The 228,284-nt window shown below is 40.4% G+C and overlaps 7 protein-coding genes across 25 annotated transcripts; 4 read left to right on the top strand and 3 right to left on the bottom strand.

The window, feature by feature from the left end:
- The first annotated feature begins 16,543 nt into the window (after nucleotides 1–16,543).
- LOC311429636 (solute carrier organic anion transporter family member 1A2-like) lies at nucleotides 16,544–65,742 on the top strand. 2 transcript variants are annotated; one of them, XM_084505717.1, is made up of 15 exons: nucleotides 16,544–16,667; nucleotides 47,370–47,476; nucleotides 48,626–48,767; nucleotides 50,594–50,726; nucleotides 52,542–52,648; nucleotides 55,173–55,319; nucleotides 55,605–55,703; nucleotides 56,271–56,414; nucleotides 58,486–58,650; nucleotides 60,373–60,568; nucleotides 61,849–62,014; nucleotides 62,613–62,797; nucleotides 63,345–63,409; nucleotides 63,981–64,098; nucleotides 64,971–65,742. In XM_084505717.1, the coding sequence occupies exons 2-15, from the start codon at nucleotides 47,417–47,419 to the stop codon at nucleotides 65,077–65,079; spliced, it is 1,836 nt and encodes a 611-aa protein (XP_084361843.1). In that variant the 5' UTR covers nucleotides 16,544–16,667; nucleotides 47,370–47,416; the 3' UTR covers nucleotides 65,080–65,742. The 2 variants fall into 2 exon arrangements, with proteins under 2 accessions (XP_084361843.1, XP_084361842.1); XM_084505716.1 differs by having other exon boundaries at nucleotides 56,181–56,414.
- IAPP (islet amyloid polypeptide) lies at nucleotides 26,597–30,742 on the bottom strand. Its single transcript, XM_084506813.1, has 4 exons — nucleotides 30,384–30,742; nucleotides 29,877–29,973; nucleotides 29,601–29,735; nucleotides 26,597–27,090 (listed from the first exon to the last, which is right to left on the bottom strand). Exons 2-4 carry the CDS (start codon nucleotides 29,954–29,956, stop codon nucleotides 26,898–26,900), a joined length of 408 nt encoding a protein of 135 aa, XP_084362939.1. The 5' UTR covers nucleotides 29,957–29,973; nucleotides 30,384–30,742; the 3' UTR covers nucleotides 26,597–26,897.
- An 8,820-nt stretch (nucleotides 65,743–74,562) lies between the features above and the next one.
- On the top strand, nucleotides 74,563–100,142 carry LOC311436654 (solute carrier organic anion transporter family member 1C1-like). Of its 6 annotated transcripts, none has more exons than XM_084519013.1 (15): nucleotides 74,563–75,124; nucleotides 79,593–79,742; nucleotides 80,362–80,503; nucleotides 80,595–80,727; nucleotides 82,199–82,329; nucleotides 82,575–82,721; nucleotides 85,046–85,144; nucleotides 85,925–86,158; nucleotides 87,280–87,444; nucleotides 88,833–89,028; nucleotides 91,409–91,574; nucleotides 94,318–94,496; nucleotides 95,936–96,000; nucleotides 97,289–97,406; nucleotides 98,157–99,039. In XM_084519013.1, the coding sequence occupies exons 2-15, from the start codon at nucleotides 79,632–79,634 to the stop codon at nucleotides 98,377–98,379; spliced, it is 2,109 nt and encodes a 702-aa protein (XP_084375139.1). In that variant the 5' UTR covers nucleotides 74,563–75,124; nucleotides 79,593–79,631; the 3' UTR covers nucleotides 98,380–99,039. The 6 variants fall into 6 exon arrangements, with proteins under 6 accessions (XP_084375139.1, XP_084375143.1, XP_084375138.1 ...); XM_084519017.1 differs by lacking the exons at nucleotides 74,563–75,124; nucleotides 98,157–99,039 and adding exons at nucleotides 78,187–78,302; nucleotides 99,451–100,142; XM_084519012.1 differs by lacking the exon at nucleotides 74,563–75,124 and adding an exon at nucleotides 78,189–78,302.
- A 9,303-nt stretch (nucleotides 100,143–109,445) lies between these two features.
- On the bottom strand, nucleotides 109,446–130,258 carry LOC311430262 (solute carrier organic anion transporter family member 1C1-like). Its single transcript, XM_084506809.1, has 15 exons — nucleotides 130,200–130,258; nucleotides 129,047–129,201; nucleotides 126,738–126,879; nucleotides 126,518–126,650; nucleotides 124,262–124,377; nucleotides 123,337–123,483; nucleotides 123,122–123,220; nucleotides 122,032–122,277; nucleotides 120,372–120,536; nucleotides 119,609–119,804; nucleotides 118,194–118,356; nucleotides 116,965–117,149; nucleotides 116,086–116,150; nucleotides 114,023–114,140; nucleotides 109,446–113,444 (listed from the first exon to the last, which is right to left on the bottom strand). The coding sequence occupies exons 2-15, from the start codon at nucleotides 129,176–129,178 to the stop codon at nucleotides 113,228–113,230; spliced, it is 2,124 nt and encodes a 707-aa protein (XP_084362935.1). The 5' UTR covers nucleotides 129,179–129,201; nucleotides 130,200–130,258; the 3' UTR covers nucleotides 109,446–113,227.
- Nucleotides 130,259–146,458: 16,200 nt separating this feature from the next.
- LOC311431520 (uncharacterized protein) lies at nucleotides 146,459–151,192 on the top strand. Its single transcript, XM_084509058.1, has 2 exons — nucleotides 146,459–146,586; nucleotides 146,973–151,192. The coding sequence occupies exon 2, from the start codon at nucleotides 146,984–146,986 to the stop codon at nucleotides 147,968–147,970; it is 987 nt and encodes a 328-aa protein (XP_084365184.1). The 5' UTR covers nucleotides 146,459–146,586; nucleotides 146,973–146,983; the 3' UTR covers nucleotides 147,971–151,192.
- Nucleotides 151,193–171,767: 20,575 nt separating this feature from the next.
- LOC311431499 (uncharacterized protein) lies at nucleotides 171,768–192,386 on the bottom strand. Of its 6 annotated transcripts, XM_084509019.1 has the most exons (9): nucleotides 191,906–192,288; nucleotides 191,099–191,266; nucleotides 189,892–190,372; nucleotides 188,215–188,295; nucleotides 175,641–175,699; nucleotides 175,359–175,418; nucleotides 174,399–174,450; nucleotides 173,580–173,668; nucleotides 171,768–173,172 (listed from the first exon to the last, which is right to left on the bottom strand). In XM_084509019.1, exons 3-8 carry the CDS (start codon nucleotides 189,988–189,990, stop codon nucleotides 173,660–173,662), a joined length of 360 nt encoding a protein of 119 aa, XP_084365145.1. In that variant the 5' UTR covers nucleotides 189,991–190,372; nucleotides 191,099–191,266; nucleotides 191,906–192,288; the 3' UTR covers nucleotides 171,768–173,172; nucleotides 173,580–173,659. The 6 variants fall into 6 exon arrangements, 3 of the variants coding, with proteins under 3 accessions (XP_084365145.1, XP_084365146.1, XP_084365144.1); XM_084509020.1 differs by having other exon boundaries at nucleotides 173,580–174,927; XM_084509018.1 differs by having other exon boundaries at nucleotides 173,580–174,450.
- Nucleotides 192,387–192,441: 55 nt separating this feature from the next.
- On the top strand, nucleotides 192,442–227,851 carry ARHGEF5 (Rho guanine nucleotide exchange factor 5). Of its 8 annotated transcripts, XM_084508959.1 has the most exons (17): nucleotides 192,442–192,579; nucleotides 193,613–193,740; nucleotides 196,909–197,018; nucleotides 211,366–214,915; nucleotides 216,694–216,775; nucleotides 217,124–217,188; nucleotides 217,493–217,755; nucleotides 218,635–218,795; nucleotides 220,401–220,553; nucleotides 221,300–221,429; nucleotides 222,315–222,389; nucleotides 223,630–223,719; nucleotides 223,995–224,149; nucleotides 224,830–224,991; nucleotides 225,440–225,510; nucleotides 225,841–225,945; nucleotides 226,238–227,851. In XM_084508959.1, the coding sequence occupies exons 3-17, from the start codon at nucleotides 196,992–196,994 to the stop codon at nucleotides 226,390–226,392; spliced, it is 5,244 nt and encodes a 1,747-aa protein (XP_084365085.1). In that variant the 5' UTR covers nucleotides 192,442–192,579; nucleotides 193,613–193,740; nucleotides 196,909–196,991; the 3' UTR covers nucleotides 226,393–227,851. The 8 variants fall into 8 exon arrangements, with proteins under 8 accessions (XP_084365085.1, XP_084365091.1, XP_084365089.1 ...); XM_084508965.1 differs by lacking the exon at nucleotides 196,909–197,018; XM_084508963.1 differs by lacking the exon at nucleotides 196,909–197,018 and having other exon boundaries at nucleotides 193,613–193,808.
- Nucleotides 227,852–228,284: the final 433 nt, after the last annotated feature.

Here is a 228,284-nt window from a genome sequence, read left to right as displayed (position 1 = left end):
CATGAATAATGAATTAAGGTACTGATAATTACAATAAAATCTTTAGAACAGTACATACTACAAGGAATTCTTTTTCTTTCACTGTCTTCCATTCCTCAAGCAGGTGAAAAGATTGTTTAGACAGCGAGACCAGAGGGAGGCAAGAACTGCCCCATCCACTGATTGAATGATAAAGATGAACTGAAAATCACATACTATTTGAGCAGCCTTTGGAAGGGAATTGGAGAAGTGATAAAGTCTTAAGAGAGCACAGAACCTTTTACAGACTGAGTGACGTTAAAAATTCCAAGATGATTTTTTTGTCAGTTAGCACTTGGTTCACATGAAAGACAGATGTAATATTATCATTGAGATTAATCTGAATGACATTTAAAACTACAGACTTGCTTCTGGGAAAACACCTGAATGTTTTGGCACCAGGAGGTGCTGGTTCATTTTGACTACAGTAAGAAAGACACTCAGATTCTGTAAAGTATCGGTTAAAAAATGCTATTTATTGGAGCTAACACTAGAAGGAAACAAGCAATAGTGTAGATAATCTTGTGTCTCTCTGGGACTGGGAGCCCAAAGCTGTGCAACAATAGATGGTTTCAGTGAAAGCATGCCATACAGATCCTGCCTGTGTAATGGTTACCCAGCATTTTCATCTTTTGAGCTCTTATAGTATTTTCTTAAAAGAAAGCATTTCTTTCTTAATTTTTACTATGCAGCAAAAAGGATGTTCACATGAGAACTTGTTGCTGCACTTTTAGATAAAGGCAATGCCATGTGAGTGGTGTAGTTGCCAGTACCCGGTAGGAGCTCAAGACAGGCTCTTCATTACAATCTGCAGGCTAAATTCATTATGTGACCAAGGGTTATGTGCAGCACAGCACAAGCCTGAAGGCCAGGCGGTATGTGCAGCACAGCACAGACTTGGACAGCTCAGGTTGACCGCTCTGTGGATCACTAATTCTTCAGTGTATGATGGACTTCTGGTCTGGATCACTACTTTCTGCCCGTTGATCCACAAACAGTTGGCCTTTCCTACAGATGCTGTAAGTTTCAGATTATACCATTAAGATTTTGGGCTACTAGAAAGATTCTTTTATACAAAGTATAATTACTACAATTAATAATATGAGAGTAATAAAACAAATACTGGTTGTAAGGATAAGTGTAGGATAACTGACATTGGAGCTAGGACCAAAAGAGATATCCTGCCATCGGTCTCCACGCCCAGTTTCATGTACCCCAGTACACGATGGTGCAAATTTCACCAAACTGTCTGGTTGCTTATGAGGTGTAGTAGACAGAGAGGAGCTTTGGTGTGTCTGGAGGGCAGGAGACTGGCACTTCGAGTTTATTGATATTCAAAATGCAGAGATCAAAAGCACAACTGGGAGGCTCCACATAGAAGTTCTGTATGAGATAAAACAAAGAGTTTCTTTTACACATGGCATAAGTTGAGGCATGTTATGAGGGATGTTGTCTTGCTCCTTTAGGATTAAATAATGGCTCCCGGTCCATGTGTCAGGGTTTCCACAGGGATGAGTTTCAGTTTAGGGGTGTGGTGTTCGCCTCTGGCCCTTGGGGTGTTATCAGGCTCTATCAACATCCCAGACTGTACCTCATAGAGCTGATGTTCCAGCAGAAGATGTTAGGATAGGAGGTATAGACTGTGAAGCATACATTGTTAATGAAATTGTTTATAGCCTGCAGCAGCACTGTTGGACAGTTATACTGTGAGAGGAGAGTGGCACATGCATTTGCTCTTTTAATAATGCATTGATCTGTTCGATTAGATCAGCTCCTCAGGGGTGGTAGGTATATGTTATATCCAGCATACTTCATGCTCAGCAGCAAACTGTTGGACCACACTGAGCCTCTAAAATGAGACCTGTTGTCTGACTGGATGCAGGCAAGTGGGCCCATACATTGCCTACATAACACAGGCCTTTCTCTGTCCTTTTGTGATCAGCATGTGCAGCTGGGGACACAGCAACATAGCTGGTATATGCTTGCACCATCAGTAACAAGTTCTATAGCCTAACAGTACACTGTATATATCTTCATGTATATATGATGTATACATGTATATATGATATACACATGTATATACACATATATAATGTGTATCTAGGTATACATAAAATATATATATATATTTGTACATTCCTTTATATATACTTTCTCTAGACATAAAGCAGATCAATATATGTATTAATTAATCTATGACAGTGTCAAAAAATGGCAACCAGCACATCCCCAAAACATATGAAAACACATAGGAAATGATGTCATCTAAAGAGGCAGCTTCTGTGTATGTAGTGAGAGGGGTCTTCCTTTTCTCACATACATCTGTGTAAGCTTGTTGGGGTGGCTGGTCCTGCCAAACCCTACAGGGCACTATGAAAATGCATGGGGCATGACACATTGACTTGTGTCCAAAATGCACATGAATTATTTAATGTTAATCACATATTAATTAAACGCACATTGATGAAACAGGCATTGATGAAATAGACATCTTTTAGCAGTAAGCAGCAGTCATGGCCAAGAGGCACATGCCTGAATAAGCCATCACATGGAGGGTTGTACACCCCTTTGCAGGAGGTGCTGCTTGCCTCCAGCTGGGCATGGCCCCGTAATCGCCAGGACTGACTGCAAGCTGATGACAGGCTCCTGCTTTACAATTAGTTAGCTAAGTTTGTCCTGTGGATGAGGGGTGTGTGCAGCAGAGTAACCTGTACCTTCTGTGCCAGGTTAGCTGTCCTGGGGATCACTGACTCCTGGATGTACAATGGTGTTCTGCTCAGGATCGCCAAATTGTTTGAAAATGCCTTTATAATATGCTCGTGCATTGTATTATCATCCTAGTGCATTCACACACATTGTTTAAGCTGTCTTTGATGTGTTCTATAACATGATATTCAGAGATTAATATGTTTTCATTATTTCTGTAATGATTACTACTCAGATTTTCTCCCAAGAAATGTCTGTGTGCCAAGCATTATATTTTAACACATTGGACTTGAAAATAAAGTAACAGATAATTAAATACCAGCTAAATTAATGTTTTATGTTGTCATAATAATTTTATTAGTTGAAAGTACAGCAGTTAGCAAACATTCAGAAGCATGTCCGTGAAAACATGTTGACTGTGTTGTTTTCATTTGTGTGGGTATGAATACACATTATTATTATCAGGGGTCTATGAGAGGTTTATATTGGTATGGCTGTTACTTGACCATTAACCTTTGTATTTTTTCTTGTAAGATGACAGCAGAAGAGATGTGGGTCTCTAAAGAGTGCTTCATTCATGAATAGACCCATTCAGATTAATATGTCCTACAAGGAGCAGGACCAGTATCATTCACAGCAGTTACTGTGTGGTGGTGAAATGTGCACAGATCTTCAGATGCCAACATTGCATATGACACCTGTATGATTACAGCTTGCTGTGCTCTGCAGAGTATACGGGAAGCAAACCCAGTGGGTGGGATTCTTCTGTCAAGCTGCAGGCTGAAGACAGATGCCAGTCAAGTGGTAAACACTTGTGTAGTAACATCCTGCTCATTAACTCACATGGTAGATGCACTCCTCTGTGATATGCTGTGTATTACAGGAGGAGCTCTGGCTACAGCACTATTTCATTGACACTCTTCTTGGCTCAGAGCATAACTAAACCCATCCAGCGAGTCAGACCAGAGTGCTGATCATCTGTCTTACACTCCCAAGTGCCCGTGCGACAAAGAAAAGTGGAAATTGCAGTGATGGTAAAGTGTTGACACTGCAGTGAGGGGCATGAGATGGGAGAGCAGGAGTATCTGTCTCACACGTTTCATGAATCTTGATGTGGCTGAGAGAACCTGTTATCCTGATAGTGTCTTTAGGTAATTCCCAGTCAGAAAACAGTTCAGTTAGGACACCCTGGGGTCCAGAAACAGAAGGGAAACCAGTAGTGCCCTGTATACTCATATGCATGTTACTGTGGTGGTTTTACCCAGATGGGCAGCTGAGCTCCACCACAAACACTCTCTCACTCCCCCTCATCAAAGGAAAAGAGGGAGCAAATATGATGAAAAGGGCTCGAGGGTTGAGATAAGGACAGGGGGATCACTCAACAATTATTGTCATGGGCAAAACAGACTCAGCGTAAGGAGATTAATAAAATTTATTACCTATTAATTAGTAATTACCAATTACTAACATTACTAATATTACTAACAATTCAGCTGAATTGATGATGTCTTGGACAGTATGTGAGTTCTGAAGCTGGAATTCCCAAATTTCTTTCATGGCTTAATGAGAATCAAGAAGAATTTCAAAAGGTGTGTGAACCTATGTCTGCCTAAATATAGGTGCACACCCTCACTGGTGCTTGGTCTAGTCAACATTGTCTTGGAGCCGCTCATCGGGGGCAACTGCACCTCTTCATCAGGGCACAAGCCCTTGTAGACCACTAATTTAGTTTTCATTAGTGGGGCCTGAAATATACCTTTTACTGTCACCAGCACTTCTTGCATTTGGCTGCACAACCAGCTGCACACCAGAAACATCTTTGGCTTGGCACTGCAGGGACTTTGGCTTTGTTGTTAGTCTGGAACAACCTGTTGGTTAAACTACCAAATGGTTTCGTAAATTGCCACCCTTGCCTGGGTAAGAGAGGGCAGATAGGAAAGTGCATACTAGAGACTTGGAAGACCTAGAAATGGGGAATTCCCTGAACACTGTTGAAGTACTGTGCAAGTCTTGTAGTTCCTAGCCACCTTGTAACTACACTGTGAATCAACCATGTTGAGATCAAAGTAATTGTTGGGATGGATGTATACCCAGGTACCTAGCAATGCCTCTGGGCTCAATCAGGATCCACTCAAGGAAAAGAGCATGGCTGTTTTCAGTATGCACAATGCAGTGGTATACAGCAAGAACGTAAGCCCAAATATATGGGTAATTTGCAATATAACTATAACCTATTCTGCTACGCTTTTTTTTGTTGTTATTCTTGGATATAATACTTTTCATTCTCATCCCATCGTCTGTGTGGTTAAAGCTTTCTTTCCACCTGAAACATCCTGAAATAGAGATGCCATCATTTATCATTGCCCAGGGAAGCACTCTTGACAGTTCTATTTGTTACCTCATTATCAGATCACAGTTGTGTCACTTCACATTAATTGTGCCTATCTGTACCAGCCTGGATTAGTTCTGCAGGGGCAATTTACAGTAGCAGGGGTTGTTTCGCTGCTCTGTTGCCAGCTACCAGCTTCTGCTTGTCACCTGCACTGCCCCTGGACAGACTGTGACGTCTGAGGAGAAGGCTGGCTCCAGACAGGTCAAGCACAGAGCCACCTCAGCAAATTGTCTGGTTCGCAATTCAGCTTTGGGAAGTGATATTCTTTCAGGAAAGATTTTTTTTTTCCCCATAGCATTATTTTTGTATGTGTGCTTGTCCCTTCCTCTTCTGCTTTCTAGCAATGGCTAAATAGTAAGTGTCACTCTGTCACTTTGTTTCCTGGCGTCCCAAACACTTGGAAATGATGTTCTCAGAACAATACTTCCTCTGAAATATATATATATTTTAAACTAGCCCTTTCAAAGTCAATGGAAATACTTCACTAGTAGGTCAGCAGAGAAATAATGAACAAGATCTCATTAGAGTGGTCTCACTCACTGGACAGCAGAGGGCACACCATATTTCATAGGTCTCAGCCCTGCGGCATGTCATACTGTGCAGATAGTCCTGCTAAATTAGCATTGTAGGGATTTTTCCTTCCCTAAGTATTGCAGACTTTATAGGAACTGCTTAAGAGGTGCTTTATTGAATGTCATGGAAGTCAGGGTTGGTGTGCACAGAACTAGCAGCAGAAAGTGCTACAGCTCACCTTTTCCTTTGGCAGGACAGTGGTGGCAGCAGCTCCCACAGGGCAGTGCCGGGCAGGGGATGAGTTCATCCAGGGAAGCTGCTAGGGAGCAGCAAGTGGCAGGACTATGGTGCAGGTCCAGGAGCCCAGGTGAAGGTTAGGCTGGGCACAGGCACACCTGCAGCATGGTGTAGGCAAGGCTGCAAACCCTGGGCTGAAGTGACATGTGGCACCAAGGCACAGGGTGGGGTCCCAGGGCAGGCCATTAAGGTCTTCTGGTGCTCTCCATTGCTTCCCCACCCATCTGGGTGTGCTAGTCTGAGCCATGGAGCTAGGCTGAGGACCCTGAAGCCAGCTGTGGAGAGTCAACTGCATGTCCCATGAAGAGTCCCAGAAGGGTAAGGGGGATTGGAGAGCTGATCAGGGAGCCTGGGATTGGTATGACCTGCAGGCAGGGTTCACCCTCACCCACAGGCACAGCCCTATGCAGCTGTCAGCATGGAGAGGCTGCCTAGGGGTAGTGATGAGCCAGGTCCATCCAGGAAGTCCCATCAGGAGACATGACTCTAGCAGAAGCCCAAGATCCATCTAGAAGCCAGGTACAATAAAGTTCATGCCTGAGTATTAATAATAGGACTCCTGGGCAGAGGGTATGGGGGTGTGCAGGCAAGGCCAGTCATGGGAATTAAAGACTAACAGAAATGTTTTTATCAGTACAACTAATCTGCATATTTTACTTCCTTATCAGTTCTTCCCAGCTCTTACTCATCTCATGATTCTCCTGGTTATCCACATTGCATAAAAGTTAGTTTGTTTCTGGGATGCCTTTTGGAGTTAGGCAATGAATTTCTGATGAAATCAAGTCCAGGTGCAGTGTTGGGGGTAGTTTGCTGCAGGGGTTGCTGAACAGTGATATGACCCAACCACCAAATTGTTTTGATGCTTTCTCCCTGCCAAGTGTAGCATCAACCCAGGAGGCTACTGGTAGTTTAGAGCAGTCAGAGATGCCCCTTCATCCCCCTACCTGTGGACCGGGATTTTTATCCTCTGTTTTTATCCTTCCAGGTCTGGAAGAAATGATAAATAATATGTAAGTTAATTTTGTGGATAATGCTTAATCAAGTGCTTCAAATCTCTTAATTCCACAGATCAGTTTTATTTGCCCATCCTAGCAATATTTCTAAAGCTGGTTCCAAATGGTCTTCTGTTGATGTGGCCAGGAACCTTAGCATATCAACAGAATTTACATAAAATCTTCACCAGTGATTTAGTCATGTACATGTAATTCTCCCCAGGAGATTTTCATTTACTATAAAGACAGGCTTTATTATTTTCCCTGGCTTGTTTTGGAGGCACAAGGTAAGGGAAAACAAACAAACAAACAAACTATCCATACCATGTGTTAACTGTTTTTAAAAGAATAGTTTAAAAAAACATAGCTTTTGATTCTTTCTTGCAAGCCCATGACGTTGCCAGTGGTTCTGATAGTAATAAGTTTTGATAGCTAAAACAAATAACATTTGCTCACAGTTAACTTTACAGTTCCCTTATTGTAGTCTTGTCATGGAGCTAAACTTGTTTGTTGATAAATGAAATCATCAGAACAGACACAGAAAGTTCTGTGTACTGCTTTATTTTTTTTATCATTTCTCCAGGGGTTTATGGTGAAAAACTGCAGTGCATATTATACGTTAGATTTCTTCTCTGCTCTGCTATCACAGATAACTTGCCATTACCAATTTCATTCAGTACATAATTCCTAGGTAGTATTTTAAAACTCTGAAATCTTAAATGTGTTACATTACATGGCTTCTTACTAGAACACCACACTCTGTGATGTTATCTGTAATGTATGGCAAATTAGGGTATACACAGGCAATTCTGTACATGGATATTTATAAAACTCTGACTGTAAGTTTAAAAGAATACAGTGCAACGGAAATAAAATACCATATACTTCCTCCTTGAGTGCGTAAGTTCAGGAATACAGTGCTGGATCAAAGGCTCTTTCAGCCAGTCATCTAGTCTAACAATTACATGAACTCAGAGAAAGATATGGAGTGAACTTCCCCAATGACATTTTCCAAGCTCTCCCAATCTCTGGTTAAGAAACTTAGAGAACAAATGGTTACAATCTAAAACAGATTCTTTCATAGCCTCATGGCTATAAAATAGATTTATTTTAAGTTCATTTACTTAACCCATTTATTTTTCTGCTTTTCACAGCTTTCTGTGTCAGTTATTTTTATGGCATATTGTGGCCAATTTCATTTCAGGATCTCAAAATGCTTTACACATTTCACAGGTGGGCAGGTGATGGTAAGAAGTCATACTATGATTTGTAGTTCTGGAAATGAAGCTTTGATTATCCTTAGTCCTCAGACTAAGGGGTGGAAAAAAGGCAATATTCAGTTGTTTCATGTGCGACTTTCTTTTCATCTGTACAGAAATGGTAAGACTATTTCAACTTACTCTAATGGAGGACTTTGTGAAATTGATACCACATGCTTTGGGCTGTTTGCAGAGATGATAGAAATATTCTGTAGTGGCTGTAGATTTCTCACAAGATTGTTACAGACCATGCGATTCCTTACTTTAAGGGCTCAACTCTTGAACTCCGGTAAAGAAAATTATTTTTGGAATATTATCAAGTTTTGCATGGTTTGTTTGCCAAAATGTATCCATGGATAAATTTGAATATTGCACCTGAAAAAGCAGCACTGGCTGATGTTGAATTCAAACCAGACTGAATAAATATTGCTGTGAAAAGGGAAGTGCTGTTTTCCACTAAGTAGATACACAGATCTTCCTTTTAACATCCAGAACTTCAATAACATTTCATCTTCCTACCTCAAAGTTGATCTTCCTTCTCTGACCATGTTTTCTGACAGCTATGGCAGTGTAATTGCTGAGCAACAGAGAAGTTTTTAACACAGAAGATGAGACCTCTGCAAGTGCCATGCGCAGCTCAAATCTCATTCTTGCAGGAGAACAGAATAACCCCATTGTGGAAGTAAATTAAATTGAGTAAGATACGTAAGCACTGCATTTTTACACATGCAGGCTAAGAGATTACTCAGCAGATGTACTGGTTGAGACATCTTTGCAGCTAGTGATAAATTCTGGTACCTCCCTTACTTCTTCAGAACTATGGACTTATAAGAATCTAGTGGTTTAACTAAAAATTGTATGTAATACCTGCTGGCTTTAATTACACAGATTTAGATGGGTTGTAACTTCCTTGTAGCAAGTTTTTCTTTAGCACACAGATTCCAATAGGCAAATTGTATATTCTCACACAAAGTTAAAAAACATAATAGACCAGTACAGTCTATTATTTTTAAAATGTTCTAGTTAGTCTTAAAAATCATGATTCCAACAGAACAAAACTGAGGGTGCAAGGAAAATTAGGCTTAGTAACTTCATAAAATCTCCAGAAAGAACCTGTTATCTATTAAAATGTGACAGTTTCCTGTCTTCTGGCCTCTTACTTTCCAAGTGCAGAGCTTTCTATTTTTTATTTTTTTATTTTTTGTTAAGGTTTATGAATCATGTGCAGAGAAAGAAACTCTTCTGCAATGTTTTTTTACATTAGTCCCTTTTGATGAGTCATTTTAACACAGATGCTCTCATTTAACTCTGCTGGTGCATCAGAGTCTCGACTTGATCACAAGTTTTTGGAACATGAAATTTTTCTAATAGCAGGAAGCTGTCAGAGTTGGTTTCTCCTTTGTCATATAATTTCTTTGAAAAGGTCAGTATGGCCCTATCTTCTGGGCAGAATTCATTAAATTACAAATATGTTGGTCAAGGTTTAAAATCAAAACCTTGTTTGACAGAATAACCGTGACCTTAACAATCACTTTACTGGGACCAGAAAAAATGGCCTTGTGTAAGTAAAAATAATAAGGACATTACCTTCAAAAATCGGTATTTAACAAACATCTTTCAAGTTACATAAAATACATTATTTTTTCCCTTTGTTTTTTAGAGGTTTGTAAAATATTCTTAAGTAAATACAGAATCCCTGTGAATTTACTGGTGACAAAAATAAGGACTGAGCCAGGAGCACGAATCAGCAGTTCTTTTGACTTCAAGCCATTTCAGTTTACAAAGTCAAGGACCAATATCTTGTTTAAAATGATCTATAATTTTCCTTTATATATATGATATATATGTATATATATATATATGATTTCACAAGATGTAGGTAGGCTAAATAACATGTAATTTGTGGCCTGATTCTGACAGTGTTTACCTTACCTAGATAGAGTACCCTTCAAAGTTGCCCAAATGAAATTGAGAGAAACTGTCCCCTGGTCTTTTCCCTGTTCATGAATAAATATGCCTTTCTCCCTAAAATTATTTTTACAAATAAAGATACCCTTTTATATACACCAGTATTTCTTGTAGGACATTTGCTGCGTTGACTTAGCAGTGTTCTTTTTAGTGTGGGTGAAGAGAATGACAAAAAAAATAGTGTGCCTTAAATCTAGACAGAGACTTCTGTCAGTATTATTGGGCACCATAACGCCCTTGCTAATAAACACATTTTTCTGAGCAGGATTTAATCACATTTTGTAAAAGATGTGTCACAATACACAAACCTATCCAATCAAGATCAATTCAGATGTGTGGTTTGTCACAGCATGCATTCATAGAAATATTTTTGAATAGTATGGCTTAGAAAATAAACCATATAGCCAGATAATTATTACAATAAATAAATAAACAGACTTATATTCATTCTGATTGGTCAGTATTGGGAAAAATGTATAAATCCAATTATTGTTTATTGCTGCCTATATGAACCTGAGGGTTATAATTCTAGGTGTATTTCAAGTAATGAGAGTTTACTCAATGATAACCATGATCAAAAAAAGAGTATAATAAATTCAGTGGTGAAAATTGTCTTTTTTCTCTCCTGCAGCCTGTTTGAATACTGCTCAAAATCTCAGTCTGGAAAAAATATTTCTAGCTATAAATTATGCTAGATTGTCAGAAAGACAGTTTGCAGCAGTGCTGATGCATCATGTAGCTCTTTCAGTTTTTGGAGGGAAAAAAGAGGCAAGAACACCTAGTGAAGTAGGTTCATTCAATACATCGCTTTTCAGTTCCATCATTTTGTTATTTCTTATTTTCTTGTGTTTTTCAGAAAATTCAGTAAGTGAGCTAGTGAAATAGTCTTAGAAGTGTTCTTGGTCTCTGAATGTCTATGTGAGTAGTAGGTATGCACATGTGAACATGGTGAAAGGATATCCATGTTCAGCTGAGTCCAAAAAAGGTATCAAATATTTCCCAAATGAAAGGCATATGTTTTTGTTTTAGTTTAAAAAAAGGTCACTGTTTTAGTTAATATGTAATTAGAATTGTGCTGCCAGATATCATCCATCTCACCTGATGTACAAGTGTTTGGTGGAAAATTTTGGTCTCAATTGTACTTCATGAGATTCTTGGGAAGCAGTAGTTCTTGCTTTCTTTTTTTTTCCTCAGGAGACACAAAAGTTTGTTCAAGGGCAGAGCCAGCCTGTGAGCTGGAAGGAAATTAATTCCCACTAGTAAATTCTAGGTTGGTCTAAAGGAAAGTCTTAAGTACTTGTAAACTGCCCCACTCCTGTCTCTTGGAGTAGAGAGCAGCCTAGAAGATTTAAACATGAAGCTGAAGGATCATGCCTTTATTCTACATTCCCATAAAAAAAGCTTTAGTCTCGAACAGGAATTGAAGATACAAAATAAAAATAGTAATAATAATAATAATAGTTGTTCTGTATACTTCTAATTTTTAGCCAGGTAAAAGATAAAGATGGAATCACATGCAGAATTCAACAAGTATGGGAAAAGTGCAACAAGGGTTGAAGAAAGACAAGGAGCATCAGTGAAATAGGATTGTAGCTGAAGCAGAACTGAAAGCAGAATGAATAGAGGAAAAATACAGACACACAAGCACACATTGATTTTAACTATGTGGGTAATTGTATTATGTTCAGTAGAGCTCTTTATGATTGCTTTCAATTTGATGATATTATTTTTAGTGCTTTGAAGATAAACTAGTCCTTGTGGCCTGTGTTAAAGAGAGTGGATTATTTATTTCTTATGTGATGTGCAAACTTTAATAAATGCCCCATTTGGGGGGGGGGGAGATGCTAAGCATCTATAGCTGTGGATTTCTTCTGTAATTCCTGTGAATTTCAGTTCTGAATTTAAAACTATCCAGAATTTTTTTCTTTGAGCAGGAAGCAAAGCGAATTGGGCTTTGTTATTGCTCATTTTTTCATTGAATGCCCTAATGAGGCTGTCGTGAGCACTGACACTTCATGTGTGGGTAGTTAATATTACTGCCAAGTAATTAAAAATAGAGTCTCAGTGTCTATGTTTTGGAGCAGGAGAATTTTGCTTTTAAATTATCGGTCACAGTGACCATGGCTCATTATTGTGTTTTATGGGAAGATTTAGAACATTTTCCATTTAGAGGGAGTCTGCTCCTATAGTTGAATAGAACAGAAGTTCAATATGTACTATGAATGTGTGAAGTTTATATGCAACTGGAGACCCTAAGATGCATTAAGCATTGAAATAATCAGCTTTGAGGAAGTTGAATACTTGGCCAAGTTCTGCAGAAGACCTCAGAGTACAAAAGATGCTGCCTTTAGCTGAACTAATGCTCTAGGAGTTGGGAGGAAAACCCAATAATCTCATCAAATTGTGAATTTCTTAATTTGAAAAATAAAGTTAATCTCAAAAGACAATATATTTAACAGGTACCACCATGAACAAGTTAAAAAGCTGCACAGTTTTAGTTTTGTATTTCCTCTGTTAGTGTTCCTCATTAAATTTCCATAGTGAACCAAATCAATCCCTGAAACAAAAAATAGTATGAAGCTATTTCTATCAAGAATAATTGGCTATATTTTCACTCAGATGGACTGAGTCATAAGATAAAACTCTGCTGACATACTGATAATGTAAATCCCTTTTTATGGAAATACATACTTCTACATGCGGGACTTCAGCATTTTAGGTTTGAAGAACTGGTATGTTCCCTTCCAATTGCCTGGGCACTTCTGGGAAGGAACTTTTTGTCTTAAGATGTTGACTGATTTCTTTAGTTTTATTCCCCAAGACAAGATACATCACAGTCAGAATTGTATTCCTGATAGTACAGAGCTCTTTAGCTGCCTGCAAAATAAAATGTACTCTGTGGTATGGTAGAAATTATTTCAGAATCCTGTCTGGTTGAAGTGCTACTTCTTCTTTTTCTCCTTCTTTTTTTTTTTTTTTTTTTGGTTTCCAGAACTTAGCATGGTCTACATAAATGTATTTCTTTGCCATAGGTGATTGCTTGTGAGCTTTCTGATTACTGCTTTCTATATCCTTTGCATATCTGTTTCATTCTCCCTTTTCTTAACCTGCCCCCAGGCTATTCAATTAGACAGTCTCTGGGGTATCTTTCTGTGTCCAAACTGCCATCTGAAGAATTATATAAAGATCCTCAATTTCTGCTTTTTTTTTTTTTTCTTTTTTTTTTTTTTTCTTATATTAGTTTCTCCTTTGACTAGCTCACCTACTTTTTATATGATTGTTTTCTTTTTATATATAACATCTACTAACATTTCATTGCCAAGTTGGTTTTTTTTTTCTTCCTCTTTTTTTCCTATGCCTAATGTAAGCTATGAACATAAATAATATTAAGGGTTATTTTCATTCCTCAAATCCCTCATAAATGATGCACACCATAGTACTGAGCTACAGGAGTCTTTAATCCTTTCCTCTTTTTTTGTTTTTGTTTTTGTTTTTGGTTTTTGTTTTGCCACTCTAAAAAAACAGAGTGTCACTGCAATAAATAGGTTGCTCAGTGGCTGAAGGCATTTTACAGGAGTAGCAATATTATTCCCTACCCTCTCTCCCCCAGCTCAGCCTTTACACTGATTGTGCTAGTTCTTGTTCACCTGATACCTGTAACCATCAGATATGAACATCCGTAGTTTTTATTTGTCCTGAACTTAATACAGCTTGACTCTTAGTAATGGTAGAATATCCTGAGTTGGAAAGGACACATAAGGGTATTTAAGTCCAACTGCTGGGTCTGGTGAGCACCACCCAAAAACCAGACCCCATATCTGAGAGTGTTGTCCAAACACTTCCTGAATTCTGACAGGCTCAGTGCTGTGACCACTTTCCTTGGGAGCCCCTTCCAATGCCCCACCACCCTCTGGGTGCAGAACCTTTCCCTAACCCCCAGCCTGACCCTCCCCAGTCCCAGCTCCATGCTGTTCCCTCAGGTCCTGTCGCTGTCCCCAGAGAGCAGAGCTCAGCGCCTGCCCCTCCGCTCCCCTCGTGAGGGAGCTGCAGGCCACCATGAGGCCTCCCATCAGCCTGCTCTGCTCTGGGCTGAGCAAACCAAGGGACCTCAGCCACTCCTCACACATCATGCCCTCTAGACCCTTCACCATACTTTTAGGCCTCCTTTGGATGCTGTCTGATAGTTTTATGTCCTTCTTATCCTTGTGGCAACCAAAACTGCACACACGACATGAGGCTGTACCAGCACAGAGTGGGAATATTATGTTGATTCTTGTTGCTGCATTTCATCTAGAGAGCCAGTTTGTTCATCTGTGTCAAATCTGTTGTTAAGTATAAAATCATTAAGGTTGGAAAACACCTTCAAGATCATCTGGTCCAACCATCCCCCTACTACCAATGTCACCCACTAAACCATGCAGGCCCAACCTTTCCTTGAACACCCCCAGGGACGGTGACTCCACCACCTCCCTGGGCAACCTGTTCCAATGCCTGACTGCTCTTTCTGAGATGAAATGTCTCCTAATCTCCAACCTGAACCTCCCCTGGTGCAGTGTGAGGCCATTCCCTCTAGTCCTATTGCTAGTTACCTGTGAGAAGAGACTGACACCCAGCTCCCAACACCTTCCTTTCAGGTAGTTGTAGAGAGCAATAAGGTCTCCCCTGAGCCTCCTCTTCTCCAGACTAAACAACCCCAGTTCCCTCAGCTGCTTCTCACAGGAATTGTGTTCCAGACCATTCACCAGCTTCGTAGCCCTTCTCTGGGCATGTTCCAGGGCCTCAGTGTCCTTCTTGTACTGAGGGGCCCAAAGATGAACACAGTACTCGAGGTGCACCCTCACCAGAGAAGAGCACGGGGACGATCACCTCCCTGGTCCTGCTGGCTATACTATTCCTGATGGAAGCCAGGATGCTGTTGGCCTTCTTGGCCACGTGGGCATGCTGCTGGCTCATGTTCAGGTGAGCATCAACCAACACCCCCAGATCCTTTTCCTCTGAACAACTTTTGAGCCATGCTCCCCCAAGCCTGTAGCGCTGCATGGTGTTGTTGTGGCCAAAGTGCAGGATGCAGCACTTAGCCATGTTGAACCTCATCCCGTTGGCCTCTGCCCATTGACCCATCCTGTCCAGGTCCTTCTGCAGGGCCTTCCTACCCTCCAGCAGATTGACACTTCCTCCCAACTTGTTGTCATCTGCAAACTTACTGAGGGTACACTTAATTCCCTCATCCAAATCATCAATAGAGATATTAAAGAGGATGGGCCCCAACACCAACCCCTGGGGAACACCACCGGTGATGGGTTACCACCTTAATTTTACCCCTTTCACCACTACTCTCTGGACCAGCTGTCCAGACAGTTTTTAACCCAGCAAAGAGTGCACCCGTCCAAGACATGTGCTAACCTTAGTTCATCCAGAAAAGCTTACTTAATGCATCAGTTCAATTGAAATGAACAAAAATGGAAGGTTTGGAAGACTGCCTCTTTGAAGAACAGAGCCACAGTGTTAATAAACTGTTAACCTGGGCAAATCTGGGTTCATCACTCAGAATAAGAGGACAATCCTTAGGCTTGGCACTGATGCCCATGGCCTGTGTCCACGGAAGCACTAAGGATAATCCCCAACTACTCTCCAACCAGAGAGAAGGAAGCAAAGGAAGGTGGAGATTGTTTTCACCACATTTGGGGTGTCAGTGAGGAAGCATTCTTTCTTCTCTCCAAATAGTTTGCCCTTGTCTTCTCTGCTTTCCAGAGGTTTTGTTCTATAGAAATGCCCTTCTACTGTCTTGTAAGAGCCACCTCATGGCATTATTGCAAATGGGCCAAAGGCATACATATGTCTGTGTGTGTATTAACTCATTCATGATCTCAACATCTGCCACTCTGACACTTATTAAGCACAGACCTTTACCTTCTTTGCTGACGCTGTTGCTTATAGAAAATGCAACTATATTAATTCTGAGGGCATTTCTTGCACTGTGTAGAGGAATTATTAGGCTCTTTTACACATTATGTTAATGAGATAGAACCTCAGCTCATCAGTTTGGTGTTTTCTTCTTGGCAATATGCATGCTGTTACGTTAGGAATTTCTTTATTTGTGGTGAATTAAAGAACAAAACAAAACAAATCACAAAACTTCACCAGGGATTATGAAAGTGGCATTTTGCTGCCCAACTTGTAAAATTTTTGACTAATGCCTAGAGGAGATGTAGAGTGTATATTTTTTCCTTAGGACTTTTCTGCTCATTTTGTCTTTCATCTTGTATGACCACCTTCTTTCAAGGGCAAACAAACTTGGCTGTCTTCCTGGGCTTGCAGCTGCTTTTGTAAGTTTTCTTTGAAAGAGAGGAGAGCAGCTTGAATACTGGATTTGGATTCAACTGCTCTGCTGGAGAGAGTGGACTTCGGTGGGGGAGCAGAGAAATAAACTCTGCAGTTCTGGGGCTGTCAGGAGTCAGTGCGGGGCTGCAGTTCATGGGCAGACAACTCTAGCTCATCTATCACGTGCAGTCTGGACCAAGGGTAAGTGTGGATGGTAATCCCCATGGCTTGCCAATGAGAAACTGGCTGTGTACTGATGATGTGGAGATAAAAGGGAGGAAGAGATTCTGTGTGGTAGTGAGGGTACTATAACGGTACTAGGTCCTTCTGCATTGCCATCATATTTATTTATCTATCTATTTATCTATTTATTTTAGGTTAAGGCATAACAGCTTTATTTGTTTTATGGCTTCAGCTGCGTAACTGCATTCAAGTGGCAAGCCACTTTCTGTTTACTTTTGGTTCTTTAGGCAGTAGTATCCGATCACAGCAAAATCATATTCTCAGTGGTATTTGAATCTTTCAAGTGTCGTATCTGTGCTGAAATACAGCACAGCAGGATAGGTGCCATCAGCCTCTGGAACAGTATGAATGCTAAGAGGCTGGAAGGACAGGAGAACATGGGCCTTGCCAGTACTGGAGAGCCAAAGGTTTGGAATTATTGGGTACTGTATAGATATGGGCAGGCTAAGCAAAGGTCATTGTAAGGGGTAGGAGGTGAATGGGACTAAGGGGATGGGGAAGGATCTTCATAATAGAGCTGAAATGGGAATCTTGTAGTTGAAGAAGAAGTCCTGACTTCTGATGTCTCAGGGGTTGTGTAGAAAGAGAAAGTCTGGAGTCTGGCTGGCCCTACTGCTGATTGAGAATGACCTTGCCCTGCTCTCTAATGCTCAAGGGGTAAAATGAGAGCTCTGAGGGAGCAGAGCTGTTGCTGTGACCTCCCTAAGTGTCTCATCTCAAGTGTGCCAGTGTCCTACCCACAAGCTGTACTTCCATGTTCTCAATATTCTCCTGTTTTTGTTTTTTGTTTTTGTTTTTGTTTGTTTGCTTGTTTTGAATTTGATTGGGAGGCAACTTGCTATTTTTCCTTCTACCCTCATAGAAGTCCTTTTTCTATTCCCTTTAGTACTCTTAGTAATAGGATGTGTCAGGTTATATTCAGAACCACGTGGTATAAGATCTCCTGTCTATGTGCAGGGATGTCGCTGAGACTAACCTTTTCATAAGTTATCTTTGTTTTAAGAAGAGGAAGGAGTGAGAGCGCTGGATAGAAGCATTTAAGCAATGTAAGACAGATTGCAGCAAACTCAGGATGTGGAGATCAAACCTCCTGCAAAGCAATGGTTAGGGGAAACGTTATGTGCAGGGTGGTAGGAGAAGTGTGACATTTCTATAGGAGAGTACCATGTGACTTAATACTATTTACTGCAAACTGGGGAAAGGTAAGTGCACTAGGAGTGTTCTGTGGCTGCAAAAATACCTTTTAATGCCTTAAAAGGTAAAAACATTAAAGAGGAGGTGATAAAAAAGTACATGGGTTTAAGGAGCACATATATAAGAGAGTGACATAGCAAGTACTACAAAAGGTTAAACAGATGACATATTGGGTGGTAACAAGTGATACAGACTTATAAAAATATTTATGCTTTACTGTATATCTGTGCATTTGGGCTTTATTGAGACACACTTTGTACTGAAACTTCCCCTGGTATGTGACTCACATGATGTTTTGTTTATCCAGACTTTTAAGTTCAGCTTTGCTTTGAAAAGTTGATCTGGCAAAATAACATCTTGGTAAATTTACATGGATTTGAATGTCAAACTTATTCTATTTGCAAAGGAGAAATCCCAGATACTTTGACATTCCAAACTGTTGTTGATAACAAATATTTTTGCCCAAAAGAAATGTCTTTATCAACAGATTGACATCACCAGTGTAATTTTTATTTTATTTTATTATATAAAATAATATATTATTTATATTTATTTATTTGCTTTCTTGCCTACTTCTAGCTGCAGCACAATGGCTGGGTGTTCATGTAAGAGCAGTGTTTTTTAGGTTTCAGAGTGAACCACAATGGAAAACAATAAGGCAGGTATACTCTTTATGACTTCATCAGATTGAAACAACAAGTGTTTTTTTGAGTGAGATTACACAGATTCCAAGGCACAGGGTGGAACACATCAAGCATGTAAAATCAGTTTGCAATCTGTGCCACCTTACTTAGTGGATAACTTAATTTCAGTTATAGGATATGATTATGCAAACTTTAATTAAAAAAAGGTTTTATAGGATATAGAAAACACAAGAGAAACTGATGTCAGAGTGATTTGTGCTGGTTCTCTACTTCTGATAGTAATACAACCAACAAACTAAATAATCTTTTTTTTTATATATATATAATTTATTTATTTATATTTTCCTTGTCAGTGAATATGCATTGAATGCAGTTGTCTGGATTAAAAAAAAAAAAGTCCAGATCACTTTTGATTAGAATTGTACTTCAAATTGTTAGAATATGATGGATGTGTTTGGATGAGGAGGAGGTTTGCAGTTAGGTTTAGATTTCTTTGATCAATTTATAACCTTAGCATTAGTCAGATACCCAATCTCCAGTCTCTTTCAGGATATATAAATAAATGTAGTGTAATATCTGAGCAGTAAAATTTATGACTATGATTGATCTCACTGGAGTCTTCTGCTTGCATTTCTAAATAGAGGGTACAGAGGAGAATTTCTTAAAACATACAGAGTCTTGGTTCTTTCCACAGACATGTTGTAGCAGTAAGTCAAATTCTGCAGACTTTAGACAGTAAAATCTATTACTTAATATGATGATTAAATGAAGAAAGGAAGAGCTGCAGCTCTAGGATGAAACTAGTTCTCTGTGGGAGAACTATTCAAAGCTTATCCTCTCCTGTCTCATTATGCTGACCGTACTGTACTGCTTTCAAAGACATAGTTTACTGATTTTCCTTCTTTCCTTTTTCCCCCTTCAAGCTTTCCCAAGGAAAAAAAAAAAAAAATTAAAAAAAAAAAAAAAAAGGCTTGGAAGGAGGAATACATTTGCAGGTCAGGTTCTTTTCCCTTGTTGCACTTCAGAGTGAGGGAGGAAATCTCCTTTCCTGTGGAAATGATCTTGCTAGGAAAACAAACAAACAAACAAACAAAACACACACACACACACAAAAACAATCGGAAAATTCTCTAAATTCTGTATCATAAGGCCTATTTATGACTATCTGTGAGGCAGTATCTATGGGGATTCTAGGGTGCTGTCAACCACACTGTGCAAAATGTGGTGAAATTAGGGAAATACAAGATGACAGCTGGGCCCCTGAATCTCATAAGGAACAGGAAAAATATAGGAAAGGAAAAGGAAAAATGTAGGAAAGGAAAAGGAAAAATGTAGGAAAGGAAAAGGAAAAATGTAGGAAAGAACAGGAAAAATTATTTTTGCATCTGCTGGAATGAGAACTGAACACGAGCATATTCTTTTAGGATAGAGTGATTTCTTTCTTAATTTTATGGGGCAAGTTTTGTGGCATAGTGATCTATAAAGCCACTGTCTCAGCTATCTTCCCTGATACTCTTGAGATTGGAAATGGCTAGTTATGTGAGTAGCTGCCTTTCAGACATTAATGCTGATCCAGCTGAAAGCGACCCTGAGGGTCATACTCCAGAGAAAGTTAGCAGGGCCCTTGGTAGAGTCATCTGTCTCCAATGCTAATTGTCTAATGGCAAAAATGTGGATTTTTTTTTTATTATTATTATTATAATAATATTGCTGTATTGCTAAGGTGTGGAAGAAGGAGGTAGAATATTAGGGTGAAGCAGACTTCCTCAGTCATTTAATTCCAAATTATATGGTCTAGGAGCTTTATACTACATTAGGCTTACTCAGTGTGCTCACGGTTACAGAGCTCGTGTTGATGCTGTTGATGCTGTTCTTCAATGGCCTGGATTTGAGCTGGGAAAGCTCTGAATGAATAATGAGAAAAACACAAACTTCTCTTCCAGAAATAGACTGAGGCACCATGCTAGTTTATTTACTGTTTACATTCTCTGGTTCAAGTAATGATATTTTGATTAAGTCTTTTCCAAACATGCTTACATCTGGTTTGGCTTTGTCCTTAGTGTGTAAGCTTCATGTTAGTAGGTGGAGTGTATGCAGAGATTCTTGGGAAAGTCCTAATGTAATTAGAGGGTAAAAATAGTAGTAAAAAATAGTGGCAACATTTGCTTTTTTTTTATTTGGGAAAGGGCTTCCAAAATAAGAGTGAGTTAACAACAACTAACTATGCATTGAAAAATGTTTTTAGAAAGTCTTTGCTCAATAAGCCTTCCTCAAGAAAACAAGGATATGAGGGGATAACCTCAGAAAACCAAAGAAGTTAGGAAAGGTATAGATGATTAGTGGCTTCTCCTGGCCTCAGGTTCTGCTAGCCCTGTTGCCCATACTTACACATCCTCCTGCAGTTGTGAGCAGCATGGATGCCTCCTCCTGGAAACCTGCAGTATGTCTGGAGCCAGTTTAACAGAAGCAGACTGTGGGGAAGTGCTACATTCAGATGCTTGAAGCACCAATTGCTGGGGAGCAGCCTGATTTATGAGATTGGTTAGGAAATCAGTGGCTGCCAGGAAGTACATGAGATGACCACTTGCTCTGACAGCATCTTTCAAGATAGTGCATCCAGAACAGGTCAAAAAAGTGGTGGTCCTTCTTGCTGACTTTCTCTGGAGACGTGGAAATCGTTACAGTGGAGGTAGTCACTTCTGATCTCTTTGCTACAACTGTGTGGTCATCCTGAAATCTAAAACAGTGTTTGGGCAAGTGAAATAGTCTTTCATCCTATGATCCACTTGAACTTCTCTCAGTCTCATGCACTACTTCAAATTTGTATTTTCTGTGAAAGAAAGAATATACTGTCCCAATATCTCTCCTTTACTCTCTCCTTCTTGTATTGTAACAAAGCAGGGAAAATGGAAATAAAAAATGTCTACCAGCAACCATTTAACAGGGTGTTTTTTGTTATTTATTTATTTATTTATTTATTTTTAATCCTCTGCTATGTGGCTAGTTCCATATCCATAAGCAACAACACAAGTAATGGGATCGTCCAAGAACAGTGTTTGAAAATAACCCATATTCTGACAGTTAAGTAGCTCAGCTACTTCAGTCCCGGTCTGATAATCACAGGCTGCTAAAATGTTTACACATTCCCTGGAAGAAGGCAAGTCCCACTTCGACCACTTCTAAAGGAACTGCTTATTGAATAAGGACTGATTCTGTTTGAATACAATGATCTGCTTCTGTTGGCAGTGTAAATATTAGCAAACTTCTGATGGTTTTAATCATATCAAGTAGCATTTCATTCAAAAATGATTCCAGCTAATTCAATTCACACATGTAATGCACTGTGCTTAAAGAATTCCAATTATTTTAATATGTCCCTGTATTTTAATTCCTTTTGAAAACAACAATGACAAAAAAAATAACCCACCCTGTAGAGAATGCCCCAATCAAAACTTGGGACTAAAACAATTCAACCAGATTCCACCACTCTAGGTGTCACCAGTTCTGCAACAAGTCTCAGGCTCTCTGTCCAGTAATCATGTGTGTTAAGGGTACCGCAAAATAGGCTATCAGAAACAGTTTCGCTCTTGCTAGTGCTGAATCAGAAAGACTCTTTTAATATAGAGGCAAAAATGTTATTAAAGTAGAGGCAGGTTTAAGATCCTTAATTTGAATAATTATATGGATTTTGTGTTTATAAAAGCATTTCTAGGAAATAGTGACTTTATGGCATGATTGTTACTCAGATCAAGCCTATTGTTAGAATTAAAATGGATGTAAATGTGTTCTTTTTGTTCAGATTTTTTGGCATTCAAGAAGAAAATTTTTTGCATAATGAAGAGCAGTTTTAACTATTGTCTTATCACCATTGTCTTGTTCTTTAGCCAGTTTCTGATGTTATGGCTTTCAACTTTTGATGGTATATAATCTGGATCCCTAGCTTGAGAATTACTTTTACCACTTTGATTTGAAGACATTTTTTAGTTAGATAAACACTTAACTGGACCTAGTTAAGAATATATAATTTTCATAGCTATTGAAGCTGGAAACCAATTTATATAGTTCTCATAAAAACTGATCAGTAGACAATACAGATCATGAGGGGCTTTGTTCTTAAACTGAAGCTTAGTTTAACCAGTAGGAGTCTGGTTGTTGAAGCATACAGGACCACAAAAATAATTCAAATATATTTTATTTTTCAGTAGAACTTTTTCTTTTTTCTCCCAAGTGTGGAAAAATAGAGGTGACAGTAAGATGTTTGAAACAGAAGTTGTCACATCCCATAGAAAGACTCTATTTCATGTTACTTCCACCATTATTTTTATATTCTGCATACAGCAAGGAGATGTCATACCTTACCAAAGCTTTTTGCTAGCCGTGTTGCAAAAGCTATGTAAAGCAGTCCCTTTTCTATATGATAATGTAGCTGTACAACAAAATTACTTAACCTTGTTACTCTAAACAAAAGGAGTCTATCATAACTGTCAAGTTATATTTTAAGTGAACTACTTAACTCAAACCCAGCATAACTCTAGCAAGTGAAGATGGCAGCTTCTGAAGATATTCAGTAGTGCATTACAGGAAAATGATTTTATTTATAGTATCAACATGTTGACTTTTTATAAATCATTCAGTAAAATCCAGACTTCCTAATAACACTACCCTGTTGAAAGTGAATGGAAGCTTTGCCAATGCAGTGCTTGAGGTCTCCTCCAAGAATCTTATTTATCTGAATAATATGGATATTTCCTTAATGAAAACTGAAACTATCCATTCAAAAGTTACTATTCAATAGAAGGGTATTTTATGTTGAATGAATATTGTGCTTTCTTATTTTTAGCCCAAGCTTTTTAAAGTGAAATCAATTTCTTACCCCAACTTTATTCATCACACAAAAATATATAAATCCTGTCTTTTATGAAGCTGTCATGGTTCCTGAGAAATATTAGCCCCTAGGGTCCATTTATCTGTTTAATACATTCTTGATGTTCATATCATCTTAAAAAAATTTTTTTTTGCTTGTTTGATGATTTTTTCTTCCCCTGTTCATTTAATGAAATTCAGTATTATGTCCCTATTCTGTTCCTTTTAAAAAGAACTTAATAGAAGCCACTAAAACACAGAGATTTAGTATTTTTATTTTTAAAGGGAAAATAACCTAATCATGTTGTTTACATTCTTCATTTCCCACTCTTTATGCTTTTTCTTTTCTTACTTCTTCTCTGAAAGATGCAGAATAGCTGGATAAACAGAAAGAACCAAAGTTATGTAAGACATGATAGTCAGCAAATATTTAGCTCCCTAGGGACGCAGATACACATTGGGATTTTAAAAGTGCCTAGAGGACTTTGTTTTTACTTTTTGTGATTTTGTTATTTAATTAGGCTTCACCCAGCAGTCTTCATGTTCTGAAATGTCTGAAGTTATGCTTTTTGGGGTGCTGTTGATTTAATGTTTAACATTTCTCTTCTTTTTCTGTTTAAATCCACCTCTTTTTGTGACTCATTCTCTATGTGTATGCTTGTATCCAGGCTTACCATGACTAGTCTAAGCGCAGTTGTTGCTAACTACACAGGAACAAGTAGCGTAGCAGAGTTGTGTTTTCAAGGGCATACATGGAGAAACAACTTTGTAGGCAAGATGCTCTCAAGAAGCTCTAAATGGATAAACATATTAATTTAGTTCAGAATTTGAGAATCGATCACTCTGGTGATTTAGAGCTTAAAGCTTTTTGTGTGTGTGTGTGTGTCATTGTATTTGTTTGTTTGTTTGTTTCTTTGTTTATTTTAAGTTGGATGGTTCATACCAACTGAAGGTGGGATTCATATCATCTAACTCCAGTTATCTTACAGTACCCATTTTCAACTGTCTAGACACTCTCTATTGTCAATGAAGAAACAGAGGCTCTTCAAGAGGGTGATTCATCCCATCCTAAAATAGGTGTCTAAACTGGGATATATTGAAAGTAGCTGTCTTTCTCCACCAAATAGCAGGAGAGCATTCACAAGAGGTTAGACAAAAAGCAGCTAAAGTTAGGTGGTCCTCCTCTGAGCTATTGATACATCTCTTACCCTATCTGTTGCTTCACTGGACTGCAAGATGAGTAACATTTTTTTTTTAATATTTTGTCAAATGGGGCAAACATGCTACATAGATGTTAGTAATAAATCTTTCAGCTTTGGAAGAACATAGGGCAGAAAGTAATGTAAACAGTTCCCTTGCAACCAAGCAGAGATAGTCTGTGCTTTGTTTTGTCAGATGGCAGCTTGAAGAGTAGAATTTGATGCATAATGCATTGTACATATTGCAGGATGGGATCAGCCTAGAAATCAGCATCCACCTGCAGTAAAAATTCTTCCTGCTTTCTCCTCTGTACAAACAATGTCACAGTGACAGTTCACAGCTATCCTGTCAGTTTCTTGTTTGTTTTCTGAAAAGTAAATATTCTAGTTGAAAAACAAATTAAAACCACAATGGGTGCATAACATATCTTAAAAACACTAGAATGGAAAGCATTTCAAGGTGGCATATATATGGGATAAGTTTAACACCATCTGAATGGTTTTCTCAAGAACTTTTAGAATAAATATATATTAGAATTTCACTGAAGATAGAAACTTTTCTTAGCAGAGTGGTCAGTAGCAGTTTTAAAGCAGAAAAATTGTGCAGTAATTTTTATTTCCATGTATTATCTGTGAAATGAAGGGAATGTACCATTTAACATTGGATTTAACACAATTTTTTATATTTCAAGGCATTATTTACAACAGAAATAAATCAACCAGTGGCAATTATTAAAGTTTCACTTGCTTCTTCAGCACTAAGATTCTGCTGAATGTTTTTCATAATTGGCCAGTCATGTGTTCCAGATAATTATGAACTCTCCTTGAGAAAATGTTGAACAAAACACTCATTGCTATGATGTCACTTCTGTGAAAGTTCACATACCATTTTAAGGGAACAAATGTTTATTAAGCCTGTGGTGATTCTGGACTGGGGCAGGAGAAAATGACACTGTGAAAACTCCATTAACATCTGCCCATCTCTAACTAGTTTTCCTGTATGTTCGTTGCAATATAATTGCTACCTGCAAAAAAATGCCTGTTTTGTCAGCAGACAAATTTACTTTGCATCTATGATAGATTTTGATGCCTGAACCACTGGTTGGTTTTGTCTCTTCCCTTATTACTTAAGTTCAAGGAAAGGAATACACAAAGAAAAATGTTTCTGCCAGCTAGTTAAGTGAATTTCTTTTATTCATATTTAAAATGCGCTTATCACAGAATCACAGAATCACAGAATTTCTAGGTTGGAAGAGACCTCAAGATCATCGAGTCCAACTTCTGACCTAACACTAACAGTCCCCACTAAACCATATCACTAAGCTCTACATCTAAACGTCTTTTAAAGACTTCCAGGGATGGTGACTCCACCACTTCCCTGGGCAGCCTGTTCCAATGTCTAACAACCCTTTCGGTAAAGAAGTTCTTCCTAACATCCAACCTAAAACTCCCCTGGTGCAACTTAAGCCCATTCCCCCTCGTTCTGTCACCAGGCACGTGGGAGAACAGACCAACCCCCACCTCGCTAGAGCCTCCTTTGAGGTACCTGTAGAGAGCGATAAGGTCGCCCCTGAGCCTCCTTATGCTCATGATTCTTACATTTTACTGATACTGTCTTAAAGTAAGAATAGTAAACTCTTAAAATCCCATGCTCAGTATGTATAGAAATCTGTGCTGCAAAGCTACTTCTAGTTTTAGGCACATTATGGTGGAAAGAGACCAGTCAGTTAACTGGTCTGATCATAGACACAATACAGCCATAGTATCTCATCTAGTTGTTCTTTTAGCTGGGCAAAACAAGGCACTGTAGACATTTCCAAACCAGCAGGTTCTTTGTGTTATTTGGATCTTACTTCTTTCACCATTTGGATTTTTTCTGGTCTTAATTAAGATAGTTGCTTTCCTCTTATCAAACTGTGACTATAAAGACATCCACATCATGTTATCTTTTTCAGCCTTTTAATAAAAATAATTAAAAAAAAAACTGTTGCAATTAATTAGTTTTCCATTTATTATTGTGTGTAGTTGTTTTGTTTTGTTTTGTTTTGTTTTGTTTTTCCTTTACAAAGAAATTTGACAAGCAGATTTCTGGAATTCTTAATGGAGTTGAAACAATAGCTTATGTATGATGTACATTCATAGTGAAATGATGAACATAAATTACATATACACACACAAAGAAAACAAGGCACTGTTAAGACTGTACAAGTAATAAATGACAAAAACATTATCGATACGTTAGAAACTGAGCTCTTAATGAAAACTGTATCAGTAGTCATTTTAACACCCTAAAGCTGTGCATTGTTTTGGGGTTCTTTGCTTAAAAGCCCATCTGTGTCCCTCTTTCCGTATGTATTGGATCCCACATTCGTAGGTGAGTAAATTGCTCCAATGTTGCTGCTGGAACGAACTAAAAAGTCAGCCAAGCGTTGTGTCACACACGTAGCGGTGTTGCATTTCCGTTTCTCCAGATGGTGACTACTAATGTAAAAGAAAAAGAGCCAAAATGAAGTCAAATGATGAGCAATCAGGTGTGCCACCTCTAAAAGGCATTTGAGATGTGCTAATGTGGGAGTTCTTTTAATATGTGCACAAATACAGGAACATTACAATCTTCCTACCACCTACTTTGTGCCTGAAAAAAAAATTTTGCACTGTGTGCTATTATCAGTTTTAATGATGGGGTTTATTTAAATGCAAAGACCTTAACAGTCATATGTCACTTTTATTGATATTCAGAAAAGCAGTTTATGACATCTAGAAAACCTGTAATGATAGTATAGTTAAGACAGTAAGTGAAAACAGTGACTAAATGTTTAGCTTTAAGCTGAACTTCTAAGTCTATTTAGAGCTCTTGCTGATATCATGAGGATTACTAACATAATGACAACTACTAACATTTATTTAGTTCTCTTATTCCCACCAAATCATATCCTGCTCTCACTGAACAGTAACCTTCCAGTCCACACTAAATGGTCTGAGCCAAAAGACTCTCCCAACTGTGTCATGACCATGAGAGGTGGCAGGTGTTCCCAACTGCTTCAATACCACTTAAGATTTAGCTCTATCTAAATAGAGATCTCTTCAGTAATGAATAGGAGCCACATCTTTGTTGGAACACAAGCAGCTTGAATTTGCTGTAAAAGTCTGTAATAGTGTCCATGGATGAGCCTCTATCTAAACAGAACATTTCATGATCTGAGCCAACAGAACTTTTACAAACTCTCTGCAGGACATAAGCAGCATGGGATTTTTGTTTTAATCACAGTAAAATGTTTCTCTTGAAAGAGATATCAAGATACACAAATGTTTCTCTTTCAAGAGAAACATTTTATTATATATTTTGATATCTTGAAAGTCTTTTAAACTTTTTAATTAGACTACCGTGCTTTTCCTTCAGACAGAAATACTTGATTGTTTTAAGCTGAGATTATTGTAGCTGAGATTGTATTATAAACTGAGATTGCTTATAGAATTGTTAATTTTCTTGGGTTTCTTCATGTTGAGGTAGCAAGTAGTAGACAACAGTTTTCAGTAGTAATTCACTGTCAAGATTTACAATTTCCAATTTCAAACTCAGAGCAATTATTAATATATTTACCTATGGATCGACTAAATCTGTTATCTAAAATTTCATCTAGAATTTTAATGTTTGTACTATACTGGTTCTTGATCAGCAAATAGACAGCAATTTCTAAGCAGTCAATATTTTAAATATGTAACTATATTTAAAGTAAGTGGTTGCATAGGATTTGATATAGATTCCCTTAGATTTTCCTTTTTTTCTGTAGATATAAAAAGAGTTTAATCAAGCCCTTAATATATGAGGTTCAAACAGCAACTGCTTCTCATAGAAATCTTGAATTGTTTGTGGAGACAGAGTTCTCCTTTTCTTTAATGATACAAAATTAGGCACCGACACTCAAGTTTAATACTCCAGTCCTTGCAGGAAGTTACCACTTTACTAACTGATGTCAAGCCTGACTGAATCCGTCATGCCTACCAGCTCTCTGATCTGTAGCCTTTATTTGAATATGTGCTTCAACGAGATAGCGCACCCACTAACAGATTGTAAGCCAAGGCCCTAGAAAAGCAGATAGGGCATACTGCACTCATAAAGGTGAAGCCTTGTGTATAATTATTACAATAATTATTTTATTTTTTAAAAAGCAAAAGCTGTAAAAATTCAGGGACTTAGTCTCTGTTATTAAATTATTTTGGAAGATAACCAAATAGTTATATAATATATATGTATATATTTGAATTCAGTGAGAGTGGAACCAGTAACTAGACAGACACATGTATTTACTGAATCTACCTATAATAGAACTGTTATTGAATAAAGTCAATCAAAAGACCAAAGAACAGATAGAGTAGTTCAGTGGTATTTCTCATTTAGAAGATTTGCAAATACTTTTTGAAATGCTATTGTATTCATCAAAAAGTTACCTGAAATCGGATTTATGGCACTATGAACATGAATACGTCAGACTAGTTAAATTATGTCAAAACCAATTTCTTCTTTTCATTCTTCCCATGATTAAATTGATGTTTAACACCAATGAAATATTATTCACTTACAGGAAATAGTTACATTTTAAAAGAATTTTATTCTAGCAGAGAACTAATGTTATTATGCAGGATATATTTCTTCCCCCCAGCTCAGTCTTGGAAATATGACATTTAAATAAAAAAGCCCTCTCAAAATAGACCTTATTTCTCAAGGAAACATAGTATTTGTAGGCTTTTTTTTCATTCATGAAAAAGTTATAATTTTGAACTGATAAATGATCTGCAAATTTTGTCTCTGGATTTCACGTTCTATCCCTTGGTCTTACAGAATGGCTCTATTTACAAGAAGAAGGTTATTCAAAGCTGTTTGAGAATTGACAACATACAGGAAGTCTCAAGTAGCAAAATATCACTGGCTTAAAGTTTACTTCATGATTGAATCCTATGATATGACAAGAACAAACATAGGAAATCAATACCTTTTTGTCTTTGCTGCTGGTTGTTCTGGCATTTCCTCGCTAAGTCCTGAGAGTGTATTCTGTGACACGATGGGCAATATCCATCCTTGCCTCTTGGAAGTCCCATCAGATAGATCATCAGCCACAGATAATAATCTTTAAACAATAAAACACACTTGAGGATTTGAAAAGCTCTACTTTTGCTCATGTTATTTGGGACATGAAAGTAAAAGCAATTCATGCAACAATATGAATATTTTCCTTATATAGAAATAAATATGATTATTTGATACTCACTTCTCAATAGGTGTAGCTTCCAAACAACTCAGTGTGACAGAAAGTACAATGAAGAAAACTGACAGCTTTAGGTTGCACATCTTTGCTTCCAAACTTTCTGAAAAGAATAATGATTCAAAACTGAAAGCAATCCCAAATACTCTTCAGTGTATCCTATTACCGGTGCCCATGCTGTCCTAAACCAACAGCAGCTAGTCTTTTTCACAGGCTAGAGTAAAAAATGATCCCCACAAGTTTAGTGACATGCAGTTTTAGACAGATAGCTCTCACCAGTAAATGTTCATTTTCCATCTAGTACTGTCAATCCTTCAATCCTTTCCCATATCTTTGGTTTGCATTTCCTGACATGTCCTAATCTCAAATTTTGGTCCCAAGTGCAATTTACCTCAAAATTATTTTAGCCTTTTCCTGAAAAATGCTGTTAATTAATAATGAGAAACATTGTGCTTTCCTGAAAGCACATCTGCTGCATCGCATTTTAAATAAGAAAAAAGACAAATTGTTTACCTTGCAGTGGTCAGGAAGCTAACTGAAGATGCACGCCTGTGTTAGCAGGAAGGGTGCATGCAACAATTCCACGCTTGCATGTAGCTCTGGAGTATCCCTTTTCCCCCTTCCTTGCTGACAAGTAATACGGCTCTTATATACCCTTCACACCTTTCTCAGCTCTGACATCAGGCAGCAGAGAGAGACTGTCATTAATTCCCATCCCTATAGATAGAAGGTGCCCCAGAGAGGAGCAGAGGCAGATCGGTCATTATTCCATTAGCACATCAGTAAATATTAACCTAGCATATGCAGGATGCCCTCATGAAGATACTGTAATAGCATACTGCACATCAGAACTGTAGCCTCAGCTTTACAGTTCTGATAAGATGCTGAGGTAATATTCCCTGTGGGTGTTTTCAAGGGCTAAATAAGGTAACAAAAAGTTATAAAAAAAGCCGTATTAAATGAAACAATGGATCACCAGTAACTGAAACATAAGAAAACAGACATATTAGAAAAGCTAGAATAGGTAAAGTTGGAGGGGTTTGTTGTAGAAGGATATGATGATCAAAACACGAAAACATTTGAAGGGCTAAAAGCTGTGCGAGCTATAAGAAAAGAGATAAAATGACTTAAATCGGCAGATAGGGTGATCATTCAGGGTAACAATGTAGAAATCAATTAACTTTTCAGTAAAGTAAAAATAAGAATGGAATTCTGTCATTATAATGTAAAATCTTTTGTTTTACTAACACTGGTAGATTCTTTATTTCATACATGCAAATTGTTTCAATTAATATTCTTAAGAAGGTAAAGACTAGTGTTAAAAAGCTAGGGAATACTGAAATAAATGCAGCCTATGCAAATTTATTTATAGTGTGCATAGAATATGGTGCATAGAAAAGATATACAGCTTTTAAGAGACTAGTTTTTTAAAACTGTATAACAAAATACATTGCCTGATTGCAGATTGTCAATGATACAGATTGGAACCCTTTCTCCTGATTTCAGTGGGAATTAAGCAAATTGCTTTTTTTTTCTTTTTTTTTTTTTTTTTTTCTGTCACGGTAGTTGTCTTTAGTTATACCTTCAGGTGCCTAAGTGCCTTTGGGAAACTGGTTTTTCAATTATTTATGGATGTTAAGATGTTGACAAAAGATCACAGACAAAGTTATCTGTGATAAGAATTATGTGATAAGAATCACACAGATCTTTGATATTCCCACAGAACATGAATTCATTTATAACTGCTCCAGTGTCAAGGATGTTGCCTTTACTGGAAGCTTCCTTCATTGTCCATTTAGTCTATAAAACCTGATTTTGTACTGAAATAGCAAAAGATCCAGTGTTGAACCTCTTCAGGCATCTGTGCTACTTAGAGTGAATGTAGAAGGGATATTTAGCTGGGATAGTATCCTCTTAAACTGATACAACACCTAGTCTTTCAATATGACTTTGGCAAGTGATAAAATGTTTTTATAAAAAAAAAAAAAAAAAAAAAAGGATGCTGCTCCTGAATAGTTTGCTGTCTGTTTTTAATGATGCAATCATATACTTTTTTTTTTTTTTTTTTTTTTTTTTTTCCTTTTTTCTTTTTCCTAGGTTTCTTTTATCTTGTTCTGGACAGACAGTTCCTGTGTTCAAGAAATAAGAATAGTTTTGATATGTCTTCACCATGGCAATATATTCTGTGCAACATCTGAAACAGATTTATCTCTCCATAAAGTTTCCTATTGATGTTTTCACTATAGCATTTGACTGGAATGAAATAACATTCTAGTGTCATTTTCATTGTAGCATTTTGAAACACTACAACAATTTCACTCCCTGGAAATGAAGGCATGATTAGACCCATTTTACAGAGATAGAATTGTGCCAAAATAATTATGCTAATAATCTGTCTGGTTATTGACACCAGCCAACATTCACAGTTTGAATATTGAACTTGAGTACTTTGGTGCACTTCTTCCAGAGTGGGAAGAAATCTGGGTCCCACTGGCTCTCAGCAGTGGCAGGCATGCTCAGCTTCTGCAAAAAGGCAGCCTCAGGTCATTTCAACTCCTTAAAAGCAGTAGATAGATTAGATGCAGTTTGGCTGAGCTGTTGAAAGATTAGACTGAATATTCAGAATCAGTTATCAGCATCTAAGTGATGTATCAAGCTTGAATCAAGCTATAGGTTGACATAAGAGAAGTGAAACGAGTTTTTTAAATAAATATTGGTCCCAGATCCCAATTCCAGCTGTCCTGCAAGGTGTCTTGGGAAACCTTTAATGCTTTAAAGGACGTAGAAATTCTTGAGTGTATTCTAGGAACGAAACTGGGCTCATGCTATCCCAGGAGCATTACATTCTCTTCTGGACCACATAGAATCTTGGCAGAATCAGCAAGAAGTCTATCCAGCTATTGTTCAGATATGTTAATAAAATGAAGAATTACTGCTTCTGTTACAGATTCTCTTATGCAGAAGTGGTGTTTTTTTTTTTTTTTTTTTCCACACAAACAAGAATGGAATATGAAATCGTTGAATCTCTGTGACAGCAGACCTGAAATTTCAAGAACCTGGCACTAAGTAGTGACTGTGTAGTTAGTACCAATCAGTGAAGGGGTTAGTACTATTTTTATCACTGATAAAGTTCTTTAACCTTGATCTCAAAAACACCCTTAATTACTCAGCATGAAAAATGTTATCATGTTAAAGGTGAAAACAACTATTCTCAATAAAGAAACACAGGAAAAACTCTGTCCTTGGTAGTTACATGATAACTGTACATATTTATACCGTCATTTAAGTCCATATAAAAAGAATTATATAACATGTTATGCCTGTATGGGGGTAAGGTGACACCAGAGATGAGGTTTACAAAGAAAGTAGAGGATATGGAATGCCAATGCCTCGGTCCCTTCTGGAACTGCCTACGTAAACATGCAAGAGGATGAACTTTGCAGTGTAACATACTGACAGCAGAGGAACAGGGAGTCAGTATTCTCTGAAGTGTCTGCTGTTCTTACTGGGGAGTTGAATTTATCTAACTGTGAGATGTATGGAGAGAGCATTCTAGTGTATGTTCCTGATGTAGGAGACTAGAATAGCTCAAATGATTTGTGCCTGTTTCTCCTTGTTGGCTATAAAAACAGCCTTGAGTGACTGGCTCCATTACAGTTGTTTACACTACAGATGTCTGTGAAATGAATTCCATCATGGTTGCTTTAACTTCTCCTTTGTTCTCAGTTCCCTGACATTCAAGGTTGTCTCCCTCTCTTTGTCATACATGTATTTACATTTTTTCTTAGGCTATTCTTGATACCTCCTGATTGGCTGCTGCTCCCTTTTAATGGCTGCTTTTTAATTTCTTAATTTCATATTTGCTTACTAACATTAACGACACACATACTGACTTTTGGTAATGGATGTTTCTTTTCCACTTGTGAAAGTCACAAAAAGCCATATTACTTGTTGCATGTACTTTACCAGATAATGTTCTGCTGTGTAAGATAGCTATCTCCAGTAAATTACACTGTTGCTCAGTTACCAGGAGCTAGAAGTGTGTGAATAACTCATGGTTTAGTTTGCCTGTTGTATTAAAACAGAAAAGAAAAAACTTTAAGCATTAATCTGAAATGGGCATATTTCAATTTTTAGAATAAAGCAGAAATCACAATAGTAACTGCATTAATATGTGTCAGTATAAATACTACCAGAAATGAAACAGAATGGTGCAAGTGTCACTGCTCGTAGTTTTCTGAGTTGAGCAAAATGTTTCATATAATCTGACCTTTTTTTTTTTTTAATTTTTATAACATATTTAGCCTTTTATTTCTTATAAATAAGTTTGAACTGAGCATCAAAACAAAAGTAAACTATAAAAAGTGTTTCATCAATAATGTCAGCACATTTGAAAAAGTTTAAGTGCCTTGTGTTCAAGTGGCCAAACCTAAAATTTAGAGATATAAGTCAGGTGTCTAGACAGAGTTGCTTGTTGTTATTTCATATTCCCTTAGTACATCCAGGACTGTCATGCATGAACCTGGCTAGCTGGGCACTGTTTTAGCAACTGCTGACTAGGTAGAATATCAGAGGGTGTCTAAAATTGCACTAGACACCCATGATTAGGAACCCGGATAGTTCCCTGATTTTTTTTTTTGCATTTGAATGCCAAAGTCTGAAAATTTTGGCTATAATATTGTCTTCCCAGTATTTCTTGCTTGTTACTGTATTGATGAATACTAGACAGTCTGTATTTTCCAGTGAGTTGAGTTGTAATTTGCTACTGTTAGCACTTAAGATATGTACATTTGCTTTATTTAAATATTGTTTTATCAAACGTGTTTTTGCTAGCATGTTAGCATACCTTTCTTTGTTACTCCTACTTGGCATGGGCTATTTCAGCACCGATAGAAACTCAGTCAGCTCTTTTTGTTGATCCCCAAACTTATGTTAACTCTGTTGAAAAAAATGTGGAAGCAGCAGCAGAAGAGTTAATGGAGACAAAGGTAACAATTTCTCCCACTGTAGAAAAAAACAGGTGATTCAGAAATGAAGGGTGGTCATCCATGGAACTGACTAGTAAATGGAATTAAGTAATTTGGATAATTAACAGAATCTTAAAGCCATCCTTTACGATTTATCATGCTACTCAGCTCACATCATTGACAGAACAATGATGTATCCTCAAAAGTCTATTGCTAATGATTGATCTGAGAATGGGCTCAGAAGAGTTTGTGCTGAGTCAGTTCCTGTGGCTGGGAATCTCCCATGCAAGGGAAATAAAAACCATGTTTGCATCAGAAAAGTCAGAAATGACAGAACAGTCATTTCTGTGATCGATACGTTTTATTTCCTAATGCCATTCCTACTTAGAGTTTATAGAGTTTTAATTGCATGACTCGCTCCTACTGGCTTGCATCCAACAATTCACCTTTTCATACAACAAATGCTTTAAATTCTTGATATTTTTAATCTGTCCTGAAATAAGTTTCCAGAAATATAAGCAAAAGCAGAACTCTCCTTTGGTTATCAATGTCACTTACAAGGGCTCTAGACGCTGCTAATGTTAACTCAGTAATGTGAAATATTACTGTTCTTCTTCCATCCTGGTAACCTGAGGCATCCATTGCTTTCTGCTATGATAATTATCCAAAGTAGCAGTCTATGAGGAGTCATCTACAGAAAGGTATTCAGCTTTCATATATATTGCTGTAATGTCATATATACACTAGCACAATAGTATATATAGTCCTATTAATAGGTGGACTCAAACGAGTACTTCAAAAAAGAACAAATTATTTTGCTAAAAGGAAGGCTTTGACACTTACTTGGAATATCTCCCTGCAGAGTCACTACACTGTAAATTCACATATTGGCTCACTGCTTAGGTCTCCTTACAGACAAGTCCAGAGTGACTACAGAGCTACTTGATGTACAGAATGAAGACTCCTTGCATGCTACTCTAAGGGAAAAAAAAAAAAGGAATTAGATTAAGGAATTAGGTCTGTGTAGAAATGCTGTTTCTGATTTACCAAGTGTTACTGTGAGAACTCTTAACACCTCTTCCATGCCCCAACATATTTTAAAGAACACAGACATCTGTTTGTGGAAGATACAGTGAGACCAGGAACCACCCTCCATGCTCCCTGTAGTTATTTGAGAAGTGGTGAATAGCTAAAATGTAGAGAGCAAATGGAGCCATTTAAAAGAAACTGCTAGTTTTCAAAATAAATCTACACAGAATCACGTCAGCCCTCCTTACCTGATCCAATGCATAAGTTTAAACTAAGTTTTCTTTTAAACTATCTGACTTTCAACAATAAGACTTTTTTTTTTTTTTTTTTTTTTTTTTTTTTCCCTCTCTCTGCAAGATGCAGAAAGAGAATGACAATCTGGCTTTGTCTTGAAACACTCTGAGTCTTTCAGATGATGCTGTCTTGACAGCTCTGCTATTAATAGTGGCATTTTCTCTCCTGTTTAAAAAGGAGAATTGTGCTGAACTGGGAATCAGTCATGTTAGTAATAATTTTTCACCAGGGGCAAATGCAGTGTACTAGCATGTGTAGGAGAATTTACATTGACAATACCATGAAAGATAAATTAACTCGTTTATTTTATGTTGGCACACTTAGGTGCAAAACAAGGTAGCCCTCCTTCAAAGAGAAGTGCAGTGGGGCTGTGTTTGATGTATGCTTGCATTATTGTATGTGTGAGCAGAAGACCTGACCTTTTCATTCTACTTGGAGATGAGAAAAGATTTTGATATGCACAAGGAACATGAATCAGTACATGAAGTTGTCTCTGCTGAAAGAAGTCATTAAAAATTCATTAGAAAATCAGTATATATACCTGGAAAAATTTACTGCATTTTTGCTCTGTTATGATCATTTTACATGTTTGTTTTTTTTTTTTTTTTTTTTTATACCAAATATTTCTGTTTCCATCTGATTAGCCACTACTCCACTTTTGACTGAGATCTTCCCTGACAGCAGAAGACATGAATGGTATGGAAAAGACAATATTTAAATGTAAAATCTCACAAATACTTTAGGTATGTGTCATGGCTAATTCTAAAGGTGATGTTTTCTGCAATAAACTGTTGTTGAACCAAATGCCCAGTGCAGAATTGAAGGTACTGCACTATTGCAACACCAAAAAATTTAAGTTCTGGAGTTTTTATGTCATTAACATATTAAAATAATTTCATGTTAACACATATTTTGCCAATGAATGCTGCAGTTTTAACGGGACAAAACTAATAATTCATCTTATCACAGCATTTGATTCAGAACCCTGTGCAGAGCAGCAAAGCAGATATTCAGGGCAAGCATCTTAAAATCCACGCGTGTTGAGTTCTTACTAAGTGTTTATTTAGAAGGGTGGCATAAGCTCTATTTTTGGGTTCAGAGCCTTTTTGATTGTGTAAACTATTGTCTAGTTTGGTGGACTTCATTTTTTTCCCCCTTGATTTACACATTTCCAGATGGTGGGTAGACCTCTGGCTGTGACTATGATTCTAGTGACCGTGGACCTGCTTCAGTTACTCTTTAGAGAATCCCTATACTACTTCCTGATGCAGTAACCCAGGTTGAAAATGACTAGTTTTATTTTTCAAAAAATATTGCATTGCCACATTGTTCATGCTTATTGGTGTTGTGTGAAAAAAATTAGGAACTTTGGCAGTGTTATATACATGTATAATTTTATATCAGTATAACATAACAGTTCATATAATTTCATGTCAATGAAGGGTTAACACATTCCTAAAATATTTTATAAGCAGTTGTCATAACTGTCACTATCTTCTCCATGGTGTTATGGGTCATTACAGCCCACTGCTCCAGGTCATATATTGTCCTGCTGGCTTACATAACACTCATAACAGTCTGCAGCAGTTGATTAAACATCTTTTGAAAGAGTCATAAAAATTATCGCCATAGAGGTATTTTTTATGATAGAGTCTTAAGTGTATACTGTTATCTGAAGTCATTTCTTTAATTTCCCTTGTCAAAAGAGATGTATATTTCATGCAACTTCTTTCTGAGCAAGAAAGGAAGATCCTACAAAAATTGCCCATGTTTCAAAAAAATTATATATTTGTAGCTAGAAAGCCGTGCTCACATGTAGATGCATAGCTATGTGCCCAGTTCCCAAAAGTTCACCCAGGTTCCCAGAGCTTCTCTTCTTATAAGAGGATGTTTCTCACCTTTTAGGACTGAGCTGTCTTAGAAGAGGTCCCTATTCAAAGAGCACTTTGAAAGGTTAGGCATATCACCTTTAAACATTTTCTAGTAACTTGTATCTAACCAGCTGTGTGACGCTATCTCACAAAGTACATTATCACACACCAAGAAACTTGGGGACTTGATGGATAGCAAAAGTGAAATGTTATCAGATTACATAAACCACTGATTGATGAATCACAGTTAATGTCTTTTTTTTTTTTTTTTTTTAGAGGAAAAGACTCCAGAGAGTCTTTGAAGCCTTTGAACTGCCAGTCAACCTACAGTACATTTGTTCCTTTAACTTCTCTTAAAAGTGTGTTCATGAGACAATATGCCTCGTTAGTGGAAAGTTGACGACCTGAACACACAACAAATCCCTTTTGTATTATAAAAAGGAGGTACTGGCCAAAAGTATATCATTAGGTATTCAACTTTTTTTTCCACAGGTAATTGATTCTGAAAAGCTGTTTTGACAATCAGAACATTTGTATTTTCTATCGTTTAAAAATAGAAGTTTGTGTAACAGAATGTCTTCTAGCCTTGTGGCAAATTTTGCGGAGAACGAAGAATTGTATGTCTTTATAGAGTTTGACACAAGGCAGAAAGACATGAACCTGTTTTGCTAAAACGAAGCCAAAAAACATTCATACACATGGAAGTCAATATATTGATCCTTTCTATTGAAAGAAACAGTGTTATGACAATCTTACTAGTTTAAATATAGTTAGTTATGAAAATAAAAAATCTTTTATGTTTTGCATATAGATAATATTATATCCACATATCTTAATATTATCTCCACATATCTATCAATGCATGCTATAAATGACAATTTATTGTTTTACAGGGGAAAAACTGAAATAATTAGTTTAACTGTGATGCACAGAGTCAATGGCAGAGTCAAGGGTGGAAGACATATCCGAATCTTCATTTAGTTTGTAGCTGACAACTGCATTCTGATGAGGTGAGAGGAAAGAAACGGGTACTGCATATTCAAATTACATCTGAATTCAGGGTCAAAATGGGCAGAAGGTCTTGTGCCTCTCTGTGCTTCTGCATATACAGGGATAAACAACACCCCACTTTCTTTATTAAATGGAGATGGGTGCTTTCCTAGCTTGAGTAAATCAAGCTCTCTCTCTCTCTCTCTTGATTTACTCCCTTTCTAGATTAAGCTCTCTGTAAATCAAGAGATTTACAGGTGCAAGTCCAATGAGACCTTGTGGCTATCCAAAACATACCTTAGGCTAGTATAACAACTACCAGAATAAATACATTGTTGAATAAAGAAGGCTCAGTTAAATTATTATAGCTTTCTTTATTTTGCATCCTTCCTCTCTGTCTTCTGAGAGGGTAAATTCCCAAATTACCTTGAGAAGTTTTTTTTTTGTTTGTTTGTTTTGTTTTGTTTTGTTTTGTTTTCCCTGTGCAGATATTGTGAGCTGTATGAACAGCTGAAAGTAAAAAGCAAATACAATGTGGTGTAAGAGCCTATTTAGTGAGGTTTCCAGACTCAGCTTTGCTGGCCTGTTCAAAGGTTTAACTTGGCAGTGTGCACTCAGACCCTCAGAAAAAAGTTCTGTGTTGTTCTTGTTAGAAGTTGTCTCTGTTAGCCTTCATTTGACTGGGAAAAGCATGGCTATGCAGCTATGAGAGTGATGAATGGCCACTGTCCTCATCAGTATGAGTGAGGACTAACATTTTAAGCTCCCTTATGTCTACTGACGAGCCTGTAGTAGGGAAGCAGATCTCAGGAGATATCACTGATAAAAGCATTGCTTGGACTGTGGTCCAGCTTTGAGGGAATCTAATCTGTAGGGCAGGGAATCTAATATGTATCACAACATCCTTTTCTGTTTTACCATGCTATGTCCTACAGGATGTGCAACCCAGAATTGCTATAGTGCTAAACTCTATGGAGACATAGCTCATGTTTCTATCTTTTCCCAATTTAACTTCCATTTGTGGTTGGATACTACTGCACTGCTGGAAAAGAGCTATTTAGTTTTCAGTGTTACCAAAATGATCTGCCATATTTAGAGTGAGGCCAAAAATCACACCTGTATCTTGGGTAGATAATTCATCATTATTTGTAATATTTAGGCACAATACAAGTAGTTGTTGTTGCTTTTTAATTGAAAATTTACATCGGCTCTGCATTTTGAATTTCCTGTGAGGTCGCACAAGCAATTGTAAGGGGGTACTGACCTTAGTCTGAGAGCCACTGGATGACAGCCTTTTTTGTTTCTTGGCCAAGATGAGTAGATCTAGAATGACATAAGAAGCAGAAAGATACAGGATAGGTGTTATCTGACCTGATTTTCTTCTGTCTAAAAGTTAGTTATCTAGACTAAGCTAGCTCTTCAGACTTTCAAGTCAAAAGGAAAGGAGAAGTACCTCCAGAGACCATTTCCTCCCACTTATTTTAGACAGCTGTCTTAAGGTGGGATAAATTGCTCTCTGGAAATATCTGTCTCTGTCTAATACCTATTTAGAGAGTCTATATGAGGAACTTCAACAAAGCTACTTGCTAAGAATAGGGTATAGCTGATTCTGATTCTATACAAATACTTTACTCTCTCAAGGTATTTTCCTTTTATTGGAACACTGGAATAATAAGGGTGCCCCTCAAACAAGATCTTTCCATATTGAAGAAAATATGTATATTCTCAGTTTCTGAAGTGGTGGTCTAATAATGTAGGAAGCAGTGAACTTGGTACAAATGTGGGTTTTTAGGAGGAATCCCATCAAGAAGGTGGGAATTCAATATTCCAAAACATCAGGGATGCTCTATAATGCTTCAGTTAGTCACAATAGAGAAAAACACTGAATTCCACACTTCGTGAATTTTACATTAATTTACTGAATATTTAAAGGCTGTGCATTTTTGAATTTATGTAAATTTCATATCTCTACTCCAATTTACTTTGGAGATTTATTTAATTTATGCATGTTACTGATGCCTTGCAAAGATCTGGCAGTGACTTCTCACCTTCATTCAGTATCTCAGTCCCACTGCTGAAGGCTGTGTGCTGAAGCAAAAGCAGGTTATAAAGGTCAAGGCATGTACAGTAAGTGCCTCCCAGTGGCACCTAAGCACATCCAAACACTGAAAATTCACAGCAGCTGAGGGAGGCCATTCACCAAGTGCTCAGTCATGGCCCCTGTGGATGTATCCCTTCAGGCACCTTTTTTATACACACAGATCACACAAGTAGGCGTCAAATATCTGCTTTAAAATTGAGAGTATGAACTTACCACAAAAGTGTTCCCTCAACATCCTTCAGCTCCCCAAATGTCTAAGAAAATATAAAAGCTCTGTAGAATTCTAAAGCTAAATTCAAATAAATTGAATTTATTCAAAACATCAAATAAATGTATTTTTGATCTATTATATATATATATTTTATTTTATTTTTTTTCTAGGAAAACACTATTTTCAATGGAATATTTTCTTTGGTTTTTCCTGTATAAGGCTTTTCCTTCTTCTAGGGCTATAGAGCCAAATATATGGACACTACTAGCCTTTGTTCATTTGTAAGAAAAAATTCCTTTCTCCATGAAACCATTATTTATATAATTCAAATAGCACTTCCTTTCTCATAGTGGCATGGGAAAAAAACACCACCAGAAAGAAAGTTGGTATTACCGTTTCATGAACACGAACTCTCCTTAGTATAACTCTTGTTAGTGTGTGTATGCATGCACACGTGTGTGTCCCAAGGAATATGCCCTCAAAGCATCTATTTCTTCATTTTTCTTTTAAATATAAGCTAAGTTCACATCTAAGTACATCAGTAAGAGAAAGTTCTTTAACTTCTTAGAATGTTCATCACATAGGTCCCTATTTTCAGACTTTTTGTAAATATGCTGATGTGAATAGATCAAAACTGAGTGGCACATACAAGAATAAACCTTTTATAATGGTCAGTGTGGATCTCTGGAAACAGGCATTTAAACCTGAAAAGTGAGTTGAGATAAGCAGATGTGTGCAGTAATTAAAGCCATCATAGTAAAGAGATGCTTCAGCCTTTAAAAAGATAGAATGTTTTTTTTTTCTTCTTCCCCTTTATTATTTTATTTTATTTTATTTTATTTTATTTTATTTTATTTTATTTTATTTTATTTTATTTTATTTTATTTTATTTTATTTTATTTTATTTTATTTTATTTTATTTTATTTATTTTTCATTTCAAAAGGAAAGGGAGCACTTATTTGTCTTAAGGTGGCACTTAAACTGCCATCTGATTTGTTTTTCTCTGAAACAGAAAGAATTATTTAAAACAAAATTTTAAGTGCCTACTATCAGGAGGTATTTCTTTGACTGGAATTTTTGCTTTCCGTTTAGTGTAATTCCTTCTGGGTCTGAATCTTCAACTTCATTCACCCTGATCAGAAATTATTATTCAACAAAATAATGTCCTGTATGTGGTGTTTCTATGATTTTCTACCTCCTCAAAGTTTACTTAGCAGTTATTTATTTAAATATTAAATAAATAAAAATCCAAACAATGTTTTTTTAATTATTATTATTGTTATTATTTCAGTGATTTGCTTATTTTCTATAGATAATGGGAATACCTATACACATACCTCAGAAGCTCACGTAAATATTTTTAGATAAGTATGATCATGTCTGTAGTCAAAATCATGACCCTTGTAAAAAATGTCATTTTAAATATAAAGTATATTTATAAGATATTCTACAAATAGTTATGACATGAAATATAAAAAAATGGATGGTGTGAGAAAGAAGACAGGCATACTAAACTCTTGTAATACCTAAGCAAGGGTTAAAAAAAAACCAATTAAACTGAGATCTACAGTTCTGGTTTCTAATCAGTTAAGATAAATATCATATATCAAATTCCATGTGCACTCTCCTAATGAAGTCTTTTGATTGCTTCGGACAGACTTTCATAGCTGATTATTACAATGGGACTACTGAAATTAAGATATTCTTAATGCAAAAGCAAGGGTAATACTCTAATGACACTGAGACTTTTGTCCTACAAAAACCAAGGCATAGCCATGGAAGGCTGTTGCACCTCATATGGGAGAAGTTACTTTACAGCTGAATAAATATTATAATGCTGTTGACATACACTGTTCATAAACGGTCATAAACTGCCATTTGGGTGGGCAGTGTCTTCTCTCATCACCTTTAGCTGTTTTATTAAAAGAAGTAAGGGTGATTGCATAGAGTTAAGGCAGCTTTATACTCAGCTGTTTTCTAACTCTGTTCAGTATTACCTTTTCATAGTACTGTCTTCTGTGAACACAAAACAGTATTGGACAGAACTGGGACCACTGCCTTTGTATTTTCTTCTTCTTTTGTCACATTTTTTTTAATTATTATTATTTTTTAATTTTCCAGTTTTCCAAAAGCAGCAATATAAAAGTGGGGAAAAACATAAAATGCAAGAAAAACCTCAAAATATCTTATTGGGAAATAACACTTTACCTCAGATTTTAGTTTTAGGAAATCAAATCTGGAAACAGAATTTCTAATTTTATTTAAATTGTATAAGCAAAATCTCAGTATAGCCATCATGTGTGATTTTTTGGAGATTATCATGAAGAAAGGACAGAAAGCAGGGCTATAGTTCTTGTGAAATATATGTTTTCTGAGGGATTATGAGAATTTTCTCATACTAGAAGCACATGCTAATAGGTTTTTACTTGAGAAATTTTCTAGTGTGTGAACTGAGAAGACATGCTCTCAATAATTTACTATTGTGTATTTTTGTTCTAAGAAAAACAAAAACAAACAAACAAACAAACAAACAAAACAGGGAAAAATGCCTCATCTCATGCACTGGTGCAGCACTGAGCAGGAGGGGGTTCTCAGCCGCCAGTGGTATGTAAGCCATCAACAGGTGGTCTGCAGAATGACCATAAAAATTAACTGTTTAAGGTCTAGATAGCCTGAAAGCCAGTTATATTAGTGATATTTCAAATTAAAATGTTTTTCAGTACAGTATTATACTTCTAAGTATGTGAGACCTTGCTGGTCTGCTAATTCTCCACTTACAGCTGCCTAACCTTGAAAGGTATATGTTAGTTCGGAAGGATTTTTCAGGAAAGCTTTGTGCTCCTCCAGCTAGAAGAAAGCGTAGAAACACTGTCCTAGGAGGTTGTGCTCAAAGCCAGGAGTTCAATAATACCAATCCCACACTCACCACATTTTGTAGACTTTGCATGTGGGGTTTTCATGTGCATGTGTAGTTACTCTTGTGAGGGAGGCAAACATAAATGTCCTCAAAAGACTTAAGGTCACAGATGAAACCTGCTTCAGCACCAATAGTCAAATAACTCAAATGTCTCTCTGATGGTTCCCACATCTGGTGTCTACCTGCTTTGATTGCAGTCACTTGACCTGTTTTTCTTTTCCACAATAGCATTTCACTTGGTCAAACTACTCTTTGGTTTTGTAACATCCAGTAATCGGTAACTACCAGCACTCAGCCTGCAGTACAGCCACAATGTGACCATGGGCCATGTGACCATGGGCAGTTTTCCAATCTTTCTCTTCTTCATGGTGAACCATCATGACTCAACAACAGTCCCAAAAGAAAGGATGCCCATAGTGAATATAGAAGTACCTAATTATCAGGATTTTTGCCTTGTTCTAGAATTAACAACATGCAAATTATTCAGCATATATTTAAACTTACATAGAAAAAAGATTCAGAAAGGCTGTTATACTACAAAAAAACACTAAAGACCTGCAGATGGAGATGTTGAAAAGAGTGAGGTTATGTCACTGTGCTTCAGAGGCAAGTACTTTATAATGACTGGAAAGGGCTATACTTTCTTCCAAATAGTCCCAAGACAGCAAAAAGAAGCCAATCATTATGCTTGTGCTGCATTCCATCTAGCAACTCAGGGCTTAAACATCCTCTCAAGATGTGAGAAACACAGACTTGTTCCTGTTTTTCAGTCTGACTTCATGTCACACTTTGCTTGGACACTGCCTAAACCTGTAAATATACACAATTCTGTACACTTTTTAAGCCTGTTTTTCATATCTGAATGAGTTCACTAACGTGCATCTGGAACTGGCAAAAGCAAAAAATCTGCAATTAAGTATACTTGGGTTAATTTTTAACAATTTAGAATAAAGGTCAAAGTTTAAGTGTATATCAGTCATTTCTTCTGAAAACCTTTTCAAAACTGTAAGTATATAATTGTTTTACCCTGAGAATCTTTTCCTTTGTCGCAATCCAACATTAGTATATTTGCATTTGAGTAACAGTTTGAACTGTGTTTAGTAAAACATGATTTTAAAGTACTTTTTGCAACTAGAAAGATAAGTTAGTTAAAAGTTCTGACAGACACTATATTTGCTAATAATTAATTACATTGTGACTTTTAATCCTGTTTGTAAAAAAAACATGGACTTAGCAGTTTACTCATATGTAAACTGAGCCAAATGGAAGATGCATTTTAAACTGGAAATAAGATGTTCCCTTGGGACTTAGGGAAGGCAATTTTGCAGAATATTGCTTCCTAGAATTTTAAATCCAGATATTTGTATATCTTTTGTTCTATTTTTTGTTTATTAATTGTTAATTAATGTGCTTTTTATTAAATAATGTTAATAAGTGGTTTAAACCTTTAACTTATTTATAGATATGTGTAGGACAAAGATGTCCAAACACCCATCTCTCAGGTGTAGCCTGTTTGCTGTTACCAGCCACACAGAATATGTCTGCTCTAATCCATACAGGATATATGTGTTGTTTCCCCTTCCCCCCTCCTTTTTTTTTTTTTTTTTTTTTTTTTAGCCTAAGTTACATGTCCTTCATGCATCTAGTTCATAACTGTAGCTTGTACCTAAACTGTCCACATGATGTTCTTTCACTGTTTATGCACTGTGTAAATTGTGGTGTTTCTGTGAACTAACTCTTTTGCCTGCCATAAATGCATTCCAAACTCAGAGCAGAAGTGGAAAGAGTAAGATCTTGTAAAGAGGGATTGTAGGAGGGATTTTATTTATATATATATAGTTATGTAAGTGCATTTTAATACTGATGGTTGAACACAACATGACTACACGTCCTTAAACAAAGCAGAAATGCAATCTATTTATAGGTCAGAGACATTTGTCCAAGCTGCTAACCAACTAATTTTAAATTTAATTTTAAATTTAGTATTTTCAGGAATGTTATGATAATGCATTCCTCTTTTAGAGACCGAAAATATGGGGGTGGCTAAAGAAAGAGTTAATGCCCATGATTTTGCCAGGAATCAAGTTAATGAAGAAATGCATTTGAGAGGATTAACATTGTTGTAGAAATCATTGTGTGAAGAGATTGACTGTGAGGGTGTTGGGCTGAAGAATGTGAAAGGGCAATTCAGTCTTTTTGGCAGGCTTGTCAAGGATAGTTTGCTTCTCGGCCATGGCTCCATGAAGTGGAAAACACTGAGAAAAGCAAGTGCCACAAGATGGCACTTTGAAAAGAGTGATGAAAGGGGGAAATGTACCTGTATCCATCCTGGCTGTAAGGTAGGGCTCTGAATTGCCCTGGTTTTCTTAGGCTTACTGCATCAGGCAGCAGGGAACTGTGTTGAATAACTGGATTTAATGAAGCCTTTATGGTAGTTCTTAGAGTTCTTAAACAGATGTTCTTTTTCTCTGTTTAACTCTTCTGCATGGTAAGCCAAAGATGTGTAGGGGCTTTTACAGGTCAGTGTATTCTAAATCCCCAGAATATGTGTCTTCTTTTTTAAATATTTTTTGGGGAAATATATAAAATATGTGAGAAAGCAAGTGGCTTAGCAGTACCTGAATCTCTAACCACCCAGCTGAGATGGAGACAACTAGAAGTATTCAGACAAAGAAGGATTTTTTTTTTGCATATGTTGGGAGGGAAAGCTGAATGGAGTCTGGTTTGTTTTGTTAAGAACTTAAGCTGGTCTGGTGGTTTTGATTTTATTTTTTTCTACTTCTAATTTTAATGCCAAGAAACTAGGCTTCAAAGTGATTTCTATTAAAATTTATGGTTACACTGATGCCAGTGGAAGAAGGGGCGGCTCAACAGATGAAAAAAAAATAGCTGTTACATTCTTTACATTTTTATGTCAAATTTTCTCAAAATGTAAAGAAAAAAATGTACATGGGCTTGTAGGTTTTGCTGGAATCCAGTTTTGTTAGAGTCCATTTTGTTATTATTTAAGGAAGATGCTCAAATATCAAGTATCTTCGAAGGATTTGGATATTTTTTTTTTACAAACATGGGACAATTTTTTTTCCTTTTTTCTTTTGTCTTTTTCAACACTGTAAAGGGATCATTAGACAGATTCAGATATTGGGATCACTTCAACAAGCCAACATGAGAGAAGATGAGAAACCACGTGCAGAGGACAAATTCTGCGGTATTTCCAGGCTTAAGGTACAGAAATATTTTAGTAATTTTTATGAATGCAATTGCAATTGTTTGCACTTACAGCCATTCAGTAGGAGTTAAAATATAGACTAAAAGAATGAACAGTCTGCTTCTTTCTTTATCTGTAATGATTTAACAATTGAGGTCAAGAAAATTTGTAACCAAACAAATATTGCTTTTTATGTCCCTGACCTTTATGTTGTCTGACGTGTCGGAGGTATGCTTGACTGCTGCTTTGAATCTCCACCTCTGAACTTCCGTAATGCCTCTAGGCTTTACTTTCTGTAATTCCCCTATTCCCTCACAAACCTGTGAAATGAGCCAGTTGTGACATGGAAGTAAAAATTGGCTGTTAATATACCCCACACTATTTTAGAAGTCAAGAAGTTCTATAAAAAGCTATAAAATAGCTTGTTTTAATAGGAAGACAAAGCTCAAATACATTACTGATGCTTTTTAGCATTTGCAGTAGATGCATTTAAAATACTATTGAATGTATTTCATAAATAATGTTTATGAATAACCCTTAAGTTAAAAGGACTTGAATACTACTGCAGATACTCTTTTTTTCCCCACTGTCAATTACTACCAGGTAATTGTAAAAAAGAGAACGCATTATTTACTATTTATGTTTGAAATGGTCTCATGACCTCTACCGAGAAAGGATAGCAGCTACTCAATCAAGTAATTCTATCAAAGGCAATGGTCTTAATCCTGCAAGAATTCTGTCATTCAGATAAGCAGAATGTGAAGATCCTTGCACCCAGCACACTGGGCTTTTTCCTTCTGACTGCAGGAGTTGTGCAGTCCTGCAGATGGCAACCTTGCAGCAGGCACAGGGTGGGAAAGGTTGTGCTGTACCTGTCTTGACCGGGGAAGTGGGATTTAAGGTTTCTGAAGACAATGTTGGTGACTGGGAGCAGGTGAAGAACAAAATCTTTCCTCATTTTTTTTTAGTTTAGTGAAGCCATAAGTCTGTGCACAAAGATAGCTGATGGGATTTGGACATTTATATTTAAATTCTATTCACATGTCTGAGTATTGAGACTATTAAATTGTTTAACCCAGAAGCACACTTTTGGTGGGTAAACAATGCTGTAAATTCCTAAATATATAATTTTGAATTCTTCACGTATTCTTCTCTTTCCTTCCTAGGTATTTCTGCTGGCACTATCACTTGCATTTGTTGGTAAAACAATGTCTGGTGCTTACATGAACAGCATGTACACACAGATAGAGAAACAATTTAATATTCCAGCTTCTTTAGTGGGGATCATTAATGGAAGCTTTGAAATTGGTAATCAATCATTTTATTACTTGTTATTCCTTGAAATTATAAAATGTTGGCTGAGCTCTATTATTATTAATTAGTGACTCTACTGTCTGTATTAATCTGCCAATTGTTGTTTGTGACAGCAAAATGACCAACTTTGTTCTACTGTCTCTGCTCGTACTTATATATTTAGTGTCTTGGAAACTAACAGCTTAATTGAAGATGGTTGAGATTAAAGGCTGGTTCAGCTAATTTTTGCACCTTCATAATAATAACAGAACAACTAACAAAACAAATATATTATAAGCTTTTTAATCAACTAAAAAAATAGAATGATTTTATAAACTCAATTGGAATATAAGGTCATATTAGCACTTTTACAGCTTTTTAATCAGCGGCCTCAAAGTCGATTGGAATGGATTGTCTCCTTACTCAAACTCAGGAGTATTTTAAGTTTTCATACCTGTACAACTGTAAAGAAAGTTTCTAGGTCTATTGTTAGTGCCCCTCCTGTCAGTAAGCTTTACAGCCAAAAGACAGGCAATGTCTTGCTGTTGCCACAAAAGCCAAACAAAAGACTTCATAACGTCAGATCCATGTAAGTAGAGATCCTCAGAGGATGTGTGCAGGAAAGCTAAGGCTCTTTTCATCCCCTTCCCTGGTCTTCTATATCTGTATGTATAAGTAGAAGAAACTATTCATGACACCATGCTGCTGCCTTCAAAGCAGTCTGATGAGGCAGCTATAAGATATGAAAAAATCATAGAATCAAAAAAGACTGTATACCCAGAATATATTATTGCTTTTGATAAGAAGGAGACTTTAAGAAACATTAAATGGCCAAGATTAATGATATGGTATGTAAAAAGGTAACATTTTAAATAAAGTATCCTTTCATACTCACTTTTCTGTAGAAAATTTTGGCATTCTTTTCTCCAAAGATGTAAAAGTAACTGTAAATAATGAGATTAATATTTTAAATGCTTAAAAATCTATGCATGTGCCAGAGATAGGTTAATTATGGGAACTGTATATGTGTTTGTGTCATTTAAGTAACTGGTTCAATGAAGTCTCTAGCAATTATACACACACACACACACAAAAAGATTCTATCTTCTTTCAGAGCATTATGTTCACCAGTCACAGACATGGTTTTGTTCTTTTGATTAAAAAGATCACAAAATGAGTAGTTGTACAATTAGTAAATTGTTACTGTTATGGGACCTGATTCCTAACATGAGGCTTGAGTCTTCTCTTAGCTGCATAACAGTAATGAAGAGTATAGCAAATCAACTGATTCTGAAGTGAAAGTGGAGGAGTTTTTTAGCTCATTTGTATTTTTAAATAGGACTAGGTACGAAATCTATTGTTTTTATTCCTCTGTAACTATTACTGAAATTAATATTAATTTAATAAATTTAATAAATTCAACTCTTTTCTTGCTATTCATCTCATGTTTATCAATATTTTCCACACATTGCGAAATAGAGTGTCCTAGGAGAATAACTTCCCAAAGCAACTACTATTCTGTAGCTCTGGGTCTTGTCTTTATGTAAAGTAGTGAGAAATTTCTTCTCTACATAGGTGCAGTCAAAAATTTCCTCTTCCACCAAAATTTCTTTTTCATACTGCCTTCTATTCTTATGTATTTCCCATGTGGTGTAACTCTTCCAGAAGAAAACCACAATTAGAGAGGAATTACTGCATTGTTTAGCCAGTTACAGTTTTTACAAGAGAAGAGAAGTAGCAGATGTTGAGCTAACAAAATACAAAAAAAAAAAAAATGCATTGGATTTTAAAATGTAAAATGTTGCCTTGGTTTGTAAATATGATTCAGGTTCTTTTTGCAGGTAACTTGCTGCTGATAGCCTTTGTGAGTTACTTTGGAGGAAGGCTTCACAGACCCAAAATAATTGCTTTGGGCTGCACAGTGCTGTCATTTGGATGTCTTCTGATATCACTTCCTCATTTCCTAATTGGAAGGTGAGTGTTTTGGTGTATTGGGTCTATGTGGCAAGGTTCTGGTCGTAGAGAGACTGCACAACAGCAACTGGGAGAGAAGATTGAGAAAATGTAGAGAACCAGCCCTGAAGCCCCCAAGGTCAGTGCAGCAGGAGGGCAGGAGGTGCTCCAGGCATGGAGCAGAAGTTCCCTGTGGCCTGTGGAGAGGCCCCTGGTGGAGCAGGTGGTCCCCCTGCAGCCCACGGGTCCCACATGGAGCAGATCTCCACGCTGCAGCCCGTGGAGAGCCCCCGCAGGAGCTGGCCCTGGGCCAGAGCTGCAGACCGTGGACAGGAGCCCACGCAGGAGCAGGGGATCTGGGGGAGCTGCCACCCGTGGGGGACCTGTGCTGGAGCAGTTTGCTCCAGGGGGATGGATGGTACAGAGCCATGTGGGAGCAGTCCTTGAAGAGCTGCTGCCTGTGGGCAGCCCCCGCAGGCTCAGTTCAGGAAGGACAGCATCCCATGGGAGAGACCCCATGGGGAGCAGGGGCAGAGACGGACCGTGAAGGAGTGGTGGAGACAAAGTGTCAGGGACTGACTGCAGCCTCCACTCCATGTTCACCTGTGCTAGTCAGGGGAGGAAGTGAAAAAGGATGGATGGGGAGGAAGGTGTTTTACTTTGCTTTTAGTTCTCACTGCTTTAGTCTGCTAGTTATAGGCAATAAATTATATTAATCTTCCTATGCTGAGTCTGTTTTGCTTAAGATGTAATTGGTGATTTATCTACTGGTCCTAATCTCAACCCATGAGTTATTTTATCATCATATTTTCTCTCCCTGTGCTTTTGAGGAGGAGGAGTGAGAGAGTAGCATGGTGGAGCTTAGCTACCTATTAGCTACCACATTTGGTTAGCTCACAGCAGCTTCTGTGATCCTTATATGCCTTAATTCCATTGCCTCCCACTGGAATAGGATTGCTTAATGAAAAAGACATTGCTGAACATGAGTATGGTAAGACAGTTGTACAGCAGCTTGTTTTGTTTGCTTATGACATGACTTCAAAACTCAGTAATCATTCCCAAGGACAATCACTCCTGTGCAGGGCACCTTGCCTTGTCTTGCCTTGCTGTGCCTTGCCTTTCTTCTTGTGCTACCTCTTGCATAGCCTTTCTTAAGAAACAGTGGTCTGTGATACTGTCACATTATGCTACTACGTCTTATCCACTGTAGGGGCAATACAAGATGATTTTTAAGATGGATTTTTCAGTCTCTTTGGTCTGGAGCTTGGATGATAGATCATATCTGATTGCTGTATTGGCAAGGCCTTTACAAACCATAGTGATTCTTTAACCACTTTTTCACTATTTTTGCTTGGTTTAACAAAATAATAATTTAGGCTTGTCTGTATTCTAATCAGTGAGGATTATTTATTTATTTAGTTAGTTTGATGAAAAAATCCTCTAATATTGCTATGTCCAATGTGGTATGGCTCTGGCTCTGACAGTCTTGGTGGTACCCTCTGCTTAGGGTGTAAATTGGATTAGAATGTAAGAAGAATATGAGACAAAATGATATGAGGGGCTTCACTGGGGTATTTCATCATTTCCTGAAGCATCTGTTACACAATTATGGTAGATACTACATACCCATCCCAACACTGTGTCAGTCCCTTGCTACAACTCTTTTGTTCCTACTTTGGTTTGTTACAAATGCTGAGCTAACTTTTGAAGTGAATTTCCTTCTTGCTATAGCTGCACACATTCTTTGAGGTAGCTTCTTTACTGAAGAACAGATTTATAAGGTTGTTCTGATATATTTGCTCTTAATCTGTACATTTTTTACTTTGATTCAAACAGGTATTATATTGAAAGCAGCATTTCACCACTGGAGAATTCTTCAGTCATGCCTCTGTGCTTTGTTAATCAAAGCTCATTCTCTTTACCTACAGAGGAACCATCAACAGGTATGATTCTTCCCATGTCTACTATTAATTTTTCCTCAGTTTTTATAGTGTTTAAGTAAATAGATTTTTTTATTAGCATTTTTTATATAGGGTTATACTTTTGATTGGTACATTTACAGGCATAAAAACTAGAGGTCAGGAAATTTACATATCCTGGGTTGCATCAAGCACAGCATTACCGGCCAGTCAAGGGAAGTGATTGCTCAACTCTATTCTGTGCCAGTGCGTCATCACCTCAAGTACTGTGTGCAGTTTTGGGCACCACAGTATAAAAAGGACGTAAAACTATTAAAAGATCTCCAAAGGAGGGTTACAAAGATGGTGAAGGGACTAGGGGGAAAGGCGTGAGGAGCAGCTAACGCCCCTTGGTTTGTTCAGCCTAGAGAAGAGGAGACTGAGGGGAGACCTCATCATAACTTACAGCTTCCTCATGAGGAGGAGGGGGAAGGTGCTGATCTCTTCTGTCTGGTGATAAGAGATAGGACCTGAGGGAATGGCATGAAGCTGCATCAGGGAGGTTCACCCTGGATGTTAGGAAAAGGTTCTTCACTGAGAGTATGGTCAGGGACTGGGACAGGCTCCCCAGGGCAGTGGTCACGGCACCAAGCCTGCAAGAGTTCAGGAAGTGTTTGGACAACACTCTTAGACATAGGGTCTGATTTTTGTGTGGTCCTGTGTGGACCCAGGAGTTAGACTCGATGATCCTTGTGGGTCCTTCCAACTCAGGATATGCTATGATTCTATGATTCTTTCTCTCTTTCCATATGTATATATTTTGATGCACCACATGAGAAATAAAAGAATGAGAAACAGAGACAAAGAAAAAAAAAAAAAAGTAGCTCCCATGGCTCTTTAAAGAAAAGAGAATATATCATAAACTATACTGAAACTTATCTGGGATACTGAAACATGCCTGTGCACTAGCAGTAGTATATGAAATAATATAATATATTATAAAAGTAACTACTCTGAAGTCAGAAGAGTCAGAGACAACAATTAAATAATCATGTGCAAAATCTTTACATTGGGGATGGGATTAATCTTCCTCAAAAGGAAGCCTTTAGTCTGAACTGTCTTTCTAGACTCCCTTGATAATTCATCAAAGGAGAGTACAGAGTCCTTGCAGACAGTGTCCCTTGCTGTAAGGACATTCATGATCTCTATTATAAATTGGGTCAGATTACCTCCTGAATGAACCTACTGACTCTTGGAGGCTTAAGTGGTTGGTAGATGGCAAAAGTTAGGTGAAATGAATCTCAGAGTTCACTGTTATATTTTGTGTTCCATTGTGTGCTGAAGCAGAATCACACTGCTGTAATATTGTATGTACCCAGTGACATCAAAGCATAGAGATACTGTACTGTTGCTTTCTGTCTCCTCTTGGATGTGGCCTAATAGCGTTCCAAGACTGCATGTTACTTTAGGCATAAATTCTTCTGTCTTCGCAAGGAAAATTTAAGAAAAGGGTATGCCTAATAGCACTTGGTATTAATTTTTCATTTGAAAATTTGAAAATATAAAATATATAAAATATAAAGTTTTCTTCATTTTATAAATACACAAAAAGTATAGATAGGTAAAGCATTTTTTCTAAATTATACAATCATTTACTGCTTATGTAGAACCTAGAACTCATACGTTCTCATGTCTATGGCTATGCTTGGTTGACTTAATAGTTTCCCTGTTACTCTGTGGACAAGCAAAACTGTGATGTTCATATATACAAGCCCATCTCCTTTACAATGCAAAAACTGCTTTGAATTTGACCACACTTGCATGTGGATTGCTTCACTCATGTTTGCTGACAGCAATCTGATATCAGTACAGACTTGGTCTCTAATCAGAGATGCTTTCATTTAGAAAGTCATCAGTTACTGTTAATAAAATCTGTTTTTCTTTATTAGCAAATTGGCACTGACAAGTATCAGTGTGACAAAGTGGAACATGGAAGACAGTGGAATCTTAAGAAAACTGTATGGGATGAAGAAACCCAAGTTCAGGGAGAGAAAGAAAACAACCAAGATCTCTTAGCTCCTGATGAGGGACAAAAATGACTGTGGTGCAACACACTACTAAGTTATGAAGGAGGACAAACATGAAGAATGAGAGCTAGATCCCTAGACAGATTCAGCAGGCTGGTCAGATACATGGCTGTGGATCTTCATTTTGATTGTTTGGCTGTTTTATCTCCCCTGACAACAGCAGTTTTGGTGAGGGAAATGAGCACAGGAAAGGACATAGCTTATGCAGTGATTAGGCTCTCAGGTGGTAGGACAAGGTGTAGAATGGAGAGGAAAGGGATTTAAATTCTGCTCCAGCAAGTGCAACAGCTTCTTTCAGTTATGGAGCCTTTGCAACAATTTATTTCCATATTTTGTAGAACAGATATACCCATAAAAGTTTAAGCTGTTAGTCAATTAACAGCTTAGTTATAAGTTATATTACAGCTGTTAGTCTTCATCTCTAGAACATCATTAGTAGTTAGAATTAAAACATTAATTCTAGCTTCTTACTCGATTTGCAGAGTGTGTAAAGGAGTCTGGGTCCTTGCTGTGGATATTTGTGATGGTTGGAAACATAGTACGAGGAATGGGTGAAACTCCCATCATGCCTTTAGGCATTTCGTATTTGGAAGATTTTGCCAAAACAGAGAATTCACCTTTCTACCAGGGTAAGTCTATCCTATCATGCTAACCAAACCAACATGAAAATTAAAAACTAACATGGAAATTAACAAAAGTGAAGAAGAGAGAAGAAAGGAGCTACTGCCTTATTGAAATAATGATAGTGTAGAACTTGTAATTTAAATATTTGTTGAGGTGAATTTGTTGAAATGAGGCCATTTTTAGCCATAAATGCCTGTTCAGTAAAGCTATCCTGATCTTCTTTAACAATTTCAAGAAAATAATTATGTCTGGGTTCTGATTTTGTGTATTTTCTCCTTTTCATATTCTAGGTTGTCTACATACAGCAACAATAATTGGCCCCTTTGTTGGTTTCTTGTTGGCATCATTCTGTGCAAAACTGTTTGTTGATGTGGGATCAGTAGATCCAGGTACAGGGTATATAATTTTTTTTTAATGTAAATTGTTAGACATAATTGTGTATTAACCAGCACTAAAATGTGTTTCTTTGCTACTAAGAATATTCATTTTTGTTTTTTTTTTTTTTTTTTTTTTTTCTTTTAGAATGGAAAATCTGTATATAATATTTAACCCAATAAAAGGCCTGAGTTCACACATGCATAAATGAATCTGCATATAAATTATTTGATGAATGATTCTATCTCTGGCTTAACATAGGAAAGGATTAGACTTAATTTAACTCAGAACACTAAAATTTGCCAGAAAAAAATAGCAGTATTAGAAAAGAAGCCTGGAGAATATTTGTTCTCTTTTATCAGATTCATTTTAAGAATCTTTAAAATCCTTTTAATAAATCGCATGTCAGAGATGACTAGGAAAACACACAATGACAGCAAAAAATGTTTCTGAACAAATATGATATCCCATTTGTTTGTTTGTTATTTTAGGGGATGTAGCTATAACAGCTACTGATACCCGCTGGGTTGGAGCATGGTGGCTGGGAATTTTGATTTGTGCAGCGCTGAATCTTCTTGCAGGAGTACCTTTTTGGTTTTTGCCCAAGTCACTTGTGAAGGAAGGAGAAACCAATGAACCTGAGGAGACGTGTAAAAAGAGGATAGTACTATTGCAAGAAAATGAAAAAAAGGAAGCCAAAGAAACCATGTATGAAATTGCTAAAGGCAAGTTATATCATATTTTGTTTACTTCTTAGTTTTGTCCTTAAGGTGCATTTTTTTTGTAATACAAGTGGGTCCAAGGCATGAAATGCATACTCTAGTTTTCTGCTCTCTGTAGTACAAAGAATTTGGGCAAGGATTTAGAATGGCTTTTCACACAGGCAGAAAGCTAATTTTATAGATTCAGGATCTGAATTCATCCATTTCTCCCCCCTGCATTTCAGGTGTATGTAGATCTGAAACTTTTCTTCCTTACAGAAGATTAATGCACTGAAATCTGGTTAAGAATACTTTACTTCAGTGACCTTTGGACGGGTTGCTTAATACCTCACATTCACTGTGCAGAAAAGCAGAAAAACAGCACATCTTGTGCACTTCTTGAGTCCAACTTAAAGACCCAAAGGGGATAGTCAGATGCTTAAGTAACTCATAAACATTTAATGACTATTGAACAAGGATCTGTTTGACTTACATTTATTCATGTTGCTATTTGCAACATTCATATCTATGTTGGCTTTTTTTCAGATCTATATACCTGGGAAGCTATATCTGGAGGAAGCTATTTTTTTATCTTACTTTGTGTGTGTGTGTGTGTATGCTCTAGTTGAAACATAAATTATATAAATTATGTAAAAAGTGTCAAAGGTTACTTTCTTCAGAGTACTCTCATGATTATGTATGCCCAGTCCAGGGCCCCTTGACAAGATCTTCATTTTCAGAAAGTAGGTGCTGAGTACTATCTACCTCTCCATGGTGTTTAAAGCTGTCATGAAAATTCATCATACACAAAGTGAGTACTTAGATGTTGGCTAATACTGCAGCTTCATTTGATAAGCACAGCTTATTTCTCTGCTGCCATGTAGCCTCAAATGAATCCACGAATAAAATACTGCTTTGGTGAGGAAAGGGTCCTAGCTCAGACTGTGGATCCCTAGTACTCATGAGTCCTTTCAGAGCCTCTTTTAACCATCATTTCCTTACCTGCATTGAAATGAATGTCTGCTCTCCCTGAATATCCTGAATTAAGAAGTCTTGTCATTTCAAGCTGAAAAAAGGCATTTATAGATCAAAATTAATCTCTTATTCAGAAAGCTCTGATTGTGCACTGCATGGCATATATAAATAAGACAGCCTATTCATAGAGTCTCAGATATTTGACCCATTATTTGAAAGTCTTGCATACAGATCCTCTTCTACTGATATGCTTCCTTGTCTCTGAAAAATACATATTAGCACTAAATGGTGCCTGCTTTCAATGAAGTATGGTCATTGTTTTACAGAAGTTTATGTTTTTCTGCAGTTTCTTGACAGTAGCTCATCACATTAATGAATAGAGAACGATAGACAAAGAGAAATTGTAATTGTTGTTGGCTCTTTTTCTAATGGTTCAGATCCTAACTAAATAGGCATTACTCAGAGATAAGACCTGTGTAAATTAGCTTCTCAGAATTTTACCTGGCTGAAGACTGGAAGGTGCAGACTTGAGTGTATAGTGAGAATAACTGCAATCAATTCCCTCTTTGGGCATTTCCTTCCCATCGCTAACAGTAGTAATAACCAAAATCAGGGATCCCATCTCTGTGGCTTGTAGTCACAGGTGTCTGGTGTGTTTGCACATCTTTCCCTTTGTACTCTCTATGCCTGGCAGGTGCAGGAAAGGGATTTTGATCAATACTTTGTGGCATAGGGTGAGGTAGAAAGGAGTAGGAATGGTGGGGAAGTAGCTGCTGCTGCAAATTTTTAAGTGCAAAGTTCAGTCACTGAACAGCTAAAATGTTTCCTGAAACTTTTACTATCAAATTATTACTGTGATTTTTATAAGCAGCAGCCTCATGGGTGTGAAGGTGTGTGTGTGTGTAAGATGAGTGAGGTTATCTCTGTGTAGAAGGAACATATTGGTGTAGCTTGGACTAAGGAAGTAATCTTTGACTTGTGGTGTCTGGCAAAGCACAAGAATTAGCCTAATCCAGTTGAGGACGACACTTGTTCCCTTCTTTCCCCTTCGGGGACGCTGAGCTATGGATGATTCATTTAATAAAGCATTACACTAACTCATTACATTATTTCATTCCAGATTTCATCCCATTCCTCAAGGCTTTGTTTCGCAACCCTGTTTATATGTTATTTATATGTATAACTGTGCTACAGTTCAGCGCCTTCAATGGCATGATATCCTTCATGCCTAAATATTTGGAACAGCAATTTGGAAAATCTGCATCAGATGCCATCTTTTTAATCGGTACATTTGCTTCATTCTGTTCTACCTGTATTTATATTTATATATGTTCATGTGTACATGCGCACATGTACATGTTAAGGTAAAATGCTTCTACAGATTCTACACTGTGAAACAATTATAAATAATCCTGCATTTTCTGTTAAGGACTTTCTAATTTTCTGTGCAGAATTGAACAATCCCCTTCCCACCTTTGAACTGGCCCAGAAAGTTCAGCTGATGTCAAACTTGCACCGCTCATCTCAAAGAGATTATGTTAATTTACACCAAGAGTGTGTGTGTGATCAATATTTATAATATCTTTATTTTAAAATGTGAAGTAGAGAGTAGATTTTATGTGCATGTAAATAACACTGCTAGCACTCTTAAGACACAGATGGGTTGAATGGATGAAAAGATAAAATTGCCAGCAATCTTCAAAACTTTCTATTATCTCCACTCTTCTGATATTGATCTTGTGCTTTCTGAAACGATAAAATCCTCTTTCATATACAGAACTTCATGGAAAGAAAGCACTGACCAAATATCTGTCTTTTGATGTCTCTTTATCAGCTTGTCTTTTCTGATGAGTGAGAAGAAGGTGTTGCACATGTACAAATGTACATTTGCAAATATTAATGACAAGTAGTTGGAGTACAAAGCAAATATCCCAGAACTGTAGAAGCCTTCCTATAGCTCCACTTTTTCAGTTCTTAAATTCTCAGTGTTCTCTTGTTTAACTGCAGTGACTTAATTAGATTAGTATTTATCTAATCATTATAGAAGAATCATCTTAAAATACATCTAGCCATACCCCTGTTACTTAACTCAGTGGTAGTCTTTCACAGTAGCCACAAAATTTATTTAAACCCTGCCACACAGAATGTCCCAGACCTTATGAATATTACTATTATCCTGTTACCATTATTTTGAAGCTGTGCATCCAAAGGCATGCAACTATCATACATCCTTGCTTTGTTGCACTGACATTGCACAGTTTGTTGTTGTTGTTATTGTGTTTTTTGTTGTTGTTGTTTTTTGTTGCCATTCCTGTTGTTGTTGTGTGTTTGTTTGCTTGCTTGTGTTTTTGGTTTGGTTTGGTTTGGCTTGTTTTTTTCCCCAGACAGGCTGCTTTCTGTATTGAAATATACGGTGCTTTTGGAGGATCCTGTCACATTCAATAGTCTTCCCCTTCCCTCACACTGTCCGTGTCCACCAACAGTCAAGGATAGTGACAGAACCAACATTCTGTAAAAGTAGTTCCTGAATGTCTTTCAGTCACCCTTTGCTTTATAAAGTATCAAACTGCAAAGAAGAGTGAAAGTACATTCAGTAATCTCACACCAAAACTTGATGTCTGTTCTTTCTTCCCATGATGCCTAGCATGGCTCTAGGTGTGCATGTCTTCCTCTTGTGTTTGTCTCTTAGCTAGGCAGTCTACTGAAATCCTGGTTTGTGCATGTGTGTGTGTCATGTGTGTGCTGGAACTAGATTGCAACTGTAGACTGCAATTTTCCATTGAATCATTTCAGTCCAACCCTCCAGTTCTCCAAGCAGTTCACAGCTGCTGTTGACCTCAGAAGATGTCCTGGATGTTCAAGTGAACTAGTAGAGCACCATTGCTGGTTGTTTTATTATTCAATCATGGGCACTGCATGAATCTTTGCCAAATGCAGTCTTCATTTATGAGTAGCATTGATGGTCATCTTCTTTACTTTAACATGGACATTTAACTTGTTTAAATAGGTGTTTACAACTTACCAGTTATATGTGTTGGGTATTTCTTTGGAGGCTTATTCATGAAGAAATTCAAGATAAATATCTATCAGGCTGCGCACATAGCATTTTGGGTATCTTTACTGGAATACCTTCTCTACTTCGCTGCCTATTGGACTGTCTGTGACACTTCACCAGTTGCTGGCCTAACAGTTTCTTATGAAGGGTATGTTCTTTAAGGTGCAACCTGGAATAATTTTTCTTGTCAAGAATCAGCCAGGAACTCCACAGTCTTTCAAAATAAAAATGGGTACATTTTGGTTTCATTATCTAAGTTATCGAGACTTTTTAATTGCATGAAACAGTAGGTCTACCTTCTGTTGTTCCTGTTTTAAACAGTACAGTGTATTGAAAAAGATACCCGCATCAAGACTCATACAATTCCACATCCATGGTAATTATTTGACTAATATAATTATACACTCAATTATACAGCAGGAAAAAATAAGAAGTTGATCAAATTAGGCATATATGAATGAGGGAACCGGGGTTGTTTAGTCTGGAGAAGAGGAGGCTCAGGGGAGACCTTATTGCTCTCTGCAACTACTTGAAAGGAAGGTGTGGGGAGCTGGGAGTTACCTGTGAGCCTCTTCTCACAGGTAACTAGTGATAGGACTAGAAGGAATGGCCTCAAGTTGCACCAGGGGAGGTTTAGGTTGGAAATTAGGAGACATTTATTCTCAGAAAGAGCAGTCAGGTATTGGAATGGGTTGCCTATTGAGGTGGTGGCATCACCGTCCCTAGGGGTGTTCAAGAAAGGGTTGGACCTGGTGCTTAGGGTGCTTAGGTTTAGTGGGTGACATTGGTGGTATGCGGATGGTTGGATCAAATAACCTGGAAGGTCTTTCCCAGCCTTAATGATTCTATGATGCTATGATTCCATGAATGTTATTTCTGACTACAGAGGGACAAAAACCTTTTTTTTTTTTTTTTTAATTTAAGCTGGTTTGCTGAAATTTGATTTCCAAAAAGTTATCAGAAGATATTTTATCTACAGTTTCTTGATTTGAAGCCTGCCATTAATCATGGTGGCATATGTCTGGAAAATGCACATGCACATGCATATAACACTTATGGATAATCAAGAACATACATACCACAGATGAGAAAAATGCTGTTGGGTATACATACCTACCTGTAAATAGATAACATTATATAGTGTAATGTAATATCATATAATGTTTGATATGTTATGATATAACAATATAATATGAGATGCGATACAATATAATTATAATATAATATAATATAATATAATATAATATAATATAATATAATATAATATAATATAATATAATATGGAAAGATAGAAAGGCATGGTGCTGCAGGCAGAGTCCAGGATATCTTGGATCAACTTTTGAGCTAGAACAGAATATTAAACTTTTCAAGGGCTACTGGAATTATTTCATTGCTGAAATATTTACTCATTTTCTAAATGTATTTCAGAATAGAACAAGTTTCATATGCAGAAAGTACTGTACTTGCTGGCTGCAACAGGGACTGTGATTGCACACTTAAAAGCTGGGACCCAGTTTGTGGAAAGAATGGAATCACTTATGTGTCACCTTGTCTTGCTGGGTGTAAAGCCTCAAGAGGACCTGGAAAAAGTGTGGTAAAGCATACTTTCTGTTGTGCTGTAGCTAGGAAATAGAGGAAGTGAGAAATAGCCCTATCAATATAGGGCAATAAATATTCATACACATACATTTAATTGGATTTGTAAGTGATAAATAGTTGGAAAAAGCCATTGAGTGGCATAAGAAATTCCAAACTGAATATGAAAATTAGGTCAAGTTTAAATTAAAGAATGTAATGAAGAAGCCTCATTTTCTTATAATTGAAACAATCTCAAATACTCAAAATAGTGTGAGAAGTTATTTTCAAGATACTGCAAGTCGGAAACTTGAGTGCACAAAAGCATTTCACTCAAATTCTACAGCATGGATTTAATCATCTCTTTTCTCCTATAGATTTAAACAAATAGCTAGGTATTATAGAACATAGCTCCCTCCCAGTTTCTAACTTTACATACCACACCAGATGATGGGTGGACCTGGTCCTGGCAGGCTGGTTGGTACCCCACAGAGCAGTGCTGAATGTATGTAGCACTCAGGTGCTAAAGAGAGGGAGCTAGGTGTTAAATGTGTGAATTTCATGCTCAGTGTGTGAGTTTTGACAAGTCTGTGTGATTAAAATGCTTTTTTTGGCAGGTATTTGAAAATTGTACCTGTGTAGCAGCCTCAGAGTTTTCATATCAAAATGCCTCTGCAATTCTGGGCCAATGTGACAGAGGAGAAAGCTGTGACAAGATGCTTCATTACTTTTTAATACTGCAATTAGTCTGCAGCTTCATTTTTTCCTTAGCAGCCATGCCTGGGTACATGGTCTTAATAAGGTACAGTAAAATTTCCTTATGTTAGGAAACCTGCTGGATTTTTTATTCTTAGGTCAGATACTTACAGGAATTAAAAAAATATGTAAGTTTGTGTATAGAGGGGGGAAGAAAAGAAAGCTCTTACATCATTTCTGTGCTGTGTTAAGGTTTAGTGTCATGCTAAATCAGTTTTATAAACTGATGTTGCTTCTGACTATCAGCTGTATCCTGAATTAATGTAGGACCACTGAGAAAACACACTGAGATACTGAGGACTGTGTAATATCCATTTCTTTATTGACCACATCATCATGGTGCTGATTAAGCCAGAACTACCTTCTTACACTTCGTGCTAGCTTCAGCCCAAGTAGATGATACTGGGACAATAGTTTTTCTTTTTGTCATTTAACAGACCCAGTTAAGGAATTTCAGTAAATGTCATCTAATGAGGATAACGAATTAGAGTGGTTTGGGCCTCATGTGATGAAGGTTTTGGTTGAAAAAAGAGAAGGTAAATATTTTTTTATTAATGTCACCTCTGTTAATCAGTGTTCAATGTACCATATAGGTCTCTAAAACCTGAAGAAAAGTCATTCGGAGTGGGTATTCATGAACTAGCTTCGAGAGTATTTGGTAAGAAAAGTTCTAATATGCTTTAGAAGAATAGTTAGATCTGATGTAGAGTTAGGTATGGATCACACCAGGGCCCATAAGAGCATGGCACAGAATTCTACTTTTGTGGAATGCTGGTGAACAGGAAAAAATATTTATTTATTTATTCATTGTGGATCTAGGCAGCATTGCAAATGAGAACAGCTTTCATTTGTCATTTATTTATTTTGGGGAATAGGCTGACTATATCTGGCACTCATCTGAAAGTCATCTTATAGATCTTGGCTCTAGTTCTATTTACTGAAAACAAGTTACTGCCACTCATAGGAGAAAATGTTGAGTTTTGCTAGGAATCACAGTCCATATTGTAACATGTATATATTGTAAACGTGCAACAGGAAATAAAATCTTTTGTTCAAGGTAGGTAGATAAGGAAGAAGAGGGAATACCATGAATATAGAAAAAACATGGTTCATGCTGAAAGAGGACAGGGCAGAAGAGTAGGTGAGAAACAATATAGGTTCTGTAGTGTATCTGCTAATCGGAAAAAAATATGTTATTCACAAAAACATTTTATTAAAATCTCTTTTAGCTGGAATTCCATCTCCCATTTATTTTGGAGCTTTGATAGATACCACATGCTTGAAGTGGGGTACTATGACTTGTGGTGGAGAAGGAGCATGTAGGATGTATGACATTGTCACATACAGGTATATTTTCTACTTTATATTAATTTCTCCTCCTTGGTTTATTATTAAATCCTTATAGATACCATTGTATGCTCTTCATCTTTTTCTAGTAGGCAAACTGTTCCTGTGTTAGAAATTTGACACAACGCTTTTTTTTGGCATTGGCTTTATTTGCCATGTGTGACCTTTACCACAGATGCTGTAACATCCTTTGACCAGAAATGTTCTGGCACCATAATTACATTCACTTGCAATCTTTCATGAGAACAGACCTAAAAGCACTAAATTCTGATAAAATAAATAAATTAAAAGCCCTTGTGGGAAAAATAACAGCTGTTTAATGGCTGTCTATACTGTATATTTAAAAATATAAGTGTTGAAATAGTATTTGAATTAAATTATAGGAGAAATTTAGGTAGGATATAGTTACCCAAGTAGGAATTTGGTCCAAAATACTATGTTTCATGCCCTTTTTTAGTCCTTCAGGAAGCACTGTAGGAATTTTGAAGAAAAATCTTGTTGAACTAACAGCCTCAGAGTGACTCCTTGCAATGCTGTGTTATTGGTTATGGAAGAATGCTAACATATGAATATCCTGAAGTTTTACTCAGGTGGTCCAAGCTGCACTTTTCAGGGCTGTCTATCTTTCTCCTAGACAGCAATCCATAAGGGAACCAGGCAGCTAACTTTGCTTATTAAATTATTTTCCTGAAGTTGGGTGATGTAAATAGTTCACTGCCTGTGATATACTTTTTCGTCTTCTGTGAGATCCAAGAGGATCAGAGCACCAGCTTTAAAGCATCTGGGCAATTATCACAAAAGAATGTATGCTGATTAATTTTGCTATTTTCACATGAATGCATATATTTAATAAAGCTAATCTTCTATTTCAGGTGGCTCTACCTTGGCCTGCCAGCAATATTACGTGGAGCGTCCTATTTCCCATGTGCACTAATTCTCTTTATTTTAAAGAAGAAACTTAAATCTGAAAGCAAAACCTGATTAAATACACCAATAGAATTGCAGAATAAAGGACAATAAGCATTGATATAGCATTTTGAAGCAGGATATATTGTGGGGGAAAAAATGCAGTGTAAATTTTGCATGTATCCTTGTGAAAGATTTCTTACTTTAATCAGTGAAATTTTGGACAGAGATTAATAGAATTGCACACGGTTATATCCTAATTATATTCTCACTAGAATATCAGTTCATAAACAAAAGTTACAGGAAAAATGTGTTTGGTGCAAAAGTACAAGGACCAGAAATATGAAAATTTATGAAATGCCAGGTTTAAGTCATCTGAGCAAAGGGCTATAAAGCAGAAACATATTTTCAATACCCGTTTTACTGAAGGTACTGTGAGTTTTGCAACTGACACCAGTGATATGAGATTTGTTTCTGGAATTCTCCAACAGCTTCTGCTACAGCTTCTCTTATTGACCATGGACAGGACTTGTAGCTTTTGTGGACCTGTTTTTTTCCATGAATTTATTTAATTATGCTGTTAGTCTTTTCAGGCAAGGACTGTTATTCTACACAGTGTAGGTGGTCAGTATATTGGGAACCTGGCTTATGGCTTGACCTGAATGCTACAGTAATAACAACAAATAAAAAATAAAAATATATATATTCTGGCTTATGGCTTGACCTGAATGCTGCAATAATAACAACAAATAAAATAACAAATAAAAAATAAATATATATATATTTTCTAAATGCTGTGTTATGGTGATGTTTTAAGGTTTGCATACACCATGGACAAAGAAAGGTTTTCAGGATTTGTCACTTCAGTTGCTTTCACATTAGAAGGGAACTTATACACTGAGAGTGATAAATGATACTTGCAAGTGTTTTGCCATCGCACTTCTGTGTGCCAAATCCTATACTTTCTCATGCCTACTGAAATTATTCTTTGAATGATAATGAAAGCATTAGCTATCCTGATCTTTGTCCAACTTTTATTTCTGTCAGATGTGATACTATAATGAATATAGTACCCATTTAGTGTTCAGCATCAGTGAGCCATTGCACTGAAATGTCTTAAATATCTCAGGAAAAGATACTAAATATCTCTAGAGAAAAACATACAGAAAACCCTGCTGACAGGGTATATATCACACTATGTGTTTATTTGGTTGAGTACAGTGCATACATATTTAGCTGGATGTTTGGTTCCAGTGCAGAGGAGCTTAGGTCTGTCTGCAAGTGGCCAAGCAAGAACTTCTCAAGTCCTTTTAATAAAACTGTTGGAACTCCGTCCCCCTCTTTCTCCCCCCTAAAGTATTATGTTATATTTCCCCAAAGTAGTTATGTTAGGTTATATTCTGTTTTACTTCAGGGTATCTTAATAATGTCATGTGTGTATGTGCTTGTCATTTCTTCATGTTCTCCATAGAATCAAGGACAGAAGATCAATTTCTTTCCGTAGACCACAAGTTTAGCTACAGAATTTAAAATTTCTTCAAATACAGTAGGTTCTTAAAATTAATTGTACATGTTTGTGCTGTTTCCTTGCATTCTATCATCAGTTGCTGGAGAGAAGAGGACAGCACCTACTTCTGAGCTTCCCCTCCACAGGAAGTTTCATAGAGGTCACCTCTTGGCCTCTTTTCTCCAGACTGGACAACCCAGTGTATCAACCTCACCTCATAGGACAACCTGTAGAAAGAGAATGGAAAAGGAAAACATGATGCAGCCTGTAGCAGAGCAGAGCAGAGAATACAATTCTCTGTTATGCTCCAGGTCTTCCAGAGGCTTCCTGAATATTTGAAGCACAGCTGATTTTCAGCATTGTTCCTGCTGCCCTGGGGAACTTACTGAAAGCCATCATTCTCCCTTGGGGTTTTAAATTCCCCCAAAGCTAGAGGTAAAATTCTTTTGCAGGCATTGGCACAGTTTGGTGCCAAGGTAACCTGGGAAACTGAAAAGATACAATGCACTGAGGTTTCATGGCTGTAGCAAACAAAAGGGCCTTGTTAGGTAGACAAATCTGTGCCATTTAAATGGACTACTGCCAAAGAGTCAGGCCTAGTTAACTCACTGTGTTTCAAAATGGAAGGAAGCAGATAGGAAAGTCTCCAAGTTTTAAATTTAGCCATTTACTACATGCATTCATTTTCTTTTTAATTGTTCCAGTTCATCTGCTTGAGAATGTGGCAGCTTTACAGGCCACCTTCATCAGATACTTTGAAATTATTAGCCTGCTACTCAATCTGTTTACCAATTTAGAAGGTGGTGATTGGAGAGCTGGCAGGATGATGATGGTAGATAGGTTTCTTAGCATACGTCAAGGGTGGGAACATTACAACTGCAGAGCAACATCAGCAAATGGAGAGTACATGTCATTCCAAAGTAATCATCATAAAACCTTTATGATATGCTGTAACAAGCATTCCTGGGATTGGGTTGGGAGGTTAAAAAAATACTCTTGGACCTATTCATTTAATGTAGAGCCAAACCTTAGACTTGAACATTCCAAGTTCTGAGCATGGTGACCTCAATTAAGGAAAGTGTTTTAGCATGTGCTTGACTTAAAAATGAATGGCCTCAATGATGTTTATTGTTTAGGTAGGTAATGTTGGATATTTGAAGACTGAGCCCCAAGCTGCCATTGTTTTGACACTCCTTTGAGCAGAGGCTACTTGCTGTGGAGGCTGCAGTAGGTATTCAGATGACATTCCCTGTGCTTGAAAGTTTGGGCTGATCCTGGTTTGATTTTATTTATTTATTTATTTATTTTTTTAATCACGATCGGGTGCTCAGCTGTCAATTTCAAAGAAGAAATCACAAAGTTGCCAGTATCCACTGGCAACTATCCATTTCAGCAATCCACTGAAAAATGCCAATGCTTTACAAACAGCATACATCTGTGCTGGTGAAGGGTATGTTTCTGTTTTTATTTACAATATTTTGTCTGTATCAATTTTGAATTTCATCAGTTATTTTATTACCAAGTCTGTCAGTATTTTAAAAGTCTTTATTAACAGGTTTATATATATACATATAGGAAAATATTGTGTCTTGTATAAATTTCATTGTCTCCCTGTTACTTCTAGCTCATAAGAAATGAAACCAATTCTTTGTACACAGTTAAAAATAGCTGATGATGCATTATGTTTAAGCTATTTATTTTCATTAATTTATCTCATTATTTATTTATTTGTTTTGAGGGCGAATTCCTCACTTACTGGGAAAAAATGTTACTTGGCAAGTTGATTTTAATTGATGGGCATAAGGGAGGTGTGGTGACAAAAGCTACATAATTGCACGATAGTTTTGTTGTGGGCATAGCTTTATGATTTATGATATGAATACTGGCTTTGTTTTGACAATGCAAACATACAATGTTAACATGCATAGCTTCTGAATATGTGAGCATTACAGTTTTGGACACGTCTTGTTGGTAATTCAATTTTATTTTTATTTTTTTTCCATACATTTCATGTACAGCAAATGGTAGTCTGTTTCTGTATGCTTTCTACCTCAGGTTGAGTTTTAGCAGATACCTCTTACCTACAAGTTATTGTCCAAGGAAACCTAATAGTACCTGGAGATAATTCAGTCTGTGGACAAGGAGAGAGGAACACCCTGATAGCATTTGGGGTGAGATTCAGCATATAAAAACTCTGAGTAACTTATTTTATGTAAATATGGTCATGGGATAAAAACTGGATATATCCAGCAACAAGTTCTTAACTACTGCTACTTTTTTTTTTTTTTTAACAGAATTGTTGTTAGTTTCTTCCTTTCTTAATTAGTCATAAAGTGTTCTCAGTTATGCTGCTTGGGATTTTGAACTTTCATTGTGTTTAGGGCTTTGTCTGAAAACATGGAAAATTACTAGGTAATTCTCTCTCTTGCTTTGTTCAGGGAGGCAATGGCATGGATTTCTTATAAGGGATATAAATCACAGGAGAAAAAGTAGTAGATCCCATTTGAAGGTGAAATCTTAGGCATTGCAATGTCTAACGTCCCTTCAGGATGAGCCCATTCAGTAGCTCCCTAAAATCACAGAATCATTAAGGTTGGAAAAGACCAGCTACATGCTGCAAGTGTGACATATGACTGTTCATTTCCAAGAGAGGTGCTTAGGGAATACAAACACCAGATGCTCAGAGCTGATGTGACTGCATGTGACTAGTAGTAAGGATTCATCTTGCTGAATCCTTAGAGCCTGTGCTGTATAAGAGGAAGGTCTTCACTTGGAGGGCAGAAAGCCCATTATGGTGGTGCAAAATGTTGGTGCAAAAGAAAAAGCTGATTACAATGGCTGTGCTTTTGTAAAAGACCTTGACCCCCCTGTATTTGTGTAATGGCTGCCCAGCTTTATAATGTTATCATTTAAATTGTACTAAAATGGGTTTGAAAAAACAAGCTTCTCACTTGAGATTAATGGAAATCAAAGTGGTCCAGTTCATGCTGTACCTTTGCTGTTACTATTGTTTCAAGGCAGCTCTCTGGAAGGCCAGAGTGCAGGCAACTGCATGTTGTCTGGCACACAATGATTCTTATTTCTTCTGTAGGTGGTAAACCAGCCTCAAGAAAACTTTCTGGTATAAAGACAGAATCATATTTTAGAAAATCTTAAGATTTTGCAGAAATGTTGAGAATTAAAAAATTAAATTCAAGAAGACATATTCCATGCTTTTGATTTATTTATGAATTTTCTGTAGTTTTCAACCTCATATTGCATTTTAGCTCTCAACATTCCTCATGGTGAATCTGAATAATGGGATAGCAGCAATTGTAACATTACTGCTGCTACTTTGTGACTTCCACTTATGACTGACAGATTGCAGAAATACTCCTATCAAGTATATATGCATGTACAACACAGACATATAAACAGATAGTTTGTATTGTTTATGCACTCATTTATTTTTTCAGGCTTTACAGTTTAACAGAGTCTTCTAAGGGATGCTGCAATCAGTAACAAAACCTGTTCAGTGAAGTCAGTGGAGCAACACTTCTGTTTTCATTTAAGTTTCCATTTCTATGTAGAGGTCTGGCCTCTAGAATCTTCTTCTGGGTGCTAGAGAGGTTATTTCTAAGTTTAAACATACTAAACACAAAACTTTTCACTGTTTCCAGTTTTCTCTATTAGTTTATCTGGCTGTGTCTTCAGGTCAGGCAAGGCCTGAGCTTGTAGAGATTGGATATGGTTATGAGCTTTCCTCACAGTCAGAGACCTTTAAATCCAATTTAGGACCTACTAATTCTATTATTTAGCAAAGGTAGTAATATATAGAGAAGATCTTAGATTTCTCCAAATCATTTTTTCCATCTTATTTCTGTATGAACATTGTGAATTTGATTCCACCCTCCTCCGATTAGAGCAGACAGTGATATTGTGAAAAAAGAATTATGACTTCAGTAAAAGTCTGGAGAGATGAAGAGCCTGGTAGGTGTGGGAGAGCTGTTTTGCTTCTGTAGTATGGGCTGATAATTCCCAAAGAAATCCATGTCACACGAAACATCCTCCTGCCATACATGTCTAGGTGGTTTTAATATTGTGGCTGAACTATTGCAATCATTCAGTACAGCTGCTATAATTGGTTATCCCCGCCCCTCACTAAAGGCTTTGCTAGATGCCATCGTGTGCGGCAGCGAGGTGAGTTGGCTTCAGTCCCATCAGATCTGTACTACCAGTGGGATCCTACATAGCTCCAGTGCAACCTGGACTTTCCCCCCCCCCACCAAAAAAAACTACCTTCTCTCCTCCCTCTCCCCCAAAAAAGGAAAAAAACAAAACAAAACAAAAACCACCACTTTCCCAAGGGATTTGCTCTTCTGAGTTTATAAATTGAGTACAGTAAATAAATTACATTCTCAGCTGATAATAAAAGATTATTTCTTGGCACATATTTAGTAATGTTTGTCAAGTCCAATTTAAAACTATAGATGGCATAGCTTCCATTACTTCTCTAGAGATTAGTTTATAGTCTCTTAACTTTACTGTCTTGGAACTTTTCCCAGTATGTCACAGCCACTCTGTTGTGTTCATTGTTTCTTTTAATTTAGATTTGCTAATCCAGTTTAATACTATTTTTTTTCTCTTTGATGTTTTTATGTCCTTCAGATACTTTTGTCAAGCTCCCTAAAGTAAGCCCGTACCTTCCCTGAGCACCTTATAATTTGTCCCAAGAATGCATGAAATATATGCAGTGCTCATCTAATGAATCTCCTTTTGGGCTGAAAAACAGTTCTTGAAGGTTTTGTTGCCTTGAAAGAGGTCCTTCAGTATGCTTTAACTAAGGTCTTTCTATATTTCGATGGTATACTGTGTGCATTTTTGACCTTTGAGATTTTTCTAGAGTTCATGTCATTTACGAAACAAAAATAAAAGAACCATTTTTACCATTGGCCCTGGGACACTTCTTTCAGGGTCTCCTGCTTTTGCTTTTCAGAACCTCCCAAGCCAACAACAACAACAAAAGAGAAATGTGGCTCACCATGTTCCTGCCTGAAGTGGAACACCACAACAGTGAATATATGACCTTTTTAATGTTTGCAGTTATATCACTGATGCTGTTAATGCCTTGTCTTACGGATTATAGAGGCAGATATCTTTACATTCCTTAGCAAAGGGAAAAAAATCTCCTTGGATGTTGGCCTGAGATTATGCTTCACAATAATTTTAGCAATAGTTCACAATAAATTTGCCTTATATACACCTTATGGAAAAAGCCAACTTCCTCAAAACCAATTTCTGTAACTAATGCTCAACTACTTCATCATTTCTTTAAAAAATGAAACTCTGCGTAAAATATTGTTTCAAAAAGTTGCTAGAAGAAAAGTACCCTACCTTGGAACTGCATGTGGGAAATGCACTGATTGGAGAGAAATTAAACGTTTTCCTTCAAGTATCTCACATCTAGCCTTAAGTGAAAACAGAAAGTTTGTAAGTTTTCTCTAATGACTGTTAAAACATCATTTAGTAGGAAAAACAACAACAAAAAACAAACAAAAACTAAGTTGCATGAGTAATTACAGTCTTCTATATAAAATTATTTTAAGTTTATTCACATTTAAAAAAGGTGAAGGTAAGTTTATAATATACAAACAAATCAGCAGTGAGTTATTCCTCCTACATTTCCCACAAGGGATAGGGTGAAAACTGAGAATTACTTGGCAATGCAGTAATAACATAACTTTTTATAATAACCTAAGTTATTGCTGTTATTCTGAAATTAAGAGTTAGTGCTTAAACACCAACCACTTTGATAGGCAAAAGCAGTAGAGGTCTATTGTAATACTTGCAAGAGTTCTCCTCATGAGCTTGGCCAAATTTATGGGAATCCAAGGGATTTGAGCTGGTTTTGCCAGCAGAGAATTTCTCCTGGGCTTTTAGATTAGCATCCATGGGGAGATGAGATTGAAAATGCACTCCTCATGTAGGCATGTAACAGAAAGTGCCCCAGAAGTTCCTGCTTGAAATTACTTGCAAGTGAGAGTTAATCTCCTAATCTCCCTGAAACTGCTGGCCCTGTGCTCATGAAGGCACAACAGTAGTACTCTGTGGTCCTGCTCCTTGGTGAGTGGAGGCTCGCTCCTCCTTGCCCTCTGGCTCGGGCACATTTTGCTCCCCCACAGAGCTGGCACACGTAGTCAGTAGGTCCTGCTCTGAGCTGTAGCTTGGAGAGGGCAGTAGAGATCTTGGCCTGAGAAACACGTCAATACTGACGTATTTGAAGAGGACTTCTTTTGTTGTATTCTACCACAGAGTTGTTTGTTTACTGTCTTTTTAATGCAAACTTCCCACAGCAAAAAAAGAGGTGTGATTTTTAGAGGATAATTTCCCCACTTAGCTTATTAGGCACAGGTTTAATATAGCAAAATACTTATAAAAGGTGATTTCCAATGGCATACATTGAAGGTAGGCTCTCCTCTTCTGAAGGTTGTCAGTGGTAGTCTACTTTGCAGCTTTGAAAGCAACCACAGTATGCTTGTTTGGGTTATCTGAATGACATTATATTAGTTTCAAAGTGTAGAGTACATCTAAGCAATGTTTCCTTTATTCAGATGAAAACACTGATCCAGCACGTGCTGGAGATTTGGGCTGGAAGTCATGCATTATCACTGACAAGTCACTGGCTGTGACAAAAACCTGATATTTTTGGGATAACCTCTTCTTTTTCAGAAGGTTGAATAATTCAAGCACAGTTGGTGGTACAAATTATATATAAATTCAAAGACATGTGCAAACGCATATTACCAAGAAATTATATGACTTGAAATGATTTTTTGTTTCCATTCCTCCAACATTAAAAGTATTATTTCCAATATGAGCACACACACATCTGTCTTTCAATTTGAAGAGATCAGTAACACTCCTCTTCTATTATTATTATTTGAGGTTTTATGTATGAGTACTCACTGAGGGCCCATTGCTGGGGAGATAATTCTTTTACTACAGTATTAGATAGTACGAATTTTGAAGGAGGCCTGTGAGCAAGCCACATAAAGTTTTACAGGAGTAAATTCTCATAGAAGAGCACTCTGAAATGATTTTACCACTTGCATCTTTTTCTTTTATTAATTCTCTCTGGACCTAAAGAAGCTGGAATTACTAAAATAAGATCACATGGTAGTTTAGCATAGCAACCCCAAATCCTCTATGTACCTTTCAAGAGATGAAAAATTGGTATCAAGAAAAATACTGAACACCTTATACAGAAATCACGCTTGCTTTAATTTTTTTTTTTTTTTTGGTTGGTTGGTTGGTTTTGTTTTGAGCAGAATAGCTTGTTTTCTTTCACATCTGACCCTTCCATATTTCTTCAATACTAGGGAACAATCAGGATTCACATTCCTTCTCCTTCTGCTGCTTCTTTTATCTGAGGAAACCCATGAGCTAGCTTGCAGGCTGACCTCTCTCAGCCTTGGTCTTACAGCCACATCAGCTCTGAGGTGGCATCACCACATCGTCTTTTGGCTGCAGGGTTGGCTTGTGCTGCTCCAGGCAGAGGCTCTGCTGGCAGTGAAGCTCACTCAGTGCAACCGAGCACGATGAAAGCGGTGACAAGCAGGTGCCACTTGCACAATGCTTCCTCTGCCGATGGGTGAGATGCGGCTCTGAATGGAGCTGCCCTCTGGTCTACCTCTGCATGGTTGGAGGCCAAGATCTAAACTTCTGTCTGTCTGTGTGTGACTGCTGTGCAAACCAGCCTCCTGGGGAAACCAGCCAGCTGAACACGGGAACGTACTCCCATGTGCTCTGAATGTGTTTACTTGTGCTCAGCCCCAGAATATCTTGCTCCCGTTTGATGCGGTTCATGACACACAGAGGGTGTTGATGTGCTGCTACATTCAACCAGGCAAATCACATCAGGAACGCAGCGTCCTGCTTTGGGAGCACAGCTGGCAGCGTTAGGCAGTGCAGTGCCCTTCTGGGCTTGGGAAACAGCTCCCACCCCTAAAGCAGTCCCTGGGGCCATGTGCGGGGGGCTCCTGTGCCCATCTCCTGGTGCCCACCACTCAGATGGTCACTGCTGTTCAGTCTGCCAGCATTGGGTCCCACAGGGAGCAGTGGCAGCTGATGTTGACCCTGCTGCTGACCTGCTGGCTTGTTCTTGAGTTTCCATGCCACTGCGTGCCCTGCAGAACAGGTTCTCAGGGGGCAAGGCCAAGGTTCAGCCAGTTGTCAGGCTGGTGGCTGACGCACCAGCCCAAACTGTGGCTGGCGGAGAGGCAGTGGTGCGTGCTGCTGATGGTGAGCTCTGCCAGCACGTGTGAGTGGGCTGGCCAGGATCACGGAGCTGGGGCTTGCCTCACCAAGCCTGTCCGTCCACAGCAAGGGCCCATTTCCTCTTATGTCTGCCCACAGTTGCCATATGATGACAGCTGCACTGACAGGCACAACAGCAAACAATGTCTCGGACAGTGGAGCTTAGTTTGCCAAAGTTGTGGAATGCAACTTGTGCAGCAGTGCTGAAATCTCCTATGGTGGGATTCATCTCTCCTGACTTTCCATTTTCAAAAGCTGATCTTGCTGCCTAGCCTTGTATCACAGCCACATCTGGAGTTCTTTTCATCTCACTTTAAAGTAAGTATCTACAATAGATCAGGCAACTTACACCTTTGGAAATACTTCTTTTTCCTCCTCTGACTATAAAGAAAAGGTGATTGACTGGCTCATCCCAAGGGGTCTGCACCAACTCCATGCTGCGCTGCCATGTAAGTGGATCTTATCATTTGTGTGTGACAATCACAAGAAATGTCATGCCCTCAAAACTCTTTGAATCCAACTTTAAAATATATTTATAGAAGCATTGATGGGAATTTTCTGGGTGTCTCATTTTGAGAAGTGTGCTCTGCCTTCTCTCCACATAGACAATGGGCTTGCAGTTACATTTCCAACAGACTTCTTCCACTTGGTGGCAAGCTGACAGCAATGACATATTAGGGGACCCATTGCTAATGCTCATATATATTTTTCCTCAATTTTCGTGATATGTTAAAAGCTGTCCAAAAGTAAGTTGTAATATGTGTAACTACAACTTTATTAGATGAATTCAATTCTGATTTGTTCTGGTCTATGAATCTAAGCGATTTAAAGTTGTCCCTTTCCTTTTTCTCTTTCTTTTCTCTTTCTTTTCTTCTCTTTTCTTTTCTTCTCTTTTCTTTTCTTCTCTTTTCTTTTCTTTTCTTTTCTTTTCTTTTCTTTTCTTTTCTTTTCTTTTCTTTTCTTTTCTTTTCTTTTCTTTTCTCTTCTCTTCTCTTCTCTTCTCTTCTCTTCTCTTCTCTTCTCTTCTCTTCTCTTCTCTTTTCTTTTCTTTTCTTTTCTTTTCTTTTCTTTTCTTTTCTCTTCTCTTCTCTTCTTTTCTTTTCTCTTCTTTCCTTTCCTTTCCTTTCCTTTCCTTTCCTTTCCTTTCCTTTCCTTTCCTTTCCTTTCCTTTCCTTTCCTTTCCTTTCCTTTCCTTTCCTTTCCTTTCCTTTCCTTTCCTTTCCTTTCCTTTCCTTTCCTTTCCTTTCCTTTCCTTTCCTTTCCTTTCCTTTCCTTTCCTTTCCTTTCCTTTCCTTTCCTTTCCTTTCCTTTCCTTTCCTTTCCTTTCCTTTCCTTTCCTTTCCTTTCCTCTCCTCTCCTCTCCTCTCCTCTCCTCTCCTCTCCTCTCCTCTCCTCTCCTCTCCTCTCCTCTCCTCTCCTCTCCTCTCCTCTCCTCTCCTCTCCTCTCCTCTCCTCTCCTCTCCTCTCCTCTCCTCTCCTCTCCTCTCCTCTCCTCTCCTCTCCTCTCCTCTCCTCTCCTCTCCTCTCCTCTCCTCTCCTCTCCTCTCCTCTCCTCTCCTCTCCTCTCCTCTCCTCTCCTTTCCTTCATTCTTTCTTTTCCTTCATTCTTTCTTTTCCTTCCTTCCTTCCTTCCTTCCTTCCTTCCTTCCTTCCTTCCTTCCTTCCTTCCTTCCTTCCTTCCTTCCTTCCTTCCTTCCTTCCTTCCTTCCTTCCTTCCTTCCTTCCTTCCTTCCTTCCTTCCTTCCTTCTTCTTGTTACTCACTGTTAGAAATAGGCTGGGTTTCAATCTCCTCACCATGTATCTTATTACATGCCATAGTATAAAGTCCAACCATCAAAAAGGAAAAGTCAAAACTTTATATGAAAAAAGTCAGAATAAATCAACAAGTACGTAATAATCACAGTAGATTCTGTAAAATCATATCAAGCATAATCCAATAGAAAATGCGAATATATCAGATGACGGTGTGCAGTTAATTTACTAAGCTTCAGGGGAAAGTGAAACCTTGCAAATTTATGGACTTTGTACATTTACAGTTTAATTTGGCTTTTGGGAGTAAATAATGCAGTTGCATGTATTTCAATGTGTCAGTTTAATCTTTAGCAAATTGCTTGACACATGCTGTCAAATTTTTATACTAAAAAGGCTAATCATACAAACATCAAACTCTTATGAAATTCAGGTGTTTACTTTTTGCTGGAAAGAAAGGTGGCACATTATTTTCCTTCTAGTTTGAGGTTACAGGAGTCAGAAAAAAACTTTTTTCTTTTTTCTTTTTTCTTTTTTCTTTTTTCTTTTTTCTTTTTTCTTTTTTCTTTTTTCTTTTTTCTTTTTTCTTTTTTCTTTTTTCTTTTTTTTCTCTTTTCTTTCCTGTATTTAGAAATCACTAGAGAAGAATGGTCCTTTATTTAGACAATAATCTGGTTCTGTAATTCAAGTTTCTGGCAAAAGAGAGCATCATGCTGTTACATGCAACTCGCTGACCAGAAACTCTGTTTCTTGAGAATCTGTTGCTAAAGACTGGAGTGACTTTCTAGGTCAGAATTTTTCTTTTGAGCTGGAAAGTTATGTAAAGAAGACAATGAGGAGATGGTTTTACACTCTGAGATGTGAGTGCCGATTTTCTATGTGGTTGGTTAACAGGTGGGAGCTGGGCTTTCTGTTTGGCCAGCCTGCAGCCAGCTTGGAGGGATAGCTGTGTCATCCTACACCTCCTGTTGACACCTGCAGGAACTGCCCATAGTTACAGTAAATAATCCTGGTTTCTAATAGGCAGGAGGTCTGTAATTGGAAGCGGTGATTTCCCGAGCGCATCCACTTCTCCTTGGGTCTCCATCAGGGCAGCCGTCTTCCAGCTCTGCATCAGCGTTGGGACAACCAAGGACCCCTATCAAAAGCTGGCTGATGGGAATGTGCAATTTATGTCCTCTTCAAGAGCTAAGCCATCCTTCACTATCTCTGCTGACCCTCATCAAAGGCACCAATAAGGATAGTGAGGCTGCAAGATGCTTGGGAAAACAGCCTGCTCTCTGAGATCCTCTACGTGAGCTGAGCCACTTCATGGTGGATGGCAAAGAGAACCATTTGGAGAGGCGCTTAAGCTGCATTAGTGTTTAGACAAAAAAAAAAAAAAAAAAAAAAAAGGTGGGGGGGGGAAGAATGACAACATAGGGACATAGGGTGGGAGGGAGAGAGAGGTGAGGGAGAAAACAAGTTATTCCTTCTGGGAGAGGCTGGTACCACTAGCATGCTGGCAGGTAGGCTGCCAAAGGAATGACAGTACAAGAAACCTGCCTTCTTTTGCAAAGTTTTTACATCAGTGACTGTGGGAAACTTTTGCAATCACCTTAAGAAGGAAATCCAAGGTTTAAAAAAATGTGGTGGAGTGCTCCACTTCTTTGAGTAGGCAGTGCTTCTGCTGTGACGTTGCACTGGCATCCAGCCTGAAAGCCCTAGGGCACAGGAAAGAAACAGCTTGACATGAAGTGGCACACAGTAAGTTCTTTTGCTGCCTCTCCCTGTCTCTGCCTCTCTTGTTGTGTGTCTCGTCCCACTCACTTCCTGCTTTCCATTTGGTGTTTGCTTACTTGTTAAGTAGCAGCACAGGACAGACCAGGGTTTGTGTACATCTTGGTGTCACTAGGATTGAAAGAGATTACATAAAGTGCAAAAAATAGAATTCTGCACATTAGATTTTTTTTTTTTGTTATTATTTTTTAATAATAATCATTGTGGACTTGGGGTTGTTTTATCTCTCTAGCAAAATTCTTTATTACCATTATTATTATTATTATTTAAACAGTCATGAATTAGATCTTGTATCATTCTTTTGGCTTCATTTAATTTTAGATGCTGCTAGTGTCCACAATTAACTGTTTTTTTACCTACAGATTTTTGTAGCGTGATCATGGAAAATGGTCATTAGGCATAAAAAAAGATGTGTTTATACAGTTTAACATTTTCTGTAAATCTAAGCCAGATTTTTAGGCTGGCAGCATGACATTAAATACTGTGAAAATAAAACCACGTCACTAGTCCAAATTCTGTTTATTTAACAGTCAAGTATTTCATAAAGTTAATCATCTGCAAAACACAAATCAATGAAGAATGCATTTGGTATACAGAACTTGTCTTTCAGCTACCATCCTGTAATGATTGAATTCAGGCTGAATTGCTGAATTCACCATACATTAATTATCTTTTTAATTTATTTTTTTTCTCCAATATTTTTTGATTTTTCAGCCACTACAGATGATTTAAAGAAGGTTAGATCCCTTTCATATAAAGTGGATCACTCTGAAATATCCATGTGTTTGCTCTCTGTAATTGCTTTTCCTGGATCCTACTGGAGTAGGATTTGGAAGTGAAAACTACAAAACTGAAGTGAGAGTGCTTATTGAGGCTTTATATCTTTATTAGGCAGTAGTGTCTATTTGTGATCAGTAGAAGTAACTTTTTGGGGGGTGACTGAGAGAGTTTTGGCCTCTGGGCATCTGTGGACTTGTATCAGGGAGTCCAAGTTACTCCTGGGTGTCTCATGCGGGAGAAATGCACATACCGGTGTAGCAGAGCAACCCTTGTGGGTCAGTCCTAGGAACACTGCCATGGCCTGGCAGCCCATGGGACCTAAAAGCCCTCATGACACCTGAATGGCCTCCACTTGGGGTTCAGCTGGCCTTCAGGTCCTGCAGGATAGGAAATTTGATAAGTTCCCAGAGGAATTAAACAGAGGGGAATATATAAGATATCGGTATTTAAGATATGACAGTAATATTTTTTTTCCAGACAGGAAGACCAACGTACGAGATCTAAAAGAGGAAAAACATGGACAAGACAATAACCACTGGCAAATTTAAAGACAGGCCACCCCTCCAGGACAGCAATGGCAGCGTGGTTCCTGCTAAGAGTGGGTGCCATAACTGTTCAAAGCTAAAGGTATGACGAGAAGCCCTTTCCACATTTTTTTTTTTTTTTAGAATTCTGAAAATGATCACCTGAAGATCTATCAAAATTCAGTTAATTGAGTGTGGTACTGTTTTACACTACATGTGTTGGAAACAGTGCTCTAGGGTGTTATTCCAAGCACACAGAAGTCAATAAATGTGTTCAGCAATTAAAAGATGAGGCTGTGTTTTACTAGTGAATCGATTAAATATTTGTTATAAGCATAGTGATAGTTCCTTAAGCATGTATATCTTTTCATCCATGTCTTTCAGAATAAGAGAAGTAGTAAGAGTAATGAACACATTCCATAGTCATAGAATCAATAACAAACAACTATGCTGCAAGTTTTTCCTAAGGAAGAAAACAGCTGAAGTAGTATGTGGTAGAAAGGTAAAAGGTACACACAGTCCATGTCAACATTTGTTTTCATTGTACTGGAAGAGGCTTTGGAGGCAGTCCTAAAAGTAAAATCTTCCGTTTCAATAAAAGCAAGGGAAGGAACCACTCCACAAAGAATTAGAAAACAAAGCATTGATTTTTCTGTTGCTGAGGCATTCAGCCATGCAGAAAAATTTATTGCTTTGCAAACTCAATTATTTTCTCTCTTCAGATATTTCTTGGAGCTCTAGCTTTTTCCTTTTTTGCCAAAGGACTTTCTGGAAGCTACATGAAGAGCATGTCCAGTCAAATTGAAAGGAGATTTGAAATCTCATCATCAATTGTTGGTATTATTGATGGCAGCTTTGAGTTAGGTATGCATACTCTTTATGAAAATGGAAAAATAACACTTCTAAATATATTCTCATTTTGTAATCTTACTAATTATCTCTCCTGATGACGCAGGTAACTTAATGGTAATGATATTGGTGAGCTACCTTGGACCAAGAGTTCATCGACCAAAAGTAATTGCTGTTGGATGTCTCATTATGTCATTAGGAGCATTTTTGTCAGTGATGCCTCAGTTCCTAATGGGACGGTAAATATGGAGAGTCTTGACATTGTGCATTAATTGAACTTGATCATATGAAGATTGTTTTTAATCATACATATGAATTAAAACCTTGACAATCATGGTTTCTTGCAGACAACAAGATGGTTTTAGTAGGTAGATTTTTTTTAGCATTGACTTTTGGGTTTTCTTTCCAAAATCAGACTTCCTTCAATCGGTAAATGAAAGAGGAACCTAAGGTTCTGGCTATGGAGCCTTATTTGTAATAAGGGATAAAGTAGGTTGAATTTTTCTCCAGAGGTAGATTATTTCTTTTACTATTATTAATGTTTACCTATTTTCATACTTCAATGAATTCTAGTGAGATCTTGATGGAAGAGGCTTCATTTTCCATGGTAGTTTTTCAGGCTGAGCTCTTTAAAATTACAAACGTATTTATCTATCTTCATTAACCTCAGGAGGGTTAAATATCTAAATACACCTTCAGATCTAAGCCATACTGCTTACACAACTGTCAAAAGCATTCATACCTCTCTAATCCTTCAACATCCTTACTGAATAGCAATTGATAATAAAGCTTCTCTGTCCCTCAAAAAATAAAGTAGTTTACCTTTGCTTGTAATTTATCTGCTCTTTAGCTCCAAGACCAATCTGTTATAAGATCACAGAAAGAATTATATCTGTGGAACACCATACAGAAAGTGGCCACAGTCAGTGCTCTGCTTGTGAAATAGCAGGGAACCTACACTGCAGGGGATAGCATGGGCTAGAAGCTGAACTAAGGAAATCTCTGATTTAAACCAAACTCACAGCTGAGTTCTGAAGATTACCTACTCTCTACAACACTCAGAAAAACCCAGTGGCCATGGGTACCTCAATGTCATCCATCAAAATGTTTAAAGTTACCAGTTGATTGTACAGTCAGAGGGAATATCTACTCCCCATTTATCCCAATGTAGCATTAATATACTCAAGCTGGCTTCAGTTTACTCAGCTATGATGTAGAAACTGGCTGTTTAAATACAAACTGCCACATGGGTTTTATGGCCTGCATTAATCTCTTTATAGACACAGATTGCTATTAGATCCTGAGCTTGCTATTTTTAAACTAACACAGATATCTCTTATGTTACACATCTGTCACATAGGTAAGAAACTGGGTGCAAGCATAGAAAAACAGCACTGTTGTATGTAGACTGATGTGGATATATTCTTCCTCAGTATTCCTTCTCCAGTATAACAAATGATCTCTTAAACCCTGGAATCAGCTTTTTGCCTCCTTAACTTAAGAAACTATTGGGGTTAGAAAGGTCACAGCATTTTGAAAAAGAGTCATTTTTCATCTTTTTTTTTTTTTTTTAATGAAAGTGCTCGAAATGGGTTGTCCGTCTACTTGGCCTTCACATAGCAGGATGCCCATGAACATAAGGCTCATACACACTTCCTGCAGAACAGATTCTTTCATGTGTCAGTTGTATTTTACACAGTTGTTTTCCAGTTATAATTATGAAAGGATAGCTGTTACCGTGGACAACTCTTCTACGAGTGTATCAGCTTGCTCCCCAGCATCCTCTGTGGGCCATCCAGTCTCAGATACTACAGAAACACCTAACACAATGAAAAATTCAGGTAAGCAAAAGCTCTGATTCTGGATACCTCATTATATACATCCTCTTTTCCCTTCCAGTGCTTGTCCCCACCTCATACGCCCTTTTTTTATAACAAATATAAGAGCAAAACATAAGAGCTGGAAACCATAATATATACAAACTCACACCACCATGGCCATGAAAAACATATTTTATGTTATTTTTCTGTTGCAATAACAGAATAATAATTATGTTCACAGAAATGTAAATATTTATGACCTGCAGGATGTGAGAAAACATCAAATTCCTACCTGTGGCTCTTTGTGTTGATGGGGAATCTTTTACGTGGAATTGGGGAAGCACCAGTTATGCCACTGGGGGTTTCATATATTGATGATTTTTCTAAAGAAGAAAACTCTGCATTCTACATAGGTAATATACATATGAGTGATTTTTATGCTTATAATTCTTTTCTCTAACATTTCTATAGCCAAGCAAATACTGACCAAAAAAAAAAAAAAATCTATCATTCTGCTCTATTCTGGACAGTTCTGTGGTGTATAGAGACAAAAAAGCAATGCAGAAAAGATCTCATCTTTGTCTTTGAAGGATATTTCTTGGATGCTCCTTTTGCTTTCTTTCAGTTGCTTCTGCTACAAGTGCCAGCTTTCTCTGTGATAAAGAGAAACTTTGTTATATACTAACTTCTCTGAAATGAGAAATCATACCTTCCTTAGCTGGCATATCACTTTTAGTACCACAGCTTCAGAGAATAAATTATTCTTAATCATCATTCCACAGATGAGAGAATTATCCTTCATTGCAGTAATGCAAACATGCACTTCAGAAGTTTTTACCTGACTTTTCGAATTTTACAAGCAGCACACTTCCTAATGAAAGCTTTTTATAGTCATTAGTTACCTAAGGAAAAAACAAACAAACAAACACCTTGCCAGGGTGTTGTAACAAATTCCTTTGAATAGGGATTTTGTTTTTGTTTTGATGGAAGATACTTATTGCCCAAGACAGAAAGACTTACGCCCATGCTAATTAATTTATTGCCAAATTGATTTAATACCTTGATATCTGACTGGGGGTGCATGAAACTGATCCCTGAAATGAGCTTGGTGAAGTTGAAACAATCATAGAAATGGCAAGACAGTTTCAGGAAGTAATGCTACAGTGCTAGGCCATTGAAGATGGCTTTTGAGAAGAGGTTATCTGCAGGTTGCAGAAACGGAAGTATTGTGAAGAGAACTGACAGATTCAGAAGTTACACTCAGGAATTATCCAAAATACTTGTAATCGCCTCTGAGATTCTGACTAAATTGACTGATTGACTGAAAAGATGAAATTGGTAATTGACAATCATAAAACTAGATTTACCATATAAAGGAACAGAAAAGTAAAAAATATGCTTTTTAGAGCAATCTTACAGAACTTAATAGAGATAATATCTTGGGTATAGAAGTCTATGAGACAGGAAATTGATTCTTTTTTCCTTAGGAAATTCTATAGTTTTCAGGTTGAGTTTTACAGAATCATTTAATTTATGTAGTTCTACCAGGAGGAGGTACCACCAACATGGTCCTGAGCTGGTACAATGTACCAATGTACTCTGCATACAGTCCTGAGAAGCTCTTCTGCATAGGGCACTGCTTAGTACGACTAAAAAGTATAATGATCTGTCTCCACATGCCACTGACATTCATCAGGAGACAGAAATACTGGGATCGTTTTTGTGGAGGCCAGCTGCTCTAACTGAGTGGTTACTTCATAAATACTTTCCCACACCAAACACTTAATTTATTCAGATATTTTACAGTCTTCAGATGTTTCACTTCTCTTTAGGTGCTCATAGAATTGCCAATATATGTGTATATATATATATATATACACACTTACATATACGTATACATATAGCATCATATATGATATATATGAGGATCTGGCCTATAAATATAAGCTTTCAATAACCATTTAAAAAAAAAAAATCTGATTTACTCAAACATAAATGATAGTATGGTTAATTAAGGGACAGTATCCACCATATTTATCATGCAAGAGGAAAAATACTCAAAGTTATTTAATGAGATGTACTCCACCTTCATAGTTTTCTCACCAATGCAAGGTTTGAATTAACAAAATTTCATCACTGAATTGAGCACTAGCATATAATCATGTATCTACTAAACCCACAACTTCATTAAAAACACATCTAAAGCCAACATATGATGTAAATTTTAAAAACAGTTCAAGGTTCTATGCTATAATTACTCATCAATACAAGGGCTTGGCTAAGCTATATCAATGTGCAGGAGCTGAATAACTGATATGTTTACATGATTTACTGTTTGTTTAGTTTGTTTACTAATTACAAAGGATATAGACAAAAATATGGTAGGAAAATATCACAGTGAACTTATTTGGCTTTTTCTCATCACAATACAAACAAATTACCTTACTTAAGTTACTTTTGAATTTAAAGGTTATGCAGGAGTGAAGTTAATCTAAAAACTTTATATATGCAAAATTATTGCACACAAAGTTTCTTAGTCTATCTGATAACTTACAGTATCTTAAAGAAAAAAGCTGCACAACACCTGTCCAGGCCATTGCTACATGTGTGCTGTTTTTTTAATCTCCCTCTCCCTCTTCCTTTCCCTCTCCCTCTCCTCTTCTCTTCTCAGACAAGCAGGTGTCCACATCTGCCCAGCATGCTCTTCACTCTTCTGTGTTGCTCCCTTCTGTTGCAGGCCTGGTGAGGTCCTCAGGGATGTTTGGGCCAACCCTGGGCTTCCTGCTTGGATCTTTCTGTGCCAGCCTCTGGGTCGATATTGGCATTGCGGATATCGGTAAGAGTCAGTGCATCAAATGTATGTAGGAACCTAACACGCTAGGAAGCACACTCCCAGTTTACTGCTCCAAAAAGGGGGGCTCTCCAGAGGGTTTTCCTACCCAAAATCTGATGTTATTTCTATTTTAGTATCTGCAGTGCTATAGCATGACTGTGATAGATCTTGCTTTAAGCCCTCACCCTCACTGCAGAAACATTTTAGGCCTCTTTACATGCTGGCACATGCCCTTTCTGCACCGTTGCTGAGTAACTGAGAACAAGTGAGCAAATTAAAGGCTGTCCCCACATTAGAACAGTGGAAGGCCTTTGCTCATGTTATTTTTGATGGCAAAAAATATGTTCTCCTAAAAAGCGTGCACCAAAGATTCTGATGAAACCTCATTTCCTTGTTCAAATCACACTCATGTCTCTAATCCCAGGGAAAATCTGAGTAACATCAAGGAAAAACTGTTAAGTTTGAGAATGGAAGAAAGAGGAAAGGAGGAAATTGAGAAAGGGAGGTTCTCTTCCAGTGGTGAATGGGTCTCTTGCTGTCACTTGTCCCCACAGAAAGTGCTGGAAGATTGCAGCACAGAAATGCCACCAAGGGTCCAGATGGAGACAATGGCGTGTCTTATGCTTGGCATCCTGGGACTGATTTGACACAGGCTGCATTTCAGTTCTTCATGTGAAATATAAATACCCCTGTTCTGGTGTTTAAATAATACATGTAAGGACACATATAGACAATTTAATTGCTCTGCATGATATCTAATCTCTTTTCCTGTCTGTTTTATAGATGCCATTAGCATAAATCCCAAGGATACCCGCTGGGTTGGTGCCTGGTGGCTTGGATTGCTTATCTGTGGAGCAGTCAACTTCATTGCTTCATTGCCTTTCTGGTTTCTGCCTTACTCCTTACTGAAAGAAGGAGAAGAGCAAAATCTGAAGATTAGTCATCTGCCTGTTCAAGATCACTGTAAAATAGACCCCTCAGTTCAGCCACAATTGAAGTTCTCTGAGGCAGTAAAAGGTGAAGATTATTGCCCAAATGTTAGCATGAGAATTCTCTCTCGGGGTCCATTTTGAACTGAGTATGGGTTTGCGCAATCCTCTGCACAATGCAAGTTTCTGCAATGCAAATAATGGACACAAATGCTCTCTCTCATTTGTTATATTATTAACAATATTAATTATTAATGTTATTAATATTAATTGATAAAGGTGTGTTTCAGTCACAGTTTAAAGATGTTTTAAAGCTGTTTTTATATCAGACATCTGGAAAAAGGTCATGTTGTTGCATTGAGCATTTTCTCATTTCAACCCAGTAGCAGTCAAACAGCTATAATCATTAGAGGGAGAAAACATCCCATCCTTCATTAATGAGCAATCCGCAGCTGGCGGGTTACTGCTTTCCCATGACCAAAAAATGTGAAGGAAACAAGGGGCTAAGTACTACCTTATCAGCTGAAGAGTTCTCACTAAATCCATGGTTCTGATGTATGATCTCAGTGATGCTGAGTTAACCTAGTACAGGCAAAACCAGACCCAACTACACATTGCTGTACTCAGTCCCCAGAGGGTTTATTTGCATGTATGCATGTGTGTGAATTCATTTGGTGGTAGTTCACTTCCCAGAGAAGTGCTCTGACGTGATCTTTTAGGCAAATGTGCCAGCAGCCAGATGGAAAGGTTCTTGCCTTTGGCTGAGCCTTTTTCTGAATACAGAAAACTGTGTACCTGCATAAGGGGCTTTCATACATTTTGTGGAGGCTCATGCTTTTAGGCAACAACCTTTTTGCCTGGTATATAATAGGGAATCTTAATGTTCCTCTAGGGAAGCTATCCTGTACAGGCATTGGTTTTCAGACTTGCAAGCCACTGGTGAACAGTCCTGTCACATACAAGATAATCTAGAATTTCTGATTCCCAGTCCTGCATCCACCATGCCTTGCTGCGTCATGCAGTACTAATTCTGTAAGTCATGTGCTGGCAATGGGGAAAACTCTCACTTGAGCAAACGTGCTTTGACAGGCATAGAATTATAACCTTCAAGACAGACACTAATTAAATTAGTCTTATTATCTATAGGATGACAAAAATACCTCTTCTCTGTGTTTAGCAGGGTGTACAGCATATATCTCTCCATTACAGATTTCCTACCAACTTTGAAGAAGCTGTTTGGAAATCCAGTTTTCCTGGTATATGTGTTCCTCACCATTCTGCAGTACAATTCTCTTGTTGGGTTGATAACCTATGAGACAAAGTTTATGGAACAGCAATTTAATGTATCAGTGGCAAGAGCAATCTTTTTAGTTGGTAGGTACCTGCCTTTACTTTTAAATTCCAATATTAAAAAGGAAGTTTTCTTAGCTATTTTGTATCCCTTTTAGGAGGACCTTCTTTGAACTTTTATGGTGAGCAAAAAGTACATAGAAATTTATTAATTTTCTACTATGTTTTGAAACTGGATGTTAATTTTAGTGCTAATTTTCCTCATCTACCCAGTTTAGTTAGCTAGAGGGTTATTAGAACTGGAATGATATATATATATATTTTTTTGGCTGAAGCCTTTTTAAAAGAATGAGGTTGGGTTTATGCTCTTGGGACCAAAAAACCTACACAAAATGAAACTAAATACCAACTAAAAGAAAAAAAAAAGTATAATTTAGAAAATTTCTAATGACACTTCTGATCATCTTTTTCAGAATAAAACTTTTGTATAAATACTCTTCAGTTTTCATTACAAATATAAATATTATATACAACAGGGAACCAAACTGTAAAATTCCAGGTCATTTCATTCAGCTCAAAACTCTTCTTCTATTTTCTGGTTCCCTCAAAAATAAGTTCTTTGTAGTGTTCTAATAAATAAATAAATAAATAAATAAAAATGCAGAAATTATATTAATCTTAAAGTGATGGATTAATATGATCTCTTAACATGGCAAGATACCGGGGTATTTGAGGACATTGCAGAACTTGCATTACATTACATGAATCTGAAGGCAATTTTCTTTGCTGTGGGTCAGCGACAAAAGTGGGAAGAACTCTATTTTTCCTGTCTTGTTTTGGATTACATTTTCCAAAAAAAAAAAAAAAAAAAAAAAAAAAGCAAAAAAAAAAAAAAAGCATGACAGACCAAACAACAAACCAACCAAAAAAACACTGAGGAAAAAAATAAACCCCTCACAATAAAACCTTGCAAAAACTCTCTGGCATCTAAGTACTGGAACTGGAGTTTGTGAAGTGCTGAACCGATTAACTCTCTCTCAGAGCAAGATGGAACCTGATGCAAAACCAGACAGAGATTTCTTTCATGTTCTGCTCTGGGGATTTTTTTGGTAACTGTCAGGAAGTGTAAGGCTTTACCTTAGATGAAGAAATACTCATGAGCTAAGATATTTGTATTATTTACTCCAGTTTCTACCAGGCACCTGTTTAGAATTTCTTACATCAGTATGCATACAAACAACAGAGTAATAAAGGGTAGGAAATTCCACACTGGGCTTTTAAAATTCAAAAGAAAATGAAGAAAAAAGCTAAATTGTTTACAGGTAATAAAAATTCCTAGAACCTCAAAGGATCTGTCCAAAAAAAGGTCAGTATCCGATTTTTTTGGAAACTACCAGTACCTGACACTTATTCTAAAAACGGTCTATCCAAGTGACAACAGTTTACATCTTTCTGTTATTTTTTCTTTACAGGTGTGATACTGTTGCCCATCACAATCCTGGGGATGTTTCTAGGAGGCTATCTGATCAAGAAATTCAAACTTGACATAACTGGAATAACAAAGTTTGCATGCATCTCCTTTATAGTAGCATATCTATTAAACCTGTTGTACTTTACATGCAGTTGTGAGGTGCTCCAGCTGGCTGGTCTGACAGTGCCCTACTCTGGGTTCGTATTCCCTTTGGTTTGTGTTGGCCGTGTTTTGTTCCATGATTGTTACCTGCCTCATGCAGAACATGGTACAGACACTTAGTAGTCTTCCTCTACTCTCATAATCTAATCTGGTTTTACAATCCAAACTAATCTGGATAACAAACCTTCTAATCTAGGAAACATTTGAATTTGAATTTGGATTATACACGGCCTTACTGTTGATTTACTGTAGCATATTGCTACCCACTCTTGCATAAAATATAAGCATATATGTACAGTCTGTTTGAAAGAATTAATTTTCATTGAAATTGAAGTGTATTAGGTCACCTGCTTTTGTCAGTCAGTGTGATTTCAACTACAGTGGAGCTGCTGTGATTATACATGTATCACTTTATTGCTCCTTTGCTGGTGATACAAGAAAATCCTCTCTGCTTAAACAGAAATGTGAGAATGAAATGATACCTAGTGCTGAGGATATGAAGAATATCCTGATTTTCTTTTTGAAATGTCATTTAAACTGGATGTCTATTTTTCTAAAGTGTTTATTGAATTATATTGTCAGTATACCCTTGAATGCTGGCAGATTTCTAATTAAGATGCAATTTAATTTTTTATAGTCTATTTCAAAACTTTAATTTAAAGTTGGTCCCCTGCTACAACATAGGGAGCAGGAGCTAAAAAGAGTGTGGAAAATGGCTTCACCAAAGGCCCCCCCAATAGCTTTGCCTCTAGAAGGGATCATCCTCTAGATCAGTAGTTACTGACCTGCACAGGTATTCAGTTTCCATCCTCTCTTGGTACCTGGAGCTGCCAACCTGCCTGTGTCCATCTTTTCAGCTGAGAAGTAGAAAATTGTTATGGCAGGATGGTGTGCTGCCCACAGAAATGTTTCCCCTCCCTCACCAGGATTGTGGCCATGCATCCTGGAGAATATTTTGCTGACCCCAGCAGCTTGCCACAATTGACTACTGTTTAAGTTTAGCTCAGTCAGGTCCAACAAATTTCAAGGGATTTAAAAGGATTAAACCAAATCCAGCAGGGCTTGATAGATTTTCAATTCAGACAGAAACTCAGGCCTGTGTTTTTTGAAACTAAGCCTATGTTGAGGGAAATACCTAGGTATCTTGACAAACCTGAAACCTAGGTCAGCTCCAAGGATAGTTACATAAAAGATGTCAGAGGTTTATCCAGTGGAGATAGCTGTGGTTGAGCACATCATCTGATACTGCAGAGTGAGTTAAAGAATAAGCAGAAACATCAAGGCAGTGAATACTGAAAGAGCAATTACAGATTCCCCAGGCGAACTGTTAGTGGAGAATTTATCATGTGACATGATTGTTCTGGTTAGTATGGAGTTACATACCTCTTTACCAACTTAAAAAACTACACAATTATTTTCCTTTCTAAAGGACTTAAGAGAAATGTGGACCACTTGAGGTATGTTTTGGATTGACAGGCAGGAAGAAAACGCAAAATTTCAACACTTTGAATAGGGAATCATTTTAAAGCAGGGGTTATTTGTGGACAGTGGTCTCCCAACACTTTCTGAAAATTGAGCTCTGCTACCATGCCCTTAGAACTTCTGGCCACTTTTTACATTCTCAGTTCTAGTTGTCATCCACTTAGTTTAGCTCCTTGGAGCCTGAATTTGGTGTTTCTCACAGAAATGTTAATAAAGGTGGAAGACACAGAGGTCCATGATATGCTACTGCAAGAAATTAGATCTGATAAGAAACTGTGTTCAAGCCTGATCCAGGTGCAGGGCTGTTGCTGAACACAGAGCTGATGTGGAAGCAGCACTTCCCACTCAGACCCATGCAACTTTCATTGCCACTACCCAGCTCTGACTCAGTGAACAACTATCAAGGATATCTTGCTGTTATATTTTTTATGTAGTTTTGTTTTGTCACTTCTAGCATGGTATGATCTCTACTGCTAGGAGAAAGCAAGGCCAGTCTACATGGTTTAGTGGGTGACATGGATAGTAGGGTGATGGTTGGACCAGATGATCTTTTCCAACCCTAATGATTCTATGATACAAGTGATAAGAGATTTTAGATATGATTTTGTTATCCTTGGGAAGAACTTTCAAACGAAAAAGTAATATCAAATATTCACTTCCAGTCAAAAAATACCTAGTTTTCAAGTTCCATACCCTTTCAGCAACAATCCAGAAAAATGCTATTGGAGGATGAAAAATACCAAGAGAACTTTGGTTTAGCTTAAATTAACTTTGCCTCCATACAACAACTTCACAGTTATCTAGATGGTAGCAGATATCTGTCCTTGTTGATTGCTTCACTTTCTACTCACTTTTCCTGCTTGCTCCCTGATGTTTTCTTAGAATATTTAATTCTACTAAATAATTATTTTATTTCTTTCTGTTTTCCTCCAGATTGAAACAACTTTCCTCCCCCAAAAACAGCTTCATGGCCAGTTGCAATGCCGATTGCAGCTGTGAGGTGGATCAGTGGGATCCTGTATGTGGGGACAATGGGATCACTTACATGACGGCCTGTTTTGCGGGATGTACATCATCAACTGGGACAGGAAAGAATATGGTAAATGTATAGACAAATGATTACACAGATAACTAGATTTCTCAATCCATTATTTTTTGACTTTGTGATTGAGAAATCCTGTAGAAACAGTTGTCCATTCTGTACTGTTTAACCTTGTAGTAGAAACTGAGTGTGTGTAAGGTTGCAGGTTGGGTATTTAAAAGAATTGTGGTGAGGTAAGTGAGCTACTCAGAGAAGACATGAAACATCAGACTTGACTTACATTTCTTGAATGCTTTTAATTTTATTTCATTTAATATATATATATATATTCTCAGCAAGATGACCATAATTTTGTCTTTAAGTTTCTCAGTAGATCTCTTACTGTGTAGATACAACACAGCTAAGAGGGGATTGCTTTAGACCAGACTTTTACTGGTCTGGTCACTACACCAGCTAAGTCCTCTAGTGTCAACTCATTTGAGGCAGACCTGCATAAAATTGTGCTTGCTGGTTTCACAAACTTATAAACCATGTTGGAATTTCCTGCTTTCCTGACATGTTGTAGCTCAGGAAAGAAGGCAATAACTCTAAATTGTACAATCAAGAGACCTATTTTTACATTTGGCTATTTTGTTCAGTGCATCACCATCAAAGAGATTTCCAGCACTCCTAAAAATCCTGCTTTGGCAAGACCAACAGAAACAGTAGGTTTGCAGAAGTCTCAAGGTACCCAGCCAGACATTTGAAATCCAGGCTGTTGCAAGAGATGGGATTATCCTTTTCCAATTCTTAGATAAATTGTTTTTAAGTAAGGTACCATCATTTTAATTTCAGTCAATAGGCCATAGCCATATGATCATCCTCAAGAGCACAGCAGACCCAGGGATCTATTAGAGGAACATTTTGTATGAGCATTATTTAGTTCACCCTAGGCCAAACTGGCTGGTTTGGCTCAGATCAAGAGTACAGAGCAGTTTGTTGTGCTTGATGTAGAGAGGCCCCATTGGGACTGCTTGTTGGAGGCATAAAAAGCATCTGGGACTAGATTACTACTACTACCCCAGCTGGGTTTGGATATGGTAGGGCCAAAGCCTTAGAAAATGGTTTGCCCTTAAGCAGACTACAATGGAAAGACGTGGCATGTATGTATATTAATGTAAGTACCAATTAAATTGCCACTGTATGGACAGGTATCTGCTTCATTTAGAGTTTTGCTGCCCTTATAATTGCTTTTTACTACTTTTTGGCTGCAGTTTATGACTCTAAAAACTGATCAGTGTTATCAGATCATGTGAAAGGTCCTGGCCTGCTCCAGTGAACAGCTGACTAGGTTAGCCTTGGCCCTTGCTGAAGACGAATGCTTACTATATCCAGGTAGCTGAACTAAAGTCTTTTGCTACACCAGCAAACTTGAAGAAGTTTTACATTGGAAGAAAAATACATAGAAACCAACCTCAGGTATGAAATTTATGGACAGAAACAATATCTAAAGAAATATTTAATTTATAGCAGAATCCTAGTCTGAGCCTAGGTGCCAAACGGCAGTAAATTAATCATGCTGTATCTGCTAAAAAGCAGCCCTTAAGCGAGGGCTTAAAGCAGTGAAAAAAAAAGAAGAAAATTGTCATATTACTTGTGTGCAAATGATCATGTCTTCTGCCAGAAGCAGAATTGCCCTAATTTAACAACACTGAAATAGACAGGCAACATTTTCAGGCTCATATTCATAGCCATATCCTTTTGCTTCATTCACTTCAGGGGAATTGGCTATCTAACCCATGCCTCCTGCTAACTTAAAAAACATGAAACAGCCCACACTCAATCCAGCATCAAATGCTGTTTTGGATACATAACGATATAGATCATAGAATCATAGAATGGCTTGCGTTGGAAGGGAGGTTAAAGACCTCCAACCTCCCTGCCATGGGCAGGGACACCTCCCACTAGATCAGCTTGCCCAAAGCCCCATCCAGCCTGGCCTTGAACACTTCCAGGGATGGGGCATCTACAGCTTCTCTGAGCAACCTGTGCCAGTGCCTCATCACACTGAGTGAAGAATTTCTTTCTTGTATCTAATCTAAATCTACCCTCCTTTAGTTTAAAGCCATTGCCCCTTGTCCTGTTGCTACGTTCCCTGAGAGTCCCTCTCCTACTTTTCTGTAGGCCCCCTTTAGGCACTGGAAGGCCTCTATAAGGTCTCCCCAGAGTCTTCTCTTCTCCAGGCTGAACAAACCCAAAAATCTCAGCATATCTTCATAGGAGAGGTGTTCCAGCCCTCTGATCAGCCTTATGGTCCTTCTCTGGACTCACTCCAACATCTCCATGTCCTTCTTGTGCTGGGGGACCCAGAGCTGAAAGCTGTACTCCAGGTGGGGACTCATGAGAGTGGAGTAAAGGGGGAGAACAGATATCCATGACTGCTTTATTGGGTCTGTATCTATATAATTTTAATTTTACTTATATGCTTCATTGGATCCCTGAGCAGAATGGCTGGATAGCAATTCACACCTGAATTTTATAGCTTTCACCCATCTTTAGCTTACACAGCACGCCTTCAGTCCTAGCAACGGCATGGATGAAATTAGAATCACAGTTGTTTTGTGTCTTTGGAGCAGTGTGGCATAGCTGGAGCATACCAATGAACTTGGCCATCAGTCTGCAGAGATGATTGGGGGGTCCTTTAAGCATATCCTTTAAGCATAAACAACAGTCTGCCTGTTATGGAGAAATATAGATACTAAAATAGTTTTGAGTCACTAAATTCTGATTAAATGTTTTTTTCTCCATCTTCTCCTTTCAGGTGTTTCACAATTGCAGCTGTGTGGAAGCACAAGGACATGGACTTGGCAATTCTGCAGTTTTGGGACAATGCCAAAGAGAGAGCTGTACCAAAGCATTTCCCTATTTTTTAGCATTACAGACTGCATGTGCATTTATTTTAGCCTTAGGAGGCACTCCTACATACATGATTATGTTTAGGTGAAATACTTTACCTTACCTTGACCATAAAGCTTGGGGAAAAAGAAACAGAATATAGTATCTACCATTTGATTTGTATTGTGAGGAATGGTATGCTGACTAAACTGGGGCTGTGTGTCTTTAGCTGTTCTCTGAAACCTATCACTTAATTCCAATTTAAGGTTGAATAGATACTTTGGTGATGGAGTGGGTAAAGCCTTACATTGACTGCAAACAGTACATTTCACTTCCAATGACAGGGATGTGTTTAATAGAGCAACGAAATTGAAATAAGTGTGATGCTAAGCCATGTCCAAGGTGACTATACTGTTCACATTACTCAAGAGAAAAACATTCACCTTTGTTAAGCTTTGTTGCCTCAGAATGTTTCATGTGTTGTGAGAAGCCTCCCATTTTATTTCAAGCTGGTACAAACAGAACTATTTCAGCAGCAATCATTTTTATTTTTATTCCTTCAATTGTAAAGCAGCGCTGCTATTTTACTCTCAGAAACAAACAAACAAACAAACAAACAAACAAACAAAAAAACCCCACAATGTTCTCTGCCTTTCGTATGAAAGTTTCTTTCAAGTTATACTCATGGGTGAATAGCAATCATCAGTACTCAGTGCACACGATTAACTGCCTCTTTGTCCTAAGCTGCTGATTATTCTGCAGTATTTTTTGTTGTAGACATTCTTACTCCTTACCTGGATTATGGACAAGGGTAACTTTGCTGGAGAAGTTTCCACAATACTGTGTGTAGCGAGAAGCCATTAATGTTAATGTTGAAAAGATGATCTACTGATTCAGTGTAAGCCCCAGCTGGGGAAATAGGCTGGCCATAGCAAGCCCCATACCTGCTCCTATGCCAGCTTGGTACTCCCTGCTGCTTTTTGTAAATTGTTCTAGTTCATCTGATGGACACAGGCTCTGTCTCCACTGGTAGGAATGAGGTGCTTTTACAGCCAGGTGACTCAAGTTTGCTTGTCCTGTAAAATGCTAGAAACAGAGATGGATTTTATTTGTATGTAGCTAGCAAGGACTGCACCTTCACCACTGAGTGGTACAGCCCCTTTTCTAAAGCAAAGACTGCCTCCTGGAGCTTAATTTCTGGACATAAACTATCTACTTATAATTGGTTCACTTCAATTTTCCTGTGCATCCTCTCCCCAAAACCTTTGGAATTTGCTCTCCTTTGGTTCAAGAGAGGTTTCTGTAAATACTCCCATCTATTTCAATGGGAGTTCATCCACTGAAATCAACATGAGGCTCAACACATAATCTGTAACTTTGGTGAATGTTTTTAACTACTGTTGAATAAGATTCACTAGGTTAGCCACATTACTCTTGCAGTGGAGCATGTGCAGATATTCACAGCATGGCCATTTTTGTAGCTATTTTATTCTACTGCTCCCCAAAAAATCAAAACAATGTATTATTTTTTGTCTCCTTTTTAGATCTGTTTCACCAGACCTGAAATCCTTTGCTGTTGGGATTGAAACTTTAGGTGGTAGAGTACTAGGTAAACTTCATTTCCTTGTATCATTCAAGTAGGCAGTAAGATAGACCCAAGTTAGCTGTTCCAAATGAGAACAAAAGAAATTTTTGAAGAATATTATTTGTAAGCAGAAAATGCATTTCAAAATGTTTGGAGGAGCTTGCTACGTGTTTCCTGGTATGTAATTACATAGTATGATTATCTCTCCAGATTTTTTTTTCTATGCAGTGAAGGAATCAGTCAGGGAAAGGACAGTGCATTATACATTCTTCCTTCCTTCCTTCCTTCCTTCCTTCCTTCCTTCCTTCCTTCCTTCCTTCCTTCCTTCCTTCCTTCCTTCCTTCCTTCCTTCCTTCCTTCCTTCCTTCCTTCCTTCCTTCCTTCCTTCCTTCCTTCCTTCCTTCCTTCCTTCCTTTTTGGACACATCTACCTGAGCATGATTAGTCCAGATATCCTTAACACCTATGCTCCCTTTGGTTGACCATTTTTCATTTACAGCTATCATGTACTCTATTATTTTCTTTGCAATTTTTAGTTAATTTTTAGTTACAATAAATAATCCTCGCAGATTTCAGTGACATAGTCTGCCACGCATCTAGCAAACCTTGCCTTATCTTCACTTTCGTCATGACTTTTGAAACCTTCCCCATGCAGACAAACCCAAGTAGTCACTTGTATCTCTCTCCTAATATCACATTTTTGCTGAATGCTGCAGAGGATCAATCTTATGATTTTACAAAAAAGTTTTCATAAGAAATTCAAGTTATACATGAAAGCTTGCTGATTACATTAAAGCATTATAACCGTATAAAATGATTCTTTCCGTAATACATAAGTAACACAGTTAATAACATAATAACGTACTTGGTTATGATCATGGGCTTAATTTGAGCTCTTTGCACTAAGCTAGTTATTTTTAACTTGCAAACTGCTGCATAATACCTGAATAGATACATTAGTGTACGCAGATATTCATGTATTGTGACATGTAATTCCATACCAAGGACTAAAAATTAGATTGTATTATTTCTTTAAACAACAGCAGTTATAATTGTAATAAAAATATCATTAAAATGGAACTACTAACATTTCCCACACCCATATAATCTTCCACCTGTTCAACCTACCCTTTAGGTATTTGCTTAAACAATTTCATAGGTCTTATGATCTCAAAGTCAGTGCAGGATTTTTAGTCCCATTTTATGCAGCTATAATTCAGAAACCCTGAGTTTAATTTCCTCATTTCTTTGCTATGACATTGAACTCTATGATCTGCCATGTGTGAGATCATGTAATAAGATTTTATTTGCAGGAGGACTTCCAGCTCCTATTTACTTTGGTGCCTTGATAGATGAGACCTGCTTGAAATGGGGGACAAAAAGCTGCGGGGGATCTGGGTCCTGCCGAGTGTATGACACAAAAGCATTCAGGTAAGGTAAAATCTTCAGTAAGGGACTGGGAATTTGGCTTTTGAGGCAGCTTTGACCAGCAAAGACCAAAGTATATTTTGCATGTATGAATTGTCAATAAACAGATTAGGATCCTAAAGCACCATAACTCTATATTTTGACTAATCCTTAATAAATCAAATAAGCCACGTACTTTTGATCAAATGTAACACATGGCATTGCTGTGCACTCCCTTACATCACCATATTAGTTCCCTTAATGGACCATTAGTTCACTGCATAATTCTGCAACACTTTGGCTTTTTGGAAGACCAAATGTCTGTAGAGTAAGCGTAATACTGAGAATGCTCTTCCTCATCCCTCATTTCTCTGTTTCCTAATGTATAAAACACTTCACAAAATCCACTTGAAGAGGCAACACAAACAGCTGCTGGTGCACTGAATGCAGAACTGCATGCTTCCCTTTAGGGGCTGGAGGAAGGCTGGGACAGCCTGCACTATTCCTCATGTCCCTACACTAAAATGTAACCATCTGCTGAATGGAAGAACTCTTCAGAGAACAAACATCTCTGCTAGGAGTATAGACCAGATTAGGGACTGCCTGGGGCTGAAAATCATGAGTTTTTGTTTGTTTGTTTTTTATTATTTTTTTATTCCCCAAAATGTGGAAAGAGACATGGCTGAGAATAAATGGTTTTGCCTAAATGTGTTTGGTATCACTCAGAAGTGGCAAGTACTAATAACATAAATGTATTTTGTCTTTTTTTTTAAGAAATGTGTATCTTGGTCTCATTGCTGGATTACGGGCAGGATGCTCTCTCTTATACATAGTGCTCTTTGTTTTAATAATGAGACGCTTCAAACCAGATGACAAGGAGACGACAGATATTAAAAATGCAGAAAGACCAACCAGCAAAGAACCAGCTACAGTGAACAAAAAAGAAATTCTTCCTGGTGCACAAACTTCAGAGGAGAGTGAAGAAACTTATATGTGAAAAACAAACAAGACCTCTCCCCAACTCTGCCTATGTTTCAGTTTTTCTAAGCACAACGGAGTCTGATTACTGACTTCAACAGCTGGTTTACATTTGGAGGTTCAAAAAATATCCTTGAAACTTTGGCCTTTAAGCTGATTTATTTTATTCTCATATTGTCCCCATCTGAAACAATAGAGTGAAAATATTTTCAAAATCTGGGGGAACTCTCCAACTTTGCACTCTCAGCTCTCTTCTAGATTGCCCGTAGGACTGACCAAAATTTTTCCAGTATAATAAGTTTGATTATAATTGAAAAATTAAAAAGAAGAAATCTTCAATAATTTTTTTTTTTTTTTTTTTTTTAACCATCTGTATTTTAAGTCCTCTTGTTCTGCATTTAGTCCTATGACTCTACATGGCTAATCAAGTTACACCTGACCAGTTGTTCTGATGGCCTTTGCTGTGCATTTCATGGTTAGTGCTCCTTGTTACAGGCTTGGTTCAATAGCCCATGCTCAGGTGAGAGCCCCAGGGCTGTCAGTGAGCATCTGAACAAGAACTGCAGGGTCTGGCTTGAACACATTAAACAATCACAATGGATTGCAAGAGAAAGAAAGTAGTACATTAATTTTGCAGTACATTTCAGTGTTGAGTTAAACTTACTCTGAACTGATGCAATAAATGGATATGTCTTAAAGTTACGTTTCTTTGATTTGTTTGTGTGTGTGTGTGTGTATGTTTGCATGTAAGGGTATTTTTATTTTTATTTTTTTATGGCCACTGCATTTATGCCACATGTATATAGATTTCCTTCCATGTTCTGTGGAACTGCCAGCTAGCCTTGAAATAAAGTGCTGAAAGCTTGCAAATTCACAACTTTCCATGGACAGACTAGTCTAGAGAGAAATTTTAATAAAGGATGCTTCCAACAGTGATTACTGTAAGAAACAGTGTGTAAAAATACTTAGTATGTGATATTTCATTAGAAGTCCTCATGGCGTAGCTTCACAATGGGAGCAAATATGCCTTGATAAGAACACTGTAGTTTGTGTCTCCATCCTCACAGCCACTTTGGTTTCTTTTCTAAAGGGTGTATCTCTGCTCCCTGAAATCCTGTGTACAACCTTAAAACTAGGAAACAAGCTTCCTTTCCTAATCTTCAGTTTTCTTGGGACATGGAAGGAAGCACTGCACAAATATAAAGAAACTCTACCCATGCCTTATTTGAGAAAACAACAGAGCAGAGGACTGAAGAAAGGGACTACAGATGAAATGTTCTTCTCAGCTTCGAATTTCTACCACCAGCTCCATTTACGTGAATGCATGGGAATGGGGGAAGGGTTGATGTGGTGCTCACTGAAAGCAAGTTCTTCAGATCCTAGCTTTGGGCTTGAAGTTGTATGCATTTTATTGCTAAAGACAACAGCCAGCATATACAGACATTGTGTATTTTATTATCAGAACTCTGATTACAAACTGCCAGCAGAAATGAGGAAGGAGAGTCTGTTATAACAGAGCAGAAATGAAAACTTCTCTAGTATAGATGATACCAACACCGTGTCTAGGCCTGGAAATAAATAAAGAAAAATCTAAGTTCCAGAAACCACTGGAATTTTTCCGAAGAGGAAATAATGATGTATCTCCTTCTGCAAAAAATGTTTTAACGTTGAACAAATATATTGGCAGTTCTAGAAGTACTCTTGATCTGAGCTAGGCATATAGATTCAGTCAGGTGACTCATGCTAACATCATCTCCCTTTTAATTCTGTTGTCTGGGTATTTATTTCTGTACACTGTTTTTATATATATATATATATATATATTTTTTTTTTTATGAAAGCATCTTTTGCACCTATTGTTTGATTTTCCCAGGAGGAAATGTTTTAGCAAGAGTGCGTTGATAATTGATGTCAGACTAGAAATGAGATTCTGGTCAAATCCAGTGATTCATGTCCAGATATTTATACCAGCTGCAGCTTGATGCGATTTTTTTCAGATAAGACAACATCATTTCTCATAACAAATCAGTAATAGTATAAACACTACCGTTTGTAGTATTAATTGATCCTCTGGCTCAGTATACACCCAACTCTCAGTCAGTAGCACTTGCCAACCTTTCCAACATGCATTGTTTATGTGCCACTGTGTCACTTTACTGTGAAGAACAGGTAGAAGTTTCTTCAGGGAAAGGTTTGTTCTTCAACATGCAATTGGCCTCTGTCATGCCAAGCAATGATCTGGTCCTTCATTTTTGCTGAATTTCTCTTTTGATTTTCACCATTTTTCTTATTTTTTTATGCCTACTCACATCAGCATTTCTTCTCTTAAATCCCTGACCCCTCTAGCTATCATTGGGTCAGGAGTTACAATTCTCATTGTGTTTTCCCATCTCTTACATTTTTATTTCACAGTCAGCTGAAGCCTGGGGCTCAGGGTTTCAAATCACTGGCTTAGACATCAAATGGCATCTTCAAAAAACTAACACACTGGGCAAGCTCGAGAGAGGGTGAATGTTGACCATTTTTGTGCCTGTGACACAGTAAAAACACTTAACACAAAGTATAGGAATAGTCCCATTAAATTGAGCAGAAATTACTCCAGTCCTGCACGTGGAAGCTATAGCCATGAAGACCAGTTCCTCTCCTCATTGTAATGCTCAGCTCAGCTCCCCTGCTGTATGTCACGGTCTTGAGTTGAATGTTTCCTGGAAGCCATATTAAGAATTAAACACCTGAAATGTACTTATGGAAAACTCCAAAGTGAGGGACTTCACTGACTATTCTGTAGGAAAAGCCAAGAAAGAGGCAAGGCTGAAACTTGTCTTCTGAGGTCAAGCCTTTATTGTCTGCCAGGTGCTTTAACTCACTTTGAACAGACCAACAATATCTGAAGGAAATGTTGCAGATATGACTGTGGATACACACTCAAAGCTGTCACTGATCTGGGTGGACGTGCCTCTGTGTGGCCTGGTACACTCATCTCTTCATTGCTGAGTGCCATCAAGCTTGGTCAGATGTGATTTCATGCCATGTAAGTCTCTTAATAAATTACTTTGTTAAAGACTGATTGATGGCTGCATAAGTTACCTTTCTTGCTGACAAACTCTCCCTGATGTTCTCCAAGAAGAAAGAGGAACCATTGTTCCTCTTGGTAAAATAAATTGTTAAACAAGAAAGCTATGCTGGAGGCATTTAAATTTACAGCTACACCCAATCAGGCATGCTTTTGAGTAAATACCACAAATCAGGTAGTTTAGTGTCAGTTATAGGCAGCTGGGTGGGTGACTAACCATGGTAGTTTCGCTGAAATCAATGAAGAAATAACAGAACCAGTAATTTTTTATGACTGGAATGTTTAAGGGCATGAGCTTTGCGTTTACCCAACTCTTGTTTGAGTTGACTGTAAAGCCCTTCACAGAATCGTCTAGGTTGGAAGAATCTCCAAGATCACCTATTCCAACCTCTGACCTAACACTAACAAGTCCTCCACTAAACCATATCACTAAGCTCAACATCTAAATGTCTTTTAAAGACCTCCAGGTATGGTGACCCAACCACTTCCCTGGGCAGCCTGTTCCAATGCCTCACAACCCTTTCAGTAAAGAAGTTTTTCCTAATATCCAACCTAAACCTTCCTTGGCCGAACTTTAGCCCATTCCCCCTTGTCCTGTCACCAGGCATGTGGAAAAGTAGACCAACCTCCACCTCTCTACAGCCTCCTTTAAGGTACATGTAGAGAGCGATAAGGTCGCCCCTGAGCCTCCTCTTCTCCAGGCTGAACAACCCCAGCTCCCTCAGCCGCTCCTCATAAGACTTGTTCTCCAGACCCCTCACCAGCTTCGTTGCCCTTCTCTGGACTTGCTTGAGCACCTCGATGTCCTTCTTGTAGTGAGGGGCCCAAAACTGAACACAGTACTCGAGGTGCGGCCTCACCAGAGCCGAGTACAGGGGGACAATCACTTCCCTAGACCTGCTGGCCACAGTTTCTGATACAAGCCAGGATGCTGTTGGCCTTCTTGGCCACCTGAGCACACTGCTGGCTCATGTTCAGCCGATTATCAACCAATAACCCCCAGGTCCTTCTCTGTCAGGCAGCTTTCCAACCACTCATCTCCCAGCCTGTAGCTCTGCTTGGGGTTATTGCGCCCCAGGTGCAGGACCTGCTGGAGCCAGTTGGGGGCGGGGGAGGGGGCATTGCCTGCGATATCAAGCAGGGACCTGCCTGCATTCCTCAACTCCCAGGTCCCTTCCTTCTGACCAACAGTGGCAGGGCCAAGGGTCCACCCCCATTTGGGGTGTCTTACCCTGGTACCTCTCCTTGAGGCCCTGCAGGGAGTTGCTCCACCAGTCTATCTCCTGCTCACACTCCCTGATGGCCCTCAACCTCTCCACCTCCTCCTTGAGCCCTGCCACCAGGCAGACCAGGCCATCCACCTGCTCACACCCCCCACACACGGCTGCCCTCAGAGGGCAGCAACAGGCTCAGGCACTCCCTGCATCCAGAGACCTGAACTGCCACACTGTGGAGCAGGCAGTCAGTCTAGGTGGTTACAGACTTTCTATAGAGACAGCTCTGCCTGGTGTAGACCATTGCGTCCTAGCTAGCAGTAGACAGCCGTTAGAGGAGTTGTTCTCATGGCCGGGGGGAACGCTCTGCCCTGCCTGCGCAAACTGCCGCGCCCCGCCCTGATTGCCCGCCCTGGTCACCGCGCTCCCCAGGGGCTGCCTTTGAACGGCAGGGTAGAGGGGGTGCTGCTGGCTCCGCCTGCGCCTCGTCAGCCTCCCTCGCGAGGGCTGCGGGGCCCTGGCGGCTCCCTTGGCTGCCTCAAGTGGGCTCGATGCCGGAAAAAAAGCCCTGCCTGTCCCGATCCCCTGCTCCACGGCAGAACGCGTCTGCCCCGGAGCCGATCGCGTCGGCAAGAGGCGATAATGCCTTTGATAATGCCTTCATTGGCATTATGAAAGTCCTTCTGTCAGAATAGCTGTGTGAGGTAGCGCCTTATCCCAGAAGACAGTGCAGTTTATATTTGGCATTTCCTTAGTTTTAGTTATATAATCAACCAGACATAATAACCTATGACTACTTGTTTTTATCGTTTTTTAAAGTTATTTATCAAAGAGAAAACAAAACAAACCAAACACAACAAAATAGCAGCCATAAATCCACACTTTTCTGTATGCATTAGGATCATGTACCCTACAAAGACCAAACACTCCTACGGGCTTTGTGTTAGCATTTTCAACCAGGCCTGGCACAAAAATAAATTGAGACTAGAGTACCAGCTGTCACAGACTAAACAGAAAATACTTCAAGCTGTCAAAATAAATTTAAAGCATTTGAAATATTTTAACAAAAATAGCAGAAAAGTAACATTAGATTTAGTCTACCATTTTTTTTCACTGTTGAATATATTGTTATTTTGCCTATTTCTAGTTTGGAATATGGACAAAGTGCTTTCTAGCTGAAACTGTTAATACAGATCTGAATCATACAAGTTATTTTCTCCGGTATTACATGCATATATTACTTCCTAATTAATTCATACTTCTATTCTGTGCTAGTGTAACTGTAATTCAACCACAGTTCAACTCAACCAAGAAGAAAAATAAAAATAAAAATAAAAAAATATTGGTACAAATACATCTGGATTTTGAGACTGAGCAAAATCAAAAGAGTTGCCCCAATATTAAAGCGGTCTGTAAGGCTGGAGAGGCTGCTTTTTAGAGAAAGTAGGTGATTCTTTTGTGTATGGCCATGGTGGTGAGAGGGTGGCCATGGGAAGAATGGGAGACAGAAAATATACAAGTATGCTGGGTGTGTCCTAAGAATCACAGAACTGTAGGGGTTGGAAGGGACCTTGAAAGATCATTTGGTCCAACCCCCCTGCCAAAGCAGGTTCCTCAGAGCAGGCTGCCCAGGTAGGCGTCTAGACAGGCCTTGAATATCTCCAGAGAAGGAGACTCCACAAACTCCCTAGGCAGCCTGTACCAATGCTCCGTCACCTTCACTGTGAAGAAGTTCTTTTGCATGTCAGTGCGGAACTTCCTGTGCTCTAACTTGTAGCCATTGCCCCTTGTCCTATCCCCACAAACCACTGAGAACAGGTTGGCTACATCCTTCTGTACCCTACCCCTCAGATATTTATATACACTGAGGAGATCCCCTCTCAGTCTTCTCTTCTCCAGGCTGAACAGACCCAGGTCTCTCAGCCTTTCTTCATAGGGAAGATGCTCCAGGCCCCGTATCATCTTTGTGGCCCTAATAAGGTGTTTGTCCACCTCTTTGACCAGATATACATTATGGCCTGTCTGGATCCTTGAACCTGAGTCCTTCCTAATGCACCAGCAGCACCCTGCAGGAGGTGGGGACCCTCAGCTTATGTCTAAAGACCGTTTCTGACACCGTCTCTGGTTAAGAAAACCAGGACAAAGCTCCTCTATTGTGCAGTCAGGATTCTTAAGGATCAAGCAAAATTTGGGCATGGCATCCATGGCATGACCAGGTGCAGCACAGTGGAGTTATTTTGTAGGTTTGTACAGGCTGTGTGTCACAGTAAATCTGGTATACTCTGAGACCACTGTGGTCTCACTGCACTTACAGTCCTGATTCAGTTCCTGGGACTTGTCCGTCCTCCGTGGGATGAGCTGCTTGCAGCAGGGGTGGACTTCCACTGGCATAAGTGGAACAAAGGAAGACTGGAAAGACTGGAAAGCCTGTAAGGTTGAAGCTGAGAGTTAGGAGCTTCTTACACAGCCACCCACCCATGCCCAGTGCTACGAGAGTTCCTGCCTGAGCCATGTGTTGAGCACAGTATCTTGAGTCATCACAGCAGAAGAGAAAGCAAGTGCTCGCTCCACCAACACTTATCCCAACCACCACAGGGAGACCAGGGGGTCAGTCTCAGCTGCTCCCCTGTCATCAGCTGCTGCCTCCCAGCTGGAATGCCTGCACAGCCTTGCAGTCATCCATGCAAAGCAAAAGGTTTCAGTAGATCTGTGGAAAAAAAATTAAGAGAGGCCTTACAAAAGTTATTATAAAAAAATACAGTGGACCCAAAGTATTCTAGAGGAAACCTAGATTTCGTCAGAATAAAACTTATGTAATGCAGGGAATCTGTGAAGTATTTCTAAAACTATTGTAACAGTTTTTGCATCTTAAACCAGAGATATTCTGAGTCAGTGTCTGTCATATCTAAATAATTCATCTGTTCAGCTGTGTTGCACTATAAGAGCATTTATATAAAAAAGCAACATTATCTTCTATCACCAGGTAAGAAATCATCAAAAGGGTTTCATGTTTCTCAATAGGACATATCGCTGCAGAAATGAATGAATGCTTTTCCTGTTATATTCGTCATCTTATTTGAGTGCATATTTATTGTGTTATCATCTCATCGGTGGGATGCCAATACTATATATTAGTTCATATCTCCAAAATTAGTATTATACTAGGTCTCAGATTGGATTTCTTATAAGTCTAGTGAATTCTGCCACTCCCGTAGCTCAGAAGGCATTTCCAGAGTAAAGTTATTAATACAGACTCAGATGACACCAGAAAGTATCCTCCAAGAACACCCTGCTTCTAGGTGCCTCAGTGCACCCTCAGACATGGTTGTTGAGCTCCCTTATGGAGGGTCCATATGCAGCCCTTTGGGAGAGAGCCACATCTAGTTCCTTGCAGCCACTGGTGGTCTGACTTTCTGAGACCCTCAGGTCGTGTCCCTGCTAACAGAAGAGCGTTGCTAGTTCGGCTCGCTTGCACAGAGACATTGCTACCTGATGTCCCAGCACAAGGTGGCCCTACCTGGGCTGCTGCCTCATACTGAACAGTGGGTGAGCACAGTTCTGCCAGCCATATGCTAAGGATGCTGCTCCTCTTCCCCACATCCTGTGGGCTGCTCTTGGCAGAGCAGCAGCCTCCCTTTCACCACTATGGGTCATGATTTGAGCTGGCTTTATCTGTGTGGCCATTCAGAGCATAGGCTCAGGGTGAGCCAGGTCCAGCTCTGAAGGAATTCCCTTACTAAGAGAGACAGAAAACCCTGGTCTCTCCTCAGACTAGAACAGGGGCAACATATATTAGCAATATGTATTTTCATAAAGTTTGTACTCAAGTCCTGACCTGACCTGATAAGACCAAGGGAACCTGAAATATTACTCCAGTACTAATAACAAGTTATAGTAATGATAATGATGAAGTGACCTGATAGGCCTGAGAGGTATGTCCTGGGTTTTATGTATCAATTGCTCCAACTTTTCTTTTCAAGCTGCAGGTGCATGGGTGAGAAAATCACTGTAAATGTAACAGGTAGACTTCTATATAGATTTTTAATCTTCATAGCCAGCAGAAGGTATGAATCATACAAGATTACCATAGCCAATTTTAATATTATATGAGTTGGAGAATGGCTTATTGGGATACCTGGCTTGGAAAGAGGAACACGTCAGCACATGAATAAAATTGCAAGTGAAGTGAAGAATTAATTAAATTCTTTAAGAAACTGTGAAGACATATTTGATCAATGCCTAAAAGCATTGATCTGCATATTCAGAAGATGATAATGAATTTAATGAAAGAGTTACATTTTTGGGTTTCTTATTGTAGGTAATGTAACCAATTTTGAGTTTAAAGCTATTAGTGCTCCAATAAATTAAGTACTGGGCACCCTGAACAACATGTTACTTAAAAAATAAAATAAAATCAGGAAATCTCAAAAATGTTTGAACAGTCCCCAGACAGGTTCAACCCCTTTGAAGATAATGAACGTTACCAATTTATTAATGAACAAAATATTCTTTTTGTTTTGTTTTGTTTTTGTTTTTTGGAGCTACATCATTTTAGAATATAAATTATTTTCTGATGCACTTCCTTTCTTGTACATATAGTGATGGTCATTCAAATGGACTTTTTAAACACTTGCTTACATGCCTCTCAGTTTAATTTCTGAAAGTGAGTTAGGCTTTTTGGAGCTTGGATCCATTGGATGTTGTAAAGTAATCTGAAAGAGAAAAATATGGGTTTAGAAGTTTTGCTTATAAATTTGATTCATAAGCACTTATAAGTGCTTTGGAAAATGCTCTTTTATCTGTCATTCTTAAGCCTGTATTTCTTGACCCAAGAAATAAATCTATAAGAGAGCGGGCAACTGAATGCAGATGTCTCAGATCCCAAGGCAGGCTGTTCAGCTTCAATGCATCAAAAACTGTCTACCTTGGTTTCATGTACAAGGATAACAGATCCTCTTTTGAAGTTTGTGAAGATAAAGAACATTCCTTCTCGTATCAGGTCACTCAAATATTGGTGTGTAATATAATAGCTGTTTACACCTCAGTTCTCCTTTCACTACATAGCACTGATGAAAGCTGATCCAAGAGCTGAAGATCTTAATGGAGATAGTAGTGGAAATATATGGATTTTATCTATTTCTGTAGGAGTCACCATCTGAGAGAAAAATTGAAGATCAGGAAAGGAACAAAAGTAACTAGTCATTGAACTCTCAGTGCAGAAGATACTTTAGAGCAACTTGGAAAGAGAATAATTTCTGCAAATGGGAGAGTAACTCCTTTAACACGATTGTCTCCTTCAACTAGAAATTGCACAATGCAGTTTTGCACTTATGCACCAAAACAAATCCTCTGGCTTTGCATAAAGTGCCTACCTAGAGGTCACCATTTAGATCAACTGGGCCAGATGGTTTGTAGATTTTCTTTGTTATTGTTGGATATTGGACCAGACAATTTACTCTGGTTACTATAATCAATCTCGTTTCTTGTATTCCAATCTATTTTATTTTTTACTCCTTAATTCAAATTACAAAATAATACTTACCAGCTGCTGCCTTGCAAAGATTTCCTGCGTCTACTCACTGCAATGTATTACCATAACTGTTTTCAACAAAATTTTTTTAGGAGATAAAGTAATTTAGGTAGTACATTGGTTTGATAAATTCATGTTCTGATCGTTAATGTTTGTCTATCCACCTACCCATAAGTACCTGCCCCTAAGGCAGTTTCGTTTTTCAGTCTTACAATTGATGAAACCTTCAGTTTTAGTGAAGCTTTTAAGGAACAACTGGACTCTACCTGCCCAATGTGTTGGCTGCTGTTGCTTTCCAATGAAATGCAAGTTGGCATTTATTGCAAGTCAAAAATGATTGTAAGCTAGCAGAGTTGATACCTCATTAAGTAGAGTCATCAATATAAAGATAATGACAGCTCATCCAATGGCAGATCTTCTAATCCTGCTAATGTTTGGATTGCGTTAAGAACTAGCTGAAATGTGATAGCGACATCATCATATCACCTGTCCTAAGCCAGGTGCTGAATTTACACAGGAGACAAAGGTTGGAATAAGGTCAGTTATGAGACCTGGAAGGCAAAAGCATTTCTTACTTTCCATAATGCTTCATATCAGCCAGTTCAATGCATTCCTGAAGTCAATGAAAACAACAAACAACTTTAAATCCCATATATTCAAATGAGGATTAAAAAAAGACTAGTGGGCTGAAATTAATGGTGACTCATAAATGAGTCAGCTATTGAACTCTCTTTCAAAACCTGTTTTCAAGAAGAAGAAAAAAAAATAGTATGAATAATTGGAAACTAAGGAGCTTTTGCAAGTAAATACTTGCAGGTACTTAGTGGGCAAAAGTAAGAAATTCCAGAAAGCATGCAGAAGTTGCACTAAGAAAACTAGTTTGTGCTATTATTGACCACTAACAAGTATCTTTGAAAACTAGTTAGCAACTGTTAAGATATCAGATGATTGTAGCAAAGAATTTGACATTCAGCTTTTAAAAGACTCAGAAATCTGACTTCATATGAGACATTTGTCCTTCAAGTGAGTAGAACATATCAGTGGTCCATCCTTTGTCAGGTCTGTGACTCTAGTCCAACAGGGCACTCACAGCAGGCATACCTAGCCCCATCAAGTGTCCTTTGTGTTTTCACAGTACTCCAGAATATTTCACACTGGTACATTAAATTAATAGAATTTTTTGAAGTCCAAGAATTTTAATAGTAATGACAACTCATACACTTAAATCTAAACTCACCTTCTGATGTTATGCTGCTATGGATAAAATGTATGACAGACATTTTACGAAGAAAGACATTTTATAAATTCTTACATAAAATAAAAGAGCTAGTCTTTAATACTGTTTCAGCTGAAAACTCGAGCCTTCTTGTCAGCTTGGTCAAGTAAGTGAGTTTATAAACTGTGGATGGAGTTGCCTCAATACCTAATCTGTCACCAAGAAAAAAATGATACCTTAAGCTTTGTCTTAGTGTTGTGTCATATGTCTATGTGGTGTATTTTATTTTATGTAGATCCTTACTCAAGATAAAACTAGATTAACATCCATAAGCTACTGTCAACTACATGTTGGCTGAGCCTTTCACATGTTTTGTGCTGATTCAGACATAAAACTCGTGGCACCACACAGTTTTAAAAACCCCACTCCTTTTGCATTTCATCTGTGTCTTGAACTGTAGACACTTACCTAAAAGGATGTTAAGCTAAGCATGATTAGCACCAAAAGCATTTCTGTATTGGTTTTGTACATCAGACATTTTTTATTAAGTGAGAAAGATTCTGTGTAGTTATGTTCCTCTGCGTTAGTAGGAAAGACAAAAATAATTCTCCAGCCTGCTTTGGGCATAGAAGGTAGCAAGATAGGAAAAGGCTTTACTTCTTTTTGTATTTTTTTGTCTCTCACCCTTGGTACATAGCACTGAACACACAGTAAACATTTTGCAGTCCATAGCATGGCAGCTTTGTTGCATTTTTTATAGATGGGGGATCATTTCTTGAAGTTTTCATATTTTTGTTGTTGTTGCTCTCTAACAGACCTCATAATCCAAATGCTTTCAGGTTTTCTCCTTTTTCATGCTCTTACATGAAGCTCAGAGCTTAATGCAAGTTTGCAAGAAACATGTTGCTCATAAGCTCTTGATTCAGGAAATTCAGAGAGGTATCTGTTCAACAGCTACCTCTACTACTGATGAGTCCATCTCTCCAAATCAGCAATGCAAAGAGGGGCCAGCTTTAGGCATGTTAAAGGGTGAAACATAGATGAAACATTTTTTCTTACACTGTACATCAAGAAAACCCCACCCATCAAAAACAAACAACAACAACAACAACAACAACAAAATTACATCAAAAACAAAACCACTGCAACCTCCTCTCCCCCCCTCCCCCGCCCACAACTGCTGTAACAACTTCCACCTTTGTCAGTTGTAAATGTTGCCTCTCTGGGTTTAGAAGTATTGACCCTGGTGTTCAGAACCTTCACTACTTAAAGGAAGACACCTGAAGGAAACTGGGCTGCCTTTCTGAAGAGCTAAGCAAATAGAGCTATGGGTATTTTTACAGTGGTGGATAAAAGAATAGATGTGGACATTTCATTTTTCACAGTCAGTGTGTAAAAACTGTGGCTGCAGTGACAGATTATTGCTGAGACACATTCATGCACATCTTTCCACTGAGTAATTGTTCACCTGTTAAAAACACCAGTGCAAAAACGTGTCTAGGCTTTCTTTCTAGAACTGCAAGGTTGCTCAGAATTTTGCCTCTAGTTTTCTTCAAATCTTTCCTGAATATGCTTAGTAGCAGGCACCATGAAGTCTTGCTGGTTTCCTGCTTGGCAATATATATCTTGCCTTACCTCAAATAGAATCACTTTGCAGCAGAGATTGCCATTTTGTGTTGTGTGCATGTGTGTGTGTACACCTACGTTAACACCTACGTACACATGCATTGCTTCTCATGCACCGAGGGCTCTCAGGACACAACAGTAGCAGAAAAATTACAAAGTTGTACTATGAGATAAAATAAAGTGTCTGACTTGCTCTGCTTCCACCACAGATCCATTGTCTGCTATTGCATTATTTTTAATGGTGAAGGGAAGAACAACATTTTTTTCAAGTACGACAACTAAACAAAGTGCTGTCTCTGTGTCTCTCTTTGATTTGCAGGTGCTAAGCTACCGTGGCATACTGGGGCAGCTTGGTTTGCCAACCTCTCTCTAGCTGGAAGCATTTTTTTCCCCAAGAAAAACCTCCAAAAGCAGGTTATGATCTTCTTGTGCCAGCCTTTGTTTCTGACATGAGAGACCAGTTTACTGACACATTCTTGACCTCACCAGCCTTGAGTAATACCTTCCTAAATCTGCTGCAGGCCGTAACTCTTTCTTCTGGCATTGATGATTCCTTATGCATAATTCTCATAATCTGTCATCTATAATTAGCTCTTGTTTTAGGTTCAAGCTGGTATACTCGTTCATATAAAATATGTTTTCAAAGGTTACAGATTTAGGATTAAAAATATCTCACCCAAAACTCTGTCCAGAGTCACCACTGGAAAATACATATGCCCCAAGATGCATTAATAAAGTATCATCTGAACTAAGCAACTGAAAGACAGGGAGAACCAGACAGTTGCATTTACTTTCCCTGTCAAAAATCACTCCCAATTTCAACAGCTAGATAAGGTGGTTTGTTCATTTAGGTCCCACAAGTCATTCCTATGGCTTTATCTGGATATATTAAACAGATGCAAATACAATTTGACCAAGCAGAGTCATGCCAGTTTTTCTAGATGGCGAATGACTCCCTCAAGTAAGTATCACTTCATTTAGAAAAAAGTCCCATTCTTTTAATTTAGCTGCTACAATCACTGCTAAGTGACTGTCATGACAAACACTTAGAAAGACTCAGCATTTTGCTCAATGTACTTTTTTTTTTTTTTTTTTTTAATCTAACATGTCTGTTAACCATGTCACACTAAACATTGAGCACCTATTTTAAAGTCTCAACCAGATAATTCATTCACTGTCGTTAAATGGTACACAAGTACACATCTTTTTATTTAAAGTAACAACAGTTGTCAAGCTTAGTGATGCAAATAGAATGAACTCAAATCAAGAAATATACAAAAGCAAGTTTGAAAATATGAGCTAAAGGCTTGGGCTGAAAAAGTGCATGAAAACACAGATGAGTGTTTTGCCTGCCTGTTGATGAATTTCTCCCAAAACAATAAAGATGGAACATCACAAATACATTATTTGCAATAGCCATAGGTGTAAAATTATTGTTTGAGTGTCCTCTGCTGGACACTACATGGCATAGCAATGAAACTACTAGCATACATTGGATGAATTTTGCTAAGAAATCACTATAAAATTCAGAATAATTATTACATTTCATGCAGAATTAACTTAAAAAAAAAAAAAAACGACACGTTTTTAATAAATTGCTACAACTTTGAGATTTGTAAGCATAATTATTTACTCTAAGGCATAAAACGTTCATCTGAATTAAGACAAAAATATTTCCTGGAAAAATACTGCTTTTGTTAATTTTGCAGTAGCAGTTTGTTGCAATGACTCACTTAAGGTGTAAGCATTTTGCTGGAAGGCTTTGTTTTTGTTTTGAATTCTGATTGATGAAATCACAATGCAACTGTAAGACTTGAGTTTGTCATTCTGACGTCACTCCACTGCACAGATCTGCGTATGGGATCCACGTCACATTTTGTGAGGCTTTTGTGACTGTTCTGCCACCATTCATCTTTGAACCCATTAAAAATTGTAGACTAGCTCTGTCGAGAATGCTAAGGGAGACTTTTCTGTATCTTTTCATCACTCTGTTCAGCTCCTATAATTTGTTCTGTCTGTTATTTATAGACAGGTATACGTAAGTTGATTTCATACTTATATGTACGTTTTTCTTATTGTTGTTCACAGATTTACTACCGGTTTGCCTTTCTGAACTTTCTAAACTATTATTTAATTATGCATGACAAAGTGAAAGCTGTTTTTAAAGGAAGCTGTCCTGATTCATGCCACACAGGTCTAGACGGCTTTCTAAATACATGATTCGTTCTCTGCATCAGGAGAACCCGCCAAATTTTCTTTGCTCTTGCAATTATCATCTTTATTCATGGGAACATCTTCTTTTCCTCCATTCTCTGTAGGTCTGGAGTTCTTATTTTGAAAGTGTTTCTTTATAAATGTAAAGAAAAGGATCGCAAGCAAGTAAGAAAGACCTCTCAACAATGCTGATAAACCAAGGTAGACATACCTGTGGGATAGAGCATAAAAGGTAGTGACAGATGTTATTTGTTTCTAAAGAAACTGAAGAAAATCACTTTTGAAGACTTTTAAGAATCACATATATACCAAATCCACATAATAGTTCAGGGGAAGACAATTTGAAAGCTAATGGCACAACAAAGTGGACATTTTGGCTAGTAAAAGCATCTGTTAAATATATAAAATTCTATTTGCTTATGAAAATAGTTGCAGAGGTAAATTTGTGTGTCTTTCCTCTTACTGGTAAATCATAAAGCCCTAGGTCTTTTAAATTGATTCAAATGATATTAGAATAGATATTTTCTAGATATTCCAAAAGTCCCTGTCATTGACACTAAAGGATTTTTGCACAATTTAAAAACTGGCTAAAAAGCCAAGAGTTTAAGATTTAATCCCAAAATTCCTCAATTTCAGGAATTCTGTGATGACCAAATCTGAGTCCAGAGCTAGTATCTGACCATGATGTTTGATCAGTGGCCTCATACATTATTACAGTATGACAGACCGAGGAGTTTCTACCTGTATAAAGGAAATGCATAAGGCTTTTGGTGCTCTACTTTGCCTTACCTGTATGCATTGGAGTCGTATAACCTGCAAGCCCCCCGCTGCCCACAGCTTCTGCTTCCCCATTTCAAGCATGTTTTGTCAATCAGTGCACCAAAATAAACTGGAGCAGGAATCCCAGCTGCAATAGAAAAAGCAAAAATGTCTCAAGATATCACAGGAAAAGATGTCTTTTTCAAAAGCAGCATTACGTTTTCTTAGTAGCAAGACATCTGCTGCAAAAGTGGTAATAGGTGGACTGTGGGGAACTTTTATCAGAATAACTTCAAGCTGGGACACCCTCTCAGTGCCCTAGGGAGCATCAGTTCCCAGGGAGTGTGGTCTAATGGTGGCCAGGCTTGTAGTTGAGCACACTGATTCTTCCATCATGCTGGTTTCTTGAGTGTGGCATCCAGTGCATGCCAAGCTGATGTGCGGGAGAGGTAGACCAGTTGTGTGTTTCCAGCACTGAACTGATACAGTTCCCACTTCTACACACAGCCTGAATTAACCAGGCTGGCTCTTCCCTTCGTCTGTCTGATAGTGTCTGGTAGTCAATTTGTCTGAAGGGATGCCACCAAGTATATGGGACTAGATGTACTGAATATGCTTTTCAAAAACGTCTATGGGAGTAGAGCAAATGAAATCCTTAGTGTGATTTGGCCAGATATAAGCTTATGCTTTACTGCAAAAGATGGCAGGCATGGGACAAAATCCTATCCTTGCTGAAGCAAGGGTGGGAACTGACTTCAGAGAAATATGTGCTTCAACATGCACAGGATCATGTTTCATGTTGTCTTTGCTTGTACATGGGCATCCTGTATTCTTAAATAGGAAATAATGTATTTTGTTGTAATAGGTATATTCTCAGCCTGTTGTATTTTAGGGCTCTTGTGAGAGTGTGAACTCAATAAGATATCTATAAAGGCCTGTAAGTTATGATCATTAGGGTTGTAGCCAAGATGATGGGAGAAATGCTGTTTTGGGATATTTGGAATATTGCTTACAGAAGGAAGAGGGGAGCAGATTTGATCTCCAAGTCAATGTAGATTAAGGCCAGCTTTCATAAATCAGTAACTGTGACTCTACACATTCTTACAATAGAACGAGCATACTCTCTGGAGGTGCTGAAGCAAAAGCTTATAAGAAAGGAGAAATTCTTTTTTTTTTAATGTTTTTGTTTTTATTTTTATTTTTATTTTTATTTGTCCCACTGCCAGAAAAGTTACAAGCTTGGCATTGTTTGTCCCGAGTGATGGGGGAGAAATTCTGCCCCTCCATTGTTTGAATAAGAAAGTACAAGAGGACAAAATGAGTGCGCTTTCCTGTCTCCAAATGTCTCATCACAATCCTGAGCAGAGACTACAGCCCAAATTTGGAAGCCGCTGTCATTTTTTTAGGCTCCATAGCAAATCCAGCTTGATTCTTAACACATATTTCTCAACATTTCTGAAAAGCTGGTATTCTTATTCCATCAACAAAGAGAACAGAAGAGAACAAAAGAAAACAGAGAAGTGTTTTCTTGCCAGCCTAGGCATGTTAATCAACCATCTCATTAGCTACTCTCAAATAAAATAAAAAAAAAGAAAAAAGAAAAAAAAAAGGAGCATTGCTGCATGCTTAAAGGGAAATGAAATTTAACTTGTTACATTGTTCCAGGAAAAGGAAGTTTTAGTGTAGAGAAAGCACTTTGCTATGGACACAGTTGTATTGGTGTTGAATGAAGTCCTGCTAGAGCACTTCTTTTGTGTTTTACTTGCAGCACTGCATCTCGATTAGCCACTGGTTTAATGGCAAGTTTGGAACCTTACAGAATTATTTCAAAATTCAAGATAAAATATAAACTTTTTCAGAAACTCTGCCCATTTTGGAACACCAGGCTCCTAGAGCGCAACACCATTTAATCAGCAGGTCAAATCTTTTCAAAGTTGTCAGCTGACTTACCAATGAACTCTGCAGAGTATGTTGGACCTTTAGGAACAACACAGAATGTTCAGCTATTTCACATATACATGTTTCACAAATGGTGATTGTATTGGTGCTATTCAAAGCCATGCAAAAAAGCATCTTAGAATGATTTCACTTACCTAGTGTTCTCATAATGAGTGTGTATAGACCAACTGCAAGAGCTTTCAACTCTGGCTGAACGCATCTGAAAGATGGATAAGAAGGATTTGCCTATCAAGTGTTTAGACATGCCTATTAAATTGCTGTTAATTTCCTCAGATTGAACACCCTTAATGACAGAAAGTCAAGCTTTGCAAGGAGAATGCTTCCTACGATTGCTGAAAATATGCTAAGTGCTATGAAAAAGGTGAATGAATCTATTGTTTTCTATCACATATCTATCTCTTGGGAAGTCCATTCACTAAGTATAATTAGAGAATTGAAATTTTAAAATCATTATCACAGTCTATACTAGTGTTAATGAAATGGGCTCCTCAACTGCTTTGATTCCATAGCATACATTTTCCTCACCTGATAGAAACACCATATTGTCCTAGAACAAAAATGTAGTGAGTAGCAATATTTGTGCAGCATCTTTCTTATACCTGAATGACACTCCTCAGTACAACACTACATCTAGAACTACACAAAGCCATCTGGCAATATGACCATCTGTTTCATGAGGAACCACACTTCAAGCGTCCAATATGTGCACTGATGTTGAATCCATTATATATCCCGTCTCTGACATCTCCTTACAAATATTAACATAGTCAACACTCAGAAAAATGTCTCAAAGCAATGAGGAAGGGAGATGAGCTTGCATTGTCTTTTCTGTGCTCATTTAGGGTGAGATAATGCCCTCAGGACTCCCATGAAATTTATCACTAGTACATTTTTCTACTAATTGAAATTTTTCCTTGGATTACTGAAACATATATGTAAAATTGCATATGTGGTTCTGAATCATTTTGATCCCTGCATTGGAAAAGTTCAATCATCAGCACAGTTTTACTTACCTAAACATAATCATGTATGCTGGTGTGCCTCCCAACGCATAACAAAAGCCACTTATGACTTGTATTACTGTATAATAAATAAACTTCTTTGAACAATCATCACTTTTGGGACATTGCCCCAAGGTGACAGAGTTATTTCCTGACCATGAACTGCTGGCTTTAAGACAGCTGCAGTTATGGAAGACCTGGAAGACACAAAACGGATTTTGCGGGACATTGCTCACACAATGGGGAATCCTGCCTTCAGACATAGGCAGAGTCTGAAGCCCTTCTAAGCATCCTGTTTTTTTCTTGCTTGCCTTTCTTGAGGCAATGGGCAGCAGCTTCTTTTCTTTTCTACAAATGCTCAGATTAGGAAGGGATGTTACAGCATCCTTTTATCAGTGGACACAGTATCACTTTTTGGAAGATGTTGAAGACCTTCAAGACCTCTGAACCTGTCCTCAGCCTTTGTGTGCCTGAAGACCAGTTGAAGGGGAACAGCAAGGTTCAAGGGAACGTGCTAGTTGTCTCCACCTGTTAATTGACTTTGTGAAAATGCCAGGATCACTTGTCCCTCTTTGCTGAGGCTGATCGACCAGAGGTACCTCACAGCTGTAAGAAGCAGCTACCTGTCAAGACACAACTCATGTAGACCCCTGCCCAAGATCAGCAGTAGGTGTACAGATAGCTTAAGAGCAATAGCTTTTAATTAGGCCTTGTGGGGCATGGGGATCTGCTTATGTAAGGGGAACTGTGGTCCATGAACCTTAACCTCTACAGAGGCAGGCTTGTGTTGTAGGCAAAAGTTCCACTCTCATAGACATTTAGACTTGCCTTTTAAACTGCTGTTACAATAGTGATGTGTATCATGGGAGATATTATGGCATGTTAGTGTAATTTAACTACTGGTTAAAAAACTTCAGGGTGGCCAAAATGAGATTTATGAGAAGCAAATCACAGGCAACCTTCAGACAACATATAAACACTCTGAATCACTAGTTTCTCACATTCAGTCCACAAAAGATGAAAGTTAGTATCTACAACAAAGAGCTAGGGTTTTTTCTTAATCTGCAATAATTCAGAGAAATGTCTATGTCTTCTATGCTGTTCGTAGCCAGAAATCATAAATACTTTACTGACTGTTCCCCAGTAAATTTGGTTTCCCTTAAAAGCATTATACTGCTGAAATCCTGATTTTAAATGGAAAATAAGCTAGTAAAAAAACAGAAGCTGGAGCAGGCTCTTACCATGCTTTTTCCATGTCCCACTGAAGTTGTACACCCAGCTAGACATGCTGAAATGTATGTCAGTCCATTGTCCCCACATACAGGATCCCACACATTGGTGGCACATTTGCAGTCAGAATTGCAGTCAGAAAACATGGCATTTTCATGGTACGGAATTGGTTTGCTTGTTAAGTTAAGTTGAGACAGAGTAAGAACAACTCGACAGAGTAAGAATAACTTTTAATTCAACAATGATGTCAGCATAGCCCTTTACACACAATGGTGTCATTGTTACGAAACCCATCTCACAAGCCCAGGATATGTATTTTGAGTCTCTGCAATATTGATCTCTTTGCTTCAGATTCCATGCTACTCACACTCATATTAAAGTGATCACTAATTTACATAGAATGTTATAGCAAATAAAGTAGCTGCTACTGATTCTAGATTCTAGATCAGCTGATACTGATTCTACTTTCAGACATCCTGAACTGAGTTCTGTAACAGGGGGGATGTCTTCCCACATCTTCTTTCTTGTTTAACTAAGCTTATGTGCTTGGCATCTCTTTCATCTCAGAGCTTACTAAACACATTTCCTAGGCCACTATTTGGGTTTTTAATGAACATGTTGCAGGGAACAGGGCAAGAGGCAGACAATTAGTTCTCAGCTTCCATAAAATGTTAAAATCCTTGGCATCCTGCCTGTCGTGTTCTATATTTTCAGCTTTGAACCAGTATGCCTCGATTAATGAACTGCATTGTTAAATTGATGAACTGTGGGTAAGCCTCCATGGAGATGCAGAAAGGGCCCCACCAGCCATGAAATACTCTTAGTAAGATGGACATGAGATAGTGCCAACCCATATGCTAGTGTTTTGTTGGGCCCTTTGGATCGATGTTCTTGCACAAACCCACTATTCTGGTATCTTTATTCACTCCAGGAAAAAATAATAGCTTGTAACTTTTAAACCCTGGTTCTATCTTGAGAGGAGAGAACAACTTCAGTAGGCATAAAAGCTTCATTTTAGTTTACAGCAGTCTGAAAGTCTAGGATGCAGCAGTCTTTCTATCTCTGTGCAGAATGTGCTACCAATGCTCCGGTACATACACTTCACCTTTTTACTGGGTCTGAATGCACTCTGCAAGAAGATTACTTCTGGTGTAGAGATAGCACTAAGTGAAACAGCAGTGCCACTTCCACAGAAGCCAAAACCTTCATTGGTAGTGATGCAATTTTGCTAATGTGTTTCTAAGTAAATTTCAACAAGTGTTGCACTTTGGCAGGCTGACACTCTGCTGACCAACAAAACTATGACAATGACACTTGTTAGTGTTTTCTTCCTCTAAGCATGTTCCCATTTTATCCTTGGTATCTTAGTATATTATTTGAACTATTGCTGCCATGAAGAAAAACATAGTCTTCATTTTATACTCACCCATCATAGGACACTGTTATTCCTGCTACCACATGGTTCTCACAGCCAACAAAAAAGTGCAAGAGAGTGAGGACATAAGACACAAATGACATGCTAAATGCAAACTTGGTTGCTCCAATGATGCCCATTTTATACTTTTTCATTATGAGCCCTCCTAGGAAAATCCCAATACCAACAGGGGGTAAGGATGTCAGTCCTGAAAGAGATTGTTGAAGGGGAATGTTCAAATAAAAGAGTAACACTGAGCTTATGAGCCAAACTCTGTCCTCAGGCTGACGTCCCTGGCAGCTGAAAGTTGTATTATAATGAGTCTAAGAGGCTTTCTGCTCAGCCTAATCCTTGGGTTGTGTATGTTATTTTGAAGTGTCTAACTCTCAACCCCCCCTGTATGCCCAGCTAGTTGACACAGCGTTTTGCTCCCACTTGGCAAGGTACCCAGCAGTCAGATGTTGAAGCATTTTAAACTCCCACACACGATTCATTGAATATTTTCGGTGCTTTTGCTATAATAATAGAATATAGTATAAATAATTGAATGGAATATTACATACATATATACAAATATAAAGAATATAATCCAATTATTTATTATGGTTCCATAGACACCAAAACTGTAGCTTATATGTTGACTTCATCTAATTCAAGTTTGGAGAGACTGCCATTTACATCAGTCTGTTCTACATGGAATTCAGTCCCAGAAACAGAATGACACAACTTTTCCCCATGCACCTTTTACAAGATAAACAGTTACAGTGTAACTCACCTATTAGAAAGTTAGATTTAGATGTAGATTGTCCATATTGCTGTTCCATGTACTTTGGCTTGTAAGTCAAGAAACCAATAAAGCTACTGAACTGTAACAGTGAGCAACATAAAAATGTAAAGTACATTCGATTACTCAATATTTTTTTCAGGGAGGTATAGAAATCTGAAAGAAAGGGATATATGAGTTGGCTTTGAAATATACATGTACATGAAATAATTACTGGTGAGTAATCTGTGACATTTAGGGCAAAATGCTTCTCTTAGATGTCCAAGGGCAAGTCCTACTGATCTTCATTTGCTTGTGAGTATCTGAAAACAAACCATGCTCTTGAAAACTCCAGAGGTTGAGATAAGGAGAAAGAGCCTTAAAAGAACACAGAACTGCAGATTAAGGCCTGAATCCTATAATGAGAATAAAAAAGGGCTCCTTTCTGAAGCAGAGACTTGTTTTAGCTTACTTGAATATCATCACAGTTTCAAGGCTAAGTGCCAACTGCCTTTGTGGAGATGTCCAATGGCATATCTTCCCCTGTGATCTGAACTAAGACAGTAGAATATTTCTGATGATGGAAAGCCATCTCTTCCCTTCACCTTTTCCCCCTTATTGTAAGGACTGCACAATTAGAAGTGGCATTTTAGCCTGCCATATTTTCCTCTGGCAGCAACGCATTTCAGAGTCTCTATGAGCTCCATGAGTTCTACGACAATCAGAAAGATAATTTGGTTTCCTATATTGCAAAGGAGCCCTCTAGTGTTTTCTTTAGCTCCTGATACTGAAATTTTGTTTCCACTATTCAAATTTGTATTGCAAACTTTCAGAGATAGGTTCCACTCAGGCAGTGATATATACAGAACCTCATAGAATTACAGAATCATTTAAGTTGGAAAAGATCTCTAAGATCAAGTCCAACCATTAACCTAGCACTGCCAAGTCTACCACTAAACCATGTCCCTGAGCACTACATCCACACATCTTTTAAATACCCCAAGGGATGGGGACTCAGCCACTTCCCTGGGAAGCCTGTTCCAATGCTTCACAACCCTTTCAGTGAAGATTTTTTTCCTAAAATCCAAACCTAAACCTCCCCTGGCACAACTGGAGGCCATTTCCTCTTGTCCTGTGGTTGTTGCTTGGGAGAAAAGATGGAATTTTTCCTCATTTTTGGGAACACAAAGAACTAACTGTCATCCAGGCCATTTTTTTTCTTATACTGATAGCTTGAATAAATTAATTTTATTTAGCACTAGACCATTGACTTAAAAAAAAAAAAAAAAAAAGGAATAACTACTTTTACTATGCATTTTGCCTCTTCTCTCTCTCTCCCCTTTCCTTAAAAACAGGTAAAAGAGTGCTTGGAGACATCACACATTATTTATATGCAGTATTATTTTATGGAAATTTTCAAGGTTTTAATTGAAAGTTTTAATGAATGTTAATCGTCTATCATTTTCATTGGCAATCTCTGCTCTGTCATATGCTGTTCTTGAAGAAGCTCCTTAACTTCTCGTAATACTTATTGGACACTTCCTTTCCTGGGGATAGCTAACTCATTTAGAATGAAGTGTATGGGAGACAAAATATTCTGAAGAACTATCACATTTCTGCAGTACTTTGTGCCAATTACTTTCCATATTTATACAACATACAAAACACTTGCCTTTCATCATTGTTGACCACTTCATTGGCTTAGGTTCTGCAGGAGTAAGTGTCTTCCTGATGGCTCCCGTATTTTCCAGGAGACTAGATGAAGTTTTGTCATGATTAGCTTCCCCTGGCTTTTTCAGACTCTTTGGCAGGAAGCAAAATGGAATAGCAGCTAGGAAACTGATTACTCCACCTATTAAAAAACCAAGCCACCATGCACCCACCCAGCGGGAATCTTGTGGAGTGATAGTGATGCTTCCTAGAAATAAGAGAAACAGAACCAAGTTACTTAAATGAGACAAAACTTCCCACTTTTTGTCTGCTAAAATGGCTACATTTTTGCAATGGCTGAATTTCAGTGGTAATGATAATTATCTAATGAGAGGTCTTTCACCCATTGAAGGCATCAGGAATGATACCCTCAATGGTGTTATGTTTAGTCTGTCTGTCTGCATCTTATCTTGAGTGCCATTCTGTGTCACACCGGATAACCTAGAGGTCCTTATCCAACACCTAGGAAACTGAGTGGCCAGGAAACACCATCTCAGAGGTGATTCCTGCCTCTTAAGGGAATATGATGTAGGGCCATAGCCACCACTTATGGGGATTACCCTGCTCCCTTTAGCATTCTGTGGATGTGATTACATACATGTGTTTTCTTTTCATTCAAATAAGCAAGAACTGGCAAAAATAATATAGGCTACTGCAAACATTAAATGAATTGTAAGTAACATTAAATGCCCAGCTGAAAGAGCTGGTAATCCAATAAAACAAGATAATTGGTGTGCTAACAGAACCCTCTTATTAAGATCCCAATTTAGAAAAACTTTGGTCTGTAAGAGTTCTTGGTACTAATGTTTAAAATTAAATGTATATTTTAATCCTTCAAACCTAAAGGAGGATTCTAAAATATTTTCCTTGTATAATTCTGCCTTTGTCCTAAAAGCTTTCAGAAATTTATAACAAAGTCTATAATAAAATTATCATAATTTAGGTAATTGAAATATAGTTTAATTAGTACAGTTAATATAAAAAATCTGGTGTAGAGGAACCTGTTGGCAACAGGCATTAGGTTACTTTCACTTTACCTCTGCTTCACTTACCTAAATCCACAAATCCAACATCCACATATAGTTTGGCACATAAAGATCCCAGCAGGAAACCAAACATTGGGCCGAACATGCCTATTGTGTGCAAACATGCTGGAAATATAATGAAGCAAATGCTAGTAAATTTCAATGGCTTAATGTTTTCTTCTGCAGAGGATGATCAACCTCTCACACTAAGAATCTCTCAGTTTACTTTATGTTGAGATTACCTACGTATACAGGAACATCCTCTTCCTTTGCAAAATCATCAAGATAAGAAATGCCCAGTGGTGTTATTGGAGTCTCACCAATTCCACGTAACATATTTCCCAGTAAGATATATATCCACATGTATGATGATGGTTCCTTCTCACAATCTGTAGATAATGAGAGGTTACGTTTTCATAATAGAATAGTTGAATGGGGAATAGTGACAAATCAGAGGAAATTCAGCACATGATCTTAACTTAGTATTTAAGGCATTAACAGCATTCGCCTTATGGAAGTTTAATGGCAGGCTGTATTATAACTTTTAATAATCTTTTAGTACCACTTTCCTCCACCTCCATTTTATTTGGTTTCTAAAGATACAGATAAATATCACCCATCAGAAAAAATGTCCATATGAAAAAAAATACAGACTGATATTATCATAAATATGTTATCTGTCATATAAAACTAGAAGTTTTTAGAAGATTGGTGGGACACAGCTTGACTTTTTCTCTATCTGTGACAACATGTATAACAGCTGTATTCCATATTTTAAGTAAGATCATAGAGATCTCCATTTATTTCCAGTTAACTCTGTGCAACTTCACCCCCCTCCATATCTCTTCCAACCCCCAAGCCCCTGGTTCTGAGTAACTGAATCCCTGCAGAAATCTCTTTGCATCTCCTTCAGTGTTAGGGTCATTTTATTACAATTCGGAAGTGAGAACATAGGAAAACTGGGATCTGGATCCTAGTAATTTGTGTTTGCTGAATATTTCTTCAACAGATTTAATGAACAAAATGCACTGAAGTGTTGGTAACGTTCTCAGGTAAGTAGAGACTGAGGTTAGAAACCTAATTGGGAATCTTGTATTGGGTAATAAGTTACTCCACTTGCAACCAAAGGTAAAACTAACTCCTGTATTTGTGCTTACAGTTCCTTACCTGATTTGGAAGTCTCCAACAAGGTTTTGTTCACATCTTGACGAAGGGAACATGGATTTATGCTTGAAGTTAAGTTGGCTGAAGGTGCTGTATGTGATGCTGTCTCATACTTATAACTGAAAACACACAATATTACATTTAGAAGCAATGATCAGTAGGTAAATACCAGTGCAGTAGGGCAGGAACAATGCAACTGCTGTTTCCCTAAAGAGAAAGTTATTTTTGTTTAAATATCAATCCAGACTGCTACTGAAGGAACAAGAAGGAAAATTACTGAGCATATTTTAAAAATATGGAATAGCAAAAATAAAGAGCAAATAAAAGTTAGAATCGTGCATTTGGAAGACAAAACCTTTTAAGCTGGAAAGATCAAAAGGGCTTTTGAAAGCAATTCAGATAGGGCTGAATTTCTGCTATCAACATTTAGGGTCTATTCCAAGTGAGATCCCTATGTTGACCAAACTGTGGAGGAGAAAAAGGAAAATCTCTGGATTGTGAGTCTCCCTTTTTATCTTAGATACATATTTGTGGGAGGATGGGGAAGATGTAAGGAATGGAGAAGTCATCCTCAGGAGGTATCTATTTGCCAGTTATTTGGCATTGGATTTAGAAATAGTTGTTGTATAGTAGCAGGTAGATAAATATAGTGTTTAAATGACACTCTATCTGTGTATATGGGAAGCAAACTGAGCATCTCAGGTGCTGGAAGTTTTTTGACTGCTTTAGCATCATGCTTTTCCCAGATATGAGCCCCATCGAGTGCAAAGTACACTGAGTTTAGAAAGAACAACGTGGTAAAACACACACTGCTTCTAGGAATTAGGCTGGCTCTATTAGACAAGGCAGGCTTATTTTTGAGTTTGAAACAAAGAGTGTTCATCACAGGAGATAGTGCATAATTTCCTCATGAAAATTGAGGTCCAAATTCATGAGAGACTTTATGAGTTTCCCAGTGTAGATGAGACAGATACATAGCTTGGCTTAAGCACTGGAAAATACAAGTCTTAATACTAGTGCAAGATCCACTATCGTGACAAAAAATATATATGTGTGTATATATATATATATGCATTCTGTAGGTTTCTTTTTGCATTAGTATAGCTTAAATTATTCTAATACACTTAAGAGAGCAACAGAAATGTGTTTCATTATGTTATCACTGTATCAAAGCTATAGCTAGAAACATTATTGCATATAAGCAAAATACAGTAATTCTCTGAATCAGGAGAAGATGCATAGAAATTATTTTAACCAGCCACGGTAAGTCAATTTAACCAGACATGAGCATTTGGAACAGAAAATGCCCTTGGACCAGTTCTATGAGCACTGATGCATCTGCTGGCTCTGAAGCTGAAAGGCTGCTTTGTGTGAGCAGTTGCTACAGAACAGCACAGAATTTGTTTCACAAATACACCATCTTACACAAGAAGGTTTTGGTTTCCTCTTTCAAGGAGATGGATTTCTTCCAGTGAGGACTTCTGTAGGTTGATTTCTTCAATGAGTAATCTCTGGAGCCCTGATTTTACATGAGAGTTACTCATTACTATAAATAAAGTCATATTTCAGGTAGAGATATTCACCAGTATAAGGTTATCAGCTCAGAGCTGGTTGAGGTTCTGCTCAAAACAGCACAAATTTCAACTTTTTTTTTTTTTTCAAATCATATAGGTGACTTCTATATTGTGTGAATTCTGATAGCTATATGAAATTTGGTTCATAATAATTTGACTTTCCATACTACGTTATCCTGACATCAGTTAGCAAACAGCCATACCACATTATTATATTACCACCGATTTTCTCAATAAGGTGTTCTTACAGTTAGCCATTCAGAAAGAGTATATAATTTGTTAAATAAATAGTATCAGGGTAGTAGCATAGTTGAAGACTTTCAAAGAACGTGATTTTGTAAATAAAACATGTATTTCTATTGATTTTGTAAAATGACTTACTTCTCTGTCTCTTCTCTGCACAAGTCTGACTGAAAATGAAAGCATATGGATTTTCATGTTGTTTTTGTTGGTTTTTTTTGTTGTTGTTGTTTGTTTTGTTTTGTTTTCCAGAGGTTGATCTTTTACTTCAGAAGAGTCATATTTTTTCAACCAGATATAATGAATAGTGGTGTGCAATTCATTGCACATTAAAGTGAGGTGCTATAGGTTTTTGGAAATCTAAGTCTTAAAATATAGCAGCTTTCATTCAAAAATCAGAAAGCAATATCTAATTTCACTGAAATTAGTCTTGATAAGTACTTACTATCCCATGAAGAAATGAGGCATTGCTGTTAAAAGACTCCCTAAAGCCATAGTAAAGCATCCAACAGCAATGACTTTGGGCCTGTGAAGTTTAGCTCCAAAGTAGCTTACAAATGCAATCACCAGCAAATTACCTAGAAAGTAATGAACCAAAATTAATGTCAGATGCTACATCTCGTAGTTCTCTAAACAGTCTGCTGCATGTTACAGAATATTATTACCCATCTCAAAGCTCCCATCAATGAAACCAACGGTAGAAGTTGGAAGGTCAAACCTTCGTTCAATTTGTGTGATGGAACTTTTCATAATTATACCAGACAATGCTTTACTGAAGTAGCTGAATGACAAAGCAGCAAGAAACATCTGAGGGAAGATTAAGGCAAAAAAATAATTAGAAGTAGGGACAGGAAAACTGGTAACATAGAGATCAAAATATTTGTAAAACTGTGCAGAACAAGCATCATGTTTATTTGTTACTGAAATTGCAGTGACAACATTGTGAGTGAATTTTCTTGTACCCTAGTTATGAGAGAGTGGTGCCAGGGTGGACTCACTGATGTTTGCTCCCTGCTTAGGTTTTCCCCACAGCAAAGGACTGGTAGTGGGCACTGCACTGAAAGCAGGCACTTGCTTTATTCATGTTCAGGGTTGCAATGGCTGACAATGGTCAGACAGCCTGATCTTTCCTGCCTTGGTGGTCAGAGGTATTGCAGAGGAGGAATCCTTTGGACTGTAAAACTTAAATTTGGCAGACAACTCACTGGGGACTGTTTACCTTACTGGCATCCTGTGGTTAAATTTATCAAAAAGCTGAGGCCCATATCGGGCAATCAAAATGGTGAGATTTCTAGATATCACAGAAATGTAAAAATTTGCCACAGGTGAAATACCTCATCAAGATAGATTTAATGAAACTAGTCCAACCTAAAATTAATCTTAGCTCCAATTATTTTCTGCTTCGGCCACTTACTTTATCTCAGTTCATAACCATATAGCTAGCCATGGCACCAAAATGGCTTTATGGCTTTATGCAAGTTTTCATGGTATTCTAGTATATGGAAGGCAGTACAGGCTGATTTGAGTTCCTCTCTGTCTAAAATATATTTTGAAATATGTGAATCATGTCTGTGTTGCTTCTATATCATGTATTTCCTAAAGGAAAGCTTGGCATTCTTTGTAATTTTATAGTTACTTCCACTAACACACATTGTGGCTTTTGCAAATAAAGGTGTATTTGATAACAAGTTAAACTAAGTTTGTTTAAATATTATCTAACTATTTCAACATAATCTAAAAACAAATAGACTTATTGCTCACTGGGTAAAAGTTCCAATACAGCACAACTTTGGGTAAGTAAACAAAAGTCAATATATGTTCAAACTTTGCAATTCTATCTACTGTAAGAAATGAAGTCAAGCACATGCTTGAAAATAGGTGCATTTATTTTGTTTTAGTCAAGGAATAAAGAAAAAATCACATAAGTGAAGGCTTTTGTCCTGACCAGTTTTGGATTTCCTGAGTTCAACTGACAAAAAATCTGTGAGAACCACCTTTCCTGCCTTATGCCAGCAGTGGTCTCAGAGGTTTTGGCTGAAATTGCAAACTGCTGATAAGCATGAAAACACAAACAAAAATGACATAGATGTTTTGGGTTTGAAAATGCAGTCCCCATGTAAACCCTAAAATATTTGTCAGGAATGTGAGGTAGAAGAACAGTTTGTCTTTTGTTACGTGCAAGGTATTATGTCTACTAAACTCTAATTGCCATAAAGTCAGTCACAGGATGTTGCAGATACAGATCCACAGTCTTGAAGCATTGCCCATGTATATGATGGCAAAGTTTGTCCTGTGAGTCTCCCAGAGAGCTTAGATTCTATTTTTACAGATGTATATGGGTGGCAGATGTGAGTCAGATAAAAGAAGAAATGTAACAAAGTTTGCCTGATCCTCGAGCCAAACCACTCCGGGTGTCTGAGAGGTTTACAGTTGCCTATATTTTACAAATAATCTTTTATTTGTACCTCAGCCACAAGTAGTAAATACTGAAGTCTTTAACAAGAAAGCAAAAACCTCACTAGTTTACTACCTTTGTTCAGTCTGTTGTTCCTGTGTTCTCCTGAAAACGTAAGTGCTTGCATGAATCAATGGATTACACGAAGTCCTGGAATATGATTCAGCTCACCTCATTTTAGCTCTAAAAATGGGTATTGATAACAACCTCTAGACTTCAATGTTACCTGTTTTAGGATGTTTCAAGTCTTCCACTGGAGACTACCTGCCTTCAGTGACCAAAATGGGGACTTAACTATAAGTAATTAAAGAGTAAATATGTTAGATTAGAATTTTTATTTTATTTTATTTTTAGGGCAAAGTTAGATGAGATCCAACCCTTCCCTGCACCTACAGTATGTATTTAGTTCCAGAAAAGACAGGGGGAACAAGAAGTAAGTAAACTGTAATGCCAAATCTTGAATGAGATTTCTTAACATATTACATCAGTAATTTGTGGTGATATTGATAAGAACCAAACCTTTAGTCCTGTGCAACAGGTAGTCTTCTTTTTGACTGGTAGATTTTTGTTTGCTTCATCATCCAAAAGCTGGACAGGCTCTGCTTCCTGATTTGAGTCATCAACATTGCTGGATTCAGTTTCCACTGTCATGGTTGATTTGTCTACTGAGTGATCTGAACCCAAGAGAAAACAATAATAGATATAAAAATACATATGTCAAAATAGAGTTGTTTGATAATTTTTCTAATGAAACAGTAGTTATGAGAAAACACTGAGATGGTGAAACTGAATCTTTCCACTGGAAAGGTTTGGCTCAATGACTTAGATCTTTAAAAGCATATACCTGTTTAAATTTGGAAGTATCTTGTTTTGACATCTTTCTTTTAAAGTGAAATGCCCCTTCACTCTCTCTACTGCCCCTACCTCTCACCCCATTTTTTTTCTTTTTTTCTGTCTATAGTGATTTTAATGCTAAAAAGACTATTTCCACAAAAGAGTAAGAGGAAAAGTCTCTGTCCAAAAGTGAATTAGAGGGGTCAATATAGCATCAGTAGTGAAGCGCAGGGAGTACTAGGAAAGCTCTGACTTTGTGGGTCAAGTGGCTTAGGACCCAATCAGCATTTTGGAAAGACATGTAATAACACTGTGCCATCCAACTTGTCCTTTTGCACTGACCTGTTGGAAACAACTCTTAATGACAAGATGATAAATTATTTTATCTACCTGACCTCTTTTAAGGAGCTTATATGTTTTTGCTTTTTTTTTCTTACAGTGTTATATGGGGTTTTCTTAGTCCCATTCTGTCCACAGAGTGCTATCTATATACCCTGACACATGGAGTCCTCTGCAAGTCAGGATTTCAGCAGAACTGCTCCAGTTCCCCTGGGAAGAAAACACCTAGTATCCGAAGAGGACAGATCATTTCCTCCTTTGAAATAATATATTTTTTCTTGAAAGACTAGTTGCATGATTAAGTTGGATTTGGTTTTAGTGCAATGAATGTTACATACTTTAGCTTTTTTTTTTTTTTTTTTTTTTTTTTTTCAGTTTCTTAATCTTTATATTTGAGAGATGGCTAAGCAATTATACAGAAAAAATATTTCAGTGAAATGCTTTAAGGGAAGCCTACATATATACTTGCAAAGTTTATTCAAAGAAGTAAAACACTTGCCCGTTTGTGCAACTCCAACTACAAACAGAACAGATTTCTGAAGGAAGATCCAGATGACACTGCAGAGCCCCTCGGAAAAAAATGGATCAGTTGAAACAAAGCTTTCTTCAGATCCTGTAGATCTTGACACACAGGGGAGATAGGAGTATTGGCACTAATGACCCCAAATCATAGCTCACAGGAACTGATTTATTTCACCTTTCACAGTACTCTCCTCATTTCAGAAAAGAGTGAGAATGATAGAAAGAGAGGGGAGGAAACTCATACAAAGAGAGGCTTTCCATGCTTGAATGGAGTTGAAAAAAGTTGGATGAACTTTTCTAGTGCTGGAATAAGTCCATCTGCATTTGCAAATTGCTTTGCCACAGGCCATATGGCAGAGTAACACTTTTCAGAGCATTTAAAGGGTAGGCATTCGGGTATGAATTGTGTATGAAGAAAAATGTTTTTCTTCACTCAGATGGAACAGGGTTAACACATAAGGATGTTTAAAACAAGTACACAAAAAAAAAATAGATTGAAATAATTTTCTTGTCATTAAGTTAATGAGCATGTTGTTTAGGTACTAATGCTGGCAGAAACAACACCTTTCCTTTCCCATTGCTTCCCACACTCTTCACTCATGAAAGTAACACTGCTTCTGTGGCTGTGCTGTAAATCTGGGTCAGAAAACAGATCCACAAAAGAAAAAAAAAATCCTTCCTCAGACAGATAGGAACAAGAAGAAGAGGAAATAATATTTTCTCATGTCTGCATAACTACTAACAGAAATGCTTGTGAAATGAGATTTTTAGCATTCAGGGAGTCAGTACTTATAAGCACATTGTCCTCTGAAATTTAACTGTCCCGATATAATGTGAAGGTATTAGCTTCTCTGTTATAAGATACACAAAGGACTACAGTAAGATGCTGGGAAAACATGTCATTGCAGGTAACAGACCTACAGAAGTTGCAGTTTTTAGAGAGTTTGAAGGTAGAACCTGAATATAAGGAGAGAATGAGTTAAGACAGAGAAACGTGGATAAAAATAAGAGGTAAAGTAGAGAAAAGACAAAGGCAGTTACGTATCCAGAACTGTAACTGAAGAAGTTCAGCAGGACATCCTGGTAAATGTTTCAAAGACAGATTGTGAAGGCACAAAAAGGGAGGACAGTCAGATTTAAAGTTGGAGCAGTAAGTATCAAAGGAAAGGTTAAGAAGTTAGAGGTAAATAGTGAAAAAGGCAGCCAGAGGCAGAGGTTAAGGTATCAAGCAAGATCCAGGATGATAAAGAGAAGAAAAATAAAGTAAAAGTCATCTTCTGGGGGCAAAAGCTACCTGATGCACACAGAAAAATGTGAAGCCAGATAGAAGATGGTAATTAGCTTCTCCAGAGATCTAGGGAAGGACTCTCAGCCAAGAACAAGTGTGACCAGTTCCTGTCATTGTTGAATAATGTCTTATCACTGCTTTGCAAAGATACTACTGTAGAAGCTGCTGCTTTTGCTGTGGAAGAGTGGGAGAGGGGGAAGTGAAAAGATGATGCAGCCTGTGATGGAGAAATGTCAGAGTGAGCTATGTGCAAGGATCAAGAGTTGGAGCTGCTGGCAACATCTGCTGTCCTCAGTTGACCTTGACCTATATGGAAATCTGTTGAAGATCAGGGCTGGGAAAATGCCATGTCACAAGAAGATAACGGAAAAAAAAAAAAAAAAAAAAAAAAAAAAAAACATTTATTTGTTACTGATATCAACATAAACTAGCTGTTGAGCATGACAATTTTAAGTATTGATGAAGTTGCTATTTTAGCTTTATTTCACTAGGGTGTTTTTTTTCCCCATCTTTAATAAATCAAGGAGTTGGTACAAGCTGAGGAAAAGTATGAAATGTATAAGGAATGTGTGAAATGAAAGTAGGAAATGAGAAGTATCAAATGTGTTCAATCAGTTATATGACTTCCCCAAAACTATTACACTTCATCTGCACAAGCCATTCTGCTGCAGTAATTCCTTGAGGTATTTGTATTTGCAGGAGGGCAAGATCAGTCAAATAACATTTTTAGGTTAGTCAGGTAGTCTCTCAGCCTAAACAAAATCCACTCTGACTTCCTTCCTCAAGGAAGAAAACAATACTATTTCCAAAAGCAAGCATAAGGAAAGCAAACAAAGAAGCCCCAAGCCATATTTTGAGAATGAAAATTAATGCTCTTCTAGTTTAATTTTCCATCATACTAGGGGAACATTTGATGAACAGCTGGTTACAGCACGAGACAGCTTTGGTCTTGTGCTCAGTACGGACTCTGCTGAGAAACAGAAGAGGAAAGACCAAGTGTCTTAACCAGTAATCATCATGGATCATTTGTGCTGGAGAAAGCTGAGAGATTTCACAGAATTGTGTGAAGTGTGTGGCACCTTGCAAGCCCATTCCAGAGGGTAGCAGCCACTCTTGCAAATGACAGCCACAGGATTCTTCAGTGTTTCATGGTATATGATCTTATAGGGCCCATGGCCTATCTCTGTTCCTGCAAGGTAGATCTACCCCTTATTGAACATTAAAAATAAAAGAATAAGAATAAGAATTTAATAAATAAATAAACAAATAAAAATAACAATAACAATAAATAAAGCTTGGTTTTCCACTCCTTAATTATATGCAAATTAATGTGAATAAGAACACCAAGGTAAACAACTTAGCACAAATAACAGATAATTCGTTTACAAATGTCAAGACAACAGTTTGGATTTTATGGATTTTTCTGTGGATTTTATAGAAGTTATAAAAGAAAAATACAGTAATTCAGAGGAATTTTCAAAATCCAGCAAAGACACTAAGTCCTTGGGCTGTTTTTCACTGTGGTGGCATTCTCAGCAGCTGTATCACTACCCAATAGATTACAGTATCACAAATCAAGAGACAGATTTCTTCCAGTAGTTTATGGAACTGTATTGATTTACACTAACTGAAATGTTAATATAGTTGTCTTACTGATTTTTAAATACATTAACGATTCATAATAAGATCTGTCAAGTTAATGTACTATGACAAATGAATATCACAGTACCATGCAGGCCTAAATGCTACTTTCATTGTTCATGGCATATGATGCTTACAGTTTAGACAGACACATAAAAATCCATGATGCCATCATTAAAATGTTGATGTTTACGACAGGAACGTTAGCGGTGTAATTGGTCACAGGATACGCAGCAAGTACTACACGGGTAATGTTTGATAGCCGCAAACGCTAAATGGCAACATTTAGCGGTTAAGACAAACAAAAAGAATATTAAAGAGGTTCCTACCTAGATTCTGTATCCACAACAACAGCAGTTATATTACCACACAAATGCTCAAAAGCCAGAAGATTCTCTCCTTAAGCAAGGCTGTGTTGGTACTTGGTAGAAGAATCATTAACTTCTAACACAAACTATGGTTTAGGCAGTTTTAATCTTGTCTCCTCCCAGTTCTGCCCTCTGTTAAAGGTCCCAAAATACATGTTTATCTACAGTGGTCAAAAATTAATTAGGTAGAAAATGTGCAAGTGTGTACTATTTGTATACCCTTTTGTGAAACATCTGATTTCCTCAGCTTACTGAATTTATAAATTCAAATAGTTCACACCTTCCTGGCATTTAAAAATTGGACATCCCAACTTCAGAAGTGTTCCTGCTTTAGCTATCCTACTGATAGCTAAAATGTATTTGGATGAGAAGTTTTATTTTTCTAGTGTATGGCTAATTTCTGTTTCATCTAAGCCATGCTAGAGCCAGCCAAGGACTTACAGGAAGAGAAAATACCACATATTTGGTGTATTGAACAAACTGGGTGTTCAAAAAACACTTGTGCTTTGAAGAATGTTCAGGTTTATACCTCAGTGTTATTAACAACACAGGCAAACCCATCCCAAAAGTGTACTGGGGCTGTGTGTACTTTGGATCAGCCCTTTACCTGCTTACAGCTCTAATTCAAGGAAACCTGAGCTGGGTTCCTGAGAAGTATTTTATTTGATTACACTCTTGTTGCTCTTGTTGTGGATTATGCCTGATTCCTAAGAGTACCTGTAGTTTTTTTGTTTGTTTGTTTGTTTTGTTTTTGTTTTTTAAAAAGTCAGTTTTATAATATGTGAACAATAACTGCTCTCCACCTAGATGTTACATCAAAATGTGCCATTCCTTGCATTTTGTGCACCTTCACTGCCACCACAGTCACCTAGGCCATTCTTTAACCTGCTATGAACAATTACAGACTACTTAATACCCTGACCTTTGGATAATCTTAATTAAGTTTGGTCTTCAGTACTGTTATCAGAGATATCTTGCACTGTTCATGGCTTTTATTTCTGACATTTAACCAGGCAGTACCATAGAAAAAGCTACATAATTATCAAGAAAATGATAGTCACACCAAAGTTATACGGCATGGCAATTCACATGCAGGCATTAATAAAATTATAAAATAAGAATGCAGTTGGAATCCTAGATCACAAATCCAGCCTGCAATCTCCTTTGGTGAAAAGGCCACACTCTGCCTTGAACACAAGAATTGTATTCCTCCCAACTCATCCTCTTCTAAGGCTACTGCAAAACATTGCTTCCGTGGTACACAGGAAACTTCTGGTTTTCATGTACTGGGTCTGGCTGGGAGGGAGTTAACTTTCCCTGCAGCAGCCCATACAGTGCTGTGTTCTGCACTTGTAGCTAGAACAGCAGTGGTATCCACACCAGTTTTGTCTAGCACTGAGCACTGCTGGCACAACACCAAGACTCTCTCCAAACCCCCCCAAAGCCAGTAAGCTGGGGGGTAGGCAAGGGGTGGGGAGGGGACATCGCCAGGGGAGCTGACTTAAACTGACCAAAGGGTTATCCCATGCCATATGGTGTAACACTCAGCAATAAAAGGTGGGGAATGGGAAAGAGAAGGGAGGCTCTCCTTATGAAGATGTCTTCTCCTCACAACCACTATGTGCATTGAGGCCCTGCTTCCCAGGACATGGCCAAACACGTAGAAACACAGCCAAACATGTAGAGAACTTTTTTTTTTTTTTTTTTTCCTTCCCTCTGTGCTTCCCCATGGCCTTTGCTTGCTGTCCCACCCCTACCACACACGGCCCTTTCTGTTTCCTTTAATTAAATTATCCTTATCTCAACCAGTGAGCTTTTTTTTTTTTCTTTCCATCATACTTTCTTCTCTGTCACCTCTTCTTTTGAGGAGGGGATGTGAGAGAGCAGTTGTGGTGGAGTTTGTATGGGGCAAACCCAGCATATCCATTCTATGAGTATTCACAATCAAATTATATCCTGGTTTTGCACTGGCAGAGTCCATTAGGATTAAAAGCTCTTCTGCTCAATCTAATACTTAGCACTCAACATTTATTATAAATGAAGACAACACAATTTTTCAACCTGTTTTACTAGGTAAACAAGATAATCAAGTTCAATCACTTCCTGAAAAATAGACTTTATTGCTTCTGTAAGCACATCTTTGGAGCCCTTAGTTACAGTGCTTTCCAACTGGATCCATATTTCATCAATGACCATGACTAAAAATGTAAAAATATTCCAGGTGTAATCTCACCAGTGCCACATTTTGAAATATTAACCATGCCTTATCTCTAGCCTTGTCTGATATATTCTAAGATTACATATAACATTTTCAGAAAAGTACATTTGTCAGGGTTGCTGATAGTTATCTATGATTAATGGATGCACTCAGGGTCTTCTAAAAAATTTCCAGCTAGGGAGTTTCTACCTTGGAGCAGAAACTCCTGTCACTGGCCACTAACTGTGACACTTTCTATTTGACACTGTATTCCACTCGTATTTTGCCATTCTCAGGTTCATCCTTTTTTTTCCCTTTAGGATATCCAAATTCTCCTCTGTATAACTTTGCCATTTAACTCTGTGCCTTTACTGTCATTTTAAAAAGTGAAACTGGAACGTCACACATAATATATTTAGAAATCTAGTAACTGTAATGAAAACTGAAGAGACAGACTGGTGCCTAGCTGAGAAACCTAAAAGGCTCATATTCAGCTGGCTTTCAAATAGCACCTTCAGGTCCTTTTCTGCCAGGCAACTTTCCAGCCACTCTTTCCTGAACCTGTGTTGCTGCGTTGGATTGTTGTGACCCTAGTGTAAAACTCAGCATTTAGCCTTGTTGAAGGCTATGCAATTGGATGCGGCCAATAGGATCTAGACTATCTAGATTCTTCTGCAGAGCCTTCCTACTCTCAAGAAGATCAACATACATTCCCAGCTTGGTGTCATCTGCAAAATTTCTCAGTGCGCATTTGATCCCCTCATCAAAATAGTTGATAAAAATATATATTTTTAAAAATGGCCCCAATACTGAGCCCTTGTGAAAAACACTTGTGAGCAGCAGCCAACCACATTTAACTCCATTCCCGATTACATTTATAACAAGATAGTATTTGCTACTGTTTTATGATATTTTTCAGTGAAGCCTTCCATTTGAAAGGTTTCTTTTTCAAGTTACCTTCAGACCTACCCAAGATATGTTAACAGACCTATCCAAGATTTGTTTTGCCTTTTGGTCCTAAAAATACAAAAAGGCACTGAACTAAATGCATTTTGTAATTTTGAAGTAGAAGACGCTATAGAAAAAGTGTCACTTTCTTTTTTGTATAGCAAAAATTGAAACAATATTACTTTATTAGTTTCTTCATTCTAACATACACAGAAATTTCTCCTTTTTTTTTTTATTTCTTTTTTTTCCCTTCTCCTCTGTATGACACTAGTTTATAGGTTTTCAGGAATTAAAATATAAAATTAAATTAAAACCATATATTGAATAATTAAAACTAAATAATTAACCAATTTAACAATTTAATTAATCAAATAATTAATACATTAATTAATTGAAATCATATATTATCCCGAGTTGGAAGGGACCCACAAGGATCATTGAGTCCAATTCCTGGGTCTGCACAGGACCACCCCAAAAACAAACCCCATGTCTGATAGCATTGTCCAAATGCTTCTTGAACTCCAGCAGGCTCAGTGCCATGACCACTTCCCTGGGGAGCCTGTCCCAGTGTCCAACCACCCTCTGGGTGCAGAACCTTTCCCTAACCCCCAGCCTGACCCGCCCCTGTCCCAGCTCCATGCCATTCCCTCTGGTCCTGTCGCTGTCCCCAGAGAGCAGAGCTCAGCGCCTGCCCCTCCGCTCCCCTCGTGAGGGAGCTGCAGGCTGCCATGAGGCCTCCCCTCAGCCTGCTCTGCTCCAGGCTGAGCAAACCAAGGGGCCTCAGCCACTCCTCATACTTCCTGCCCTCTAGACCCTTTACCATCTTAGGTGAAGATAGAACTCTCTAATAAATCTCTCTAATAAAATTCTAATAGTTCTACATGTATGTCCTTCTTACACTGTGGTGTCCCAGTACTCAAGGTGAGGCTGCACTATCCCTGAGCGGAGTAGGACAATCACTCCCCTCAGCCAGCTAGCAATGCTGTGCTTGATGCACTCCAGGATATTGTTGGCCCTTTTGGCTGCCAGGGCACACTGTTGATTCATATACAACTTGTTGTTGACCAAAACCCCCAGATCCCTTTCTGTGGGGCTGCTCTCCACCCTCCCAACCCCCAGTCGGTATGTGCAGTTGGGGTTGCCCCTTCCAAGGTGCAGAATCTGGCACTTGCTCCTGCTAAACTTCATATTGTGGGTGATTGCCTAGCTCTCTAACTTGTCAAGATCTCACAAATTCACCAGATTTTAACCACCTATTCCTTCTTTTTATTTATTCAATAAAAAGGGAGAGTAGGATTCAGTTCATAATGTCTCACAGGTTCTCCAACAAAGCCAGAAGACACTATGGGTAAGGATAACAAAAAATGCTATGCTATCCTTAACTTTTTTGTTTTGTATTTCTATCCTTTTGTTTTGGACCTGGACAGGATGTGTTGATGAGCAGAGACCGGCGGGATAAGGTTCACCACAGCTAAGTGCCGTGTCCTGCACTTTGGCCACAACAACCCCATGCAGCGCTACAGGCTTGGGGCAGAGTGGCTCGAAAGCTGTTCAGAGGAAAACCTGGGGATGCTGATTGATTCCCTCTTCAACATGAGCTAGCAGTGTGCCCATGTGGCCAAGAAGGCCAACAGTATCCTGGCTTCTATCAGGAATAGTGTAGCTAGCAGGACCACGGAGGTGATCGTCCCCTTGTATTCTGCTCTGGTGAGGCCCCACCTTGAGTACTGTGTTAAATTTTGGGCCCCTCAGTATAAAAAAGACATCAAGACATCAAGACATCAAGAATGTGTCCAGAGAAGGGCTACAAAGCTGGTGAAGGGCCTGGAACACAAGTCCTGTGAGAAGCGGCTGAGCAAAATGGGGTTGTAGTCTGGAGAAGAGGAGGCTCAGGGGAGACCTTATTGCTCTCTCCAATGACCTGAAAGGAAGGTGTGGGAAGCTGGGGGTCAGCCACTTATCACAGGTTAACTAGCAAAAGGACTAGAGGGAATGGCATCATGTTGTGCCAGGGGAGGTTTAGGTTAGAAATGAGGAGACATTTCTTCTCAGAAAGAGCAGTCAGGCATTGGAACGGGTTGCCCAGGGGAGTGGTGGAGTCACTGTCCCTGGGGGTGTTCAAGGAAAGGTTGGATCTGGTGCTTAGGGACATGGTTTAGTGGGTTATACTGGTAGTAGGGGGATGGTTGGACCAGATGATCTTGAAGGTCTTTTCCAACCTTAATGATCCTACGAAATCCAAGTGACAACACACAGTAGTCACATTCAAATACATTTGAACCCACAGACCTGACTGCAGATGTATCAGCAACACCACCCATCAGTTCTGAAATAGCTACATTAGCACCCACTCACAGTTTAGATAAGGAATCTACAGAGGGACTTGGCATTCCCCTTTAATGGGTAAATGTCAGTGTTGCTGCTCTGGGACTGGCTTTCCAGAACTACAGCTCTATTGATATATGCTACAAGTCTCACACACAGAAAAGGCACAGATTGGTACACTAAAAGAACATTCACTCTACAAAGTGTTGCTCCTTCCTCCAGGCTCTGGAGTGTGAGGTTCAGTTTCCTGCTTTGACAATGATACCTGGCATATGCTAGATAGTGCCAGAGCCACTGGTATATAAATGCCTGATACTTGTTGACCGATGCAGCTAGACTGTTTCCCAGCCAAGCATATGAAAAGTCACATTTCCTTACCTCCCACGGAAGGTGTGAATGTCACTCATCTAACACTGTGTAGTATTTTACCTTCCACACGGTAAATATTCCACTGGCCCATATTCCAGGACCAGACTGGAATGGAGCAAGAACAAGGACTGAAAAACAAAACAAAACAAAACAAAACAAAAAAAAAAAAAAAAAAAAAAACAGCAACAACAACAAAAAACAACCCTCATGCATTCAGTGCAAAGGGTTCATTGTCTGCAAAATCAAAAATTAACTCTGTCATCCTCAGCCAGTTAAGACATCTACAACATCATTTAGATAATATTACTAACCATGTCTGTCTGTAACAGTGTCAGCTAAACTATGGATGTGAAAGCTGAACCCAGGCATAAGACAGACTCGATCAAGATTGTAGGTAGCGACATTATCACTGTGTGGGACACTCTACATTTCAAACAGCATGGGATGATACTGACTGTTATAAATGAGGTCTCAACTCAATCTGAATTTTGTAATATTTATAAAACAAATATTTCTAAAAGGTATAAAAGGCAAGTAAACAGCGCTGGGTGTGCGGGGAGTCTACGCTCCACCAACACGCACACACAAACATCAAATATTCCAAATATACAGAACATTGCTTTACATACTAAACGCAAGTACACCTATACATACGTACAATCAGGAAAGGTAACAAACAATCCTCTAAGTTCCATGACTTACTAAACTCAAGTACACTTATGCATATGTACGACCAGAAAAGGTAACAAACAATCCTCCAAGTTCCACAACTCAACAGTCTCCATTTTCCACTCCTTTTCTTGATTACATACAAGTCTCCATTTTCCATTCCCTTTGAAAAATATATCTTGCTTTAAGTTGTCAAGCAACTCGGTCTTCAGGCCTTATGTATCCCGTTCTTCCCGGGTCGAAGAAAAGCATATCCATCTCCTTTTCAAGGCCAATAGGCCTGGGTCAAAAGGCACGTTCAGGTCAACAGGGGGCGTAACAGCAAAAGCCTTCGATGGCTGTAGCAGCAGAGGGGCCGATGGCGTAGCAGTCGGATCAGTAAAGGAGCCCGCAGCTCCCTCACTATCTGGCAAACCACATGTTTTTGACTGTGGTCCCACATGGCTCTTTAAGGCCTCAGAGATTGCTCGCCAGGTGCCGAGTGTGGGAATAGAAATGTTGTTTTTGCAGAATTACATTGTTTAGAAGGAGGGAATGTGGTACTGAGATATGCTTACAGTGATAAGAAAGCTTAGCAGGCGACCTTGTAAAATGCAGACAACCAGACTCCTTAGGACATTTAGGTGAAAATCACGGTGTCAAGTCAAGTCAGATAAGTGAAGAAACATTACCACTTCAAGCAGTAAAAATGTCAAAAGAAATTTGAAATTTAACAGGCCAGCAACTGAAAGCCATGCATTGTTTGTGAAGCATCAGATAGATTGTGAACCTGGATTACCCACTCAGTGGGGAAACAGGGGAGGGCCCTGCCATCAAAAGGTATATAAACTGTGTTTTGGAACTAGTAGATGCGCTCTCTCCTGCTTGTGGGGCGCCCGCCATTGCAATCGCAAATAAATTACTACTTCACTGAGATCCTCGCCTGAGCCTAAGTTATTGGCTATGGAGTGTTTCTCACGATTTGGGGGCTCGTCCTGGATCCTACTACTACTGGGGATCCCCACCTACTGGGGAGCCCCACCGCCACAGCAGCAGGAAGGCATGCCCCACTGATTTCAGTGGTCCTGTGCATCGACGGTGGTGGTTCGGCGGAAAGCTGACAGAGGGCCCGAGACTGGTTAAAGAGGCAGGATCCATGAAGTAGTGGGGAAAGGAAGAAGGTAGGCACTCTGGGTTTTTAATAATTGATCCGGTAACTCTGTGTACAGACCAAGGTAAGAAATATTAAGTATTGCCTTGGGGGTCGGGTGAGACTCTGTGAAGAGTCTTGGGAAAAAAAAAAAAAGAGTGCCGGGTCCTGCACCTGGGGCGCAATAACCCCAAGCAGAACTACAGGCTGGGACATGAGTGGTTGGAGAGCTGCCAGGCAGAGAAGGACCTGGGAGTGATGGTGGATAGTTGGCTGAATATGAGCCAGCAGTGTGCTCAGGTGGCCAAGAAGGCCAACGGCATCCTGGCTTGTATCAGAAACAGTGTGACCAGCAGGGCTAGGGAGGTGATCGTCCCCCTGTACTCGGCTCTGGTGAGGCCGCACCTCGAGTACTGTGTTCAGTTTTGGGCCCCTCGCTACAAGAAGGACATTGAGGTGCTTGAGCGGGTCCAGAGAATGGCGACGAAGCTGGTGAGGGGCCTGGAGAACAAGTCCTACGAGGAGCGGCTGAGGGAGCTGGGGTTGTTCAGCCTGGAGAAGAGGAGGCTCAGGGGTGACCTTATTGCTCTTTACAGATACCTTAAAGGAGGCTGTAGTGAGGTGGGGGTTGGCCTGTTCTCCCACATGCCTGGTGACAGGACGAGGGGGAATGGGCTTAAGTTGAGCCAGGGGAGTTTTAGGTTGGATGTTAGGAAGAACTTCTTTACCGAAAGGGTTGTTAGACATTGGAACGGGCTGCCCAGGGAAGTGGTGGAGTCACCATACCTGGAAGTCTTTAAAAGACGTTTAGATGTAGAGCTTAGGGATATGGTTTAGTGGGGACTGTTAGCATTAGGTCAGAGGTTGGACTCGATGATCTTGAGGTCTCTTCCAACCTAGAAATTCTGTGATTCTGTGAAATCTGGTGTATGGTAAGCCCTTACACGGGGAAGTGCTGGCACTACACCAGGGGAATCTGGTGTACGGTAACCCTTGCACGGGAAAGTGCTGGGTAGTACACCAGGAAAATTTGGTGTATGGTAATCCTTGCACGGGGAAGTGCTTTGAAGTACACCAGGGAATCTGGTAAACTCATAGGTGTGCGGTAGCACTTGCACGGGGAAGTGCTTGGCGGTACACCCCCATTTTTCAGAACGTTAGTGTGTGGTACACTGCAGAAGGGAAATTTCTGTAGCAACATACTGGCGAGGGCTAGGAAAAATGGGAAATATGAGTTCCAGGGGACAGGGAGATATCCCTGGGGGAGTGCCTACTAATAGTTCGTCCTGAAGAATGATAAGAAATTGGAAACATAATCCCAAAATTCGAGGGATTGTAAAAGAAAAATAATTAAAAAAAGGTTAAATATTGTGTATCAGTCTGGACAAAAGAAACAATTAAGGAAACAGCAGTATTTTGGCCAAAATATGGGTCTGATGAAAATTCAGGCTTTAAATTTATGTGTAAACAATAAGATTCCTTTTTCGGAGAAGGAGCCAAGTTATGCTCCCTATAATATTGTACCCGTGGCAGCAGCAGTCACTCCAGGAAGGGAGACAGGGATGTAATTAACACTGTCCCTAAAGAAGGATCGTACTCTAGGCTCTGGCAAGAATTAGAGCAAGGTAGAAGATATATTGAGAATTTTGCCTTCCCTGATACTAACAGTACTAACACTAACTGTGTATCCTCTTAGGTGAACTACCCCCCCTCCCCCCCCTCCTTACCAGCAGAGAGGTTAGGACTTTTAAGAAGGAGAGGAAGTCTTTATTCGAGGACCCCAACAGCCTAGCTGAGCAATTAGACCAGTTCCTACGACGTGACTTACACTCTTGGGGGAGGGAATTATGTCTATAAGTATGTTGTTTACAGGGAAAGAAATGGGAATGATCAGGAGGAGAGCTGCTATACAAGAATGGGAAAGAGCTCATCCTCCAGGACCAGGGGTAATAGCGGCAGGGCAGAAATACCCACTTGCCAATCCTGGCTGGAATAATAATAGTGTGCAACACAGAAATCATATGAGAGACTTGGGGTCAGAATGAGAAAGTACTCGGGGATGAGTCCCAAGGACCCAGTATCCCAAGGGCTCTTGAAAGTTCATTGTGTGATTAAAGCCTGGCAAGATACGCAGAAAATGCTTCAGAAGGTGGGGGGATGTAGTGAACAGTCACTGGGGGAGCCTAAGTTATTGGCTACGGAGTGTTTCTCACAGGAACAATCCCACTGCAACCTTGTCATTTTTAGTTGCAGAGTCCCACACCTTGACCTCAGTTTGGTCCCATATTTCAGGCTCATAAACTGTCCTATTGTTAATAAGGAGAATAAGCTGTAAGGTTACCAGGACAGTCTTTGTTCCTAAGGACATATGATTCCCCATAATGCGCAACTGCTTACCAGCGAGAGGCAGTTGTGTGCACAGGTCCGCTTCTCTCAGCTCGAGCTTCTCTCCAGTTCCAGTGAGCCTGTTTCCAGTGACTTTCAGTACGAGCTTCTCTGAGCAGTTTGCTGAGTTTGGCCGAACTTATCTTCATGAGGCAATCAAAGTGCCTGTTCCCATCCTGGTCTCCATTCTGCCAGCCTGTTCCTCTTCACTTCTTTTTCCTCCTTCTTTATTGATGATGTAACTTCATCGTGTTGCCTTTTTTTTTTTTTTTTTTTTTTTATCTTGAGGGCAGGCTCCCTTCTCTCCACAGCAGTTCTTTTCAAAACAACTTCATTGGTCAAACAACTTTGAATGTAACAACAACAGCAAACATCCAGAAACATCCATGCCTTAACGGCTGGAGAACAAGAAACCATCTGGAGAACAAGAAACTGGAGACTGCATGGAGTCTCCTGAATCACAGAATCACAGAATCACAGAATTTCTAGGTTGGAAGAGACCTCAAGATCATCGAGTCCAACCTCTGACCTAATGCTAACAGTCCCCACTAAACCATTTCCCTAAGCTCTACATCTAAACGTCCCTTCTTTGTTCCCTCTAAACTCTTTTATATTCCTGATGGCCTCGTCATTAAGAGTCTAATGTTATCTCAACCATGGGGCTTTCCAACCCGCATGGCCACATTCCCAAATCTCCCCCTTCTTTATTAATATCAACCATTTTTCTCGACACGAATTACCACTCCATATATAACACTGACCATAAAATTATACATTTTTCATTCCACCTTATAGGTAAGGATCAAGTGTTCCTATTCCTCTGTGTGAGGTACAAATTCTGTGTCCAACACCTGAGTTTGTTTAACAGATTTAACGGACTAATATCACAAGGTGGATAGAGGTTTCTCAGCTAGTGTGTCTTTTGTAGCAACAGATCCAAAATTTGCCTTCCCATACAGACAAGTGCACATCAGTGGGCAGAAGGAAACCTGCCATCAACATCACTAATGCAAATTGTTATAGAATAAGTGAAGTTTGTTCATTGTAAAAGGGATTGTAAGGGGAACTTCTGCCCTTCGGCCTTGATTCAGGGCAGAGACTGGGGGAAGGTTGCATACATGTTGTAACCTATTGTGATAAAACAATGGACCATGGTAGCTCCCTGATTAAGTTAGAGATTGCAATCTGCCTCTTGCTTAAGTCGCCAAGCAGGTTTTACAACGTCCTCAGGGCATGACCTGAGAGATGGACTTAATACCATATAAGGAGAAAAGGGAGACCAATTCGTGGAGGAAGACTACGGCCTTCATCTTCACGACCCCCTAGCAACAGCGTTCGCAGCCGAAGAATATACCAGGATGTGGCAACGTAGCAGACAAACAACTGGAACTGCTAGACTATAAGAAGAAGGGACTGAGGGGGGTTAGTTGCGTGCTGTTGCGGAGCGGAGACTCCCCAGCCGCCCAGCACTGTTTTGCTTGTGTCTGCTTACTTGATTAATAAAATAATTTCAATAGACCAGTAAATTGTGTGGTCTAATTTATAACACAAATGAAAAAAGGGAAACTGGCTTGAAGACCAGTATCCTTCCAACTGTGAGACCTAGACAGCCACAGCTGATGGCCAAATCCCTGTGATGAATCGTATACTGAGAACCATGGCAAATCACCATAGCCTGGTACACTTGACACTACAAATTATTTTTACAAAGGCAGAGTAATCTGCACAGAAATTCCAATTCCACAGACATCTTATCAAGTCTGGAATAAGCAAAGGTATTAATGAATAAATAGAAAGTTTGATTCAATATTTGACAGAATAATGACACTGAAAACTCGTGTATTAAATTAATAAATGCATGTTAACTTATACAATCATTTGCAATATGTAGTGTAGTCTCATTAACAAAAAAAAAAAGTATTTGGTGAAAATATTGGTGAAATAAAATTAATCTTATATCTTAATCTTACTGGCAATTGGATCAAATTCTATTTTCCCTGTTTATGATTATTTTCCAGGGAGGCATCTCAAGAACCAGATTTCCAATGTGTGGAGGACAGACTGAACACAATTGCTACCACATTTTACTACTTCCCTCTTAAACTATATTTTTTCAGAATTTTAAGCTGTGTTCCCTCGCAGCCACTGTGAAAAGTCTTTAGCAATATCTTTCCCCTCCTACAGCTGACTTTACCTGGCACTGTGCAGGTACATACCTCACTGATCCTTCTTCCATCTCGTGCAAACACATTTTCATATTTACACACCTTAATTTCTCCCTTCCAGCCGCTAATCAGAAGATGAGACAAAATTTGAGTATTGGGTCTGCATAACAACTACTAAAAAGAGGTGTTTAAAAGTGACTGGGAATAAATCAGAAAACAATTCAGCAAGCATGGTAGGGACAACAGAATTGTATTCCCACTGTATCACAACAGAAGGAAAAACTCTGATAAGCTTGTTTAAGGGCACGAAATCACAGAAAAATCGTTGGTTTCTTCTGCTTTGAGTAGCTGTGGAATATGGCAGCATTTAAGGCAAATAATTTATCAGTCATAGTAATTTTTTCGTGAGTATTCATGTAGGTATTTGAGCATACAGAGGCAAGCATCAGTTCGGGTTCCGCAAACTCTCGCATCCAGAGCCAAAACCAGGCATGCCTTGTCATTTTGGTTCACTCAATCCTTACAGATGATGTGCCTCAACTGCAGGAAAGATTCATGAAAATCCATGAAATCAACTATTGTGATTACTTTGTATTTCTGCTAACTTCCCATGTGCTCCGAGTTTCCTTTAATCAAAACAGTCCCCATTCCTCATCTATGAACAGTATAGGAACACGTCAGGAATATCTGGGAATAGAGAAACGTGCAGGAGGAAACAGATACAAAGACATGCTGGGAAACATTATGTGAAAGCAAAACGAAAAACGCGGAAAGCCCCGCTGCGGACGGAGGAAGGGAGCGAAGGAGGGGCTGTCGCCGCCGTGCGGGCCGGGCCGGGCCGGGCAGCGGCCCCAGGGGCCCTCCCGCAGCCGAAACCGCGGTGAGGAGCGCGGCGGGGCCGCTGCGGGTGCGGCCGAGCTCGGGGCGGCGAGGCCGGGCGGCCGCCTGCCGGGAGCCGCAGGAAGTGGCGGCGGGGCGGGCGGGGATGCGGGCGGGCCCCGGGCGGGGGGAGGAGGGGACGGCGGGCGGCCGGGGACCGGGCGCGGCTTCCCCGCGGCGGCTGGGCCCCTGCTGTGCGCTCCCCTCCTCGCCCCGCACGGCCCCGAGCACGCTGCTGCCCGGCACTGGGAGAAGCCCCCGGCTCTGGGGGACGGATGGAGCCGGGAAGGTGGATGGGGAAGGGGGGGCGCGGGAGGGGGTTAAAGGTGTGGGCTGGGCAGCGGAGGGGGTCAGCTGCGTGTCTGATGTCTGCTTCTGGCCCCGCAGGTGATGGGAGCATGAGTGAGAATGAGGAGAACCTCCACCAGGATGGTCCGGAGGCAGCCGAACCCTGTGGGGCCGTTTCGGACTTTTTCATGAGGGAAGCTTCCCCTGCGGGCTGCCACCAGGAGATAGCCTGTCCGAGGCCAGACCTCCTCTCTGCAGAGACGAGGCCGGAGAAGAGTCCTCGCTGTGGCTTCCGAAAGCGTAAGGAGACTGTGGTGCACCAGAGAGCATTCATGGGAGAGAAACCGTACATCTGCATCGAGTGCGGGCAGAGCTTCAACCGCAGCTCAGACCTGATCCGCCACCAGAGGATCCACACCGGGGAGAAGCCGTATGTGTGTGCTGACTGCGGGAAGAGCTTCAGCCGCCGCTCACACCTCATCCAGCACCAGCGCATCCACACAGGCGAGCGGCCGTACCAATGCAAGGACTGTGGGAAGAGCTTCAGCCAGAGCACCCACCTGGTGCAGCACCAGCGCAACCACACTGGTGAGCGGCCTTATGTGTGTGCCAAGTGTGGGAGGAACTTCTACCAGAACTCAGGCCTGCTCCGCCATGCCAACTTTCACACAGGAGAAAAACCCTACAAGTGCTCCCAGTGTGGAAAGCGCTTCAGCGACAGCTCCAACCTCATTGCCCACCAGCGGCTCCACACGGGCGAGAAGCCCTACAAGTGTACTGACTGCAACAAGTGCTTCAGTGAGAGCTCTAAGCTGGTCATCCACCGTCGTGTCCACACAGGTGAGAAGCCTTATTTGTGTCCTGACTGTGGGAAGAGTTTCAGCCAGCGTTCGCACCTTGTCCAGCACCGTCGCACCCACACTGGGGAGAAGCCCTACAAGTGTGCCGAGTGTGGGACCTGCTTCAGTGACAACTCTACCCTCATCCGGCACCGTCGTACCCACACTGGGGAAAAACCTTTTAAGTGCTCCCACTGCGGGAAGAGCTTTAGTCGCAACTCCTACTTAGTCTCCCACCAGCGGGTGCACGTGTGGTAGGCAGCATCACTTGGTGTGGTCTGGGGATGATCCCAGATGCAACTCCTAATCCAGGCCTGTCCCAAATGTGCCTAAGGGACAAGGGGGAAGACAAGGGCCTCATGTGACTACAAGAAGGCCTCTGAATTGTAGGCAGCTGGCCGGAATAATGCTTTTGGACTGGGTTGCCCTTTTCAGTCACCTCCTTCTCCCAAAGCACCTCAGGCATGGACAGAGATTGAGCAGTGGTTGTGGTGGGTGGTTCTGCATCCCAAAGCCCTGTCATCCTCCTTCCCCGGTGCTAGAGTTGGATTCCACCCATCAGGCAGCCAAAACGCAAATGTGTTCTTCCACCTCCCAGTAAAAACTATCTGGGAACCTGAAGGGAGGATGTGCAATGTCAGGTCATGTGAGGAAAAGCTGCTTGATCACACAGTGTATGCATACGTGGTCATGTCAGGGGAAATAAGGTGGGAGGTAAGGTCCTTGAGTGTCTGCTTAAGGAGCTTTGTTCCACACACAGCTGAAATGTTGTGACCTTTATAGAATGTGTAGACATACCTGGATAAGGAAGGCATGCCTGTGAATGTTTACTGCAAATGCTGCTGGGATGGTAGGGACACGGCTTATTCAAAACTGGTAGGTAACTGATGTAGAAAACTATCAGACCCAGAAGCTTTAAAAAAAGTCAGAATTGTACTTGCTGCTGCTAAGACTTTGGTACACAACTTGACAGGTGTATGGAGGTCACCTGTGAGTTTGTACCGGTACCCTTTTTGTTCTGCAGAATTCGGATTCACATGTTTGGTTCAAGTGGGCTGGTGTAAGCTGTGCTGTAAAATGGGACAGAACAACCTGAGAATGACCTGATTCCCTTCAAGTATTTCTCATGTCCCATTTTGACCAGTGTGTGTGCATATAAATAACATCTATATGTATATATTCATATATGTATGAACTAGCTTTTATATCAAGTATCTTCACACGTGAGCATTCACACATGTACACACGTTGGCAGTGGTCAAAATGGCCAACTCTGTGACACTATACCATATCAGTACTTCTCAAAACATTGAGCATACTGTATTTGCTAGCATTTCTCAATAAGAAGTGGTGAGAAATAGGTTTTGTACCAAAACATCTGAATTTTCATATCAGGACATTCAGTTTTACACTGATTACTTTGTGTGTTTGTGTAAAAGATATGCAATAGTGTTCTTTTATTTATATAAAAACGTGTGGCCCTTATGGTTGCAAAGAATGGCTTATACATGTCATTCAGATTAGTGCTCACCCCCTCACTTTACACAGGTACATATCAGTGGCAGTTGTAGGATGTTCCCCCATCATGGTTCTAACTACAAGGAATTGCAGTGCAACACTTTACATGGTTTATTTTTAGACTGTCTTACTGATACTGCTAGAGCTTAGGAAAGATTTCTGGTTTTGTCATATATCTTACTAGTCCTGCAGCTGGCTCTGTGGCTTTGGTATATCTCTGGAAAAAGGAATGCAGACTGAAGCCAGTGAGAAGACTGGGGCTGTGGTGCGGAAGAAACGAAGGAAATTAAGGAGATCCATAGATCTGAGCAACTGTTGGTTAGGGATGCTTGTGAATGGCTTTCTCTCCAGAACTTGCTACTCTGCAAAGTAGCCCAGGGTTCACAGGGATCCTTTGCAAACCCCAGGACACTTCTTGACACTCAGCTGCTGATAAAATGATGTTTCAATACATTTTAAAAGAAAGAAACTGTAGGAAGAGCATGAAATTGTTTGCAGCTCATAGAGTAACAAGGCACCTTTATGTCTTTTGTGTGCAGCCGCTCAGGGAAGTAGGAGGAGCTTTCTGAAATGGAGTGGGCTTTGTTTACACAGGAACCCAAAGCCTTCATTTGCAAATGCACTTTTTTTTTTTTTTTTTTTTTTAATGAAGTGCTTCAAACCAATGACTTCCTGATTTTTGTTCTGCTTTTGGAAAGTGACTTCTGGAAAGTGAAAAGTGACTAATGGTCATTTAGTTGGTTCCAGAAGTTTCAAGATTTTTATTTGCTAGCAGATTTTCAGAAAGGATACTACAGTTCTCAGTTGGTAGGCTCATTTTAAAATTCAAAGGTCATTCTGCGGTCTAGCTGTAGAACTGATCAATTTGTATGAACTTGTCTCATTCCAGTTTAATTTTTGTAAAAGAAATCTACAGCCCTACAAATATCTGTCTGGCTGAGAAGTCCCCTTTGCCAGGGAATAGCATCCGGTGGATGCGACTTTTCTGTTAGAAATCTGAATGGAATCACTGTAGCAGATCTATGAAATCAAACCTGAGTCTGCACATAGCTGAGCTCAACTCAGAAGGAAACCCTTGCATCAAGATAGTGGTTTGAGAAGCCAATTGCCCCTCAACTATGCCTTTGCAGCAGTCCTTACAGCATTTCTTCTCCCTCTACACACTTTGTGAAGTGCTGTGTGTACCTAACAGTGTTCTATAAATTAAAAGGGTTGATAAACATTTATTTATGAGATCTTTATTAACTTACTTAAAACTGCCTGTCAAATCAAAGTGACCTTAGGGTTCACAGCACATAGCTGGTGCAGTAATCTTAGTGGCTAGGATTGGATTGCTCACCAGTGTAAGCACATTTCTGGAGTTCCACTCCATAGCCACTGCTAGTTTTCCCTGTTCAGTGTCACTTGGCAGAAATAATTCACTTTCTCCCGCTGGTCTGCCCTTTACTGTTTGTGAACCTCTAGTTTGAGAGGAGAATCTGGGCAGCACCCTTTCTTCGCTATTGCAAAAGTTAGAGAGTATCTTCCTTTTCCAGGAATTTAATTGCTTTGTGGGCAGCACAAACTCACAGGCCAAATTCAGAGGACAGAGGTATGGCATCTGCATAAGGTCAAGAACCGATAGGTTTACTTTCACAGCAGCTAGCTCACTGGCTTCTCTAACAGCCGTCTCCTCCCTCAGGATCATAATGGGAGTCTACTGGAAAAAAAAAAAAAAAAAGGTAATTAGCTACTATAATTGCAGCAGACCAGCAGACCATCCCTAGCACACTCCATCCCAGATCCACGGTCACCAACTGGTGTCCAGATCCTGCTGCCAGTTGAGGGAGCTCTGTAGAATACTGTAAATTCCTGTTGTGCTGTTGGTGCTTAGATACTATGGTGATACTATGGCACTTTAGAAATACCTAAGATAAACAAATGGATGAATGATGTCTCTGAAATAAAATTTTTCACCCTGGTTTTCCTTGTTATTCTGTTTGTTTTCTTTCTTTCTCCCCAGAGTGGCCTCCCAACCATCACAGTTTCTTGGCCCCTGGCAGGACCAGCTGTGGAAATAAATGTGTCATTCTTCACAGAGGGATGGCTATTACATAGCAGAGCTTCTGTGTAATGCAAATAAGAATCTAGAGGTGAGGGATATTCTTGGAATTGGTCTTCATTTTCATCAGACCTGCATGGATCTGAAAAGCCAGAGTGTGGCACATACTGTTCACTATTCCTATACAAGAGAAAGTGGCAGAACCTCATTCTGGAGTAACATACCAACCTGCTGTTAGATGAACCTGATTCTGTCAGAGCTGTCTGCAGCTCTAAGGAGATTTTTTCCCTAGTTCTGTCACCTGGGTTGTATGGGATCCAGTTTTCCAATTCCTTGCAAACAATGGATATATAATGGTAATTGAAATACAACTTATATCTTCCGCTTTTTTTTTTTTTATGGCAGGGAAAAAACACATATCTTTTGATTTTGAACAGGATGTGTGTTCTGTGTGTTCAATAAACTTTTAAAAGTATTTAATGTGTAATCTCTAAAACAATTTTTAGATATATCAAACAAACAAAACTGCATGCACACCAAGCCCTGTTTTTGTAGTCCTGTTTCCCCTTTGTCTCAACAACTGGTCTGAATACTACCAGAGACAGTAGCAGGAGTTCCCATCTCTGAAAAAAATGTAAATAGAAGATATTTTAGGACATAGAGCAGAACAGAGGCCAAAAGAGGTTTTTCTGATATGGCTCCCTAAGCTCCGAAGGGCCTTTAGCCTTTCTATGCCAAACCTAAACTTCATATATCTCATAAGTCAGCTAGGCCACCTCTCAACCATCCCCTCCCTTCTCTCATTCAAGTGCTTGCTGGCTTTGTTCACAGAAAATGCATAAATACTCTTGGTAACACTGCCCTGCAGTCTCAATAGACCTTGGCAGCTGGTTGCTCTTCTCACAGACGTGATCTGTTTGAGATGCTTATTCACATAACAGATAGGAGAGCCTAGGAACAAAGCAGACTTTTTAGGGAAAGCAAAATTTTCCCCTTTCTTCCTGAGGCTAGCTATGGAGGAATCAGAAATACGGGGATAGTTCAAAATGAATGGTTTGTGTGAAATATTTTCTATTAGATTAAACAATATAGAAAAATTCATGCTGAAGGTGCTTTTACTGCTGTACTTTAATTCTCAAAAAGGTTTGTTACAAAAAGGTATTTCAAATGAAGTTGTGCTGTTTCATGTCTTACATTTAACTACAATTTCAGGGTAACACAGGCTGACCTAACTGGCTACTCTTTCTATTGTACTATGTTAACCATGTTATAATTACTATGCCTAGCTTGTATGTGTCTTAAAACTTTTTTTTTTTTTCTGTATTCATCATATAATCAAATACTGTTTCTGCCCTCTAGAGGCAGAATCTTACCCAATAGTACCAACAGTTGTTATTTTAGGCATACTAGTAAAGCCAAACAAACAACCCCCCCAGATTTGTTTGTTAGTACCTTAGGCTGAGGTCTGGTAAGTATTCTTAAGCAGACCTTATTTGCAGCTGCTCCTTGAAAGTGCATTCCTGTTCTCTCCTGCCATGACAGCCATGTGTTTCTGGCCACTCTGTGCTGGCGCTGTTGATGCTCTAGCAGCATAATAAGCAGTGGGGGATCTGATTGCCCAGATGTTTTTCTGCTAAATCAGTTCTTCAATTGGATGTCAAGGTTAGTGCTGCTTAGAAGAAACTTGCCTGAGCAGCCCCATGGACAGGCAATTCAAAATATTTCTAGCACTTTACTGTCCTGTTCGCAAACCTGCCTGGCTTGGTTGCACAGCCTAGAGGAACTGACTACAGTGACTTTCTTGTGAAGGAACAAAGCTGCTCACAGAACTCTCAATAGACTATGGGAGGAGTAACCAAAAATGGCTTTACTGCTTGGAAATGCAGCTGCTTTGAGCAATGACAAAGCTTCCTCAGGAAGCGTTTCTCTGGTAATAGTGCAAGCATATCTGCCTATGCCTCTTTCCTGAGCATGAATAAGTGTTATAATGGCATGGCATTACTAGGAAGGGTAATAAAGTCAAAGTAAAGGCGTCTCTAAGCATTTTGTTTTCTCAGGGGTGAAGGGTGAACCACATCACCACATGAGGGAAAGGATTAGAAGAAGTTGAAATGCAATGAACAGCTAGGAAGAAAGATGAAAGATTGAGGAGCTGGATTCTCTACACCTGACACTGCTGGGAAAACTAGATACTTTGGAGAGGATAACAGCTGTATGTGAGAAGAGTCATCATTCTCCAGTTCCCCAGACAATTGCTCCCTCATATATGGACGACTTTTTTTTTTTTTTTTTTTTTTTTTTTTCAATATTCCTGCTACTGGTCATATACTGCTTTGGGCAACAACTACCTGCTCTGTCTCTACTTCAAGCTGACCTTCACGAAAATACTGCTAAATTCTACCAAGCTGTAGTTCAGGAGGGTGCACTTTCCTGTCTTTCAGCAGAGAACCACAGAGGAGGATCCTGTGTCATTGTTCCTCACAAAAGAGCAGCCTCTCTGTGCTTACCCCATATGACCCAAAAGTAAACATAACATGTACCTCACCTGCTTTTATGAAAGGCAGAGATTTTGACAGACCAATGTCATTTGATCTGCCTCTTCCCAGCCATTGCAGAAGATCTTTGATACTAGGACAGGAACTGATAAATTGCTTCCCACAGCTCTGCACCTGGCTGTTGCATTTAAAAAGATGTCTCTGCTGGGCCACCAATTTCATTTATTGTCTGATTTCTTTAACAGCTGAACTTCCATTTTTCTCTATGCCTTCAGGCAGGCAGAAATACCATGTAAAACATAGTTTATGTATACTATGCATTAGGGAGATTGTAGGCATCTGCTGAATTCACTGGATGTATGATCAAATCATATATGACCCTAGGGTCAAACTGGAAAACACAAGCTGCCTTGTTCAAGAGAGATCTTTTAATAATTGTCACAAGAAGGGAAATAGTAACACAATGGAAATGTGGTGGGGTTGAACAGAACATTTTTTTCTTGTGTCTAAAGAAATAAGAGTTAAAATCATGGAACACTGGTCCTCACATTCTTAGATATGTGAAAAAAAAAAGTCAGAATATGATGGTATTTGTCCTGTACCCTTGAAATCTAAGCAGTTACTTAGCACAATGGACATTGATGTTGCATCTCAGACTTACTCTAAGCACAGAGGTTGCTGTGAGCTCATTCAGTGCAACTCAGTCACTTGCTTTCATTGGGGGTAATATGTGATGTAGCTGCACGTCTAGGTACAATCTAGTATCCTGTGGAGGAGTGTGTGCTATGTGATGTTGCTGCTAACATTAATATAACTGTGGGTTTCAACTGGACCTTCCATCTGAGTGTGCACAGAGCAAGTAACACATGTGAAGAAAGGGTGAATTCCTGTCTCTGGAAATGTAACCCAAGAAGATCCGAAAATTCCTCAGGCTCCGAAGCTCTCAAGGTTTCACCTTCATTGCTATCAGTGCTTGAGCCAGCCAGCTCCCAGCAGGGGCATTCCTGGGAAGAGATGCTGTGAAGTGCCAAGTCCCAAGTAGGAGGGGAGAAAAAGGAAATGCCTGATATTTATAAATATTCATCCCAGGAGGCAAGAACTATGAACTGCAGAGAAAGGCCAGAAGAAACCCAGATATGGCCTGGAATAAAAGACAATTAATAATTACAGATGTTCCTCTCTAAGCATGTAAGTAGGTGAAGATCACCTCACTTCTAGTGTGACCACATAGGCTGGTGCTGGCACTTGCCAGCAGCTGTTTTGTTTTTCTAGAGCGGAGAAGAAGAGGTATTCTTCTGGAATACATCAACAGATTGATACTTCACTCTGTGACGCTAAACTATTAGACTTGTATCTGCGAAGAATACTCTTATTTGGTGCTAGCATAGCCCCCATACCTGCAGTGTCCTTCCAGCACTTAAAAAACATGGTAACCCTTTCCCTAATCCATAGAATAAACAACATGCACCCACCAAGCAATTTAGAGTATGCTATCATTAGCTTTTGCTGAAAACCCATCGTGTCAAGGACTGCTAAAGTAAAGCTCGTGTGGAAAGATTTTGTGATAGTGTCTGTGCATGGTGAAGTTTGCTCTCTTGTCACATATGACAATGGTCAAAGGATTCCTCTCTCCTCATTCACAAGGCTCCTTCAACTGGCTGAAAAGCTGACATTTCTTGTAGAAAATAAGTATCTCTGAGGCTGCACTTTCTCACCTTCCTGCAACTGCTCAGTTCTCGCTGACTTGTGAGCAGACTACATTGGACGATGGAAGCTTTTGCCATCCCCAGCCACTCACTGGGTTATTTTTAACTTGGACAGCTTCCCTGATCCAGGGCTCAGTACAGCTCCACAAACAGCAGTGCTGGCACAAGTGAGGGAATAATGCAGTCTGGGGATGGTGGTCACAAACATCCAGAGAGCTCAGTGGTTCCTGAAGTTGGTACCACCACCATGCAATCCACATCATGAAACAACTGCCTTGGTGGAGCAGCAACAATCAAAGGAAAAGCAGAGAAAAGGCATTAAAAGAGCTGCTGTCCTGTGTCATGCTTTTTTGTTGTTTAATGCACACAATAAATATTTCCAAGGAAGGAGGACCAGTTTATGAATTCTATTTTCCACAAGTACATTACACAGCTGGAATTAGCGCTCCTCTCTTGCTAAGGATCTTCGAGCAGCAGAGCTGTACTGTAGGTGTTTTACCCTGCTCCTCTCACTGAGGCAGTGGCTCCACCTGCATGTTCTTCAAAAGTGGTATCAGTTTGAGGGTCCCTCCTCTCCTCTCCCATTGCCCCCTGTGGTCAGGCATTCCCATGCTCCGCTGACTCTGCTAGGGCAGCTGTATGTGCAACCACATCATGACGCAGATCGGAAAATGTCAGCGACTGAAGAGTAATAGTCCCCCACAATACGCTTGGTTATTTTTAGCCACATCAGCCCCTGATCCAACTCACTGTGCAGACACACAAACAGCTGTGTCAGTAGGACAGAGGGAAAATATTTGAGGGGAGAAGAAGCTTAGACTAGTTTAATCATCATTGGTACCAAACAGGAAACCACAGCCAGGAACAATTACTTTAAATGCCCAGCAGCAGTTATTAAAACATCTCTACAGCCACCTGTCTTACTCCTTGTGTAAGAAACAAGGCCTAAGGAAATTCACAGGTCTATGCTGCAGAAAGAAACTAGCATTGTGCCTGGTTTTAGCTGCAGCTTTCCTGATAAATCAAGGGAATCTAAAGGAAAAGAGCCTATAAAGTCTGCTGTTAGGGCTAGCAGCTAGGTTTCCTTATGGCTAGCCTGCCTGCTTACAGTTTTTTTAGCCTGTGTGCTTAAATGTCAAGCCTTGCAGAGATCACAGCTTGCCATCTTAGTACTTTATCTGGACTCCAACCATGAACAGTAATATAGAATTGTGCAAAATGTGTTTAGAAAACGCTGTACAGACGACCTGCCATCCTTTCATATTAACTCAAGGCTTGCTTTCCAATGTTGGGAGTGTTGCAGCAGAAAAAAAACAACAAAACAAACAAACAAAAAACAAGCAAACAACAACAAAAAAAAACACAACAACAAACAAACAACAACAAAAAACGTTGCATCTTCTCTGCTCCCTGCTTCTGCAAAAGAATGTTGTTTCCTTGCAGGTACCTAGGGGCCTAGGGTAGCCCTGACTGCTTCTTCCTCCACCTGGTACACACTTTGAAATTGGATAGATGAAGAAATATCCTCCCTGAGCTGTGGCAGGGTGGCTTTTTCTCACATGCTGCTGCCTTGACCTGAAAGTTTGTTTTCTTGTCAGAGGCAGCTGGATGTTACATATACGTTACATGCCACAGCAGAGAAGGGTAATCCCAGGGGCATGGAGCTGGGGCATGGAGCAGGCAGGGAAGGGAGCAGAGGATGGGGTAGCTGCCTGGTGCAGCGTTCCACCAGCCAGAGCCAGAGCAAGGCTGGGAGAAAAGAGGAGAAGCACTGGTCAGTTGTTACCTGGCTCACCAACACCTCCTGCGGGGTTTGGCTGCGAGAGGGTCTGGTCTGGTGCTGATGCAGCAGCATTAGATAACAATCTGTCTAATCCACAAAATCCACAGTACACTAAAAAGGCTTAAATTATAGTTGGCCAGATCCTGCTGACACATTAGAAAGTGGTCAAACGACATGTCTGGTCACACATGCTAAATACCGAGCCCTGTCCACGGATAATAATTGAGAAACAAATCCAAAGATGACATGGAAAATATAATTAACAATCTAGAGACTTATTAAGAAACAAAAAAATCCACTTAGTTAAAATCACTTACTAGGGCACATGAGAGAGTGCCTCAGCAGCTACTGCTGCTGCCGGCAAGGAGTGATTGGGGTTATTGACAGATGCAGGCTTTGCTCCACCCAAAGGCACAAATACAGAAAGGACATCATGGAACAGTGACTTCTGCCTAGACTCCACTCAAAATAGCATATAGTGTTGTCAGACGGAGAAGAAATGCCACAGCAAGGACGGTTCAGCAAAACACCTGACTGCCTGCAACACTTGTTTGAAGACAGCAGTAAAAAGGGGCCAGCAGGGCCTGAGCGGGCGGCTCCGGTCAGCGGCGCTCCCCGAGCTCGGTGGCGGCTCGGCTGCGGGACAGCGGCGAGCGGGCTGCTGGGGCCCGTCCTGAGGCGCGGCATCGCTCCGCCCGCGTCCCCTGGGCCAGGCCGGGCCAGGCGTGGGCTCATCCCCACCGCCCCGCTGCCAACGGCGCCGGCAACGGCCACCGCAAGCCCGCTCCGGACCCGCTCCACGGCCCGGCTGCGCCTGCGCGGAGGCGGCGGAGAGCGGAGCAGGCGCGCTGGGGAAAGTGAGGTCTCCAGGAAGCGGCTGCCAGCACGGCCCTGCCCCTCCGGTGGGAGGGGCGGGCCAGGGTCGCGGCCACAGGCAGCGTACCTGGATTACCGCCTGCAAGCGCTGAAATGTGATTGCTGTCCCCCAAAATGGTGTGCCTGACGGCCTGCACACGTGCACAAGCCCGAGTCCTTTGCAAAGGGTTTCATATAAAACAAAAAGGAAGTGTAAACTGAAGGATTGGAGGAGTGGACAGCAGGAGCCAGATTACAATCACAGAATAGTTACTGTTGGAACAGACCTCCAAGATCACAGTCCAACCATCCCGCTATTCCCAACGTCACACACTAAACTATGTCCCTAAGCGCCAGGTCCAACCCCTCCTTAAACACCTGCAGGGATGGCGACTCCACCAGATTGCTGGGCAACTCAATCCAGTGCCTCACTACTTGTTCTGAGAAGAAACGTATTCTAATTTCCAACCAACTCCTTCCCTGGTGCAAGACAAGGCCATCGCTACAGTCCTATCGCTACATTCCTGGTAGACTTGCAAGTCTCTGCTGAGCCTCATCTTCTCCAGGCTAAATAACACCAGTTCTCTCAGCCACTCCTCATAGGACTCGTGTTTCAGGCCCTCCACCAGCTTCATAGCCCTTCTCTGGACACACTCAAGGGCCACAGTGTCCTTCTTGCACTAAGTAGGAGGAGGTTGTGAAGGAGGAGGAGGAGGAGAAGGAGGAGGACGTTTCCTACCCTGATTTTGTGATTTCTGTGATTCTGTGATTCTGATCCTGTGATTCTGTGATTCTGTGATTTGAGCACTGGCTTCTGAAAAACATAAACAGGTCCTTGCAATCTCCCTGACTCTGTGGTTGTTTTTCTTCCCGGCCACGTTGCTCTCTGTGCACCTGAGAAGGCCATGGTGCTATCAATGACCTTGAGGCCAGAGATGTCAGGAGCAATCGCCAGGAACCAGGTGTGTAAAGGTGGCTTCTATGGGAGGGTCAGGTCATGAGCACTGCCCACCACTCATACACGTAGTTCTAGTTCCGTTTGTGACTCAGTAGGACCATACACCGTGGCTCTGTAAGGCAGCAGCTGGCTAGTCCTAGCATCATCATGACTCCCTGGGATACGTTGCCTGTCCCCTGATTGGCTGGCTTGCGATTGTTAGCTGGTTTGCAACAATTACGTCATAAAGAGAGGGTGTGCCTAATCCCTATATAAGGGCCGAAGGGTGGCAGTGGGAGGCAGAGTGTTTGGGATGGCACATGGTGCAGCAGCTGGAAGAGGGAGAGGAAGAAGGAGAGGCAGAGGGAGAGAGAGAGGGAGAGGGGAAGGCGCAGGAGGCAGAGAAGGAGGCGGAGGAGGCAGAAGATGAGGATGAGGGAGAGGGAGAGGATGAGGGAGAGGGAGAGGATGAGGGAGAGGGAGAGGATGAGGGAGAGGGAGAGGATGAGGGAGAGGGAGAGGATGAGGGAGAGGGAGAGAAAGAAAAAAGGGATAGAAGGAGGAGCGAAAGGAGGAGAAGGAGGAGAAGGATGACGATAATGACAAGAACAAGGAGGCAGAGGGGGAAAAGGTCATGGAGGAGGTGAAGAAGGTGGAGGTGGGGGCGGCAGCAGACAATGAGGAGAAAAAGAGGTGGTGGTGGAGGCTGCAGCAGTGTTGGCTGCAGTGGTGGTGAAGGAGACTGCAGCAGTAGTGGCGACGGTGGAGGAATAGGTGGTGGAGCAGCAGGTGGTGGAGCAGCAGGTGGTGGAGCAGCAGGTGGTGGAGCAGCAGGTGGTGGAGCAGCAGGTGGTGGAGCAGCAGGTGGTGGAGCAGCAGGTGGTGGAGCAGCAGGGGGAAGGGAAGAGGAAGAGAAGAAGAAGGATTAGGAGGCGATGGTACTGGAGGAGGATCTTTATGGGTCCCTTCCAACTGGAAATATTCCATGATTCTATGCGGTGGAGGACGATACATAGAACCATTATTATTGGAAGAGTCTTTAAAGACCATTGTTCTAGCAGTGGTGGAGGAGGTGGTGGTGGTGGTAGTGGAGGAGAAATTTTTTTTAGACCTCTGGTAGCATGATTTGGACTTCATGATACTTATGTGTCCCTTCCAACTGGGGATATTCCATGATTCTTTGAGGTGGAGGAGGATACATAGAAGCATTAGGGTTGGAAGAGACTTTAAAGATCATTGTTCTAGCAGTGGTGGATGAGGCGGTGGTGGTGGTAGTGGTGGAAGAGAAAGTGTTTTAAAGGTGTGGTAGCATGATTTGGACTTCATGATCCTTATGTGTCTCTTCCAACTGGGGATATTCCTTGATACTATCTGGTGGAGGAGGATACAAAAATCATTATTGTTGGGGGAGACCTCCATGATCAGCATTCCAGTTTTTGGTGGTGGAGTAGGCAGTAGTGGAGGAGGCGGTGGTGGTGGTGTTGGAAGAATAACTTTTTTTATACCTGTGGTAGCATGATTTAGAATTGATGATCCTTATGTGTCACTTCCAACTGGGTTTATTCCATGATGCTATGCGACAGAGTAGGATACATAGAATCATTATTGTTGAGAGAGACTTTAAAGATCATCCTTCTAGCAGTGGTGGAGGAGGCGTTGTTGGTGGTGATTGAGGACGAATTATTTTTACACCTGTGGTAGTGTGATTTGGACTTGATGATCCTTATGTGTCCCTTCCAACTGGGGATATTCCATGATTCTATGTGGTGGAGGAGGATACATAGAATCATTATTGTTAGTAGAGACTTTAAAGATCATTCTTCTAGCAGTGGTGGAAAAGGCGTTGGTGGTGGTGATTGAGGACGAATTATTTTTACACCTCTGTTAGCATAATTTGAACTTGATGATCCTAATTTGCCCCTTCCAAATGGGGATATTCCATGATTCTATGTGTTTTATGAGGATACATAGAAGCATAATTCTTGGAAGAGACTTTATATATCATTGTTCTAGCAGTGGTGGAGGAGGTGGTGTTGGTGATGGAGGAGAAATTATTTTTATACCTGTGGTACCGTGATTTGGACTTCATTATCCTTATTTGTCCCTTCCAACTAGGTATATTCCTATGATTCTATGTGGTGGAGGAGGATACATAGAATCATTATTGTTGGAAGAGACTTTCAAGGTCATCGTTCTAGCAGTGGTGGAAGAGGCGGTTGTGGTGGTGGTGGAGGAGAAATTATTTTTAGACATGTGGTAGCATGATTTGGACTTGATGATCCTTATGTATCCCTTCCAACTGGGGGTATTCCATGATTCTTTGTGGTGGAGGAGGATACATAGAATCAATATTGCTGCGAGAGACTTAAAAGATCATTCTTCTAGCAGTGGAGGACGAGGCTGTGGTGGTTGGGATTGAGGCCGAATTATTTTTACAACTCTGTTAGCATAATTTGTACTTGATGATCCTAATTTGTCCCTTCCAATTGGTTATATTCCATGATTCCATATGGTGGAGGAGGATACGTAGAATCATTATTGTTGGGAGAGACTCTAAATTCATTTTTCTAGTATTGGTGGAAAGGCGGTGGTGGTGGTGGAGGAGAAAGTATTTTTATACCTGTGGTAGCATGATTTGGACTTGATTATCCTTATGTGTCATTTCCAAATGGGGATATTACTTGATTCTATGTAGTGAAGGAGGGTACATAGAAGCATAATTCTTGGAAGAGACTTTTGATATCATTATTCTAGCAGTGGTGGAAGAGGCGGTGGTGGTGGTGGTGGAGGAGAAATTTTGTTTAGACCTGTGGTAGCATGATTTCCACTTGATGATCCTTACGTGTCCATTCCAACAGGGGATGTTCCATGGTTCTGTGTGGTGGAGGAGGATACATAGGATCATTACTGTTGGGAGAGACATTCAAGGTCATCGTTCTAGTTTTTGGTGGGGGATGAGGCGGTGGTGGATGAGGCGGTGGTGATGGTGGTGGTGGAAGAGAAATTTTTTTAAATGTGTGGTAGCATGATTTGGACTTGATGATCCTTATGTGTCTCTTCAAACTGGGGATATTCCGTGATACTATCAAGTGGAGGAAGATAAAAAGAATCATTATTGTTGGGGGAGACCTTCATGGTCATCCTTCCAGTTTTTGGTGGTGGAGTAGACAGCGGTGGAGGAGGCAGTGGTAGTGGTGGTGGAGGAATAACTTTTTTTATACTTGAGGTAGCATGATTTGGACTTCATGATCCTTATGTGTCCTTTCCAACTGGGGATATTCCATGATTCTATGTGGTGGAGGAGGATATATAGAATCTTTATTGTTGGAAGAGACTTTAAATATCATTGTTCTAGCAGTGGTGGAGGAGGCAGTGTTGGTGGTTTTTGTGGAAGAGAAATTTTTTTAAATGTGTGGTAGCATGATTTGGACTTGATGATCCTCATGTATCCGTTCCAAATAGGGATATTCCATGATTCTATGTGGTTGATGAGGATACATAGAAGCATAATTCTTGATATATCCAAATCTTATATAAAGATATAAAGTATCTTATATAAAATCTTATATCCAAATCTTAAAAAGAGATTTTATATATCATTTTTCTAGCAGTGGTGGGGAGGGGGTGTTGGTGGTGGAGGAGAAATTTTTTTTAGACCTGTAGTACTGTGATTTAGACTTGATGATCCTTATGTGTCCCTTCGAACTGGGGATATTCCATGATTTTATGTTGTGGAGGAGGATACATAGAATCATTATTGTTGGGGGAGACCTTCAAGGACATCGTTCTCGTTTTTGGTGGTGGAGTAGGCGGTGGTGGATGAGGCGGTGGTGGTAGTGCTGGAGGAGAAATTATTTTTAGACATTTGGTACCATGATTTGGACTTCATGATCCTTATGAGTCCCTTCCAACTGGGGATATTCCATGATTCTATGTGGTGGAGGAGGATACATAGAATCATTATTGTTGGGGGAGACTTTAAAGATCAGTCTTCTAGCAGTGGTGGACGAGGCGGTGGTGGTTGTGATTGAGAACGAATTATTTTTACACCTCTGTTAGCATAATTTCTACTTGATGATCCTAATTTATCCCTTCCAATTGGTATTATTCCATGATTCTATGCTGTGGAGTAGGATACATAGAACCATTATTGTTGGAAGAGACTTTAAAGATCATTGTTCTAGCAGTGGTGGTGTAGGCGGTGTTGGTGGTGGAGGAGAAATTATTTTTAGACCTGTAGTAGCATGATTTGGACAGGATGATCCTTATGAGTCCCTTCCAACTGGGGATATTCCATGATTCTATGTGGTGGAGGAGGATACATAGAATCATTATTGTTGAGAGAGACTTTAAATATCATTCTTCTAGCAGTGGTGGACGAGGCGTTGTTGGTGGTGATTGAGGACGAATTATTTTTACAACTCTGTTAGCATAATTTGTACTTGATGATCCTAAATTTTTCCCTTCCAATGGTATTATTCCATGATTCTATATGGTGGAGGAGGATACATACAATCATTATTGTTGGAAGAGACCATAAATTTCATTTTTCTAGCATTGGTGGAAGAGGCGGTGGTGGTGGAGGAGAAATTATTTTTAGACCTGTGGTAGTATGATTTGGACTTGATGATCCTTATGTGTCGCTTCCAACTGGGGATATTCCATGATTCTATGTGGTGGAGGAGGATACATAGAATCATTATTGTTGGGAGAGGCTTTGTATATCATTGTTCTAGCAGTTGTGGAGAAGGCGGTGGTGGTGGTGCTGGAGGAGTAATTTTTTTAGACCTGTGGTACCATGATTTGGACTGGATGATCCTTATGTGTCGCTTCCAACTGGGGATATTCCATGATTCTATGTGGTGGAGGAGGATACATAGATTCGTTATTGTTGGAAGAGACTTTAAAGATCATTGTTCTAGCAGTGGTTGAGGAGGCAGTGGTGGTGGTTGTGGAGGAGAAATTTTTTTTAGACCAGTGGTGCCATGATTTGGACTATAAGATCCTTATGTGTCTCTTCCAACTCGGGATATTCCATGATTCTATGTGGTGGAGGTGGATACATAGAATCATTATGGTTGGAAGAATCTTTAAAGATCATCGTTCTAGTAGTGGTGGAAGAGGTGGTGGTGGTGATGGTGGAGGAGAAATTTCTTTTAGACTTCTGGTACCATGATTTGGACTATATGTTCCTTAACTGTCCCTTCCAACTGGAGATATTCCATGATTCTATGTGGTGGAGGAGGATACATAGAATCATTTTTGTTGGAAGAGACTTTAAAGATCATTGTCCTAACAGTGGTGGAGGAGGCAGTGGTAGTGGTGGTGGAGGAATAACTTTTTTTATACCTGAGGTAGCATGATTTGGACTTCATGATCCTTATGTGTCCTTTCCAACTGGGGATATTCCATGATTCTATGTGGTAGAGGAGGATACATAGAATAATTATTATTGGGAGAGACCGTCATGGTCATCCTTCCAGTATTTGGTGGTTGAGTATGCGGTGTTGGAGGAGCCGGTGGTCGTGGTGATGGAGGAGAAATAATTTCTAGACATGTGCTACCATGATTTGGACCTGAGGATCCTTATATTTCCCTTCCAACTGGGGATATTCCATGATTCTATACGGTGGAATAGGATACATAGAATCATTATTGTTGGAAGAGACTTTAAAGATCATCCGTCTAGCAGTGGTGGTGATTGAAGACAAATTATTTTTACACCTGTGGTAGCGTGACTTAGACTTGATGATCCTTATGTGTCCCTTCCAACTGGGGATATTCCATGATTCTATGTGGCGGAGGATGATACTTACAATCATTATTGTTGGAAGAGACTTTAAAGATCATCTTTCTACCAGTGGTGGAGGAGGCGGTGGTGGTGGTGGTGGAGGAGAAATTTCTTTTAGAGCTGTGGTAGCATGATTTGGGCTTGATGATCCTTATGTGTCCCTTCCAACTGGGGATAATCCATGATTCTATGTGGTGGAGGACGTTACATAGGATCATTATTGCTGGGAGAGTCCTTCAAGGTCATCTTTCTAATTTTTGGTTGCGGAGGAGGCGGTGGTTGAGGAGGCGGTTGTGGTGGCTGTGGAGGAGTAATTATATTTATACGTGTGGTACGATCATTTGGGCTTGATTTTCCTTATGTGTCCCTTCCAACTGGGGATATAAAATGATTCTATGTGGTGGAGGAGGATACATAGAACCATTATTGTTGGAAATGACTTTAAAGATCCACTTTCTGGGAGTGGTGGAAGAGGCGGTGGTGGTGGTGGTGGAGGAGAAATTTTGTTTAGACCTGTGGTAGCATGATTTCCACTTGATGATCCTTATGTGTCCCTTCCAACTGGGGATATAACATGATTCTATGTGCTGGAGTAGGATACATTGAATCATTATTGTTGGGAGAGACCTTCTAGGTCATCTTTCTAATTTTTGGTGGCAGAGGAGGCGGTGCTTGAGGAGGCGGTTTTGCTGGTGGTCTAGGAGTAATTATTTTTAGACCTGGGGTACCATGATTTGGACTTGATAATCCTTTTGTGTCCCTTCCAACTGGGGATAGAACATGATCCTATGTGGTGGAGGAGGATACATAGAATCGTTATTACTGGAAGAGACTTAAAAGATCATTGTTCTAGCAGTGGTGGAGGAGGCGGTGGTGGTGGTGTTGGAGGAGAAATTTTTTTTGGCCTGTGGTAGCATGATTTGGACTTGATGATCACTTTTTCTCACTTCCAACTGGGGATATTCCATGATTCTATGTGGTGGAGGTGGATACATAGAATCATTATTATTCTTGGAAGAGATCATTGTTCTAGCAGTGGTGGAGCAGGCAGTGGTGGTGGTGATTGAGGATGAATTATTTCTACACCTGTGGTAGAGTGACTTGGACTTGATGATCCTTATGTGTCCCTTCCAACTGGGGATATTGCATGATTTTATGCGGTGGAGAAGGATACATGGAATCAATAGTGTTGGATGAGACTTTAAAGTTCATTATTCTAGCAGTGGTGGAGGACGTGGTGTTGATTGAGGAAGAATTATTTTTAGACCTGTAGTAGCATGATTTCGACATGATGATCCTTATGTGTCCCTTCCAACTAGGGATATTGCATGATTCTCTGCGGTGGAGGAGGATACGTAGAACCATTATTATTGGAAGGGTTTTTAAAGATCATCTTTCTTGGAGTGGTGGAAGAGGCGGTGGTGGTGGTGGTGGAAGAGAAATTTTGTAAACCTGTGGTAGCATGATTTGGACTTGGTGAACCTTAGGTGTCCCTCCCAACTGGGGATATTCCATGATTCTATGTGTGGAGGAGGATACATGAAATCATTATTGTTGGAAGAGACTTTAAAGATCATTGATCTAGCAGTGGTTGAGGAGGCGGTGATGGTGGTGGTGGAGGAGAAATTTCTTTTAGACCTGTGGTAGTATGATTTGGGCTTGATGATCCTTATGTGTCCCTTCCAACTGGGGATATTCCATGATTTTATGTGGTGGAGGCGGATACATAGAATCATTGTTGCAAGAGACCTTGAAGGTCATCTTTCTGGTTTTTGGTGGTGGAGGAGGCGGTGGTGGAGGAGGCGGTGGTGGAGGAGGCGGTGGTGGAGGAGGCGGTGGTGGAGGAGGCGGTGGTGGAGGAGGCGGTGGTGGAGGAGGCGGTGGTGGAGGAGGCGGTGGTGGAGGAGGCGGTGGTGGAGGAGGCGGTGGTGGAGGAGGCGGTGGTGGAGGAGGCGGTGGTGGAGGAGGCGGTGGTGGAGGAGGCGGTGGTGGAGGAGGCGGTGGTGGAGGAGGCGGTGGTGGAGGAGGCGGTGGTGGAGGAGGCGGTGGTGGAGGAGGCGGTGGTGGAGGAGGCGGTGGTGGAGGAGGCGGTGGTGGAGGAGGCGGTGGTGGAGGAGGCGGTGGTGGAGGAGGCGGTGGTGGAGGAGGCGGTGGTGGAGGAGGCGGTGGTGGAGGAGGCGGTGGTGGAGGAGGCGGTGGTGGAGGAGGCGGTGGTGGAGGAGGCGGTGGTGGAGGAGGCGGTGGTGGAGGAGGCGGTGGTGGAGGAGGCGGTGGTGGAGGAGGCGGTGGTGGAGGAGGCGGTGGTGGAGGAGGCGGTGGTGGAGGAGGCGGTGGTGGAGGAGGCGGTGGTGGAGGAGGCGGTGGTGGAGGAGGCGGTGGTGGAGGAGGCGGTGGTGGAGGAGGCGGTGGTGGAGGAGGCGGTGGTGGAGGAGGCGGTGGTGGAGGAGGCGGTGGTGGAGGAGGCGGTGGTGGAGGAGGCGGTGGTGGAGGAGGCGGTGGTGGAGGAGGCGGTGGTGGAGGAGGCGGTGGTGGAGGAGGCGGTGGTGGAGGAGGCGGTGGTGGAGGAGGCGGTGGTGGAGGAGGCGGTGGTGGAGGAGGCGGTGGTGGAGGAGGCGGTGGTGGAGGAGGCGGTGGTGGAGGAGGCGGTGGTGGAGGAGGCGGTGGTGGAGGAGGCGGTGGTGGAGGAGGCGGTGGTGGAGGAGGCGGTGGTGGAGGAGGCGGTGGTGGAGGAGGCGGTGGTGGAGGAGGCGGTGGTGGAGGAGGCGGTGGTGGAGGAGGCGGTGGTGGAGGAGGCGGTGGTGGAGGAGGCGGTGGTGGAGGAGGCGGTGGTGGAGGAGGCGGTGGTGGAGGAGGCGGTGGTGGAGGAGGCGGTGGTGGAGGAGGCGGTGGTGGAGGAGGCGGTGGTGGAGGAGGCGGTGGTGGAGGAGGCGGTGGTGGAGGAGGCGGTGGTGGAGGAGGCGGTGGTGGAGGAGGCGGTGGTGGAGGAGGCGGTGGTGGAGGAGGCGGTGGTGGAGGAGGCGGTGGTGGAGGAGGCGGTGGTGGAGGAGGCGGTGGTGGAGGAGGCGGTGGTGGAGGAGGCGGTGGTGGAGGAGGCGGTGGTGGAGGAGGCGGTGGTGGAGGAGGCGGTGGTGGAGGAGGCGGTGGTGGAGGAGGCGGTGGTGGAGGAGGCGGTGGTGGAGGAGGCGGTGGTGGAGGAGGCGGTGGTGGAGGAGGCGGTGGTGGAGGAGGCGGTGGTGGAGGAGGCGGTGGTGGAGGAGGCGGTGGTGGAGGAGGCGGTGGTGGAGGAGGCGGTGGTGGAGGAGGCGGTGGTGGAGGAGGCGGTGGTGGAGGAGGCGGTGGTGGAGGAGGCGGTGGTGGAGGTTTTGGAGGAGAAATTATTTTTAGACCGGTGGTAGCATGATTTCGACTTGATGATCATTATACGTCCGTTCCAACTGGGGATATAACATGATTCTATGTGGTGGAGGAGGATACATAGAATAATTATTGATGGAAGATTCTTTAAATATAATTGTTTTAGGAGTAGTGGAGGAGTCGGTGGTGGTGGTGATTGAGGACGAATTATTTTTACACCTGTTGTAGCATGAGTTGGACTTGGTGATCCTTAGGTGTCCCTCCCAAAAGGGGATATTCCATGATACTATGTTTTGGAGGAGGATACATAGAACCATTATTATTGGAAGAGAGTTTAAAGATCATTATCCTATCAGTGGTGGAGTACGCGGTTTTGGTGGTGGTGGAGGAGAAATTTTTTTTAGACTTGTGGTATCATGATTTGGACTTGATGATCCTTATGTGTCCCTTCCAACTGGGGATATTGCATGATTCTATGCGGTGGAGGAGGATACGTAGAATCATTACTGTTTGAAGGGTCTTTAAAGATCATTGTTCTATCAGTGGTGGAGGAGGCGGTGGTGTTGTTGGTGGAGGAGAAATTTTGTTTAGACCTGTGGTACCATGAATTGGACTTGATGATCCTTATGGGTCCCTTCCAACTCGGGATATTCCATGATTCTATGTGGTGCAGGAGGATACATAGATTCATTATTCTTGGAAGAGACTTTAAAGATCATTTACCTAGCGGTGTTGGAGGAGCAGGCAGTGGTGGTGGTGTTTGAGGGCAAACTATTTTTAGACCTGTGGGACCATTACATGGACATAATAATCCTTATGGGTCCCTTCCAGCTTGGAATATTCGATGATTCTATGCGGTGGTGGAGGATACATAGAATCATTATTGTCTGAAGAGACTTTAAAGATCATTGATCTAGCAATGGTGGAGGAGGAGGTGGTGCTGGTGGTGGAGGAATTATTTTTAGACCTGTGGTACCACGAGTTGTACTTAATGATCCTTATGCGTCCCTTCCAACTGGGGATATTCCATGATTCTGTGTTGTGGAGGAGAATACATAGAATCAATATTGTTGGAAGAGACCATCAAGGTCATTTTTCTATGCAGTGGCGGAGTAGGAGGTGGTGGTGGAGGAATTATTTTAATACCTGTGGTACCATGAGTTGTACTTGTTTATCCTTATGGGTCCCTTCCAACTGGGGATATTCCATGATTCTATGTGGTGGAGGAGGATACATAGAATCATTATTGTTGGAAGAAACTTTAGAGGTCATCTTTCTAGGCGGTGGTGGAGGAGGAGGTTTTGGAGGAAGAGGTGGTTGCGGTGGTAGAGGAATTATTTTTAGACCTGTGGTACCATGAGTTGGACTTGATGATCCTTTGTTGTGGGTTTACATGGCATGGTTTTGGTAGCAGGGGTCCATAGGGGTGGTTTCTGTGAGAAGGATCTAGAAACTGCCCCATGTTTGGTAAGGGCCCCATTGTTTTCCAGATCTGAGTCACTAAGCGATGTTGTTTTGCGCCTCTGTGAGAGCATATTTAAGGCAGAAAAAAAAAAAAAAAAAAAAAAACACTGCACCACGCAGCAGCTGGAAGAGTGGGAGGAGTGAGAAACAGCCTTGCAGGTGCCAAGGTCAGTGTAGAGGGAGGGGGAGAGGTGCTCCAGGCGCCGGAGCAGAAGTCCCCTGCGGCCTGTGGTGAGGACCATGGTGAAGCAGGATGTCCCCCTGCAGCCCATCGAACACCACGGTGGAGCAGGGTTCCACGCTGTGGCCTGTGGAGGAGACCACGGTGGAGCAGGTGGCCCTGCACCAATGTAGTCTGCCGCCTGTGGAAGACCCCTGCTGGAGCAGATTCCGGGCTGGACCTGTAGCCCGTGGAGAGGAGCCCACGCAGGAGCAGGTGACCTGGCAGGAGCTGCTGCCCGTGGGGGAGCCAGGTTGGAGCAGTTTTCTCCTGAAGGATGGACCCCGTGGTATGGACCCATATCTGGAGTAGTTCTGGAAGAGCTGCTGCCTGTGGGAAGCCCACGCCGGATCAGTTCAGCAAGGGCTGCATCCCGTGGGTGGGACCCCACAGCACAGGGGACGAGAGTGACAGAGAAGGAGCGGCAGAGAAGAAGTGCTGTAGACTGACCATAACCCCCATTCCCCCATTCCCCTGCATCACTTGGGGGGAGGAGGTGGAAGAGGGTGGATGAGGAGGAAGGTTCTTTTTGTTTCTTTCCTTTGTTTCTCACTTCTCTAGCTTGTTAGTAATAAGCAATAAATCTTACTATCTCCCTATGCCGAGTCTGTTTTGCCTGTTACAATAATTACTGCATGATTTTCTCATCCTTATCTCAACCTCCGAGCCCTTTTCACATATTTTATCCCCATTCCTCTTTGAGGAGGGGGAGTGAGAGAGAGGCTATGGTGGAACACAGCTGCCCACTCGAGAGGAACCACAACATCCTTCTGGGTCCCTTTCGACTGGGATAATTCCATGATTCTATGTGGTGGAGGAGGGTACAGAAAATCATTATTGTTGGAAGAGACTTTAAAGATCATTGTTCTTGAGGTGGTGGAGGAGGAATTTTTTTTAGACCTGTGGTACCAAATATTGGACTTGACGATCCTTATGGGTCCCTTCCAACTGGGGATATTCCATGATTCTATGTGGTGGAGGACGATATCTAGACTCATTATTATTGTATCTAACCTTCAATATCATTGTTCTAGGCGGTGGCGGATGAGGCGGTGTTGGTGGTGGAGGAGGAATTTTTTTTAGACCTGTGTTACAAGGAGTTGGTCTTGATGATCCTTATGGGTCCCTTCCAACTGGGGATATTCCACAATTCTATGTGGTGGAGGAGGATATATAGAATTATTATTGTTGGAATAGACCTTCAAAATTATTGTTCTAGTTACTGGTGGTGGAGGACGGAGGTGGTGTTTGAGAAGGTGGTGGTGGTGGAGAAGGAATTTTGTTTAGACCTGTGATACCATGAGTTGGACTTGATGATCCTTATGGGTCCCTTCCAACTGGGGATACTCCATGATTCTATGTGGTGGTGGAGGATACATAGAATCATTATTATTGTATCTAACGTTCAATATCATCGTTCTAGGCGGTGGTGGAGGAGGCGGTGGTGGTGGTGGAGGACTACAAATGTCCATAAGGGTTTTCAATAATCCATCTTTTCAACCACAAGCAATCACCTTTCAAAATAAAAGTTTCTCAATAAGAGAAATTTATGAGGAATTAAGTGAAAATTTAGAGAAAATGATTAGGAATACCAGGACATTTTCTTTTTGCTGATCCAGCCTTTCCCCGAGGACACTGGTCTTAGAGAAAGCACAAGAGTAGATGAGTTCCCAGGGAGGAATATGTGAGAACCCCGGGATACTGCTATTCATCTGGGAACTGGTTACTTCTTTCAAGACTTGGTTGTCCAGAATCAGAAGTGAAAATGTCATGCCAAAAGGTCAGTCACTGACAGATAGGGGGAACCAGAGCAAAGACAAAGTAGAAAACTGACATGGCAACAGTTTGGAGAAGGGAATGGTTGCAGGTGCCAATGCAAAAGGGTGTTGAGTGTAGTTTAGGTGATTTATTTTGGTTTTAGCAGACATAAAATCAGATTAAAAGGGAAAATAAGGTGCACATTGTTGTTTCATAGTTGATTTTTTCTGAAGGTGCACCTCTATGGCACTACTGCTCTGACAGCAAGCCAGTTTAAGAGCTTTCTGTCCTTACCTGACCCCAACAGGTCCCTCCTACCTCTGAGCAACAAATTGTTAGCATCTGTTCCTACTCTCCCTTGTTCAGCATGGGACTGGTTATGGCTGGCAGCTGCACAGACAGCTGGGTGTCTGCATCTAAGAAGGCACTGGTATGAGACTGGGGGAATGTGAGGAAAAGGGTGACACTGGAAAAGGGAACCTCTTAAACTGAGTCTGTGGCAGAGGACTTTGTTTTGGAACCCCAGCCCCACATACTGCAAAGAAAGGGAAGAAAAATGGTCCCGAAGACACCAGGTGGACTGACAGAAAAAGATGGAACAGCCCACAGCTTCTTTCAGGCCAGAAGAAGTTTTGTGCATTAATTCACCTCCATAGGAGGCTGAAATGTTCAGGTGCTAATAAAGCTGTTGGGGAGAATTCATCAGTTCAGCAGTTCACCTGCATCAGCAGGCTGCTGATGGAATCCTGCATGTTTTCCTGCATAATGCACCGAGTCTAATAAAATCCCATGCTGTTTTTACTCTTGATTTAACTTATCATTGACAAAGTCCATTTAAATAAAATCATCATGATTAGGATTCACACCTAAAACATACCTTATTAGCCTATGGCTGTGTCTGCTCTTCCAAAAAGTAAAATAAAACAGAAATAATAATTAAATTGTCTGGTGCCAGAAATACATGGTACTACTCTGCCACATTTCTTGTTGTATCTGTGTATGCACAGTGTTGTGCTCACCGTCTTTTCCAGTAGTCCCTTATCTTGCAGAGGCTCTCAGATCAGCAGCTGTAACTATTTTTTTAGTCTAAGAGAAACTGCAGAGACCTGTGACTCCTCAGAGACTGACAAGGTCAGATGAGTTATTTCACACATTCATCTGAAATCATGTAAAAAGGATGCGTTGGAGAATAATTTTCCCTTTGTTGGGTTGGACTTCTTTACTCACACAGGTATTTTTTACCTTCTTCTGTGTATGTGGGCTAACTCTCTAGATATTTATTTCACCTGAAATTATTACGGAGGACCTAATTCAGCCCTCATACAGCAAAACTAAAGTGTAATGAATTAATTACACCGGTACACAGACTTTTGTCTAGGCTCTTTCAGAAACGTTGTATCTTTTTGATGAGCAGTAGCAATCAATCTGTATTGCACCGCTTTCTGTAGAGTATCAGCTACCTTGTGCCATTGTCCCCCGTGTGGCCATTTCCAGTATTGCACAGAAAACTGGTGAAGAGCTACATAGTCATCCACCTCCTGTAAAGGGAAATTTAACATTCAGCCAGAGGAAGACCAGAAATGAAAAATCAAAGTTGTCTGTAAAATGAAAAATTGCCTTGGATCAAGATAATTTTATTTCCTTCCGACTTTTATTTCTACCTATTTTTGTAATTCTATTTACATTTAAGAAACAATTATCCTGAATAAAAAATATTAATATTTTGACAATAATCTCTAAATAAAACCGGAAAGGTTCAGTCTTTGCAAAGACTGAACTTTGCAAAGAGTTTTCTTGTCTTCCCAAAATGAAATTTCAAGTAACTTGACATTTTTTCATAGACCAATATATTTTCAGCTATATAGCTCTTTTCAGCTGTAAACTTTCCCAACAGAATTTTTCTAATAATTAAATACTTGCCACCAAAGCTCATACTACTTGTTACCTTCTGCAGCTTCTATATGGTCATCAACTCCAATTTTGTCTCAGCCTCTTTCACCTTCTCATCATGTGAATCTCCAGATCTTAAACTACCTGCAATAAGTAGAGCCCTGGTAATACTACATAAAGATTAGACCCAGATCCCTACAACAGATTGCATGCCTATTCTTATTCAAGGGCATCAATAGCATAATATCATCTTAAATCAAGATTTTACCACCAAAGTTGTTGTCTCAGCTAGGATGTGTGGTTGGTTTCAAAATGACCAAGTTTAGACTACCATGCTGATTTCAACAGATAATGGAAAAGCAGGACTAGGGTGGAGTGTATTTGATATCTCAAGCCATTTTAATAGCATGGGAAAAAAATTAATACATTCTTGGCTTGCTTGGTGCATTTGGATCCCTTTTCCTCCATTTACTACAGTTACAACTGCAACAGCAACGTGCGATCTCTGAAAGTGTGGGCACTTATCTATCTATATCTATATCAAAAAGCGGTGTAAATACTGGCTTTTCTGATCTCAGAATTGCATACAGGGTTGACAAGTCAGCAATAACAAGGGTTATAAACCAAACCAAACCACCACCAACAAAAAATTAAATAGGAGGGGGCTCAATGTGAATTCTTTATAATACTGCATTGGGCTGTAGAACTGAGTCTAAGTTTCTCTGTCAAACGTTTATCTACTAGAATTATTAAGTAAATAACATTCACTAAAGAATCATATACAAGATTTAGATCAAGCAATGCTACCAAAGCCAAATGAAAACATAAAAATATGCCCTTGAACATAAATGCCCATTTCAACTGTAAATCTCACCTTTTCCCTTAAAAACAAACAACATGTAGAGTTTTCCTGAAAGGACGGGGCCCTTAAAAACAAATATATATATATATATTAAATTGTAATCATATAGATGATAGGAGAGTGAAAGCCCAGTGTTGGATGTTACATATTGCTATCATGGTGAGTAACCATGATAGCAGTAATAACCCAATTTAAAGAGGTTTTTATCAAGCCTAGAGGTCAGAGTTTAAATGCTCAGGAGACACTTTATGATGCAATAGTCCCATCCAACCATAATGCACATACCTTGCAGCCTCTGTTCAATTAGACCCCATTTTGATGGGACAACACCATGCTAAGAAACTGTGAAGAGAGAGATTTCAGCTCTAGAAACCCAGAGGCCATCCTTAGGAGTGGGGAAACCGAATGTCGTTGTTTTTTGTTTGGGGGAGGGGTGGTGGTGGTGGTGCTCACACATCTGCCAGTAGGTGAAAAGGAGCAGGAGTTTGATGTACATGTACCCATAGTGGCCTCCTGCCCAATGATTGCATTAGGTGGTCAACTGCGAAATATACAAGAGAAAGCACTTTTAATTACCCATATCACTGAGATACAAAATTAAAAAAAGCAAGTGTTCCTGCCCCACCCTGCACTGTGAACCAACAACACTGCAGGTAATACTTCTGTAAAACCAGCCACTGCAAAACTCAGCTCAGTACACTCCTTCCTGCTATAGGGATTAAACATTATAGAACAGACTGTTACATTGTTTTCTAGTTACGTAGTATATATTTCTACTTATAGTAATATGTATCATAGCAAAATTGATATTTATTTTGAGACATTTAATTATAAATAATTGTATTTAAGAAATTCAAAAAAAGGCCTTCAACTTTTCCAATTATTACAAGCAGAGGCTTTCTACAGAAGCAAGAAGAAATACGAGAAAATACATTACAATGAGGAAATGTTTTGGCTGGAATTACTACTTACATGATAGGTGTATCACCACAGTGACCTATCTCCCATATAGTCATTTGAAGTTTCATAACCCTAGTTCAGATTAAATATGAATTAGCTGATTCATTTTTACAATGAATTGCACTGTAAACAACTGTAAAGAACACATTTAATACTATGACTCAATATGCAAAACACCTTCTGCTTTGTGCTACTGGTCAAAGCTTGCTAAGCCTCGCATGTATCTCCAGCAAAGGCTGGTGGTGCAGTCAATAAATGGCCTCACAACTTCATAACCAGGTTTTGGACACTTACTTTTCGCCAAGACTGATGGTTGAACTGGTGAAGGGACCAGGATGATTTGCTTTCAGTAACTGCAACAAGGAGAGCACCACCAATTATATTATGTTTTAAAATAACATTCCATGCCCTCAAAAATAGAAGTCACCAAAAATTCTCTGCAAATTTTCAGTTTACATGCCCTGCACTTTTAAGGGTTTGGAAACAAGTACTGAGGAGTCCATGAAAGGCCAAAAAGAAAAGCAAAGACCTATTAATAGCCTTGCATGTACTATACAGCAGTTGACAAAAATATACTGGAAATGTTCTGGGGTCTGGAACTGGAAAAAAACTTGCAACCATTGTACAGTATGGAGATCAAAAGCAATGAAAAGAAAAGGAGAGGCAATGCTGTTATCAAATCTTTAATTCCTGGGAATCCTGAGTGGTCAGTATTATGTAAAATATTTATTAAAGATGAATGCCATTCCATGAATAACTTGCATGTATTATGTAAAATGTTTATTACAGATGAATGCCATTCCATGAATAGTTTGCTTGTTGCTTTGTTTGAGTAAAAACAATGCATTTATCCATTGTAAATGAAGTTCTGTCTTCTGCCCAACAGGATGTCTTTAATACCTCAGTCTATAGCCCTTTTCATAAGTAAATTTTCTAAATAAAACACAGCTTTCATACAAACAAGTATATATATAAAACAACAACAACAATGAATGCAGCCCACTAATAGCTAAACAAGAGGGCAAGAAAATAAAATAGAGATGATAAAATGTGATAGAGAACATCTAAACCTGGCCTCTGTCTGGGAGACAACTGTGTTTACATAGGAACATGAATTAGAGCTCAGGTGTATGTCCCTCTGAGTTAAACCAACTGGCACACCGCTCTTGGCATGATCCTATGCTCTTTCCTGCTCTCACAAGCACACACACACCAGTTACAGTGCTGTTGCTTTGGCTCTCCCACTCCAAGTCTCTCTTCTGCATACTGCAAGATCATTAAGAAGTACCTGTGCCTACAAAGACAGGAACAAAGACCAAAGTTTTCCTAAAGGCAAATCTTCTGCCATCTTTTTTTTTTTTTTTTTTTTTTTTTGTTCCCTCAATATTAAAAGGTAATCAAATAAGCTAGAAGATTGAGTAAGCAAGACTGAATTCTTGACACTTCTGGAGTGGCAGGAGCAACAGCACAGCATCCCTGCATACTTATTTTAAAGGACAGCAGCTGCCCATTTCCTGTTGCATATACTGGGCTAGGGTAGAACGGATCAAGAGGGAACATTTAAGCAACTGAAAAAAAAAAGGCATCATCCTTAACTTTCAGAAAGTTATCTCTGCACTAGGGGACCTTTCTTGAATCTAGGTCCCATCTTCAACTGTTTCTTAGCTATATTGAAGGGTCAGAAATGTAACTTTAAAATGTGAAGACCTATCTAAATCATTAGATGGAATAAATAAATTATTTATTCCAGCATTTTCCACTTTCCGTACACAAACCCTTCTCTGTCAAGCTCCTCATTCACCTTGCATGCACAGATTTGGAGACTACAACAGTATGCATAGATGTGTTTATATATAAATTCTATAATAATATATCACTATATCATATAATACCCAACATAGTAATATGACACTGGATAGTCTATCCAATAAGTTAATCTGTCCATTTGTTTACACACAGTGATTTTTATGGTTAATTAAACTGCAGTTATGCACACATAAATTCCCTTCTCCTCTAACTAAACAAACATGCTTTTTACAGAAACCACATCATCTGTGTTCCCTGGATGTGTTGTTTCAGATTCTGACTTGCTCATCATTTTCTCCTCTTGGCTTCTGTCTTTTTGGTTTTAGTACTTCATCATTTCTATCCCTATCCCTTCCTGAAGACAAACTACAAAATCATAGGAGTCAAAATGCTGGTTTTTGAAACCCCTGTTCTCACAGAAGGATATCTTATCATCACATCCTCATCTTGAGCAAAGATTAACAATATTAAAAATGAAAACGTACAAGAATACAAAAAAAAAAAAAGTTACTTAGAAGCAAGAAGTCTGACATAAACTGAGAACAAGCCATCCAAAAAAGCAAGAAAAGCCCCCTAGTCAAATATTAAAGAAGCATTTCTAGTGCATGATTCACCTACTCCAAAAGTAGACTTATGAAATATGCCAGCTGAATAACGGCCTGCCTAACAGTGTCCATTTCTCTCCAGTGACTCCAGCCTGGCCCAGAACTCAGAGGCACCCATTTTGCAGATACTGAGATGTGGGCAGATGAACCCCAGCCCTAGTCTTCAGCTGGGATGCCTCAAACACAGTCCAGTTTCTGCAGAAATTGCTCCACAGATGTAGACTCATGATGGAAAGGGAGTAGAGCTCTCCCTGGTTCCTTTGGTTGCTTGCCCTCTTCCAGCCTTGTCAAAGAAAAACATTTAAGGATAGCTGCTGTAGCAAGCTGACAGAACTCTTACATACCAGCCCTCCCCTCCAGAACTGAGAGGTTTTGGAAGCAGTGGAAAAGGAGAATTAAAGATGTTTTCCCTACCCCATCTTCCCTGTGAATACAGAGTCACTCTGCTGTTTCTTCTCTGCTTTTGCCTCAGCCAAAAAGACAATTCTCCTAAATTTTCTTTATGTTCATATTTCTAGATATGTTCAGAATGACCGAGAAGCTTCAAAATCAGAAGAGAGTTCAAAAGCCCTATTTGATCTTTATTAAAACACATATTTTCATATTTAGTGATTGATATCATGATATATTTTTTACAGACTCATTGTTTTTTCTGTAGTTTCTTGAGAAAATAAGGCCTCTTTTATCACACTGCCAGTCCCTGATTACTCAATTAGAAACAAACCGACTCATTTAAAAAACATAACAAACATGCAGAGGAATCAAAGATGAGCATGTTTCTATAGCTGGCTACAGCAGAAAGCTCATGCTCGTATCCCTGTGGGAGGATGAGCAATGAGAGGCTGGCCCTTACACATTTTGTTTGACAGCTTCTGTGATATCTTGTCCAGGGAACAGCTCAAAATATTTGGTGCAGGGACACCAAATCTACTGGGAACATGGAAGGAATGTAAAGATGGTTTGGGGGAACAGGGAATGCTAATAAGCCTCTTTTATTACAGCAGTAGGCTGAAACTAAAAACCAACAAGAGAGAATGTGCTGCTTTTATAATAAATATTAATGGCAATATTAGCCACAATGAGCTAACTATATTCTTTTAGTGGCGTTGGTTGAGACTCTAAGGATGTGGTTCTGTACACAGCCCATGAGCAGGTTGCCCAGTGGAGCAGCTGATGCAAGGACTGCCCAGAGCCAGCCGTGGGGCTGAATAACCTGAGTGCAGTCTGGGACCTGCTGCCTCTGAAAGGATGGGGAGAGCATCTAAGGAGAGAGACAGTGACTTCTCACAACCTGGGAACCCAGGACAAGAACCAGAGAGCCAGGACGCCCAGCTCCTGGCAGGGCTGGGGCATAACCGGAGCAAGTTACCAACATGTTGATTCCTGCACCAGCGTGGCTCGGGAACCTGGCAGCCGTGCCCCCAGAGACACTGCTGAGACTGTAGAGGGGGCAGCAAACAGCCTGGCTGGTCCGGGCACAGGAGAGCATCTGCAGCAATAAGAGATGTTGAAAACAACCTCAGAGGAGAGTGGAGCCAGGTTTGTTTAGTCTGAAGAAGGGAAGGCTGGAAGTAACACAGGACCTGATAATGCAGTTCCAGTATATGAGGGGCTGCTGTGAAGGATGGCAGAGATTGTGTTGCTGGAAGGACAAAGATAGGATCTAATCAGGTTAGCTTTCAGGGGAGAAAAGAAAGGGAAAAAAAAAAAGAAAAAAAAAAAAAGGCTCTATATTGCAAAAACTTTCTCTGAGTAATGCAGCACTGGAATGGATTACCTAAGGAGGTTGTGAAACCAGCTTCGCCGGAAGTTAAAAGAAATTACGCAAATGTCACCATGCTCTACCAGCAGAGGACAGCCTCCCACACTGTTCCTCAGCCTCTGCAAATTAAAGGGCCATCTAACATTTCCAACCCCACTCCTCTAGCCCCCAGAACAAACAGAAAACAAAAACAAAAACAAACAAACAAACAAAAAAACACAAACAAACCAAAAAAAACCAGCATCCATACCTATCATTAGGATCATTAAATATCTGGGTAATAAAAAAAAAAGTTTAGCATTTAGGTAAAATACTAGTTTTACAAAGCTTAATTTCAGTAATTTCAGTAGTATGAATAAAAACATTTAAATTCAAAATATTGTTAAGAATAAAAAAAAAAAAAGAAAGAAAGAAAGAGAGCAAGAAATTGCCTTGCAGTTCTTGAGCATGTAAATGCTGGCAAGATTTTTCAGCTCCATTTATTACACAGGACATCTTAATAGCAATACAAATAAATAAAATACACAGAGAGGTGTTAAGGAGGCTTTCTTGAGCTGCTACCTCAGTATCTATCTTGAAACATCTAACCAGATGCTGAGTTCAGTCTGGCCTTTCACCACCAAATGTTCCCAATAACTCCAATAAGCTTGGCCAGCCAACTTGCTAATACTGATGATACAATTGGTTAGGGCTATATGCTGACTGGGGAGGCTGCTGGCAGTCCCTGGCTGATGATGCTAGGAGGTGTTTCTTTGTGTATCTTATACAAATATAAGCTACCCCTACACTGCCAAATCATTACTTCTGATGGGAAATAGGCTTTGTACATGTCTGTTGGCACACAGCATAAAAAGTCCTCTGGGACATGGGAATTCTGGGGAGTGTGGTATGGATTGCACTACAAGGCTCCATCCACAGAACCAGCACTGTCCATGCTTAACCACAGCTTATAAGCCTTTCTGAGTCTGAGATAACTATGTGGGCAACCATTCTGGTGCATCTCCAGCCATACCAAAAATTTCTGGCTCCACCACGGCGCATCAGCTTGGGCTCTTCCAGACTCAGGATGACTCTGAAATAGTCTAGATATATTCCTGCTCATAATCCCTATCAGGACAAGATGGGCCTTCTCAGAGTCAGCTCTGGTACCTCTGCACATCAGGGACAGAGCATCCACAGACTGGATAAGCTACTTAGAGGCATTAAAGGATTGACCATATCAAGCACTGAAAGAGAACTTTGAATGTGCAAAGCCACATACAGATAATATCTAATGAGGACATCATACTTTTGCAAAAGAGACTGGGAAGTAAGATTTATTATTTTGATTTATGATGAAAATACATGCCTAGAGAAGGGGAAGCACACTCATCTACCATTCTGTAGGTGTGGGGCCAGTTCTTAGCTTTGCTTTCCAGGCCTGATAGGCTACTTTGTGCAAGTCTCTTCATTCACCACCTTCTTCCCCATCTCAGTTTTCCCCACTGTGGCATGCATCTGGTACTAAGAAGCACTCTATAAAACAGAAAAATTATGATGAAGGCTATAAAACGTGGGAGATGGTGGCAGATGGAAGAGGAGAACCCATGAATGCCAGCCTGCAAGCTCTCTGCTTGCTTCTGTCAGTCTTTGAGCCCAGAACCCCTCAGCTGAAGGACTGATTCATGGCTTTCACGCTTATAAATGCTGTTCTCCATGTGGTGTTTGTCTGTTTGGGGAAGGAATTATATCTAATGTTTTTTGGTAGTGGTGGGTTTTTGGCCTCTGTTCCAGCTGATGATGAAGTTACCCCAAATGACTATAATGAGAACTATCATCTAAGAATTTGTATGAAAATTAACACATTTTAACCTTTACATTCACCAACAGGGAAACCAGATGGGACAAAAAACCCTTAGAAGCTGTGCCTTTTTTGGTGGGAATTCTGACCTGACTTAACATCAGCTGGTTCAAGCTGGAGAGAAGCCCTACTTCTGTGCTCCCTGTGGGAAGAGCTGGAGCCAGGATTCATCACTCACTCAGCATCACCTAACACACTTCAGCAAGAAATCAACAGTTGAACAGAGCATGGTCACTGCAAGTCCTGCAGGGCAGGCCTTGACTGCACCAGAGATGGGATAAAGGGAAAGATATCCAAGCAGCTCCGGGGGATCTTGCAGGGAATATGAGGCACAACCCCAAACACTACTGACGACAATCTAGTATTGCTTCACTATAGTGGGGTAACAATGGCTGGAGGTTGAGTGCCTTACTAAGATGATGGGCTTTGAGAGATCATTTTGGTTTTGTGAGAATCACTAATGACAGAGGAGGAGATTCAAGAAATGGAGAACCTTTATGTATTGAGAGAGAAAAAGAGGTAAAAAAGCAGATAGTTGTGTGGAGTCAGAACCACAAAGCAGGGTATCAGCCATATTGAGATCTCTGGGTATTAAGAGAGTATCTGGGCAGTGGATTGACATTTAACTTGGTTGTCTGGAGCACCTGTCCAAAACAGAAAGAAGGCAACTTTATCCTTGTTCTGTTCTGAGGAAGCATGACATATTCTGGAATTATTATAAATCATTGTTTGCACTATATTAGTCATTGTAAGCTGTAGCTGTGAAATACTTCAAATCCAAGACCATGCAAGACCATACACAGTTTGTTTACCTCACCTTTTGTCCCTTCACAGAAATAAAGTATTTAGACCTCTTATTCACCAACTAACCATTGTAACAAGCTAACCTTTGAATAACTTTTGTCTTAATTTCTTTTTGCTCTGTGATGGTTTGGGAACTGCAATTCATCCATCCCAGGTGATGTTATAACTTCAGAAGAGACTCTTCACTGAGATAAATGCATGACAAGCACAGGACACAGATGTGGTCTCTACCAGTTTACAATCTAAGCTTTGAATGTAATGTACCAAGTTTTTTTGTTTGTTTGTTTGTTTGTTGTTTTTTTCCACCTAAGGTAGAAAAAACACTTTTTTTTTTATAAGTTCATTCGGCTTTTATGTTTTATTTGCAGTATTATTCTTGTGCCATTCTTAATTAAATGCAAAGAAAACTAAAAATATCACACAGTGAGAATCACATAAAGGCCCTTTTTGTGAGTTAAGGACAAAAGCTTGCTTCATGAAAACTGTGCCTTTGCTTATATAAAACAATCCCACTTCAGTCTGCCTTCCCATCAATAGCATCATAGCTCCACACAAATGATACTTACCCACCACTGTGTGGATGGTTGTATTTCTCTGAAAGCTCACTTTGAGAGGTCTACTTTGAGAGCTCTACTTTGACAACTCACCAACTACTATTCTGTAACACCCATCATATGGGAAAGGTTTTGTTTTCCATACTGAGGTATTCGGGTGAGAGGCACTGGGAATCCTCTGGTGGTATAAAATGCTAGGCTAGAGATAAGGCTAGAAGAAGGAACATAAAGGAATTAATGTACTATATCTTTATCAAGCATCACCTTTGATTGCTCTAATGCTGGAACAGTCATGGCTCAAAATAATGTATTTATCTAGCAGAACTAAAGGACTTCCCCCATCCTTCTCTTAAAACTAATTGTCAAAACACTGGTCCTGGGAGATTTAGGACTGGTAATACTGTGGAGAAGTACATCTTACTCTCTATAAGGGACTGACTGTCAGTAGGAGCTTGAGTTGGATGAAATCTGTGGACTAGGCTAGAAGCTGATAAAATAGGAGATGATGTGTTGCCTGAACTGGCTTCTAAAAAATTGTCCCTGGCAACTTTAAGGATGATAGTATGTTGGGCCAACATTGTGGAGTGATTTCAGTAAAATGCCCGGACTTTTCTATCACTAAACATGCAGGCTATTAAAGGATTAATATTAAATCTGGGGCCTTCAGGAAAGCCAGCATGGGTGGCATAGCTGGGTTTTGGTCTTGTGCTACCATGAGCCAGAAGAAAATATATATTTTTAAGGCCTAACAAGGCCACTGATATTAAGGATCAAACGCTGTGTGAGAGCTGGGTTAGAGCAAGGGTTTGGTCCCACAGAAGGTGTCTGTGACCAGCACTGTGCTCTCAACGTAGATCCCACCAAGTTATATTAGGCTGGGCCAACACAGTGCACATGTTTTGGATAAGTATAGCATTAATCTCATTCCAGTGTTTGGAGCAGGGCGAGGATTCATCAATGTATGATGAGGATTGGATGCTGAGGATGGCAGGACAGGGTGGGAGACAAATGGCCAACCTTGGCCCTACTTTGGTAGGGTAAGTGAGGAAGAGGGATCAAGCAAAGCCCAGGGGAGAATGTTTTCTTTTCTTCTTGTCAGGAATAGAGATAAACCATTGTGCTACAGGAGAGGGTATTCCAGGCAGTAGGATTTGCTTCCTCTGCCCAACAACCTCTCTTAAAGACAGTTTATTTAGGCTAAACCTAATCATCCTGTCCACACACACAGAGCAAGCAGCCAGTCTGTAGCCCCACACATCTTGCTGCTGATGTGAAGCAGCATGACTCGTGCACCCAGCTGAACAAGGGGTTCTCAGTTTCTTCTGTGGCTAAAATCATGGAGGCTTTATTTTTAAAAAGCTGAAACTATAATAAAATGGTAGGTCTTTCTTGACACTTTCACAGAAAGCCTTAATAGTAATGTAGTGCAACTGCTTGCTCAAACCTAACACAAAACATCTGCAGTGGCTAAGGAGGAAAAAAATTTAAACCTGCTTCATCAGTATATGGGAGCACGTCTGAAAGTATGATTATTTGTGTTAATGCTACCTCACCTGACTGCAGGGAGAAGACAGCATCAGGAACAGCTTCCCAACAGAGGGCACTATGTCATTACATATAGAAGCTCAGAGGTCACTCTAGGACTGCCTCTCATGCAAAGACACTGAGTGGGGAGGAAGGCATATTTCAGCTTTGTTTGTCCTCTTTCGTAAAAGCTAAGCTTGTGAAAATTCACGTTTACATCATTAAAAACTACACTATTGTGCATAATTATATGCACCCAAAAAAAGCCAAACCAAAAGCTTCAAGCCCTTCATCCATTTCTGAATTCTGAATTTCTATAATTTTAAGTGCTTGTTTTTACAGCCATTCAAGATTCTCTTAATCCAAGTCAGGGACTTCTGTGTGCAATTCTTTAACTGGTAATCATCTTTATAGATGCATGGGACAGGTTAATTTGTTTGTGGGCTGGATTTTTTGTCTAGCCAGTGGCAGGAAAGAAAGCAAAGGACTGGTCTGAGCAGCGAGCAGCACTGACTTACACCACAAGCAACAACACTTAGATGGGCATTATTGCATGAGGATACGAGCTGGGAAGAAGCATCTTCTTAGCACTGTGGTTTCTGAGTGAACAAGAATGGGCAGGATGGAGTTGAGGCAGAGGCAGTGATGCCGTTTCAACCACAGGGGAAGGCTTTTGAATGCCATCCTCCCTTTGCTGTGCATGATAAGGCACTAGAGCCACCCGCCTGGGTAAAATCCTGTATGCATACCTGTGCAATGTTTCCTGTATCCAGCTCCAAGGCAGCACGTTCCCTTTCACGTTAAACCAATCAAGCTATTTGGCAAGCCCCTCCACGACTTGCTTTTCCTTTCATTTTCACATTCCACGCTGGATTCTGCTGAGGTTCTAACTATACAGTGCACTGTTTGAGCAGCTTTGGCTAACACAAAATGACCTGCAGTGGTGTGACATTGTCTGTATCTCACCTCTCACTTACAATAATTTATTTCTAGGGCTCACAGCCAACCTCAGGATATCTGGCCTACCTAAAAACAAAGATAGCAGGAGGGAGAAGTTTCCTAGTTGTTCTGGCAGCAAATGGATTATTTGTTAGCATCCATTTTACAGAGGACCTGGAGTGTTATAGACATGCATCTAATAAGTTACTGCCTCAAACACCCATTTATATAAGAAAAGTACGGACAAAGACTCTGAGAAAGTTTTTGTGTTGGCAGCAGAGAGAAAGTTCTCAAGAGACCCAGCAGTATTCTGCTGGGCTTCTGAAAGGATCCTAAGGGAAGGAAAGGAAAAAAATGGCTGTGATTGTGGATCCTCTCTGATTAGGCTTTTTTTTTTTTTTTTTTTTTTTTTTTTAACTTCTCAGGAAATAAGGAAAACACTAGTGTGTGAGGTCCAGGTAAAGGTCAAGGCCATTAGAGGATGTGATCCAGCACTTAAACCTACATATGTAGGTGAGAGAGAGAGAGGTGTGTATCGTGGGCTGGGAAGCAATTTACTTCTCCAAGACATAGCAGTAGGACTCTGATTCATGTCTGTACAGGGATGCAGCTGGGTCTAATTCAAGCAGTCACCTGTACAGCTGTCCTCCCTGTCCCTGTCCTGCCACCACACAGGCAGGGTGGCTGGACATGACATGGTAAATTCCAGTTTGCTCGTTTGCTGATGGGCCTGCTAGCAAAAATTTCTGCAGACCCTCTCCATTCCAAGAGGCCAAGTTTAAAGGTCCTTCATCCAGACAGTCTGCAGTAGGATATAATTCTTAAATCAAGGATCAAGAGCCCTGCAGAAGCAATGAGAAGCATCAAGTGCTATAAAGTATTGAGTCTACGAATTACAGCCAGATAGTCTGATGGATGAAGCTCCAGAAGAAAATGAGCACATAAAAGCAAAGCTATCAGGAAATTAGTCTCCAGTTGAGGAGAAGCAACACTCAGGATGGGGCTGGATTCCATTCAGACTCCTACAGGGACATCACCACAGCCTCACTGCCTTGGCCAGGCTTTATGATATCCTTAGGACTTTTCCCCACACATCTCATTCCTGCATCTCTGCTGCAGCCTCACACCACTAACAGCAACACTGCTATAGATCTCTGAAGGCGGTATCTAAGATCAGCTAAGGATCTGGGGGTAAAAGACGGCTTTTTGCATTCCTCCTGCATTTCAGAATCACAAATGAAGAAGAAATGAAGAGCGCAGCAGGAAACCCAGGGCTGCACCTTTGGCCTACCCAAACCTCCCTGAGAACTGCACTGTAGTATTTCAGATGCCTGACAGGGACAAGCAATAATCAGAGTATCCTTTGCTTGTAGTGAGCCAGTGAGGAGAAAGATTTCCTCAAAACTGTAACTGAGCTAGAAATTGCCTATGTCATTTGGCATAAAGGAACAGTTGTTTGAAAATGTTTGCATAACTAGCTTTTGTTAAGCTTTTCAAAATTTGTTTATGCTCTTCGGGGATAGTAAGACCAATGCTGTGCACTCTAAATTCCCAGGAATTCACACTTTTGACGATGGAGTAGAGGTAATCCTATAAAATGCTTTCCTATCTTTCTCCTTGTCTGACTCCCTGTTACCCAACAGAGAAATTTTGCCTCCATAATGCATTTCTGTCCTTTTAGAGGCCTCTTAGTAATATGTGGCACTGTTTTTAACCTGTTTTTGCTTTTGGGATCCTTGTTTACAGATACTGCCTTGTATTTCTTAGTTACCTTTTGTGGACCATGGGCTTACCATGGGCTTTTCAGGTAGCCCATGGACATCCTGATGTGCATGGACAACAGAAATGACTGCAATAATCTTACTTAATGGAAGACACCTATACTGATATTTAGTGTGAAGTGCCAGAGAATGCCCTGCCCTCTTTGCTGTTCTTGGTCATAAACCATCTTTTCCTTGCACTGGTTGCAGGTTTACATTCTGGAAAAAAAAAATATATATATATACACATGTATCAAATACTTGTTAGTTACCTATGGGAATACTTCCATATAGATCTCCATGTATTAGTCAGGTAGGAACATGGCTTGAAAAGCAATACTCTATGGAAAGCAGTGTGATGCAATATTGAACTAGGTACATCATGTGTAATTTTTGTAATGTTAGCTGAGGAAAATCTTCCTAAAAATTTAAAAGCTCACTACTATTTCACTGGAAATGAAGTCACTAAGTTGCCAAACATTACTGGAAAACAGGAAACAGTTGGCTTTGATGACAGTATATATCATCAAAGGCTGTGTAATTGCTTCAGAGAACATATAAGTATAGTTCCCTTTTTATTTCCCCAATATTTACTTAAAGATATTCTTGGGTATTCAAGTCCATATTTTATTTATCTGGAATAAAAAGATGTTTACCTGAATTAAACTAAACTTTAAGCTATTCCTTTCTGTCTTTTAAAATGTTACATAAGAAAAGAAATGCAAAGTTTTAGGCTACACTTTGCTGTAGCTAATCATAGGAAATCTTATGTAGGAGATATGTTGCAGGGATTATTTTTTTTAAACATACTGTTATGAACTTCACAGTGGCTTGGCATGTTCTCTGCTCAACTGACAATATCTGCATAGTGACCACTGATGCTAATTTGCTTGGTTTTGCTACTAGAGGCTGGCCATTCCTAGCTCCAATTCAAACAAAATCAGGAAAAGTCAAGGAAACCAGCATTTGTACATATGAAGCCAACACACAAGCATGAGCCCTGACATGAGAAGTCATTTTCCTTGACACTCATCTGGACTGCAGCTGCAAGAGCTGCAGCTATCATTGTAATCAGGAAAGCTCCTCAACCTCCACCAGGCCCCAGTCCATTTGCAAAAAGCAAAAACCACCTTTTTGCCTTTTAAAGCAGGCAGTAGCTTATAATCAAGGGAATTGCTGGGCAACATCAGGGCTAAATGGATGTACCTAAATAAAAATACATTTTTGCCAGTTTATGTGGCTGACACACATGGAGACTCCAGCTGAGCCCTTACCCTCATGCCTCTAATAGCAGACTTTGTCTCTGATGGTGAATCTGAAGACTTGTATATCTGTTTAAAGTTTCTTGGCAGCACCTGTAAGAAAGTGGGTTTTAGCAAGTAATCCATTTAGGGCAATAGTTTGCACATCAGACACAAATATTATAATGCTATAAATGCTACTATAAAAGTAAGTGACAAAATCAATGCTCAAAATACTGTTCCTTCCTATCTGCTGTCACAAAGGGAAATCAGAGTATGATACACACCTAAATCTGAACTGGGGAGGCTCAAACCTGTATTTCTGAGAGATGATTTACATACAGAAACAGCTTAATATTCCATTGCATCCTTTCTGCTGAGTGAATCCAAAAGAATAGCTACAGAAATCTAGATGTAATCCCTGTCAATATAACTAAGGCTGTATTCGAGATAAAAAAGCTGAATGAACTGTACAAATCTGAACATTTTATTCCCTTTTACTCCAGCATTTGCTCTAGCTCAGTAATGTGCTAGCACCTACAGAAATAGTAAGAGCATGGGACCTGTGGCACCAAAGCTGAGCTGAGGTCTGGAAGACTGCATTTCTCACAGTGTGCTGGAGAGGGGTCTACGGAAATAAACTGCACAGGATGGATGCTAGGACTCTGCTAACCAGAAAGCAAACAACAAATAAGGAGCAGGAGGAAATGTGGCTCTTTTTTTCTTCCTGGAGTAAAATGAATGTGCTGGGTACTCAGGTGGTGCAGTCCAGCATTTGGAGGACTGAAATGGGACATGATGCTTCTCAATCCACCCGGCACGTTTCTCTTTTATACTCTCTGTCCTGTTTCCCACTAATGCTGGCTCTCAACTTTCACCACAGAGCTCATCAGCTATGGCTCTACTTGCCAAAAATGTTGAATCACTGTATCTCATCCTCCTACAGATGAAGGATTGTTCCCAGCATGCGGCAGGACCTCTCCTGCTCACACTGTGTGGTGTTCCAGATGTGCAGATATTCTAAACAAACAAAACCCCTTTCTTTTACCATGAAAGTGGTTAAACTGGCACAGGTTTCCCAGAGAAGTTGTGGAGTCTCCACCCCTGGAGATATTTAAAACCCTACTGGACACAGTTGTGGCTACTGTGGCACAGCAGCCTATTCCAGTTGACCCTGCTCTGAGTGGGGTAGATGATCTCCAGAGGTGTCTTCCAATCCCAGTGATTCTGTGAGTCTGCAGCATACCTATCACCCACTGACCTTTCCTCCATACCACTAAGGGAAGAAGTACCTTAATGGCATTTCAGGAATTTTCATGGGTCCACATGGAAGTTAGGAGCCCAGTTCCCATGGAGTCAGGGAAGGAAAGCTGGCCCATAGAAGGACATAGATACTGTGATACTGAGAGCTGCATGTTATGACTTTTAGGCACTTCTCCCCACTAGGTAATCCAAAACTTAGACACTCAAATTTCCAGTGCAATGGGCAGGGAAAGCAAGGTACCTCAGGATATGATTCACAAAAGCAAATAAGAAAAGTGCCTCTGGAGCTGCTGGAGGTGCCAAGAAGAAGGGTAAAGGTTAAGCCATTCCTAAACAATACATCATCCTTTTCTAGAAGACAGAGGTGCCATTTCCCATCCAGCATTCCCAGTTCCAGCTCACTGCCAGCTGCTAGGAGCTTATAAATGCAGTGGGAAGAAGCATCACCTGTGTACGTAATGGCCCAGAGTTTTGCACACCAACCCACGAAACACCTGATGCAGAGCTGATTTCCCCAGTCTCTTGACTTCTGGGAATTTGAAGCATCCATTTCCTCCCAGCTGACTTCAAATGCAGTGGTATGGAATAGGTGTATTAACTGCAGAAGCTGTTCCACTATGATAAAATTATTCATCCATACAAGCAAAGAAAAGCATTAGCTGAATCAGAAAGCAGTAGCTAGCACAAATACAATTTTGTAGCTGGCTGAGTAGGGCTTTGAGCATGCCACTTGTGGGGGCAGTTTTCCTGCCTGGGAGATCCCACATAGGCAAGGGAGAGTTGAGGAATGCCCAAGTGTGGGCTACAGGGTTTCTCCAATTCCACGTCAAGCTCCTCCTCTTTTGCTCCAGTGTCCAGGTGGGTACACATCAGCAGCCTCATGAAATTATTAGGAAAAAAGATTCAGGTAGGAGATGGCACTGGATATCTACAGAAGGAGACAGCAAATGTAATATAGGTAATTCCTTCCTCACTCACTTGTCTAGCGTAATTCTTTGCTCCCTCTGCATCCATTGCAAAAAAAGATCTAAACTGCGTTTAAGAGAATTCTCACTAAATCCTGTACCCCTTTAAGCAAATCCAGGTATCTGTGCAGCAAGTAATAAAACCAGGGCAGTGGAGAATCAAGCAACCTATTTTGTCATGAAATGAAAAACCCACGTTTTCCAAATTTGCCCCTTCTTTTATGATCACAACAATCAGCTGTTTCAGGGCACTGAGTAAAGAAAGGCTGAAATTAGTGCTGTTTCACTTTGTCCTGCTACTCCCAAACTCACAATGTTTTGTACCTAGTTGTCCTCCCCTTTTCTTCTGCTTTTATTTATATCTTTTCTCTGCTGGCCTCTGTCCTACTCTGCCAAGTCAGGGAAACCTCCCTACAGACTGTCTGTCCCTATGGCTACAGTCAAGCTGGCAGACAGGGAAAGAACTTCTTTTACTGGGAACTGATATGCTGTCCCCTTCCAGTACACAGCTGAGCACAACAACCAGAGAAAGTCTTTACACAGCCGGGGTTTCTCGGGATATTTACCTGTGTACCTGGGAGGACAGGATGCCTGAGAATGGCTGCTTCTGACTTCTGGTAGCACTCTGAGAGTTTTTCCACACAAATTCTGCACATTTTCTTCTGAATTCCGCTGTTTAAGTCACTTACCTTAATCTGACAATCCAGGACACGATGTCGGGATCTCTGAGGTCTGAACCCTGCCCCACGCTGCGAGGACACCTCTTCTGGTACCCGGTGCTGTCCTTAAAACCCTGGCTGCCTGGTGGGGGTGGGGGGAGGAGGGAGCGGAAGGGTTCAGGCGTGCAAAAATAAAGACTGGAAGAGAGAAGAGAAGAGACGCGGGTAATGAAGATGTGTCTGGGGAGAGAAAAAAAAAAAAAAAAAAAAAAAAAGGCACAAACAACTAGTCCCTATTTCTGGAGCCGGTCGGGGAGACGGATCCCGGGGCCAGGTCTACCCGCTGTGCCGCCGCCCGGGAGGGCGTGAGGCGCCTTCTCCCCCCGGAGCCCGTCGCGGAGCGCAGCCCGAGCGCAGCCCCGCCGCCGAGCTGGCTCCGGCGGCTCTGCCCGCGGCCGGCCCGGCCCCGCACGCCAATCAGGGCGGCCCGCCTGCCTTCCTGTAGGTGTGCCCGGCTCACCTGCGGGCCGCCACATACCTGCGGGCCCGGGGCGAGCAGCGACGCCTCGGCCCGGGCAGCGGGGGGCAGCGACACCGGCGGCGCCGGGGGGGGCGCGGTGCTGCTGGCCCCGGCCCGGCCATGTGAGGCCGGCGCAGGTAAGGGCGCTGCGGGCGGCCCCCGGGAAGCCGCGGGGCTCGGCCCGGCCCGGCTCGGCTCGGCTCGGCTCGTCCCGGGGCCTGGCGGCGGCTCCCGGGCGGGCCCGGGTGGGTCCGGAGGGGCGGCTGCCCCCGGAGCCAGCGCGGCGGGGAGGGGAAGGAGGGAAGAGGGCGGCCCACCATTTTAGGAGCCGACGGGGCGGAGGGGGAAGGAAGGAGCTCGTCCTCCTCCCGCGGGGCTCGGCCCGCAGGTGCGGGAGGCAGGGAGGGAGAGAAGGAGGGTGGGTGAGGGGCCGCCGCCGCCGTCGGGGGGAGCCCCGGGGAGCCGCAGCGCCCCTCGGTCCCGCTCCTGCCCCTCGCAGGTAGGGCCCACAGCGTGGGCCCGGCCCGGGCTCGGCTCCCCGCAGCGCCGCGCTGCTGGCTGGGCTCCGGCCCCGGCCAAGGGCAGAGGCCTCGGCGGCTCAGGGCTACGTTTGAACTCTGGACGCCTCGTTGTTTTCCTCCCCGCTTGGCTCGCTGGCGTCTCGTGACTTTTATGGCCTGTCACCGAGGAGGGGAAGGCGAGATACCTGTCTGCTGCACGCTCCCCTTCTCGGCCCCGCGGCCCCCGGCTGCCGCAGCAGCTCTGACGGCAACTTCGGTGCCCCAAACAACCTGTCGGGGGGCTTTCCAGCTCCCGGGGCTGTGGCTTGACCCACCACCTGTTCTATCCATGTGCTTGATGCTTTCATCTATCTACAGAAGTTGGATGAGACCCTGGATCAAGCCTAGCAGGGTGTGCAGGGGCAGGGGAGGAGATCTGAGCCCCACTCATCTGTGGGAAGAAAGGCTTGCCAAGGCGTTGCTGGATACAGGTGCTGTTGCCTTGTCCTTGAACCGCTTGCCCATTCCTCGCTGACCAAGCCACATCTGTAACATGCTGCCAAGAATTTTGTGACGTGATGCTCTTGTGTTTTGGAGTTTCTCACAACCTACATGGCTTGTTAGAGATGGCTTGGATAAGGGCAGAGTCCTTTTAAAGAGTTGCATGGAAGGGAGGTGTCTTGGTTTGGAGGAATAATGTATGGATGACCCAGATTTCAGAAGTGCAACTGAATTGGGTGAGGAGGAGGCATCTGTAAACCAGGTTTGAAGTTGTTCCAAATCTGAATTAGTCTTAATTCTCAATTATTGTTAATGCTTGGAACAGTTCAACTGGCCATGTAGAACCTCATTTTGCCAGTTCACAGCTTAGGGTAGTATTTGTAGTGCTATCTGCACAGCAGCTCAGAGGTCTTGATAAATTTGTCAGTGAAGTTATATGCTGTAATTGCTAATGGCAGTAATGGACTAGGCCTGAGCTTGGTGCTCCTGCTGAAGCCCTCCCGTTCTCGCTGTCTGAAACAGTGGGACTTGGGTGCTTCCTCTGGAGATCTCTCCTACATCCTGAAAGACTTTGCTGGTAGGAGCCATTCCCTGGGTCTTGTTTTACTTCATCCTGCTAAATTTAGATGGATATTCTTGGTTTTGTTCCTTGAGTCCTCTCCTTTCTTACAGATTGTTTTTTTCAAATGCCTTCTAGAGGTAAAGAGCCACAGTTTGCTATGGCCTTTGTTTTAATAGACTGAAGTCTGGTTTAAAATGGGCTGATTTATTCAGTTTGTATTCATGTAAATTATGTTCGGTCTCCACGGCTATTCCAGGCAAAATTTCAGGAATTGTTGGTAAGGGAATTCAAATTCATAATTGGATACCCCATGAATATTTGATTCTAAGAGTATTATCCTTTCTGTCATCTGGTATCTTGCCAACTTGATGTTTGCTTACTGGGTACTGTTCAGCTACATTATAGATAGTTTATTTTAATAGTTGTACCTGATAAATTTTTAATTCTTTTCAACTCTGCAGCTCCTCACTGAACTCCTGTTGTATCATTTAATGAAGTACTTAGAAGTGACTTCAGTGCAAGTATAGCTGTGCTCCACTGTTCCAGCACTTGGGCCATACAGAGAGAAATTGTCTCCCTCTTCTGCAAGGTGATTGGACGGTGGATGTTCATACTATCAGCATTAGGGGGCAGATACTGTACTCTGACCCCTGTCAGGTATTTACATGCGCAGCTGGTTATCACTGCATCAGATTCAAACTTGTATTAGAAAAGTACCCAGTCTTGATTTCAAGATATCAAGTGATATCTTGTCTACACTGGTTCCCCAGGTAAATTATTCCAATGGCTGATTACCCTCACTAATTTCTTATCTGAATCTGTCCAGCCTGGTTTCTAACCACAAAGTCTTGCTACAAATCTTTGTGCCAGGTTAAAGAGCCTGCTGCTGCCAGGATGACACATTCCAGCAAAAGCTGGCCTATTGTATTGCAAGTTTACAGCTGTTATCCGTGATAACCTCTTACTTCTGGCAATAGACAATCGTGGAACTGTAGTCATGGAATGCCTGGTGTGATTTAGAGTGACAGCTAAGTGCTTATGGCTGTGGAGACTGTGCTGAGATGGGGATTTCAGAGAAGTGGGGTTGAATAACTTTAATTGTTTGGATTGTGGCTTCATTTGGTGTTTAGTCCAGTTTAACTACAGGCTACTTCTGAAAGACTGATCCAGTTCCTCTCATCCAGTCCTGCCTATGAGCTCCTCGTGCTTCCTTTGTATCAGATCTAGTGATTGAGCAGGAATGAATCAGTTCAATCATTTCTCCAACTGAAAATTAACCTCCTTCCCCAAACAAAAAAAAATGTCTTAGTGGCCAGGTAGTGCTAGGTCTGATGCAGAAGGACAGCTTGCAGCTGGACATGAGAGACATGGAGATAACGCCCATCCCTGTGCTGGATTAGATGCAAGAGGGAATCATACATTTAGTCCTTGTATTTCTGTGCTGAGGTAAACAGGCTGTGGTTGCACAAATCCTCTCAGCTGGCACTGCCATTGAAAGAAGCTGTTGTGCCTACCCTTTGTCATCCATGTCAGTTTCCCAGCCTGGCCTGTTGTGAGGCCACATGTGTGGATATATGTCAGAAGAGAAAGGGCAGCGTGGGGGTGGGAATAAGGAGGGCAGGTGATGGGACCATGTCAGCTTATGACAGGCTTAAAGTAGTTTCATCTATGACAGATGAAACTAAGACTTGAGGTACAGTAATTGTCACAAACACACCTTACCTTAAACCTTCATAGAAGCTAATTTTTAAAAAATATTCCTTTTAAAGCAGGTATGTGGGAACGGCTGCCCAGATTTACTCATTACACCAGGTTAACTCAGTTACTTGACTTGGAAGAACTCTGGGTGTCGTCAAGCCTGTGTTTAGGTCAGCTCATTTCAGGTCTATAGTCAAGAAGCATGTGTGGGAAAGAGCATGTAACATACAAAGAAGGTCTGTGCCTTGGCTGTGATGTATTGATACCTGTGAAAGCTTAAAGAGTGCAAAAAAGTTGGTTGCTAATGCATTGTTTATTCTAGATGTGAAGTTTTCAGTGGTTTCCAATGCCTAAGCGGGTAAGGTACCTGTTTTGGGAAAGCTTCATTATCTTGATCTCTTCTATTGAAGATTTCTTAATGATTCCAGATTTCTTGATCTTCTGGTGGAAATAAGAGATAGGGAATGGGTTTTGTCCCAGGAAACTGTTTTAAACACTGTTCCATCAAATGCAATGCTGCATATTGCAAGGGATGTAGAGCAGAGCCTGTAGCGAAGACTGGGTTTGAGCTCACAGTTCAGGGGTTGGATTACAGCTAGATGATGATAAAGAAGAAGTCCCTATGGCTTTAGTGAGAGTTCAGTGCTAAGTCAATGGGAAAAATATTGGTTTTGATAGTGGGAAAAATGTAGAAAGGGGAAAGGTGCTTACCCTGACATGTGTATGTAAATAGACAGGCATATGTAGATATATACAAAATAGAGGGTGTTTTGATGTGAGAAGAGGTTGAGGTGGAGTGGCTATAGAAACTGTAATTGGATAGTATACAAAAAGTGAACTGGAGTGGGAGGAAACACGTGAACCTGCTGCTCAGAAAATACTGCATTAAAGCAGAGTTGGCCATAAGTTAACTTCCCGAGACTGTATCCTCTTTGCAGTAAGTCATGTAGAAGTATGTGATGACTAGAGCCACGAAAATATTCAGATGTTGCACTAACTTTTTGTAGTCTCAAATCAAACATTTAGGTGCTTGTAAATTCCCAGTGTGTGGGAACTGGCCTTATTGGTGCACTGACATATCAGTGGAAAAATTGGTACACAAGATTGAAGAGCATACTCCTCACAAACGGTGCTTCCTCCCCACCCCCCCCCCAAAAAAAAAAAAAAAAAAAGTCTCAAAATACTGAGTATATGGGAGGCAGAAAGGAAATGACCACTGGACCTGTTTACAGAAGACTGTTAAAGGATATGTGAAATTCTCCTCAGTCCAAAGCAGGAAGTGTCTCTGCCTGAGGGAGCAGAAGATCGTGGTCATGTCAGGATGTCAGGTAGGATTGTTTTAGGTCGCAGAAGCCCTGAGATTATCAGCTGACGTGTGGCGCAAGGCCTGAGGTGGGCTGGGAGCAGACCTGTAACCTCTTGGACACGGCCGTTCGCAGCTGCCACAAGGTGGTGTAATGGCTATGCTTGCATATGCACGTAATGATAGATACACAAACCAGCCTTAAGCTAACACATACAGACTAATGGGAGCAGGGGTGCCTTGCCCTCAGCATTGCTGAGAAGCTACAAAAAATCAGTGTATGTAAGTTTTATAGTATATACCTTTTATATTCACAAAAAAATGACAGGTCTGATGATCAAAAGTGCCCGCAAATGTTCTTTGAATAGCATATTTTTTAACTAGACCCTTACATCTTTGTTACATTTTCCTGCCCTGCCAGGAGGTGCTAGTGGAAACTTTGTAAGGGTACACCAGTAAGAGTACACTTTTTCTGGTATGCTTCATTTCACAGGAGAAGGAAGGATGTTCCAGTCATGCTGGTGTCTAGCAAAGCTCTGATGCCACAGCTATGTCTTTAGTGGGACTGGGCTGTAAGCAAAATCCTTCTGGCATGGGTTAAGCCTAGGCTGCTGTTTGTACACACAAATTGTACTGTAGATATTCCATAGTGCAGGTGTCTGAGGGTAACTCTAACCCTGTGAAATGTAATCTAGCTGCAACATTTGAACCAGCTTCCTTTCTAAAGCGCTCAGAGATCACTATCTGTGTTTACAGGTGAGGACTGTCAGATTGCATAGCAGCAAAGTTGAGAAGGTGTGGCGTGTGTCTGTTTCGCCTCTGGATTTACAGAAGAACAGATGTTCCAGCCCTGCAGGAGAGGGAAGGTGTCTCACTGCACAATATTCAGAACAACAAGGCTTAGGTCCTGATTGTTGGTATTGTACATGGCTCAAGTAAATCTTCCTGTTGTCTGCTGCCTCTCTGCATCTATTTTTCTGTAACTTGCTTTGCACATGGAAGTATTTCAGGCTTAAGCCTAAGTACACTCTAGCTGATGGATCTGATGGGTCTTTTTAGCAAAACATTTCTCTCTCCCTTTCTGCATCTCCCCAAGGAAAGGTGTTTTCTCTTGAAAAAGTATGTTTCAGATGTAGGCAAGAAGAGGCTCAGGATGGGCAGCGGACTGGGGAGAGGGGGGTAGCACTGAGAAGGCTGCAGTACAGTGCACAGCCCTTTTAGGATCCTATGTTGTGAAAAGCACGTGGTGGACAGAGAGAGGATGTTGTGGGAAGACAGGTGAAAAGTGGGAGTACTATTTTGATAGTAAATTGTGGGTTTCTGTATTTTCGTAAAAGCACAAGTGATCTAGAGAGACTGGTACATGGCCTCCCCAAGCCACCCAGTGCCTTTTTAACACTGTCTATCTGGCCCTGTGTTGAATGGCAGGGAATACATTACTGCACTGTCACTCTCTTCCTCAACTGTGGGTACTTCTGCTGTCTTGCTACGGGGCTCGTATCCATCTGTCTGTCCTGTGCCATCAGGGAAGGCGGCCTTCCTCTGGCATTCCTTGTGTCATCCACCTTATTGTTCTGCACAGTGAGTAAAACAAGCTGTTTCCTTCTTGAGAGGTGCAGGGAAAAGAGCATGAGCAACTTGAACATACATGTAAGTTGGAGCAATGACTGTGTCTTTTGCTGGAAGAGCAAGGCTAGGCATGCCAATTATGTCACCATAGTGTGTGCTGTGACAAGTCACAAGGGAGAGTCCGGCCATAAAAAGCTGCCTAAAATTGTGGCTGCGTGTGTGGAAAAACGGCAGCTGAGTTGCCCAGTGGGCATTATCTGACATATTAGAGGCCTTTCCCTTAGTTCTATATGCAGCATCATGTTTTCCTGTTTGGGTGCTAAGTGTATAATAATAGTGATATCAAAGGCATGAGAATACACATTGGAGTGTAAAAGTGGGAAAATGGAACAAATCTAGCTCTTTAATAGTCATAGCAAAATAGCTTTAAGGAAAAAAGCTTAACAAGAAAGTGGTAGATTTAATGGATCGCATGTGCACTGAAAACTGTCATTAATAGAAATCTCAAGTTCAGCAAGGCAATTCTGCCCTGAAAAATATGTTTTACTAGTATGTTTCATTTTATAAGTTGATTTAAAAGGCAGCATTACTCAAAGTTTGATTGTGACAATGGAAAAGAGTGAACAAAGTGCATTTTTTGGGTGGGGAAGTGGTACTAACGGATGTAGGAGCCAAATACAGAAGTGTTGAGGCAAACATGTGCAAAAGTATCAGCTGTGTTCTGTTTGCTTGTTTTTACTTTGTTATCCCATGTAATACTGAAAATAAAGCTGAATTTCTCCAGTTTGTAAACAGTGTTATGACACAGAAGAACTCTCCAATATATATTATTATTTCAGTAATATGCTGTCTTGGAATAGTTGTCAGAGTACCTGGTAGAATTGCAATTTTGTGCTGAAGGTAAGCAGTAATCCTGAGTCAAGAGTTTAAGAACAGGTTCCTAAAATTAAGCACCTGGATCCATTCAGAAACAGTTAGATAAGCATAGCCTGATTGAACAATTTCAATGTTGCCAACTTTTTTTTTTTTTCTTTTTATCGCAAGTAATTCTGTCTGTGGGCTTCTTAAAACCACAGTTTCAGAATTAACAGACTGTGAGAGTAACAGTGGAAGGGGAAGCGTTGGATTTTGGTGGTGTTTTGTTTTATTTTTTCATCCAAGAAATCCTCTAGCTGTCTTGATTGTAGGGGAAGGCTTGAAATGGGACGTAAGAGTAACCTGAAAGTTCCTAAAGCAGAAGGCTAAAAAAAACAACCACCCAAACTTCCTTTGTCTTGAACAAGAGATTTTAAAAATAAATAAATTAGTGTGTGGATAGGTAAGGCCTGACCTATGCACCTAATTTCAAGCACTTGTTGTAAAGATTTGGTTTTCAAGAACAGTTTGGTGGAGATACTTGCTTTGGGCTTATATAGGAAGAAATGTCTGATGCCATGTGTCCTAAGTTCATAAAATTGTCGGAATTATAGAAAAGGACTCATGTGAATGTGGACATGCTGAGAAATAGGCAACTGTGGATACCTGACATATGTAAGGTTGTGGAGCAGGTTCTTTCATTGACTGGGCTGTGAGATGGGTATAGCACAGCTGTGATACAAAGCTAACAGTGATCCAGAAGAATGAGCTGAAACAACTAATTTGGTACACCATGTGTGAAAATTGTATCTGTTGTGTGTACTAAGCATTTCTGCAGCACAAAAGGAAAATATTTTAGGAACATGTCTTGTATCTTGAAGAACTCGGAGGCAAAAGACACAGTGAAGGAACAGTATGGACAGTTAGTGCACTTTTATTCGTGAAGGGATTGTTTGAGTAAGACTTTTCTTATAGTTGCAGTCAGATCCGTAGTTTCTAACAGGGCTTTGCATGTTGGGTGCTCTGAGCAGATGTTCACTGACTAACCCTCAGAGTATGTCTTGAGGTAGGAGGGGTTACTGTTACCTCGGCTACAGAGATGACCCTCAGACAAGCAGAAACTGCTAGCCAAAGAGCCAGAATTCGGATTCATGCAGGAGGAGGTCCAGGAGTAAAGGTGCTTCCTTGCCTTGAAAAAATTGCTTATCATTTAAGCCATTTGTAGATCCTTTCTTTAATGAATGGCAGCAGTGGGGAACTGCAGGAGGGAGAGGTCTTGCTATCCTAATGTACACATTTTTGTTTCAGCCTGTATTATGTTACTGGTGTTCACAGTCATTCTTTGTGGACCCATTAGCTTGAAATTTCTGCGTGACTACAATCATTCACGAGCTGTGACTGTTAGCAGAGGCCCAACTTGAAACAGCAGTCTTATAGGTGCATCTTTATCACCTTCTGTTAGGGTAAATGCTAGCAGAGTAGGAGTATACAAACGTTTGGAGTGCAGGGTGTTCCCTTATTTCAGACAAAAATAGTAATGCTGATAATTCCTGCTGTAGGTACAGCTGTGATCACACCTTCTCTACCATGATTGTTTCTTGAGCGCAGACCTACAATGACCTGTCATACCTCTTGTGTATAAGAGTGACAGGATTGATTTGCCACATCATGACATGTCACTGTTCTTCAGCCCCGTGGCAGGGAGTCATAGCCAGATACAATTGTTAGCTCTGCTGAATCTGACATCAAGCAAAGACAAAGCCATTACCTGTGAAACACCCGTAGGACTGGGGTTGTTAAACCCCCCTGTCCTGCTTTGCAGCCCCTCCTAAGCAAGGACTGCTGCCTTGGCCTCTTGCTAAGCCCACTGCAAGGGCAAACCTCCCTTGTCTTGTCTTCGGTTGTCTTCATTGTGCCCTGCTGGGAGGGGACCTTGCAAAAATTGCTTGCCTTGTGCCCCTGCCTGGCCAGTCTGCTGTGACGTATGGGAGAGGGCAGGTGTTGGGTTCAGTAACAGTTATCAAAGATTCGTGCTTAAAGCCAGGTTCACCAAGTCTGGCAGAGGAAAGATGGAAGACCCTTTTTCAGTATGGGAGTGCCTTTGGGAAGAGAGCTCTGACTCCTCCCTCCCTCATCAGCACAGTTCATGGACTCCCCCACCCTCTTTTCTTGTACCCTCCCAATCCTTCCCCCATCAAGCACCCCTGTAGTTCTTAGCTTTCCCAAACTCGAATAATCATACCTAACTGCACACTTTGCTATTGCCTTTAGTGACTCCTACGTGCAGCAAAGCAGTTTGCCATGTGCCAAGTTTGATAAACTTGTGTACGTGAGTCTGGTGGGCATTGTCAGGAGTCATGACTGAAAGCTGCCTGTGAAGCTGAACTCTGCTGTATCTAATTGAACTTGGGAGAGATGGGATGTTTATGTGTTTATTTATGCCCTGCTGATCAAAGCGTGTTGCAGGTAATGGGAAAGGCAGTGAGCTGAATCTTTGATTTCATTTAACTGCTGCCTGTAACTTCCCAGGGGAAGTTCCTCATTCATACTAAAGTATGCAGTACCCCAATTAGAATATAGTATGCACGCTTGCGTAGGTTGGTGTATGCAAGCATATCAAGGAGTTTGCATTCCTTAGTTTGACATTATTGTGTGATCGTGTCATAAAAGAGCTAGAGGAAATCATATCAAGACTATTACACCATTAGTCATGATGACTGTTAGGAAGTGAATTGTCTTATGTTCTAATTTCTCGCTGGCATACTGAAGTCATGAGCTTGGGGTGAATTTAAGGCACAGTACTCATTTTACTCCTCTGTATCTCCTTTTGATTGGGTGTGGCCTGGGAGGAGAAAGAGGCAGTTCTATGTGCCACGAGGCTAAGGAAAGAGACTGGAGGCCAGTCAAGAGTCGAAAAGTTTGCCAAAAGGCCACCTGAGGATTTTAGTTGTTCTGATAATACCTGAAGAGCCATGGAGTTGTAAAAGCGTACTATTATAGGAGATCTTGAAAGGTGATGATGTAAAACAGACCCTGCCCCCTCATTCTTATGCAGAAAAATGTAAATGAGGGAAGAATCTGCAATTGTTCTTATTTGTTGAAACTCTTAATTATTAAAGTAGGAAAAATACTGTAATTAGTACATGATAGAGAAGCTAGTGATATTTCTAAGCTTGTATAAATTCTGTGCTGTAAAATAATATAGAGTTGGAGTTGTGCTGCATGTGAAAGCGTGTGGGGGTATTTTTTGTTAATTGACAAACAAGGGGAAATATTGCTGAAACAGATCATCAGCATTGTCGATCTGGTCACGGTATTCCTCATTTTTAAAGTTGTACCTGTGAGGCTCTACAGTTTTTGTTTTTTATACCATGCTGCATTAATTAAAATACTAGAAGCTAATGCTAAATTTTAACCAAAGCATTGTGAGCTGTAATTACTACTATAAATTTTGAAGTAAGGTAATGGTAATTGGTGAAAATAGTTATAAAAAGCATTTCATAACACTGATGTATATCATTTATACCATTTAAAACGCTGCTTAATATAACTTTTTCCTGTTCATTTTGAAAGAAAACTCCACAAAAATTGCCTTCCCTCTCTCTTTCCAAATGGAAGGTTTCCATGCTAGACTTTGCAGGGGTTTGAGGAAGTTTGCAGGACTTTTCCTAGCATCTTTTTTTGTTGTTGTTGCTGTTCCTTGTTTTTCACAGTGCTCGCAGGGGGCTCCTTTGAGTTGATCTACCTTCCACACAATATTCATTTAGATGTAGTCCTTTATTGAGGAGAGAAAGAGCTATGTTTGGGTCCAGGGGGTACAATATGCAGCAACAAGAAGATAAAGAAATGTTGAAGTCTAAAATAACTGCTCCTTTGAAAATGGTTGTAAATCTGATTAGATCTGTCTGGCTTCATATGTTGCATGCTTCAAACATGAAACTAGCAAAAAAAAAAACATTGCTAGCAGAGGGAGAACAGTGGAAATGTAAAACTTCCATGCTCCCATACTTTTAATTTTTGTCCACTCCCTATTGTACACCTGTTCCTTAGTTTTGAGCACTTAGCAGTCATGTTCAGCAAGACGGCTATGATGGAGCATTTGGGACTTGCTTGTAGATCCTGGGTGTGGTTTCACTATAACTTGAGTTTTGGGGTCCAGGTTTCTGCTTTCCAACTCTCCAGGCCCTCACCTAGCCACTTGTTCCTATCCATGCCTCACAGTTGCTGCTGAGGCTTGTATATCTGCATGTACAGCTACTTCAGGGGGTCGATCTGACTGGGAACTAGGTATTTTTACCTTTTCCCTCCTCTTGCTTCTTAATCTGTTCTGGATTTCAGGGTGTCACGTCAAGTCCTAATCTAAATTTATTAGGACCTGACTCCAGCTGGTGTTGACTAGTCTGTACAGTTAGCAACAGCAGAAGGAATTAAAGGAGCTCTACAGCATCTTAGGACTGGACTGTAAATACAAGAATGCTACAGAAAATCTGCAAATACCTAAATTTGGTCTGATGAATTTAATTATTCATCTCTGTTAACCCAGGTATACCACAGCATATTTTACTGCCAGTCTGGTATACATAGTTCACTGGATCAGATTGAAGTACTTTGCAAATGAGTTCACTGTCTTTGGTGTGAACTGCTGAAAAACAGTAATCAGTTTAGAGGGGAAGGGGGGACTTGTTCTTGCTCTGATTAGTCAGGAATTAAGGTTTAACATGTTGTCTTAAAAGACTGAGATAAACCCATACAGCAAGATCTAATTTTTTAAGCCATATGTGTGTTTTTTTTTTCAGGTCTTTCCACACCCATAAAGGCCAGACATATATTTTTCTTAATTGTAAGCCAAAATTCTCACATAACCACATGATTCTAGGAAGTGGGACCATATGAAAAACAGAAAATATTGTGATACACACAATAAACCTTTGCCAGTTGGACATGCAGGCATTACGCTGTGAGTAAGAAGTTTTCCATGTGTTTGCATTAGTACCTTCCTATTCAGCACCCACACAATTCCTGTGGCTTTGGGTGTGTGAAGCTATTTTTCCACTGGGAGAGCGAAGGGGTCCTCACTGGTGCTTTCCCACATTTACATTACTTATAGCTTTTTATTTATATCTAATAGTTTTTGCTCTCAATAGCAAACACGTCTCACTGTGCTTCTTCGATCTAAGTTCACCGATTTAATTTCCAGGAAACAATAGTTCATTCCCTGAAAAGCAAGTTTAGGGGAGGGGTTTATGAAAACCTGTTTTCCCCACACACATCTCTATATCCCCTTTGGATGGACTTCTTTTCTCTTTAGCTGCAGCTTTCAGTACAAAGCCATGCCATTATTGCAATATTACAAAATATTTTTGATTATGATTCAAGCCTCATAAGATTTTTTTTCCACATTTTTTTCACCAATCTCATTACTGGACTCGTAAGATAACTAAAAATGCTGTGGTGAACTAAGGCTGGAAACATCTGGAAGCATGCATTCTGAAGGCACAAAATGAGGGCAAATGAGTTCAAGATTATTATTTTTTTTAATTCTTTTAGTTGCTATCTCGTGATATGTTGGTACCACAATATTTTATTCATATTGTCAGTTGATGGTACTACCAGTGTTGAAGCCAGATACCTGCACAGGTTTTTACTGTAGGTATGCCAGCCGTGGGTGATGAATTTGTGCTGGTAGTTGTCAGTGTGGTCTGAGGTACCAGTGCAGTTTTGTTGCTATTACTAGGAACTGTTTCCGTTGCATGGGATATGCTTCACTTATATTGAGACAAAAGTATTTAACCAGTACCTTCATGGCAGGGTGTGTTTTGCTGTATAGATTACAGTCCTCCTGTACTGCTAAAATGTTTCAACTTTGTATTTTCCATTCTGTAGGGATCTGACAGCTATTGCTACTAGAAAGAAGAAATCTTACTGTTTTCTAGATGGAACTTGATCCAGCTGTTAAAGAGGGTATATCAAGTGTTCGCCAAGAACATCAGATGGGATAACTTAGGAGGACCTTTCTGCAGGGGAGGACAGTTTGTTCAGTTCAGTCTGCTGAATATTGTTCATCCTTATCTGTCCGTATAGCTTAACTGTGCTCAGGACTCATACAGGTAACATGACAATAGCTGTGCTCAGCAATGGTTCCACTGAGCAGTCTGGGCAAGGCCAAGCTTTCAAGTGTGTTTCCAGATCCTTTGATATTTTAATGGCATTTGCATCTGTCAAAATGGTTTGGTGCAAACATTAGCATTCTTTAATCTGAGACTCAAAAACAGCAGCGTGGGATTCTGGCTCATGTTTCCATAGCACAGTAAAAGACTGAAATTTCTGCAGCTAGCTGGAGAATCTCTACCATCTACATCCTGAATTACTTAGTTTAAAGAGAAACTGGGAACTACTCTAGCTTGTAGCAAACCTTATGTCCAGGAGTGGATGTAGCGTGCCTCTAGCAGACAAGACTGTATATCATAGCATACATCTCAGATGTCTGTGCTTCCTTTTGGCTCCAGATGTTTATGTCAGTTGTCTGTCTATCCCCGAAGTTTGTAGAGTCCTGCATAGAGCAGCCAGCAGTGACTCTGTACATTCCTTTCACTGGGGGAATTCTTCCTCTATCAGTCCAGTAGTATCAACTGTCATTCTAAGCTACAGCAGTGAGCATTGCATGCTGTTCCTGTACTAGAAGACTGCAAAACATCAAAGCTTATCCATTGCTTTTATGAATATAAAACTTAAGCTCTGCTTAAAATGAACCAATTTTCCTGATATACAGGTGGCCCCATTTATCTTAAGACTGAACCATTTTTGTTGCCTCCCTGAGAAATACAGTGTTTAATCCAAGCTGTGGGCTTCATTCACTGTTTGGCAAATGTTCAGCAGCTATTTCTGAGGTGAAATTTTGTACTACTAATTTTATTTCTTTGGTATTTTTTTGATTTAACACTAAGTATTATAATTAGTTTAAGTGGCCAGAAATGTATGATGAGTATCCTTCTTCTGTCAGTTAGTGAATCATTTGATAATTAATATGCTCAGTGTATCTTGAGTATGATTACTAGTAGTGGAAAATTGTGAGATGCTACTGGGAGTGTTAAAAGTCAGCAACCTCTTTGCATCTGTGTGCCAGGGAAGTCTTATTCACTTCACTGAAGTTCAGCAGCAGCTCAGATGTATTTTCCAGGAGATCAGATACCATTGACAGGTTCATTTTTTAACCCTCTGCCCAAAACATAGAGGTGGCAGCTATTTTCCAGGGTACTTATAGCATGTAGGCTTTTTTAGCACAGCAGTAAACTCTACATTATTTTGCTTCATGCTTATTGTATTACCTCTCTTATTCTTTATGTTCCTTCCTCTGACAAGCTCCAAGCCAGCTCTTCATACCCTTAAAACCACCTCTAAGTAATGTTATTTTCCTCCTTCATTCTTATCTCTAGTGCACCCTGTGTAATCTTCTCCTGAGCTCAGGAGTTTTGACCCCACTACTTCACCTCTCTTAACAGGCTGTTCAGTGATAGAACTGAGAGTGGTGGCCTGGCATGCTTCCCCCACCCCAAGGCACATGTGCAGTAGGGCCTCTCATACACGATGGGGGAATTGAGCGGAGAAAACTCATCAGTGCATGACATGGAGTGGCTATATGGGTGCCTTCCTGGGGAACTGCACAATAAAAGTAGAGCCTTGTGGTGGGGCAGGCTTTGTGCTAGCCCAGCCCTGGGTGCTGTAGTGAGTCCTCTCATGAGCGCCTGACCAAATGGAAGGATGGTGTGGCCTCCAGGTAGAGGTGGCAGCTCTGGTGGCAGTTTTCCAACGCAGGTAGCTCTGGATTTTATGTGGAAGAAGGCAGACTCTGAGCAGTCATCTCTGCTCATCACTCTGTCATCCTGACTCCTTTGGAAATGTATCTGAACTGTGTGACAGCCCAAGCACCCAGCCACCACCCTTCAGGGTCTCCAGCCACCCTAAAGGAGACACAGCAGGGCTTGGGGCCTCCGATGGGCCTAGCACACAACCCAACTGGCAGCGCGTGTTGGTGCAGCTCCAGTCGAGAGGCCTGTAATTGCAGGGCAGGGCTTTCTCAGCCGGGAGGGTGTTTACAACAGCATGGGTGTGTATGCCTTGTGCTCCCACTGCTCTGCCCTAGCGCAGCCGCTGGGGCCCATGGTGGGGGGAGCCAGCAGGGGAGCGCACCCAGCTCCTCCACCAGGGGAAGGCAAGGAGGGTATGGAAGGCTGGGCTCGTCCCTGGTTTGGCAGGAGGAGGGTCTCTGGGCTTGTCTAACTCTGGGTTTTCTTAGGATTAGCGCTCTACTTAATTCTGTGGAGGTATTGCACTTTGTTTCCTGTCTAACTGAAGGGCTTGTCTGTGCTTGATAGTACTTGTCATTTCTCCTTTTTTTGTTTGGTGGAGGAGGCGGGGAAGGAGGATGAGGTACTTTCTATTTAAAACCAGAAGAGTTTGTCATCCCTGTCCAGGTGAATTGACCCATGCTAAAAGGAAGTGTGATACTAACAGGGTTTTCTTTAGTCTGGGAAATCTGTTGGATTTGCTTTGTTCACTAGTGCTTTCACTGCTCTCCCATTTTGTTTAGTTGGACACCTTCTTCACCCTTCCCCTCTCAAATTGTGTGCTCCCTGCTGCAGTACAACCAAGTACTAGCCCTTTGTTTTCACACTGGTGTGCAGTTTCTTGCACCCTCTCCACATTCCAGTTTGCACCCAGCATCACCTGTATTGCTTTGCACTGTTTGCATAAATTAATTGAAAGTTTATGTTAGCCAGCCCAGCTCCTGGGAGTCGCCTGGGCCATCTCTGGTAGAGAACCAAGCTGGCTTGTAGTTGGAGCATAAGTTGTCAGTGCTCCATAGGCATTTCTGAAGTAACTACTGGTATGTAGCTTTGCTCTGTGTGACTGCTACAGGTATGGTCAGCATTGTACTGGGGTAGGGGTTGTACAGGCTTGTATTATTTTCTCTCCATCTCTATGAAATCCTTATTGCAGAGACATGTCTTTCACTACAGCGCACCAGCCTTCAAGCAGAAACTTAACTGTTTCCCTCACCAGATGCACAGGGCCCCGTCCACTGTGTATCTAGAAAGTTTGCCTGTCCCTTCTAAGTCACTTCCCAAAGCGTCTCTCTTCTTTTCCCTGAGGTGTGCAAAACACCTGGCAGTAATATGATGAAACAGATCTCACTTGGCAGCTTCCAGTGTTGATACGCTCTGCACCTCCCTCTACCCAGCTGTCTCCCAGTATCATCATGGAACTGTGCCAGGTACAACTTTAAACTCATCCTTTCACCTGTCCAGATCCCTTGCCAACAGAGCCAGAGAAGTGGAAGCTGGGTCTTTGAGCATGATACAAGGAAATGTAGTGTTTATAACTGTAATAAATGACTGAGCAACAGTTGTTCTTCCTCTTAAAAAAAAGTGTGGGCTTGAGTTTGAGGATCTTGCTATTCAGACCTTTCTAGACCATCCCATAAAAGTTTATTAGTAGTAAACTTTCCTTAGCCATCAGCCTGTGTCTAGGACCACCAATCTCCCTAAACAGTCTGTCTGCTCCTGGGGAGCCCATTTTTTATAAGTCTGTATTAGGTATGGTAAGCAGTGACACTTGAGTTACATAGTATGGTAAGTGACACTTGAGTTACATAGCAGGAAGGGCTAAGAACAGTGTAGCATGAATAATCTGCCATGACCATCTAGCCTTTTTTTTTTAAGGAGGGGACGTACGCATATCTCTTGGGGGTAACTTAGGTAAAATTGATCCTGCCTGGGACAAGGTGACCTCTTACAAGTTTATGACCTTGCTGCTTTCCTGACCTTACATTTATTTGCTGGAATGTCTTCCTTACAGTATTCATGTGCAATAGTATTAAAAAATGATTTATCAGCACTGAGAGCAGTAAGATATGGCAGAAGTCCTCTGGGAACTTTCTGAAATGACATATCCCTTTGAAACATACTGTTTGTTGAAATTGTAAATATTTACACCTACTCTCAATTTTAAAAAATCCAAAATGCTGAATAATCCTGTTTTGGCCTGGTTTTGGGGGGAGAGGGGAGAAATAACTAGCGAACTCAATTATTCGTCCATTTTTCTAAGCTTTAAGATGATGAACATCCCCATGCAACTGCCTCAGGAGAGGTTCAGGCTGAACATTAGGAAAAGGTTCTTCACCAAGAGGGTGATTGGGTACTGGAACAGGCTCCCCAAGCAATTGGTCATAGCACAAAGCTTGATGGAGTTCAAGAAGCATTTGTACAACACTCTCGGACATATGGTCTGATTTTTGGGTGGCTCTTTGTGGAACCAGGAGTTGGACTTGAGTCAGCAATGTGCCCTTGTGGTCAAGAAGGTCAACGGTATCCTGGGGTGCATTTGGAAAAATGTTGCCAGCAGGTCAAGGGAGGTGATCCTGCCCCTCTGCAGAGTCCTGGTGAGGCCTCACTGGAGTATTGTGTCCAGTTCTGGGCTCCCCAGTAAAAGAAGGACATGGGGCTGCTGCAGTGAGCCCAGAGGAGGGCTACAAAGATGATTAGAGGACTGGAGCACTTGTTGTAGGAGGACAGGCTGAGAGAATTGGGCCTGTTTTGCCTGGAAAAGAGAATACTGAAGGGAGACCTCATCAATATGTATAAGTGTCTTAGGGGAGGTTGTCAAGAGGATGGAGCTGGTCTCTGTTCAGTTGTGGCCACAGACAGGATGAGAGGCAACGGACACAAACTGAAGCACAGGAGGTTCCAGCTGAATATGGAAGGGCACTTCCTTACTGTGAGGGTGACAGCACTGGGACAGGCTGCACAGAGAGGTTGTGGAGTCTCCTTCTCTGGAGATATTCAAAACCCACCTGGATGACATCCTGCGCAACGTGATGATCCTGCTCGGTGGCGGGGTTAGACTAGATGATCTTCAGAGGTCGCTTCTAACCTCGGCCATTCTGTGATCCTTGTGGGTCCCTTCCAACTCGGGATATTCTATGATTAAGGTATATATAATGTTTCAGTTCTAATGTCAGAGTGTGGATTCATTGATTTCAGAGCAAGTTCTGTTTCACCTGACATAGGGGAAAATTTCCGCTAAACTACCTTTCAGGTCAGGCATGCCTTGACCATAGGACTGGATGGGACAAATAATCAAGACATAGTCATGCCCATGTGGCTTTTACTTTCTGTGTGGGATTAGCACAATGAAATTATGTTGATCTCAAAGGTTGCTGCTTCAATGTAGAGATGTTCCTTTCTCTGTTTATGAGTCTCCCTTGTTTAAATTATTGTCCCCCCCCTCCCTGCCCACCAGCAGTTGAAATTCTGGAAAATAAATAAATAAAACTAATCTTAAAATTGTAGGGAAAGTAAGAATATCAGGGAAAGAAAAAGTGTATAGATTTGGTTGTCTATTTTGAGTAAGAAAAAATAAATAAATAAATATTTCATGAACTCTGCAAACTCTCCAGAGCCAGGCTTTAGAGCTACTCAGCTGCTAGGCACAGCTAGTGGGCTTTTACCTGGAGAAATGTGAGATGGTTTCTTTGACCAAAAGATGCAGGATTATACATTCATGTCTGGAAAGCATGACAGGATGAAGGAGGAGAACATTGAAGCTCTGTTCAGGAAAAAATTAGCTGTGGCTGCATATTGCAGCAGATCCTTGAAGGCTAAATTGCAAACTTCAGTGTGACTGTGATGGTACACGGTGTATATGAAGCAGCAATTTATTAGCAATTTCTGAGAAGCAGGGGCTAGGGAACAGGGAAGAAAGGCTGGAACATGAGGGCGCATGTCCCAGAAGCAGAAGAAAGGAAGGAGGGGAGCCGCTAAGGTTTGTTTCTTTCTTCAGCCTTCTAAGGTAGGGATTGTGGATCATGGTATAGGCAGAATCCAGAAAAAGTAAGGTAGTGAATCAGATTCTACAATACTTTTAACAGACATTTCCCAAATGTACATTCCCCAGTGCTTTGTCATGTCTGAACTTCAAATGCAATAATGAATGGGAAATTCCACTATATCCTTTTGGAAACTGTCCAAGAATCCTGAGATATTTTTCCCTAAAAGGGTAGTCTAAATGATTATCTTGTTTCTCTTTGTAATCTGTAGCTACGTCCATGTAAACCAGGGGTACTACTCTCTGCCCATGTAGTTTATACAGCCTTCAAATATCTTTTGTCTTATGTCATGTACTAGCTATGCATTAATCAAATTCTTACATTCTTCCTACTGGTTAATCAATTCCTGTGATCAGTTGCAATAAGGCCCTCTGTTGCACATGCATATGTAGAGATATGAAAATCCATTATACAGATGTTGAAATCAAAGAGATCTTTAAGTCTCAGCTAGCCTCTACAAGAGGCAGTGGATATTCATCCACCATGCCCAATAAAAATTAGTGGAGATCTTGATCATTTTCTCATCCTGTGAATACTTTCTGATATCCCCTTTTGGGTTTCAGATGACTAGCCATAGCCAATACATTTCATAAATTGCGCTGCACCTGTGTACAGAGATCAGCATCTCTACTCTTGACCAAAGTCACTTTCTGGATCTTCATTTAAAACTAAAAAGGCACAATTTAGTGCAATTTTGGAGTTACTATCCTACCGCAAGCTTACATTAGGTGTTTCCTACCCTCCATCTTAGTGTTTTTCTCAACCCTTATCACCTCATTAAGTATATATTTTGCTTTCTTTTCCCCTCAGCTGCATTAGTAGCATTTTTTTAAGTCTCTTAAGCCAATTAGATCTACTAAATCATTCTGCAGTAGTAACAGAAAAAATATTTTTTTCTTCAACAGAATGTGTCACTGATGGAATCTGAAGAAACCAATGAGGGAGGTACCACTCCTCTGGAATCCAGCAGCACCACTGGGGAAGCCTGGAATTCTGCAGCAGCTGAAAGAGAGCATCATGCCCCTCATGCATCAGATAAAATGAGCACCAGCCTGCCTGATTCCAGAAAAGGAGCAGAGCTCAGCGCTCCTGACGACTGCCTTTGTACTCAAAGGGGAGGAGAAGACATGCCAGGTAGACCCTCTAACCTTGTACAAAAAGTGCCAGCAGGACTGGAACAAGAGCAAGGTGATACAGAGCCTCAAAAGAGGCTCTCAGAAGGGGAGGGAGAAATGATTTTAGAGGAGGGTGGACAGGATTGTTCTCTGCAACATAAGGAAGTAGAGCTGGCTGATCTGGAAAGCATTCAGGACTTCTCTCTCAGCACAGTCCAGGATGGGCTAGCCACTAGCAATGCTGTCCTGCAGGCTGTGGACCTTGGCACTGAATGTTCTCAGTCCCAGACAGAACTGGCTTTTCATGGCACAGAACCACAGGTGCAGCATCAAAAATCTCCTTTGGCCAATGCCATTTCCTCTCAGAGAGAGGCACCTAAGTGCTTCTTGGTGTGTAAAACCATTTCAGAGGGGCACTATAAGGCTGAGCCATCTCTGGATAAGATGGAGTCTTTGCAGGAGATTGATGCTAATGTAGAGCAGAATCAAAGCAGCAATAAAGTAGCACTTGCAAATGATGAGCAGCCTACCTCAGAGGAAGCAGTAGAGGACATGGCTAAACCATACACTTCTGAAGATGCTAAGGAAAGCAGAAGGGTGCTGCAAAGTTGGGAGGAGAATGTAGAGTCTTCCTATCAATTGTCTTCCAACTTAATAGATGACAGCCAAATCAGCTCACAGCAAGCAGAAGGGAATATCTCAGCTGGTGAAACACGGAATAGCAGCCTGGTCAAAAAACAGGGAACAGTAATGATTCCCAAAGAAAATTCATCCACTTCTGAATGCCTTCATGTTGAAGATGATCACAGGAAAACAGAGATCAGGCCTGCTTCTCCAGTAGTAAGTGCCTTCCAAGTAAAGGATGCTGCAAAAAAAAATGAGCAAGTGAATACTTTACAGCATAAGGAACCAGAACAGGAAGAAGCAGTGTCTGAACTTCAGCAGGAACAGGAGAAGAAAGAGTGTGAAGAACAGAATCAGCAGAAAGAAGGAAAATCTTTGGAACCCAGAGATCAGAGAAACAAGGAACACAATGAACAGGAACAAGAACTGCAGAGGGAAGAGCTAAGACTGAAGAGGCTCTCATCAGCTTTCAGTTCAGAGATGACTTGTGTTCCCAGGCATAACGTAGACTTCTGTGGTTTGGAGGATGTTGTTTTGGCTGAGAAAATGGGACCAGCATTTCTTCCTGGGGAATCTATCTGTATGGGTGAACATCTCGGTGAGGGTGTGCTGCTGAAAGCTCGTGTCACATCATCAAGTTCTGGATGTCAGCCACTTGCTGTCAGCCCTTTGTCATTAGACAACCTGAACCCAGTGAGTGAAACTTCAGTGGTGCTTCCACATGCATGTCATGTCTCTGACCGGGCAGAAGAACTGGAAGACTCTGGCCGCTTTTCCACCAGCGGTCAGGATAGCGGAGTTGACTGGGATGACAGGGTAAGGCAGGGAAGGGAGGATAAACACAGTGGTGGACCTGAAAAGGCTGCCCAGACATTTGATGAAAGAGAAGCCATGCACCCTGGAGATGTGGCAGCACCTTCTACCACAGAGAGCCCAGAGGCTTGTGTTGCAGCATGCCCCTACTCTGATACTAAGAACGTGGAGCCAGCTAATCTCACGGATCCTCACCCCTCTGCAGAAAATTTAGGAAAAGCTGAGCTTCATGACTTTATTCAAGATTTACCCTCAGAGCTCACCTCTGTGGCTTCAGTATCTGGCCCACAGCAAGAGGATGCTGGTGGAAAAGTCGCTGTGAGTCCCAAGGACTGTGCTGGTGCCAACCTGAACAAATCGCTGGATTCCGTAGAGAAGCCAGCTAACCAAGCTGCTTCTGTGTGCGTGCAGGACCCAGCATCAGGAGAAACTGCTATTGTAATCCCTGGCCCAGGGGAAGCTAGTGCTCTCCATGAACTGCTTACTTCTGAGGAAGACTTTCATGAAGGCCTTAGTGGCCCATCTTTCTCTGTAATATACACGAGCCCTCTTCCTTCAGAGGAGAGCCCTCTTGAGGACAGAGGGACTGTGGCTTTCATTGCAGGGCCTCTGGAACCACCTGAACCACCAGGCAGGACTTCCACTCCCCTGAACCACCCAGAGACAATTCAGCAGTACCACCCCCCCTCAGAAAAAAGTTCTTTTACACAAGGAGAAGAAACTGGAGCAACTATGGTTCATGAAACGCAACAAATGCCCTTACTTGATCAGTCTGACTGGACTTTAAACCAACAAGAGCATGGATCCAGAATCTCCAGCATCCTGAGCACCCTAACTTGGCCCCCTGAAGAAGATACGGTCTTTACCACGAACCAGCAAGAACAACCTCTGTCCCCTGTGCCCAACTCAAGCCTACCTCTGGTGTCTGAGCCTGATGCCAAACATGTCCCCAGCCCTAGTCAAGCTCAGACCCCTGCACTTAATGCAAATCACCTTGCCCAACCTCCAGCCCTTGATAGTTACCAGCCACTCATTCCTGTGCCCCACTCCAGGCCACATCTAAACTGTGGTATGGATGATAATGAGTTACAAACCATTCCCCTTACTTTAAACCATCCTCTACGAACTGCCTCCACTGTACCTGATGCTAATATTGTGCCCTCTTCTGGTAGAGATGTAGCAGAGAAAGTTGTTCTTGTTCCACCAACTAGAGAATGGTATCTCTGTGAATTGGGTAGCCAGGATACAGAAACTTCTGATGATTCAGGGGTTGGTTTGTTGGCCAAAAACTTTTCTGCTGTTGGAAATGAGGCATTGGCCGGCTGCTCCGACACCAGCCCTGAAACAACAGTTCAGCATGTGGGTATACAGTGTGGAAGATCCTTGCCTGACCACCCTTGGCCCTCACTGGAAGACCTGAGAACATCCACAGACTGCAAGAGCAAGGACTCTGTACAGCCCCTTCCAATGCTAGCGTTCACCAATCCAATTCACTTCCTCCAGCTGAGCCCTCCATCACCACCAACCACCAGAACAACCTGCCAAGAAGACGAGGTCTTGGGAGAGCTGCAATGGGAGCAGCAGGCTGACCTCTTTGGCGTGGATACAAAGAACATTCAAGCTCCAACAGCAATTACAGAGAAAACAGAAGGTGAGAGAAGGATCAAGCAAAGGCTGGGAGGACAAGCAGAAGAACACCATTTGGTGGCGCAGTCAAAGGAAGAAGTGCCTAGACATTTACCCTTGGAAAAATCATCGAGCTGGCCAGACAAAAAAACTGTCAGGATAGTTGCACAAGAACCAGCAGCCAATCAAGAAAGCCCAATTAAACGTCGAGTAAAAAGCAAGGACTGGCACCGGCAGGGCCTGAAGAGGACATCAGTACCACCAGATATCTTGCAGGGTGAGTCCTTTCCTCTGTTTTCCACCTGTACTCCCTTCCTTTTGGTATTGCAGATACCAAAAACCTGTAGTTAAATAGGTAATGTGTTATGGAGTCTTGAGTGTTGAGATTGTGGCGTTGCTTTTGTGCATTTCTCATGGTACTCATCATTGCATGCCTGTATCTTCCTTATCCTGCTCCAGGCTGCCCCCTCACAGTTCATCCCTGGCTCCACTCTGCTACCATGTGACAAGTGCATCCTGCTTCATGCAGGGGCTCAGCCCCCATTACTTTCACTAACAGAGACCTTATCTTTCTTCTTTGATTCCTCACTCCTTGACATCACATCCAGTTTCTCTTCCTGTCCCTTCTCCATGTTTACTGTTCTGCTGCCCTTACTCGGTAACATGAGCTATTTTGGGCTGCTTGCTGGAGTTGGTTTCTTTCTGTGGCTCTTTGGTTCTGCTCATCATCTCTGCTGCCATCATATGGCCATTACATTTTGCTGCACTTCAGTAATGGCACTTTTCCAACTAATAAGGAAAATGTATGCACGCACCCTCAGTAGCCCATGTGTTATGGCATTTTTTAGCTCCTTGTTTCTTTGGTACTTCCCTTTATTTTGCAACTGACACCTTTAGGTACCAATCTGACCTTCTAAATATGATGATCTTCCTGCGAACATAGGCTTTGAGATTACAGATGAAAATGAAACGCAAATTTGTCAGATCTAAAATCCCAATTTGCACAAAGCCAAATCACAGATGTCATGAATGTAAAACTTACATCTTCTGTAATGCAGCTCGTTCAGACAGTACTTACTGTCAGGATGCATATCTGTTCTTTATTATATCCTACACGAATAACACTCAACATACTTGCTTCTTCTCAGTAATTACTTAGTTTATTTTCCATGTTCCACAACTTGCTGAAGTTTTGGCACAGAGGAAAAGGAGGGAATGGTTGAGAGGTGCAAAGAGTTTGGCAGCACACTTGAATCAAAATTTATTCATGTGTTTGACCTGTAAATTTCATGTTCAACTTTTTAAAACATTCAACACAACAATTATTTATGCTGACGCATACTTGCAGCTCAGTCTCTGATGTCTCTTTCTCCTTTTGCTTCCAATGAACTTTATACGTAAAGTCTCCGCTCCTTATTTAATTAAGCCCCTCACAAACAAAACAAAAAAACATAATTCCCTATATCACATAAACAGAAGCTGACTCAATCAGCAGTTTTTAATTGATTACATTCATTCTTATGTTGAATCCACCAGGCCTCATCCCTTCTAAGACTCTGGACATGTGATTTTATTAGATGTTCAGTATTTCTGCCTTAGATGTCACTGAGAGTATTTGGAGCTCAACATCTGTAAAAGGAAGTCTAAGATTTCCAGACACAACTAGTGACTTTGGGTCCATTGATCCTCAGATGCTTGGCCCAAGCTTCTGAAAGGGGAAAGGCAGTTTATGAAGTAGGGCCCACAGGAGGTATCTTCACTTGGGCAACTGGAGATGGAAGCTCTTCGAGTTACTGTCAATTCTGAAAGTGTCAGCCTTTTTGTTGATATGAAAAGCAAATGTGACTAAGTAACAGATGTAAAGTTTAAGTAATGCCAAAGATTACTGAAACCAGAAAGTGTCTGACCCATAAATAAATGTCAGTAGGTCATCTGTACTCTAGCCCAAGACAACCACTTAGGCAGGGGTATAGTAAGTGGTATCTGTGTCTTTTGGGATTGTAGCTTGACTCTAAATTAGGACTTGTGTTTACTCTCTAATTGTATTATATGCAGAAGTCTCTCCCATTCCTTCAGAGGAAGAAGCACAGAAAGTGCACAAGGAACCACCAGTCAGTTCAGAAACAGTAATATTGCGGTAAGTCTCTCAAAGGCCCCTTTGCTTTGGTCTCGTGTGTGTGTTGTACAGATACCTGATACTCTCCATTGTTCCTGAGGGACTAAAGATGAAGCTAATTAATAGAAAACTATGATTAGATGTGGCTGTGTTTCATTCTATGCCCACTGGGAGAGAAACTGCAATAGAAGTATTTCTGTCCCTTTAGGACAGCGTTTCCATCAAGCCAAAACTTTGTAAAGTAAAGCATATGGAGCTTGAGCTTGTTGGAAAGGGGGGTCCTTGCTGTAGCAGGTCTGTTACTAAGATTTGGATAAGCCACTCTACTCTTCATTTGCTCTTTGTTTCCAAATCCTTGCTCCCTGACAGGGAGAAGAAACCTGCAGACACAATGGAGAACTTCAAACGTCGGCACTCCAAACTCATCAACTCCTGTAAGTACCTTCTGCCTTAAGTGCTGTGGCAGATCCCTGTCCTCCATCTCCCACCCTTGCAGTGAACATAATGGAGTGTGGCTTTTGCTACGCAGCAGCATTAAATCATTAGAGAGGGGTGTTTAGTGGAGGCAGTGAAGCCAGAGTCAAAGTCACCACACAGAGAGCTGGTGAGCTTTGCTCATAGCAGGTACATATGGTCTAATGTATTTGGTTATCCTAAACTGAGACAGTAATAGACTTTTCTCCAGACTGAAGAAAGCTGGTATAGAAAATATAAAAAAATATATGCCTTTCTTCACAGCAAGGTTGCTGTATCAGGAGTACAGTGATGTGGTTCTGAACAAGGCCATTCAAAGCCAGAAGAGAGTGGATTCATTCTCAGAGGATATGGAGTCAAGTTTCCCAAGCTCCCCAAGGTTACGGAGGAAAGGGATACCTCAACAGGACTCATATTTGCAACGTCTATCAGTCTCATCTACTGCATCCCTGTGGCAGGACATCCCCATGATACGGGGCAGCAGAATGCTGCTCAATATGTCCCGTGATGAGCAGAAGCTGCAAGAGGTAATAGATAGATGTCATAAGGAATATGCGTGGTTTGTAGTCGAGAAGGAGGCCTGTAAAGGGAGGTTAAAGTGGAGAACGGAAATGTCTGATGTGGGAGTGCAGTGGCTGAACGCAGAGGTCACCTACTCATGTAAGCATTATGGGGATGTGGTACCAGTGGTTATGTAGTACAGTGCTGAAGTTGAGCATTGCAGAGGAAAGGAGCACTGAAGTAAGGAGATAGGAACATCTGTAATTTCATGAAAACAGACATAGGGAAATTGGGGCAAGATAAAACATGGAATTTTAAGCTCATTTGATGCAAAAGAGAATATTAGAGTAGAATACCATCCAGCATTCTCCCACACTTAAGCTTATGAGAAATGCTAATAAAACCACAGGGAATTGTCATTCTGATGGTAGAGTGTGCATTTACAAAATTGACCCATTTGAGCTGCATGGCTCAGAGGAAATGGGAAGATGTATGTGTTCAGCAAAATGGTACACAGAGAAACTGGGTAAGGAAAATAGGAGGAACCAAAAGTGAATGCGAGAACCCAGAGAGAGAAGAAAACAACAGTGTGTGAAACATGATGAAGGAGGAAAAGAACGGTGGCAATGCAGTTGCTGGAAAATTTATGGGATCACATAAAATAGGGGATCTAGTGAAAGTGGAGTCAAGGGGAAATAAAAAATAAAATTAAAGCAGGTAGCTATTAGTCTTTTTAAGTCATACCACAAGCCTGTTTTTCATTCCCAAAGCCTCTTTTCTAATTACACACTACTTACATCATGTACTAGGAAGTCTTCCTGCTTCATTCCTGACTCCTGTCAGTAAGACTCCTTGCAGACTTGCCTGGTTTACTGATCTTGTGCTCCCTCCTTTCTTCTCTCAAGGCCAAATTTGAGTTGATAATGTCTGAGGCTTCATACCTGCGCAGTTTAAATGTGGCAGTAGATCACTTCCAGCGATCAGCAGAGCTCCAGGCAATGCTCACCAATCAGGAGCGTCAGTGGCTTTTCTCCCGCATCACGGACGTACGTGATGTCAGTGCCAGGTGAGATATGGCCCTTTGCTTCTGTGACTAACACCCTCCATGAAGCACAGATACAGTCTAGAAACTACCGGTTTCCAGCAGTAACTTATCTCACTCATGTTCTGAACATTCACTGACCTTTGAGTTAGATATACAAACCTATAGCACTCTGTGATTGCACACCAGTGCTGCCCTCGAAGGAACCTTTACCATTTTAGGTGACAGGGCAATGCAAATCTTGTTGTTAAGTCCCAGAAACGGTGATGCAATTGTGCACAGAGATCCTTGCAGGGTTAAAACATTCAAAATGCTATTGTAGTTATGCTATATTGGCCTTAACTACAATGTTACTTGAGTAACTAGATTTAAGCCCAAACCAAATGTAGCTCCTGCCAAATGCAAGACAGCTGAAAGAGCTGCACAGTCCGTCATCAAAAAAAAAAAAAAAAAAAGAAGCAGAAAACAAAAATTAAAAAGCCATCATGTGACAATCTAATGTGGATCAATAGAGCTTAAGTCATAAAATGTATACATGATCCCACATGCAAGGAATCCTGTACATTGTAGGATTCTGTTTTCCTCCTTCAAGGCTTAGCTACATATATCACTAAGCTACTATGGTTTTCTACTGTGTTTTTGATTTCTACTATTGGGATTAGTTTGGTGATGTCCTAATTTGCTATTGTTTCCTGTCCATGCCTTATAAGTAGCAAATACGACTTCTCAGGAATGAATTAGAGGGCTGAGGTGTCAACAAACGCATGAAAGTTGCAAGTGCCAGATGCTGCTCCTGGGATGGGGAAACCCTGGCTACGCATACAGACTGGGGCTGAGAGGCTGGGGAGCAGCCCTGCAGAAAGGAATCTAGGGTGTGTTGGTTGACAACAAGTTGACTATGAGCTAAGTGTGCCCTGGCAGCTGAAAGAGGGACTACCATACCCTAAGATGTATCAAGCACAGTATTATTAGCCCATTGAGAGAAGTGACTGTTCCATTGTCCTATGCACTGGTGGGGTGTGGCCTTACCTTGAGTACTGTGTGCAGTTTTGGGCACCACAATATAAGAAAGACATAAAACTATTAGGGTCCAAAGGAGGGCTATGAAGATGGTGAAGGGTCTAGAGGGCAAGATGTATGAGGAGTGGCTGAGGTCACTTGGATTGTTCAGCCTAGAGAAGGAGGGACTGAGAAGAAACCTCATCATGGCCTACAGCTTCCTCATGACGGGGAGTGGAGGGTCAGGTGCTCTCTGCTGAACAGCAACAGGACTCGAGGGAATGGCATGAAGCTGCAACAGGGGAGGGTTTGAGTTGGATATTAGTTGGGTCTGATTTTTGAGTGGCCCAGTGTGGAGCCAGGAGTTGGACCTGATGATCCTTTTGGGTCCTTTTCAACTCAGGTTATTCTATGATGAACAGTAATCCATTTTGCCTCTGACTCTTCCTTGATACCTAGCTCCAGATTGTCATTGTATGGGTACTACACTCTAGAAGTAAAGGGGTATCTTGCACCTATGTGGGCTGTCCTGACTTTAAAGAAATGAGGATGCTACCGCAACTAAATGACACTGATCACTGTGCTCTGTATTTCCCTCTCCTTTTATGGCACTGCAACTACATGCTGCAGTTTCCTTTTTGACTTGGAAGAGAAGTTTGAGGAGGACATGTTCACCTTCCATGTATGTGATGTGGCTCTGAAACATGCCCCTGAGTTCCGCAGGGTATATCTACCATATGTAACAAACCAGACATATCAGGAGCAAACCTTCCAGCGGTTACTGTAAGTTTTTCATTTGTTGCACCCTTCTCCCTGCTTGCTTGCTGCACTTCTGATGTGCATTCTTTCAAGTGATGGGCAATAGGTATTGTCTGTTTGCTGGCACTCATGCTACACACCCTGGAAGAACAGGCTGGAATCTTCTTCAATTCAATGGCATTTGGGACAGCAGGAGTGAACTGCTGTAAGGATCTCTTTCATAGCACTGAAAAGAGAAAAAATCATGGACATACATGTGATTCTATTGCAGACTATTGTGTCTATTTAGTCACTACTGAAAAGTGGAAAAAAAAAAAAAAAAAGCTGTTTTGGAGTTTTGGATAGTCATTTTCAGTCTGTGGTTATGTGCAAAGACTGCTTCTCCCAGGAGTAGCAGGAGAGGAGAGGCAACTTTTCCAGCCTCTAGATAAAGCCCATTTGGTGTGAGGAAAGAATACAAACCACCTCTGTCTTGTGAAAGGTGCCCTTTTCATAGGGGGGCATTGAAACATAGATGTCACTTCTGGTTTTTATTCCAGAGGACTGTGGCACAAAGAGGAAAGACATAAAAGTTGTACTGCTGTCCTCCTATAGCTGTTAGAAACCCATACTCTTCTTCAGCAGAGTGTCCCAGTTTCTTGACAAAATGTGACTACACGGATTGGAGTACTCCGGTATTTGGTGATATCTCGTACTTTTTTTCCCTTCATTTGAAAGTCTATTTATTTCCTCTAATATCTGGATGTCTTCTCTCTTTCCCACTCCCACAGAAATGGAAATGCAGGATTCCAGCAAGTTCTGGAGAGACTAGAAAGTGATCCAGTATGCCAACGTCTCTCACTTAAATCCTTCCTCATCCTCCCTTTCCAGCGCATCACTCGACTCAAACTCCTCCTACAGGTAACTGTGTTGATTCTCTGCTCTCCTACATTTTCTCTCAAGCTGATCCTTCTTCAAGACTGAAAGTCATATAATACAAGCTAGCACCAAGCACTGGGAGGAGGGACTGCATGCAGTCCTCCTTCATGCTGTATCTTTGATGTTTGGCTGAATGCTCTAGAGTGACTCTGTTGCATATATTGCAAATATGCTTTTGCAATAACAAATCCATTTGTCATCATACAAATGTGGTTGTACATCAGACCAGTACCACGAATTGGACATGATAGCCTCTATGAGGCAATGCAGTATGTATACCTGTTAGGACTTTGTTGTAAAATTACAATTGTGTTCCAATAAATAGTGTATAGAGTTGTCTCAGAACATGTTGATTTAAATTTTATTTAACTTTTTTTGTTTTCCTGCTAGGAAAACAAGCCAAGTATTCTCTGTCTGCCCTCTGGAAGGCAGTCTGTCCCTGCTCTTTGCCTGCAACATTATCTGTCTATTTGTCAATCTGAAAGTCCCTAATGGATCTGTTTTGAGCTCTTTCAATTAAATTTTTTCTTTTTGATTATTAGAGCCTTTTTTGAAGGGGAGAAAAAGGAATGATGGGCAAAGAACTATTCTGCAATTAAGGCTGTGCTTGTATTAGTGATTGCCTGCTATGCCATGTAACTTGCACAGGACAGTGAATTCCATTTAGATTTTCAGTGATGCCCTATTCAATGCATCTTGTCAGCTACATTCTGCACCTCAAATTTCTAGCCTGATTTCCACATTTCATTTCATACCACTGTTTTAGACTCCCTTGAGGCTGTTATCTTGGTATCTCCTTGATTCTCCTACCCCTCCCATAGTCTGCTTTGCCTGTCTGCATTACAAAAAGCATCTTCTCTCATGCAGAATATCCTGAAGAGAACTCGGCCTGGGTCTGAGGAAGAAGTGCAAGCAACACAGGCCTATGATGCACTTGAAAAGGTAAGGCCATCAACCCAGTCTCCACAGCTACACTCTATCACACAATTACAGGGCACCAAAGTGGCCCTGTACTTTTCATTGGCCCTCACCTTTGCCAAGGACCCTTGTCATTTTGACAGATAAGTGTGTTTGTGTGACTCTTCTGCACATGCACATGTAGCTGTGAGCAGACAACACTGAGAAAAGACCCCACTGGGATGCAGCTGAACCTTTGCCAATGATACTGAACTACTTCTTTCAGGACTTGCTGTTCGTGGTCTTCTTTGTGTTCATTACCTTTCCCTCTAGTTAGCTACCAATTTCTCCCCTGCTTCTCCAATAAAATCTTGCTTTAAAACAAACTAACGTAAAAAGCATGGCAAGATGTTTACCCTGTTACATCCATTCTTACATCCTATTTTTTTAGAGACAAGATTTAAAGTCTTCTGGTACCTGCTATTTGTTACCTGCAATTTGTACAGCAGAATAAGGTAGACTTCTTCCTAGCTAGCTCCTGTTCTGTCTAGTCATCATTTGACCTTCTTGAAGTGTCACTCACTTTCTTGTAATCACTCCCCTACTCTCCACAACAAACGTAAGGACTAGTTCAACATGATGCATACCTCCTTAAAGCTCTTTGGAAGACAACCGCCTGCTGCATAGTTACTAGAACACTGCAGTCTTGAGGCAGGTAGGTAAAATGTCATATGCTGAAACCTGGGATTCATCTGTGTTCAAGCCGGAGTCATCTCTATGACGCTGTTATGCAGCTGCCCTCTATCACCTTAGACAGTTATGTAGACAACTTCAAGACTGAAATACCTCTGTTTCATTGTATCAGGTGCTCACAGATACTGCAACAAGCTCTTGTGGAAAATCCGTGCCTGGTGTTTATCTAATCAGCCTCCTTTGTTTACAGTGGAGCATCTAAAAAAAGCTGTTTCCAAATGACCAGCAATTCAACTTCTGTCACCTGAACAAAAAGAAGACTCTAGTATCCCTCCTAGTATTTCAAAGTTAGAACAATACTTATCACAGAGACTTCATCTAACAAATTTCTTAAGAAAGAAGGACGATCTTTGTAGCTATGGAGAAGCTTAGTATGCTTACCTGGAAAACTTTTCTTTTTTTTTCCTCTCCCAGGAAGATGCCCAAGAAATTTTCACTTACACTAATTCGTCATGGGCTCCTGGGAGTAGTACTGATCCCACTAGGCATTTCTGGTCCTCGCTATCTCACTATCACCTGATTTCCTCTGCAGCTCATCAAAGACTGCAACGAAAACGTCCAGCGCATGAAGAGCACTGAAGAGCTGATCTACCTTAGTCAGAAGATTGAATTTGAGTGCAAGGTGAGCTTGTCCATGCCTTGAGCCTTGCTCTAGCCTAATCTCTTTTATGTCTTTCCTTGCAAAGTCGATTGTGCTTACTTTTGTTCTGCAATGTACACAAAATTGTTGAATCAGAATATCATACACAGGCCAGCTCTTCATCAATACTTCCCTTGCCCAGTCATTTGTGTCAGACTTCAGCTGATGGTCCCTACCACAGGTTGGCACAAATGCAAATCAAAAACTCTTGGATTCCTTGCATACACCTGATGTAAATGTTTATTTCTGTCTTGTAGATATTCCCACTCATTTCACAGTCAAGGCGACTTGTGAAGTGTGGTGAGTTGACAGCACTGGACTTCAACACCCCAAGTCCAAAATGGAAAGTCACCACCCGTCCCATCTACTTACATCTCTTCAATGACTGTCTGCTCCTGTCTCGGCCGAAGGAGTGAGTGCTTCAACCACAGTTCTTGCTGTCCCTTCCAAAACGCCTGTCTCTTTCTGGGTCTGTGCTTTGGTGAGAGTCCTTTCCCTCTGCCTGCCAGCAAGTGGCAGCATTTGTCAAGTCACTCTCCTAACCCTACATTACATGAGTATCATGTAAGTATGTAGAATCTGATATTCCCAGCTCTTAATTAGAACATACACTAATATAACTAGATATGTTGTGGTCCCTAGTGCAACACTTCCATTGTCTCTCCATTTCTATAATATGAAGCACTTTAATAATAACAATTTATTGTAGTTTTACTCAAAAATAATTTCTTCCTAAAGGACAGTATGAAGGCTGCTGAATGTGCAAATCACTGAAACTGGAAAAAGTGGTTGGCTGGTTTATGGGAGGGAGGGTGTGTGTGTGTGTGTGTATGTTCTGATTCTGTTATGTTGGAAGCTATCAAGTAAAACCTTGATAGGACAGAACTTAGTGTTCCTACTCTTTTTGTTAAATCCCCTCTCTCTCTTCTCTGGCCTTTTCAGACCTCCAGCAAAAACAAAGCTTAAGGTGCCTGAAGCAGATGAAGACTCATTAAAAGCTTCTTGCTTTCCTGACATCAGGGAGCTACATGGACTCACTTAACTCTTACTACCTTAAAACTCACAACTTTTGTTCCTTCTCTTTACCTTCAGGGGTGGACGTTTTGTTGTGTTTGATCATGCCGCTTTCTCAGATGTGCGTGGGGAGAAGTGCGAGGTGAAACTGCATGGAACAAACAAAAACGTTTTCCGTCTCTTTCTACTTCAGAATTACCAGGGAAAGAGAGTGGAGTTTCTGTTTCGAACGGAGACACAGTAAGTGAGCTCAAGGTTACTCTTAGTATATCCTAGTACCATAGCCAGATACCTCCTAGAAGCCTGGCAGTTGTTCCTCAACAATATGCTAAAGCATCAAACGCAGCTGCTGAGCAGAGGACTCAAAAATCATCCTTTTGTCTTAAGTCCCTAGTGAACCACTTTTCTTCTTTCATCATAGCTGTTTATACGATACTACCACATCATTTTGTACTATCAGCCTCCAAAAATGGGAGGTTTTGCCTTGTCCCATCCCTTTTCTCCACTTCTTCTTTCCCTACTTCTCTAACAACCCCCCTCTCTGCCCCGTCCTGTAAACTTCTCTAACAACCCCCCTCTCCGCCCCGTCCTGTAAGCAAGCATGCACGCACATGTGTGTACACACTCCTGTCATCAGACTGCTATCCCTCACAATGACATCTGACACCTATCTGGTGATGTTTTCCAGCAGTGAGAAGCTGAGGTGGATCTCTGCTTTGGCTCCTCCGCGAGGGGAACTGGATCTCCTGGAATGCCCTGGTGAGACTGATCTGCTATTACAGCAATTAGGGTGGGCCATTTGGAGGAGTTGGGAGTCACTGCAAGGTAGAACAAACCAGAATGACTTTAAGGCAGAATATTTGCCTTTTTGTAAATAAAGTTATTCATGGGCTTTCCCTCAGTGACACGTTCTGTCAGTTGTTTTACCTATCTTTACTCCTGGTTATGTAGAAGACCTGTAGTCTCCCTTCCACTGCTCTACTCATCAGTATTTGGGCAGTCTTTTATCCCCTTCCACCTCTGGGTCTGGTGTACACAGGTTTATTGTTACTTTCTTGTATACCATTCTGATCTTTCCTCTTCTTTTAGATGCACCACAGGTTCAATGCATAAGGACATACAAAGCTCGGGAAAATGATGAGCTAGCTTTGGAGAAAGCAGATATCATTATGGTTATGCAGTTCAGCAATGATGGTGAGCAGAATAAACAATGGGTTTCTTAAATTATGGGCAGAAATCTGCTTTAGTAGTGTTAGGCTTTCACAATGCTATCAGGGTTCAAAAGGAGCTTCTCACTCCTGATGATTGCATTAAGAGGATGAAGAGACTCTTATTTTCATCTTCATTAAGCTACTTTATTTGGAAGCTGAATGGGATTTTTATATTTGATCCTAGGGCCTTTTTGGAGGGGGCTTTTGGGGAAGAGGAATGAAAAAAAGTGCTCGACTATTTTACCTCATGTTGTGTTTTGTCCCCACTCCCACAGGATGGATGGAAGGAGTGAAACTTTCAGACAGGGAGAGAGGCTGGTTCCCCTCAGAACATGTGGAATATATCTCCAGCAAACAAGCGCGGCAGAAGAACCTGAAGGAAGAGCAACGCGTGAAAAATGCCAAGCAGCACGTCTTCTGCAAAAAATAACTCTACCTTGTTTGGACCTGTACAGCCTCCCTGGCATAGGGAAACCACCTTTTCCTAATGTGCCTCAGAAGAAGCACCTCTGCAAAGAGTGTAATGCAGCACTTTGACAGAACCAGGTGTTTTTTGCCAAAGAAAGTGGGAATTCAATCAGGAAAAGTCATTTACTTCCTTTCTGGCACCAGAATTACAGCAGCAGTAGGGGGAAAAAATGTTGTATGTATTGCTTGCTTTGTGGTAGTAGGGAGGAGGGACTTTAATCATACAGAACTCTAGGATCTGGACTTCTGAAAATATATTCTGTTTTTGCTACTCACAGATTGCCGGACCTTGGGCAAGTCACTTCAGAATTCTGCCTCAGTTTTCCCATCTGTGAAATGGGGGTATATTTACCTACCTCACTGGATGTTGTGAGGCTAAATTTGTTAGTATTAGCATACTAAGAGCTTTGAGTTCCTGAGAAAGAAGGTGCTAAGTGCAAAGCACAGTGTAGTTGAGGAGAGTTTTCCATTTGAAATATCTTCTTGATATCTTGATGGTATTAATCTCCATAGTATAACTTCTATTTAGAACAATTTATCTATTTGATTGTGCAAGTCTACTGATTGTTTTTAAATAGGCACAGTGTGTTTCATTGTACCTGAATTTAACTCAGTCGCAACATACTGTTGAGAGTCCTTGACAGCAGTAGAAAAAACACTTGAGTTTCAGAAAATTCTTGGAAGTCACTGTGATGATTTCCTGCACCTTAAGAGGTATCAAGCTGAAGAATCTGTTTCACAAAGGTCACCTCTCTCCTGAACATGTGTCCCAGTAAGCAATGAGAAATGACCATTTTTTCACACTGCTTCCCACTCAAAGTAGAACAGTTACCTTTGACATGTCACTATGGCATGTTAGTACATGCCCTGTACAAAATAACTATGACTAGGCATATGCAATGAAGTGGCAGTTTCCTGCTGCTCTTAATCTGATAGCTGATGTGGTATTGCATGCACCATTTTGCACACTTATAGAAAACACTGAGATATTTAGCCACTGTAGATAAACTCAAAATATGTACCAGGGCCTCAGTTCTTTTGTAGAACTCTCTGGTTTTAAGTCAGTTTACACACAGTCCTGCTTTTGTGCAGAACCTGTCTGAGGACAACTTGTAAAATATTGTTTGTGTTAAAGGAAAGTGTTTGCATTTATTTACATCAATGCGAGATCAAGTATAAGAACCAATACACCAAAGAAAACAGTGTGTAGCCTTCTTGCATTTAATATATTTGAAGAATTAGTTATCTTCATATTTCGAACCTTCTTTTTCTGTAACACTCTACCTATACTTCTCATTTACACTGTATCTGGTATGGCTTTTTCCAGCCTATTTATGTCAATTATTTTTAAAAAGTTGCTTTTAGTCCTAATAAACTCATGCACTTCTCCAGTTCAAATAAACAACTTTCTGCTTTCCTTATTTTAGGTTTTCATCTCAAATATGAGTAACTTGCTATATTCTGAATATTTTCAGGACATCATAGAATCACTTAGGTTGGAAAAGACCTCCATGATCCTAAAGTTCAACTGTTAACCTAACACTGCCAAGTGTACCACTAAACCATGTCCCTAAGCACCACATCTATGTGTCTTTTACGTACCTCTACGGATGGTGATTCAAGCACTGAACAGCATTGGCTGTTCCAATGCTTCATAACCCTTTCGCTGAAGAAATTTTTCCTAATATCTAACCTAAACCGCCCCTGGCACAACTTGAGGCTGTTGTGTCTTGTCCCTATCACTTCTTGCTTGAGAGAAGAGACCAACCGCCCACCTTGTAACAACTTCCTTTAAGGTAGTTGAGAGCAACAAGATCTCCCCTGGGCCTCCTTTACTCTAGGTTAAAGAAACCC

The sequence above is a fragment of the Aythya ferina genome, assembly GCF_964211825.1.
Source record: "Aythya ferina genome assembly, chromosome: 1".
In the NCBI taxonomy this organism is placed as follows: domain Eukaryota; kingdom Metazoa; phylum Chordata; class Aves; order Anseriformes; family Anatidae; genus Aythya; species Aythya ferina.
The sequence above is the reverse complement of the archived record's forward strand: the minus strand, read 5'-3'. Positions and strand labels throughout refer to the sequence as shown.

Coding starts and splice junctions, on each gene's coding strand:
- ARHGEF5 (XM_084508958.1), top strand. CDS start 192,789: ATGGATGACCCAGATTTCAGAAGTGCAACTGAATTGGGTGAGGAGGAG. Junction 217,756..218,634: donor ATGAGCAGAAGCTGCAAGAG/GTAATAGATAGA, acceptor TCTTCTCTCAAG/GCCAAATTTGAGTTGATAAT. Junction 222,390..223,629: donor CCTATGATGCACTTGAAAAG/GTAAGGCCATCA, acceptor TTTCCTCTGCAG/CTCATCAAAGACTGCAACGA.
- LOC311436654 (XM_084519013.1), top strand. CDS start 79,632: ATGGACAAGACAATAACCACTGGCAAATTTAAAGACAGGCCACCCCTC. Junction 89,029..91,408: donor CTGACAGTGCCCTACTCTGG/GTTCGTATTCCC, acceptor GTTTTCCTCCAG/ATTGAAACAACTTTCCTCCC. Junction 96,001..97,288: donor TTTAGGTGGTAGAGTACTAG/GTAAACTTCATT, acceptor TTTTATTTGCAG/GAGGACTTCCAGCTCCTATT.
- LOC311430262 (XM_084506809.1), bottom strand. CDS start 129,178: ATGACAGTGGAAACTGAATCCAGCAATGTTGATGACTCAAATCAGGAA. Junction 126,880..129,046: donor CCTGTTGCACAGGACTAAAG/GTTTGGTTCTTA, acceptor ATCTTCCCTCAG/ATGTTTCTTGCTGCTTTGTC. Junction 117,150..118,193: donor TGGGACATGGAAAAAGCATG/GTAAGAGCCTGC, acceptor TGTGTCTTCCAG/GTCTTCCATAACTGCAGCTG.
- LOC311431520 (XM_084509058.1), top strand. CDS start 146,984: ATGAGTGAGAATGAGGAGAACCTCCACCAGGATGGTCCGGAGGCAGCC.
- LOC311429636 (XM_084505716.1), top strand. CDS start 47,417: ATGAGAGAAGATGAGAAACCACGTGCAGAGGACAAATTCTGCGGTATT. Junction 55,320..55,604: donor GAATTCACCTTTCTACCAGG/GTAAGTCTATCC, acceptor TTCATATTCTAG/GTTGTCTACATACAGCAACA. Junction 64,099..64,970: donor TATGACATTGTCACATACAG/GTATATTTTCTA, acceptor CTTCTATTTCAG/GTGGCTCTACCTTGGCCTGC.
- IAPP (XM_084506813.1), bottom strand. CDS start 29,956: ATGTGCAACCTAAAGCTGTCAGTTTTCTTCATTGTACTTTCTGTCACA. Junction 29,736..29,876: donor GAAGCTACACCTATTGAGAA/GTGAGTATCAAA, acceptor TATTGTTTAAAG/ATTATTATCTGTGGCTGATG. Junction 27,091..29,600: donor CCAGCAGCAAAGACAAAAAG/GTATTGATTTCC, acceptor CTTTTACATTAG/TAGTCACCATCTGGAGAAAC.
- LOC311431499 (XM_084509018.1), bottom strand. CDS start 189,990: ATGCTTCAAATTCCCAGAAGTCAAGAGACTGGGGAAATCAGCTCTGCA. Junction 175,419..175,640: donor ACCATCAGTCTTGGCGAAAA/GTAAGTGTCCAA, acceptor AATCTGAACTAG/GGTTATGAAACTTCAAATGA. Junction 174,451..175,358: donor TGTGGTGATACACCTATCAT/GTAAGTAGTAAT, acceptor TTTGTTTTTAAG/GGCCCCGTCCTTTCAGGAAA.